General features: G+C 43.5%; 2 protein-coding genes across 6 annotated transcripts; both read left to right on the top strand.

Moving 5' to 3' along the window:
- Positions 1 to 10,393: 10,393 nt before the first annotated feature.
- ADGRG2 (adhesion G protein-coupled receptor G2) lies at positions 10,394 to 137,633 on the top strand. 4 transcript variants are annotated; one of them, XM_025997488.2, is made up of 29 exons: positions 10,394 to 10,522; positions 56,926 to 56,973; positions 68,445 to 68,563; positions 91,605 to 91,640; positions 94,614 to 94,652; positions 94,766 to 94,789; positions 96,216 to 96,254; positions 98,192 to 98,233; positions 100,462 to 100,515; positions 103,955 to 104,007; positions 104,868 to 104,923; positions 108,051 to 108,090; positions 108,584 to 108,621; positions 110,024 to 110,118; positions 110,658 to 110,724; positions 115,441 to 115,832; positions 118,376 to 118,547; positions 118,744 to 118,900; positions 119,764 to 119,907; positions 120,930 to 121,052; positions 121,698 to 121,743; positions 121,889 to 121,992; positions 122,936 to 123,057; positions 124,313 to 124,581; positions 127,692 to 127,791; positions 128,584 to 128,867; positions 131,260 to 131,361; positions 132,577 to 132,729; positions 135,888 to 137,633. In XM_025997488.2, exons 3-29 carry the CDS (start codon positions 68,446 to 68,448, stop codon positions 136,070 to 136,072), a joined length of 3,054 nt encoding a protein of 1,017 aa, XP_025853273.1. In that variant the 5' UTR covers positions 10,394 to 10,522; positions 56,926 to 56,973; position 68,445; the 3' UTR covers positions 136,073 to 137,633. The 4 variants fall into 4 exon arrangements, with proteins under 4 accessions (XP_025853273.1, XP_025853274.1, XP_072601130.1 ...); XM_025997489.2 differs by lacking the exon at positions 98,192 to 98,233 and having other exon boundaries at positions 10,455 to 10,522; XM_072745029.1 differs by lacking the exons at positions 94,614 to 94,652; positions 94,766 to 94,789 and having other exon boundaries at positions 10,455 to 10,522.
- A 4,867-nt stretch (positions 137,634 to 142,500) lies between these two features.
- Positions 142,501 to 218,359, top strand: PHKA2 (phosphorylase kinase regulatory subunit alpha 2). Of its 2 annotated transcripts, XM_025997490.2 has the most exons (33): positions 142,501 to 143,032; positions 166,729 to 166,887; positions 169,710 to 169,757; positions 170,681 to 170,849; positions 172,870 to 172,952; positions 175,942 to 176,022; positions 177,136 to 177,234; positions 179,188 to 179,334; positions 180,859 to 180,912; positions 181,519 to 181,641; positions 184,842 to 184,937; positions 186,624 to 186,731; positions 188,568 to 188,646; positions 191,633 to 191,767; positions 192,966 to 193,075; positions 194,271 to 194,415; positions 194,873 to 194,951; positions 198,931 to 199,094; positions 200,431 to 200,610; positions 203,753 to 203,841; positions 205,040 to 205,173; positions 205,588 to 205,744; positions 206,529 to 206,608; positions 207,010 to 207,088; positions 207,188 to 207,317; positions 207,896 to 207,997; positions 209,757 to 209,875; positions 210,571 to 210,600; positions 212,013 to 212,066; positions 213,900 to 214,070; positions 216,164 to 216,217; positions 216,922 to 217,122; positions 217,695 to 218,359. In XM_025997490.2, the coding sequence occupies exons 1-33, from the start codon at positions 142,955 to 142,957 to the stop codon at positions 217,863 to 217,865; spliced, it is 3,708 nt and encodes a 1,235-aa protein (XP_025853275.1). In that variant the 5' UTR covers positions 142,501 to 142,954; the 3' UTR covers positions 217,866 to 218,359. The 2 variants fall into 2 exon arrangements, with proteins under 2 accessions (XP_025853275.1, XP_025853277.1); XM_025997492.2 differs by lacking the exons at positions 210,571 to 210,600; positions 212,013 to 212,066.
- Positions 218,360 to 227,797: the final 9,438 nt, after the last annotated feature.

The following is a 227,797-nucleotide window of genomic DNA, read 5'->3' as shown; positions in this document are numbered from 1 at the left end:
GACCCTCCTAGTAATCCAAGGGCTATGGGGTTTGGAAAAGGAAGGTCACTTGGAGTTTTGAGGGAAGTAACACATGGATTGGCAAATAGGAGGGGGAAAAATATTTTGGGTCAAATAATACAGTATGGTTGGAAACACTTGCTGTGTGTTTCCACAGGAGTTTGGAGAATATTTTACTCATCTTGGCTCCCCAGCTGAGCCAACAACAATGTGTTAAAGCTCCATGGCCAATGGCAGGGATCCAGGAGAGTCCTTTTTATGTGCCAGCAAAGAGGAATTTCTTAGAAAAGCTACAGAAATTATGCCACTATCACATTTCGCTTTGTGGAGTGAAGGAATAAAGAAGATGAAGGAAAAAGCAAGGGATGGCAGTTTTTCCCAAGTCCCACCTCTCCAGCTGGGAGAACGGGGTTGTATCATTTTTCTGGCCAGGGCGGAAGTTCCTCGGAGGGAAACTGGGCACTCAAATTGGTGACTTGGAGAATAACTTGCGTTTTTTGAACTTTCTTTTTCAGGTGGAGGGAGAGATGAGCAGCGTTCCAGAGTGTCCCTGGAAACTCTATTTAGTAGCTTGCTTTCCGATGATTTGTCCAGCCTGCCCCGGGGACTTGGCCTATCCAGAGGCAAACCTAAGAGAAGAAAGGCCCTGGCACCAATATTTCTGAAGACTTTTTAGGGTTGCCGTTGCCTACTCTGGAGTATACAGACGGTCATAGTAGGTAGCAGAGCAAAGGATCAAGGGAAGTTGCTGGCACTAGCAATTTTAGAGAGGACAAGCTTTTATTTATTTATTTTATTTTTTATTTATTTGACAGAGACAGAGCATGAGTGGGGGGAACAGCAGGCAGAGGGAGAAGCTGGCTCCCCACTGAGCAAGGAGCTGGATGCAGATGCGGGGCTCTATCCTAGGACTCTGGGATCACGACTCGAGCCAAATGCAGACACTTAACTGACTGAGCCACCCAGGTGCCCCGAGGATAAGCTTTTACTAGTCATTATACACTTGTCCTGTGGTATATCTACTCTGGCAAGGCCAATGCCCTCCAGGAAGGTACCTGGTAAAAAAAAAAAAAAACAAAAGCATCACCTCCTCTCATATAAATCCATGATTCACACATTCATTCATTCATTATTTGTTGAATACCAACCATGTGCCAGGCACAGGTCTAGACAATGGGGGACACAGCAGCAACAAACATAGTAAAAAAACAAGCCAAAACAAAACCCAACATCCTTGCCCTTATGGAACTTGTTTTCTGTTTTTTGAGGGGACACAGTCAATAAACAAAACAAGTAAGTAACATTAGCTGGTTGGCAATTAGTGCTATGGAGAAAGAATAAAGCAGGAAAAGAGCAGAGACAGAGAGCTGGGTATGGTGAAGGAGGAAGTTAAAACATAAAAAACAAGGCAGTCGGGGAAGGCCTCACTGGAATCTGGTGTGGTCTTTGTCATCAATCCTCAGGAAAGATCTCTTGAAGCTGGAAAAGACCCTGAGAAAAAGATTCAGACTATTTTTTTTGTTTTGTTTATTTATTTATTCATGAGAGACACAGATAAAGAGGCAGAGACATAGGCAGAGGGAGAAGCAGGCTCCCTGCAGGGATCCCAATTCAGGACTCCATCCCAGGACTCCAGGATCACCACCTGAGTCAAAGGCAGATGGTCAACCACTGAGCCATGCAGGCACCCCAAGATTCAGACTATTAATCAAGAAATAACTACTGAGGGGTGCCTGGCTGGCTCTGTCAGTGGAGCATGGGACTCTTGATCTCTGGGTTGGGAAGTTTGAACCTCAAGTTGGGTGTAGAGATGATTTAAAAAGAAAATCAAAAGAAAGGAAAAGAAAAAAAAAAAAACTACTGATACCTACTATGGTAAGACAAATGTCATCAAATATTCCATACAGTTAAGTTGGAGCCATAGAACTAATACTGGCCAATTAATTGTGAGAAGTGAAGTGACATGTATCACGTCTGGGCTGTGGCATTTAAGCCCCGGTGCTTCCTTCCCCCCTTCTTCCCTGCCACCGCCATCATGGAGACACATGTTCCAGATGATTTTCCTTGAAGATGGAGAAGGCTATCCTGTCCTGCCTCAGACTTCATGTGATAGATAAATATACCTTTGCCAAGTTAAACCATTGAATTTTAGGGTTGTCACTGCAGCCTGGCCTAAATTTACTTGATAAATACATTTACTATACCCAAATTCAGGGATGAACACTCTAGGGGCAAAAGGAAGAACCAGGCTTTGGTCTCAAGGAACTTCAGTTCTAACTGGCAACTAAAACTGCAACTTAGACTCAACATTCAAGGCCAAGAATCATCAGAGCTTAATGAGTGGTGCAGACAGTGAGGGTTTGGGAATTCAGGGGAAGGAAGGACAGCTGAAGCTTCCTGGCACTCTAGGGGTAGGCAAATAATTATAGAATCCATAGAGCAGGGACACCTGTGTGGCTTAGTGGTTAAGTGTCTGTCTTTGACTCAGGACGTGATCTTGGGGTCCCAGGATCGAGTCCCACGTCGGGCTCCCTGCGTGGAGCCTGCTTCTCCCTCTGCCTGTGTCTCTGCCTCTCTCTCTCTCTCTCTCTCTGTCTCATGAATAAATAAATAAAATCTTTCAAAAAAAGGAATCCATAGAGCAGAGGGCAGAGGAAGCTTTGAAGAACTTGCCCTTGAGAGAAGTGTAGGATTCAAAGAAGCAGAGAGTGATGAAAGACAATTTGGGTCAGAAGTAGAGCAAGTACAAAGATAAAGTTATGGAAATGGGCAAGGCACATTCTAGGCAGGTGTGTGGGGATTCTGACTAGAATTGAGGGTTCACACAGAAGACTAAGGTAGAGAAAAGATCCCAATGGGCTATAAATGGCAAGCAAAGGATTCTGAGCTGGATTCTGTAGATGACAGGGACTGCTGTGGACTGGTCTAAGAAGCCGTTTGGATTGTTCATAATTGAGATGCAGTGCAGGGGAGTCTGTTAGGATGTTAATACAGAGCATGTAGCTATGGAAGACCTGAAACCAGGGAAAGGGGCATAGAGCCTTCTTCAGAGTGGGGTCCCTGGACTAGCAGCATCAGCATTGCTTAGTAGAGATGCAAATTCTCAGGCCCTACCCCAGACCTACTGAAAGAGAATCTGCATTTTTTAAAAGATTTTATTTATTCATGAGAGATACACGTAGAGAGAGGCAGAGACATAGGCAGAGGGAGAAGCAGGCTCCCTGTGAGGAGCCCAATGCTGGACTCAATCCTAGGACCCCAGGATCATGACCTGAGCCTAAGGAAGAAACTCAACCTCTGAGCCACCCAGGTGTCTCAGAATCTGCATTTTAACAAAATCCTTAAGTGATGTTTGCACATCAAAATTTAAAGAGCGATAGTTTGGCAGGCACCAGCTGATGGTCCACCCTCAATCTATTCTTCTCTTGCCCTGTTTTTTTTTTCAGGCATTCACCCTTCCTCCATGCAGGCCATGTGACTCAGAGTACACTGGTCCTATCCCTAGCTGCAGAGTTAGTCTGATGGGTCTACCCCTCGGTTCTCTAAGTGTGGTCCCCAACATCATTTGGAAAGTTGTTATAAATGTATAATCGGAAAAGTAAATTCTCAGGCCCCACCCAAGAGTACTGAATCAGAAACTCCAGGGCTGGGATGCCTGGGTGGCTCAGTGGTTGAACGTCTGCCTTCAGCTCAGGGCGTGATCCCCGGGTCCTGAGATCCAGTCCTGCATCAGGTTCCCTGCAGGGAGCCTGCTTCTCCCTTTGCCTACGTCTCTGCATCTCTTTCTGTGTGTCTCTCATAAATAAATAAACAAAATCTTAAAAAAAAAAAACCAAAACCCTAGGGCTGTGAGCCCTGCAATTTGTATTTTAGTAAGCCCTCCTGGTGATTCTGATGCAGGCTTATATTTGAGAACCACTTGTCCTCACCAGTCAGTCATGCCAATCACATTCCTCTTGTTAGTGATTGGTTCCTGAATTCAGGCTTAAGCCAATCAGTTTCTTGCATTCCCCCTGGCCCCTGAATTGGTGGAGAGGTAGTCTTAGGACCTAAGTTGGCCCACTTTGAGTAAAGAGAAGGCTATTTAAGCCATAGTTGAAGGAAGATATATATTGGGTTTTTGTTGTTGTTGTTGTTGTTCTTCTTCTTCTTCTTCCTTCTCCTTCCTTCCCTTAGCCTTCTTGATGGGCACAAATGAGGTGGCCTGTTGCCCTCTTTGCTACTGACTGCCAACCTACGACCATGAGGGAAACCAGGCTGAGGGCAGAGCTGAAAGGATCACGGTGAAGAGGAACCAGAATCCTTGCACTGTGCATCTGGTCTTCCTGTTTCCTGAAATAACACATTTCCTTATGATTTAAACCAGTTGGATTTGTGGTTTCTTTTACTTATAGCCAAAAATGTCATAACTACAGATGAGATCAAGGAAGTATGGGGCCAATGGGCATACCAAAAATATTCTAGGATGAAGGATGTATTTACTTAACAGATATTTTTATTTTCATTAAGTTCCTCAAAACTAGATCCAGGTAGATCAATTGTTATAACCTGAAAAAAGCAGCTTAGGACAAATAAAATGGAGCATCACTTCATGCAGAGAATCCCCAGTCAGTGAATTGGCTAAGAATACACAAATACTTATTTTTAAATGGGAAGGGGACTTAAGGCATCTTCTTAGGTGAAATGAAAAAAAAAATGGAGTAATATACAAGATGAGCCTGAAATATACTGTGGTTTCAGAAAGTAAGGAAGTGCTCAAAGAGGAATGGACACAGGAGCCAGCCTGAAAGAGCTCCCAGTGACTGACAAGCCAAGACAGTTGGACAACAAAGCGATAACATTGGATTATAACCCAAGGACTCCAATAATTATCTATGAGTTCATAGTGATATAAAGTAAATTGAATAGTTGAATAAATAAAGTCATAAGAGAGAAGGTAACAGCTCTTCCTATAGAAGAATTCCAATGAATGAATGTAGAAGTCATGGGGGAAATAGTAAACTACCATCAGCACAGCACGGTAATCATTTGCAGGCATGACCCACAGATAGATGCTCACGTTAATAAGAGATTTGAGGAGAAACAGGGTATTTGCATAGTCTCAAAGTATCTCCCTCAAGGGAGAAAATGGACATATAAGACAAATGAAGGTGTCAGAAGGGTGTATCTGTCCAGAGTTTTCTCCTGAAATATGCCCTGTGGTTTCAGACAAGGGTAAACCAGAGACTCGGTTTAAAATTGCATGGCGAGCTGGAGGGCTCAGTTGGTGGAGCATGAGACTCTTGATCTTGGGCTTGTGGGTTCGAGCCCTACATTGGGTGTAGAGATTACTTAAAAATAAAATCATTAAGAAAGAAAGAAATAAATTGCACGGCCAGGACTTCGTGGGTTCCTCCAAGAAACAAACAGGGCCAACTCTGTTTGGAGAACTTCAATTACGACTCAGCTGAATGTGACCTGGCCCAGAGAGTTGTCCCCTGTCTCACTTCTTAAGAGATGGGCTCATCTTCCTCCCCCAGTCTCTACCCCAAGGCCCTGGATTGTTCACTGCAGGCAGGGTGGTGGTGAGTTGCACAAGCTAATGCCAGTGTGCAGATCTACTGGGATGCATTTAGTTTCCTCTTGATTCTGGGATTATTTGTGTTGGCATGGGGCCATGCTCAGCTCTTCCCAAGTTGGGACACATTCTCAGAAAGGGCTGGTCCCACCATCCTCATCTCGCTAGAAGCCAAAGTCTGGTTTCATTTTTCATTAAGCTGCTATTTGTAACTTTCATCGAACAGAATGACATGTCCAACTGTCTTCATTCAGTATTTTCACAAGAGAGAGCCTTTGCCTCCCACGAGAACGTGTGATTTATTTATCTCCTCTATTGTGCAATCGGTTCATCACCATTACAACTAACGCAATGTTCTAGAGAAAAATTTTGCTGTATCACATGGTGATGTCACTCACGTCGGCAGTGATTGTGTTTTCACCCAGATCCACCAAAGCCTACAATACAGGGGATGGAATGGTGTGGCCAGAGGCTTCTCTGGTTTGATTGTGAGTGCCTAGGGGGCTGGGATCACCTCTTGCTCATCTTCATCTGTCCAGGGTCCAGCCATAGTAAGTAGGGTAGCATTTCTACCTGTCCACTTCCTGGGTCCTTATAGGGCTGCATTGCCTGGCCCTCTGTGCCTGCATGCAACTCTGCAAACAGTTCCGGCTGATGAGTTGGGAGCAGAAAGCGTTGCACATCAAGCCTGAGCTGAAGTATTTAAATGCTTGTGGTCCAGAGCTCTCTTTTTCTTCTGGCTGAGCAATCAGTAACATTTAAGAGGGTGACTACTCAGACAGCTTAGGTCCCTGAGTGACTGCAGCAGGTAGAGCTCTCCCTTCTGACTTATAATGAACACTTAGTATGAGTAAGACAAAAACTTTTGTTGTGTTAACCATAGAGATTCTGAGTTGTTTGTTACTGCAGCATAACCTAGGCTACATTCGTGTAAAATAAATGTTTGTTGAATGGATGAATGATTTAAACCAGAAAGGACTTTTAAGCAATGGTAGCTCTAGAGTTTCTAGAAAGGAGAAATTCAGTCCTGGTAATCAGATGATCATTGTGTGGGAAGTGGGGGCCATGTTGTTAGATGCCTTTTATTTAGGGTGTTGGAATGTTGGCCCAAAGTATCCCAAAGCAACCCTTGGCATTACTACTAGAATTTATTTATTCACTTAAAGATTTTATTTATTTATTCTTGAGAGACAGAGATAGAGAGAGAGAGAGAGAGAGAGAGAGGCAGAGGCACAGGCAGAGGGAGAAGCAGGCTCCATGCAGGGAGCCCGATGTAGGACTCCATCCCGGGATTCCAGGATCATGCCCTAAGCCTAACACTCAACTGCTGAGCCACCCAGGCATCCTAACCACTAGAATTTTGATTGACCTTATCACCCCCTATGTATTTTACAAATGGGGAAACTGAGGCCCAGACTCAGTGCAGTCTAAGTGACTACAACCCATTAGTTAGTAGCAAAATTGGTAGACACCAAACCCCTCATTTCCTGATTCTCTATTTAGTGCTTTGCCACCTCAACACTGTACCTTTTGTGTCTGGCCTTCAGACAGCAGGGGCTTGAGAGTCACACTATGCTTGACTCCACTCCTGGCTCTACCACTTACCAGCTGTGGCTCTCTGTGCCTTAGTTTCCTCAGCTGGACAATCCTTAGTGGGTTTCCATGAAGATTTAATCAAAGTATAAACTAGGGAAGAATCTAACATGCCCAGGATGGAGCAAGTATAGTGTTCATCACAATCACGGCTGTCATCATCATTGTGGTTTCTCATCCTGCCATCTTGACTTGCCCCCAAGTCCCATGTTGTCTTTGTGCTCATTTCCCTTGGAAAATAAGAAATCTGTTAGAGACCATTGTGCGGTATATTGGTAGACTATTTGGTCACAGGTAAAGTTGCATTTGAAGTTCTAAGGAGAGATCTGGGCCTTGAGCAATGGTGAGCTATCCTTTTCTGCCACTTCCCTTTGTGAGAGCCCACATGCAGGAGTCCACCAGAGGGAGAGGGTGAGGAGGACAAGGTCTTCCGTCCTCCCTGGTCAGTCTCTGCCATGTTTCCTGACCGATTGATGCTGGGGCTCAAACTCTATCACCAGCTCAAAGACCCTGTGGGGCAAGATCCAAATCGCCCATTCTCGAGCTGCTGGGACAGCAGCCTCCAGACTGTGCTCCCGTAGATTTAAGATTGAACTGCAAGTCCCGAGCACCCACAGCCTCCTTGCATATCACTGGACAGTGCCTGCGGAGGTGTGTGACCAGGGCCCCTCTCACAGAAATGGCCGAGGGCACCATGGCTGGAGTGCCAGCCACCTCTTCAGTCCCAGCCTCTCTCCTCTTCCTTCAGTAAGGATGGCAGAGTCATGTTGACCTGACAGTGTGTGCCAAGGGGAATGGAAGGTTGGCTGGAAGTGCATCAAAATCTGAACTTTAATTTTAGGCTAAGGAGCATCTCATTTTTGCTTTTTAGACATATTTCCTTTAAGTATTTTTTAAAAGATTTTATTTATTTATTCATGAGAGACCGAGAGAGAGAGAGAGAGAGAGAGAAGAAGAGAGAGAGAGAGAGAGAGAGAGAGGCAGAGACATAGACAGAGGGAGAAGCAGGCTCCCATGGGGAACCTGCTATGGAACCCGATCCTAGGATCCCGGGATCACGACCTGAACCAAAGGCAGACACTCAACCACTGAGCCACCCAGGTGCCCCAACAGCAAGGTTTTTTAAAAGAAAACTATATTTATTCTGGCATCACAGCATCACACTTACTTTAGAAATTCAAGCAACTTTTCATATGATCTATACAGATGTTAACTCTTTTCTTGAAGTAAACGTGCGTAGGGAAAGTGCACATATCATAGACGAGCAGCTCAATGAATTTTCAAACTTAATACATCCATGTAAGTAGCACCCAGATAAAGAAACAAGACCACCTGCAGACACGACCTTCTGATCCCCCTTGTAAGTCCCTCCAGTCACCAACTTCTCAATGACCACTAACCTGATTATTGGTTTTGCCTGTTTTATACTTTGCTTAAACGGGATCACATTGCACATATGCTTTCATGTCTGATTTCTTTTGCTCGATATTGTTTGTGAATTCCGTCTATACTCTGTAGCAATGGTTCATGCTTTCTCCTTGCTGTTTGGTGTTCCATTTTGTGACTATACCACCGCAATGTTTTCAATCCGTTCTACTGCTGAGGGACATTTGGGTAGCTTTTAATCTGGAGCTCTTAGAAAGACACTGCTATGAACATTCTCGTTCATATCCTTTGGTAAACATATGCACTCCTTTCTGTTGGGTATACACCTAGAAGGGCAACTGCCAGACATGGGGTAGTCGTATGTGGAGTTTCAATAGGTTCTGCCAAATAGCAGTGTCTGAGGTTTTTGGTGGCTGTACACAATATGAAGTCTACTTTCCAGTAAGTCGAAGATATGCAATTGTGAAGTTAATGCAAAGAGAAACAATTTAATCCTTTGGAGTATCATTAAACCTGTTTATTAAAATATACTGTCTTCCCCCTTAACATAATTCTGCCTCCAACTTGTTATGTAACCTGGATGAGCTTCCAGATCTCCACTCCCCCTTAATCCAACCAGTCAAAAGTCTCTCTGAAAACACTTTCCATTCATTTATCCAGCTAGAATGTTGTGAGTATTAATAAGTTGGCGTTTGCAAAACAAACTCAACCCCTCCTGCAAAGCAGAGTACATCTTACCTGGGGTTGTATCTAATATGGCAGAGTCAGCCAGGATGTGCTCTGCAGACCTGCACTTTATAAACACCTTCTCTAGAGCTGTGAATGCAGTTCAGAATCTAGAAGCTTGGTTTGGTGGTAAAGAACAATGGACTATTCTCCTGCAGGTTTTAATGAAGGAGAATTGTGCCTTTTTGAGTGATAAAGCATTTTGCAAATATAGATACTATTTGACTATAAAGGGTAGGGCTGAAGTGGGTAGTTGGGAAGCAGTAAAAGGAGGCAGAGAGGGAATTTAGAGTGCTTATTCCCCCCCCCCCCCCCCCCCCCCCCCGTAACTACAAGTAATTGGAACTGTAGTAACTACAAGTAATTAGAATTGTAGATCGGAGTCAAGGCCCCCAGGCCTCTATTTCCCCATCTGTAACATGGGGTACTTTGACAAGCTGGTAGATGATCTCTAAGTCCCATCCAGATCTGGTTCCTACCCTGTCAACGTGCTCAGGGAGGAGATGCTAACAGAAAAGATAGAAGGGACGAGAGACAGCTCACTCCATACACCACCTCCCCATTCTCCAACACATACATTCAGCAAGCCAAGGGCTGGGGATGCCAGGTTCTAGGTATCCGCTGTAACCTGCGCTTCACCAAATAACCATGGAACTAAAACCTTTCCCAGGACATTTTCCTCTCCGCCAGTGGCCTGACATATGATCTCTCTGCGTTGGGGCTACTGTGGCAGAGGGGAGACCTCTGGGTTCCCACGCATCACAGTGCACGGTGCTGAAAATGGTGGGACAGGCATGTGGGTACCAGGGCGACCTCTAAAGGTGAGGGGGGGCGTTGGAGGTTGAGGGTCTCCCAGGAGCGCGCCGAACGGACGCGGGGCATCCAGGGAGTCCAGGGGCGCCGCGGGGGCCTCTGCAGGGGTGGGGGGGCCGCCCAGCCGGCGGGCCGGATTCTTTCCCCGCCCCTCTGCCCGAGCTCCCCGCCGGGCTTCGGCCAGCCGCGCCAGTCGCTCACACCCTCCTCCCTCGGCGCCCCGCCCGCTCCCCACCTCCGCGCCCAGCCTCCGCGCCCAGCCTCGCAGCCGCCGAGCGCCGGACGCGCCACGCCGCGCTGGGCAGCTGGAGAGCGGGCGGCCGAGCGGTCCCGGAGCGGCGGGGGCGGCGCCCAGCCGGCGGGAAGAGGGAGGGACGCGGCTCGGGGGAGAGGGGACAAGGAGTGTCGGAGGGCGCCCGCAGCCAGTCGGTCTGCCGGGATCGGCAGGTAAGCGCGCGGCGCAGGGAAGAGTCGCCCGCGGGCTCCTGAGACCCAGCCCGGGAGCTGGCGACGGGCGCGGGCGGCCGGGGCGGAGCGCCTGGACCCGGAGGGCGACGGGACAGCGGGGCGAACGCCCCCTCCGCTCGGCTGCGGCGCCGACTCGGAGCCCGCGGCCGCCCTGAAAGGCAGGGGCAGAGGGGCCGGGCCCCGGGGCTCGGCCCCCCGACGTGGGAGAGCGCTCGCCACGGGAAAGGGGCTCCGGCGACGCGTCCTCCGAGGGCTAGGGGGTCGGCGTGTGTCTCCAGAAGCTCAAACGGGCTCCAACTCTTCCCGCCCCTCCGGGAACCGGAGCCACGGATCTTGTTCGCGCGGGCGGTCTTGGAGACCAGACCCTTGGGGGACTCAGTTTACCGCCCCGGGCGGGTGGGGTGTGGCGGAGCTAGCGGAGCGCGAACGCGCCTCGGGACCCGACGGCTCCGCGCAGTGCGCTGTGTGGCGGGACCCAGAGCAGGTGGCGGGGGGCGCGGCGGGATGGAGCTACAGCCCGAGGCCTGGGGGTGAGCACGGTGGGGAAGGAAGAGGCTGGAGGTCTCTAGTGACCGCTTTCCAACAGGGACTTGCCCTTTCGAGGCCCTGGAAGTATGTATAAGAGGAGGAGGAGAGTCGATGGGCTTTGCCAGAGTCAGATGAGGCAGGCGGCAGAGGGTTTTCCGTAGCTTCCTGGAAAGTGACACTTAGTTTGTCTTGTCCCCCACGAATCCCCTGGGAATCTTGTTAAAATGCAGATTCCGATTCACTAGGTCTGGGGTGGGGCCCGACAGTCTGCGTTTCTAAGAAGCCCCCACGTGATACTGATGCTGCGGCTCCCTGGACCACATTTTATATGGTAGGTACTGCAGAGGTCCTTTTTGTCCAACAGGCTGAAAACCTTAGGAAAAGTGAGAGATCGGTAGAAGAAGTCCTAAGACTTTATAGTCCCAGCTCCACCCTAGACACACACGGGAAATTGATTGCTCTTCATTCAGAAGCGAAATGCTTTACTTTCCTTACCAGCTTACTAGCCAAATAAATTACCCGTTGATCGAGCTGGCTTCGCGGACGTGCAGCCTGTACTCGGTTTACATGCTTTGCTGTCGCTGTTGAAATTCTTGGTAATTTTTGAACGCCGGGCTTCGCATTTTCATTTTGCACCGGGTCCTCACAAATGATGTAGCTGATCCTGTCTATAGTCCCCGTAGGCAGAAAAAGGACCCGTTTCTTTGATCAGGTTTAAGAGCTGGTGGGTGATGGAGGGTGAAGATTTATTAAGCCAAAGGCTAGCTTATGTTGCAGTTCCTCCCATCTTTCTTCCCTTCTCTTTGGCTGTTTGAAGAGATAAGCCTGTGAGTGTAACCTCAGCTATACATATGCCAATACTTACCGCTTTATTAATTTTAATAATTAGCAATTTATTAAGAGCAGAATCATTAGTAGGCAATGCAATTAAGTTCGACGTCATAACAATTTGTAAATTAAGTGACAAAGTATGTGTCATCCCCCAAAGGATTTGGAGATCCCTGTCTAGTGTCTCAAAGTTTTGCTTAATTAAGATCTGAAAGGAGCTGGACATTGCTTGGTTTGGCTGCTTTTACAACTCAAATGCAAAGCTGGAAAGCAAAAAGTGGCCAAATTTTATAGCTGCTCAGGAGTATTGTTTTACAGGGCCTCGGGGCGATGCCAAGCCCTGATCGTATTCCCGCTGCTTTTATCATTCCCACATCCTTGCAAGGTGACTTTCCTTAAAAGGGGGATAGAGCAGATTTTGCTATTGAAAAATACTGAAGAAATGCAGGGTGTTTTCTGTGTGGATAATGCTTGCCCAAGCCCCAGATTCCAGGTGTGTGTGATTTTCTAGAAAAAAAAAAAAAAAAAGGTTGGAAACAGAAAAGAAAAAGAAGTTGAACTTTAATTATGGACATGATTTTGTTCAGCTCAGGGAGAAAAACCGTCTGAGAAAAGGAATTTCATTGGTGGGTTTGGCAGGGAAAGGAAAGCCGTGGTTTTGGTACCATGAACAGCCGTCCAGAAATGGCAAAGTGAGTTTGCTCAGGTGTTGGGGAGCCAGTTAAGAAGCTGCTTTTGCGTGGCCTGCGTGTTCCTTCTGGGGGCTCTGGTGTGGTTGTGGTGTAGTTGAGTCTGGTCTGGGACGCAGAGGGGGACATCACTGTGTAGGTTCCTGGTGCTTTCACTGCTCACGAGAAATTGGCAAACACATTTTTCCATTTTGCTGCCTGAGAATGCCAAGTCCTTTTCAAATACTTGCTACAAACTCGGAAGAGCACCGTTAAAGAAGAAAAAAAATGTTGCGTGGGGGGGGGGTGCAGAGAATGTGTTTCTGTGATGTTAATAATTCAGAGGATAGAAATGAGATTCTGCTTTTAGTAAAAACCTGGGAGCTGGTTTTGATGCCTTGCTGAGAAAGGCCTTCCCTACCTCAAGATAGAGGGCAAAGAAATTCTTTTAAGATGTTTATGGTTTTTAAAATATGTGGGTCTTTAATTCACATGGAACTTATTTTGGGGACATGGTATGAGGTGGGGGTAGTGGAAGTTAAGAAATAGGCTAAACATTTGGTAAAAATTACCATAAAATAAATCCTCTCAGTCAAATAAGATTCTGTGAACACTCTGTTCCATTTTATAAAACTACTTAATTAATTCTTTTTTTTTTTTTATTTATGATAGTCACACAGAGAGAGAGAGAGAGGCAGAGACACAGGCAGAGGGAGAAGCAGGCTCCATGCACCGGGAGCCCGATATGGGATTCTATCCCGGGTCTCCAGGATCGCGCCCTGGGCCAAAGGCAGGCTCTAAACCGCTGTGCCACCCAGGGATCCCTACTTAATTAATTCTTGAGTTGATTCCATATTTCTGAAATTGAGGTATAATTTACGTATAATAACATTCACCCTTTTCGTGTACAGTTCTATACGTTTTGCCAGATACATATAGGCATCTAATGAGCACTGTAGCAAGATAGAGAAGAATTCGGTCACTCCAGAAGATTCCTTATTGACCCTTGGTGGTCAGCCTCCTCCACCACTCTCAGCCCCTGGCAACCATTGATTTATTTGCTGTTACTATCAGTTTATCTTTTCCAGAATGCCCTGTGAGTGGATCCACACATGATGTAGCCTTCTGAGTCTGGCTCCTTCCACCTCGCACAACGCATTTGAGATTTATCAGTGTCGTGGGAATCCATAATTTGTTCCTTTTTATTGCTGAGTACTATTCCACAGTTTTTTTTTTTTAAATCCTTTTGCTGACTTTCGGTGGCTATAAACAGGGCCAAGTTTATTTGGGGCCAAATATTTATTCACATACAGCTTACACTCTCATTCCGCTCCGGTGGATACCTAGGAGTGGGATTGCGGAGGGATTGTGTGGTGAATTTAACTGTGTCAGAAAGCGCCACACTTTTCCCAAGCGGCCACACCGCAGTGCACTACCACCAGCAGCAGTGTATGAGAGGTCCAGTTCACCGCATGCTCGTCAGCAGTGCTAGGTATTGTCGGTTAATTTTATCTTAGCTATTCCAGTGGGTTTGTGGTGGCAGCACTTGTGGTTTTAGTTGGCACGTCGCTGATGACTAGTGATGTTGAGCATCTTTGCATGTGCTTTTTGGTCATTTGTGTATCTTTTCTGAAATGTCTGTTTTTCAAGACTGTATCGTTTGTCTGATTGACTCATGAGAGTTCTTCACAGATCATATCTGGATACAAGTCAGATACCTATGTTGCAAATATTTTCTTTTAGTCTGTGGCTTGCCTTTTACTTTTCTTTCTTTTTATTGTGATTCGAGAACCCTTAACTTGAGATCCACCCTCCTAAATTTTTAAGTGTATAGCATAGTACTATTAGCTATAGGCACTGTGATGTACAGCAGATATCTAGAATGTATTCAATGTATACAGCTGAAGCCTTGTGCCCACTGAACACTAACTCCCCATTTCCCCCTCCCCCAGCCCCTGGCCACCACCATTCTACTCTTTGTTTCTATGACTTTGACTATTTTATTTGACTTATATATCATATAAGTGGAATTACTGATGTTTTTTTGAAGAGCGGAAATTTTCAGTTTTGATAGGTCTAATTTATCAGGTTTTGTTCCTTTTACAGATTGCAATTTTAGTAACCTGTCTGATGAATCTCTGTCTGCCTCACGTTTACTGAGATTTTCTCCTGTGCTTCCTTCTGGACATTTTATAGTTTTGTCATTTATTTTTTTATTTTTAGTTTTTTAGTTTTGTCATTTATATGTAGGTTTATGACTTCCTTTCAGTTAAGTTTTGTATAGGTCAAGATTCACTTTTGTCCATATAGATAGCCAGTTGTTCCAACACCATTTGTTGAAAAGACTGTACTTCCCTCCTTGTATCCCCTTGGCCCCTTTGTCAAAAATCAATTGACAGTATATGTGTGGGTTTGTTTATTAATTTATGTATTTATTTTAAGGGGCTGGTGGAGAGGGGCAGAGGTAGAGGGAGAGAGAATCTTAAGCAGGCTCCACACCCAGTATGGCTTGACACAGGGCTCCATCTCACAACTCTGAGATTGTGACCTGAGCCAGAATCAAGAGTTGGACTCTTTTTTTTTTTTTAAAGATTTTATTTATTTATTTATTCATGAGAGACACAGAGAGAGAGAGAGGCAGAGACACAGGCAGAGGGAGAAGCAGGCTCCATGCAGGGAACCCGATGTGGGACTTGATCTCGGGACTCCAGGATCACGCCCTGAGCCGAAGGCAGACACTTAACTGATGAGCCACCCAGGAGTCTCTGTGTGGGGTTATTTTTGAACTCTGTTATGTTCCCTTGATCTGTGTGTATGTCTGTCCTTATGCCTATACCACACTGTAGGTCTTACACATTCTTGTCAGGTGAATTCCTAGATTGTTTTTGTGAGTGTAATTTTTATTGTTTTTAGAAATTATATCATTTATCCCCATTTCATTTTATAATTACTAGACTCTTGTGTAGAAAGGCTATTAAATTTTTTTGTAGGTCTATCATATTCAAGCCACATTACTGAACTTTTATTAGTTCAAAGTCTCCCAGTCAGTTTTCTTGGATTTTTAAAGTAGACAATCAGACTGTCTGGAAATGAAACAATATAGGGATTGCTTGCCTTAGTGGCTAGGCTTCCCTCTAGGGCACAGTTCGGGAGTATCTTATTTGGATGGGAATGATTCTAACACTTTACTACTGGGTATTATACTTGCTGTAGAGATCCGGTGGTTATTCTTACTTCAAGGAAGTTTCTTTGCATGTGGAGCTTCTAAATGTCTAAAGTTTAATTTTAAAATTTCATATTCTGCTTAGACTCTTTTTTTCCCATTGAAAAAGCCCAACAGTTTAGAGATGAGTCACTCTTCCCAGCTTCTTTGGAGGGTCATATTTTGATCTCCCTGGAGGAGAAGGTAAGTGTAGTATAAATCAATCATTTTATTTAGACTATGAAAATACTACCTTTGGAGCTTTTTATAATGTCCTCATTTGGGGGGATACCAGCTACAGTGAGAAAGGGAGAAAATAAAGGGACAGATTATATGATCTCCTTATGAATAAATAAGGTAGCTTTTGGTAGTGTTTACAAACTTTCCCGCCCGCCATCCATAGTGAGAAGTAGATTTTATAGCTCAGCCTGGTACGAACCTACCTATACATGATTGAAATAGAATCTCACAGTCTTACACATTTTGCCTTTGTGCAGTATATTCTGATATCTTCTGTTTTCTTCCATCTGTCCTATTCCATTTAAAAATGATGATCAGGGACGCCTGGGTGGCTCAGTGGTTGAGCGTCTGCCTTCGGCTCAGGTCATGATCCGCTCGGGTCATGATCCTGGGCTCCTGGGATTGGGCTCCTGGGATAATAAAACCTTAAAAAAAATGATGATCATTGGCCTACAAATGGATTCAACCACTCTTTCATGAAACACCCTCTGTCCTGTTAGTTTCTAAGCCCCCAAACTGCTGAACTGGGTCCTAGACAGATTCATTTTATATCAGATCCTATTACCCTGCAAAGGGAGACATTTGTCTCTGGAATTACTGTGTCGCCTCTAAACCAGCATCCACCCTTGACCCCACAGAACAGGTCATAAATGCAGTCTTGTAAACCCACTGCTCAAAGCTCTCTCTCTCTCTCTTTTTAAGATTTTATTTATTAATGAAAGATATATAGAGAGAGGCAGAGACACAGGCAGAGGGAGAAGCAGGCTCCATGTAGGGAGCCTGATGTGGGACCCGATCCCGGTACCCCGGGGTCATGCCCTGAGCCGAAGGCAGACGCCCAACCGCTGAGCCACCCAGGTGTCCCTGCTCAAGGCTCTCTAATAATCTCTACCACACTTCGAATAAGACCCCAGTTGTTCATTGTAGCCTCTGAGGCCCTGTACAGCCTTCACCCCTGTTCTCACCCTTCCCCAAGCACACCAGCGTTGCGTTTCATCAGACGATCGCCTAACTTGTTGCTGTGTTTCACTCTCTTCTCTGAACGTCCTTCCAAAACAACATTCCCTCTTTACCGCTGTGAACTCCCGTCCTGCATCCTGCTTTTGTTTCCTTCATAAAACTATTATCTGCAATTGTATCATTTGATTATTTGTTTACTGATTCTGTGTCTTCTTTTCCCTGCTGGAATATAAGTTCCCAGAGAGCGAGGACTTTGTGTAACTTGCTCACTGTTGTGTTCTCAGGACCTAGAACAGGGGGACATAGTAGGTGCTCAATAAACATTTGTCAACCGGATGAATGAGTGTGCCTGGAAACTGGAAGAAATCAGGCCACTAATCCTATGAGAAATTCAATGAATTCTGCCTTTCTGTTCTGGTTTAGTGTAGCACCTTCTGTTGGTTAAGGATGGAATATATTTTAATGTAAACAGTCCATTAATCGGGGATCCCTGTGTGGCTCAGCAGTTTAGTGCCTGCCTTCGGCCCAGGGCGTGATCCTGCAGACCCGGGATCGAGTCCCACGTCGGGCTTCCTGCATGGAGCCTGCTTCTCCCTCTGCCTGTGTCTCTCCCTCTCTCTCTGTGTCTCTCATGAATAAATAAAATCTTAAAAAAAAAAAAAACAGTCCATTAATCAACAGACATCTGGTATTTACTCCATTTCTGATTCCGTGATGGTAATAATGATAGCTAATAGCTAATATTTAATGAGCAGACACTGCTCTTACTGCTTTACATATATTCACCCATTTAGTCCTTCCAAGTTCTGGAGGCAGGTGCTATTATCATTTTACGGATGAGGAAACTGAAGCACAGAGGGGCTAGGTAACTTGGCCAGGGTCATCCAAAAAGATAAGGGATCTGGGATTTGAACACAGACCATGTGATTTTAGAGTCTGTGTTCTTACCTACAGTGCTCATGGCAACAAGGAGCACACCCAATTCCGAACCTTTTTAAGCACGTCGTATTTATGGCCTTTATTCCCTAACAGGGTGGTTCTCAACCAGGGCCGCTTTTGGCTCCCTGAGGACATTTGGCAATGTTTGGAGACATTTTTGGTTGTCATGACTGGCAGAGGTGGGGGTGCTGCTGACATCTAGTGAGTAGAGGCCGGGGATGTTGCTAAACATCCTATAATGCACAAGACCCTCTCCCCCCTTGCTCCGCAACCAAGAATGATGTGGCTCAAAAGCCCATAGTGTTGGGCTTGAGAAACCCTGCCTTAGTGCAGTAGTTCCGAAAGCTGGCTGCCCACTGAAACCATTCGGGGAGTTTTCAGAATAAATACGGACGTCTAGGTCTAGGTCTTGACCTTACTAGTAAACCTCAAGTGGACTTCCAGCATTGCCCAGCAAGCCTACCATGCTTGGGTGGTAGGTCTCCTTTTCTCTTCTCCAGAACAGCTGTTTGACACCTTTTATTTTCTCAGCACTCCTAAATCAGCTGCTGACTCTGGCTCATTGGACAGCAGCCTACTTTACTTAGATCCCCGGTGCACAAACCCCCAACATGCTCACATTCCTACAAATACTGAATACTCATGGTGCTCCCCACTGGTGCTGTGAAACTGAATGAGACTTTCCCAGTGTGCCAGAGACTGGCTGCTTTTCTGGGCTCTGGACCTCTTATCCTCTTTGCCTTCTTAAGGACCTATTCCTTCTCCTCTGCCCCCTTTAAAAGCTTTTTATGTGGAGGGGAGTCTGGCTGGCTCACACAGTAGAACACGCAACTCTTAATCTCCGTTGTGAGTTCAAGCCCCATGCTCAGTGTGGAGCCTACTTTAAATAAATCAAAGCTTTTTATCTGGAAATAATTTCAAACCTTGCAAAAAAGTTGCAAAAATTAAAACTGTACAGAGAGAACCCATATGCCCTTTATCCAGATTATTCTATTAGCATTTTACCCCATTTGCTTTATCCTCTGCGCGCACATCCCTTGTCTGAGCCCTTTGAGGATGTTACATGCAGCATGGCTTTACTCTTAAGCACTTCAGTATGGTTTTCCTAAGAATAAGAATATTCTCTTACATAACCACAGCGCTGCTGTCAACTTCGGTAAATTTAACATCCATATTATACTGTTACCTAATCTGCCATTTGTTTTTGTCTGTTTACCTAATCTGCTCTTTGTCTTCCAAGTTAGACAATAGACGTGATAACATCCTTGACAGCATTTTTTCCTTCTAGCATAGGATTTGCTCTAGAGGTGTGGGCATTTAGTGGTCTTGTGTCTTAGCTGCCTTTAGTCTGAAACGTTTCCATAGTCTTTCTTTGTCTTTTATGACATTGGCGCTGTGGGGAAGGAAAAGTGATTTTCCCTTGCACCCCCCCCCCCATGATACGAGACAGATTAACAAGAGAAAAACAAAGAACTTGAAGAACACGTGCACCTCCTGTATACATGGCACAGATCCAGGACAACTAACTCCCCGAAATGGCCCAAGTCAGCACCTTAAGCCCCATCTCCTGCTAAGGCCCAAAGGAAATCTGGGGGGAGAGGGAGAGAGGCAGTTCTGGGAGGCAACTCGAAGAGCCCAGTAAACACGTAGGGCTGTGATGCCCAGTTAAGCCCTGCCTTCTCTACTGACAAGGGTTTCTAAAGATAGAGAGCAGCCCCCTCCCTTGGTACGGAGGAAGGCACCCTTACAGGTGGAGGTCTCCCTGATACGTGTAAGTGCCTCTTCCAAAAAGGTAACATCTAATGGGTTTTCAGAGATTCTCTTGCATCTGCTTTTCTTAGAAATAATCCCCTTATGCCAAAGAGGCATATCTTGGGGTGGCAAATGCTTCTCGGCTTCAGTATTTAGGATACAGACAGACCGGCCCCCTCTCTTTTTAAGAGAACCTTCATCATTTTGGGTTTGTTTGATGCTTCTTGTGACTAGGTACAGATTATGCATTTTGGGTCAGATACTGCAAAGATGATGTTGTGTCCTCGGGGTATCACACAGCTGGTGGCCCTCGATGCCCGGATTCTGGTGCCTGGATGGGGTGTCTTGAACGGATGGGGGCCGACAGTCAAGTGGAGGCCTGCGGCGCAGGAGTTGAAAACATTCACCCTAGGCAGAGCAGAGGAGATAGACGTTTATTGGCTACGCGGAGGGAGGGGAGGGAGCGGTGGGTGGACAGCAGAGGAGAGGGTCTGCAGTGAGGCAGTGGCTGGGGGCTGTTTTTAAAGAGGGAAGATGAGGAAGTATGGTGACATATGGAACGTTCCCCTTTTTGAGAACCGTGACTGCTTGTAAGTAGCCCATTAGTTAGGGCCTGGGGCTATTTTGGGGGGGTTGCCTGATGGGCCTGTCTGTATTCAGCCAGGGGGTCACTCTGGCCCTCTCCGCGGTCCATTGGTCAAGCCTGTTTGCCTAAAAGTGGCCTCTATACGGATGTCTATCTCTTCCTCCTTGGTGAATGTTAATTTTGATCCCCTGGTCAAGGTGTTGTCTAATTTCTCCACTTTGTCGGTACTGGTTTCTTCCTTCCAAGTGAGTCATCTGGGGAAGGACACACATAGCCTGCTCCTCATCAGTTTTTCTCTCTAGGTTTAGCACACAGTGGTGATTTTTGCCTGATCCAGTCTTTAATAGGATGGCTGAAAATAATGATTTTCCAACTCTGATATTCCCTCCCTATTTGCCAGGTGGCCCTCACCAAGACTCCTTCCTTCTTCCCCATTGATTTTTTTATTCATGTATTTCTTATTGAGATGGACTCCTGAATTCCTATTTTCTCCAGTGTTTTGTACTTCATCATTTTTGTTCTCACATTGTGAAGACTGTAATTCTTTTTTCTTTTTTTTTTTTTAAAGATTTTATTCATTTATTCATGAGAGACACAGAGAGAGAGGCAGAGACGCAGGCAGAGGGAGAAGCAGGCTCCATGCAGGGAGCCCGACGTGGGACTCAATCCCGGGACTCCAGGATCAGGCCCCGGGCTGAAGGCGGCGCTAAACCACTGAGCCACCCAGATGCCCTGTCTCCCTCCTTCTTTCCTGCTTCAATGCACCCCTCTCTCTTTTCTGGATCATTTCCATTAGCTTACAGTCAGTGCTCTAATGTATAATATCCCCTCTGGCTCCACAGCCCCCACCTGTCACCCCCGCAATACTTGTCACCCCTTCTCAGAGGAGCCTCTTCAGAGACTGCACATACTTCATCATCACCACACAGTCTTCCAGGTGTGATCTAATCAGAGTCCTGTCCTGATTCTCTTCTCATCAGTTCTCTGTGAACACCACGTTCCCAAGCATGGCAGCCGCCATTTCTCTGACTGTGCTTGACTTTGCAGTGGCATTTGATCCCATCAGTCATCCCCGCCTTCGGCGAACTCTTCCTCCCTGTGGCTTCCATTGCACACTCTCTTGTACTATGCTTTCCTACTCTTGCTGGTAACTTATTCTACTTATTCTAAGCCTTCATTTCTGACTCCTCCTTCTCTGCTCAACCTACAAAGGTCAGTGTCCCTCCAGGGCCCGGGGACTCCTTTTCTTCTCTTTACAGCTTCTCCTGAGATGACCCCCACCCCCACCCCAGTCTCATGGCTTTATGTTTCCTCTAGAGGCCAGTACCTGCAGCTGTGACCTTAAAGATCCACTAATCCGTTCATTTAAAAATGTTGTATAGGGCACCAGGGTGGCTCAGTGGTTGAGCGGCTGCCTTTGGCTCAGGGCATGATCCTGGGGTCCTGGGATCAAGTCCGGCATCAGGTTCCCCACAGGGGGCCTGCTTCTCCTCTGCCTATGTCTCTGCCTCTTTTTCTGTGTCTCTCATGAATAAATAAACAAAAAATCTTTTAAAAAAAAGATTTTATTTACTTATTCATGAGAGACATAGAGGTGGAGACATAGGCAGAGGAGAAGCAGGCCCCCTGTGGGGAACCTGATGCCGGACTTGATCCCAGGACCCCAGGATCACGCCCTGAGCAAAAGGCAGATGCTCAACTGCTGAGCCACTCAGGCGTCCCATAAATAAATAAAATCTTTAAAAAAATTATATATACTACCCCCCCAACTTTATTGAGGTATAGTTGCTGAACACAAATTGTATATGTTTAAGGTGCACAATTCGCTGTTTTTATATAGGTATACATTGTGAAGTAATCACCACACTCAAGCTAACATCCACCACCTCTCATAGTTTACCTTTGTTTTGGTGTGTGTGTGAACAGTTAGGATCTACCCTTTTAGCAAACTTCAAGTATACAATACAAGTATTGTTATCTGGAGCCACCATGCTGTACATTAGATTCCAGAACTCATGCATTTACACTGATTTTAAAAAGTGAACTCCAGCCTCCTTAGCATGGCATTCATACTGCACTAACTTCTATGAGATTAAAATGTAGAGTCAGTCTCATTATCTTAAAAAATAGCTTTGAGACCTTTATACCGGCTCAAAAATATCATCGAGAAATACTATAAAACAATGTTGATCAATTGGCCAATTCTAAGAATGTTGAAAATTTTGGGGGGAACTTGAAACATTAAAAGGCTCCTAAATGGGAACTATAGAAATGAAAAATGGAGAAGAAAGCACAGAGAGAATCACACTCTTAAACATTTTAGGTTTTTTAAATATTAAAATTTAAAAATCTTGAAACAGAAAAAGACTAATCCACATGGCTATCGACTTGGCATCTCGAACTCAGTGTTTCAGAGCAAAATGGGATTCCCTGCCACCTGCCAGCCAAATCTGATTGTCTCCCTATCTCTGTCTATGGCACCACCATCAATCCAGTTGCCAAGTCCCAAGCCTACAAGTTTCATGCCCCACATCCAAAGCCCATCAGTGCATCTCGTCAATTTGGCTCCCAAAGTATATCCCCCAAAGTATATCCCTAGATATACTCCTCCATCTATGTCAGTCTGCCACCATCTCATTCTTGGATAATTGTGGTGGCCTCCTATAATCCATTTCCCATACAGCAGCTAGAGCATCTTTTTAGAAGCATTAATTGGATGTCCCTCCCCTGCTGTTCACCTGTCCCTGTTGAGGATCACTATCCTTCTTTTCATTCTTCCAGCACATCAAGCTCCTTTTGTATTAACTTTTCTCCCTGGAATGTTCTCTTTGTCCCTTCCCCAATCTTCCTATGGCTGGTTTCTCATGGTTTCTCATCATTTATATCTCAGGCTTTTTTAAAGATTTTATTTATTCATGAGACACACACACACACACACACACACAGAGAGAGAGAGAGAGAGAGAGAGAGAGAGAGGCAGAGACACAGAGGGAGAAGCAGGCTCCATGCAGGGAGCCTGATGTGGGACTGGATCCCGGGACTCCAGGATCACGCCCTGGGCCGAAGGCAGATGCTCAATCACTGAGTCACCCAGGGATCCCCTATATCTCAGTTTAAATATCACCTATGATTACTTGATCTAGAATAACCAACAAGTCACCCTTTGTATCCTTCTCATCTTATTTCAATTCTCAACATTGCGCTTTTATCATTACATTAGTTTTCTTGTTTATTTGTATATTTATTGTTCCCCCTTTCCTCTCTTTCCTCTCCTTCTTTCCTTAAGCTAGAATGTAAGCAGGACCCATACTCTATGCCCAGTGCATAGAATAGTATTTGGTATATAGTAGGTATTCAATAAATATTTGTGAATGAATGATACATTTAAATTGCCTAACATAATTTCCAGCACTTGGAAGACACTAAATATTCTTTTTCTAACATGAGTGTCCATCTCTTTCTTGGGTTAAGTCCAGAAGCTTCTGGTGAGAACAGTGATTTGATAAACAGATGCATATGTATATGTTAGGATCCTGATTTTTTTTAAAGATTTTGTTTATTCATGAGAGAGACAGAGACAGAGGCAGAGGCATAGGCAGAGGGAGGAGACTCCTTGCAGGAAGCCGGATGCGGGACTCGATCACAGATCCTGGGATCACGCCCTGAACCAAAGGCAGATGCTCAACCGCTGAGCCACCCAGGCATCCCTAGGATCCGAATTATTAGAGATTCCAGACAAAAGGGAATTACATTTTGCCAAGAAAAAAAAAAAAAAGCAGTGCTAGAATTCCAGGAATCAACAGTGTCACATTTTTCAGTGTGGGACTTTCCTGGCCCTCCTAACTTAAGATTGATTCTCAAATTTTTAAATTGACATTTTTGGGGTGCTTGGGTGGCCCAGTTGTTTAAGTGGCCGACTTTTGATTTTGGCTCAGGTCATGATTACACAGTTGGGCTCTGTGCTCAGTGTGGAGTCCGCTGGAGATTCTCTTTCTCCCTCTGCCTCTCCACCCCCCACTCTCTCTCTCTTTCTCTCTCTCTAAAATAATAAAACAAATCTTTAAAAAAAATTGAGGGCAGCCCCGGTGGCGCAGCGGTTTAGAGGTTTAGCATTATCCTGGAGACCCGGGATCGAGTCCCACGTCGGGCTCCCTGCATGGAGCCTGCTTCTCCCTCTGCCTGTGTCTCTGCCTGTGTCTCTGCCTCTCTCTCTCTGTGTCTCTATGAATAAATAAAATTTAAAAATCTTAAAAAAAAGAAGTACAAGCTAAATTAGAGCAGATTATAAAAAGAAAAAAAAATGATATGGTGGGGGTGTCTGGGTGGCTAAGTTAGTTAGGCATCTGCCTTCAGCTCAGGTCATAATCCCAGGGTCCTGGGATCAAACACCACATTGGGCTCCTTCCTCCCTGCTCGGCAGGGGAGCCTCCTTCTCCCTCTCCCTCTGCACCCCCCCCCACTGCCTTGCTCATACTCTCTCAAATAAATAAAAAAATAAAATAAAATAAAAATAAATAAATAAATAAATAAAATCTTTAAAAAAAATTGACATGTTTATCCTGGCATTTAGACCTGTGAATTTTCTAAACCCACTGGATATTCATGAATTGAATATGTGGGAGAGGGAGAGAAAGATTGGGAGGATGTGTTCTGAAGTGGTTTTCCTTTTTTAAGCGGGGGGGGGGGGAGGATTGTTTGAAGATTAGCTGTGGATTTTTTTTAAAGATTTTTTTTTTTAATTTATTCATGAGAGACACAGAGAGAGAGAGAGAGGCAGAGACACAGGCAGAAGGAGAAGCAGGCTCCATGCAGGGAGCCCGATGTGGGACTTGATCCCCGGTCTCCGGGATCAGGCCCTGTGCCAAAGGCGGCGCTAAACCACTGAGCCACCCGGGCTGCCCCTAGCTGTGGATTTTTTGTAAACTTTTGTAGTGGATTCTATATGGTACTAAAGGTTCCAGGATAAATCAGTACAAATGAACTCAACTAGTGATTTTGTTATATAGGTGATTAACTTTGACAGAATGTATCACATGTTTTAGGATATTTGGTTGGAGAAACCATTACCCTTGACCCAGTAGCATTTATATTTTTTAATTGAATCAAATTCTCATTGTTCTCATTGTTCACACATGAGTCCGCAGCTGTGTATCATTATTCACTCTTGTGGTATTTATCACCTATGTATCATTATTAGTCATTTTCTTTGACTAATCATCCATCTGTAGTGAGAGTAGGGAAGTGTGTCAGGTAGCATTTCATGGATATGGATATATTGAGTCTTACTGTTTTTGACTCATCTGTAAAAATGGATTAAATGTGTATATATATATATTTTACATTTATTATTTTCTAAAAGATTTACTTATTTAATTTTTATTTATTTATTAAAAGATTTTATTATTTATTTACTTGACAGAGAAAGAGAGAGAGCACAAGTCGAGGGAGTGAGAGAGGAAGAAGCAGGCTCCCCACTGAGCAGGGAGCCTGATGTACTCCCCACTGAGCAGGGAACAGGAAGCAGGGATCCCAGGAACCCTGGGATCATGACCTGGGCCAAAGCCAGACACCCAACCGACTGAACCAACCAGGCACCCCTACTTATTTATTTTAGAGAGAGAGAGAGAAAGAGAGAGCACACAAATAGGGGGAGGGACAGAGGGAGAGAATCTTAAGCAGACTCCCTGCTGAATTCAGGGGCTCCATCTCACAACCCTGAGATCATGACCTGAGCCAAAATCAAGAGTTGGCCACTTAACCATGTGAAGAATCAGAACATGAGCAGCAACCGAAGGCCCCCTTCACAGCTCTTTCTGGTCACTACCTCCCGAAGTAACTATTATTCTGGTTCAAATGTCACAGATGCATTTTGCCTATTCTTGAATTTCACATATATGGTAATACACAGTACATCTGACTTCTTTCACTTGGTGCTGTTTATGAGATTCCTCTATTATTGTGTGGGGTCACAGTTGCCATATTCTATTTATGACTGTACCACAATTTGTCCTTTCCACAGTCAATGGGCCATTGGCTTTGTTTACAGTTTTTGGCTTTTAATAATTGGTGTTGGGAGGAACACTCTTGGACATATCTTTTGATGAACACATGCGTGCATTACCCAGTAAATATCGTAGGGGAGGAAAATGATTTCCCATCTACCTTTTCAGGTTCTTGGCTGAGACACCAACCCCCTCCCTCCCTGGAATAAAAGACAGATTAACAGAAAACTAAATTTAGTAACATGTATACCTCCTGATGCATGGGAGAGACCCAGGAAAATTGAGTAACTCCCCAGAATTGTGCAAGACATCATCTTAAATGCCATCTCCAGCTAAAGACAAAAGAAGATGTTGGGGTGGTGGGGAGCCAGTTATGGGAGGTTACCAGGAAAACCACAATAGACAAGGTAAGGTTTTTATGCAGATCTAAGCCCTTACCTTCTCCACTGATAGAGTTTCTAGAGTTTAGGTATCTTCCTGGTACACAAAGGGAAACACCCTTACAAATTGATATTGCCCTTGTAAATGTAAATATGCCTTACAAAAGGCTCACTTCTGGGTTTTCAGAGCTCCTCCTGTGTCTGCTGTTTCTTAAAAGTTATCAGCCTCAAGAGAATCCTTATGCCAAACAGACACATTTTGGAGTGTCCTATTCTGCTTCCCTTCAATACCTAAAAGAGTGCTTTACATATATATTTGACCCTTGAAGAACGATGGGTTTTTGAACTGTGTAGGTCTTATATTGGATTTTTTACAATACAGTACTGCAAATGTTTTCCTTATGATTTTCTTTCTTTTTTTTAAAAGATTCTATCTATTTAAGAGAGAGAGATAGAGCATGGAGGGGCAGAGGGAGAGGGAGAAGTAGGCTCCCCACTGAGCAGGGAGCCTCATGCAGGGCTCAATCCCAGGGCTCTGGGATCTTGATCCCAGCTGAAGGCAGATGCCAGTAACCGACTGAGCCACCCAGGGGCTCCAATTTTCTTAAAAAAAAAAAAAAGATTTATTTATTTATTTATTTATTTATTTATTTATTTGAGAGAAAGAGAAAGACCAAGCAGCAGGGGGGCGTGGGGGGGAGGAGGCAATGGGAGAGGAAGAAGCAGGCTTCCCACTGAGCAGGGAGCCTGATGCGGGACTCGATCCCAGGACCCTGGAATCATGACTCAAGTCAAAGGCAGATGCTTAACTGAGTGAGCCACCCACACACTCCAGGGCAACCATTTCTAATCATTTTTACAAGTTGTCCATTAGTTTCTCCTCTGAATGCAATTAGGATTAGTAGCCACCTTTGGACATAGTCACACATTTTTATCTGTATACAATATTGAAGCTTTTTATTCATTTTTTAAAAAGATTTTATTTTTTAAGCAGTCTCTGCATCCAGCGTGGGGCTTGAACTTACGACCCTGAGATCAAGAGTCACATGCTCCACCAACTGAGATGCCAGATGCCCCTCTAGCATTTTATTCATAACTTGAATTCAGTTTTAGCATCAGTTGTTTTTCTACTTTAATTTTTTTCTGAGAGTCTGTTTCTTTTTTTTTTATTTTTTAATTTATTTTTTATTTATGATAGTCACAGAGAGAGAGAGAGAGAGAGGCAGAGACACAGGCGGAGGAAGAAGCAGGCTCCATGCACTGGGAGCCCGATGTGGGATTCGATCCCGGGTCTCCAGGATCGCGCCCTGGGCCAAAGGCAGGCGCCAAACCGCTGCGCCACCCAGGGATCCCCTGAGAGTCTGTTTCTATGCTCACTTATTCCTTTACTAACTACCTATATCCAGAGTCATTTAAAAAATATCTTAAGAATTTTGGTATGCTTTTTCTTTTCTTGCAGCACACACACACACACACACATACACACACACACACACACACAATTATTTTGAAATGGAAAACTTCTGAAACTGTTAAATGTATTTTGCAGATGTTGAGGCAAAGGTTTACCTACCTGAATAGATTTGGAATGGTACAGGTTTTTTAAGTACTGGTTCCTAATTTTGCCAAGAAGAAAAAGGAAGGAAGAGCAGAAAGAAGTAATTGTAAGTTTTGAAAAACTAAAGTATGCTTTATTTTGTTGTGACTACACTGGTTCAGCAGACACCACTTTCTTCCATTGCCCCAAGTTGCATTCACTTACTCCATCCAGCAAATCTGAAGTTTATTCCACAAACTGGATAGAGCGAATATAGACAAATGAGGCAAATACCTTCCACTTGATTTTGGTGGGAGACAGAGTCACTGAATGAACTCTATACAGAGCACATTGTTGGGATAGTATTATCTATAGCAGTGCTTTTCAAATGTAGGAACTAATCACCTAGGGATCTTTTTAAAATAAGATGCGGATTCTCTAGCTGGAGATTTCAGGGGACCACACTTTGAACAGCAGGGCTTTGGAGCACAATTGGGGGTTATGTGGAACCCTTGTCCATTGCCCATTTACAAATGATAAACATCCCTGCCCCAGTGCCTCTCTGCTAGTCCTCCCAGCACTGGCTGAGGAACCAGCCACATGCAGTCCTCTTTAGAGTGGCAGACAAAGCCGGTGCTCTTTGAATGTTTCTTTTATCCTCAAGTAGAAACTCCTTTCAACCCCTCATCTAGTCTCTCATCACACATTCCAAACACCTGAAGAAAAATCACTGACCTCCTCAAATGCACACCAACCCGAAACACATATAACACACCCTCTAAATCCCAGCTACTGGATTGAAGAAAGGTGTGAGGCAGGGAGGCATGAAATCACCATCTTCTCTCTTGGCTTCAACATTTGTTCTAGAGAGACTGGGTGTCCATCTCGACATCCCTGGCCCTGACTACTTCAGTACACAGCAGCTGCCTTCCAACCACCAGCTGTTATTTCTTGGAGCCCCCCCACCCCCGCTTGCCCATGGGGCAGGTTGGGAGTGCCAGGGAATGGACACTGGGAGCAGCCCTCAACCAATGGCTGATGACAGTTGGGAGATAAATAGTTCAGCTCCTTTGCCCACAAGTGGGATAACTCAGACAGATGGGCATTCTATATGGCCCCCAGAGTTCACCAGGACTGATCTTCAGTTGCCCCCAGTGGTAACTGGCTAGGTAATGCACCTGTATTAGCTGCCTTCCTGCTTCCATCTCACTCCCCATTTTCCTGTTCACTGGAGTCACGTCCCAAGTCTACCAACTACTTGCTCTTGAATCCTTCCTCAGTCACCTTCTGGAGGAACCCAAACTATGACAAGCTTCTTGAGGCTAGCAGTCAGAAGGTGCTTTTGTTTGTTTTAATACAACTCCATTATCAGAAAACAGCATGGGAGTCCTGTGGGGTGTGTTCTAGGGGGTTTCACCAGCGTCTAGTTATTTTGTTGGCATGACACTAACCATTTAGGTGGCTAGAAAATCGTCTGATCATGGAGAGAGTGCTTCTGTGTTTCTGGGCTGTTTGGGGATCATGTCAGCAGAGATGATATCCTGGTCTTTCTGATCCCCGCGCAGTGGGGTGCTTGTTTGAGTTCTGCCCCAGAGCTCTTGACCACATCTTGTGGTCCCCACACCTCATCCTGGCTGCATCCTACTCCATGCTCCTCTCCCTGCGATTCTCTATTGTGGGCTCTCTGCCCAGCCCCTTGGGACAGGAAGCTGTTTCTTGGACCATCCTTTTACCGTGAAGACATTAAATTTCAAGGGTGTACCCACACCTGTTTTCCAAATTTTGCATCAAGGATCAGCGCTCCTCTTAGCCACATCTTCAGCTTGCCTGCCGCTGCCTCCTCCTGCTGCCTTCCCCAGACTGGATGTGGGTCTGAACCTTGGCATAATTCAAGCCTCATTTAAGGAGTGCCTGTGCCCACATTGGGGTTCTTAGTTCATCTGTATGTTCACAAGTATGCTATGACCCAGCCTTCTCTCCTCAAGACCTTGTATGCAGTCTCCCTTTCTGTGGTTCCTCCCATGATTGCAACTCACAATATGCAGCGATGTTTGGAAGGGTGGCCTGACCTGCCACTCTGGACTGGATTTCTCACAATCTTGCTGTACTTCTACCAGGGTGTGCTGCCTACCAGGTGAATGAATGCCCATGTCTTCCTTTGGACCCCTTGGGGTTCCCTTGGTTCTTTAGGTTTGATATTTTAAGGGTACATGCTACATCAACAGGGCTAGCTTTAATGTAAACATCTGTAAAAACCTCAAGGATGGATGGCTAGGTGACTGCTTCCCTGTGACTTTAGGCTCTTCCTGGCTTGCAGACTGCCACCTTCTTGCTGTACTGCCTCAAAGGCAGTAGGGTGGAGGGGGGTGTGGAGTTTGTGAGAAAGAGAGATCTTTCTCTTATAAAGCCACAGACCAATCAGATCAGGGACCCACCCTTATGACTTCATTTAACCTCATTACCTCCTAAAGACCCTATCTTCAGATACTGTCACACTGGGGAGCTAGGGCTTCAACATAAGACTTTTTAGGGTATACAATCCAGTCTGTCCTAGCAATAACTGTGCCCAGCTTCCCCCTACCCCAGTATTTCTCCTGTTCATCTAACAGAATCCTGAAATTCCACAATTAGAGAGTCTTCCTTTGGTTTAAAGAATTGTTAAAATGTGAATGGGCATAGAATTTGGTTTATGTGCCTTGATGTGAGGTCTTCTAGGAGCAGATAGGGATTCAAGAAGTATAAGGTCACTGGACACATACGGGGGTGGGGGGTAATGGGCCCCACTGAGAGGACAGAAAGGATACTAAAAATGAAGTTGGTTTTCTCCAAGCAGTGTCTGTCTGTTGATTTTGCTAAGGCCTATTCAAGTCCTCAGAATTCTTTTCTTTTTTTTTTTTAATTTAATTTTTTGTTTTTAGAATTATTTTCTTATCCGTTCCCATAAAATAACCTTTAAAATGAGAGAATTGAGCATTTGACCCTGTTTGCTTGCTTACTTGCTTGCTTTCCTTTTTTCTTTCTTTTTTTAAAAGATTTTATTTATTTATTCACGAGGGGCACAGAGAGAGAGGCAGAGATATAGGCAGAGGGAAAAGCAGGCTCCCTGCGGGGAGCCCGATGTGGGACTTGATCATAGGACTTCGGGATCACGACCTGAGCTGAAGGCAGACACTCAACCTCTGAGCCACCCAGGTGCCCCTTGACTCTGCTTTCTTGGATGTGTAAGTGATTTGAAAGACACTGCCTTTTATTTATTTTTTACTAATTTTTTTTAATTGAGAGAGAAAGAGAGGAAGGAGGGGTGGGAGAAACAGAGGGAGAGGGAAAGAGAGAGAATTTTAAGCAGGCTCCATGCCCAGTGTGGAGCCGGATGCGGGGCTCAACCTCACGACCCTAAGGTCATGACCTGAGCTGAAATCAAAAGTCTGACACCTAACCTGACTGAGCCACCCAGGAGCCCTGGAAAGACACTATCTTTTAAAGAAGGAGTCCTCTTGACTCTGTGCAAAGGGAAAGGGAGAAGTACAACTTATCCTTGGTTTATCCAGCCTTCTATCAACATGGACATTCTGTTAGCCAGAAAATTTTTTGTTTGTTTGTTTGTTTCAGAAAATTATGTATAATGACAACAGATGTTTTTGTAAGGCCCCTATGTGCTCCTAGAGTCTAAAGTACTTTTTGAATTATTGAAGATTAAATCATTTATGGGATGATTTTCCTATTAACTGTGATTTTGATGGTCTTAGTTACTGTTTGTTACTCAATGGTAATTCTCTATTAACCAGGATATTTCCACTTTGGTACTGTAGCTTCTTCCTCTGCTAGAATCAAAATGGTACCTGAGGTGAAGTGAGCTCTTCTTATGGGTTATTGCTGAGATTAGCCGCTTATGGAAAATTGGCTCAGGTCATCAGAACACTGTGTATAGCAGGCCCATGGCTGTGACCCCTATGTGGCCTTGGTTCCTACAGGGACCCACTGAGGGTAGATCAGTGCTGGTTCAGTTCTGCTGAGGAAAGTGCAGAGAATCCAATCTACTTGGGCAGCCCCAGTGGCACAGTGGTTTAGTGCCACCTGCAGCCTGGGTGTGATCCTGGAGACCTGGGATCGAGTCCCATGTTGGGCTCCTGGCATGGAGCCTGCTTCTCCCTCTCTGCCTCTCTCTCTCTCTCTCTCTCTCTCTCTCTGTGTCTCTATGAATAAATAAATAAAATCTTAAAAAAAAAATCTTAGAATCCCATCTACTTTGGACCTGCTCCATCAATGGTGTCATCAGGAGATCCTCCACCGTGGCCATACATTAGCTTTAAAAAAGTACACAGAGGTAAGCACTGTCCTGAAATTGGTGTATATCTTCTCATATACTTCCTTACACTTATCCTACATATGTATACCTCCCTAAGCAAAAGAGAGTGCTACCTGCATGCTTTTAAACTTTACATGACTGGTTTCTTTTTACTGTCCTATTCTGCAATTTTCATTTTCAAACAACGTTTTTTTGTGAGATCTGTCCTCATTGTTCCATGTAGCTCTAGGTCATTTGCATTTCTCTGTGGTATTCCATAATGTAAATATGTATTCATATATTCTTCTGTTGATGGTCATTTAGGTTGTTTCAGATTTTGTTATTAAAAATGAAGCTACTATGAACAGCCTTGAACACATTTGCTTGTATTGATGCAAGAATGTTTCTCTAGGGATTATATTTAGAAATGGAAATGCTGGATGGTAGGATATATGCCTCTTCAACTGTACTAGATATTGCCAGATTACTTTCCTAAGCAACAGAATCCTTGCCAACACAGCATAATCAGACTTTTGACTATTGCTGAGATGGTAGGTATGATATTGTATGTCTTTTGGTTTTGATTTGCATTTCTTGATTACTGGTGTTCACTGGCTATTTCAATTTCATCTTTGTGAAATTCTAGTTCCAGTTTTTCGCCTATTTTCTAACAGGTCAGTATTTTTTCGTATTGATTTGTAGATGTTCTTCATATATTCTGGAAACTAATTTTTTGTGATATGTGTTGTAGACAGTGACCCCTGTCTGTGGCTTATTTTTTCACTTTTTATGCTGTGTTCTGATAAAGTTTGTTCTTTTTTAAAAAAGATTTTATTTATTTATTCATGAGAAACAGAGAGAGAGAGAGAGAGAGAGAGAGGCAGAGACACAGGCAGAGGGAGAAGAAGGCTCCATGCAAGGAGCCTGACATGGGACTCAATCCCGGGTCTCCAGGATCATGCTCTGGGCTGAAGGTGGCACTAAACCGCTGAGCCACCCGGGCTGCCCCAGATAAAGTTTGTACTTTTAATGTAGTATAGTTTCTTTTTTTTTTCTTTTATGATTTGCTCTTTTTTGTGTGTGTTCCTGTCCTGAAGACATAAAGATATTCTTCTGTATTGTCTACTAAAAGTTTTAAATATTGGCTTTTGAAATAATTTGTCTAATTGGAATTGAAGGAGGAATCGATTGTTTTGTTTTTTTAAAAAGATTTTATTTATTTACTCATGAGACACACACACACACACAGACAGAGAGAGAGAGAGAGAGAGAGAGAGAGGTAGAGACACAGGCAGAGGGAGAAGCAGGCTCCATGCAGGGAGCCCGATGTGGGACTCGATCCCAGGTCTCCAGGATCACGTTAAACCGCCGAGCCACCCAGGCTGCCCTGGAATTTATTGTTTTTCCACTTGGAAAACCAGTTGTCCCAGGATGCTTGCCCTCCTGAGTGGCTTTTACCCTGGCACTTCCTTTGCTATACCAAGTGCCCTTATATGCATGAATCTGCTTCCAGTTTCGCCTTTGCCTCCTTGCTGTATTTGTCTAATTGTGAGAGAATACTACACTGCCTTGATTGCTGCAGCTTTCTAATGAGTCTTGGTGTCTGGTGGGTGAAGCCTTCCTTCTTTGTTTTTCTTTGTCAATTTATCTTGGCCATGCTTCTACATATATACCTTAGAATTACCATAAAGTTCCATGAAGAACTTCATTAAGATTGGAGTGAAATTATCTTGAATTTGTAGCATTACACATTATTTTAAAGATTGTATTTTTAAGTAATCTCCACACCCAGCGTGGGGCTTGAATTCACAGCCTCGAGATCAAGAATCACACGCCCTTCTGACTGAGCCAGCCAGGAGTCCCTGTAGTATTGTACATTTTTTCCCAAAATTACTTTCACATACATAATCTCATCTACACCTTGCAACCACTTGGGAGGTAGGATAATATTGCCCCCATTTCTCAGATGAGGAAACATATTATAGAAATGAAATGCTTTCCCCACAGCTCACAAAAGTTCTCAATAGCAGAGCCGGATCTTTTTTTTATTTTTAACTTTTTGTTTTTGTCTCCCCTTTTTTGGTTGAGAAATAATTTACATATCATAAAATTCACCCTTTTAAAGTGTACAATTTAATGTGTTTTTAATTTTTATTTTTAAAAGATTTTATTTATTATTTATTTGGTAGACAGAGAGAAAATCAGAGAGCACAAGGTGGGGGGAACAGCAGAGGGAGCTGGAGAAGCAGGCTCCCCGCTGAGCAGGGAGCCCGATGTGGGACTCCATCCTAGGACCCTGGGATCACGACCTGAGCTGAAGGCAGATGCCCAATGACTGAGCGACCTAGGCGCCCCTCAATGAGTTTTTTCAAGTTTTATTTATTTAAATAATCTCTGCACCCAAGGTGGGGCTCAAATTCACGACCCCAAGATCAAGAGTCGTATGCTCTTCTGACTGAGCCAGCCAGCCTCCCCGCAATTCAATGTTTTTTTAGTATATTCTCAAGGTTGTGTAACTATCACCACCATCTAATTCCAGAACATTTTCATTACCTTAACGAGAAGCCCTGACTCATTAGCAGCCACTCCGCATCCCCCACCCCCCCAGCCCCTGGCAACCACTCATCTACTTTTTGTCTCTAAGGATTTGCCTATCCTGGACATTTCATATCAATGGAGTCATGCAGCGATGGCCTTATGTGTCTGGCTTCTTTCGCTTCGCATCATATTTTCAAGGGTCCTCCCTGTCGTGAATCAGAACTTCCTTCCTTGTTCTTTTCCTTCTTCATTTTTTCCTTTCCTCATTTTCATCTTTTCTTTTTTCATTCTAATTCCTTTCTCTTCATTCCTTCAGTCCTTCAGCCAAGTCTTTTGACTCTGGGTCCAGCTCTTTTCACAGTTACCATATTAAATCAATCAGTAAGTGGAAATTTATTTCTTCAAGAAGTAAGGACACAGTGAAACGATTACTCATGAGCCTAACAACAAAGTTCTTGAGCCTCACTGCCTGTTGGCTCGCAGTAGGCACTCAGACATGAAGCTGAGTGCACCACAAGAGAGGATCAGCGGAAAGAAGCATCTTGCCAGTGTTGTTTACTCTATGTCATGCCAGACTTTTGCTAAGCAGTGTGTCTGGGAAGCTGAATATTGTTTAGGTTGTGAGCTGTGCATTAGACATGCACATTTGCTTTTGTAGAAATGATGTAGTACTTTCTACCAGCGAACATCGAGTAGCTCATTCAATGTGCTATAATAGAGCTTGGTTCAAAATACGGATGTAATGCGCTTTACGCAAAGAATCTTCTTAGAAACGTGCCTATTCAGTGAAGCAGTATTTTGCTGTTAACTTTAACCATGAGCTTGAATTGAACTATGAAGAACAAGTAGAACAAATGACAATACAACTTGCCAAGACCTGAGCCAAACTAGGGACAAATGTGTTTCCCTGCACACTCCGCTGAATCAATTCCTTGCTGCTCCCCAGATGACTCCCAGTGAACAACTGAACCTGCAATTGCCAGGGTGGTGGGGGAGAGAAGAGGGCTTAAACACACACACACACACACACACACACACACACACACACACAATTAGGTGAGCTGCAACAAACCTCAAGCTATTCCCTAAATTGAAATCAAGCCAATAATCCATTTAGATTTCATTTTTCTTTTAAAACTTTTAAAAAGATTTTATTCATTTATTTGAGAGACAGAGCAAGAGTGAGAGAGCAAGCGAGAGAGCACAAGCTGGGGGGAGGGGTAGAGGGAGAAGCAGACTCCCCGCCAAGCAGGGAGCCAGATGTGGGGCTCGAACCCAGGACCCAGACATCATGACCTGAGCCGAAGACAGACGCTTAGCCGACTGAGCTACCTGGATGCCCTCGTTTAGATTTTAACCAGCTATTTTGAAGATTGTTTTATAAGGCTTTCAGTTCTTCCAAATATTCACAACCCACAAAATTGGTTTTGGAAATACAGGTTTCCCATGGTATCCGAAAGTAGAGCAATCCCGAGAAACCTTTTATAAGTGAAAATGGTGTAACGCTGAAAGCGTAGAAGCAATTAGCATGACATAAAAGTGAAGTGGTGGAACTTTTGGAAACTGTAATCCTGTTTGCCTTTGCCTACAAAGGAATCACAAACTTGAGTTCATTTGGAGTAGTTTTTCTTCCTCTAGGCTTCTAGATATTCTTTCTGTTTCCTTTTTTTTTCCCCATGGCCATGGATTTGCCCTCCCCCCCCCCCAAAATATGTCCAGCTCCTTCAAGATCGCTCCTTCATCCATTTGTCCTTTCAATGAATACTGATAAAATTCCTACTATGTGCGGGGCACTGGGGACTCAACAGTGAACCAAACAGACAAAACCTCTGCTTTCAACAAAGCTTATTTTCTGGTGGGGGAAGCGGATAATAAATAAGTAAAATAGGGATCCCTGGGTGGCGCAGCGGTTTGGCGCCTGCCTTTGGCCCAGGGCGCGATCCTGGAGACCCGGGATCGAATCCCACGTCAGGCTCCCGGTGTATGGAGCCTGCTTCTCCCTCTGCCTGTGTCTCTGCCTCTCTCTCTCTCTGTGACTATCATAAATAAATAAAAATTAAAAATAAATAAATAAATAAATAAATAAATAAGTAAAATAGACCTTATGTTAGATAGTGGAGGAAAATGAATCAGAAAACAGGCACAGGGAGCATTGAGGGATTTCAATTTTTATTTTTTTATTTATTCTATTTTTATTTTTTAAAAGATTTTATTTATTTACTCATGAGAGACACAGAGAGAGAGAGAGAGAGGCAGAGACACAGGCAGAGGGAGAAGCAGGCTCTGTGCAGGGAGCCTGACGTGGGACTCAATCCTGGATCCCAGGATCATGCCCTGAGCCGAAGGCAGATGCTCAATCGTTGAGCCATCCAGCTGTCCCTGCAATTTTTATTTTTAAAGATCTTATTTATTTATTTATTTATTTATTTATTTATTTATTTGAGAGAGAGAGCACAAGCAGGGGGAGCAGCAGAGCAAGAGGGGAAGCAGGCTTCCCGCAGAGCAGGGAGCCCAATGCGGGGCTCCATCCCAGGACCCTGGGATCATAACCTGAGCTGAAAGCAGATACTTAACTGAGCCACCCAGACACCCTGAAGGATTGCAATTTTATTTTATTTTTTAAGACTTTATTTATTTATGAAAGACAAAGAGAGGGGCAGAGACAAAGGCAGAGGAAGAAGCAGGCTCCCTATGGGGAGCCTGAGGTGGGACTCAATCCCAGTACCCCAGGATCATGCCCTGAGCTGGATGCTCAACTGCTGAGCCACCCAGGTGTCCCAGAATTGCAATTTTAAATAGCATTTCTCTAGTTCAGGGATTGGCTAACTATAATGGCTTGTGGCCCTCTACTTGTTTCTATAAATAAAGTTTTATTGGCACCAGCCACACCCTTCATTTACAGATTGTGATTGCTCTCTTGCTACAACAGTAGAGTTCAGTAGTTCCAACAGAAATCATATGGGCTGCAAAGCTGAAAATATTTACTATTTGGCCTTTTGCAGAGAAAATGCAGATTTTTACATATTTTAACTTTTTAGAATTAATGTCCCTGTTATGCTTTTCAGCTTCCAAATGTTTTCACAAACACTGCCTCATCTGAGTGTTGCAGTGGTGGTGTGAGGTGGGTTTCAGTAGCTTTGTTTTACAGGTGACTGACCAATGCTTAGGGAGGTTACTGTGATTGTCTAGGGCTGCAGACCTTGTCAAGTGGAGGCATTTGACTGGTGCCTTTTCCTACCCCTGGTGATAAACACAACCTAAGTTTTTAAGCTTCCTAGCTTACAAAACACAGAAAGGCAATACAGAACTGGGCATCAAGAGTGGGGGCTCTGAAGATTGGTCATCCAGATTCAAATCCTCACAATTTACCTCTGTGGCCTCAGGCAAGTTATTTAACCTCTCCGTGCCATGCCTCAGTTTCCTTTTCTATAAAGCAGTTATAATAATATGCCTTTCTGGTGGGGTGGTGAGGGGTATCTCCCCTTTTGCTTGAGGCAGCCCCGATGTATGCCTGTTTCCTTTGCATTAATAGTGTCTCCTTTTACTCTCTGGTACCCCAGTCTAGACATTAAATTATAATACCTACCCTAAATAGGGTCATTGTAGGGATTGAGTTAATATGAACAAAGCACTTAGAATCCTGCGAGACCAAAAAAAAAAAAAAAAAAAAAGAATCCTGCGAGATCCTAACCCACATTTAGTAGACCTTGGCTTTCCTTTATGTCGATGCCATGCCAACTCATCATTTCATTTTTCTTCGACTCATTGCTTGGTTCCATTAAGTCCAGGCTGATTGGGGTCAGAAGTAATGCTGCCTGTTTGGGTTAATGGGTGATCCAGGGAGCCGTCTTCCAGGGCCCAGGAAGGCATCAGCCCCTACCACGCCTCCAGGGGTCTTTCCTAGGCCACCTCTCAAAAATGGCCTTCCCTTGCCACACCTGCTTCCTATTCACTTCCCTGCTTTGATTTTCTAATTGGTACTTATTACTAATAACCTATAGATTTAGCTGAGCAGCTGATAAAGTTTTTATTTTATTTATTTATTTTTAAAAAGATTTTATTTATTCATGAGAGACACACAGAGAGAGGCAGAGACATAGGCAGAGGGAGAAGCAATGCGGGACTCAATCCCAGGACCCAGGGATCACGACCTGAGCCAAAGGCACATGCTCAACCACTGAGCCACCCAGGTGCCCCGATAATGTTTTTAGTGTGGTTTTATTTTACTGTTATTGGGATAGAAACCACCCCCATACACTATACCAAAGAAGATTTATTTTTCTGTTTTTAAAAATAATGTATCTTTATTGTTAAAATTTTAGAAATTCCAGAAAACCTCAATGAAGCAAATATAATCCAGCCCGAGCCCCACCGCCCCCCAGATTTGGCATTTTGAGGTGTACTAAGAAAGCACGTTCACATCAGCTTCTAGAGGGAGTATCTTTTCTACTCCTATAACTTCAGCTAAGCTGCTCATAAGCAGATGAAGATTTACTGTGTTCTCTAAGTATTATAGTTTTGATCCCTTTAAGATAAACTCTTCTCCTCCGCATTGTCATCTGAAGCTAATCTGAGAGAAAATATCAAAGCCCTGGTCTGACCTAGTCCTGGCTCTAGAAGTAAAGAAAAAACATGGAGGAGCAGCTAAGTGAAGAAGAATGTTCCCTCACTTGGAGTTAGGGTTTCCCAGCACGTTGGCAAAGCATTGCCTGACTCTTGCCAACGTGAACATCTTAATTGAAATGATCATGTGGTGACTTAGTCTCTCTCTGCTGACTTTCTTTATAATAAGGAGTGAGTTGCACATTCTCTCAGTGTTGCCGTGTCCTCTAAGAACATGATTCATCCCCTGTGTTGGTTCACAGCGCTTTTTAAAACCTGTCATGGTTTCATATAATTGTCCATTTACATTTTTATGTGTTTGAGTGCCCCACTGGCATGTAAATTCCAGAAGGACACGGTTGTATCTGTCTTGCTCACTGGTGTGTTCCTAGTGCGTCACGCCGTGCCTGGCATGTGATGTTTACTCACTAAATATTTGTTGAATGGGAAGGCTCCTGAGCAGGGCAGCGCCCGCTCCCCTCCAGGCGCTGAGGCTGTCCTCCACTGGTGGCGGGGTGGGGATGACCCTGTGGGCTGCGAGAGAATCAATCCCCGAAAGTGGCTCTGGCCCCTCAAATAAACTTTCTCTTCTAGTCTCCAAATGCCTTTAACAAATGACAAAGTCCATAATTCGACCATCCGAGTTGGTTTATTTAAAGAGGCAATCAGTGCCTTTGGAGACTGGAAGCTCCTTGGGCCTTCAGAGGCCTGGATTGAGCGAGGCTATTGGTTGCATTCCTGGGGGCACCTTTGCTGGGCTGGGAATGAGGAGCTGGGAATGGGGAGCTGGGAATGGGGAGCAGAGCACAGGGAAGGGAGGCAGAAGAGGGGCTGGACCAGGGTGGGATGGCCAGGGAGGAAAGAGTGCAGACAGGATTGTGGGCCACTGCTCGCATGGTATCTTCTGGAGAGGGGCACATCCCCTGCCCTGGCGTGTGAAGCAATTAGCAGAGTTAAAGCCAGTGAGAACATGGAGAGCTAATCTTCCTGAGCATGTGCTGTGAGCCAGGCTCTCTGCTGAGCACTTGTCCTGTACTTAACACTTGCACAGCAGGGCTTGAAGACACAAATACAACGATCATCCCTGTTTTACGGGTAAGGAATCTGAGGTAGAGAGGCATGGAATATCTGTGACCACTGCGTCCTGCAACTTGTCATCAGCTAACATTAGTCATTGGCCGTTCTTACCATGACTCTGGAAAAACATCTTGCTGCCTCCCTCTGCCTCCCTTTTTTTGCAATATCCTATATGTGACAATGCTTTGTCAATACCTTGGCATACCATGACTAAAGGCAGTTTATAATACTTGTGAATGTGAGTTTTAACAGCATATATTTGGATACGTTGTACATATGTTTTTACTTGCATGAGCATACTTTATTCAGGCAGGATCATTTTCATATCAAGTGTTATTTTTCAATCTATGTTTCTTTTTTTGGGAAATATTTAATTTATTTAAGAGAGAGCATGAGCAGGGGAAAGGGAGGAACAGAGTGAGACAGACAAACAGACTCCCTGCTGAGCAGGGAGCTCCACACGGGGCTGGCTCCCAGGACCCTGAGATCATGACCTGAGCTGAAGGCAGCTGCTTAACCGACTGAGCCACCTAGGTGCCCCTTTTAAGATTTATTTGTTTACTTGAGAGAGAGAAAACATGTGAACAGGGGGAAGAGCAGAGGGAGAGGAAAAGAATCCTCAAGCAGACTCCCACTGTGCACGTAGTCAGACTTGGGGCTGGAGCCCACCAACTTGAGATCATGACCTGAATGATCATAACCTGAGCCGAAACCAAGAGTCAGATACTGAACCAACTGTGCCACCCGGGCATCCCTTTCAATCTATATTCCTAACTATAATACTGGTAACAGTTTATTGAGCATTTGTTATGTGCCAGGGGTTGTTTTAGGTGTTTTTGTTTGTTTGTTTTTAAGATTTATTTACTTATCTAGAGAGAGAGAGAGAGAGTAAGAGAGCACAAGCCGGAGGGGCAGAGGGAGAAGGAGAGAGAATCTCAAGCAGACGCAAGGCTTGATCTCAGGACCCCAAGGTCATGACCTGAGCTGAAACCAGGAAACCAGAAGTCTGTCAATCAACTAACTGTACCACCCAGGCACCCCCTAGGCGTTTCATATGTATTTACACATTTATGTGTCCCAACGCGTGTGCGATGGCCACTACTGCTGTTCTCTTCATTTACAGGTGAAGAAACTGAGGTGCACAGAGAGACTGCCTTACTTGCCCAAGGTTTTAGGGGCAGCAAGTGGCATGGCCAGAATTCAAAGGCAGGCACTCATGTCCCTTGAAATGACTGCCATTTGCTCATGAGTGGGCATGGTGATCTTTCTTCACTATGGTTAATATTTCTTGACAGTTTACAGGGAGTTATCAAGTTAGTGAATATTCCTGACAAAGCCTGCTAGCTGTAACCTGACTTTCCCATTTTGGTCCATTTCCTTTCAGCTTGACCCTTTTCAAGAAGAACCTGGGAGACCGTCTGAAATATTCTGTTTTGTATTCACCGTGCACTTTTTTTTTACTATAAAATTTTCCATCCATCCCTGAGACTAACCTATGTGACAGTTACACGTCAGATGAGAGAAATAATGTTTGCTCTTTTCCTCCACATCCTATTTATCATTCTTGTTGAGTCACTACTTTTACCAGTAGAAGGTTTTTGGCATTCCATATGCTGACTAGCAAAGTGTGGATTATTGGTCAGCGTCTGGATGGCAGGAGGTCTTGGAGTCTGTGCCTCTGGAGAGTGGCCTTTCTGCAGTCAAGTTTGCTGACCCCTTATAAGAGTTCAAGGCCAAACTAGATGACATGTATATCACCACCGCTTTCCCTGCAGTGTATTACAGTGACTTACAGACCTTTGAACCAGCAGGCTCAGTGCATCTCATGGTTCATGGAGATGTTGGGGTCTGCCTGGTGGCAGGTGATTAGCTTTGAGAGTCACTTCATTGATGAGTTATACTCCCATTTCTCCCAAAATATCTGGGGACTTTAGACTTGTCCTGCAAGGGAAAAAAATAATACTCCCACATCACTCGGAACACCTCCGTTTTGGAAAAATCATTAAAAAAATAGTGTGAAGCCACCCATGCTGCATCATGTTGGAGGGTCATTTGGGAAAAGGCAGTGTTCAGACGTTTGTGGGAGGTAGGGTTTTTATGGGCTGTTTGTGTGTCCAGTTTTGCAGTCTTCAGAGGACTCCATTGGGGCTGTCAATGAAAACCATTGAACCTGTCAAGTCGTTTGCCAGCTCTCCTGGAAAAACACACTGACAAATCACAGCACTGGGTGGGTCAAAGAGGATAGTACTAAAAAAAGAAGAAAATGGATGGCCTGCCCTGGTGTGAGGCCAGGGCATGGTGCCACAGCCAAGTTCGCCGGTGAGAGAGGAGTTTCCACCATCCCAGGCTTTCTCCACCCTATCTTACACCATCCAGTCTGCAAAAATAACTCTACTTCCGGAGGAGCCAAGTAGTCATTTGAAGGCAATACGAGCAAAAGAAGCAGGTGGTGTTGATGCTTTAAGGGAACATCCTGATGAGGGAGGAAACAAAATAAAATGAGAAGGCCAGTCTCAAATGGGAGATTTTCCTGGATGGACGAGAGCTGCTTAGAATGGCCTTGACTTCTAGTTTCTACAGAGCCACCGAGCAGACATATACTAGAGGGAGAGCCCCTCCTTGGGAGACTCTTCTGTGTCCCTCTCATTTTGCCCTCTCCCAGTTAACAGCAGGTTCCTATTTCAATGCTCCTGTGTTGTCCATGCCTGACCCCATTGGGCCCCCCCAGTCATCTGTGCCTGTGGTATCCCGACTCACCATCAAAGCTGGCCTGATCGGTTAAGTCACCCCTACCTGTTAGTGACCATAGTAGTTGGTATTTGTGTTCTGTAATGGGTTGCAGTGCCTTAAAAAAGGGATCCTTGAGAGGTGGTCTTTTAGACAGCAGTTAACAACTAAGAACTTTGGGATGCCTGGGTGGCTCGGCGGTTGAGCATCTGCTTTTGGCTCAGGGTGAGATCTTGGTCCGGAGATCGAGTCCCGCATTGGGCCCCCTGCAAGGAGCCTGCTTCTCCCTCTATGTCTCTACTTCTCTCTGTGTGTCTCTCATGCATAAATAAATAAATAAATCTTCAAAACAAACAAACAAAAAAACTAAGAACTTTTAAGGTAGCAGAGGGCTCCTACTCTAGGCAAGTTTTCGTGAGCCTTCCAGGTCACCATCATCTTCAGGTCCTCTGACACAGAACATCTTTGCGGCCTCAAAGCAGTGTTCTTATGACTATGAGCACGTTGTCTGACACCACTCATCCATGCGTAGGAGCTGACTCAGAGATGTTTCTTCCCTTCACAGAACCTGCCCATGTCTCCTTTCCCTGTGCAAACAGACTAGCCTCCATTCTGGGTCTTTTTTTTTTTTTAAGATGCTATTTATTTATTCATGAGAGACACACAGAGAGAGACAGAGACACAGGCAGAGGGAGAAGTAGGATCCCTGTGGGGAGCCCAATGCAGGACTGGATCATGACCTGAGCCAAAGGCAGACGCTCAACCACTAAGCCACCCAAGTACCCCCACTCTGAAGAGTCTTAATTGGAAGCCACAACTAACTGCAGATGATGTGATAGCCGGCCAAGGCTGCTGAAAGGACAAGTGGAGGACTGGGAAGTGATGGCTGGGTTTAGTGAGGTGGAAGTAAGTCATGGGTGACCTTGACAGGAGCAGCCCAAAAGCCTGACTGAAATCCATTCGAGAGAGGCTGGAAGACAGAAAGTAGAGAGACTGAGACTGAGTATAGCCAGCCCCCAAGAGGGTTCCGTTAAGGACTAGCTTAGGGAAAACTTGGCTTCCTCAAAGGATTCTTTAAAAAATATTTTATTTAAAAATAATCTCTACACCCAACCTGGGGCTTGAACTCACAACCCTGTGATCAAGAGTTGCACATTCTACCGACTGAGCCAGCCAGGCACCCCAACCTTGAACAATTCTTTTGTTTTCTTTTATTCATGGATAAGAGTTCAGAAGGGAATATGATTGATTTTTCTTCTATCTGGCCACCAAAGAGCCACATTTACGGTTTGATAATACAAATAGGAAGGCCTAAGGACCTAGTTATTTGTTTTCTAGTCCCTCTCCTTGGTTGACCTCCTCCTCTGATACTTTTTTTATAAAAAGTTTTTATTTATTTATTTATTTGAGAAAGAGAGCGAGAGAGATGGTGGAGGGGGATGGAGAGGGACAAACAAACTCTGTGCCAAGTGCTGAGCCCAGCATGAGGCTCCATCCCAGGACTCTGAGATCACAACCCGAGCTGAAATCAGGAGTCATCACCCAACTGATAGAGCCACACAGGCACCTCTTTCCTCCGATTTATATATTCTCCTTGAAGCTGTCTTTCTTTGTGGGGAGAGGGGAATACCGAGTGCCATTTTTGTCATCTGTGATCTTGGTTGTTAATTTCCTTTTGGCCTCCATGGAACAAGTAGGGTCTTTAAATAAAAATGTCACTAGAGCACATGATGTGATGAGCACTGAGTGTTATACTGTATATTGGCAAATTGAATTGAAATTTAAAAAATATATTATTAGAGATTCTAAGACAGCAGTCCAATGTGAAATTCTTTCTCTATCTCTCTAGAGACCTCTTGGGTTTGTGTAGTCCTTAAGGACAGGTGCAAGGACAGAATTTTAAGATGCTAGGGGTAAGTAGAGGGGGCGAAGCTGGAAAGCAAGAGCAAAGATGGGCCTGTGTACCTACCACTTGGAGCTCCAGAGCTGGTTTCCTTCTCTTCCCACATCACTCTACGTGCCTTTCCTGGTGGCATTAGGTGTTGGTTCTCAGATCTGCCCCTCACATTTGGGCTTGCCCTTCCTCCTCCTGCCTTTGCCCTTCCTCATCCTCACCAGACACTTGACTGTAAGCTCATCTTCTCCCCCCCACAAAAAAGATTTATTTATTTTATTTTAGAGAGATGAAGTGTGCATGAGCAGGGGAAGGGCAGAGGGAGAGAGAGGGAGGAAGCAGGCTCCCTGCTAAGCACAGAGCCCAATGTGGGGCTCCATCCCAAGATCCTGAGATCATGACCTGAGCCAAAACCAAGAGTCAGACACTTCACTGACTGGACCACCCTGGTGCCCCTAAGCTCATCTTAGGGCTGGTCTCTGGTTAATTCCCACTCTGGTTTTTTCATTCTGTGCTCCCACCCCCAATTAAGCCTTGACCATCAGCTGTGCATTTTTGTTGGCATTGATACCTGACTCTTTTCCAAGTTGGCTCTCAGGGACTGATGTGAGGGAGAGGTCTGGGAATTGATGTTGACCCTGGAGAAATTGTATGTGGCCACAAAAGCCAAAAGCCCTTGGAGGAAGCATCCTGCACACTTGTGAGCTAGCAGCAGGGGAGCGCTGGTGCTCTGCTGGGGCCAGTAGAGGACCTGTGGCTGGGACTACCAGAGAGGCTGTGACTGTGGCTGCGGCTGGAAGGCACGCTGGGCCAGGTGTGCGGAAGCCAGAGGAGCTGGGTTCTAGTCCACCCTTGGCCGTTTACAAGCTCTGAGCCTCTCTTGCCTCAACTGAAATCTAGGCTGTGCCTTCCACTGGCTCACCCTGAATAGCCAATCCAGACACGAGGCCCCATCAATGCTCCCTTCTAAGTACTTCTCAAATATGTCTATGTCTCACCACCACCACCACCATCCTCCACCAAGCCAGTGGCTCTCTTCTCAAATACGACCATCCCTTCCTCATTGGTATAGAGCCAGACCAACCGGCCCCCTGGTTTTGAAAATAAAGTTGCATTGGCGTAGAGCCATGCCCATTTGTTTACATTTTGTAGTACTTGTGGCAGAGATCCTTTAGCCTTCAAAGCTAGAAATATTTGCTATCTGGTCCTTCACAGAAAAAGTTTGCTGAACTCTGGAAACACTGATTTGTATAATTATTTTGAATCTTCCTCCTTTTCCTATCTCTTAATTCCATTGTGTGTGTGTGTGTGTGTGTGTGTGACATAAACCTATAGTTTCTGTTTCCTTGATTGCATCTTTGGATTTCTGTTTTGTCAAATTGCTCAGACCTTCAAAACAGTGTTTGAGATTGAGAGTAGAAATCCTAAACTGGAACCCCCACTTGCACTCTGTCCCCCTCTAATCCAGTTTCCACTCAACAGCCAGAACAATCTTGTCAAAATGAGAACATATCACCCTTGGTTTAAAATCCTTAAGTGCCTTTCCATGGCCCCAAGAACAAGACACGAATCCTCACCTTGGCCAAGAGCCGGTATGAGCAGAGTCTTGCCTGCTCCTTCAGCCTCATCTCTGAGTCCTCCTCCGGCCCTCTGTGTCTTGGCCTCTCTGACATGGTTTTAATTCCTCGCATGGGTCATATTCTCTCTCTTTCCTGCTGCAGTGCCTTTGCACACACTGCTTGTACTTTGTATGGTCTTTCCCTGCCTCTTTTCTGGATTAACTTCTCCCACTTATCCTTCTGGTTTAACATAACTTTCGCAGGGAAGCCTCCTTGACCCCCTCGGTCAGATTTCCACCGTCTTCACTCAGAGGGCCAAAGGCTTTTCTTGGCGGCACTTAACACAATTGCAATTTTGCATTTCTTGGTGTTAATTTTTGTATCACATCTTTGTTTCCCCACCAGACAAGACGCTTCCTAAAGGCAGGACTTAACTTTGCTTTCCAGTGTATCCCCACCACCTAGCATGGGGCTAGGAATTTGCTTGGCAACTCTTCTATAAACATCTGTGGGTCAGTTGGGATAATGTATGCAAAAGCAGCTTGTCTATCATAAACCCTTGTACAAATGGAAGAGGTTATTACTATTAGCAGATGGGAAGGAGGAAAAGTAATTCTCTAAATGGGGAGGCTAAAGATAGTTTTAGAACACAGGAAGGGGAATATCAGAAGATGTTTGAGGCAGCAGTCTTCTCTGCTCTGCCAACGTGAGCATTAAGATATTGAGAAAAATCTTAGAAATGTGTACTTCCAATTTACACTCATTGATAGAAACCATTAAAATTTCTGTCCACCTGACATTTTGGTGCTCAATTTCAAAAGACATTCACACATGCACGTAGAGAAGAGAACTTCTCCACTTCTCCAGGGAATCCTAAGGGAGACAGTCCCATTTAAAACACCTCTCTCAAAAAACAAAAAAACAAAAAAACACCTCTCTCTCTGTGTCTCTCTGTCTCTCTCAAACACACACACACACACACACACACACACACACACACGAACATTTATCCAACCCTGACATCTAATTTGACCTTTCTAAACATTAATGTTGTAACCACAAACAAATGGTAGGTTCCAGGCCAGCAGGGAAAAGTAAGCTTTTAAAAGTCTGAAAAAACATCATTTAGGGGAAAAATAAGTTAGAAAGGGAATAAAGTGCACACTATAAATATGGAAGAGGAAAGAAAAGCATTTTAAGAAATGACCTTCTGGCTTCTGAGTCGTACTGAGTGGTTTGATGTCATTAGCAAGATGATCCTATTGATTGTCTTTTATTCCTGTAGTAAACAAATGGAAATCTCAGCATTTTACCACTCACGGTGTGTTGTTTCCTGTAGTTATAAATATATTTTCTGCTTACTTAGCCTGAGCAGCCACTTGACAGAAGGGGTCTTGGGCTGTGCCCTTTAACCCTTGGGTGTCTGGCTTGAAAGGTCCATTTTCTTTCTTTCTTTCTTTTTCTTAAAGATATTTATTTATTTATTTGAGAGAGAGAATATGAGAGAGACAGAGACAGAGACAGAGACAGCACAAGCAGGAGAGGGAGAGGGAGAGAAAAATCTCCGGCAGACTCCCTGATGAGTGCAGAGCCCAATGCAGAGCTCGATCCCCACAACCCTTAGACCATAACCTGAGCTGAAACGAAGAGTTGGATGCTCAGCCAACTGGACCAACCAAATGCCCCTCATGCAAGATTTTTGACCTGCCTAAACCTCAGATTCTTCACCTCTGAAATGACATTAATACCTACTTCCCAGCAGTTCTGAGGGCAACTCAAAATAACATATATAAAGTACCCAGAGAAGCACCTGGTACCAAGTGGTGATTGGGGTTGAGGAGAGAAATTGATCGGGGACCATAGACCACACACTCTGACATAGAAATGAACTGGAAGAAATGTGTATCCTACATAGAGGAAACCTTATTTTCAGATAGTTGGATCTGAAGACGTTTTGCACATAAATCTGTCTTCAGTCAGGAAGCTGTGGATATTGCCCCGGGGATGAATTGTCCTGGAGAGTCCAGTGATGTGGGAGCCTGGCCTCTGGAGGACCTAGATGTTTCTTTTCTAGCACGGAGGCCACCAAGTAGAGCGTGGGGAGGGGCAGTAGGGGAGGGAGAGGGACAAGGAGACTCCATGCTTATCATGGAGCCCAATGTAGGGGTCGATCCCAGGACCCAGAGATCCTGACCTGGGCCAAAGGTCAACCATCAACCATCTGAGCCACCCAGGTGTCCTGAAAGATACATTTTCTTATGACACTTCCCCTCTGGCAGCAGAGGGGAGAGCTAGAACACCTTAGTAGCCCACTCAACAGGTCACACTGACAGATAGATGACTTCTTCGGGGAGATTATGGCCTGCTGGCCCCTATATCTTGCTGAATCACTTTATGAGTGGGGCCATAGACCTTGCAAAGTCTGTAGAGTTGGCTTGGCGGGCTTCAAAAGGAGTGGATTAGGAGAAAAAAGGAGGCAAGCTGTGAATTAGAGCTGGCCCAGGTCAGAGACTTGTACCAATGGGCCCTAAATGGATACTTTGTAGTATTTGTATTAGGAAAAGAAGAAAGCAAGAAGCAGTGGGAGAAAATAATGAAAGGAATGAAGGGTAGAGAAGGGAGAGAAAGAGTGAAGAGGAAGGAGGGGAAGAAAGAATAGGTATATAAATTAGTTTTCCCTGTGTAACAAATCGCCCCCAAATTTAGTGGCTTCGTAAAGCCACAGCCATTTCATTAATTGTCATTTCTGGAGTCTGCAGGTGGCCTGTGCTCAGCTAGATGGTCCTGCTGGCCTCAGTTGGGCTCATCCATGCACCTGCAATCAGCTGCCAGTCAACTCGACAACTGTCCCTGGGGGTTGACACAGTGGCAGTGACTGGGCATGTGCTTTCTCCATCTGGCAAGCTAGCTCGGGCTTGTATATGTGCTTACGTGGTGGTTCAAGGTTTCAAGAGCAGCAAAGACAGTACAAACTTATGTGCCCAAGCACTTTTCAAGTTTGTGCTTGTATGACATTTGCTGATGTCACATTGGGCATAGCAAGTGGCAAGGCCAGCCCAGGTTCAGCGGTGGAGAGACAGACCCCACCTTTTGATAGGAGGACCTGTAAAGTCACCTTGCAGATGAACAAGCATACTGAGATAGCAAGAATATATGGCTAACTGCAATCTACTACCACATTTCTTTTGTGGCCACAGTTGGCAGAGACACAACAGCATAGAGGTTGAGTGTGAGGTTCTCACGCTGAATTAAAAAATGATATTAATAAATCACCAGGTTCCTGTATTCCACACTTTATCTGTCAAATATAGCTGGATAATAATGTAACTCGTTACTCATTTCCAGTGGGAACAATGAAACCTTTATGGGCAAAGTTTTCTTTGTTTTTCAGTCCCCAAAATTGGAGTAAGGAACAATTAAGTCCATCTCATGTGGCAAAGATATTTGGAAACAAAGACTTTAATGTGCCAGACTCTATGCTTAGCCCCAATATAGTGTCAAGTATCCTATACTTTTTTAAAAAAAGATTTTATTTACTTATTCATGAGAGACACACACACACACACACAGAGAGAGAGAGAGAGAGAGAGAGAGAGAGAGAGAGGTAGAGACACAGGCAGAGGGAGAAGCAGGCTCCATGCGGGGAGCCCGATGTGGGACTCGATTCGGGGACTCCAGGATCCTGCCCTGAGCCAAAGGCAGATACTCAACAGCTGAGCCTGCGTGAGCCACCCAGGCACCCCAAGTGTCCTATACTTTAACAAGCAAAGGAGAGATTGAAGTGGTGGTTTCTTAGTTGCTTGGTGGAACCCATTCCCGGGTAGAACCCAATTGTTTGGTTTTTATCCTCATGTGTGTATGCTTTCATTGAATTTTATTTCATTGTTGAAAATATGATATCAAAACATAGTTTAGGTAGAGAAAGATGCCCAGCATTTGTTACTACCCAGTAGGAAGAGAAGTTAAGAGAAAATATCAGGTATGATAGTTGGGATTGATTTGAGGTTGTGATAGTTACGTAAATTCACTTTTCCCAGTGATATGTTTGCAAAGAAATGGAAGAGGGCTTACCTCCGGTTAACTTTGTATGAATATAGCTTTTAAAAAATATTTATTTATTTATTTATTCATGAGAGAGAGAGAGAGAGAGAGAGAGAGAGAGAGAGGCAGAGACACAGGCAGAGGGAGAAGCAGGCTTCATGCAGGAAGCCTGACGTGGTACTCGATCCCGGGTCTCCAGGATCAGGCCCTGGGCTGAAAGGTGGCGCTAAACTGCTGAGCCACCCGGGCTGCCCTGAATACAGCTTACTGCAAGACTTGCATTAAAAGTGTTTTGTGAAACCATAAACTAATGCTCTGAGAAAGAATTAGTCGGTGTATCCTTGCCTATGCATTGACTTTTAAGGTGGTTGTTATTTGTACACTAAAGCAAATCATGCCCTGTTTTGAAACACCTTTCATTCCACCCTGTCCAGTGGAGGGCTGTGGGTGCCTCCCTCAGAGGGTTGGGTGTGATTATCAGGGAGTCATTCCAAGGTGGGTCTCTTACCATGTGGTCTTCAATGCTGCTTCTCCAGCTCTGGACAGAGGTAACCATCCACATTCTAGGCCCTGGCATAGTTTGGCAAGTGTCCAGCTAAGGGAGGGGAGGGGAGGGAAAGAGGGAATGCCATAGGATGAAGGAGAGTACTGGTATACTGCAGAGATTCTGTGGGTTTGGTGCCACACCCCCACAACAATGCAAGTCAAGTGAAGTTTTTGGCTTCTCAGTGCATATAAAAGTCATGTTTATACTACAGTGTCGTCTATTAAGTATGCAATAGCATTAGGCCTTAAAAAACAACGTACACACTTTAATTCACAAATACTTTATGGCTAAAAAATGCTAACCATCGTGTGAGCTTTCAGCAACTTGTAATCCCTGATCCCCGGTCGTTATAACAAATACAATAATAACGAACACATTTGAAATAGTGTGAGAATCACCAAAAGGTGACCTAGAGACACAAAATGAGCAAATGCTGTTGGAAAAATGGTGCTGATAGACCTGCTTAATGCAGGGTTGCCACAACCCTTCAATCTGTATAAACAAACCACAACAACAACAAACCCTCTTAAGAGACCCCACAGTACGTCTGAGATGCAATAAACGAGAAGGGAAGTGCACCAAAGAGATCAATGGGGAGAGGGGAGGAGAGAAAGGAAAGCTTCGAGTGCTACAGAGAAAAATAGCATGGTGCTAACCAGCTACTTTTCCCGGCCTGGTTCATTCCATCTCAGCATGATCACCACAGGGACTATGAGGTCATCTTTTTAGATGTTTCAGAAAGTGATTCCAAAAGCACTCCCCTAGTCACTTCTCAGTAGAACAATGATCAACACCAGGGCACTCTTCCTCCTGTTTAACATGTCTTGGCCTATGGTATAAGCCACCTTTTCGACATCCTCTCTGCCCATGGTAGAGCTGGAGAACACCCAGCCGCCATTTTCTTTCTGTGACTGCCTGTGTACTTAGCAGCTGTTGCCTGGAGTCCACCACAACCTCCACGTGGACGTGCTGTGTGAGTTTTTCCCAGTCAGTTCAGATTACATTCTTAATATGTTCCGTTGTCCTTCTGCTCCATCTCTCCAGGGCCCTCCTGGCCATCCTCTGCTTCACCCTTCATGCTTCAGCAACATCCTACTGATTGCAAGTCCTGCCCACTCCATGCCAGTTGTTGGCTCTGTGCTTTGGTTTAGGCTGTTTCTTTGGAATGCTCTTTCCCATTTCTTCATGTAAAGGGTGTTGCACATTCTTTGGGATGCAGCATGCCTCTTACCTCCTGGAGGAAACACTCCTGGGTCCATTTCCCCTTACTGGTTTAGTATCCTTCCTCAGAGCTCCTGCTGTGCCCGTGACAGAGCCCACAGCTGGCGCTTCTGGAAAACTTGACATTCTGGATTCAGGCTCTGATGGCTCTCTTGGCCAGGCACCCTTGTACACGGTGCAACCTGCACAACCATAGTCACCCTGTTTTTGGCATGTAGTAGGCATTCAGTAAATGTTTGCTGGAGGAAACATCTTGAGAGCTTTCCAAAGCCTTGTCACAATTGAACTCTTCTTGAATGATGGCATCCAGAACTGAACACACCAGTCCTTGTAGGTAAAGATCTTATTAGGTTAGGTCTGACCAGCAGTGGGGCTGCCAGAAGGTTCTAGAATCACCCTGTTCATCCCTCGATGGTAATACGTACTACTCTACAGTCAAGAACCTGCATATCCATGACCTTCTCCTGTATAAGCCCTCAAGCCTAACCATCACCATCATCTCTATCTGTGTAATTTGCTTTTCCTACTAGTGTGGAGAAGCTTCTCTTTGCTGATTTCTGCCCCTGTTCCCAAAGTATCACAGCCTCTTTGTTCTCTGGTCTTTTCTTCCATGATGGTGTCAACACCAGGAACTGTCAGCCACTCTGCCCCTCAGTTTGGGCCACTAATTAGTCATTAGGTTTCAAATGAAGTGCTGAGTCTTTCAGGATGCTGTATGTGACCAGCGGGTTGTTGTTGTTGTTGTTTTAATCAATCCTTGGACCAGCATTGTATCACCCCCGAGGGCAGTGGTACAACCATCTGGGCTGGCTGGCTGTTACCTGTGTACTCGGCCTGTTTTGTTGACTATCCCCAGGATGCTTGGGCCCCGTGGCCAGCACCCAGGGCCTCTGACAGTCTACGAGCACAGGAGTCCTGATTCTTCGATGTGGCTTGCCTCTCTCAGAGCTTATTCGATACTGAAACAGGGCTCTAACTACATACAGAGATCATTTCCTTCCCACCCAAACCACTTGTACACTCTGCTTGCCCTTTTTCCCCCCTGCTCACTCTGGTATTACCCTGGCTCTCAGCCAGCTTGATAAATAGAGGAAGTTGGATGAATTTCCAGCCTCCCTGATGTCATGGCTTGGGGCAGTCTGCAACTGGGAGGTTTCAGTTAATCCTAGCAGTTGGTGAATTTGCTGTTCTTCTCTGAGAAGTTTCTGTTCTGTGCCATGTCTTACATAAGTCGATACGGTTCCTTTTGTGACTTGCCCTTTCCTTTCAATGATGTAAGAAGCCCGAACATTGGCAGTCACTATGTTTTGTTCCTGGAGGCTGGTGGTGATTGGGTCCTGATTGCTGTTTAGTTTCTGTGGGAGATAAAGGATGGTGGGTGTGCGGCGACAGTGGCAAGGAAGGGCCCCGGGGCTGAAGGATGTGCAGTTCTTTCATTACATTTAGGCTTCTCTGTCCATCAAGCATTGCACATCATTACTTTTGACATTCTTTTCCACAACTTGCTCAAGTGAGTTCCTGCTCCTCGGCTGGGAGGCTGGTTTCTTGGCTCTGCAACCAGAAGTCTTTGTGCTTTCATTGGGGCCTTTCTAATTAGATTAGGGCAGGGCCAGGGGAGGTGGCCTCCAGCTGAGTGAGTGATGGTATTACCTCCTACTTAGTCTCCCTCTGAGCTCCATTTGGGAGCTCTTTCTGGAGAACCTGGATGGCTTGGCCCTTCCTCTCTTCTGCTTTTCTTTGCTAGAAGAAATGTATTTAATTGCATAAGTGATACACAAATACATGTCTTGTGTTCTGTTGGGCTTCATCCTTTTCCTCCATCACACTGCTTCTGTGGAGGCTTGGTGGGGTTCCTTCCAGGCTTTTTCATGCGCATTCTTACTTGTCACTACACAAATAAGCATGCATATATATAGTTTTGCTTGTTTCTTAACAGAGCCTAGTATATGTATTATTAAGAAACTTGAGGGATCCCTGGTTGGCGCAGCGGTTTGGCGCCTGCCTTTGGCCCAGGGCGTGATCCTGGAGACCCGGGATCGAATCCCACGTCGGGCTCCCGGTGCATGGAGCCTGCTTCTCCCTCTGCCTGTGTCTCTGCCTCTCTCTATCTCTCTGTGACTATCATAAATAAATAAAAATTAAAAAAATATATTTAAAAAAAAATACACAAGAAACTTGATTTTTTTCTTTTGGCTTACATGTATTCACAATCTCTATATGTCAATACATGTAGATCAACTTCATTTTCTCAAGCATTGCATAATATTCCATAATATGGATGGACCATCATTTATGTATCTATTCATCCACTGATGGAGACTTAGGCTTTTTCCCCCCCTTTACACAAAGCTGCAATGACAGATTTTTGGGTGTCAGTATTTCTGTGCAGACAACCTCTGGAATGAGAATTTCTGGATCAAAAGGTATGCACATGTAACATTTTCAAAACCTAGCTAAACCATTCTCTCAAAGTTGACATTTCCACCAATAGTGTATGTGACTGTTCATTTCCCCACGTGCTCTCCAGATTTGAATATTACTAGCCTTTTACATTTTTTCATTCATTGGGCAAAACAAATTTTGTTGTTGCTGGACTTCTTTTTCTACCTGAAAGTACTCCAAAGGAGCAAAGAGAGCCTCATGTTGTTGTTTATTAATAAATTTGGTGACCAGGAACCATGAAGTGTGCTTCATTGTTGTTGTCAAAAAGGTTTTGAAGAGGTAATGTGCTAGAGGTGTGAAATTTCATCAAAAATCCCTAGGTAGAAAATCTTCCGTTTACACAAATGTGAAGTGAAATTATTTCCATACTCAAGTCACAATCAATTTGTTTCTTTGTTTGATTATTTGAATGTTTTTCAATTGTTAATCCTACATTCATTCCACTTGAGCATTGTGCCATGTGTTTGTAATTTGTTCATCTTAGGACAGGATGACATGCTTGGCCTTCATTTTTGTCTTCTTTAAACATTGCTTAATGAAGTTTTCTGACATTATCAGGCTTTATTAAAAACTACGTTTAAAAAATATTTTTATTTATTTGAGAGAGAGGGAGAGTGAGAAGCAGACTCCTTGCTAATAAGCGGGGAGCCCAATGTGAGGCTCCATCCTAGGACCCCGAGATCATGACTTGAGCTGAAGGCAGACGCTCAGACCAACTGAGCCACCCAGGCGCCCAAGAACTACTTTTTAAAAAAAATATATTTTATTAAGTAATCTCTACAACCATTGTGGGGCTTGAACTCGTAACCCCAAGATCAAGAGTCACATGTTCCACTAACTGAGCCAGCTGAGTGCCCCAACAACTACTTTTTTTTTTTTAAAGAATGTATCATGATCAATAGAAACTCACATGACTCCTTATTTCTTCACTTAATTTATATCTTGGATTCCTCCCTGAGCATTGAACTTCTGTCTGTTGACTGAAGCCAGAAGTAGGTCAGTTGGTTCCAAGATCACCTACAGATTGTTTCCTCTCACACATCTTGATTTGAAAATCATTATTCTTGTATTTCACAAGGGGATACCATAGTGTGACATGACTGGCCTCTTCAAATTGATAGCTATATTAGTGTTTTGGTTTCGAAGTAAAGCATAATGGAATATTCTGAAAGATACAAGTCAAGTTGTCAATAATGTGGTCTGCCTTGGGTGGGCATACTCTTACCTTTTGCTGGTATGCATCTGCCTTGTCCCTCATTCTCATCGTTGCCAGTTACCCCCACCACCCCCTTTCAACTCTGAGCCAAACTTAAAAATCAATAGAGGTCTCTTTTTGGCCCCTCTGTGGAGAAAGAATTCTACCTTTGGCTTTAGAGGCACAAGAGACATAAATGGCCCAATTGTTGGTACCAACGAGTTTAGGTTCTAGGGAAGTTAAATCACAAAAACATGTTGAAGCATCTAACAAAGAATGATTTTTAGAAGAGACTACCCACTGCACCCCCCCAGATCCAGTCATTGCATTGTCCAGTGCCCCTGTCCTGCTGTTAACGAAGCCCGAGGTGGAGCAGTAATAGACGCTATTATAACATTAACACGGTCAACCCCAACATGGGCTTCCGGCTGGTCTTCCAGTTCAAAACGAGTTCCTGAGGAGCAGGGTTTACTTCCTCCATTTCGTTTGTTATCTCTGCTTCCAAGTTCAGGCCCTGGTATACAAGCAGGGGGTCTGCGGGCCACAGCCGAGGGGCTGACAGTAGCTTGAAGCATTATGGTGCCGAGAAGGCCCACTTTCCATTGATCTAATTTTCTTTTTCTCATTTTCAGATTTGTGCAGAGTCTCTCCAGCTTTTCTTTTGAATTTCCTGCTGTCAGGTGAGTGAGGCTTTTTTTTTACGTGATAATGTTGTAGACATAATGAACATGTTTGGTTGTTTTCTTTATTTCTCTCAAATGACCTCCCTCCATTTCAAATCCCCATCCTCTTAACCACTGTATTCCTTTTTGTTTTGTTTTGTCTTTAAGTCCTCACTCCTACTTGGAGCCTTTTTCTTCAGACATTTTCTTTTCCTTGGGGATTCTGTTGCGGATGCATTTCTCTTTGCTAATCCATTTGTTTTTTAAGAACTTTCAGAAATGGGTACATGTTTTGAAGTCAGTTGGTTCGGTAAAATCTGGGGAGGGAAAATGATCATTTCCAGAGAACCTCTTTGGGATTTGGTTTCACTCTTCCCCTTTCCTTCCTTCTCCCTGGACTGGCTTTGCTGTCTCCAACAGCTCTCCTCATGCTTTGAAGTGGGCTATTGAACATTCTCTGTTTTACTTAAAGTGCTATGCCCGTGCAGTTTCCAAAGGCTCCTCCCAACCAGATTTCTGCTCCTCTCTTCTACACAGAAATTTTTATTTTTTAAAGATTCTTATTTATTTTCTTATTTTTAAAAGAATTTATTTATTTATTTATTTATTTATTTATTTATTTATTTATTTGACAGATTGAGAGAGAGAGAGAAAGAGAGAGAGAGAGAGAGAAAACAGGGGGAGCAGGAGAGGGAGAAGCCAGCTTCCTGCTGGGCAGGGAGCTCCATGTGGAGCTTGATCCCAGGATCTGGGATCATGACCTGAGCCAAAGGCAGACACTTAACCGACTGACCCACCCAGGTGCCCCTATACAGAAAATTTCAAACCACTATTGACTTAGACTTTCTGTTTCCTTTGAGACTCGTAAATATTGGTTATTTCTGGGACTTCACTGATGTAAACAATAGAAATCTTGTAACCAATGCAAGTATTTATTGCAATTAATATAAATTATAATGATCCTATTGTAATTTAAATGATAAATAACAACATGGTTATTATGTTAAATGCTGATACCTTATTATTATAGATAAGGTTAAAGTATCTGAGCACGATCACCCAGCTAGTAAATGGCCAAGCTGCGACTTGAAGCAGGAGTTGGCATGATGTGATGACAAAAGCAAGGAAAGGCACAAAATATTGGTGGCTGGTTCGCTTTTCTCAGTATCTCACTTCTAATCAACTATGATCTTCTGATGATACAAACCATGTACTTCCTCCCCATCTCCCAGTGCAGGTCACCATCTTGAGGATGCTTTTAAGGAGAGTCTCCTATTTTTCTCTTCTACATATTGATGGAATTATTATGCAGTCACAGATTCCAGACCAAATCAATTAAAAAATCTTTTTTGAGTGCCTGCTATGGGTGGAGTTGCATGCTGCTGGGCTTGGGGTGAGGTGGAGACCTAGAGTCTATATATACAAGGATATTATGTTCTGGTGCCTTGTTTTTGTTTTTAGGCTAAGTTGAGTCTCATGGACCATGAAGAGAAAGTTAAAATAAACTCACTATTTATTTGGCTACACCAATGACCAATTAATCTAAGCTCATTGGTCATAAGGCTGTAAGTTCTTGAGGGCAGGAAAGATATCTGTCCTGTTTATTGTAGTATCCTAAGTCCCAAGCATAGTACCTTGCATGTAATAGAACCTCAACCCATTTTTATGAACTAGATGATTGATCATAGGAAATAACTCCCTGATCTATTTACATTTAGGACCAGAGTGTACTATAAACTTGTCTCATAATTATGCTTATAATAATAGCTCACACTTCTTGACTATACAAAGACCTTCATTATATTACTTCATTTCATTTCTATAGAACCCTATGAGGTAGACTCTATCATCATCTTCAATTTTTAGATGAAGAATTTAGGTCCAGAGAGCTTAAGGAACAGATGAAGGTTACACTCTAAGTGGTGGAGCCTGGGTTCGAAGGCAGGCAGATGGCTCTTCCAGGCAAGCTCTTGTTCATCATATTTATCATGCGTGGGAAAGGAGCCTGAAGAATGAGGGGAGAGACAAGCAGGCTTTCGCTTTGCCTTGAGCAATTCATGCATTGGGTAAAGAGGTTGGTCGATTGTAGGTAGGACAGTGGAGGAGTTTGGATGTGAGCGAGGGAGGTGGAAAATATCAGACCTTTCACAGAGTTTTGTGAGTATTTGTTTACTTTAAGTGCACAGTTTATTTCTAATCTTGCACATCTGATATTGATTCACTTATTTTATTGAATAAAGCTTTTCCCCCCTGAGTTAGAAAGCACTTAATGCTTATTAAGGAAATCACTTTGCACTGCAGAAACCAAACAAATCATGTCCTTCCTTCCATTTGCTTCTAGAGACATGAAAGCTTCATATTACCATCTCATGCTGGATGGTTCCCCATTGACCTGACTTTGTGCTATGACCAATGATATGCAAGGCTGCCATCTTGGAGTTCAGATGCATCACATACCAGTTAACCCAGTTTCTGTTGTCATTATTAGGACATGGGCTTTTTTGGGCACATGAGTTGTCTTCTCTCTTACTACAGCATTGTTGGCTTTAGTTCTTGGTGACTTTATCTTCAAAAAATTTTGTTGCTGAAGTTCGGAATGGTTCCTTTTGTCCTGTATTTATTCAGATTACCCCAGTTTACAAGATTTGAAATTGCTGCTAGACATTTCTGTGAGCATTCCAAAGACTTCTGTAAATAGTCTCATTTGATTTATAAAATGAGTAAAAAGTGCGAGGACTTTCCTTGTCAGGTTTTGGCACCATGGTTATCTTAGGTTGGTAAAAATGAGTTAGGCTGTACTCTCTCTCTCTATTCTTAGAGTTTTTGTGAGATTGGAATTCTTGTTTTTTAAATATTTGATAGAATCATGGGTGAAAACATCTGGGACTGGACTTTTCTTTGTCTTTGGGACAATTTTTGAGACTTAATGATTATACATATATTCATATTTACTATTTCTTCTTGATGGTTATATGCATAGGGATTTGCCCATTTCTATCTAGAGTTTCAAAATTATTGAATAATGTTATCCCTAAACTCCTTTTATCTTATATGTTTATTTTTTTTAAGATTTTATTTATTTACTCATCAGAGACACAGAGAGGGAGAGAGAGAGAGAGAGAGAGAGAGAGAGAGAGGGAGGCAGAGACACAGGCAGAGGGAGAAGCAGGCTCCCAGTAGGGAGCCCGATGTGGGACTTGATCCCAGGACCCCAGGATCACGCCCTGAGCCAAAGGCAGATGCTCAACTGCTGAGCCACTCAGATGTCCTGCTTTCTCTTTTTCTAATATGTACATTTATTTATTTATTTTAAAAAGATTTTATTTTTTAAAAATTTTATTTATCTTGAGAAAGAGGGTGTGAGCAAGGAATGGGGTGGTGGGGGGAGAGACATAGGGAGAGAATCTCAAGCAGACTCCCCACTGAGCACAGAGGTGATACAGGGATACAGGGTTTGATCCCAGGGCCCCCAAGATCATGACCTGAGCCTAAGGTAGACCTTTAACTGACTGAGCCACCCAGAAGCCCCTAAAACATTTTATTTTTAACTAATCTCTACACCCAGTGTGGAGCTTGAACCCACAACTCCAAGATCAGGAGTTACATGCTGTATGACTGAGCCAGCAGGCACTCCTCTATTAAAATTTACATTTAAATTTACATTTAAAATGTAAATTTCATTCTAAAGATCTTTAGTTCTATCCCACATGCTTTGAAATAGTCTTTTTATTTTTGATCAAGTCAAACATTTTCTAATGTATGTTATGACTTCTTCTTTGACCTGTAAGTTATTTGTTAAATAACAATTATTTATTTATTTATTTATTTATTTATTTATTTATTTTTAAGATTTTTATTTATTTATTCATGACAGAGAGAGAGGCAGAGACACAGGCAGAGGGAGAAGCAGGTTCCATGCAGGGAGCCCGACGTGGGACTTGATCCTGGGTCTCCAGGATCACACCCCAAGCTGAAGGTGGCACTAAACCGCTGAGCCACCAGGGCTGCCCTATCTTTTTTTTAAAAAAAGAGATTTTTATTTATGCATTCATGAGAGACACAGAGAGAGAGAGGCAGAGACATAGGCAGAGGGAGAAGCAGGCTCCTTGCAGGGAGCCCGATGTGGGACTCAATCCCGGACCCTGGGATCAGACCCTGACCTGAAGACAGAGGCTCAACCACTGAGCCACCCAGGCGTTCCAACAATTTATCTTTTTATTATGGTTTAATTGTCTTATGGTCAGAGAACATGCTCCTTTTCCCTTCTCCAATTCTGTAAAACATTTTTGAGACTTCTTTTTTTTTAAGATTTTATTTATTTATTTGACAGAGAGAGAGAGAGAGAGAGAGAGAGAGATAGCGTGCCAGAGAACACAAGCAGAGGGAACAGCAGAGGGAGAGGGAGAAGCAGACCCCCTGCTGAGCAAGGAGCCCGATGAGGGGCTTGATGAGGGGCTTGTTCCCAGGACTCTGGGACCATGACATGAGCTGAAGGCAGACACTAACGACTCAGCCATCCAGGCCACCCCTGAGACTTCATATATGACTTGGTTTTCATAAATACTCCCAAGTGTAGTAGAGGGTTCATACATGGTCTTTAAGTCAGATTGGTTAAATTTGTCATTCAATATTCTATATCCTTAATGACTTATTTGAATTATACCAAATAATGATAGAGATGTAAATTTGTCATCTTTCTATTTATTGAATCAAACCTTTTATGAATGAACCATTTTATTTACAGGTACAGCTTTTTGCTTTAAAATATAATTTGTCTGATAGTAGTATAAATGTATTTTCTTTTGATTAGTATTGGCATTACATATCTTTCCCATTCTTTTATTTTCAAACATGTTGCATCATTATGTTATAGTCGTGTCCTTATAAATAGCATATTTGGATTTTGTTTTTTTTTTCCAGTCTGATGATTGTTGCCTTTTCATTGAATCGTTTAGTCCATTTATATTTAATGAATCATTGATTCGTGTGTGTGTGTCTATGTATGTGTGTTTACATTTACCATCTTCTATTTTTCCTAATCATTCTTTGTTTCTTTTGCTCCCTTTTGGAGCCTTCTTTCAAATTGACTGAATATTCTAAAGCGCCCCCCCCCCCACCATCCACTTGTTAGGAAGTTATGTACCCCATCTCTATTTTTTAGTAGCTGCTATAAAAATCGCAGCATCTACCCAACTTTTTCACTGTCTGGAGATAATCCATACCTTTAGCCTCCTCTAATATAAGGATCTTAGAAGATTTTAATTTCTCTTCTTTGTTTTATTTTAAAAGATTTTATTTATTTATTCATGCAAGACACACAGAGAGAGTAGAGAGAGACATAGGCAGAGGAAGAAGCAGACTCCCCACAAGGAGCCTGATGTGGGCCTTGATCCCATGACCCTGGGATCACAACCTGAACCAAAGGCAGACACTCAACCACTGAGCCATCCAGATGTCCCAAGATTTTAATTCATTAATTTCATTTTTTATCTCCTAATTGAGATATATATCTCCTATATTATGTAATGTATATGTAAATAATATAGTCATTTTTATGCTATTATGTTTCACTTATCCCTGCAAGATATTATTATTAATATTTTATATAGTTAACCTTCATTTGTTATGCTAAGCTAAACAAATCAATTAGAGAAAGATCATTATATGGTTTAGCTCATATGTGAAATTTAAGAAACAAAACAAAGGATCATAGAGGAACAGAGGGAAAAATAAAATAAGACAAAATCAGAGAGGGAGACAAACCTTAAGAGACTATTAACTATAGAAAACAAACTGGGGTTGCTGGAGGGGCAGTGGGTGGGGGGATGGGGTACGTGAGTGATGGACATTAAGGCATATGATGTAATGAGCACTGGGTGTTACATGCAACTGATGAATAACTGAACTCTATATCTGAAACCTGTACGACACTATGTTAATTGAATTTAAATAAAATAAGATAATTTTTTAAAAAACCATTCATTTGGATTTACCAGTATATAGTGCCACCCTTGGCTTTGGGCACCTGGGGCCTCTGGCCTGTGTCTCATGCTTTAGAAGTGCCCTCTCTGGTCCTTCCCTAATCATACCCCTCACTCCAAGGGTGAGAAGTGTGTGACATAAAGAAATGATGCCCACCTGGAACCTGCCTCACTCTGCCCCCAACCCATGTTCCTAGATCTTGCTGTGGGAACCTGGGACCCTGGAATTCCCTATCCAGTCATTGTGTGCCTATTTCCAGGACCCAAGCAGGCCTCTTCTCCTGGGCAAGTCATGTTGCAGATGTCCATACCTTTAGACTTAAGGGATGACCAAGGGATAGCTGCTTACGGGGAGAGAGAGGAGTTTGGATGTACAGGCTGGGGTGTCCACATACATGTGCACAAACCTCTTATATTTTGAGATGGAGCCTTAGTGGAAGATAAGGGCAAATTGGACCTTCTTTTATTTATTTATTTTATTTCAAAACATTTTTTTTCAAAACATCTTTTAAAAGTAAGCTCTGTGCACAGTGTGGGGCTTGAACTCACAACCTCAAGATCTAGAGTCACATGCTCCACTGACTGAGCCAGCCAGGCACCCCTCGACCTCCTTTTAAACTCTTGATCTGTTTATCACAAGTGTTCAGAATGGGCCTGCTCACTTGCTAACCATTTTCTGTGTTCTTCATTCCTTGTTGCATCTCAGATCTGAGTGCATCTTTCAGGATTTGTTTCAGGGAGTATTTGCAGGTAGTGAACAATATCCTAGTTTCTGTCTGGCTTCTGACTTCCATTATTTCTTCTGAAAAGATTACATGCTCCTTTGAAGGCTGACTGCCTTGTTTTCTCTGGCCACTTATAAGGTTTTCTCTTCGTCTTTGATTTTCTTTAGTTTCGCTATTTTGTGTCTAGGTGTAGATTTCCTTTTATTTCTTGTAAAGATTCTTTAGACTTCTTGAATCTGTGGATGGATGTTTTTCACCAGTTTGGGGTCGTTCAATCATTATAATTTCAAACATTGACTGTACCCTCCTTTTTGAATTTTTTTTTCCTTTTTGAATTTTTTAATAAAAATATTTTATTATTTGATGGAGGAGAGAGAGAGAGCACAAGCAGGGGGAATGGGAGAGGGAGAATCCCCACTGAGCAGGGAGCCTGATGCAGAGCTCCATCCCAGCCCCTGGGATCATGACCCAAGCTAAAGGCAGATGTTTAACCAACTGAACCACCCAGGAACCCCACCTCTTTTTTGAATTTTAAGTGTATGTTAGACCTTGCATTTTTTTTCTCCATGTCTCTGAACTTTTGTATTTCATATCTGGAACTCAGGTTTGCCCATAACCTCTGGCATAAGTGGTTTGTTTCTATTACCTCTCTGAGTTCCTGTTTTCACTTCACCTTTGGCCTGGGGATTCTTTTCTATCTTGTCAGCTCTTTGATATATTTAAGAAAATGATCTTAATATTTCATTTGTAATTTTTTATTGTCTTCAGCAGAATGTTTGGTCTAAATAACTGAACCCAACATATTCTTGGAACACGGAAGAAATTTTTTTCTGAGGTATTTGCTGTATCAGGGTCTTTTAGAAGAGTTCAAATAAAATTTAATTACGCTATTTTTTCTTTTTAAAGATTTTATTTATTTATTTATGAGAGACAGAGAGGGAGAGAGAGGGAGAGAGAGAGGCAGAGACACAGGCAAAGGGAGAAGCAGGCTCCAAACAGGAAGCCCGATGTGGGACTTGATCCCGGAACTCCAGGATCACACCCTGAGCCGAAGGCAGGTGCTAAACCACTGAGCCATCCAGAGATCCCCTAATTATGCTTTTACTAACAGTTTCTTGGTGCCTTTTTTAGAGTAGTTAAGCATATAACCAGGAACTCTAGGGAATAAAAAAAAGCAACCTTGAGATCTCTGACTTCGTTGACAGTTAAATGATCCAGGTCAATGGCTTTAATTGCACTGAGATCCTCTTCAGTACCTCCCTTTTAAATTTCCCCTTGTACAAGTCTGGTTAACCAATACTTATAATTCGGTGTAAATATCTCAAAGGCACAAAGTCTTCTAGGAGACTTAGGGAATAATTTCCACACCTCTTGTTACTTAGGTCAAAAATATTGATCATTGCATATATCATAGCCACCATGGTATAATCAAATATACCATGGTATACCAGTCAACCAGAGGTAATAGAGGATTCCTCTTACCCAGACCTACCCTAAGGTGGTATCAAGCTATTACCCCCCCCCCCACTTTTAAATCTTCTTCTTCTTCAATTAGATAGATAAATTTATCATTTATTGCCATTCAGGGTTACACTGATGACATACTTTAAAATATGTCTTTGAAAATACGATGAGTGATAGTATTTTTAAAGAAATTGAAGAGATCTAGAAGAATTTCTTGGAAGGTTACAAGCAGGGCCATGGCATACCAGTCATGTTGCTTGTATACTGTACAACCCCAGGGGCTGCCATTCACATCAGTGTCCACAACCATTAAAGGGGGCTTGGGACCAAGATGAAGCTTGGATAATCTTTTATGAGTGATTGCCTAGTGGCAAGGTCTAGATTTTACCATTTAAATGCCAGCAGATAGTTTTCTTTGCAATTGATGTGATCTTACCAGCCATCTTTAGCACCGTGAAAATCTGCTAAGCATCAGTGGCTGTTTAAATCATCTTTCTTGGTGATCCAGGTAGTATTGATCTAACCCAACTTAAACCACAAGCTGAAGAAAAGTTCTAGCTCAAAAAGATAGAAATGACTTTCACGTATAATGAATAAGGCTCTCAAAATCCATAGATTTCCCTCTTTGATCAATGATCCTAGGACTTTATGGCTTAGCAGGGTGTTCTCTAGCTTATAAGAAGGCAGTAGGAGCTGCATTATTTTAAATACCATAGAACTTCTATTAGGAAATGTATATTCAGTCTTGAGGAAAGATATTTCAGGCTTGACCATTGAAAGCAGTTTTTTCAGTGGTGTCTGGTCTGTATTAAGTCCTTGATCCATACTCTCTTTTCAAGATGGTTGCTGGAATCACCCCTCATTCTGGCCTTTCCTGCTCTCATCTGAGAGTTGAGTACAAGCTCTCTTCAGTGAAAAGGCGTGATTTATTTTGATCAGAGGCCCAAGTTACAGCACATAGTAACCAGTCACTGTGTACCATGACTAATTTAACTTTGACCCTATCTTATATACTACTTAGGAGGTCCTGCCCTAGGAGTTGGCAAAGCTCAAGAATGAGTTTGCAGAAATTTTGAAATTATATAACAGAATTTTGAATTTGTCGATTCATTTCACCTGATGGACTCAGAAGTTTACTTCCAAGGAGATACCTTCTCAGGAGGCCAGTACTGTGGCCTGGTAGAAAGAGTAGGAGTCCTGCCAAATAGCCACATGGCCTTGACCCATCTCCCAGAGCATATTAGGCTTCTTCCTTCATATGTAGAATAAGTGTATGAGGCTAGGTGAATTCTGAGTTCCTTTCCAAAAATAAAACTGCCCTGATATTCTTTCCAGAACGAAAATTAGGTACTTGCATAGTAAATCTTCTAAGTCAGTTTTACAAATTCTAGGTAGAATTGAGCCAAGGCATTTGTATAGGAGAGAATTTTTTGGTAGAGGTTTGATTCACAAACTATAGATTAAAAAAATAATAATAGCAGTGCTTTTGGAGGGGGAACTGAGTTGAGAAATAAAAAAAACAGATTAATTTTTAAACTTTTATTTTATTTTTATAAATTTTTTATTTTTAAACTTTTAAATGAAACTTTTTGTGACACACGCCTAAGTGTACATGTCAATGAGTTTCAGGAACTGAACACACCCATGTAATCAGCACACAGAATTTACCTGTACCTCAGAAACCCCTTCATGCCCATTCTAATTATTATTACCCGCATCCCCTTCAAGGATAACCACCCTACCTGCTCTTTGCTCCATCGATTAGTTTTGCCTGCTTTTGTATCTCACATGAATGGAATTCTGTACAATATGCATTCTTTCATGTCAGGCTTTTTAATCTAACTTTATATCTCTGAGATTCATCAATATTGTGTGTAGCTGTAGCAGACACTTACATTTTCCTCTAGAGAGACATTGCTACATCTTTGCATTTTGGTTCGAGTGACTCATTTGGGAGGGTCAATAATATGCCATTATGAACAGAGGATAAAAGTGCTGAAGTAGAGAGTCAAACCAGAGGCATTTTACAACTTATTAACACAGTGTATTATTAATGGATAATATAGTTTATTGATTTAAAAAAATGTGAGTCCTCTTTGAAAGGAGAAGGACTTGCCTCCTATCTAAGGCCTTATCTTGCCATTTCCAAGGAAAGAATTATCTCCCTGGTCCTGGTGATGGCTATGAAGTTACAGGATCCTTAAAGATTACAGCTTTGGGTACCTGGGTGGCTCAGTCAGTCAAGCATCTGCCTTTGGGTCAGGTCATGGTCCTGAGGTCCTGGGATTGAGTTTTGCATTGAGATCTGCATTGCTCTGCATCTGTATTGCATTGCTCTGCATAGGGCTCTGCTCAGTGGGGAGTCTGCTTCTCCCTCTCCCTTTCCCCTTCCTGCTCATGTGCTCTTCTCTCTCTCTCTCTCTCTTTCTCCCTGTCAAATTAATAAATAAAATCTTTTTTTTTTTTTTTAATAAATAAAATCTTAAAGAAAAAAAAGGTTGCCAGCTTTTCCCTGAGGCTAAGAAATTGTTTTTTTACCCCCGTCTTTCCATGCCCTCCTCTCCGTAACCCTGCCCTGTTTTACCCTGCACGAGCTAGGTGCAAAGTAGGCCCCTGCCGGCCAAATGAGTGAGGAGGCCCGCAAGCATTTTTTTTTTTAATTGGTGTTCAATTTGCCAACACATAGCATAACACGCAGTGCTCATCTCGCCAAGTGCCCCCCTTAGTGCCCGTCACCCAGTCACTCCCACCCCCCGCCCACCTCCCCTTCCACTACCCCTTGTTTGTTTCCCAGAGTTAGGAGTCTCTCATGTTTTATCACCCTCACTGATATTTCCCACTCATTTTCTCTCCTTCCCTTTATTCCCTTTCACTAATTTTTATATTCCCCAAATGAATGAGACCATATAATGTTTGTCCTTTACTGACTGTATTTTTTATACTGCACTTCTCATCCCTGTGACTTGTTTATTTTATAATTGGAAGTTTGTCCTTCTTAATCCTCTTCACCTATTTTGCCTGTCCCCTCTGGCAACCACTAGTTTGTTGTTTGTATTTATGAGTCTGTTTCTGGTTGTTGTTTTTTCAAAATAACTTTTAATGTAATATGATATCCCACTGGGTGGTCCTTCCATAATAAACATAGGTTTTGCTTTTAGTAGCCAGTGCCCCATCTGGGATTGCCAGTTCTCTGGAACCAGAGTAATTTAAAGGAAGCAGGATTGCAGGTTGCCTTGGTTAAGTAACTGATCTCTTGGGCATTGCTGTGTTGTGATTATGGCATGCTATGATGATATGTTTTCCCATTACTTTATTCCAGGATGTTTTTCTCTGGCAGGCAGTGGGGCCATGTTGGCAGACTTGAAGAAGTTTTACTGATGTTCAAGATATTTCTAATTATCATTTGTCTTCATGTTGTTCTGGTTACATCCTTGGAAGGTAAGGTGCCTGGGTTTTTTTTTTCATTTTTTCCCCTATTTTATCTCTGTGTATGTGTATTCATTTAGGATTTTTTTACGATAAAATAAACATAACATAAAGTTTACCATTTTAACCATTGAACCCCTGGCATTAAATATATTCCCAATTTTGTGCACCCATCACCACTATCCATGTTTAGAACTTTTGAATCATCTCAAATAGAAACTCTATACATCTTAAACAGTAGCTCCCCATTCCTGCCCCTTCCCAGTCCCTGGTACTCTCCATTCTTTCTATGAATTTGCCCTTCCAGGTACCTCAGATAAGTAGAATCATAAAGTATTTGTCATTTTGTGCCTGGCTTCTTTCATTTAGATTGCTTTCAAGGTTCATCCATGTTATATAGTATGTATTAGCATTACACTCCTTTTAAGGCTTAATAATAATCCATTGTGTGTATATACCACATTTTGTTTATCTATTCGGTGTTGATAGACATTTGGCTATTGTAAATAATGCTGCTATGGATATTGGTGTACAAGTTTGAGTTCATGCTTTCAGTTCTTTTGGGTACATATACCCGGGTTTCAGTTCTTTTGGGTACATATACCTACCAGCAGAGCACAAGGATTCCAGTTTCTCTCTCCTCCCCAGCACTATGATTTTCTGTTATTTTGATAATGGACCTGAAAGGGTACCTCATTGTGGTTTTGATTTGCATTTCTTTAATTATTAGTGATGTGGAACATTTTTCATGGGCTTATTGGACACAATGTCTGTCTTTTTTTTAGATAAATGTTTACTCAAACCTTTGGCCCATTTTTGAATTGGGTTGTTTGGGTGTTTTTGTTGTTGTTGAGTTTAAGAGTTCTTTATATATTCTGGATATTAAATTCTTTACCAGATAATATGATTTGCAAATATTGTCTCCAATTCTGTATTGTCTTTTCATTCTCTTAATAGTGTGCTTTGATGCACCAAAGTTTTTATTTTTGATGAAATCCAATTTATCTGTTTTTACTTTTTTGCCTGTGCTTTTGCTGTCTTATCCAAGAAATCACTGCCAAATCTGATGTCATGAAGATTTCTCCTACATTTTCTTCAGAGTTTTAGAGTTTTAGCTCTTGTGTTTAGGTGCTTTGATCTGTTTTTAGTTCATTTTTGTATATGGTGTGAGGTAAGGACCCAGCATCATTCTTTTGTGTGTTGACATCTGCTTTTCACAGTGTTATTTGTTGAAAGGACTGTCTTTCCCCTTTGGATGGATGGTCTTGGCACCTTTGTGAGAAATCAATTGACCACATATGTGAGGGTCTATTTTTGGTGTTCGTTTTTAGAAGTATCTACTTGAAGGCACTTTTGCATGGAAATGTTAAGGGAGGTAGAGAATCAGCCAAATGAAGCATCATGGTTTTCAGAAGAGAGGGTCTTTAGAATGAAACAAGGAGAAAAGTTACCTAAGGAAGGCAGCAAAAAGGTCAGAAATGCTGGATGCAGCATCTGTAGGTACCACAGCCCAGAAAATACAATGCTATGTAAATAGAATTCTTGCCAGCAATTTTTTATAAAGATTTTATTTATTTATTTGAGAGAGAGAGCGCGCACAAGCAGAAGCAGGGGGAGGAGCAGAGGGAAAATCAGACTCCCTGCTGAGCAGGGAGCCTGACTTGGGGCTCCATCCCAGGACCCTGGGATCATGATCTGAGCTGAATACAGATGTTTAACTGACTGAGCCACCCAGGTGCCCCAGGAATGTTATTAAAAAGAATTATTAAGGGCACACAGAGAAATACCTTTCTTACTCAGAGGAGAGGGGCAGGATCAAGGAATCTTCATTGGAGAAAGCAAGTATCTATGAGCAGCAAACACTGACATGTAAACAAAACACCTGCACAGCATACACACATGCAAACTAAATGGTAAACCTCCCAACAGGCTAAAACACAATTGACAATACTTCAAAAAGCAGGCCCTGGGACATGTCAAAAAGCCACAATACTTTACAAAAAGAAACAGTAAGAGCTAAACGTATACTGACTGCTTACAGTGTTCTGGGTCCTGTGTCTCCCCCCCGCCCCCCGCCGTGCTTTATACCTACTCACTCTCTTTAGCTTCTCAACCACATCTATGAAGGAGAGATCCTAGTGTTAGCCCCATTTCCCAAATCAAGAAACTGAGTCTCAGAGAGATAGTAAGTTGTTCGAGGAAGTGGCTGACTGGGATTTGTGGCCAGCTCTGAATTTTGTGCTCATAATCAGAAAACCAGAGTTCTCAAACTCTGAAAACATCAGTTCTTAAAATATCAGAATCCCCTGGAGGATTTGTCAAAACACTGGTTTCTGGGTCCCTCCCCCAGCGTCTTTGATCAGTAGGTATAGGGCAGGACCTGAGAATTGACATTTCTGACAAGCTCACAGGTGATGTTGATGTGATTGGTTCAGAGACTACCCTTTGAGGAAGACTGCCTGTGGTCCTCAAAGATGTAAGCAGGCAGAGCAAACTCCTCCGGATAAATATCACGGGGTGCAAATTCTGTTGTGGTATTGTGATGTCCATGTAAACTATGCTCGCACATCATCTTCTTGGGAGCATTAAAACATCACTGTGGGATTGGCAGAGCAGAAGTCCAATGTCCCCACTCTACTGATGAGTAAATGTCCCCAGGGATGTGATTGGTTGAGAAGTGGTGGAGCCAGACTAGATACTAGATCTTCAGTCTCACATTTCAGTGGTTTTTCCACCACAGGGGTAGATGAGGAAGGAAAGTGAAACATAAGGGGAAAACAGTCATCAAAACCGGAGCGGCTTGGTAGAAATAAGTCTTTTTGAAAAAGTGTATGTAAAAGTGATTAAAATGAGGCAGGTGAGGTGAGTAGGAAAGTGCATGCATGCCGAGGGCTCCCCATGTCTCTCTGACCAAGAACGATCTGTGCCTATATGACAGTGCGTGGAACAAGCCAGAAGTGCCAGGGAGCTAACCCTCCAAAATAGTGAGGGATGAGAGTTGGTGTTGACCTGTGCCAGCTTCCTTGTCCCTTGCTGAGATGATGCTGAGCTGTGTGCTACATACCTAGTAGATTGTTGGATTGTGTCCTACCTCTATAAAACCTGCCCTGATCTCTTCAGAAGAATTAAATCTCTCTCTCTAGTGCTTCTTTTTCTCTTTAGCCATATCTTTTTATACTTTTCACTTATATTACAGCATTAGGTACGTCCTTTGCATCACAAGTCCTTTTCTTGCATTGTCAGTGCCAGGTGAGAGAGGAAGAGGAGGTTTTGGTGGGGCGGGTGGGGAATGAATGGGAGGAAATGTAATGAGGACGGAGGACTTGCTCTGGGGCCAGGCCCTGGTGGATACTTTATGTATATCATCTCATTTAATCCTCACAAACACTCATCATGATGGATAACTTTTAGTCTCAGTTTGAAGATGAAGAAACTGAGTGTCAGAGAGATTAAGTTATTCGCATAGGGACTCCTAGCTCAGAGGATTCCCCATTAGACTCTGTAGCTGGTACTGTTCATACTCCACGAGGCTGCCTTGCAAGTGTCTGAAGCCTGAATATACGTGTCACTGAGGTGTGGAGGGAAGATGGAGAGAGAGCCGGGGTAAGCTGCCAGAGAGCAGCCATTTCCCCTGGCTCTGGGGGATCTGGACTACAAACACAGTAGCTTCACCCTGGAAGCCTGAGACATGACTCAGTAAGATCTTGACAATAAGAAGAGGTAGGTCTGACACTCTCTTGTTAGGCCGCTGGCCAACAGAGAGAATCCTTAGACCTTAATCTCTCAGTTGTGTAATTTGGTGATGTGTGAGGGAATCATCCCCGGTCTACCCGGGGCCCACATGAGCTTTGATAGGTAACTATACTTCTCTAGCCTCCAGTTCTCCTGGGCTGTGCCAGTGCCTTTTTTTCTTTTTTCTTTTTTTGTCTTTGAAGGAGGTCTTCTTTTAGGTACAACTATTTTCCAGAGGATGAGATGACATAATAGTGGAAGATGGTTATAATTTCATCCTTGCAGAATTGTCTTCCCCATTTGGAAGCAATTATATATTTGAGCCAGTTTGGTGAGCTCATGAGCTATAATCCCCAACTTTCTCTCTCTGGTCTGGGCCTAGATCTTTCTATGCTGCAGGCATTTCCAGTGATAGGTTCCTTTATAATTCCCTTCTTCTAAAACCTTACTATCTTGTTTCCTCTTACCTTCTTATGTTTTGTCCATCCAAGTCTTTGTTCTAACTTAGGCAGCACATGGTAAAGCTATGGGAGGGTAGACTATCATGCTCCTAAAAGGCAAAGAACCTGTCTTGTTTGGCTCGATCCTCCAGTACCAGACTGGGTGCTGTACTCCTCTCTCAACTCTGTTCAAATGAGATGATAAATACCATGGCATTGATCTGATGTCCAGCCAACCTTACAGCCTTCCACATTCCCACTACCCCCACATGGGCATTGGGCCACTTCTGGTAGGCCCTAACTCTTTCCCTGGCAGGTAGAAGTGGTGACAGGGAACAGTAAAGGCTCTGGATTGGTTGAGGGGGAAACTGAAAGTAGAGGCCATTGTGTCCCACTCTCCACTTAGAACTCCTTGTCAGAGCTCATAGCAGCCTGTACATCAACATGGGGCCCATGTAGAGATGAGAGATGGTGACATAGTGTCTTTAGGTAGAGAGAAGGCTGGAGACAGTGTCTCTTTCAAGTCTTTCTTGTCTCTTGTGGGCAGGGTAGAGATTCTAAATGGCCCTCATATTCCTTGTGGGTAGCTGTGTTGTGAACCAGGTGCAGGGACAGGGCTGTGAAAGTGACGGTATGGACAATTTAGACCAGGGGCCAGATGAAGAATGTGACAGACACTCAGAGGTGAGACCTGAGGGGACCTGGGTCAGCAAGAGAGGGCCCTCCCTGGCCAGGGTGGGCTACTGAGAGGATAGACCATGGGTGCAGTGGACACAGCCTTCAGTGGTGGATGCCAGCTGGATACTCAGGGACCCCACAGGGTGAGGGAGATCTCTGGAGAGGCCATTGAGAATCCAGTGCTCAACACCGAGTGGGTTCACAGATCTGGGCCCCCTCTTCCTGCTGCCAGAAGGACACTAGCACCCCATTCCCAACCTGGAAGCCATCTTGATTGCCAGAAGGAAGAGGAGGCAAAACAAAAATAGTGCATTTATCTAAAAGACATTAATTTAACTGGAGATTGTTGTAGAGCAAAAGAGAGAAAGCTACCTTAAATCATCAGGTTTAAGGATCCCTTTCTTGTACCTCTGGAATGGAGGCATCATAGAGATTAAAGGAAGCTCAGGAACATTTTTTTTGTGTGTGTGTTTGTTTATTGTTGCTATTGTTTGTACATCTAAACTCTATTTATGAATTTTAAACTAACTCTAAAATGAATACATTTTAAACACTTAAGATGTGTCAGGATACTCTGCTAGGGATTTTGAAGGTGATCATCATATCCTGAATTCTGCTCCTCCTTCTGGTTTTATCTTTTCAGGTATGAAGAAATATTTAGTGAGGTCCTTGAGGGTAAGGGTGGCAACTTTTTCCTTTCTGTATCCTCCATAGTCTAGCACATAGTAAGTGCACAATAATTTCTGGTTGTTTGACTGGTTTTGATTTGTGACTCTCGTCTAAAGCCTAGAGATACTCTAAAACACGGGCCTCTCCCTTCAACTTACAGCACCAGCATTATCCTCATCTAAACCTAGTGAGTTCCTGTACAACATAGGTTACCCCTCTAATGTTTTGCATAGACCTCAATGAAGAGGCTGTCCGTTGGCTAGAATTACCCTTGCAGAATGGTTTCCTCTCCTCCATATGATGAAGAGGGTCAGCTGATTGCACGTTAGGATTCCTTCACACTCTTCACATTCTGTGAGTTCAATTACCCGGTAGGGACGGTCTTCAGATTCCTAATACATTGTCCTGGGTTACCATGGATCCTTGGAGTCTGCTTCGAACTGAGAACCACTCATCTCGGCTATCTCATTTTTTAAAAAAGATTTTTATTTAAAAAATAATAATAATAATAAATAAAGATTTTTATTTATTTATCTATTCATGAGAGACAGAGGGAGAGAGAGGCAGAGACACAGGCAGAGGGGGAAGCAGACCCCCCGCAAGGGGCCTGATGCGGGACTCGATCCCGGATCCCAGGATCGCGCCCTGAGCTGAAGGCAGATGCTCAACCGCTGAGCCACCCAGGCATCCCTCAGCCATCCTATTTTAAGGCTGCTCTTCTATTCAAAACTCTTTAAAAATATATTTATTTATTTTAGAGAAGGGGGAAGAGAGAGGAGAGAGAGACCCTCAAACTGACTCCTCGCTGAGAGCAGAGCCTGATGCAGGGCTTGCTCCCAGGACCCTGAGATCCTGGCCTGAGCTGAAATCATCAGACACTTAACCAACTGAGCCACCAGGGTGCCCCTCCTATTCAAAAATCTTAATGTGAAATTGGAAACAATTAAAAATATTTTTTAAACCACATTGTTTTTACATAAAGTAGTTTCAAAGGCTCTTCAAGTTATAATGAAACCAATGTATCTCTTGATTTTTAAATTTATAAAAGCTCCAGAAGTGGTTTTTCCTGACTGGTAAATCAGCCAGTTGCCAGTGCTAGCCTTGCCTTGCCCTTCATGGAAAAGTCCCAATATCTCATGGTAGGATCCAGTAGCAACAGCTCCTAATACTGAACATGAAAAATATGAGCAGCAGCTGCAACCCAACTGGATATTTGTGTAAGTCTTCATGGTTTACAGAGCACCTGGGCATACATCATCTCGCCATGTCCTCAATGACGTAGGCCAAGAGCATTGCAATATCCTCCCTCAGCTGATGAGAAGATTGAAGCTTAAAGCAATGGGTAAATTTCAAAGTTATTCAGCAAGAAATAGTAACAAAGTTCTGAAAGCAGTTCTCCAGAACTCTGTCCTCTACCCCAGCGTGCACAGAGTGCTTGCTTTTGGCCATATGACTATGCTGTAGCCAAGATCCATAACAGTGGTGATTTTAATCATAAGGAATGTCCTTTTAGACCAGGGATTGGCAGACCTTTTCTATGAAGAGCCAGATAATATTTTTGGAATATTGGGCCATACACAGTCTCTGTGGCAACTACTCAACTCTGTTGATGTAGGCAAAGCAGCCATAGGCAATATGTAAATAGGCGTGGCTTTGCACCAATAAAACTTTTATTACAGACACAGTTGGTGGGCGGGCTTTGGACCGTGGGCTGTAGTTTACACATCCCTGATCTCTAGACCAAGCAGAAGTGGTGTAGTACATACCATCATTTATATGACAACCATCACTTGCCTTTTTTTTTTTTAAGATTTTATTTATTTATTTGGGAGAGAGAGAGAGAGAGAGAGAGAGAGAGAGAGAGAGAGAACACGAGTACACTAGCATGGGGAAGAGGCAGAGGCAGAGAGAGGGAGAAGTAGGCTCCCTGCTGAGCAGGGAGGCCAACCTGGGATTCAGTCCCAGGATTCTGGGATCATGACCTGAGTCGAAGGCAGGTGTCCATTCAACTGAGCCACCCAGGCACCCCCATTCCTTGCTTTTTACTTGTTGGCAGAGCCCTGGCTTCATAGGGTACTCACCTCTTTCCACATCACTCAGGAGTAAATCCTATTTGTTCTAAGCCAACTGTGGAAATACTGTTCCTTGTCAGTGTTTGATTTAGGAGTGGGCATGTGACTCCCTTTTGACCAATAAGACAAATGGGAAAAATCTGCTGGGAGAAATTTCCCCACTCTTCAGTTGAGACTCAAGGAGAAATAGTTCTTCCTCATGACCCACACTGTCCAATATGATCACCAGTAGGCAGCACATGTGGCTGTTAAATGTAAATTAATTAAAATTAAATGAAATTAAAAATTCAGTTCTTCAGTCACACTAACCACATTTTAAGTGCTCCATAGTCACAGGGGGCTAGAGGTTGCTGGGCTGGACAGTGCAGGTGCAGAATACTTCCCATCATCAAGTTCTGCTGGATAGTGCTGTATCCAGAGAATTTTGTGTCTGGATTTGATGTCTGAAACAGTGGTAGCTGTCTTCAGAACATTGAGAGGAGGTAGCAAGTGCCAGTGGAAAATGTGGATGACCTGAGATTTTGAAGACGTTGAGTCCCTGAATGAACAGCATGCTGAGGATGAAAGAACAGAAGGATGGAAAGGACCTGGGTCTCCCTCAGCTGCAGGACCAACCCTGGAACTGTCTGCTTTTGGGTTTCTTGTTAAATGGGCTCACTGAATGTCCTTAGTGTTATGGTACTTTTAATCGGGTATTCTGTGACTTGCCCCTGAAAGCATTCTTTTTTTTTTTTTTTTTTTTTCCCTGAAAGCATTCTAATGAATATAAGAGTGCACTTGACAGGATGCGCTCTGGGTGTTATTCTGTATGTTGACAAATTGAACACGAATAAAAAATAAATTTATTTTTTTTAAAAAAAAAAGATAGTCTATCTTTCTTAAAATAAAAAAATATTTTTCTTCCAAGAAAAAAAGAAGAGTTAACTTTACTAGGTTTATAGTTAACTCTTGAAAAACAACAACATGAGGGTTAGGGGTGCCTGATCCCTGTACAGCCAAAAATTCGCATATAACTTTGACTCCCCAGAAGCTTAACTACTAATAGCCTACTGTTGACTGGAAGCCTTACTGATAACATACACAGTCAATTAATGCATATTTTGTATGTTATATGCATTATACATTATATTTTTATGATAAAGTAAGCTGGAGAAAGGAAAGTGTTATTAAGAAAATCATAAGGAGGGGCTCCTGGGTGGCTCAGTCAGTTAAGCACCTGCCTTCAGCTCAGGTCATGATCCCGGGGTCCTGGGATTGAGCCCCACATCAGGTTCCCTGCTCAGCAGGGAGCCTGCTTTTCCCTCTCCCTCTGCCCCTCCCTACCACTTGTGCTTTCTCTCTCTTAAATAAATAAAGAAAATCTTAAGAAAAGAATGAAAGAAAGAAAGAAAGAAAGAAAGAAAGAAAGAAAGAAAGAAAGAAAGAATAATAAGGAAGAGAAAATACATTTGCAGTACTGGCCTGTATTTATTGAAAAAATCTGTGTGTCAGTGGACCCGTGCAGTTCAAAACCATGCTGTTCAAGGGTCATGCTACATGTCACATCATTTTAAATGCTTCATATGTTTCCTGACAATAGTGACAATCAGATGTTAATCCCTTGTTTCTTAGATGAGGGAACTGAGACTTGGACAGTTTGAGTCACTTCCAAGTTCACACAGCTAGAAAGTGGAGGCAGTGGGATTCTAGAACTTGTGTCCTTAACCATTTTTTTGTGTGTTTAGTCCCTGAAGCAGTTGAAAATGGTTTTCATACGACTTTGACTGAAACTTAGCCATATTCATTCATCCTGAGATGAGTTTGTACCCCTAGAGGACCAGATAAAGATTGAGGGAGATCTAAAGAATAAAAGCAATAGTTCCACTGTTCTAATCTATTAGAGAGAAAGTTGATACTCCAAGAGAACATGCTATTGAAATGTACCTTGATGCAGGTGTATTCTTACTTCAAGCAGATAATGAGAAACACATTGATCTTGGTAAAAAGTCTTGTGTTCATAAGATCACAGTGCTGTAAAAAAAAACATTATTATAAGTCGAGGATGCTTTTGCAGTGATGTCTGGGGCAGTTGTGTTAGTTTCTTTTAGGAATACACCTGACTTGAAGGAAAAGTTACTTCCTTGTTGCTGTAGTATTCATTATAGTATAGAATTTTGTTAAAGAAGAAATGAAAACTATGAAATGGGCTATAGTCTTGCTTTGATGAATAAATTAGAATTGCTTACAATTATCTCATTAATTGGAGGAATAAGAACTGAACACATAATTCTTCTTATACTCTGTTGTATTTCAACTGCATAGTCTTTTTTTGTCTTGCTCCTGATATATGTTTTGTTATTACACTGATTCAGATCCACAGTAAAGTCTAACATTCTGGGTTTTAGTGGACAGGCAGGAAGGGATGGGTTTGACTTAGTGAAAAATGTTCAGTTATGGGATATTTTTGAAGTAGAATTTTATTTTCCTTTTTAAAAAGATTTTATTTATTTGAGAGAGAGCACGCATGAGCAAGAGGAGGGGCGGAAGGAGAGGAAGAAGCAGACTCCCCACTGAGTGGGGAGCCTGTCACAGGACTCGGTTCTAGGACCATGGGATCACAACTTGACTTGAAGGCAGATGCTTAACTGACTGAGCCACCCAGGCACCCTAGAAGTAGAATTTTAAAACTTCCAAGTGACCTGCATAATATCACTAGAATGTAAACATGGAGTTTGAGGCCAGGATATAATTCCAATCTGTGGCATACATAATAGGCCTTAAAAAATTGTAACAAATGGGGGCACTTGGGTGGCACAGTTAGGCATTGGACTCTGGGTTTCAGCTCAGGTCATGATCTCAGGATTTTGAGATTAAGCCCCGTGTTTGGCTCCATGCTCAGCGTGTAGTCTATTAAGACTGACTCTGCCCTTCCCACTGATGCTCTCTTTCTCTCAAAAAAGTAAATAAATATTTATTTTTTTATTTTTATTTTTAAAAGATTGTATTTATTTATTCATGAGAGGTAGAGAGAGAGAGAGAAAGAGAGAGAGAGAGAGGCAGAGACACGGGCAGAGGGAGAAGCAGGCTCCATGCAGGGAGCCTGACATGGGACTCGATCCCGGGTCTCTGGGATCAGGCCCTGGGCTGAAGGTGGCACTAAACCGCTGAGCCACCTGAGCTGCCCAGTAAACAAATCTTTTTAAAAAGTTTTAAGAAACGAGTAAACTTTGGGCAAATCCCTTCATGGTTCTGAGTTTGCTTCCTCACTTACAGCCTGAGGGTGATGACTAGTTTGGCCTCTAGTCTTTTCCCTACCCATGACCTATTTTGTAATTCATTTCTTCCAGTGAGCTCCCAAGTCCTAAAAGATACTATCTTTCAAATGAATTTTTTAAGAAAAAAAATTTCCTTATTTTTGTGTTGAACAAAGAGCTATATAACTGTATCCAGTTTTTGTGATCAACAATAGACAACTAATATACATATAATTTTTTAAAAAATCACACTCTAATTTTCTCATGCAGCCTATTTGGATAAATAAACACTTTGAAATAATGATATCTAGTCCAAGTGACTACCTTGAACAATTTTCTAGATTTAAAAAATTGTGCTTGGTCATCTTCAAGTCTCCTTCACCTCTGAAATGAATTTCTATGAACTTCAGTTTCATGACGTGTAATGCAAAGATGGAACCCCATGATCTTTCTGGGAGATGCCTTCCTCTCATCCTAGCTATGGAAATTTGAATTAGACAAACAGCGTTGTAATAGAGAGTCCCACTAATCAATCATTAATGAATGATAAGAATGTTTTATGGTTAGATGGAAATCATATACATGCAAATTTTGGAAAGAAACTAGCTTCATGATTTTTGTTTAGATTTTATTTATTTGAGAGAGAGAGAGAGAGTGGGAGAGAGTGGGAGGAGGAACAGATGGAGAGGGGCAAGCAGACCCTGAGCTGAGCAGAGCCCGACCCGGGGCTCCATCCCATGACCCTGAGATCGTGACCTGAGCTGAAATCAAGAGTCGGAGACTCAACCAACTGAGCCACCCTGGTGCCCCAGCTTCATGATTTTTTAAATGCCACTCTATGAGTTACTGATCTGTTGTTTGCATTAAGAAAAAAAAAACTAGATTATTACCTAAAAGTGAACTTTATCCAAAAGCACAGAATCATAATCTGTTATTAATAACAATTACAATTTATCGCTGGAACTGTGATAAAATACTTCATAAATGTAATATAATTTTATGCAAAGTAATCACCCACATTTTACAGATGCACAAATATAAGCAGGGAAATGTTAGGAACTTACTCAAGGCAGAGTCAGGATTTGAACCCAAGTAAGTCTCCCTCAGGAGCCCAGTATCTTAATCACACTTAAAGCTTGGTTAAGGAGGCATGCTCATTCATCCATCGGAAATAAATGGACCTGGGCACTTTATTCATAGGGAGATCACCTCCAGATCAATCTTTCAATGCTCATGACAAACCAAAGACAATACAAAGTGAAGACATTAGAACATGAGCCACTAATATACAAAGGCCAAAAGGCCTGCTAGTGGTTTTCTTTTTTTTTTTTTTTTTAAGATTTTATTTATTCACGAGAATACAGAGAGAGAGAAAGAGAGAGAGAGAGAGAGAGAGGGAGAGAGGGAGAAGCAGGCTCCATGCAGGGAGCCCGACGTGGGACTTGATCCCAGGTCTCCAGGATCACACCCTGGGCTGAAGGCGGCACTAAACCCCTGAGCCACCCGGGCTGCCCTGCTAGTGGTTTTCTATCCAGAAGAGCTAAGCAAAGGATATGGCCTCAAAATAGAGGTAACTCAAAAATACAACTTTTCCTTTTTTTTTTCTTTAATTTTTAAAATTTCCTTAAGTAATCTTTGCCCAATGTGAGGCTTGAACTCACCATCTGGAGATCATGTCATAAGCTCTACCAACTAAGCCACCCTGGCGTCCCCAAAATACAGCTTTTCCAACTAAGTAGGCTACAACAGGAATATCCGTACTTTCAGCCTTTGTTAGTGGCTTTTACCAGTATGTAGCTGTTTATAGAAGTGGTTTGTCATATGGGAGTCCTACTCTTGAGGGTCATGAAAAAATCATAATATGAATGTTTGCTGGGAGCAAAAAACTAGGTAGGGGAGTCACAAAGAAGGGGAATTCATATATCTAGCCTCAAAGTGGCAGGGACTCCACCTCCAATTCCTATTGATTCCTTGACTTTTGACCTTGTCAATATCATGACAAAGAAAAAGAGAAAAAGTAGTGGTTGGACAGAGTAATTTTAGCATTAATTTTGCCCCATCATTAGCTTAATGGATATTAATTACTCCATGGCACTCAAATTAAATCAGTGTGGCAGAGACTGGCTGGCACCTCACCAAACTTTAATTTTTTTCTTCCTTGTCATATAGCTAGACTCTGTTACCCAGCCTTCCTCGCCATTAGGAATGGCTATGTGACTGAGTTCTGGCTAACCGATGTGGGTAGAAACAATGTTGGCCCCTTCCAGGCTTAGCCATTACAAATCTCCTGCCTGATTCCCCTCACTCTCTCTCATTCCCTGTTTGCCTGCTGGATGTTGCTCTCCGTGTTAAACATGACAGTGCCTCTGTCCTCCTGGGCCCCTCAGCAACTGCATGGAGCAGATGCCCCTCTCTCTGCCCCACCCTACTCTCCACTCTAGGCCACTGATTGCACTTTACGTATGGAAAAGAAACTTCTATTTTTTAAGCTCCTGAAATTTTAGGATTTAATTGGTGAGCAATTTGTCTTACGTTAACTAATACATCTATGACCCTTTGGACCAGGGTTGTTGGTACATCTCTCCCATTCTGCCATTGGAAGGTGGGGTGGGGTGAGGTAGGCATCTCTTCCTTATTGAGATCATATAAGAACCCAGGTTCATACAGTCCAAGCTGGGGGAGTCTATTATGGTCCCTACTGAGATGCTCCTCATCTGATCAGGAGAGAGTCTTCAAGTGCAGAAGGCCCAGTAGAGCCATTCGTTCCCTCTGTGCCAGCCCCAGCCACTTGGACCTTCACAGTTTGACATACGGTGAAGACTATAGGCTCTGAGCTTTCTGGACATCTTAACTTTGCCATTTATTAACTCTGACTATATCAAGGTATTGAGTCATTGTGGTTCAATCTCCTTATCTGTAAAGTAGCAGTATCTCTCACAGAACCACACGCAGATTAAATGAATTAACCCATGAAGAGATGCCTGTAAGACATCTGACACATTGTAAGAACTCTATTAAAAATGGCTATTATCACTAGAGACCAGCCAGTGATAGAGATTTTTTTCAATAATGGGAGTATTCTGTATCTGTGCTGCCCTATACAGTAGCCACCAAGCACATGTGGCTATTGAGCACTTGAAACGTGACTGAGGAACTGGATTTTCGTTTTATTTAACTTGAATTCATTTATTATTTTTTAATTAAAAATATTTATTTATTCATGATAGAGAGAGAGAGGCAGAGACTCAGGCAGAGGGAGAAGCAGGCTCCCTATGGGGAGCCCGATGTGGGACTCCATCCTAGGACCCCGGGATCACATACTGAGCTGAAGGCAGACGCTCAACCACTGAGCCACTCAGGGGCCCCAGCCCCCTCACATTAACGAGGGGAGGGAGCTACTGCTCTGCTTCTGTCCACATCTCCCACATGAAGCTCTCATGTCCCACACAATCCAGAAACATACAGAAAAGGGAATTCTGGGAAATCCAGCTTTGGCTCACCGTGATACTACATCACCAAGACACCACACATCCTGGAACGCTAACGAGCTCAATTTTGTATCTGTTAATATTTCTAAATAAAACATGATGCTAACATCTCCCAAGGCTCTACTTAATTGTTTCTGTTCTGCAGCTGGCCCGAAGATGTTCTGAAGATCCTTGCAGCCAGCCAACATTATCTTTGAGCAGAAGGATTATGAGTAGTTTTTGAAAGTTTTTCTTTCTACTTTTCTGTGGTTTTGAATTTTCACTACATACACTCACATTATTAGAATTAGAAAAGAAACTAACGTTAATTTTTAGAAGCCAGCCAGGGACCCCTAGGGAGACCGTGCACCCCACTAGAGGGCACCCTAATAACATCACGATTGGCTGCGCCTTTCACTTTTGCTCTGAAACTTCGCTGGGTCTTGACTTTGTGCAAGAGCTTGAGAAACAGAAATTAGAGTCACCAGATCTCCTGAAACCCTTTGACTTCCTCCTCTTATATTTCCAAAGTGATCCCAAGGGTGTTTGAAAAACAGAAGCAACTAAAAGGAAATGGAAAGAAAGTGAAGTGGAGGGTTTGTTCAATAGAAGGGAGAACTCAGTTTTAGGAAGGTCGTGGAAGACGAGGAACAGAGGGCATGATTGTGTTCATTATGGATGGGAGCAGGGTTTCCTGTGTGTGCTCCTCGGTGCTCTAATGGTACCTATGAAGTTTGTCCTACTGTGATTATCTTCATCCCTGTTTTCTGGATGGGAAACTGCAGTGCAGGTGGTGTAAGGAAGTTGTCCAGTTACCTAGTGGCAGATTACAGAAGTTGTCCAGAATTAATAAGTCTTGGATTTGGACGTAGGCTGTCTGGGCTTCATAGACTGGCTTCTTGACCTGTTTACCGCTTGAGGGATTCAGGGCAACGTCACATGGACTGTTGAGGCTGATGCCTGTTTCCTCCACTCCCCAAATTCCCAGGGGATCCCCCCATCCTCTCATCTTACCTTAGAGTGTCTGTTGAACCTCCTTTCGTGCCAGTTTCCCAAGCACAGATTCAAGTTCTCAGCGTGTCTTGGCCAGTCTACTGCAGCAGCCTCCTCTCTGGCTGCCTCGTGTATTTTGGAGCTGTATAAAACAATGCATACTGTTCTGTGCTGGGGCTGGGGAGAGTGGGGAGACCATTTTGCATCCAAGTCACTATCTTGGGCTCTGCACCCCCAGACAACCTAAACTAAGATGCCAAGGGGGTCGCTGCTTGACTATGAGATGGCAAAGAGTGGTAAGATCTGAAAGAGACTAGAAAACTCTCTGTACCCTAACTTCTAGCGCCCCCACCTCTATGTTTCCAGGTGCTTCTGCACTTAAAACTACCAGAAGAAACTCTGGCTAACCCATAAATTACAGGTGCTTTGGCATGGAAGACTATGTCACCTAACTCACAGCAGAATTATCCTAGACAGGAGTGGGAATCAGGGAGGAGAGGGGCGGCCAAGCAAAAGTTGCTTTTCTTAAGCCACATCTCTTCTGAAAATAAGTAGAGATAAACCTAGAGCACGCATTCTCTCCAGGAGCAATATTGCCCCCGCAGGAGCGAACATTGGCTTTTGGAGGCAAAAAAAGTCTTACCAATTATACAGGGCTGGGACTAAGATGAGGCAAGTGAAGGGTCTAGGGCACAAAGTGTTAGGAGATGCCCACTCTTAGCACCGCATATGAGTGTGCACACCTACAAAATTATGCATAAATATGTACATATGCATTCAATGGAAGGAGATAAAGAGATGGAAAGGGTCAGGCACAGAGGGCAAATGTTCGATTTTAAATAGAGTGGTCTGGATCAGCTTCTCAGCAAAGGTGACATTTGAGCAAAATTTCAAAGAGGTGCCCAGGGCATAAACCAAGGGGCTCTTGGGAGGAACAGTGTTCCAGGCAGAGGGAACAGCAAGTGCGAAGGGCGAATATGGCCCGCGTGTTGGAAGACTAGCGGGGAGACCTGTATGGCTGAGTGAGGGGAGAGTAGGAGAAGAGGTCTGGCTAGAACGTCCTCTGTGTCATGAGTATGTGGGGTGTTTCCATGTAGAAGTAAGGCAGTCTAGTAAGTGTTCAATAAAAGCCAGTGGTCACTGAAGTGTTCAATAAAGACCAAGGCCCACCTAGAATTGCCAATTGTTTGGGAAGTTCCATTAGCTCACAGCTGAAGTTTTCTCTAATGATGTCATTATTAATCGTTTAATAAAAACGTTATGTCAGAGTACTTACTGAGCAGTGTGACGTGAGATGGTCACAGCTCAAGTAAACACTTTTCTTTGGCTGTGCCAAGGAGAATTGTTTTCATTCATTTGGTTGGTTATGTAGTAAAATCTGAAAATACGTTTTTTTTTGGAATAGTATCTGTTGTTCCAGGCCCTGAAGAGCCAATATAATAACAAAACAATATTGTTTTGTTTGGGGTTCCCATATATGAGTGCCTAGGCGTGGCGCCTGGTTTTGAATCATCTCTCTTTGGAGTAGTAATTCAATCCAGAGGAGGACGGCCACCAGATTACAAGTTTCAGCTGCGTCTAAAATATTTACGCAAGGGGGGCTAGTCGTATATGTTTTATTTAGATCCACTCCTCAAAGATTAAGCCTTTAACTTTCCCATTCAACTTGGGGCACGTGTGTTGGAAGGAAATCTTCATTCGTGCTCTAACAGTCACGGGTTTGAGATATAATAAGGATCAACCCCCCTGGCATCAGAGAATGGGCAGCAAAATGAAAATGTCAGAAACGGTCAGCTGTGACCTCGCCTGACTTGCATGCAGGTAGTTTGTTGGGGAGGGGATTTCAGGAATCAGGAGTGAGGGAACAGGAAGAGGGCATTAGGAAAAATGAAAAAGCCAATAAAGGATCTGTTACTGAGGTCACTGCTGTAGGCAGTGAAGGCTCAGCATCATTGCATTTTTTTATGTTGTTCGTGACACGTATTTGAAGGGCCGTTTTAGCACACATTTGTACGGTCTGCTAAGCAATCTGTCTGCTGTGTTTGGCAGTTACGACTACTATTCCAAACTTCAGATTCTGGATAATAACCATCCAAGAAATACTCTGAAGTCTTTCCTTCATAGGCTCTGTCTCACTGCTCTCAGCTCCATTCCCTATCTTTCCCCTTCTGTGCCTTGTATCCTAGGGTCCTGCCTCCTTGCACTATTTGTGTTAAGTTCCTGCTCTTCAACTACCATTCCTGGGTTCCAGACTCATCCTTGACTGATGGAGACTCCTTAGTGATGTCATCAGTCAGTCCCCAAATATTTCTGAACATCTACCAGATGCAGGGCACTGCATTGGTTTACCAGAGAATAATAAAGCATCGAGCAGCTTCACATCTAGTTGGGAAAAACTTGAGACCTACGGTAGAAAATTTAAGTAAAGTGCCCAGTAGTGTATGTCCCACAAACAGCAAGTGGATGGTGTAGTCAAGGAATAAACTTTAGGATAAAGAGAGGACAAAGCCACCTCCACTGGCTTTTGTAGCCAGAGCATGCTTTAGAGGGTCAGAGAGCTGACCCAAGCAGGTCATCTTCTAAAACTCCCAATTTTGAAAGGGTGAAAATATGGAATTCCATTTGAAATCACCTGATTTCTAAATGTTGGTTAGTTATTCAAACTTTCAAAAACTTCCGGTGTGATTCTCACTATGTGGGCAAGATTGAACTTGCCTGGGAGCCGAATTGGGATTGAGAGCTAATGGTATGCTTTTGTTGAAGGGCTTAGTGCAATGGGCAAGAAGTCAAAATGTAAAGAACATTAAGATCCTTTCCAATGAGAAGATTCTGGGGCTCTAATATTTCAGTCACGTATGAGGTGATCAAAACCTGGGCTTGGAAGTTGGCAGTGGGCAAGGAAAGAAGGGACAGATGAGGGAGAAATTAGGGAATATTAATAATAATACCCTACATTTACATACTAGTTTATGGTCTACAGAGTTTGTCATTGGAAGCAGGACAGAATGGAGGCTCAGAGGGTAGGCTCTGAAGTTGGACTGCCTGAGTTCAAATGTCAGCTGTACAGTGAATTACTGGTGGGGCCCAGTACGCCTTACCCGGACTGTTTCTCAAGCACTAAAATGGATTGATGCTAATGAATTCACATATCTCATGGAGTTGTTGGCTGCTTAAATAATATATTGCATATAAGGGTTAAGCCTGGCTCACGGGAAGCATCAACTACTGTTTTCTATGTATCACACATACATCATCTCTCTTTAATCCTTGCAATAGCTCCATGCTATGGGGAGAAGAATGCATGGGAAGGATGCCTGGACATAGAGGTGGGGGGTGGGGGAAAGGGAGGGGTCAGAGGTAACGGTCAAAGAGTGAACATTTGGTTTGTACACTCAGCTCTCCTGCTGAAACAAACTCTGGGTTTCCACGCCCTTCACTTAACCCCTGTGGGATTTATTTTTTCCATTGAGGGTGGTTCCTTGCAACTCCTATTTTCTATAGTTTAAAAAAACTGGATTTCTGAGTATGGTAGGAAGAATAATGGCTCCTCAAAGACGTGTCCCTGCCCTAATACCTGGGATCTGCAAATATGTTACCTTATATAACAAAAGGGACTTTGCAAGTGTGATTGAAGTTAAGGACTGTTGAGATGGGGAGATTATCACGGATTACCTGGGTGGGCCCAGTCTAATCGTGGGAGTTCTTAAAAGTGGAAGAGGAAGGCAGAAGAGTGAGTGAGAAGGATGCCCCAGGTGAAGGAGTCCCCCTCCCATTCCATCCCACTGCTGCTGTCTTTGAAGATGGAGGAATGAGGCATGAACGGAGAAATGTGAGTAGCTTCTAGACTGGGAAGGGCTCTTAATTTATAGCCAGGAAGCAAATGAGTATGTTGGTCCTACAACTGCAAGGAACTGAATCCTGTAGTAACCCAGATAAGTAGGACACAGATTCTCCCCTAGAGCTTCCAGAAAAGAATGTAGCCTTTTGACACCCTGATTTTAATCTGGTGAGACCAGTATTGGACTCCTGACCTAGAACTCTAGCATCATACATTCGTCTTGTCTTAAACTGCTAAGTTCAGTGGAGGTAATATGTTATAGCAGCAGCAGGGAGCTAATATACTGAGATTTCCACCTTAAATTATTTGGCTGATGTTATCAGCAGCACTGTCAAATTCGAGAAGTCAGCAGGTATGGAAATGAGGAGAGGTGGTGAGCGAGGAGTTCTGGGATATATGGAATTGGAGAGGCAAACACAGTAAGGCGTTCACATGGCAGTGCTTAGACCACACTTGGCTGCATGGGATTGGAGTTGAGGAGGTGGTGACAATAGCTGAAAGAAAGTGCCAGGAAGGTGACGGAGGAGAAGAGACTTTGTTGAGAGGCTGGTGTCTTGAGTTTCCAGTTGCTGTCTTTGGCTTTCATTCTAAGCATATGCATGCCAAACTCCTGCTCATCATAATTGGAATATATGGACTATGTTTTAAAAAAATCACTAGAATCATAACTGGGTAAATTTTATAGACAGACCATAAGAATTTTATTTATGTGTTAATTTTTTAAAAGATTTATTTATTTTAGAGAGAGAAAGAGAAGAGGGAGCAGGGTGGGGAGGAGCAAAGGGAGAGGGAGGGAGAAACTCAAGCAGACTCCCCACTGAGTATGGAGCCCCGACTTGGGGCTCAGTCCCACAACCCTGAGATCATGACCTGAGGTGAAACCAAGAGTTGGATGCTCGAGCCACCCGGGCACCCCCAATAATTTTATTTATTGACTTAAATGGAGACTTCAATAAATGAATAATGCTTTAAAATGTGCTCTTTGTAGGTTTCCAAAGGAAAATCTGAAAAATTTAAATGTTTTTCCTTTCTTTGTTTATGAATCCTTGTAACAATGGAAATGTTTTGTCTCCTAAGAATGGCATGGAGCTCAACTATATGACTCAGTGGAAATGACGACCACCTCTTTGGTTGTAAGAAATGGGAAGTGAATTAGGAGAGCACCCAAGAGAAACAGGCTGATAGTCAGGAAAATGTAAGGCCTATGGGAACATCTCTGTTTTGGACCAGGAGGAGTGATGTGGAGTATTATAATGAGAGACAGAAAAAAATGAATAAAATGTTAGTCACTAAGCAATCAGGCCCCTAGAAGAAAAAAAAATGCCAAAAGAAAAAAAGTGGACAATAACAATTTGAGAATCTCTGGCTTTTATTAACCAGATTTCCTCCTTTCATCAGTGTAGATTGTTGCTGGGAGCCCTGCAAGGTTCCAAGATGGAAGAGGCCAGCTCTGCCTATGGGGTCAGAGGATTTAGCAGTGGAGGAGGTTGGAACTATTGGCGGCTATGGTCAGCCACTGGTAAATTTGTAGAGGCAGCAATATAAGCCTCTGTTGACCTTGAACATCACTCTCCACCCCTCTTTCCTGGTATGCAACTCTTCCTCAGGCCTTCATGCTCTTCTCTGCCTGTGCCACAGTCCTGGCCCACTCCACCTCACCTACCCACACTGACAAGTGCCATTCTCAGAGTAGCTCATACTGAATATTGATTCTTCCCAGTACTTTTCAACATGGTTCAGTATGGTAGGTCTTTACTACATGATCGGAAAAATTCAGCCGGTTAGAGGTAATGCATTCTAAGGTGTGTATGACTGATTTTCCCTTAGTGCTCCTAAGAGTATTTTAAAAATTAAGCTGTTAACAGACACTTTAACTGGTGGAATGTTAAAGTAGCCTGAGAGAGATATTGGAGGACAGAGACTAAGAGGAGGCAACTCCAATTAAATTGAGGCATCAAGGCACTAACTATTGTGCGTACATTTGCCTTGTTGGCTGTGGAGTAATTGGGAACTTGAGCACTCATTCAGTCTTGTTTTCAAGCAGAATTGTATTTTAATGATCCCAGAAAATAATCAGTACCCTACCACCACTTCAGAAAAATGGGCTCCTGGAGCCTACAAGCTATGTTTCACTGTGCAATTTTAATTTCCAAATATGCATATTTTTTTAAAGGATGATTTTATTGGGGCACCTGCGTGGCTCAGTCGGTTAAGTATCTGCCTTCAGCTCAGGTCATGATCCCGGAGTCCTGGAGTTGAGCCCCTCATTGGGCTCCCTTCTCAGTGGGGAATCTGCTTCTCCTCCCTATGCCCCTCCCCCAGCTTGTGTTCTTTCTCTCTCTCTGTCAAATAAATAAATAAAATCTTCAAAAAAAAGAGATAGATTTATTTAGTTTAGAGAGAGAGCGAGAGAGCACTCTTGAGAGAGGCAGAGAGAGAGAGAATCTCAAGCAGACTCCCTGCCGAGCAGGGAGCCTGACATGGGGCTTGATCCCACAACCCCTGAGATCACAACCCAAGCTGAAATGAAGAGTCCCAACACCCAGTCAGCTGAGCCACCCTGGCACCTCCATACATATTCTTTTTCTAAAATTGTGTTTTAAGATACCCACTATAGAAATAATCATTCCTTTGTAATTAAATTTTTTTTAATTTTAAGATAATACCTCACATGGGTGAGAGTTTGGGAAAGTAACACTCATGTGCTGCAGAGGGTTGTATAAATTGGTTTGTTTTCTGTAGGGCATTTTGGCAATCAAAATCATGGAATTTCTGAAGGAAGCAGCCAAGTATGTATTGCAAAAATTTAGCCAAATTTATTGCAACATTGTTTATAATCATGAAAAATTGTTATGTATTAAAGTGAAATTTGTTGTGTAAATTAATGGTATATCCAGTCAATGAAATGTTATACAGTGATCACAAGTGTTATTGTGGAAAGTTGCTTAATGATATAGAACAATGTTCAAGATACACTGTCATGAGAAAAATCAGGTTACAAATTATGTAATATGATCTTTCTCACACATATAAATACATATCATACATATAGACATATAAACATGGAGAAAGAGAGTGAGCAAAGAATCTATGCCAAAATGTTAATGTCATTTATATCTGGGTGGTGAAATTATAGGTGGTTTTAATTTTCTTTTTTGTTTATCAGTAATTTATCTGTAGTTGCTCCCGTAAGTGTGTGTTGTTTTTCAGAGAGAAAAAAATAGAATCCCTTTTAAGGAATCTGAGCATCCTCGGAAAGTAAATATCAGCAGTTCTTGTAAACTTGTTATAAACCCAGAAGCATCTGAGCTGGTTTAACTCCTAAGAAAGAAGTAGTGGCTTACTAGGTATACCGTAAAGGCTGTGCTAATAGGTATACAAGGAAGCACGGTTAATGAAAGCTTAGTTTATGCAGATGTATACCTTTACTTTTACAAATTCTTTTCTTTTTCTTAAAGATTTTTATTTATTTATTTTAGAGGGAGAGAGAATCTCAAGCAGACTCCCTGCTGAGGGGGTTGGGCTTGATCCCACCACCCTGAGATCATGACCTGAGTGGAAACGGAGTCCGACGCTTCACCCACTGAACCACCCAGGCACCCATTTACTTTTACAAATTCTTATGAATATTAGCTGACAATTGAAGTTCTTAGTCATCATTTTAAGTTTCAAATACACTTATATTTGTGATTATATAACAGAATAGAGAGAGCACCGTCACCATTTAAATTGGAAGAATTGCTTCACCAGAGATGTGTCTGTAGAGAATTGAGTTGAGAAGTACTGATGAGGCGGTTGAAGATAATAGTAAATTAATACACTGCCCTCTTTTGGTAGCCATTTGGAACTCATTTTACATTCAGTCCTGTTAAAGATGTTCATCTACAAATTCATGCACAAACTAACTTTAAATAACCTTTTTCCTCAACAGAGAATGCTGATAATTCCAGTTTGTTATCACCATCTGGTAAGACTATTTTTTCATGGCTTTGGGGAATTTCAGGAAAATATTTCAAAAGTTCTCCATGCAGTATGGCATGTAGTCAGATACAGCAAAATTGCTTTTTTCCATGCAGGTTGATTCAATTCTGTCATGAAACCTACAACTGAAAAGTCAATAGCACACATAGACAAGAGGACAGACATCTTGGTCCCCCCACATTTATGGACAAAGCTGAGGAATAAATTCTGGGTTTTCATTTGGAGGCCTGCTTAAGTTCTTCAATGTTATTTTTAGTCTAGTTCACAGGTCTCTGAAGAGTACCAAGAACGTAAACCTGCCGAATGTTCCTGCATATTTGAGGGATGAGATGTTCTCTTAAATATACTTCCTCAGTCGCTTTTGAACAAACACTTTTCAAAGGACTTCTGAGGGCTTAGCCCCCAGAGAATGGGAAGGCAAATAAAGAGAGAGTTTTAACTAGGATCCTCTTGGCAGGAACCAGTAGAACCCACATTTGAGACTGCTAGCCAGAACCGGAACTGAACTCAGTGATAAAATGGTCCAGCCCTGTATGGTGAGAGATGACAAGATAGTGAAGCCCGAGTAACTTACCTAAGGTCACACAGCTTCCTGGCCCCGTTATGCACAGGCAGCACATGGCTTTTCTGCCTCCTCCTGCATTCTTTCTGGTATACCATATGTTGTAGAACAATCCTTTATGGTAAGGAGTGAGTCTACTCACATGCTATCCTTAGTTGTATCAAAATGAGCTTCTGCTGTTAATTCATTTAAATAAAATTAATAATGATAGCTATTACTTCTTATGCACATACTACATGCTTGGAAGTCTTCAGACCTCTCATTCAGCTTCCAGTCTTACGGTATAGGAATTATTGTTACTTTAAGGATTCTATTTATTTATTCATGGGAGACAGAGAGAGAGAGAGAGAGGCAGAGACACAGGCAGAGGGAGAAGTAGGCTCCCTGTGGGGAGCCCAATATGGGACTCAATCCCAGGACCCCGGGACCACGACCCAAGCCGAAGGCAGATGCTTAATCACTAAGCCACCCAGGTGTCCCACAGTATAGGAATTATTATATTCCTAGACAAGGAAAGCTGAGGGTCAGAGAGGATAAAACTTGCTCACGTTCACATATTCTGTGGAGCCACTACTTGTATTTGACTTGGCCACCACCCTCCTACCCCGTTGCTAGCTGTGTGGCTTTGGGCAAGTTTCTTCACCTTTCCGTGCCTCAGTCCCTTCATCTATGAATAGGGTAATGTAATAGTACCTGCTTCATAGGGTAGTTGTGAAAATGAAATGAGATAACATATGCACCTGACCCAGGGTAAGCCTTTAATAGGTAATAACGATCATTATTATGAGTGATTAAGTAACGGGGCAAAGATTCAAGCCAGGACTGCAAGGCTCCAAAGCCTAAGCTTTTTTGACTATGCCAATTTGCCCCCTTGCTGTTAAGCTCCTAGGGTAAAATGAACCACTGTATTTTTCTCCTAGTACAGTTACCATCCTCAGACTTCATCATGGTGCTATCATAGCCAAATCTTGTTTGCATGGAAATATGGGGTATGGAGATTTGAAGGCACACACTGGGTCCAGTCAAAGCCTGGGTTCTGGGTGCCCTGCACTAACTGGAATATAAGACCCTGTGCACATCCAGGGACTTGCAGGGGATTGTGTACACAGGCTTCTTCTTACCATTCATCACCTTTCAGAGGAATTAATACTCGTTCATTAACAACCAGCTTTGGCCAATTATTTTGTTTTGCTCCAAGATTCCCCCAAAAGATTCCCCAAAGGATTCCATATCCACACTTTGAAGCTTATTGCTCAGGAACTGTCATATTTCTTAAGAAATATCCTTGGTAATTAAAAAAAAATGTAGTAACTGACAACATATGGAAGCAATAATGTAGGACAGACAGGGTGTGTGTGTTTCAGCCAACGCATGAGCGGTCTAAAACACACCGGCCAGCCAAGCGCCTTGACACACCCAAATGTTGTCCTTACCCACTGAATATCAGGCTGCCTACTACAAAGCTTGTATGTCTTGTAAAATGTTTGTTTACTTTTCCTGTGTATACATAGAAGTCAAGCCATGGGATCTTTTAAATATTTAAACATGCAAAATGTGTGTAGTAGATTGACCTCTTAGCTTAGTGGATTTACACCATGGGAAATTTATAACTTGATTGATTGCCTTAATGGCAGGCATATTTTATTTTTAAAGATTTTATTATTTATTTATTTGACAGAGAGAGAGAGGGAGTGCACAAGCAGGGGGAGAAGCAGAGGGAGAAGCAGGTTCCCTGTTGAGCAGGGAGCCCGATGCGGGGCTCGATCCCAGGACCCTGGGATCATGACCTGAGCCAAAGGAAGACGTTTAACAGTGTGCCACCCAGGCATCCCAATAGCAGCCGTATTTTAAAATAACTTACCAGGAAATTGTGTTAGGTGGTACTGTACTGAATGGTAGCAGAGTTGTTGTTTTGTGTTTTTAATCCTCAATTCACAACGGGAAGTGTTGCCAGGTGTTATTATGACAAAATGGAGCCAATGTGCTTATACGTTTTATAATTGTAGTTTGGCAATTTTTTAAAATATAAAATGTTTTTGAGAATTCTCTGGCTGAAAAAAATTGAAAGTCGTATGTCACATCTTTTTCTGTGGTTTCTAAAGTTATTTCCATAATATTGCGTAGGTAGGAGCAGGCTTTGAGCGATAAGTCTCAAGTTCTTCATCTGTAAAATGAGACAGCTGCACTCATTTCATTTCTTGGGTTCTTTCTCCGTAATTCTCTGGCTAAGTGTATATTCTCTGAGTGACTATGGGGCTTGCGGATTCATATTGGTCTGAAAGCATGTTGTCTACTTCTTTTCATAATTCTATCTCAAAAGTTTTAACTCCTTAGAATTCAATCAATAATTGTTTCAAAATATTAATTTGAAAATTTTGTTGTTTTTTCCTCTTACAGTTGAATCATCTTTTGTTGGTTTTGTCCCCTACTCCAATGGTACTCCAGGCAAGATTTTGAAAAAATTCAAACCTAGATTTAGCCCAATTTGTTAAGCTTTGGATTTAATTATACCTTTCTATTGTTCCCCTCCCCCCCTCCCGGGGCCAAAGAGGTTGAAACTACAAGCCTAAATGGTAAGAATTTTTCTGAAGCAAGTGAAAATTGAATATGAATTATAGATATAATGAGTGGTGTTGAAGGTTTTCATATTCAAATAACAACAACAAAAAAAAAACCACCAAATCAAATAAATCCACAAACTGTCAACCCTGCGGAGCATGCCATACTTTTAGGTTAAATGAAAACATTCTTCTTATCACGGAGGGAGGCCAGCCCCCTACCACGCTAACTGTTCTGTAAAAGAGAAGAAATACTGATCACATTTTGAGTACCCTATTTATCTTGCTTCAACACAGTGCCAGTACATTTTATATGGCAGATTGTTTAAATGTGGAAAGCACATCCAGTGACTTCAGTATGATTCAGCATGGATTTGGAGGCACAGAGTTTTTAAAGACAGCCCTTTTACAGATAATTTTATCAATTTTTAAGTAGTATGACATGAAAAAAAACAAACCTGGCTGCTTCATCATGATGGAGAAAGAGGCTGTGTTTGAGGGAGGTGGACGGGTCAACCCATTCTGTGCCCTCCCCTTTGTGAGTAGACTGCTTTTATCTCTGTGCAGGCAAACCCCAACACTTTTCACACTCCCTTACTTAATTAAAATAAAAATCTCACCATGTGGTTGGTGGTTAAGTTGCTAAACAATCATAGATGGAGTTCAGACTGATCAAAACTGGTTTAAATTCATATTTGGCCCAATGGGAAGGGGAAGGTATTATTGTTTTTATGATTAATGACTTTTTACACTGCAAGAAAATCTTCAAAATAGCCTTGGCAGTAGTTTTTGGATTTATTGTAAGTGGGTTTTTAAGTGTGGTAATGTAATATGTGTTTTTCACTCCTAATGTTTCATCCAGAATAATAAATTACAGAATGATATTTATTTAAAGAAATAGCAATTAGAATAGAGTTTCAATTGGATTTTAAGGGAAACAAGATCAAAATGAGATTTTTCAAAAAGTTAGTTAAATGCAATGTTCAAGAACTTCAATTTTAAACTAGAATTACTTAAAGATTGCTTTAGAAGAGTGTACCATTAAGCATCCACAGGGCTATAAAGTTGGTATTAACTAGAAACATATTCCTTAGGGACTTGCATTATAATGGAGTAAAAAGGAACAAAATATGAAGTGACATAAGTGGGTTTGTTTAAATCTAATAATTACAGGAATGTTGCTATGTTTTAGACACATAACCTATGTTCAGGAAGCACATTTTAAATGAATGAATAGTCGCTCAGGAATTGTGTCTGAGGGTTGAAGAATGGCTAGTATGTGGTGGGGTGGGCAGCAAATACATGGTAGTGTCAGTTGGCTTTTGCAAAACTCTAGCTTCCCTGGGATTGGGGAAAAGTGAAATGTTTAAGGAACCTAGAAGATACATGTGTTTGTTAATCATGTCAATACTTAGGTTTAATTTTTATTATTTTATTTCAGATGCTACTTCAAGCGTATTATCTACTTTAAACAAAACAGGTAATATCAAGTTCTTTCTAAATATACTAGCTTGTCTTCTGTGTCTTCTTGGGTTCTCCCTTGTGTGGTCAGTCTTCTGGGTTGCTAAAGGTTGTCTCCTTGCCTATTTCCTGTGCCTTCAGTTGTTGATTTACTACTCCTTTTACTTTGACATTGACATTCTGGTGTTACCTCATTGCTGAATTTCCAAACTGTTAACGGCCATAGCACTCCGTTTAAAATAACATTTAAAAAAAATTGTGTAATAGTAATATATCTTAGCTCATAACAAATGGAGAATATAGAAAAATACAATGAAAAAAAATAGAAATCATCTTTTAATGTTACTTTCCTAAGACTATTCTAATAATTTGCTATATTTCCATTCAGGATCATATATAATCTTTTAAACAATAGTCATAGCATATATAGATTTTTATGTCTTGCCCTTTTGACTTCATATTAAGTTATAAGCATTTTCCATTGTCCATTACTATTAATGACTTGATAGTATTCCATTGTGTACCATATGTTGAGCATTATTAAAGCTGTTTTTACTTTTTTAATAGAAATTGTTGCAATGAACACACTTGTGCCAACATTTTGCATTCATTCCTGATTTCTGTAGGATGCGTTGTAAGGATTGAATTTAATAGGTTAGGTCCTTGATCTACCTATTGCCCAGTTACCTTCTTGAAAGCTTGTACCCAGCAACATTCTTGCCAGCAGTGAATGAGAATGTGTCACTTTACCTTTGCTAAGAGCTGAGACTATATCATATATTATTAGATCTTTCAATTCCTTTGGTTCTATTTTATATTCTTGATTGGTGATGAACATTTTTCCCCAAAAGCACTTATGTTACTAGAACCAGAAGTTCATTTCACAGATGTGTTTTGTTTGTTCTGGGAAGAAAAGTATCAGGGCAACCCAAATAATATATTTAAAAGATTCTTCATGATAATGCAAAATACCATCAGCCTTTATAATTACCACCAGCCATTACCCATGAGTCAGGCCCACATTGAAACATAAATTCACCAATAACACATAACACAAATGAGGTTCCAGAAACTGTTGGTGTAATGTCATCATGCTTAAGTGCTTCTCCAAGATCTGAGCTTTGTGTTTTCTTCAGAATTTGCCACTCACCCTAGTAGACAGATCTTCTTTGCAAATCTGTGCCCCGAATACAGCCTCTTCCAACTGGCCACCTTAAAGCATGGATTTCTGAACCTGGTTCTCCATTATCTGAGAAATGAACCATGGGCTCTGTCTCCAGGGTGTGTTGGGAAGATATATCTAAGGTTTGCTGCTTCAGAGTATATTAATATTTGCCTGTGGTTTGAACAGTTCCATCTTGGTTCTGCTGTGAGCTCACTGCATGACTGTAGTTGAGTGGTTTTAACCTCTTTTTTTTTTTTTTTTTTTTTTGGTTTTAACCTCTTTGAGAATAATTTTATCTACCCATATAATGGTGATAATATTATATTAGCTCCTAAAGAAAATAGCAGGACACTTTCTTGATTGTAGAGTATACAGTATTTTAGGTATTGTGTTTCCATTAAGTCTTATTCTGAATCAGCTTTTCTTTACAACTTGTCACGTGAAGGTTCTGATAGTGACTTAATTCTACATATTTGATGTGTAAGTCCACATTAATTTGTCTAGCAGCAGCGCATGGAAACTGCGGTAGAATTACACAAGCAGTGGGGTATGTGATGGGTGTAATATAACTCAGCAAACATGGGAATCCAAATCCCAGACCCACCTTATTCCAATGCTATATGATCTGTGTATGCTTTTCCCGTTTATTCTGCTGCTGGGATGACCAGTAGTGTCTGAAAGATGTCAACAGTACGATCTTCTTAGCAGTTCACTAAAATGGTACTCGTGGAAAATTGTTTTTTAAAAACAAGGAACAGTTCTGCTCTAATATTTAAATTGCTTCTTTGCAGAAAAAACTAAAATCACTATAGTAAAAACCTTCAATGCATCAGGTATGACTTACTATCAATATCAAGAATTTGTTTTTTATAACTAAAGTAAAATCAAACAAATGGCTGGTATTTATGTTTTCTTTCTCTTTTTTCCTACTTTTAAAAAATGAAATCTGTTCTTAATGAATAGATATTTAATGTTTATGCACTGGGTACCTGAAGTTGTTCTAAGTGTTTGGGGCTATGTAGTCATGATCAGGTACAGTGCCCACCCTTAAGAATCTTCTAGTTTGGGGAGAGATAAGGCAAACAAAGAGATAACTGACATGAGCATGTATGCAGATAAAAGGAAATGATTACACAAGTGTTTCTGAGATGGTTAAGAAGCATGGGAGATTAAAAGGCTGGTGCTAGTGGTTATCATTGGGATGTAATTTATGAGGGAAAGAGTCTTAGAGGAGTGAACCTCAGACTCTTGAAATAAAAAAAAGAGATGTAGTTTTAAGTACCTAGTGCAAGAGTAGGAATATGTGATATTTTTAACAAAGGCTTCTGGTTGATGTAAAGCAGGGATTGGCAGACTGTGGCCTGGGGGGCAAATATGGCCCACTATCTATTTTTGTAAATAAAGTTTTATTGGAACACTGCCGTGCTCATTTGTTTACATGTTAATCTATGGCTACTTTTCCAATACAATGAACAGGAGAGTTGAGTAGTTGTGGCCCACTATATGGTCCACAAAGCCTAAAATATTTACTTTTTGATCCTTTACAAAGTTTGCTTACTCATGACTTAAAGGATGACCTGTGGCCATGTACTTGGGGGAAATGACAGATAACAGCCCTAGCAATAGGGAAAAAAAATCTCAGGATTAATGAATAGCCAAAAGACACATATCACTGGAAACAAGGCACCCCTAAAACTTAGAGAAAGATGAGATGATGGCATATAACACTTAGTGAACAATAATAGACCAATGGTTGTAGAGAACACTTAAAGCATTACTACTCACCATCTAAAGCAAGTATATTTAAAATGAAATCTGCCTCTTCTGGTGTGATAAACATTGCTGTGAAACATGTCAGGTAACTTTGGGCAGCCAAATTCAGTTTGCTCACAGAATCAAAACTCTTAGTTGAAGCATGATGCCTATACCGCAAATGTCACCTAGGTCATTCTGGCAGAAACCATTTCATGTGCATGAACACAAGTTGTAATTTTAGTTTGTGTCCAAACTTGTTCTCTTAAGAATAATTAAGCGCTCATAAAGTACAACAGAAATAAAATAGCAATCAGGCATTGCATTCATAATTCTGACCAAACCAGACCTAACAAGGATAGCAAAATATCCCTTAATATAACAATCTTTTCCCCTTGGCACTTTGCTTAATACATTATCAGCATTTGCCTCTCACATTTACTATAGATTTCTTATACTTCACCAAAAGGATGAAGTTAATGAAGGCAAGATTTTTAGGGGAGTAAACCTTGGGCTCTTTTCAAATCAAAGAAGATATGTACTTCTCCTTTTACCAAAGGAGAAAGTGCCTTCTAGGTGAATATGTATGAAGTTTTTTGTTCTAACATGGCTTTATCTCATCTCCCATTCATCTCTGCTTCCTCTGTATGCCTATGTGGTCTGTTGTCCTGGCTGTCACTCCATTTTGCCCTGATTATAACTTTGTATTTACTGGCCACTATCACTTACTATATTGCATGTTCATTGAGAGCGGGGTCTGTATCTGGAACCTTCCAAAGTCTGTAGAATATGGTAGTTGTTGAGCAAATAGTTTTTAAATTTTGTGGTTTTTGCCTATGTGTGATGACATCATGACATCAATATTATTTCTTACATACATTTGCATAAGGAAATAAGACCAGCATTAGAGGGTTCATGGACTCTCGTGCCCAGAGAAGGAAAGAGGATCTATCAGTAAGGGCTATTGCATTTAAAGTCTCTATGCTCAATTTGCATTCACACTCTTCTTTTTATGTTGGACAGAAGAGGGATTGATTGGACATGGGACAACAAAAATTTTGAGGGAGGAGTAGGGGATCAGACAGTGACATACTAAAGAATAGTAAAGAATCAAGTTCTATAGCTAACCAACTAAAAAATGAAAACACTCTTATTCCTTTAGTCTTTGTGGAATTCATCCAGCCAATTATATCCAACTTGTAATATTTTTGGTCCACGTTTGATGCCTGAATTTGTGAATTCTCTTGACAATGTAGGAGATAAGTGTAGGTGTTGACATGTTTAACCGGCTGGGTTATTTTCTTTGCAGGAGTCAAACCCCAGAGAAATATCTGCAATTTGTCATCTATTTGCAATGACTCAGGTTAGTTCTTGTGTACATTACACATTACCAGATAAATGAGCTCCATAGAGAGAAAAGGTTTGTTTTTCTCCTGTTGAACATGTGATGTGTATCTCTCTGATCTGTCTCTTTTCATATCGCCTGGCTACTAAGAGGTCCCAAATGAAAACAAAAGCAAATTTTAGACCTGCCTGAAATTATCTTCCCATTGCTTTAGTGAGATGATGGATTAACTTCCTTAATATGAGAACATGAAGCTCTACACTAAATATTTTCCACCATAGCTTTAAATCCATAACTAATACCTTTAGAATTGATTCATGGATATAACTAGCAATGTCCTTAATTATTGAAATCCACTTCTGGCATATAAATCCCTCAAGCTTTTCCATAGGACCTGAAGTATTATAGCTTAGAAATAGGATGTTGTCTTTTGCTAAAAGTAAAATGAGCTGCTCTATTAGATTGTTGAAAACCTCATGTACATGTAGTTTAACTGGATGCTAATTCCAGGAGTGCCCAGAGTGCATTTTGCCATCTTTAAGCCGGACTGTCCACTATTTTTTTTAAAGATTTTATTTATCTATTCATAGAGACAGAGAGAGAAAGGGAGAGGCAGAGACACAGGCAGAGAGAGAAGCAGGCCCTATGCAGGGAGCCCGATGCGGGACTCGATCCCAGGTCTCCAGGATCACACCCTGGGCTGCAGGCGGCGCCAAATCGCTGCGCCACCAGGGCTGCCCTGTCCACTATTTTTTAAATTTAAGATGGTAATCTCTTGAGAACACGCTATTTTTGAAATGGGAATATTTTCCCTTCTGCCATGGGCCAGAAGGAATGAAACAACCATTTTTGCCATGTCGAGTTGGCTCCCTGGGCTCCCTTATTAAAACCAATGAAAGCAGATGTGAAAAACATAAAAACATGGTGTGGCAGGGCAGAACTGGATCATGGGAAGAGAGAAGAGGAAGGTAACAAAGTATTTTGTAATATTAAAATATTAAAAACAATCCTTATAGGAATGTTTTCCTTTTCTTCTGTTCCTTCTGTTCTGTTTCCTTTAATAATTTGTTTGAAAAACATAGGAAACAATTTCAAGTAAAATAAGTTAAAGTTGGGTAGTATTAGAAAACAAGGAAACTTTGTGTTCAAGGAATGGTCCACAAACATTTTCTGTTGTGTTAATGTGAGCTTTATGTATATGAGTGTTCTGCTGATAGGCTGCACCAGGTAGAATTTATTTTATTTTATTTTATTTTATTTTATTTTATTTTATTTTATTTTATTATTTATTCATGAGAGACACAGAGAGAAAGAGGCAGAGACACAGGCAAAGAGAGAGGCAAGTTCCATGCAGGGAGCCCAATGTGGGACTCGATCCCAAGACCCCAGGATCACACCCTGGGCCAAAGACAGGCCCTCAACTGCTGAGCCACCCAGGCATCCCCACCAGGTAGAATTTAGTAGGAAGGTACTAGCTGGCTTTGATTGAAGGGGAAAAAAAAACCACTTGTTAGATACATTTCACTTTCATACATTGTGTAACTCCCCTTCCCTCCTTCTTCCCTTACCCTTCTCTCATTGAAATCTCTATAATTTCATTATTTTTACGCTTCATCTGCGTTTGGACTGGTGACTAATGTCTAGTTTAGTGTTGTGTCTACATGGTGTTTGATAACTTTGAAAATTGAACATTTAGTAAAAAAAAAAAAAAAAAAAAAAGCGGTCATCTTGAATAACAGATGCCAGGAAGCTGGCTGGAGTAATGTTTTCCCCAATTAAGCGACTGAATTGACCATTTGTTTTAGTGTCTGGTGAAAACAACCTCATCAGGGAACCAATTCTTTTGGCACCAGAAATTCCATGGTATCCTGCCAGAAACTAGAAACCTTCACTCCGCGCAGGTTCCAATCTGAGTTCCTTTAAGGGAAATGGAGGCTGGTGAAAAAACTGGGAGTGGACCAGGCAGAGTTAGGCTGAGGGTCAAAAGCTTCCCAATTGCTCTGCTACCACTGTGCTCCCAGCATATTTATGAACTTCAGCATGCAGTCCATCCCCATCCTGAGGGATGAACTCGGAGAACGGGCAGATGGGGGAGAGGGATTGTGGGTGTCGGCATGCGCACACATGCATGGACACACTGAATAAATCTTTAATAGCTATGTATATCTATGTATAATCTATGTATATCTCGGGTATCTTTACTTTTAATAATTATATCCTGCATAAATTGAGATTTCAGTATCCATCTGCAGAAGTTGAGGTCCTCAGTAGAAGAGTCGCCAAAATAGATAAATCCCCTTAATCACTGGGCCAGTGGCTTTGTCGGCTATTTTAAGTAGAAGTGGACCATTGGGTACTTAGCTGTGGGAATCAGTTGTACCTTGGGTTGCTATAAAAGATGAGCTGAGAAGGCATTCAGCCCTGCAGCTCAGGCGTTGACAAACAACTGCCCATAGTCTAAATAATGCCTGCCACCTGTTTTTGTAAATAAAGTTTTATTGGAATATAGCCATGCCATTCATGTACATATTGCTTGGCTGCTTTCATGCTACAACTGCAAAGTTGATTAGTTCTGATAGAACAGATGGCCCACCAGACCTCAAATATCTGATCTGATACCAAAAAGATGGTTGACACCTGCACCAGTTTGTATGACCTCTTTGCCCTTCTGCTCAAGAGGCCAGTTTTCTGTCTCTGTAAATTATGAAGTGCACACAGTGTACTTCTGTTAAGGACTCCGTATTTTCTTTTTTTCTGATCAAGTCGGAGCCCCTCCAAGTCTACCCTGTAGAAAATAGGTTGACTGAAATTGAGTTCTGTTTTTCCCAAGTGAGCATTTTAAGAACAGGATTTTCTGGCATTTCTGGGATGAAAGCCACAATGAGTTGTTCAGCTGAAGAAAGGATTCTCCCTGCATACCATTCAGGTGTGCAAAATCCAAAGCAAAAATCTCAACTTTGTTCCTAGAGAAGAGATTGCATTTGGTAGCTATATTTAAAAAGGAAAAAAAAAAAAGCCCAAGCAGCAAGGAATAAATAGACTCTCCTAAGGCTACTTAATTTCTGAGAAACACTTTTTCCCTCCTGCCTTTATGTATGTAACTGTAACTAGAACAACCCAAAAAGATTTTTAATGTCAGAGCCACAGTTCCCCAAGTTAGCATCTTTATGGGAAGCCAAGCTCTGATGAGCAGCATGTAGGATTAAAATTTCTAGACAAGGAGACAAGTTTTTTCTCTTTCTGCATTCCTGCATAGAATTTATGGTTCACATTTTCTGAAAATTATATTGATGGTCATTGAGTAACGTTCTAATAGGAAAGACAGTCAATGTGAGTCCCTGCAAAGAATTTGATGAAACTGTTTATAAAATAATCTGATAATCTTTTTCTGTGTTGTATTAATCCTTAAGCTCTAAGGATGCAAATCTCAAACTTTGTTTTGCAAATTTATTTTTAGCATTTTTTAGAGGTGAGATAATGTTTCAATATGAAGAAAGCAATGTTACTCAGGTAGGTTTTAAAGATTTTTTTTACTGCAATCTTAAAAAGCAAGTGCTTGTGAATTTAAAGATTTGTTTTAAGGTTCAGATTATTCATGGTATTCGGCATATTTACTTTTATGACAAAATTTAAATAAAATATGTGTTGTTGAATCACTGACTTTGTCAAGAGGGTTTGACTTCATAATAATCATGGTGCTTTGTTAATCAGCCTATTTCAGTTTTTACTAAGCTTGCTACTGAATGTTTACACGATGGAATCCTATGGCCTTTAAAATTTTAAAATTATATGAGAAACTTCTACCAATAAGTAATATATTGAATCTAAGAGTAGTCTTATGAATCTCATCCTTTTTCACCCCATGGGGGATTCAGATGCATTAGTATCAGACTTCCCATGACCTAGATTGGTTCAGAGGATCCCAGCTAAATGTGGTTTGTTCTTTCAGTGACTATTTCCTGAGCACCTACGATGTGTCAGGCAAGGATTGAGGGTGCTAGAAAATGCAGTGAAGGCTGCTACCAAGTTCCCTCTTTACACTGGGATCTTGTACTTAAGTCTAGGGCTTCTCATGGGGAGAGCTTTAGTCGGATTCTTTTGGGGGAACCCTTGGAATAATGAAATTAATTAGCACATTAGACTTGCTGATTCAGAATATTTTTTATAGGAAATGTAAAAACAAAAACTAGCGCAGTCAATATGGATTTGATCATTAGCTAGACAATAAATACTCCATGCAATTAGTATTCAGTCTTTGAGGTGTATTTTTTTGGGTGATCAACGAAATTGAAGAATGACTTCTTGTTAGAGAATATAAAAAACACATGACAATATTTGTTGTATTCTTAATGATTTTGTGTTCCTAACAGAATCAAAATATGGCTAATGGCACCTTATCTGGAATCCCATCTCTAAGGGAATCAAAGTGAGTAATCTGCTGCTTGATTTAAAGTTATGGCATCAACAATGGAAAGATATTTGTTGAGCTATCTTCCTCTTGGGAACTGAGAATAGGAAATAGGCCCAAAAGTTATAAAGAATTAGTTCTCAAGTTCTTAGCAAATAGATGGTGGTCACTTGTCATCAAGTAATAGCCCCATGAGGCTGCTCTCTTTGATGCTCTGAAGGTATGTAGGAGGTCCATTTTCACTGGTTATTGAGCTGCAATATGATTTGGTAGCCAGAAAGGTTGGAAGAAGAGTTTGAGGTAGGATGCCATGTATTCCATTTGTTCAGGTGTTCATGGAGTATCAGTCATTCAAAAATCAGAGGGGGGTCTTCATGAAGTAGGTACCAGCTTCCAGGGACAAGCACGGACAGTGAGAGAAATACATTACAAATATAGATGCTCCTGGTCAAACACAAGGTCAAAATGTCAGTCTAGGCCTGGAGACCGTCTTACCTGAGTGTCAGTGGAAGGGGGAAACATTATGTCTTCACCCTTGTGCAGGGAAGCAGCATAGGATCCTAGATAAAATCCATCTACTCTCAACCTTGCTACTACCTCTCAAAGGAGAGTCTCCTCAACTTTTGAACCAAATCCAAAAGCTTTTGTGAGTATCTATGATGACATGGAAGAAAAAAAAAACCTTCCCTAGGTCAAAACAAAACAAAACAAAACTCTTCTAAAGGGTCATCTTTTCTTTTCTTTTTTTTTTTTTTAAGGGTCATCTTTTCAATTAGCATTTTGACTTGACTGCTTCCACTGAGTCAGCAATGAGTCAGCAATGATGAGTCAGCAATGCATAGGTGGAGAAGACCCTTAGGACTCCGCCTGATGGATGTCAAACATCTCGAGGGCTCCCCTGAATGTGTAGCGGCAAACAGTTAAACTAGTGATAACTGGGATGGACTGGAGTGGTATTTCTGTCCTTTCCACTTATTTTATGAACTCCTGATAAAAATGTAGCTTCCCTAGCTATTCAAAGTATATGTGTGAAATAAAGAGCAGGAGATATCAATGTCCTAAAAGTATCTTAAACTTTAGACAGGAAATAATATTAATAGGATAACATTTTAAAAACTTCTAAATAGAACACAACTTAATGACTAGACTTGAAACACAGAGGAGTTATTTAAAGCCACGGTGCATTTGTTGAGCACCTACTATGTGTTTGGCCTTGGGGATAAACCCAACGCTCAGGATGGAAAACATTCTAGAACAAGGGTTCTCTACCCTGGCTGCATATTAAAATCACCTAGGGAGCTTTTAAAAGTCCTGGTGTCCAGGCACAATCTGTAACAATTAGATCAGTATTCGGGGGCTGGGACACAGATGTTGGTATTTTTGAATGCCCCCTGGCAGTTTCAGCATGAGGCCAATTTTTAGAACCAGGAGTCTAGAGTCTGTCAGGACAGACATAGGATACAAACAAATAACAATACAGTAGAATCCCTCCAGTGAACATGACATGTCCAGGGTACCAAAGGATGTTCTGTGTATCTAAATATAGAGCAAGAAGAGCGGTGGGACTTGATTGCAGGGGCCAGGGAGACCCTCAGAAAGGTGGCTTCTGCTGGCTAGAAAAGCCGGGTGACTACCTACTGTTGCCACAGTCCTTCTCTTTTTTCCTTCAGACCTTCCCTGGAACCATCTAGAACTTTTGTGCATTCCTTGGAGCTGAGCTTGTCAGCCTTGGCACTATTGACATTTTGGAGCTGACAGCTCTCTATTATGCGGTGTGACAGATTCCTAACCTCTATCCACTAGACGCCAGTAACACCCAGCCCCCAATTGTGACAATCAAAAACCTCTCCAGATGTTGCCCCATGTCCCTTGAGGGCAGAGTCTGTCCCTGCATGCCCCCCTCCCCCCAGTTGAGAACAATTGCCTTAGAGTGAATTATTTGTCTTCTTTTTAAAAAGATTTTATTTATTTGAGAGAGAAAGCACAAGTGAGGGGAGGGGCAGAGGAAGAGAGAAAGGCAGGCTCCCCACTAAGCAGGAAGCCAGACACAGCTGACCCCAGGACTCCTAGATCTTGATCTTGATCAGAGCCAAAGGCAGATTCTTAACCTGCTGAGCACCCCCCTGCCCCCGGCTCCTCTAGAGTGAATTCTTTTTTTTTTTTTTTTTAAGATTTTATTTATTTATTCATGAGAGACACAGAGAGAGAGAGGCAGAGACACAGGTAGAAGGAGAAGCAGGCTCCATGCAGGGAGCCCGATGTGGGACTCGATCCCGGGTCTCCAGCATCAGGCCCTGGGCTGAAGGCTGCACTAAACTACTGAGCCATCTGGGCTGCCCAATAGGGATTTTCTTAGAGTGAATTCTTTAATGATTTCCTTTATCCTAACTTCCTGTGAAGCTCTTCTACGTAGAAGAAATAAAAGTGTTGTTGGAGGGGTGGTGCCTGGGTGGCTCAGTCAGTTAAGAATCTGCCTTTGGTTTGGGTCATGATCTCTCGGGGTCTGGAGACGGAGCCCCACATGGGGCTCCCTGCTCAGTGGGGAGTCTGCTTCTCCCTCTCCCTCTGCCCCTCCCCCCAGCTTGTGAACTCTCTCAAATAAATAAAGAAAATCTTAAAAAGAAGTTTTTAAAAGTGTTACTGGGAGTGGGATTGGAGGAGAGGAATGAGGAAAGGTCTTAAAGAGGAGTGGTGAGGAGGGGACCAGGGACTGGAGAGCGTTAGAGGACAGGAGAGGGCAGGTGGAGAGGGAGTGAGGAAGAAATCAGGGGTGCAGGGCCCCAAGTTGAGTGGTGGGCCCCTTTCAGAAATTTCGCCTCTGGCCAGCTCTTCCCAGGGCCCTCTGCCAGAAGAAGCTGCCTGGGGGATTGCCCGAGCCTAATGAATAACAAGATTGTTCAACCATAATTTATATCTTGCTGTTGGCTGGAACTATACAGCTTCTGACTGGTTAGTTTCCCTTGTCATATAAATAATTTATTTTTCTCACGTGGGAATCTCTTAGTATACCCAGTGTTTTCTTCAAAGTGAACACTGGAAGCAATAAATGCCATAGGCTTAATTTAATTGCTAAAAATCTAACTTGTTTTGAATTTAACATCACCAGTGATCTCCTTCATGTCAATTTCTCTCGTTTTATTAACAGACGATCAGAGCTCAACAAAACCCTGCAAACCTTAAGTGAGGTAATCATAGCACATCCTATACTTTGTTTATAATTACTGTTTCTGTTTGGGGGAAGGCACGGAGTTCTGTGTTCCTGAGGAGAGATGTATTCAAACTTTCCCAAATCTGTCCTATTAAAGATTGAATAGACTAGTTCCATACTCCAGAAATCAGAATGGGAGGGATCCAGAATCAGAACTGGAAATCACAATAGATAGATATTATATGGTGATAGAGTTTACTTCATGTAAAACCTAAAGCTTCTTAAAATGAGGGCTCCAGAATGAGCTCCTCTGTGTGGTAGCAAGTTCCTCGACAGTAGCGGGATGCAAGCAGAGCCTGTTTGTTCCAAGTAGCTTTGACAATACAACAGGAATCTGATAGCAATGTGAATTGGATGATCCCTAGGGGTTCTTGTGAGTCTAAGATTCTATGATGCTGTGATAAGTCCTGGGTTGTTTGTCTGACATTCTCAACTGTCAAAGTAACCAGTATATTTTTTATTTGTTTCAGACTTACTTTATAGTGTGTGCTACAGCAGAGGCCCAGAGGTCAGTCATTTTTAATACTTTTATCCGTATTAGTTCTCTATTCATGAGAAATAAAGTATTGAGGGGTCTTAGGTTGCAAATTCAAATATTTTCCTCTAAAATAAATACATATTCATGACATTTTGGATATATGGTTTTATTCTTTGAAACACATCATTGTCACATCCATCTTCCCATTTCTTTCTTTTTTTTTTAAAAGAATTATTTATTATCCATTCATGAGGGACACACACAGAGAGAGAGAGAGGGGTAAAGACACAGGGAGAGAGAGAAACCGGCTCCTCACAGGGAGCCCGATGTGGGACTCGATCCCGGGACTGAAGGCAGACGCTCAACCACTGAGCCACCTAGGTGTCCCCATCTTCTCATTTTTTTATAACTCACAGAGGGGTGGGTGGGATTGGGCCATTGCCTCTGGTGTGGCAATGCTAAGGATTATCAGTGTCCTTAGCCCCAAGGGCTGCCAATATAACCAAGAAATGTTTCCCAGGGGTCCAGGCTAGTGAAGGCCAGACAGAGAAGAAGCAGTATAATAATGGTGCTTGGGAGAAGGAGAGAGAGAGGAATAGATTGAAAAGTGTGCAAGGTGAATCAGAGATTGCCCAACAATTATTTAAATTGCACAGATGATCATTTATAAATTGTGTCCATCAGCTGTCTTGGCTGCATAAGCGAACGACTTATATAAATCAGTAATCTTGCCCCTTGAATCCTGGGCGACCTATCAGAGTGCAGGACCTAGAAAATGACAGCTTCTGCTCATGAGGCTATTCTTTGGTACAAATAGTGGCAATTATTCATGAAACTATAGATTAAATCCTTTTCCACTATACATATTCAGTTTATTTCACTTACCACTTTTTGTTATTTGCAACATTAGTACTTTTTCACATAAATCAAGACTAAAGTAAAACAAAACAAATCAGTAATGTCTTAAATTGCTAGTTATCTGATAATCTAGATTGAATTGCCAGAGAGATTTTGGATTTAAGAGACCTCAATGTTCACCTAGGCTGGTATATGACAGGGCTTCCATGATGGAAATTCAAATGCCTACAGATAGATACCAGGTGAGTAGCTAGCTGAGGGTAAGACTCTAGATGTTGAGATGCTTGTCTTTGCAAACAAGTTACACCCCTGCCAGATCATAGTTCCTGCAGGCAAAATGTTTCAGTAGTTGTGTGGTCAGAGGGTCTCTGGTTTGCAACCTCTGCAACTGGAAACCTCTATAAATGTCTCATGGTTGAGAGTCGTGGGTGTTCACAGGCTTATTGGGCTGACATTGCAAGTTCACAGCATCAGTGTCTCCTTTCCTCATTCCCAAACTTGAAAAAGCATTTACAAATATGTAGGTAGGTTTCCAGTTTAGTAACATTCTGGTTATATGTATTTCTCTTTACAGCACATTAAATTGTACATTCACAATAAAAGTGAATAAAACAATGAACATCTGTGCTATAATGGTTGCTTTGAAAAAAGTAAAGATCCAACCAATGGGTAAGTTGTCTCTGCCTTTATTGCTATGTTTGTTTTCACATGACTTTTATGTGTTCTTTTTAAAACTGAAAATACAATCGATAAACTTAAGTATGTTACAGCTTTCTGTTTTGACTCTCAGTTTTTGGAGAGCTCTAAAAAGTGATTTTTCCCACTTTTTCAATAAAGTTTCAGTATACTGTATTTGAAACATGATAGAAAAAACCCCACTGAGAGAGGGAGACCTCTGTTTGGAGTGTTTGATAGATTGCTACTGGTTCTATTAACTTTGGAATTCTTCTAAGGAGCTGCTGAAGAGCAACTGATATTGCATGTATATAACCTCCCCCAAAGTATTTACTCAAAAAATATTTTTGAGCACTTATTATGTATGTATGATTGTCAATATAATAGTATCCAGTTTTATTTTATCACCTGTTTTAGACAAATGCACTATAAAATACAGCAAGTGTAGGAACCATAATACTTGGTGGATCTGAGCATCTGTCTTGCCTTACTCTTGACCATGTATTTTCTTCTTTCTTTTCTGTTGTCTCCAGAGCAGTGCTGCTGTTCTGTCAGGATACCCTGCCCTTCCTCCCCGGAAGAGTTGGGAAAACTGCAGTGGTATGTAGCAAACATGCTGAATTTTTTCCTAAAATTATTAATTATTATAATTAATAATAATAATATTTAATCACCCTGCTGGCTAAGGAAGTTTGGAATTTTGACAGCGAAGAAGGGCTTTCAGTTTTAGGGGAAATGCAGTTTTTTGTTGTATCAAGTTTCCATTTGGATCATTACCTTGAAATAATGGTTTGCAATCTTGGTTGCACATTAAAATCACCTGGGGAGTATTACAAATATTCTGGCCCCTGCCCCTCACCCAGCCTCACTAACCAAATGCCATCATAGTTTTTCAGTGTGGTAGTTAAGAAAGGGTATCTAGGGATCCCTGGGTGGCGCAGCGGTTTGGCGCCTGCCTTTGGCCCAGGGCGCGATCCTGGAGACCCGGGATCGAATCCCACATCGGGCTCCCGGTGCATGGAGCCTGCTTCTCCCTCTGCCTGTGTCTCTGCCTCTCTCTCTCTCTCTCTCTCTCTCTGTGACTATCATAAGTAAATAAAATTAAAAAAAAAAAAAAAAGAAAGGGTATCTCAGTGGTATTTTAATTTGCACTTCTCTTATGAGGACTATTTGAACATTTTTCATGTATTTGGGGGTCATTTTTTATATCTTTCTTGTTAATTGTTCGTGTCTTTCCTACTTTTTTCTACTGGATATCTGATCAGTTGGCTTTTTTTTTTTAGGATTTTATTTGTTTGTTTCTTTGTTTGAGAGAGAGAGAGAGAGCAGGGGGAGGAACAGAGGGAGAGACAGAGAATCTCCCGCAGACTCCCCACTGAGCACAGAGCCCAAAGCAGGACTAGATCTCATGACCCTGAGATCATGACCTGAGCCAAAATCAAGAGTCCTATGCTTAGCCGACTGAGCCCCTGATGAGTTTTTAAGAGTCCTTTATATAGTCTCAGGTTCCTCCTCTGTAAAATAAGGAAGTGAGCCCTATCAGCACTTCTCAGGAGTTGCTGAGTGTATCAGTCACAGAGGATCTTGTTAAAATTCTAATCCAGCATGTCTGGGAAAGACCTGAGATTCTGAATTTCAAACAAGTTCCCAGGTGAAGCCAGGGCTGCTGGTTCATGGACTCCACTTTGAGTAGTGGGTCTAGATCATAGAGCAGTGGTTCTCAACCCTGGATGCACATTGGAATCATCTGGGGAGTTTTAAAAGCACCAAGGCCTGCCTCCCATCCTCAGAAATGGTGATGTCATTGGTCTGGGGTACAGCCCAGGCTTCCAGATTTTTCAGGATTCCTGGGTGGGGTGACTTCTTAAAAAAAAGATTTTATTTATTTCTTTATTTGAGAGAAAGAGTGAGACCACGAGCAGAGGGAGGGGCAGACTCCCCACTGAACACAGAGCCTGATGTGGGGCTTAATCTCATGATTCTGAGATCATCACCCGAGCTGAAATCAAGAGTCAGACACTTAACTGACTGAGCCACCCAGGAGCCCCCTGGGTGGGGTAATTCTAATGTGCAACTAAATATGAGAACCACTAGGCTAGAATTAGGTGATGGCTCAGGGTCTTTATAATACATTGGTTTTTAAGATTGGCTGCACATTGCAAATACCTTGGGCCCTTTTATTTTAATTAATTAATTAATTAATTTTAAAAGATTTAATTTATTAGAGAGAGAGAGACAGATAAAGAGCGAGAAAGGGGAGGATCAGAGGCAGAGGGAGAAGCGACTCCCCGCTGAGCAGGGAGCCCAATGTGGTGCTCGAACCCAGGACCCTGAGATCATGACCTGAGCTGAAGGCAGACACTTAACTGATTGAGCCACCCAGGTGCCCTATTTTTAAAATTTTTTAAAGATTTTATTTATTTGAGAGAGAGAGAGAGTGCACAGGCAGGGGGAAGGGCAGAGGAAGAGGGAGAAGTAGAGTCCCCTCTGACGTGGCGCTCTATCCCAGGACCCTGAGATCACGACCTGAGTGTAAAACAGATGCCTAACAGACTGAGCCACCCAGATACCCTGTCAGGCCCTTTTAAAACCTACTGATACGTCAGAGTGGCCTTTTTGGTGTTGATCTGGGTGGTGATGATATAGGTGTATACATGTATACAAATCCTCAAGCTCTAAATATAAGATCAGTACAGTCTACTGTATGTAGGCTGGACTTGGGTGAAGAAGCATATTAAAACCAATGTGGATGCCTGCACCCACCCCAGAGAACAGTTTGGTTGGTTTGGAGTGGGAGCCCTTGCACCTGTGCTAAAGCACTCTGAGGTTTCTTTTTTTTTAAGATTTTATTTATTTATTCATTAGAGACAGAGAGAGACAGACAGACACAGGCAGAGGGAGAAGCAGGCTTCATGCAGGGAGCCAGATGTGGGACTTGATCCTGGGATTCCAGGATCACTCCCTGAACCGAAGGCAGACACTTAACCGCTGGGCCACCCAGGCGTCCTTGCTCTGAGGTTTCTAATGTATGGTTGCCATTGCCCACCACTGTTTGGCCTCTCCTGGTGTGCCTCTACCAACAGATGGAGGGCTCTGAATAGCAGAAATGCCAAGAGCATTAGAGAGAGGGTAGCCTCTTCATGCTGGAGCCCAGTGAATGGGAACCCTTATGCTGGGGGATTTGGTTGCTGTAGGACCCCAGATGCAAGAAGGAAATTTAATTTATATTTTGCAAAGCACCTTTGCCATGATTTGGCCTGATGAGTTGCTACCATATACAATTCAAAGAACGAGTCTCGGGATCCCTGGGTGGCGCAGCGGTTTAGCGCCTGCCTTTGGCCCAGGGCACGATCCTGGAGACCCGGGATCGAATCCCACGTCCGGCTCCCGGTGCATGGAGCCTGCTTCTCCCTCTGCCTGTGTCTCTGCCTCTCTCTCTGTGACTATCATAAATAAATAAAAAAATAAATCTTAAAAAAAAAAACAAAAACAAAGAACGAGTCTCAGAGCAGTTGGGTGGATTTCCTAGACTAAGGAGAGCTAGAGCCTCAGGCAAGGCTCCTTGACTCATCAGCTTTCTGACTGTCTGGCACGCCTTCGTCCGCACTGCTGTCCTGAACCTCAGGCTGTGTAGCGAGGCTTCTGGCAGTTGTCTGGCCAGACTAGACTGAGCCAGCATTTCTTTTTATGGGCATGACCTGCCTTGAATTCCTCAACCTAATATTCCTGGGTCCTCTCACCCAAGAGAAGCTCTAAAGACACATTCTAGTTGGTGCTCTTAGATCACCGTATAAAACTGGACCCATGAGAGGCTTCCCTAGGTAATAATTTTTTGCCCCCCTCTGCTTGCTCTTCCCCTAACCCCAAGACTGGTAGATCGATAGTAGATGAGTTCTTCTCAACCTTCCATGCCATGAAAATATATGGCCCTGGGAACCTCACCGCTGCACCAAGACCAACCAAAACAGATGCTGGGGAGTAGGCCACAGAAATCTCTCTATATTTTTAAAGTCCTCTGGGTTTTCTCATGTGCAGCCTAGGTTGAGAACCACTGGGCTAAAGCAACATTGGGGGCATAGCTGGTTTACAAACTGGGGACCCCTTTGGCCCCAGCTTAATTCATTATTTCATTCAATGAACATTTCCTGGTCACTTACTATGTGCCAGTTAGACTCTGTGCCAGTTAGCATCATCCTGGGCTATTGCAGTCTAAAATTAATTAGACAGATTCCTATGTTCATCAATTTCACAGAAGTTTATGTGTTATTGACCTCAGTTCAAGATTTTCTTGAAACAAAATTCAGTACGTCAAAGAAAAAAAAAAGGCAGTGTGAGCTACCTTTCCCAGCCAATATTACACTGCATGTGAGTGAGCTAAATTTGAGGTTTCGTGGAAAGGAAAGGCTTACCTGTGACTCACTAAGACTAGTATGAGTATTTGCCAAAATAAAAAATTCCATTCTCCAAATCATTAATAATGATTTTTGCACATTTTTCTAATATGGATCAATACACAGAAGATTGTAAATGAAATTGACCGAATTGTGTGCTTTGCAAAAGCTACAGGAAAAACCTGAAGAACAGTTTATTGTTATTGGTATATTTAAGGCCGCTTTTAAAATTTATGCCATACCCTTTTGTACCTCATGTTAATACTGAGTTGACTTAGAGTTTATGAATCTATTCTGTGCAAATATAGTTTTGAAATGGATATGCTTTGGCTTCAAAGTCAAATCAGTTGTTCTGAAAATGATGAGCTGGTTTTGTTAATGTGGATTTGAACATTAAAGAAAAATGATATTTTGGTATTTAAGTTTCTAGAGAACTTTACAGTATGTTAGGAACAGTTTGGGCATGAGATTCTACCTTTTTTTGAGAATACATTTTGTAAAATCTAAAGCAAACATATGAGACAGAGCCCTAATACATGAAAACCAACCAGGTGGGTAGCAGCATTTAACAGCTCCCCTCCTTCAGAAGCACGTAGAAGTGTTCCAGGATCTCGGCAACTGAGTGATAAATGATAAGGCACAAGAGCCCGAGAGCAGTGGTGAGTGAGTGAACCAGAACTGGCAGTTCATAGAAGAGCCTCTCGCCTGCATAATCTTCTCCCAGGGAGGAGGTCGTAGAAGTGGGCAGGTCCAGGGGCTGGTGGCAAGGGCACAGAGGGCACGCAGGGGCAGAGGCTGGGAGTAGTGGCAGGTCCCTGATGGAGCCAAGTCACCTTGGTGGTGTGGGATGGTTGCCAGAGGAGGAGATTAGCCTCTCTGTGACTCATTCGTATCTCACATGCATCTCTCTGATTCTTTCCTTTAGCGACCTGCAGGATCCTGTTGTATGTCTTGCTGGTCATCCAGATGGCTCACCATTTTCTTCTTCTAGCAATTCCATCCCAGCTGCTCCCCAGACCACTATTCTGTCCCAGGTCTCCAGTACCTTCTCTTTTGCTGAGCCTCTAAATCCTCCCCCTGTAACCCTGAGCCCTCCCTCTCCAACACAAGTGATTCAGCTTCCTTCTCCCCAGCCTTCAGCTTCCCTATCTTCCAGCCCTGCCATTGACATGCCACCCAATTCTGGAACAGTCTCTTCTTCTATGACCCAAACTGATCTTTCCTACACACTACCACCTATGAAACCCTCACTTTCCTCTCTTACCACATCTGCCCCTGTGAATGTCATCATGACCAGCACACCTCCTGACAAGACAGGTAAATATGAGGAGCCACACTGCTGCTGTTTGTTATAATCTGGCTTCCTGAAATGCAGATGCCAGCCTGCCAAATCAAGATACCTGTAATAAGACCATGTCAAACTTTCTTTTTGTGATGTCTGCTTGATTTCGAGAGCTTTCCTGCAGATATTCATAGAACATAGATATAGCTGAGTTTGATTGTTTTGACCAAGAGAGTGGAGAAATAGCTGAGGCATATCTCATTTTATCATTTATTTATAGGTTTCTTTCTCCTACAAAAGATTATTAGGTCACTGTTTTCAACATTCTGAATAGGAAACTTTTGAACTTTTTTTTTTAAGATTGATTTATTTAGAGAGAGGGAGAGATAGAGAGAGAGAGCGTGGTGGGGGGAGGGACAGAGAGAGAGAGGGCAAGAGAATCTCAAGTAGACTCCCTGCTGAGTGTGGAGCCCAGTGCGGGGCTCAATCCCAGGACCCTGAGGTCATGACCTGAGCCGAAACCAAGAATTGGATGCTTAACCAACTGAGCCACCCGGGAGCCCCACAAAACTTTTGTACTATTAAATACAGTAATTCCATTTAGAAAGATGACAAAAGAAAAACTTAGCATTCTTGAGAAAAGGTCCATAGCAGAGTGACAGAGGTGGGACTGAGCCCAGGTTGCTGTGAGTGGGGGAGAAACATTCAGAAGACCTAGCTGTGAGTCCTCACTGGGAATGATCTGGGATAAGCCAGTTAGCTCTTCCTGACTTCAGCTTCCATGACTTTAAGATGGAAATAGTCACACTAGCTGCACTAGGTTTAGAAGGATGGTTTATAGGAGAATGCCATGGAACCTGCAAAGGGCTCCCACACACAAAGTAGTCTTAGAGGTAAAGAGATAAAGACAAGAAGTAGAAGATGCAAGAGAATTCTGGATGCTGTGAAGGTTCAATTTAGTGAGTAAGGAGCAGACCTTCCTCTATTGGGGGAGTGGGAGACAAAACCAAGTTCTTGGTGACAGGAGATTAGAGCTCAGGGTGTGGTCTCTGCCTCCTCCCCCGGAGCACCCCAGGAGGCTGAGAGTGGCTGTCAAATGACTTGATAGTTCTTTGAATCTGCACTGCTCTCTCAATTTTCTTTATACATACGGACATTTTAGGCCACATTATAAAATCATTGGGGCTTTAGTTTAGAGAAAATTTAATGACTGATGATGAATAAAGTAAAATTGAAGTTCGTTAGCCAATGAGACAACAGGACAAAAGTGAGATACATATAAAAGATGTGAGAGTATTACCTGGTGGCTAAAAAGTAGATACAAACTAACAGTTCCACAAGAGAGGGCTAAAGAGGTACTGTAAGCCACCTCAGCAGGATGACTGTTCGCAGCCAGGCATAAGAACAGCTAGACGAAACTCTAAACTCGGGGGGGGGCATCTTTACAGTCTTGAGTGAAATGAAAATGCAACAATAAATAGTTCATACACTATGTTTATAGCAGTATAACACATGGATGAAGATTAGAAGGGAACATGCAAAATAAGAAATAGGGTGTTAGGTGGTGGAAATAAGAGACTTTCTTGTTGCTAGACAGGTTTGTAGCATTGTTTCCCAATTAAAAACACTATTGAAAACCAGTTTACAGGTGGTCATATAGCTATTAATTTCATGATACTTTCTTTTTCACAAAAAGAGCCACTTGTTAACCATGTGAAATCCTGTACACATGATATAAATTATATATAAGTATATTTATACTTATATAAATACACACTAAATACACTGATATGCTTTTACATTTTTTTCAGTTAGGTGTCTTTCTTTTTTTCTTTCTAAGATTTTATTTTTACATAATCTCTATACTCAATGGGAGGTGCGAACTCATGACCCTGAGATCAAGAGTCACATGCTCTTCACATTGAGCTAGCCAGGAGCCACAGTTAGGTTTCTTGAAGTATAATTTACATGTGGTAAAATTCATCCAGATCTATGGATAGATGAAATGTTTATGGTTCCATTAGGTTGGATTAAACACCCATAGTCACATAACTGCCTTCATGACATATAACATTTCCACCACCCCCAAAGTTCCTTTGTGTTCTTTGGTAGTCAACTCCTATCTAAGACCCCAGCTCCTGGCCACCACTGATCTGTTTTGTTTTCCAATACTTTCAATTTTTCTAAAATGTCATCTGAAGAGAATCATATGCAGCCTTTTGAGACTGGCTTCTTTCAGTTAACATAATACATTGGAGAATTGGAGATCCATCTATGTTGTTGCAGGTATCAGCGGCTCCTATTAATTACTGAGTAATAAATAGTCCATTATATAGATGGATCACAGTTTGTTTATCCATTCTTCAGTTGATAGACATTTGGGTTGTTTCCAGTTTGGGACTATTACGAAAAGGGCGTCTATAAACATTCACAAACAAGTTTTCTTGAGACGTGTTTTCATTTCCCTGGGGCAAATACCCAAGAGTAGGTTGGCCAGGTCATAGAGTCTTATGTTGTGTTTCTTTATTAGTGGTTTTTCCATTATGTGTTCATAAAATTATTTTGCTCTCTGTTATAGAAATTGTTCATACCAGCAGCATCAGTGATTCTGATCTTGAGAACCAAGTGTCCCAAATGGAGAAGGCTCTATCCTTGGGCAGCTTGGAGCCTAACTTCGCGGGAGAAATGATAAATCATGTCAGTAAACTCCTTCATTCTCCACCTGCCTTGCTGGCTCCTCTGGCCCAAAGGTATGACTTAGCAAACTGATGTGGTCGGGAGAGGGGACCCTCTAATGATAACGATACTTCTTATCAGGATTAATTATAGCCAAGTGTTTTTCTTCCACGTAAGAGGTTCATGATGACTGGCTCAATTGCTACTGCATATTCTGCTTAGAATGGAGAAGTGAGAGTGCTGAATTTGAGCTACCACTTATCTTTACAGATTGCTAAAAATAGTGGATGACATCGGTTTACAACTGAATTTTTCAACCAAGACCATAACTCTAACCTCCCCTTCTTTGGCTCTGGCCGTGATCAGAGTCAATGCTAGTAATTTCGACACAACTACCTTTGCTGCCCAAGACCCAGCAAATCTTCAGGTACATCCTAATCTATTGTGGTAAAAACCTTTCCTTGTATATGATTGTAGTCTCCATGTACTTCATGATGGAGGCAGGTACTGCTTATAGTCAAGGGTGATACTCAAAATATTTAACATCTAGAACAGTGAGGCACCACAAAATCAGAAACAGGACATTGATCTTAGCGGGAGCAAGATCTGAGAGGTCCTTGTGCCCAGTGTTAACCCTCTAGCAGCTAGATTGTAGAAGTTTTGTGGGGAAGTAGGGGGCTCAGGTGGGGAGAAGTGTCCAATGGAGGGTTCTAGGCAGTTGCAAGACAGTGGGGACATCAGCTACTTATCAAGGCATTGCAACATTTTAACAAGTGTTTCGACTGCGTTGCTGTCAGTAGTGGTGTATCAATCCTGCTTCTAGTGTTTTCTATCCACCTATTAGAGGGATTAGGGGCTGGAAATGCCCAAATCAGACCAAATCATGCCTTTCTTGCCTTTTAATTTAATTTTTATAGTCTTCCCTTTATAGGTTTAGTGCATGTGGTTCTATGAAGACTTTGCCCTAACAGGTGGCCGGGTTGGTGTCTGCAGTTGCCCTGCACCTCCCCCTGCCCCCAGTTTTGTTGAGCTATAATTGACATATAGCATCCTACACTTTCTGATAGTTTCTGTGTAGCTTTAAAATGTTCCCTTTCCTGCTCTGAGGCTGCATCTCCCTATTATACATCCTTTCCAATTTCATAGCATCAGAGAAATAAGAACCGATTTTATAGAGGTGCCACAAATAAATGCTTTTACAGGATCCTCCATCTTAATTAGTTCTTGTGTTTTCCATCTCTTCATTATACTAGCCCCAGGCATTTTTATTATCTTTTCCTTGATTTTCAGGTTTCTCTGGAAACTCAGGCTCCTGAGAACAGTATCGGAATTATTACTCTGCCTTCATCACTGATGAGTAATTTACCAGCTAATGATGTGGAGCTTGCTTCCAGGGTTCAGTTCAACTTCTTTGAAACACCTGCCCTGTTTCAGGTAAAGTTAATTAGCACTGCTTTTTGTTTAAGTTTTATTTTGGAGTGGGGCGGTTTCGTTTGTTTTTTTTCACATGAAAGCTGCAGTTTGTTTTTATTTATTTATAATTTTTGCAGTTTATTTTTATGTATTTATTTGAAAGATTTATTTATTTTTTTTAATTTATTTATTTGGGAGAGAGTAGTGTGGAGGGGCAGAGGGAGAGAGAGAGAGAAACTCTAAGCAGACTCCCCGATAAGGACAGAGCCCAACATGGGGCTCCATCTCACGACCTCACGATCATGGCCTGAGCTGAAACCAAGGCTTGGATGCTGAACCAATTGTACCACCCAGGTTCCCCTGCAGTTTTTTTTTTTTAATTTTTAAAAATTTTACTTATTTATTCATAAGAGACACACAGAGAGAGGGGGAGAGACACAGGCAGAGGGAGAAGCAGGCTCCTTGCAGGGAGCCCGACCCCAGGACCCCGGAATCCCGACCTGATCCGAAGGCAGACGCTCAACCACTGAGCCACCCAGGTGCCCCTGTTTTTAAACAGGACCTAGTGATGCTGGTAATGATAAATAACAATAATGGACATTTATATATAGCATTTACCAATTGCTGAGCACTCTACTAAGCACTTAGGAATGTTAACTCTAATCTCTACAATCTTATGAGGGAGAAACTATTCAGCTATTGTCCCAATTTTACAGATGAGGGCAAGGAAGTGCAGAAAGGTTAACTTGCTCAAGAATACACAGTGTAAGTAGCATAATGTTCTATTCCCTTTACAGTTCATGAGGGTCCTGTTGTGTCAGTTTGTGAAATTTAAGTCTGTATTTAAAGCACTGTGTAGTAGAGTAAGCTCTGTTTCAAATTGTGGTCCTTGGGAAAGTCACTTTGTGACTCTTGATTTCTCACCTAGATTATAAAATCAACGGTGTGGACTTAATGGTCTTTGGGGTCCCTTCCAGCTCTAAAGTTCTCTGATGACATCTCATTTTTACCCTTGCCATCTTGTTGATTCTTTGGTGTGCTAGGACCCTTCCCTGGAGAACTTCTCTCTGATCAGCTACGTCATATCGTCCAGTGTTGCAAACCTGACTGTTAAGAACTTGACAAGAAACGTGACGATTACATTAAAGCACATCAACCCGAGCCAGGTGGGAGAGACCTGTCTGGTCTATTCATGACCGGATACACTTGCACAAAGCACAACTGTCAGACTTGGCCTGAGGAAAGGATATCCAGTCGAATCCCAAATTCAGTTAAGGCAGTGTGTGAGACTAGGATCATATTGTCTGTGGGATCTTAGCATGCCTAATAACTGACCATCTAATTTCTAACAAAGTGCAATGCAAAAGCCAGCTATCATCAATCCCCCAATTTTAGTGCATTTAGGTCTGTGGCTACAGGTCTGATTCTCACCCCCAAAGAGAAGACATCTCTCATTTCAGTTAAGACTGAGCATTATCTATGACTTTACTACTCATATGTGGCCTGCAGACCTGTACCTTCAGCATCATCTGGGAGCTTGATAGAAATGCCGACTCTTAGGCCCCACGCTGACCCCCTGAATCAGAATGCGCATTTTAGCAAAGCCTCAAGGTGATTCCTATGCACAATTGCTGAGATTAAGAAATGCTGACCTATATGAGACTCGCTTGCTTCTAGGGACTAGAATAAAATAAGAATTCTCCAAAAATCGTGATATTCTGAAATAAAAAATTTCATATTTTTTTTCTGATTGCTTATCAGTTTCTTCATTTCAATAAATTAATTATTTGTCACTTATCTTTCCGCTGCAGGAAGACTTAACAGTGAGATGTGTATTTTGGGACTTGGGCAGAAATGGTAGGTTCTGGTCGTACCTTTTTTCAGTCCTGAGTGGGCAGGGGCAGGGGCAGGGGCAGAGGGAGGAGGAGGACAGAGGAGAAAGGGGCAATCATTGATGCCATGGCCTTGCTGATAGGACAGATACTCTTTCTAATACCCACAGGTGGCAGAGGAGGCTGGTCTCCAGACGGCTGCTCTGTTAAAGACAGGAAGCTGAATGAAACCATCTGTACCTGCAGCCACCTTACAAGCTTTGGTGTCTTGCTGGTAATAACCCCACACTACCTGGCTTTAGATTCTGGGTCTGAAGGGTAGCTGGATGTCACACCATGATGTCTAATGTGATAGATGACTGATTAGCAGGTGTGATATTGTGGCAAAGTTAGAGATCAATGAAATTACTCTTCCAATGAGCAAATGTAGTTGAAAGAAAATACTTGAACATGGAAGTTTTTTTATCCCCAGTGTATTTTTATACATAAGTTTTCCTCTTTTAAATAGCATGGCCTACGGAATTCAGATTAAAATGTGTAAGAAAAATTGTTTACTTTGTACTTTAAAGTTTTCATAAGATGCTCTGTCATAAGTTATCTTATGTAGTCTCTTCAACAGTCCTACAAGATAGGTGGAATGGGGTGTTACTATTGTCATTTTAAGAAGTTAGAATTAAAAAAAAAGAAGTTAGAATTAAGACTTGTTAGGCCAAAAAAAAAAAAAAAAAAAAAGACTTGTTAGGCCATTGTCCACAGTCATAGAACTAAGAAATAGAAGAGTCTGAAGCCAAATTCAGCTCTTTAGGCTCCTAGCCCAGTGCTTTTCCAGTGCATCATAATGCCAAGGCCTTGCTGATAGGACAGATACTCTTCCCAATACTGACAGAGGATGCTGGTGATCAGATGGCTGCTTTGTTAAAGATGGGAAGCCAAATGAAATCATCTGTACTGATCATGGACATGAGCTTTAGAGTCAGCCAGACCAGAATTTGGATCCCAGCTCCTCCATTTCATACTGAAGTGACCTTGGGCAAATTATTTAACCTCTCTGGTTAACCTTCCCTTTCATATTTTGACTTGATGATAATAATTGTGTCTACCTCGTATGTTTGTTGAATGAGCCATGGTTGGGCACTTAGAACATTCAATAAATGTAAATCATAGCTCTTTTATTTATTTAAAATACTTGGTCTTGAAAGCAGTATTTTATTTTCCAGGACCTATCTCGAACATCCTTGCCACCTGCTCAGATGATGGCTTTGACGTTTATCACATATATTGGTTGTGGGCTTTCATCAATTTTTCTTTCGGTTACTCTGGTCACCTACTTAGCCTTTGAGTGAGTATCCACACTGGAAACTTGGATTATAGGATGCTATACTCACCTCTGTTGCCAAAATGTATTAACTAAGTGTGCTCCTTGGCCTACCTTATGCTACATACCATATAATGGTGCCACCTATGTGCAAAACTTCATGGGACTTTTTGTGTCTTAATCATCTTTTTACCCTAGAATGATGCCTGCTACCTAGCTGACATTAAATGTGAAATGAAAGATCAACGCAGGACCTTGAAAGCTAAGAGCTTATAATCTGATTTAGACCATGGCTTCACGTACAGCAAATGAGCTATGCTTAAGTTACTAAGTTTCGAAGTTACACAGAGCAAACACAAAAGATTAAAAACAATAGCAGGTATGGGGATGAGGATGAAGAAAAGGTGTAAAGCCTCACTGAAAAAGATAAATATTCCACAAGTGCAGCAAGAATGACATTCTAAATGATAGCATCTCCTTCTTGGCTTACCTGAGGGGGCACTTTGGGGAGTGGGAGGGATTCCAATAAATTCTGTTGGAAATAAAGCAATATAGGCACTTTTATTACATTAAGTAAATCAAACAGTATGTAAGGTCTGGGGTTTAGATTTTGGACACTGATCGGGAAATGCACAAATTTCCTTGCAGTGCCAAACTCAGAGTTTAGCTGTCACTACAGATCTTCTAGTTGACCTTTGGAAGTAGGATTAATGAGACTAAATTACCATCAGGCCAGCCATTACTCAGAATGATTTCACCAGGTCTAATCTCACACATGTAGACTTGCACATGTCATCAATGAGCCCTAATTTCCTCTGCATGTTTCACTTAGCTATAGTTTAAACTCTTCTTTCCATGATCTCATTTTAACTAATAACATAATATGGGACCAGCTCTGTGTTGAAGATCTGAATATAGGAGCCTATTGTATGAGAAGCAACAGCAGTGCTCCTAGAAGTAGTTTGGGAGAAATGAGGGTGGGTGCTCCATCGATTCCACTACAAATTATTCAAAAGGGTGAGTCAGCCGTCAGCATATAAAAAGTTCCACAGAAATGCAAATATAAATTTTCCATATTGTTATGACAGAGGATATTCTGCTTTGATTTTTCCTTTGTTGTTGTTATGGTTGTTGATTTTAATGCCTGCCCCTGGTGCACACAGAGAAGAAATTTATGCATATAGACATTTACCAAAGAATAACAATAAATTTCTTAGATATGCTCACATAAGGGTTGTCAGAATGTGATGCTAATTCTTTTCTTGTCCTTTCCTTTTAGAAAGGTTCGGAGGGATTACCCTTCGAAAATCCTCATCCAACTGTGTGCAGCTCTTCTCCTGCTGAACGTGGTATTCCTCCTGGATTCTTGGATAGCCCTGTATAACATGCGAGGCCTCTGCATCTCAGTGGCTGTATTTCTGCATTATTTTCTGTTGGTCTCATTCACATGGATGGGCCTGGAAGCATTTCATATGTATCTGGCCCTCGTGAAAGTGTTTAATACTTATATCCGGAAATACATCCTTAAATTCTGCATTGTTGGTTGGGGTATGTATAATCTTGCTTGCACATGGCCTAGGCTTTCTCCAAAGCTTTTTCTCCAGTATTTTGGTCTTTAATCAGATAGAGATGATGATAAAGCAGGTCATACTTGGCAGGTTTCTAAAACAGCTATATTGTCCTTACCCTTGTCCAGTTTCTCTTTTTTTAAAGATTTATTTATTTATTTTATAGGGGTGGGCAGAGGGAGAGAGAATCTTAAGCAGACTCCGTGTTGAGTGCAGACCCCGAATCGGGGGTGTGGGGGACTCGATCTCAACCCTGAAATCACAACCTAAGCCAACACCAAGAGGTGGATGCTTAACCGCCTGCACCACCCAGGCACCCCAACCATGTCTAGTCTCTTTCTAGAATACCTGTATATTGGTTATGAACATTAAACTCTTTGAGGTTAGGGCTATGAATATTCTCTGTATCTGCAATAACTAGACTTAGGGCTGGCACACAGAAGGTGCTCAGTAAATTGAAGATGTGAGCTTGGTGATAATGAGGCCAAGCTTTCCATCCCTGACCTCCCAACTAGCCTCACTGGTTCTAGATCTCTCAGATATCATACACACACTCAACACTGGGCTAAGAATAGCAGAGTGAGATGAACATACAGGTGAACCCTGTTGTGACTTCATTGCCTCACTGACACAATTTTCAGATCATGTCACCTGTTGGTGGTGGGTCACAAAGTCTTAGACACCACACATGTCACAAAGTCTGAGACATCACACATGAAGGTTCCTGCATTCAACTCTCCACCAAATGTAGGAGCCCCATCAACTTGACTGAACTTAGCTTTGGCTGAGATAATCTAACCTCTGCTTGAACACTTCTACTATTAGGGAGCTCATTATCTTTGTTAAAAAAAAAACAAAATTCAATGGACTAAATTTTAGTATATGTGCTGCTGAAGCGAGCACTCAACTGACTAAATTTTAAAGACCTTATTGGCTCTATTCAGTGATTCATGAATCAGCAACATCCAGTCTCACAGATAGAAAGGAGCTGTACAAAATGAGAGATGTTGGGCAGCCTGGATGGCTCAGCAGTCTAGTGCAGCCTTCAGCCCAGAGCCAGATCCTGGAGACCTGGGATCGAGTCCCACATTGGGCTCCCTGCATGGAGCCTGCTTCTCCCTCTGCCTGTGTCTCTGCCTCTCTCTCATGAATAAATAAATAAAAATATTTAATAAAAAAAACAAAATGAGAGATGTTTATAGGTGGAAGGGAACAGGAATAAGCAAGTTACACTAGGCAAAATAGTGGGTTCCTTATTGCAAGGTTATTCTCCTTTAGGGGACTCAACAGAGGAGTCTATCAGGCAGATTACCTAACTAGTGCTAATAATGTGATTCCTGATTGACTGGTTTAAGATTCCATTTCTGGGAGAGCTGAAATTGTAATTAAGTCAAGTCTCAGTTTCATGACCTGGGGCTTCGCATAAGTGACTCAATTTTAGGCCTGTTGTCTCGTTTTTAATACCTTACAAGGCAGCCAATAACCATGTTCTAAAGCCCTGCAGTTCTGATTTCCCATTAAGTTCACTTAGCTCTCTGGTGGCACTTACCCAGTGGTATTGTTTTTGCTCTCTAAGTTAAAAAAATAATAAGCTAACACCTCTCTGCCAGAGAGCCCTTTAGATAATCTACAAGTAATATATAACATTAAGATAAACACCCTTTTTCAGTGTATTTTCACATAAGTAACCCCATGAAAGACAAGCCAATGAGGTTAGCACAAGGCAGTTATTGCTAGCACCAGGGAAAGAAACCAGCTCAAAATGATGACATTGATTTACCCAATTCACTCAATTTGAGAACAGCCCAGCCTGGCTTTCTGATTTCTCATGTGTATATTTCCCTCTGAATTACAGCCGCCATCCTTCCCTATCCTCTTTTTCAGGCTAAATATTCCCTCAGATATTCCCTACACAATAGTACTGCAGACCCTTTACCACCCCTGTCACCCCACCTGTCATTATATCTTTGTCAAGAATAACAGAACACCTTTCCAGAAAGATGAGTCACTTCTTCCTAGAAAAAATAAATCATTGCTTCTGACATTGAGCATGGATTCTGTCTTTCTGGAATACCCAAGGTCACATTCTTTGTCCTGGACAAGCTCCACAACCCTCATATTTTATTTTTAGGAAAGTATTTCACTTAGGAAACCATCATATGTGTCTCTGTAAGGTACAAAGAAAAAAAGAATTAAACAAAATATTATTTTAGATTGTACCAGGTACCCCAGCTATGAGGAGGAATTGTTTTTTATTTACCAGAGCCTTGAGATGGATGTGAGGCGGGTCTGTGTGCTCAGGGTGTGAGATGCCCACATGGAGTGGGGTGAGGGGTGATGGCATGGTGGGGGATGAGAGGGACTCCTTCCCAGCCGGACGCCATTTTGACCTGGGAAGAGCCTTGTCATTGTGCTTTTTAGTGGAAGTGCCAGTAGGCCCTTGAGAGAGCCAGTATAATGGCAGTCAACACCCCTAGATCAACCAGGTCTGCTCCTCAATCCATCAGTGGCTTCCAGCTAATCAGTTGAGGATTTGGGGTTCATAATGAAAGATTTGCTAGGAGTTGCTGATAATCCTAATATGTTGATTATTTGGTTTACATTTTGGGAGTCCTTCACTTTGCCTGCCACCTGAGCCTCAAAATTCCATTCCAGATGTGTATAAATTAAGGGTAACTCTAGCTGCTGTAGGCGACAAAAATCTCAGGAGAAGATAATTTCTCATGCACAGTCCAGTTAGCAGGAGTGTAGAGGTCTGTGGTCTCAAGACTGGATTTCTAAAGTTGCCCTGAATTTGGGAGAAAAAAGAGCAGAGGATCTCATAGAAAGTTTTTATGGGACCAGCTAAAGGTAGAGCAAATCAATTCTGTCCATATCCCATTGACCAAGACCTAGTTTTGTGCCCACACACACCTAGCTGCAAAGCAGGCTGGGAGAAGTCCAGCCGTGTGCCAAGAAGAAAGAGAAACTGGGTTTGGTGAACAGCTCAGCAGTTTGCTCCCAGAAGAAAATAGAATGTAATCTCTAGTCTTTCTTCTCACCGACCTTGGTTATTAGAGCTCTGTGTGACTGATGTTTCCCATCTTCCAGGGGTACCCGCTGTGGTTGTGACCATCGTCCTGGCTATATCCCCGAATAACTATGGCCTTGGATCCTATGGGAAATTCCCCAATGGCTCACCCGATGACTTGTGAGTACAAAGCCCCTGAGGGAATGTTAAGTGAACTGGAAAACAGAATAATCCAACAAAGTGGAGTATGTAATCAGCATATCGACTCTGACTCTCATCCTAATAAAATCCAGTCACATTTACAGCAGTCTTCGCAATTATGTATGTAATGAGATAAGCTAGTTGGAAATGCCACGCTATTACTTTTCTTGTTAAAGATTTATACATGTATTTATTCATGAAAGACAGAGAGAGAGAGAGGCAGAGACATAGGCAGAGGGAGAAGCAGGCTCCCTGTGGGGAGCCTGATGCAGGACTCGATCCCAGGACCCTGGTATCACGACTTGAGACAAAAGCAGATGCTCACACCGAGCCACCCAGGTGCTCCATCACACAACTACTTAAGTATTAAAAAAAGTAATTGGAGGTATTTTGAAAATATTTTTTAAGTGTCTAATAAACATGAAATGCCAGCTACATTATATTAGTAAAGACTCATAGATAGGATTTTAAGGGGATAAAATCCTGAATGTTTTGTTTTCTTTCTTTCCTTCTTTTTTTTAAAGTCCTGATTGTTTTCAAGGAATATTTTTAAAGTACTTCTAATCACCAAGTGTCCTAAAATAAACTCTTAGGTTTTTTTCTCCCCTTAGAACCTTAAGTGGGTATTGGAGAACAGCTGGTTTTATCTTTTTTTATATCTCTTGTACTTTTAGGAAATGTTTCAGTAAAACGATATAGATTCATTGTATCATTTTGAACCATATTTCAGCACTGTAATATTTTCCCCATTGTTTTCCCCCCACATTCCAGTTGCTGGATCAACAGCAATGCTGTATTCTATATTACAGTTGTGGGATATTTCTGTGTGATCTTTTTGCTGAATGTCAGCATGTTCATTGTGGTCCTGGTTCAGCTCTGTCGAATTAAAAAGAAGAAACAACTGGGAGCCCAGCGGAAAACCAGTATTCAAGACCTCAGGAGCGTTGCCGGCCTTACATTTTTACTGGGCATTACTTGGGGTTTTGCCTTCTTTGCCTGGGGACCAGTTAACGTCACTTTCATGTATCTCTTTGCAATCTTTAACACATTGCAAGGTAAGCTCTACAGCACGATCCATGGACCAATGATCCCAGTGGAACTAAAAATGTCTGGAAGTTAGAGTATCTGCAAAGTGGCCTGTTTTGTAGCTTCAGACTTACTTGTTGACAACCCAATTCACCTTTGAAAGCCTTGGAAGAAATGGGTGCTTTTTTCCTCCTTATCCATATTGTCTCCTCAGAGAGAACATATTGAAGGGGACCTGCCAGGAAGGAGCTCATTATGGGAGTCAGTCTTCCTTCACTTGGTTCCCTGCCCCTCTTTTTGGTTGTAAATCTTACTGAGGTAGAACGTGCATACTGAAAAGTGAACCTAACCATAAACGTCCCTGTGATGTCTGGCCACGCCCACCTTCTAGGTCTGTTTGATGTGAAGACGATGGTAAATGTGAAGTCAACAAACAGCCAAGTGGCCACAGCCTGGCCCAGCGGCTCACCCCGAGAAGTTACTGTGCTGGGCAAACCCGTGGGATGGGGGCGGGGCGGGGGCGGGCTCTCTGCGGCCTCTTCACTGTTTTCCATTTGTTCTCCAAGCCTAGCTGCAGTCATTTCGCAGCCCATCAAGTTATGTTGTTTAGAAAAGCAAATTACTAAAGATCAGCGTTATAAAAGACTTGTCAGCTGCAATTAATTTGTATTGGAAGTACTTTGACATTAAATGCTAAGTGGGTGAACGATAATTCATGTCCCTTGGTTTCCTTTTATTTCAAATCCTTTGTTGGGATGCCTCCCTTTTTAATTCATTCTGCTTGTTTTCATCTTTTTCTTCCTGTTGCTTTCGGCTCCCCTAGAGTCCTCCCATAGTTCTGTCAGGCATCATTTTGCTGGTTTTCAAAGAAAAAAAACATTTTGTCAGCATCATTTTGCTGGTTTTCAAAGAAATCCTAACCTGAGACTGAATTTTAGCTCTCCGTTCTTATTTGGAGGAAGCCAGTCAATACGCTTGCTGGTCACATGCAGTTTGTTAAGTTTTTTTAAAAAAGATTTTATTTATTTAGAGATTTATTGATTTATTATTTGAGAGTAGGTAGGGGTGCAGGGGATGAGAGAGAAGAGAAGTGGAGCCCGATGCAGGCTCCATCTCACAACCCTGAGATCAAGGCCTGAGCTGAAATCAAGAGTCGATGCTTAACCAACTGAGCCATCCAGGCGCCCTTGTTAATTTTAACTTAACAATGTATCAGTTCCTGATGTGGTATATCCAGGTGTTAATACTACATAGCATTAAGTAGAAAAGTTTTATTTGCCATAATAGCATGCTAAAAGAGAAAAAAATAATATGCCTAAATCACAGTAATCACAAACACAAAAGCAAGGTACCTATCCTCATATATTTATTGTGGAAACCAAACCTGCCTCTCTGCCTTCATTTCCCCAGAATGTATTCTCATTAGAATATGAATAGATGAAAGGAATGCTCTATTTCATCTATAAAAGGGAACTAATGCCTAATTCTCAGGGCTTTAGGGTTGATTAAAGGAAAGATGGGTTTAGGTTCTGATTTGGGACTTAGGCCCATTTTGATCTCCTGCATACTTGTTGTTTCTCCCCGTATGCAACCAAGGGGGGCTACCCAAGGGTGGCAAATAAACAAAGGTGTATAGTAGTCAAGAGAGCAGTGTTTAGGACATTGTACTGTACTAGAAGCAAACCTAATATTTAAAAGGAAGATTTTAAAGTAGATCCATTGGGGTTTCGGGAGAGGGAGAATTCAGAAATTCATTCATTCAGCAAATAGTTATTGGCAAACGCCTTGAAGAGCCCTGTGCTGCACGACCAGGAAGACCGTGGGTGGGAGGCAGAACCCAAGTGCCTCCTCAGGTCTGTGTGTTACTCTATTCGTGGAGAATTTTCTCGAACAGATTAGAGGGAGGCTGGAAGGCAGGCAAGGACATCACTGCGGGGTACCAGGCTTGGGAGGAAGAGGGAAGGGCCCAGGCAAGGGACTCTGCCGTGGGCTGGAGAGGAGGAGCCAGGAATCTGAGACAGAAGAGGATGTGGCACTTGACAGAACATGAAAATGGATCATAAATATATGGAAGGGTGGGAAAGTAGGAGTCTAGATCTGAGCTGGCATCCTGAGTGGATGGCTTGTACTTCCAAAGATAGGGAGTGCCAAGGATGGGAAGTGAGAGGAGAGACAGTTTAATTTTGGAAATAGGGAGTTATCAATCCTTTTATGTTTTTTTTTTTTAATCTTACAAAGAGAGTCCCTTCAGGGTGCCTTTCAATAGCCAACTTTCGTAGGACTTTAGATTTTTTTTTCAATTTGCAAAATTTACCTTTGCCTATAGCTGCCAAAGATTTTATCTTTTGTGCAAAGGAAGCTCATGACATTCAGGTCTTAGTTTGGAACTATGTTACGGATTTGTTTTTCTTTCCTCTGTAGGTTTTTTCATATTCGTCTTTTACTGTGTAGCAAAAGAGAACGTCAGAAAGCAATGGAGACGGTATCTTTGTTGTGGAAAGTTACGGCTGGCTGAAAATTCTGGTAAAGAGTTACCTTTTTCTCCTCTTTAAATCTTGAGGGAAAGACACAAAGTTAAGATCTAAAGCAATCAATGCCAAAGGGCTGTCCGATCTGGAAATTGGTGAATCAGTGAATGGATCCCAATTGTAAATGTTAGGGGGGGGGAACCTAGTGAAATAAAAAATAATTGCTCATATCTGGGAACTTTGTGAGCCAAGAGGATTAACGGGCTCATTGCTGTTTAAATGAAACAAGAATGAGATTTTAGAATTTCTTTCCTTTTGAGCTAAGGTTTTCCATTAGCCTGGAATAATTTTTCATATTTGCCTTCATGACCTGTTGAGTCTTGTCTTGACCTGAGGGGTAGGGGTAGGGGTGAAAGAGATGCCGGGATTATGGAGGGCACGTGCTGTGATGAGCACCAGGTGTTGTGTGGACGTACTGAATCCCTATGGTGCACACCTGATACTCATAGTACACTGTTAACTAATTGTAATTAAAATAAAAACAATTTTAAAATCCTAGAATTCTTTAATAAAACATTAATTCTTATTTTAAAAAGTCTTGGCTCAACCTTTTTACCATAGGTCCTGATTGTCTGCTGCTATTTGTTACTGGGCCAGACTTTGTATATAAGTTTCAGCATACCTTTCGTTATTTTGAAGTTATTTTCAGGTGTGCCCTGCTGAGTTGTAGAGCAAATTGCTGATTTTCAAGAAAATAAGAAAAATGAAGTACTGTTTGAAAACATTAATTCCTCTTCCATGAATACCACCCCTGAATACAGCCTTTGCAGTATGGCAAAGATCTGGTTGCCTGAGATCTTCACTCAGAAAATGGCAGTACCTATATTATAGTTCAGTCGTTTAAAGTCATTTAAGAACCACCAGTCACCACAACACAGTTGTCTTGTTCTTGTTAAGACAGCCCTTGGCTCTGGAGTACTGCCTAACTCAGTGGGCATTTATAGACACAATCAAACGAGCATGGCCTTTAATCCAAGAGAATATAGGTTACTTTTAACCCGGTGTTCCTTTAAAGGACAAAATATATGTGGTGTTAAATGAAAATACATTTTCTCGCACCAACGTGTGAAATGTGTGACTTCTTTTGTAAGAAGTGGAAGTGGGATCTGGAAGCGAGATCAGTTGCCAGAACGAGTTCCACTGTGATCTGTCTCTTGCATTGAGCTTCAACATTCCGCCCTGTTTTTCTGAAATGCTTATTCTGCTGTAGACTGGAGTAAAACTGCTACTAATGGTTTAAAGAAGCAGACTGTAAACCAAGGAGTGTCCAGCTCTTCAAATTCCTTACAGTCAAACAGTAATTCCACGCACTCCACCACGCTGCTGGTGAATAGCGATTGCTCAGGCCTTGCAAGCGGGAATGGTACGTATTTCTCAACATAGCACTTCTCAAGCCAGTGTTTATTGTACTAAAGTAGTTTTATCCTTTCATCACATTTTTGCTAAACAAAGGGGAAAAATTACATATGACTAGTGGATCAAAATGTGGCTCCCTTATAGAAGAGAAAGCTTATTAATCCAAATTTATTCATTTTAGAGCAAATAACAGAACTTTTTTTTTAAGATTTAGCTTTTTCACGATGGAACTTAATGATGACCTAAAAGTGTTCACGTTGCCAACCCTGATTTAAGTACTGCCCAAACACCTTAGTGCTGTCCTCCTGCTGTGCAAGCAGAACCTAAAATAGTTAAGACCATATTGATTTTTTAATACATCTACAATCATACATATTTTCAATACTTTTAAACCTTTCTATTTTTTGTTTGTCATGTTTGTTCATTCTTTTCCATAGCATGGCTGCCTTGTGGCAGTGCCCAGATCCCCATTAGTATGTTAAATACTGCCAAGATGAATTGTGACCATTACTGGTGACCATATATGTCACCAATAGGTGAACAGATTATTGCTGCAGCGCCTTCTTATGCTAATTCTGACATTTCCAGCTAAAACATCCATTACATTTTCTTTCTTTCATACAATTGGGCTGTCCATTACTCATAAAAGCTTATGTGTTTCATTGTTCTTTGGCTTCTTAATACATCTTTTGCATTTTCATAAAAGCTTACATTTCTGCTCCTCTACTTTCTCCTTCCCTGGAGAATTTGCCTTTATTCGTCATTTTAGGATATTGGTTATTTTCATGATGAATTCAAATAAATTTGTGAGAAGGTTCATATACCTGTCAAATAGTTTTCCAACCTCCTAAAGATGGAAGGTCCTGCTGGTTTATACAGAATGTAAAAATACAATAGAATGCCTCCAAATCGAAGTTTCTCAACCTCGGCACAATTGACACTTGGAGCTAGGCTATTCTTTGTGGTGGGGTGGGGTAGCTGTCCTGTGCAGTTGGGGACATTTAGCAACATCCCTAGTTTCCACCAACTAGATATCAGTAGCATCTACCCACTTTGCCCCCAGTTGTAACAACCAAAAATTGTCTTTAGACATTGTGAAATGTCCCCTGAGGGCTAAAATCACCCACCTCCCCTTCACTGAGAACCATTGCTGTAGAAGATGAGAAACACCTATCTGGCTTTAGCTCCTTACCGTAGATGCCAGGATAAGAGCTCTGGGTTCTAGGACAAATGGCTCTATCAAGAATCACTCAATGTAAGGAAACAGAGTAGAGGTAGTAGCAATCAAGACTGGTTGAGAAGTTAACATGAGAAAGCAAACTGAAAGCAGTGAAATCAGAGGTGTGAGGTAAGCCACTGTGAATCCTCAGAATCACAACATATCAGAAAGCCTGTTGGCTTGGACAGAAGTGTTTGGAGCTCTTAAAGCCAGATTTTTCCATATTCTAGAAACAACTCAGAGATGAAGCCTCCCTTGCCTAGCCTGTGTTGCCATGCTTTGGGGAATCATATTTGACTGAAGCAACACTTTTCTTTTTTGAAGCAACATTTTGCACAGCTGTTTGACATGGCTGATTTGACATAGCTGATTTTGATGGCCGACAGTGAGGGTGGGGGTACATTTTCGGCCACCCAAATGGCCAAATTTTTAATACATGCTCATCAGATAGACATCCCCAACTCCTCAGGCTGCACACTTAGGATCTGGGATGGATGAGGGATGGGCTAGGCAATTCCAATAAAGAAGCTGGAAGTTTAGTGGTTTATTATACCAGGTCAAATTGTCCCTGCACCAAAATGTCCTCAAACCAAAATGTCTAAATCAGGACAGCTGTCTCAGTCATATGCCCTATTTGGGCTGTGTTAACCATATCCATCACCTAGTTGGTGGGAACGCTACATATTTGGTTATGCCTTGGAGGCTTGGGTGCCAGCAGCCATCTCACTTGGCTCATGGGGCCACAAACTCACAGTCTGAAAGAAATATCACATATTGACTCCATCAGTTCTGAGCTGCATAACTTTGTACAAAGCACTTGATTTCTGAAAACTTAGTTTCATCGTCTGTGAAATGGGGATAATAAACAAGTAGTATAATAAATGAGATAGTACTTATAATGTTCTCAGTACTGTTAATCATTATTCCTATGATTATAGCATCAACTGAAAAAATGGGCTTATTATTCAGCTTTCTTTTTTAAAGATTTGTTTTAAACAGAGAGGAAGTGTGCATAAGTGGGAGGGACAGAGAGAGGGAGAGAGAATCTCAAGCCAGCTCTGCACTGAGTGTGGAGCCTGACACAGGGCCCCATCTCATGACTCTGAGATCATGGGTCGAGAACTGAGAGTCAAAACCGAGAGTTGGTCACTCAATCGATGACGCCACCCAGGCACCCTGTTAGTCAGCATTCTAGATTGCCTTCCAGTGGTATGATGGCCAGGAGGATGGCGCCAAGTAGCCAGAGGGTCTCAGCAGCTGTGGCTCCGTCCTACTGGCATACACACAGTTCAGGGCCTGTTTGTGGTGTGGAAGGCCTAGGTCCAAACTTCGATGTCTCTAGAATGCCCAGCTCCACCTGGCCTGGACTCTGAGGTTGTAATTGGTGGTTTCCTTGTGGGTGTCATTCCTGTCCTGATTTAGTCAGAGGGGCCGATTTAGTCTACTGGAGACGTTTTTTTCTTGGCCATGACTGTTGTTGCTCTGGGTTTGTCTGGTACAAAGTTTTATTTTATAGGATTCTTAAGGAACCAAAAACCTGGTAAGGGAACATATTGGGGATCTCTGTTAAGCTTAATCTTTTTGGGGAGACCAGAATATTATATTGGGTTATACTACACATAAGCTGCTACTCGATAATACAATCAACTAGAGTTAGGAAGTGGGCCTTTTCAAATCAAATATATTGCTTTGCTTCATATTTTGATCATTTCATTAAAAAATTTGCCATAGAGAACTGGTTTCTGGTGCATTCTCCAGTTTGTTTTGCTTACTTTGAGCAGCATTAGGGAAGGAATGAAAAGTAAAACATGACAATATATCATAACTATATTAAAAAACATGTACTGCGTGAACCTACTTCAGAATAAAATGATGTTTAACTGTTGATTTATTTGATTTCTTTCTGTGGATACTCCATGACACCAAGTTTGTCTTTCCTTATACAGGGAATGCTTCTACCGAGAAGAATGGTGTTTCTTTCATTGTTCAGAATGGAGATGTGTGCCTTCATGATTTCACTGGAAAGCAGCACATGTTTAATGAGAAAGAAGATTCCTGCCATGGTAAAAGCCGTATCGCTCTCAGAAGGACTTCAAAGCGAGGAAGCTTACACTTTATTGAGCAAATGTGATTCCTTTTTTCTAAAAATCAAAGCATGATGCTTGACAGTGTGAAAATGTCCAATTTTACCTTTTACACAATGTGAGATGTATGAAAATCAACTAATTTTATACTCAGCAACCTCTGGAGGAGCCTATGCTGATTGAGGGCAATGGTTAATAGAAGAGGAAACCAAGACATTATACATGGTTTTTAGACATTTGCCATTTGGTTTTTTTATCCTTCATTTAAAAAGTAGATTGGGTTTAAACAACACAGTAAGAATAAGTCTCATTTAAAAATCAAAGTAGTTCACTTCTAGCCACATTTTAAAGAGGCTAAGTCATATTTGATTACGTCCTATAAGGTAACTGTTGACTTCAGCCTGTTGGTGAGTTTAGTTGTGCCTGCCTTTGTTGTAAATAAGCTAAATTTTAGTGACGCACATGTCAGATGCCTTCTACATTTTTTGTATTTATTTTCTACTGTGTAAATTGATTTCTTTGTGGAATCGTGGTTGTGTTATTGCATCTAATGTGATAATTCAGAAAATCCTTGCTGGTTCAGTGAATTCTACAGCTCCTTTTGGAGATTATATGGGATGTGAAATATAGATGCTTCACTGAAATCAAGAAATAACGATGCCAGCCAGACTGGAGAAATGTAAGCAGACAGTGCCACAGTGAGCTCATATGGGGCCTTGAGCGAGTTGGAAAGAGGTGCCCCCCACTGGGCAGACACGGCCCCGAGGGCTTATGGTTTGGCAGACAAAGTGGGGGCCATATTTTAGCTCCGTTCATCACTTGGGTACACCCTCATGCAGGGCACCATGTGTACAACCACGCACAGCATCCAATACCAATACCCCTCTCCTGACCTCATCCCTGATCACCAGATTATGAAATCTGCACCAAGATGATTAACTAAGTACCTTGGCCCCGGAGAGGGATAGAACTGTAATCTAGACCATCTGTCAAGAAAATTGTGAATGTGGACAAGATACATACACTGCCACTTCTCAGATCCCCAGAGCCTTTCAGAAAAGGGGAATAGAGTAGGATTCATTTTTAAAGGAGATGTATATGAGGTTAAAAAAAATCATATTGCTGTTCTTTAAAGAGCAACTGCATAGTACATTAGTTTCTATGACTGGTACACTCTGGCCCAGCCAGAGCTATAATTATTTTTTAAAAGGTGTCAAGTCTTGAAGAATGTGTAGTGACAAGGGGGAGCAGCTGTTGGGAACTATCCTGCAATGCTATTGTTGCCATATGTATCAAACCCTGACTGCTCCTAGTTGTAAAGGGTTTATCTTGCTTCCCACCTATTGCTGCCTGAGCAATGCCTCAAGTGTGTCCTGAATAGGAACCTTGCAAAACCCTGTAGTTAGGTCTTTCACGATGGTTCCCTTGCATATATTTCAAGTGAATGTTGTATCCCCGACTAACCACAGTAATAATATAATACACCTCTGTGAGTGCTGATTTGCCTTTGCAATATTTCTTCTGATTTATTTAATTTTCTTGTATTTATGTTAAAAATCAACAAAAATGTTCAAATCACCAAAATAAATTTGTAGTTCAGTCCTTTGAGTTTGAAAGTTTTCACTGAAAAGGCGCCTGTGATCTTTCCCTGGGGGCGTGGCATGGGAGTGGCCTGATTAAGATGAATGTGATGGTGACATCTGACAGACAGCAGACACACTGACTGTGAGGCTAGAGCAAGGTGCCTCCTCAAGAGATCAGTTTCTGAGATCTCTTCCTCATTTTCCCCTTACACTCTTCCAAGATTCCCTCTTTATTAACACATGTTGCCATTGGCCTACACAGCCCCACATTTGCATTCCCCCCTCCATGTCTCTGTGTCCTCAGGAAAGGATTAGGACTTTCTGGGGGAGCTGATTATTATGGGGGAGGCCCAACTTGGGGAAGCTGGCCTTGATTCTGTAAGAGGTCTCTGAGCTGTGATGCTCAGCTGCCTCAGAGATCTTGAGGATTAAATTGATGAGGAAGGTGGTGAGATACTTGAGATTTGGGTATGAGATCTCAGAGACCAAGACACCTGGAGATGATGTAATCAAAGTGTACCCCAAAGGATGCACAGTGTCCAGTGTTGTTTAGATCCTGTCCATGCCCTCTCATTTTTCCTATTGTGTTTTGTGTCTGGGCTCCGGTCCCTTTTTTTTTTTTTTTTTTTTGAGGGCTGTGGTCCTTAAGCCAAATTCTCTTGTCTGTTTTTTTTACTTCTCGCAGATAAGGGGCGGGACAGAGAGAATGTTCCTGAGAAGCATCCTTCTTTGAGTTTAAAATTGGTCTCACAGGGGATCCATGGGTGGCTCAGCGGTTTAGCACCTGCTTTCAGCCCAGAGTGTGATCCTGGAGTCCCCATACCGAGTCCCACATCAGGCTCCCTGCATGGAGCCTGCTTCTCTCTCTGCCTGTGTCTCTGCGCCTCTCTCTCTGTGTCTCTCATGAATAAAGAAATGAACTCTTTAAAAAAGCAATTGGTCTCACAATCTGAGACTCCACTGAAGGAGACAGAAATGCTAGTATGAGGAGGCAAGGAGCATCACAGCAGTGACCAGTATTTGACGAAGAATTTTCTCAGAACATTTGAGAAGTTTTTCCCCAAAACACACTGAAATCATTAATCCCACAGAGTAACTCTGAGCTTCAGTGAGCAGCATCAGGACTGTTCTCAGCAAAAATGGTGAAATGGCTTCATTTGGGATACTGGGTTGTATCTAATGAGGTCACCTAGAAAGCAGATTAGTTTGAAGGCCATTTTGGCAAAGGGCTAATTTACTGAATGAACAATTTACTGAATGGACAAGTGTGTAATCATTTTTTCTCCATTTCTCCATTTTAAGGACTATTCAGTTTGTCTCTGCCTCAGCTCCAACTGATGCTGTTAGAGTCTGAAGGACAGGAAGAAGGAAAGACCAGATGGACATAAAAACATAATCTTTAATGGGCAGAATTCTTGTCAGTAGATTCTTTTTCTTTTTTCTAGGTACAGCATCAAAATGTTGGGGCACACAAAATTGAATACATTCTTCCAGAACATGTTCTTTTAAATGTATCTATAGATTCTTCACTGAGAAGAAATCTTACATTTCCTGGTATCTCCACTCTTTACTTCTTAGTCTCAAACCAGCTACAGGAATCTGGAACAGAGACAAATTGTACATTCTTTAAAATATTGCAATGAAATGGTCTCTGGTCCACAAAGATTTGTCATAGAAATAACAAAATTTGGCAAATTGGTTCTTTTCAGAAAATTCATTCAGAATGGACCATCTCCTTTGTATCAGAGATGGAATGCTTTTATTTAGAGTAAAAAATTTGAGCCTTCCAGAAGAAACACTGGATGATTTCTACCTTAGACACAGACTTGTGGCTTTCTGGGAAAACTTCATTGGCCTAAACCCCTGTGGCAGGACAATGAGGCAGACCCTCTGGATGAGGTCAGAGGAGTCTTATGTGGGTGGTACTACCCTGGAGTCCAGTTTTGGGCTTTCATGTTTACAAAGATCATGAATCGGTATCAGAAACAATAACATATCCCATCATGTTCCATATCTGAATCTTTTTTTTAAGGTTTTATTTATTTATACACGAGAGACAGAGAGGCAGAGGCATAGGCAGAGGGAGGAGCAGGTTCCCTGCGGGGAGCCTGACATGGGACTCTATCCCAGGACCCTGGGATCATGACCTAAGCCAAAGGCAGACGCTCAACCACTGAGCCACCCAGGTGCCCCCCATATCTGATTCTTGACAAATATTTGAGAAATGACTTGGAGACAGGTTTCTATTGGATCACAGCCAGAGAAAGGCTTCATGGATATGGAAACCAAGATACGGAAGTTTTGTATCTTAGGGACATAGGCCACTAAGATAGGAGTCTGATTTTTATATAGCACAGCTTATGGGCCAAAATTTGCATGGAAATTTAAAAGCTAAAAAGTAGTAGCTTTCATTCTTGGTTTTATCCTTGAATTTCAAGCTTATGGAAAAAAATATAGTTTATTTGATAATATTTATTAAAGCATAGACCAAAGCTTAAGAATGTGGGCTAGCTATACACCAACAGTGGTGTACGTTGGATAGAAGAATTCACTAAGAATGAGATAAACTGAAAATGTTTCTATACTGAATGGAAATGCCAGGTAATGAGCAAAGGTTATCAGTTATTTCCCACTCTGGTTGCAAAATACATTCTTGAAGAAGCATTCAGGGTGAACAAAAACAGTAATGAAGCAATGATCCCAGCTTTTTGATGCAGAGTATATGAGCTCTAATAAGAGTGCATATTCTGATTCCAAAAGAGACTTAATGGTCATAACTTATTGTCTAATTTTATTTACCCCTAGACCATTGCAAATTCTGCATGCAGGCACATCACATGGATTGCTACATTATTTAGGAGCCAAGAGTAAGAAAAAAGTATGTGAGATGATAAAGGGTTTGGTGCTTTAGTTGAGTGACATAGATTTATGGTATGGAATTTATAAAGTGAATTCGGTTAAGGGGACCCAGTTAGCAAGACTGATTTTCTTTCATTCATTTGACACTGAGTTACAACTATATGTTCAACACTGTTCCAGACACAGCAGGAGGGTTGTGAGGTATGGCTGATTGTATACTTCCGGAGTTGGGGAAGGTAAAGAAAAGGGGAGGTTTTCAAAAGAACTTTCATATGCTAAAGAGGACAAGATATTGGAGGCCTTGCCATTGACAAGTGAAGGTTATTTTTCCCTGTAGCAAGGCATTAAGACAATTGGGAGCTTCCTGGAGGAAGCCAGGCGTATCCCACCTGGGAGGGGGTGGTGGTTTGCAGGGTGTCAGATTGTGGTTTGTCTTCAGCTAGACTTTTGGTCCCTCATCACCACCCTGAGATCACCACTGGAGCAGAAACCTAGAGTCAGTCTCAGCCCCTAACTGACTGAGGCACCCAGGCGCCCCTCAAAGACTGAATGAGTATACAATCCAGTTAGAAAAGCATGCTTCATCTGAAAACAAAAATAACAACACTGTCCGATGTTAATTGAAAACAGCTATGATTTATGATTTTTTTTATGAGCCAGGCATGATGCTAAGTGCTTTACATTCATCCCCTTGATGTTAGCCACCCTAGGAGATAGGTACTATTATCCCCATTTTACAGATGAGATTGAATTTCAAACAGCTGTGATGACATGCTAACGCTCACAACACTTGTCAGTGGCAGAACCCTGATTGGAATCCAAAACCTAAGTTCTTACAAATAAATTGTATGGAAGCAGAGAATGGGGAGGGCTTTTAGGAGTGAAGAACTGAGTTGGCCCTTAAAGTATAGGCTTCAGATAGGGCGAGGAGTGGCCTACTAGGTAAGGCATATAGCAAATGCATGGAATCTAGCAGAATATTATACAAGCCGAGCAGCCCAGTGAAACATTTATTTTTTAAAATTTATTTGAGAGAGCGAGAGAAAGCAGGAGCAAGGGGAGGAGGGACGAGGGACGGGGAGGGGGGGCCAGAGGAGAAGCAGACTGCCTGCTGAGCAGGGAGCAGGACAGGGGCTTGGTTTCAGGACCCTGGGACCCTGACCTGAGCTGAAGGCAGACGCTTAACCGACTGAACCACCCAGGCGCCCCAAGTGGAACAGACCTTGTTGGAAAATGAACAGTGGGTCAAAGATTGAACTGTAGGTAATTAGCCGCTGCAAAAAACTGTAATGCCAATATCAAGTTGTAGGCCTGTAGGAGGTGAACTGCAGGCCTGACTTCCAATGCGCTGATCAGGGACAGGGGCTACAGGAGTCGGAGGGTGCAGCCGGGGGGACCCTGCCCCGACCCCCCTTTTCCTTCCCTGAGGGGCCCCACAACTCGGCTTCTGCTCGGAGGTGGAGACGCTGCCAAGTACAGAATTAAGATCGCGGCTGGCGGCCGCGGTGGGCGGGCCTACTTCTCCCGCCTCGGGTGACGTCGAGCGCCCATCCACGGGGCCTCCCGGCCGCTCGCGGAGGAGCCAGTGCTTTATCTCCGACTCGGCAGGTTCCGCTCCGCGGCGGGGGCGGGGCCTGGGGCGGGGCCTGGGGCGGGGCCACGGGCGCTGTGCTGAGCTCATCTCAGGGCCGGGCGGGGCCACAAGCGACGGTATTAGGGGCGTTCCGAGGCTCGGAGGAGGGGTCCCCTTACCTCGCTCTTCGGCCCGGCTCCGTGGGTTCCGCTCCGCGGCGGGGGCGGAGCCGGAGGCGGGATCAGAGGTGGGGCCTGGGGCGGACCCAGGGCATCCAGGTGGTCGCCGCGGAAGGACCTGTCTCCCCAGCCTCCTCTGCGGCCGGCGGTGGGGGGGTGGGGGGGTAAGGGGCTGAGGGATGCAGTTTGCTTCCCGCCCGGAGCCAGGTTGTCCGCTACTCCCGTGGGCCACCCCCTTTTCTTTCCCCCTCAAGCCGCGACTCGGAGGGTTGCGTTCCGCGGCAGGGGCGGGGGCGGCGCCGGGGGCGGGGCGGCGCGGGGACTGCTGCAGGCGGCTAGGCTAGGGTTGGCGGCCCGCCCGGGGGCCTCCTCCACGCCGCTCGAAGCCGAGGAAGGCTCGACGGGGTCGTCGTTGCCTCCCGTCCCAAACCCGATTCCCCGCGTCTCCTGCGGGGCTGCGCGACATCCGCGGGCGTCGGGAGTGCGGCGGACCTGGTCAAGGAGGGACCGCCCCCGCGCCGTGCAGAAGAGCGAAACTCTGGTTGGCTTGCTTTCCAGTCAGACTTTGGTTCTTTCATTTTAAAAAGTCTCGACCTCCCACCGGCGGGCTCCGTCCCAAGGACTAACCGAGGTTGCGAGTGTTTGGGAAGCAGGCCCGCTTGGCGGCCGCAGTTCGGGCGTCCCACCCACCTCTGCACAGCGCGTCGGGCGCCGCGGCCCGGGCAGCGCGCGGGCATGAGGAGCAGGAGCAATTCCGGGGTCCGCTTGGATGGCTACGCGCGGCTGGTACAGCAGACCATCCTGTGCTACCAGGTAAGGAAGGCCCACCCGAGCTGCCTTCTCGTGGCACCCATTCTCCTACCCGGTCCTGAGGCTTTGCAGTTAGCAGGTTTTCTCTTTAAATCCAGGGCGTGATCCTGGGGTCTGGGGATCGAGTCCCGCATCGGGCTCCCTGCGAGGAACCTGCTTCTCCCTCTGCCTGTGTCTCTGCCTGTCTCTGTGCATCTCTCATGAATAAATAAATCTTAAAAAAAAAATAATCCAGTGCTTGTTGGCCAGTAATGGCCCCCACCCGCATTCTACCCCGGCCTCTTTCGGGGGACCGAAGAGCTGTGCCGCTACTCTTCGCAGAATTCTTAAACCTGTGTTTGGCATCGAAGACCGAGCTCCACTGGTGCCCCTGGTACAAAAATGCATCTTTTTGCATTGACTGTTTTTTGGGGATGAGAGAGGACGTGTATATAGGTTGGACAGAGCACGCTGAGGACGGTGAACTTGGGACTGCCAGGACAGTGGACAGGAGGGAAGAACTTCCAGAGGTTTGTCTCCTGTTCCTCTGGAATGTGGGGCAACTGCTGCTGTCCCTCCCATGAATTACCTTGTTAGAGACCCCCGTGCGAGGGCCTTAAGGGTTACTCTGGTTGATATTTTACAGATGAAAAAACTACAGGCCAAAAAGGTTACCCATGTAGTAGGGTCAGAGCCAAATGCACGTCTTCTCCCAAGTTCTAGGGGGACCTGTGAGGCTGCCCATGTGGTCTGAGAGGTATGAATATGCCTGCTGTTCTATATTACTGGGCTAAAGTTATATATGGGTCCATCATGTAAGACCACTGGACTATTTTTATTCCCAGTGAAGACAGCAGCTATGTCCCTTTCCGTCAATCAGCAGCAACTATTAATAGGACCTCCCGTCAGAGAAGAAAGTAGCATTCCATGGTTAGAGGCTCAGCCCCCAAGTCAGGAACCATAGTCCCAAGCCACTGACCATTTTCCCTTCATAGCCAATTTCTCAGTCTTATTTCTTCATTCAGGAAATATTTATCATGTACCTATTACATGCAAGACACTTCGTCGGGTGCTGGGCTTACAATGAAGAAGAAACGCCTGTAGTGCAATGAGAATTATGCATGGGGTAGAAGTCCAGAGTCCTTTGAGATCCTTGGGGCCAGATGTGGTTTGCAAGTCAGAACAGTTTGGATTTTAGCAAGGTAATATACATATGTATTCTGTAATAACTGCCATGGGCAGCATCCCTTCATCAGACACATTTTTCTCACATCCGAGTGTGAATATTCACGCTGAGTAGGAAAAGTAAACACGTAGTTTCCCGGAAGTTCAGGTCACCATGCTTGCTGCAAACCTATGAAAACACTTCAGATTTTTCAGAGCTTACTGGCTTTTCAAATTGCACTTGAAGGACTGTGGTCCTTATTGGGGGAGCTTAACTCAGTTTGGAGAGCAGGGGTGGAGCCCTGGAAGAGATGACTGTCAAGTTGAGAATTGAAGGAGTAGGGAGGCAAATGGTTAATTTTTGTCTCTTTGGAGTATATTATAATTACTTCTACAAATTGTTTTACAATTCAGTATTTCCCTTCATTACTGTGAGGGAAGGAACTGTAAGGAGAACTGATGAAGCTTGGGTCTTGTGTCACACACGTGCTTGTGTGCCCAGCTGTGCCTTGAATGTCACGTTAGCCTTCACTCAACCTCAAGTCCTTGCCCTCATCTGTAAAATGGGGACAGTAACACCTGCCTCCATTGAGGTATTGGGAAGAAAAAATTAGTGCACAGTACATTGCCTGGCACCCAGCAGGCAATCAGTAAATAGTGCTGTTGGTGGTGTTAGGACTTTGACATAGGCCACACATACCTAGGCCACACGTCCTCACCTCATCACCCTGGGCCATGATATGCCCTTTCCTGAAGGCCTTGTTACAACTACTAATTGCTTTCTGGTCTATAAACATAATTATGTCTGCCCATTGATGCAGTGAAATTCTTAAGCCCAGGCTCCTCATCAGTTTGTTCCTTTTGTGTTAAGCAGCGTTCCTGGCACATGAAAGGTACCATTAAGGGCTTGTTGATAAAATACTTCTCTCAGGCTCTGAGCCATTCTAAAGACCCAGCCATTGATCCATGTGGCTTGCTTTCTCTCAGGAGCAAAAGAACTGTCTTATTAAAGCAAATTTGCAGTGTTGGACTTTCCTCTCCAACATTTTAATGATTACAAAAAAGTTGTCTCAGCCTTTAGTTTGTATTTATTTTGGGGGTAGCTGGTGAGAAGCTCTCCTATTTGTCCTCTACTCGTGTGGCTGAGCAGGATCCTCCAAGTACAATTCTGCTGGGAAATCCCACACGTCTGCATTTGCAGACTCACACTCTGTACCCCCGCTCCCCCCGCCCATCCTGCCCCAACAGCTAATCTTCACAGTTGTAGATCCTTAACCCATTTAGAGTCTCATCATCTTTCTGTGTGATCTTAGATGACCCAACCACTCAAAAAATGGGCAGTTTTATGCGTGTTTAACCATAAAAAAAAGTTTCTAAAATTTATGCTATATCTCCCTTTATCCTGTAGATATATCTGGATGTTTATGAGGTATTTTTCAGTGTCAGCTGGTACAAGCTCTGAATGGTTTGATTTGCTTTTAATTTTTTTAAGGATTATTTATTTATTTGAGAGAGGAGGAGGGAGCATGAGCGGGGGTGGGGCGGCGGGGCGTGGCAGCAGTGGTGCAGAGGGAGAGGAAGAAGCAGACTCCCTGGCTAGCAGGGAGCCTGGGGCCTGGGACGGGTTCCATCCCAGGACCTGAGATCATGACCTGAGCCAAAGGCTTAACTGATGGAGCCACCTAGGCACCCCTGGTTTGCTTTTTTAAGTTGATTCACTTCTTAGGCATCATTCAGTGTTAAATATGTCAAACTCCTAATTATTCTTCAGTTAGAGGCAATAGCGTGTCAACTAATTCCTTTTCTGTATCTGTGAACAAAAACAACTTTTTCCATTAGTCATTTGCCAAATATATTTGCTACCAAATGTTATTTAAATATTTTTAATAAAGGATTTTATTTATTCATGAGAGACACAGAGAGAGAGACAGAGGCAGAGGGAGAAACAGGCACCCCGCAAGGAGCCGGATGTGGGACTTGATCCCAGGACCCTGGGATCATGACCTGAGCTGAAGGCAAACGCTCAAGCACTGAGTGTTCCTCTATTTAAATCTTTATGGCAAAGAAGAGAAGAGCTATGTTTATAAAAGGGTCCTTTTGCAGTTATGATTTTGTGTATACAGAGAGTATAACCAAGAATCCGACACTTAACCAACTGAGCCACCCAGGTGCCCCCAGAGGTTGAAAGTAGTTTAGTTAGACAAGATATAGGCAGATGCTAAATGAGAAGAAACTGGTGTGATCATACTAATGTCAGACAGATTTTGAAAATAAAAAAAAATTTGTTATTAGAAATAAAAAATGTTATGACTAAATGTTAAAAGGATAATTCTCCAAGAAAATAAAGCAGTTTTAAATCAGCAGAGTACAACAGCAGCTTCAAAATGTATGAAGCAAAACTTGACCTAACTGTAGAAGTTAACAAATCCATAATCATACCGAGCTTTTATATTCCCTGAAGATACTAATAGATCAAGCAGAGAAATAATTAGGACATAGAAAATATGAGCACTATAAGAAAGAAACTCAATCAAGTGTACATACATAGAACTCTGCACCCCACCGATAGAAAATACATATTGTTTGAACCTTGCAAAGTTTGTCAAAAACTGATGACAAATTAGGGTATAAAGACAGTCTCAAAAATACTGAAGTATCAACTTTATGAACACCAGAGTTTTTGCCAAAATGCTACAAAATTAGCAATAACAACTGCTAAATCTCCTCCAAATATATTTGGAATCTTACTAAGCCCACTTCTAAATATATCTAAATAGGGACGCCTGGGTGGCTCTGCAGTTGGGTGTCTGTCTTCGGCTCAGGGCATGATCCCAGGATCGGGGATCGAGTCCCACATCTGAATCCTTGTGAGGAGTCTGCTTCTTCCTCTGCCTGTGTCTCTGCCTCTCTCTCTCTCTTTGTGTCTCTCATGAATAAATAAAAGCCTTAAAAATATATCTAAATAGATCCTGGATATATATGTCATGGATGTGTGTGTGTGCATCTCTAAGAAAAAATTATAATGGAAATTATGAAATATCTAGAACCAAATGACAACAGAGGCATTCTAAAAAGAAATGAGATATAGCTAAAGTGGGATTTGAAATTTATCTTCTGAAGTAACTATTAGAAAAGAAGAGGGGCACCTGGGTGGCTCAGTGGTTGAGCATCTGCCTTCAACTCAGGTCGTGACCCAGGGGGTCCAGGGATGAGTCCTGCATAAGGTTCCCCGCAGGGAGCCTGCTTCTCCCTCTGCCTAGTCTCTGCCTCTCTCTGTGTGTCTCTTGTGAATAAATAAATAAAATCTTTTTTAAAAAGGGGGGCAGCCCGGTGGCTCAGTGATTTAGTGCTGCCTTCAGCCCAGGGCGTGATCCTAGAGACCCAGGATCAAGTCCCACATCAGGCTTCCTGCATGGAGCCTGCTTCTCCCTCTGCCTGTGTCTCTGCCTCTCTCTGTCTCTCTCTCTGTTTCTCGAATAAATAAATTAAATATTTTTTAAAAAGATTTGAAAATTAACCCAAGATTGAGAAAAGGATAACAGTGCAGCCAAGAAAACAGAAGAAAGGAACTAATATGGGAGCAAAAATTAAGGTAACACAATAAAGATTGACAAAACCAAAAGCTGTTTTGTTTTTTGGTTTTGGGTTTTTTTTTTTAGAAAAGACTAACAAATAGGTAAACTCCTGGCAGGGTTGAGGGCAGGGTTGGGGAGGAGGGACAAAAAACAATATTAGGAGAAAATGGAAAAATAACAGTACTTTTTGGCAGTACATTTGGAAATGTTAAATGGACAGTTTTCTAGATCAGTGTTAGCAGTATTAAGAAAAAACTAAATCGTAATTAGACCTGTAACTATTAAAGAAATGGAATGAGTCACAAAAATTCCTAGCCCAAGATGGGTTTACAGACAAGAATGGAGGAACATTCAGAGGTTTACTTATGCATCTTCAGAGGTGAAGAAATTTGGCTTTTATTCTAAGGGGGAAGGGAAGCCACGAGAGTTTTGAGCAAACAAGTGACATCTGAATAATGTTTGAAAAGAATCATTCCACCAGCTGCATAGAATATTGTCTGTAAGGGGTCACGAAGCAAAAGTGGGATGACCAATGAAGAAGCTTCAGCAGCTGGAGCATGATGACTCAGACAAGGGTGGTTGCAGTGGAGATTACTGGGAGTGGTGGAATTCAGGGAAAATTTTGCAGACAACAGGATTTATTGGTGGATTGGTGGGTATAAGGTGTGTAGAAAAAAAGAGAAGTCAAGAATGACTCCAGAGTTTTGGCTTGAGCAGCTGGTAGAATGGAATTGCTGTTTACTGAGATAGGGAAGACTGTGGAGGAGCAAATTTGAAGAGGAAGATAAGGAGTTTGTATTAAGTTTGAGGTGCTCATGAGGCATCCAAGTAGAAACGGGTAAGTAGGCAATTGAATATATCAGTCTCGAAGTAGGGGAGAGATCTGAGCTACAGATAAAAGTCTGGGAGTTATATTGGTATGTGTTTATTTTTATTTTAAAGATTTTATTTATTCATGAGAGACATAGAGAGGCAGAGACATAGGCAGAGGGAGAAGCAGGCTCCCTTGATGTGGGACTCGATCCCAGGACCCCGGGATCACAGCAGACACTCAACCACTGAGCCACCCGGGTGCCCTGTATATGGTGTTTAAAAGGTCATGAGGCTGGATGAGATCATAGGAGTGAGTGTAGTCACAGAAAAGATGATGTTCAAAGAGGAGCTTTACAAAAATGGAGAGATCCAGAAGATGAGCAGCTGCCAAGGAAGACTGAGGAGAGGCAGAGTGAGAATGGCTGAAGCAAAGTCCTTGAGTGAGAGGGGTGGAGTGTAGTATGCATGCACGTGGTGGGTGACCTTAAAGAGAAGCACAGATAGTTTATCAAAACAACAAGGAAGGTGGGGTACATGGGCACCATGTTCTCTTTTGATTGTTTTTACTTTCAGTGAAACATAAGGCACAGTCCTCAGCCAAGAGTGCAGATAGGGAGGAGTTATTGGAGATTGGAAGGGAGAGGAGTGGATATAAAATAGTCCTTCCTTCTAAAGGAAACCAGGCTCTCTCTCTCTGTGTGTCAGATAAATAAATTAAAAATCTTTAAAAAAAAAAACAAGAACAGGGATTTCTAATACAATTGTTGGACAGCACTGGGGGCCATTAATATCCAGTGAGTTCCATCAGCAGGGCTGTTTTTCTCCCACCCCATTTTGCTGCACAGGTGCAACTCCAGAGTAGGCAAAGAGATTTAACCCGAGTTGGGGTTTTGCTCATTGAGTACAGTGGAGTGAGAGGGATGCAGAAGATTAACAGATAATCCCCGTCTTAAACTATTTCAGATAAAAAATAAAGAGGGCTAACTCTTAACTCCTTTTATAGGGCCAACATCCCAAGATACCATAGGCAAATAAGATATAGTGAGGAAGGGATCCCTGGGTGGCGCAGCAGTTTGGCGCCTGCCTTTGGCCCAGGGCGCGATCCTGGAGACCCGGGATCGAATCCCACATCAGGCTCCCGGTGCATGGAGCCTGCCTCTCTCTCTCTCTGTGACTATCATAAATAAAAAATTAAAAAAAAAAAAGATATAGTGAGGAATAATATTTACGGATATTGATATGAAATAAACAAAGCAAAATACTAATAAAGTGAATCCAGCAATGTATAAAAAATGCATCACAATCAAGTGGAGGAATACGAGGAAATCTATAAGAAAATCTAATGTAACTTACCACATTAATAAAAGAGAAAAACAGTTTTATCATCTCAGTAGGTAAAGCATCTGATAAAACTCAGCATCTAGAATTATTTTTTTTAAAAACACTTCTTAGAAAAAAAAAAACCACTTCTTAGCAAACTAGGCATTCTAGGGAGTTGTATTATCCTGATAAAGGATAATGTTTTTTTTAAAAAATCTACAAGTGGGTGCCTGGGTGGCACAGTTGGTTATCCGACTCAATTTCAACTCAGGTCATCATCTCAGGGTAGTGAGATTGAGCCCTTTGTCAGGTTCCATGCTCAGCACAGGGTCTGCTTGGGACTCTCTCTCTTCTCCCTCTCTCCCTCCCTGCCCCACCCCCAAATCTTTTTTTTTTTTAAATCTGCAAACATAACTAATATATTGGCCAAAGGTTAGAAAAATATCTTTAAAGTCAGAGACATCAAGGATCACCACTATCACTCCTATTCTGCATTGTAATTTTGACCCACTTAATAGACCTGGAAAAAAATGAGCAGGATAGAGATATTTACAGATATAAATACCATAGAAAGCCCAAAACTACTGAACTAGGTTCTCAATTTTTGGAGTAAGTTTGGGGTGAATAATAAGTGACAAATACAGAAGCTTAATCCTAAAAGTCTTTGGGGAACCAGCCACTTAAAGTTGATGGGATTTAAATATTAATCTTACTTGAGAGTGTGTTTCTATTTGATTAGGTAGCAGGTGATGTCATTGTTTAGCTTCTCGGTTTGTAAATATTCTCTTTTCATTACTTCTCTTAGTAGCAAAGAGAAGTGCCAGAACAACCAAAAAAATATGCTCAGTCCAAATGTCCTGCTTCATTGTTTCCCTTTAATTAAGTTGACTCCCTTTCTCATTTATAGTGATTTTATATATTATATTTCTATGATCGTATTCTGTAATATAAACAAGAATTCCACAGAAGAGGAAACTAATAAACATGTGAAATGATGGCTCAATCTCATTAGTAACCTGAAAAAGTAAAGTAGCTCAAAACAATAAATTCAGACTGACAGTTGGGCAGCAGTTTCAAAGCATAATTCTAAGTGTTGACAAGGTTGTAGAGAAGGGGCAATTCTCATAAACTATTCATGGGAAGAGATATTAGTTAAGGTAGGCCAACTGCTATAACCAAGTCCAAAATTTCATTGAATAAACATGGAAGTTTATTTCTCATACAACAGCCCAGTGTAGGTTTGGGTCAGTAAGGGTGTCATCTAGAGATCTGGGTACCAGTGGCTCTGCCATCTTCAATGTGCGGCTCCTGAGGTCACCCTGGATGTCAACATCCATCTAGTGGATCAGGAAAGAGTACAGAAGATTGTTCAAGGGAGAGTTTTATGGCCAAGGCATGGAAATTCCCTTCACTTTCACTCACATTCTTTTGGCTAGAACTCAAACATGTGGTCACATCTAACTATAAGGGAGGATGGGAAATGTAGTATACCTGAAGGCCTAAGAAAGAGGAAATTCAATTAGTGATTAGTTAGTAGTCTATGCCATAGAATGTGAGTTACAGATGGTTAATTGGTATAGTCATCTTGGAAAACATTTGGGAGATACTGGTGAAATTGAAGCTATGCATATATATAACCTAGGAGGTCCGTATGTAGCTGTATATGCTAATGATGTGCTTTTACCCAAGGAGACATGTACAAGGACATTTGTTGAAGCATGTTTGTAAAAGCAAAAAATTAGACACAACCTAAATGTTCATCATTATGGGACTAGACAAATAAAGATCTAGCCACATAATAGAATACTATATAGCAGTAAAAATGAGTGACCTAGACTTACATGTATCAAGTTGGATAGCACTCAGAAATTTAAAGTTGAGTGAAATAAGCAAGTTCTAGAAGGATAAGCAGAGTATGCTACAATGTGTGTAAAACTTTAAGAACACTCCACATAATATTCTTTCTTGCTTAGGGACACATACTTGTAAGAATTTCTAACACATGGACAGGAAAAGTACACTCCAACTTTGAAGTAGTATAGCAGTTCTCAGGAGTGTGGTCCCCAGATCCCTTAGGATCCCTGATCCTTTTTAGTACTGAGAGATGGTTGTCTGCTCCATGTGTTGATTGGAGAAAGCAAGCACCAAATGGATAACATTTTTTCCTTCCTGATACAATTCAGAGCCCTGCTTTTTTTCTTCTTTAAGATTTTATTTATTCATGAGAGACAGAGAAAGAGAGGCATAGACACAGGCAGAGGGAGAAGCAGGCTCCATGCAGGGAGCCTGATGCGGGACTTGATCCTGGGACTCCAGGATTACGCCCTAGACTGAAGGCAGGCGCTGAGCCACCCAGGGATCCCCCAGAGCCCTGCTTTTTTACCTTCTACTTCCAACTCTTTTTTTGGGTGCCAAGAGCAGGACTTTTGCTGCACCATTTTTAGGACAGCTTTTAAATATTTTAGTGCCAGACAGAAACATTTGAGTAGGGTGCCTGAGTGACTCAGTTGGTTAAGTGTCTGCCTTAGGCTCAGGTCATGATCCCAGGGTCCTGGGATTGAGTCCCGCATCAGGACTGCTTCTCCCTTCCCCTCTGCCCCTCCCCCTACTCATCCCCTCTCTCTCTCTCTCTCTCTCTCTCTCTCTCTCAAATAAATAAATAAAATCTTTTTTAAAAATTTGAGTAATTGAAAAAAAATCCTTAAATGTTCTATTTATAGGGCCCTGTATAACCCATATGGGGAGAGATTTAGAATTGTTTCATGTTTTGCAGGGATCCAAAAGATCATCTACTTAGATCACCTAGATCCCTTTTGCAGGTAAAGAATTCAGCCAAGAGAGTTGAGGGGACCTTTTTCAAGGTCATCCTTCTGGTGAGCTGACAGCCCTGTGATAAGCACTGTGTCTTGTTGGAAACAGGCCAGAGGAATGGAGAGAAATACTTTAGATACACTAGGTTGCTGTGAACACCAAATAAAGTTGTAGTCTCCTTATTTTTATGTTAAAATAGTGAACCTTTAATAGGCTCTTTCTTTAAATACTGTGAGGCAGATGTGATATTTATTTCACTCTATTAGTAAAAGTCACAAAGTTGAAAATAAATAGTGATGCCCACAGCTGTCCTGTTTGGGGGAGATGTTACTAGGGTAGCAGCCAGTAATCCTTGATACCTCAGACTTGAGGGGTTGGCCAGGAGGATCCTATCAATCCCACTGAGTTTGTGTTCTGTCAGTTTTCAAAACACCAGACTAAGGACTGACATCTCAGTAATCCAACACCTTGCAACACGGATTGGCCAGAGAGGCAAAGAAAGAAAATGTCGTAAGACAGTGGTAAAGTCATTTATACATTTGATGGTAGCTAAGGGGCCCACACAGTTTCTGTAAGTTTTGAAAGTTTTAAGAAGAGCACTGGGATCTGGAATGAAGCTGGAACACAGCTGGATTGAAGTGGATGCCTGCAAATGGCTCCACTTGCCTCCTGACCCACTTTATTTCTCTGCAAGCCATCCTTCAGTCAAATGAGATGGTGCAAATGCCTAGGCCCAGGGCACCTTGTAGCTTGTGCAGTATTTGTAAACCCAGAGGGGGAAATTCGGATAAGCAGCAATTTAGCAAAAGACATAATTCGAAAGTGGAAGTTGTACACCTGTGATCTCCTTAGGTAAAAAGGGTAAAGCTGCTGCATGTTTGAGCTTAAGTCTTCAGCATTATTCTCTGAATGCCCAAGGTTTACGTATCAAATTATACAAAACCTGTCTTTTAAACTAATGGAAAAAGAGGGTGTTACACAGCCTGTAGTCTCAATTACAAATACAATCTTTTTTTTTAACATTTTAAAGGAAATTTTATTTATTTATGAGAGGCACATAGAGGCAGAGACACAGGCAGAGGGAGAAGCAGGATCCCTGTGGGGAGCCCGATGTGGGACTCGATCCCGGGACAGGGATCATGCCCTGAGCCGCAGGCAGACGCTCAACCGCTGAGCCACCGAGGCGTCCCTAAAGGAAATTTTAAGTAGACACCACACTGATGTGGGGCTTGAACTCACGACTGGGAGATTAAGAGTCACATGCTCTACTGACCAAGCCAGCCAGCACCCCAGATGTAATCTTTTTAAAACAAAGGCTATTGGAGGGGCACCTGGTTGGCTCAGTTGGTTAAGCGTTTGCTTTCAGTGCAGATCATGATCTCAGGGTCTTGGGATTGAGCCCTGTATTGGGCTCCCTGCTCAGCAGGGAGTCTGCTTCTCCTTCCCTCCCAAATAAAAATAAAATCGTTAAAAATTAAAAAAAAAATAAAACAAAGGCTATTGGAGCTCCCACTGAAGAAAAAACATCTCAAGTCCAAGGTAATGCCCTTCCCTATCCCCGTTAATATTTTAAGTGGTGGTTGCTAGAATAAAATTTCAGCCCAACAAATGAATTTAACCAGTTTTTGGAGTTTTTATAATAGAATTTACTTCCTGTGGTTTGGTTTACCAACATGGGGATGCTGGTGAGTAATCATCTATTTTCAACATTTGTCCTAGTCTCTTGTAGGTATTTCATTTGAATAATTGAGTTGTATTTTCCTGTCTTGGAGCTGACCAAGGCAGTGACACGTACTTAGCCATTCTTAATCTAAAGGAAAAAGGACTGAGGGTAAGGCCTCTGACCTGTCTCCTGGAGTATAGGAAAGGGAAGAGAGGGGAGGCTTCACAGAGGAGTATGCATGTGGAGAGGCATTTGCCATGAGGGCACTACAGGTGCACAGGCTTGGAAGTGTTGAGAGCAGAGTGTGTGCAGAGAGCTTGAACTTGGGTTTGGGGTCAGGGCTAAGGAGGAAGTGTCAGGTGATGACACTGGATGTGAGAGGAAGAGCCTTCACCTGCTGAGCCTTATATGGCAATCTAAAAGACTCAGGTTCTGTTTTATAGGATTGGAGAATTCTGAACAGGGCAGTGAAGTCTTGAGATTCTAGTCCTTTCTGGGACCTTCCTTTGTGGAGGATGGATTGGAAGGAACCAGTATTAGAGTCAGGACGATCAGTAAGGAGCTATTGCAGTCTTCTTGTGGGACAGAGGTGGGGGAGGAGGGGATTTATATACCCTGTGCCATTTTTGGTGCATAGGCCACATTCATCTCTGTGCCCTCTAGCTAGAAATTGAATTGCACAATGTTAAATACTTTGGTTCTGTTATCAAGCATATGTATTTTGCTTTAATATTGCCTCAACTTGAATGTCTTTAATAGCATCAAATAAATGTTTTTATGGTATCTAGTTCACTGTGGCCATTTAAACATTCGTGGTTATAGTTGTTAGAATTCTTTCAGGTGTAAATGACTGAAACCCACCTCAAACAGCCCTTAAGCACAAAAGATAATTTACTGTTCAAATAACTGAAAAATCCAAGGGATTGTTCTGGATTCAGGGATGGCTGGGTTCAGGACCTCAAATGATCAAGTATGCCTCTGCATTGTTTGGCCTGCTTTGACTTGGGGTGGGCTTTATTCTCTGGCAGACTCATCCCATGTGGTACCAGAGGTGGCCCCTTGGCGGCTCCAGGTTATATTCTTTTAGAATGGTGGCCTCTGCAAAAAGAAAGCTTTTTCTATAGTGGTTCCAGCACATGTCCTGACTGAGGGTGCCTCTCAGTTGATCCAGCTTGGGTCATGTGCTCATCCCTGAACTGTGCCTAGATTGGCCAGGCATGGGTCACATGTCCTTCCCTGAAGCTGGGGCTGGGGTCAGTGGCAGGCAGTGATGGGTCAGCCCCACCAGAATCATACTGAGTCAGAGTAGGGGAAATTATAGGCCATTACCAGAAAACGTGGAACAGGTGCTGGATAGGCAGAGGCAACAGTGTTTCCATTAGGGTGGGGATGAAGTGAGGGGCCCAAGGGGACTCATGCTCTCCAATCTGCTTTGAACCCTCTTTTTTATAGAAAGAAAAACCAAAGCGCAGAGAAGTTACATCATTTGCCTAAGGTCACATAGCTAGTAAGTGGCAGAGCAGAAATTTGAACCCAGGTGTGTCTTATGCAGAGTAGTGTCCATGCCCTTAACCACTACATTAGACACTATACTTCTTGTGTGGGTGGCCCTCAGGCTCCTGCCCAAATGATGCCAGACTAAGACCACATTACCTACAACCCTGTCCATTCTATTTTGAAAATTCTAAATGTTAAGAAGTTCTTTTTTTTAAGATTTATTTATTTATTTATGATAGAGAGAGAGAGAGAGGGAGAGAGAGAGAGAGAGAGAGAGGGGCAGAGACACAGGAGGAGGGAGAATCAGGCTCCATGCCGGGAGCCCGATGTGGGACTCGATCCCGGGACTCCAGGATCGCGCCCTGGCCCAAAGGCAGGCGCTAAACCACTGAGCCACCCAGGGATCCCCATGTTAAGAAGTTCTTATGTTGAGTTGAAATCTGATTTGAGTTTTAGTAAGTGAGAAAATTGAATCCGTCTTTCAGAGGACAACCTTTCAGCTCTTTGAAGATGCTAACTTTCTCTCCCTTAAGCCTTCTCTAAACACCCATATTCTTCCCCTGTTCCTGTGAAATTTGGCTTTTAGTCTATTCATATCCCAAATTACCCTCTAGGGACAGTCTAGGTCATGGATGTCCATTTTATTTTTTTTATTTTAGTTTTTAATTTTTATTTTTTTGGAGGGAGGGGCAGAAAGAGAAAATTTTAATTGAACAGGTTCCACACCTAGTGTGGAGCCTGATGTGGGGCTCAATCCCACAACCCTGAGATCATGACCTGAGCCAAAATCAAGAATTGGATGCTTAACTGAATGAGCCACCCAGGTTTCTGCTGTGCATTCTTGACTTGCTTCTTCAAGTTCCCAAAGAAAGACTGAACAGAAGAATGTGCATAATAATAAAACAAGCTTTCTTAAAGGATAATTATTTGTGTTAACTATGCATAATACAAATGTATGTAGATAGATAATATCTATACTTTTAACTATCTTTGAAAAGGTATTTTAGACTATAAATTAGTAAAAATATAATCTTTATTGTACATTTGTTTATTTATCTAAGTAGACCAGGACCTCTAGAGTGGTGAACAAAAAAGACAGACTTTTCCCTTAGAAAGCTTAAAGCATAAGAACAATTCTTAAGATTGTTACAGGAAGATATCCAATGTTCATGGAGTAGAAGACAATATGATGGAGGTAGCAGTACTCTCCAAAGTGATCTACAGATTTAAGGCGATCCTATCAAAATCTCAGCTGCTTTTTTGTAGAAATTAACAAGGTGATCCTAAAATTCATTTGGAAATGCAAGGGATCCAGAATCTTGAAAAAGAAGAACAAAGTTGAAAAACTCACATTTCCTGATTTCAAAACTTGCTAGAAAGCTGACAGTAATGAAGACAGTGTGGTGCTGGCCTAAGGATATAGACATACGGATCAATGGAACAAAAGGGAACAGAATTGTGAGTTCAGAAATAAACCACTACATTTATGGTCAGGTGATTTTCTACAAGACTGTTAAATGGAGACAGAATACTGTTTTCAACAAATGGTACTGGGACAATTAGATATCCACATGCAAAGCAATGAATGGACCCCTTTCTTGTACCATATATAAAAATGAACTCAAAATGGATCATAAACTTAAACGGAAGAGCTAAAACTATAAAACCCTTAGAAAAAAATGCAGGAATAGATCTTCCTGACTTTAGGGGAAGCAAAGGCTCCTTAGTACATTAACAGGAGCACAAGTGACAAAAAAATAAATAAATAAACTGGACTTTATAAAAAATTGCTATTGTACTGCAAACCATACCATTAAAGTGAAAAGACACCCACAGAATGGGAGAAAATTGCAAATCACATATATGTTAAGAGACTTGACTTAAGAATACCTAAAGGACTCTTAAAATTCAATATTAAAAGATAAATATCTCAATTTAAGAATTGAGAAAGGATCTGAATAGACACTTCTCCAGAAGTGATATACAAATGACCAATAAGCATGTGAAAAGATGCTCGTATTACAAACTGTCCAGGAAATGCAAATCAAAACCACAATTGAGATTACCATTTCACACCTAGTAAGATAGATGCAATAAAAAAGACAGGGACGCGTGGGTGGCTCAGCAGTCGGGCACCTGCCTTCGGCTCAGGTCGTGATCCCGGGATCCTGTACAGTATTTTATCAGTAATTATTACAGTATTAAATCAGTACAGTAATTTATTTATTCATGAGAGACACACAGAGAGAGAGGCAGAGACATAGGCAGAGGGAGAAGCAGGCTCCTCGCAGGGAGCCTGACGCGGGACTCGATCACGGGACCCCAGGATCATGTCCTGGGCCGAAGGCAGGCACTAAACCACTGAGCCACCCAGGGATCCCCCTGTAGATTGTCTTTTTATCTCTCTCTCTTTTTAAAAAGATTTTATTTATTCATGAGAGAGACAGAGAGAGAGAGGGGCAGAGACATAGGAAGAGGAAGAAGCAGGCTCCCTGTGGGGAGCCGGCTGTGGAAATCTATCCCAGGACCCCAGGATCAGGCCCTGAGTCAAAGGCAGATGCTCAACCGCTGAGCCACCCAGGCGTCCCTGTCTTTTTATCTGTTAACAGTGTCCTTCATAGAGCAAAAGCTTTTACTTTTGCTGAGGTCTAATTTATTGATTTTTCTTCTATGGATTGTGCTTTTGGTTCCATGGCTAATTCTGCCTAACTGTGGGTCATGAAGGTTTTTCTTCTAGGTTTACCTATAAAAGTTTTAGAAGTTTCCATTTAACATTTAGATCTGTGATTCATTTTGAGTTAACTTTTGTATAGAGTATAAGATTTAGATATAGAGAGTCATATTCTTGCATATGGATGTCCAGTTTTTCCAACAATATTTTAAAAGTTTTTTCCATTATGTATCTTTTATTATACTCATTACTTTTGGTATTTGCTTTGTTTTATAACCATGTTAACAACTATTTTGACATCTAAGGTTTACTATTTTTGTTTACTCACCTAACATTTTAAAAAATACATCTTTTTATTATTTTCATTCTTTCCTTGAGTGGCTGCAATATTTGAGTATTGACATACAATGTTATATTAGTTTCAGGTGTACAGCATAATGATTGAATAGTTATGTATATCACAAAATACCACAGTAAGTCTAGTTACCATCTGATGCCATACAAGATTTTTTACAGTATTGCTGACTGTATTTCCTATGCTGGACTGTTCATCCCTGTGACTTATTTATTTTATAACTGGAAGTTTGTACCTCTTAATCCCCTCCACCTGTTTCACGCATCCTCCCGCCCCCTGCCCCTCTGGCAACCACCAATTTGTTCTTTGTGAATGAATCTATTTGTTTTTGTTTTTTAGATTCTACATGTAAGTGAAGTCATATTGTATTTGTCTTTCTCTGTCTGATTTCACTTAGCATACTACCCTCTAGGTCCATCCATGTCACAAATGGCACAATATCATTCTTTTTTATGGGTGAGTAGTAGTCCATTATACATGTATATACTGCATCTTCTTTATCCATTCACTTATCACTTGAATTGCTTCCATATCTTGGGTGTTGTAAATAATGCTGCAGTAACATAGGAGTGCATATATCTTTTTTTAATAAGTGTTTTCATTTTGGGGGGCGGGGAATGCAGTAGTGGAGTTACTAGATTATATGGTATGTCTATTTTTCATTTTTTGAGGAACCTCAGTACTATTTTCCACAGTGGCTGTACCAATTAACATCCCACAAGTGTTCCCTTTTCTCCATATCCTTGCAAACACTTGTTATTTCTTTCGTTTTCATACAAGCCATTCTAACGGGTATAAGGTGATCTCATTGTGGTTGGATTTGCATTTCCCTGGTGATTAGTGGTGTTGAGCATCTTTTAATGTGTCTGTTGGCCATCTGTATGTCTTCTTTGGAAAAATTTCTATTCAGATCTTTTTCCCATTTTTATATCAGGCTATTTGTTTTTTGTTATTGAATTGTATAAATTCTTTTTATATTTTGGATATAAACCCCTTATTGGATATATTATTTTCAGATATCTTCTCCCACTCAGTAGGTTGCCTTTTTATTTTGTTGTTTCCTTCACTATGCAAAAGCTTTTTGTTTTGATGTAGTCCTAATAGTTTATTTTTGCTTTTGTTTCCCTTGCCTAAGGAGACCTATTCATAAACATGTTGCTATGGTTAGTGTCCAAGTGATTATAGTCTATGTTTTATTTTAGGAGTTTTATGGTTTCAGGTCTTGTGTTTAAGTCTTTATTTCAAGTTACTTTTTATGTATGGTATAAAAAAAGTGGCCCACTTTAATTCTTTTGCATGTAGCTGTCCAGTTTTCCCAGCACCATTTATTGAAGAGACTGTCTTTTCCTCATTGTATATTCTTGACTTCATTGGTGTGGATTAGTTGACTGTATAATCCTGGGTTTATTTCTGGATTCTCTATTCTGTTCTATTGATCTATAGGTCTATTTTTGTGCCAGTACCATACTGTTTTCATTACTATAGCTTTGTAGTATATATTGAAATCTGGGGTTGTGATACCTTCAGCTTTGTTTTTCTTTCTCAAGATTACTTTGGCTCTTTGGTGTCTTTTGTGGTTCTAAAGAAATCTTAAGATCTTTTGTTTTAGCTTTGTGAAAAATGCTACTGGTATTTTTTTTTCTTTAGGATTTATTTGTTAGAGCACAAATAGAGAAGGGGCAGAGGGAGAGAATCTTCAAGCAGACTCCATGCTAATTGGGGAGCCCGACACAGGGCTCAGTCTCATGACCCATGAGATCATGACCTCGCCTGAAACCAAGAGTTAGATGCTTAATCAGCTGAGCCACCCAGGCATCCCAAATGCTATTGGTATTTTGATAGGAATTGCATTGGATCTGTAGATTGCTTTGAGTAGTGTGGGCATAAATTTAATTTAATTAACTTAATTCTTCCAAACCATGAGTATGGTGTATCTTTCCATTTGTTAGCATGATTTCGTTTTGGAAAGTTGTGTGCTTCTAGGAATTTATTAATTTCTTCTTGTTTATCTAATTTGTTGGCATATAATTTTTCATAATATTCTCTTACTACTTTGCATTTCTGTGTTCCAATGCATTTATAAAAAGGCTGTCCTTTTGGGGCAGCTGGCTGGATCAGTCAGTAGAGCATGTGACTCTTGATCTCAGGGTTGTAAGTTTGAGCCCCATATTGGGTATAGAGATTACTTAAAAATAAAATCATTTTTTAAAAAAAGTTGTCCTTTCCCTGTTTGTCTTTAGACTTTTATCAAAAATCAATTTGTAGGGCAGCCCAGGTGGCTCAGCGGTTTAGCACCACCTTCAGCCCAGGGCCTGATCCTGGAGACCCGGGATCGAGTCCCACGTCAGGCTCCCTGCATGGAGCCTGCTTCTCACTCTGCCTGTGTCTCTGCCTCTCTCTCTCTCTATGTCTCTCATGAATAAATAAATTCATGAGTGTCTGCCTCTGACTCAGGGCCTGATCCCAGGGTCTGGGATCGAGTCCCACACTGGGCTCCTTGCAGGGAGACTGCTTCTCTCTCTGCCTATGTCTCTGCCTCTCTCTCTGTGTCTCTCATGAGTGAATAAATAAAATATTTTTAAAAATCAATTTGTTGTATTTGTATGGATCTATTTCTAGACTCTCTGTTCTAGCCACTATGTATGCATCCCTTAACCTCTTATTAGGTACAGACACATTTAGGTGTTATGTCTTCATCACGAGCTGACCCTATTGTTTTTATAACCATCCTCTATATCCCTGTTAATATTCTTTGCTATGAAGTCTAATTTGTCTGATTAATATCTTTATTCCTTTTTCCTCTTACTCCATCCCAAAGAGTAGGAATTTCATTTTACATAATACCATTTTATAAGCCAAAAAGCAAAATACAGGTGGTTCATTACCATATTAATCTCACATTGCTTCACATTCACTTATGGGTGGGCTGTGAGGGTGGAGGTCCCAGCCCACCACAGCTAGCAGGTGAGATCATCATGGCAGTATAATTGTTCACAATTATTTACATAATAATTGTTTTATATAATTGTTCACATAATAGTTATTCACAGTTATTTGCTTTTCATCCTTAGGGGGAGGATTTCACATTTCTACCTTGTTGAACTCAGAAATGGCTGTGAGGCTTGCTTTCACAGATGAGATAAGAGAAGATGTAATGTGTCAGTTGTGGCTAGCAGCCTGAAGAGGCAGTTCATGGTTTGCTGTGTTTCTTGTCCTTTGCCATGAGATGAGCAGTGTTGTGGGTATAGGCTGTTTTAGTAGCCTGGTTCCTAGAGGAAGGACAACACAGAGCAGAACCACAGGCTACCAAGGATGGACACGAGGCATGGAGGAGAAATGAATATTCATTGTTATAAGCCACCAAGATTTTAGTGTTGTCTGTTACCACAGCACAGAGGCCCAGGCCTGGGCCTTATTCATTCTAGGCTTTTCTCTCATAAACAGGAGCCAAAAAAGGGCACTTTCTCTAAATTAGAAGTGAAGAAGTGGTAAAGAAGGTAAGATGGGCTGACAAATGACTAAACCTGAATGACAAAAATGCCCAGCTCTTGGCTCCTTGCCCTCAGTGAGACACAATTTATGTTGGGTTCATTTGTCTCAGGCCTCTTCTAGAGTTTAAGGATGTCATTGTCGGTTCCCTTGCAGCAGGGGTGCTGAGTTCTCTGGCTCAGTCCTGTGCCATCTCTTCTAATACCACACTGGAACACTACCATTGACTCCTCATGGCTCTCCTAGTAGCTCTGTTGTCTGCATTTGGCCCCATCCTTTTCCTTCACGGCCCATACCTGTCACCTCAGGAAATGGTTGTTGAGAGGTAGTGATGCTTATTACAGAATTTGTCACTCATTTTTTCAGGTGAAGTACACAGAGAGTTTAGTAAAATAAACAGAAAGGGAAGATTTATTTGAGCAAAATTCTGGGCTAAAGAAAGGGAAAGATAAAGACCTGGAGGTGGAGAGGGTATAGAGGGTTTTTGTCTCAAACATATCAATGGAATAAATATATCCACAGCAGTATTTACTATAAAAATAAAAGAAAGCACCAGGCTTTTTTTTCTTCCCCTAACAAAACTAATGATGGTTACATTAAGGTAACTTGTAGATTCTTCCCCTAACCACTGTCTCCATCTGATTTCCTAAAATAATTATATGAAAAAGTAACGTGAATAAAATCTGTTCAAATAGGTTGATAATATAGTTAGCAGTTATTGAGCTAATTTGTACTAGACATAGTCCAAAATGCTTGGTATGAATTTACTCATATAATTCTCACAAACAACCCTATGAGGTCTAGGTACTGTTCTAATCCCCATAAGATAGATGGAGACGCGGAAGTAATTTGTCCAAGGTCAGCTGGATTGTGGTAGAACTTTTTACACAGGCAGTTTGTTTCCAGAACCTGTGCTCCTAAATACAATACACTGAAGGTTATGTGTGAGTATTGATAGAATTAAATTATATCTTTGAAAGATTAGAAAGCAGCATATAGTTAAAATGATCACATCTGAGGCCATAGGCTTAGCCTAAACAGATCTACTCACTTTGCTCCTGTTGACTGCAGTTTGCCTGTTTCTCTTTAGTTTGTAACATCGCATCAGCTTCAGCTACAAAGGCCTTTTGTTCCCCCTCCATTTAGATAGATAGTGCAAGTAAAAGACCCCAGAGATCTATAGAGATGGACTGATGGGTGGGTCACAGAAGCCGGTGAGTGAGAATGTGGGGGGTACAGCATAAGCCACCTCCAAGTAGGGGAGTCACACAAAGGCAAACCCACTGGCTCAGCCTTAGGGGAAGGGACAGCAGAACGGCCATCATAGCAGAGTGTCTCCCAGTCTGTACTCATTTCAGTTATTATGAATTACATCAAAATAGAACCTCCCACATCTTATAACACAACACATTATTTTTTATAGACTTAAAGAGAGAAGCACATCTTAGCTAGGGCTACCATAACAAATACCACAGACTGGGGTCCTAAACAACAGAAATTTATTTCTCACAGTTCTGGAGGCTGGGAAGTGCGAAATCAGGCTGCCAGCATGATCAGGTCCTGGTGAGTGCCCTCTTCCAGCTTGTAGACAGCCAGCTTCTTGTTGCAACCTCACATGACAGAGTGCAAGCTAACATTCTGGCCTCCTCTTAAAAGGACACTAGGCCCCCTTCATGAGGGCTCTACCCTCATGACCTAATTGCCTCCCAAAGGCCCCACCTTCAAATAGCATCACATTGAATTAGATTTCAATATATGACTATGGGAGAGATGGGGTGCCCAGGTGGGCCCAGTTGGTTAAGTGTCTGACTCTTGATCTCAGCTCAGGTCTTGATATCAGCGTCCTGAGTTCAAGCCTTGCATTCATTCAAGCCCAGCTTGGAGCTTACTTAAAATGAATGAATGAATGCATATGAGGAGACACAGATATTCAGTCCATAACAGTAAGTATTCTTTTCACTGAGTGCAGTAGCACCCCAAGTTAACATGGTTTGAGTATGCACATTTGAATGTGGGGATCTCCAAATACCCAGACTGTGTCTCTGTAGTGGAACAAGGAGTTCAGACATTCTAGCTCTGTGTGGGGATAAACTGATCTGCTTCAACAGTCAAAGAAGTTAACTTACAGTTAACAGGACAGTGAGATTTCATAATCCAAACCACACTTGGCACTATGTGTAAGTTGTCACTGCTGTGTCATTGGAAGGCTGTTTTTCTCAGTGGGCTCGTGGTTGATGGATACACCAGAAAGGAGCTGATTTCTTTCCCTGGATCTCCTGATGGTTTGCTGTCCTGGGATTAGCCACCTGGCCTCAGAATAGTTTGAGTTGCCCATGTTATATGTTGTTGGTGCATACTGATATTCTTAAAAATTCTAATCGTCCAGTGTTGGAATAAGACTCGTACCTTCACTCAGCCATTTCTAGACTTCAGTTCCAGACTTTAAAATGATTGATTTGTAATTGTTAGCTATGGAACAGTGTCAAAATACAAAATACTGTTGCCCCTGAGGGCAGTATCAGTTGAGTTTTAGATGTTTTTGGAGAGGGCATAGGTTAGTTGAAGGAGAAAGCCAAATATTTAATTCCTTATGTGGGACCATTTGAAACTATGCCAAAGTATTTTGACTTTGAAAGTATACAACTGGATGGATCAGTCAGTTAAGTATCTGCCTGTGGTCAGGTCATGATCCCAGGGTCCTGGGATCGAGTCCCACTTCAGGCTCCCTGCTCGGTAGGGAGTCTGCTTCTCCCTCTCCCTCTGCCCCTGCTCATGATCTCTCTCTCTCAAATAAATAAATAAAATCTGATTTAAAAAAAAAAGAAAGTACCCCCACTTTTTTCATGAGCTTTCTTGTAAATAATTTAATACCCCTTTGAATAACTTTAAGCTGGGAAGTTTCTATATTTAATTAGATGTATTTTATTAAATACATATTTCTTTGCATATTTTCAGGAAAAGTCAACAAGGCTTTATCTTTATGTGACTCTTTTTTTACCCTACCCATTTTATTTCTAGGCACAGAGTTCATTGGCACCGGCTTTTGAAAAAATATAGCTTCTTTGAGATATAATTTGCTTATCATATAATTCATCTATTTAAAGTAAATAATGATTTTTAGTATATTCACAGAGTTGTGCATCATCACCATGGTCCATTGGAACAATTGGATCACCCCTAGAAAGGAAGAAACCTGTTAACAATCACTCATTCCCCACTTTCTCCCATCTTCCCCTGAACCCAGCTCTAGACAACCACTAATCTACCTTCTATCTCTACAGATTTGCCTATTCTGGACATTATAAAGAAATGGAATCATGCAATATGCAGTCCTCTGTGACCAGCTTTTTTTTTTTTTTACTTAGCATCGTGTTTGCAAGGTTCACGCATGCTATAGCATATAGTATTAGTATTTCTTTCCTTTTTATTGCTGAGTAATATTTCATTGTTTGTATAGACCACATTTTGTTCATTCATCAATTGATGAGCATTTGGGTTGTTTCCACTTTTGGGTCATTATGAATAATGCTGTTAGGAATATTGTATATATTTTTTGTGTGTGAAGATCTGGCTTTTTAGTGACTCAGCTGCCCTTTTAAATATCATAGCTACATAGGACACCCTGATGTCCTCTTGCTTAGTGCCTCCTTTTTGGTCTCATGAAGCATCTGGGTTCACAGACAAGGCAGTGGAGGCCCAGTTAGGGTAGGCGACTTCCCCTGGCACATAGAGATGGCTGGTGGAGTGGGACTCTATATCCAGGTCTCTCCCTCCCAGGTTCAGCACTTCACCAACTGGTGTGGAAACATGAAAGCAGAAGAAGACCTAAAGCTTTCAGTGCACAGATTTATAAGAGTTGTGGGATACCAAGTGGCTCAGTGGTTGAACATCTCTGCCTTTGGTCCAGGTCACGTGATCCCGTAGTTCTGGGATCGAGTCCCACATTGAGCTCCCTGCAGGGAGCCTGCTTCTCCCTCTGCCTATGTCTCTGCCTCTCTCTGTGTCTCTCATGAAAAAATAAATAAAACCTTAAAAAAAATTTTAAGAGTTGTGTAGACTTCGTTGTTTCTTCTGTTTGTCATAGCACGATCTGGTTTGAAAGCAAAAGAATAAAACATCAGTCAGAAGGTTCCTTAGAGACTTTCTAGTCTAATATTTATGTTATACAGATAAGGAAATCAAAGCCCAGAAAAGTGATGTCCCTTCTCACCCGTGGTCATGCTGTTGGTGGCAGAGCAAGGAGTAGAACTTGTGTGTCTACTCCTTACCTCAGCCCTCATTGGGCCCTCTTAGGGTGAGCATTCATTTGCCAAGAGCTGGGTGAGGGTGGTGCTGAGTCATTTTGTGTCTCTTCTCTAATAGAATCCTGTCACAGGGCTGCTGTCAGCCAGTCATGAGCAGAAGGATGCTTGGGTACGGGATAACATCTATAGCATTCTGGCTGTGTGGGGCCTGGGCATGGCCTACCGCAAGAACGCCGACCGTGATGAAGACAAGGCCAAAGCCTACGAGCTGGAGCAGGTAATGCTGACTGGCAGCTATGTCTTGGCTGCTCAGCACCTTTTCCTTGAACTGAAAAGCCTACAAGGAAGTAGCTGTGCAGAAGAGTTGGGTGTAGGCATCACCTCCATTTCTGCTATAAAATATTTTAGGGAGGCCCTTAGGTGTTCTCAACCTCTCCTTGGTCGTTTTGAGATTTCTTTCCCTCCTTAAAAAAAACAAAAATCACTATTCTGAAAGGAAAAAGAGAGCATCCAAATTTGTAACTAGCTACATTTCTTTCACACATGCTCTGTCAATTTTATATATACTTATATACAAAATGTCATTATAAACTAATATGATTGTTTTTAAGGAGTCAGCACACCAGAAATATACATTCCAAAGTGTAGTAGTCTGGAGTAGTCATGTTGAAAGGGTATTTAACCAAACAGTATTGCTACTGCTTAAAACATTTTTGGAATTTCCCTTAGAAATTCCTTTCTAGTTTGAACCATTCCAAAGCAGTCTTATTAATTTATAGTCATCCTTTAATTTTGAACCACATTGGTGTTGTCCAATATTCATGCCTATGTTCCTGTACAGCACAATGAAGTCCTTTTATTGATTTCCAAAATCAGAAATCAACATGTTCACCAAAGCAAAGATTTGCTATCATTGAATATGTAAGAAAATAATCTGCCCTTGAGCGTAGGAGGTATTTTCAGAGCATTTTGAGTGATAGCTTTGAAGTAGGAAGCATTGACATATAACAGTGTAGTTCTCTTAGCATGAGAGCCTTTGGGATTTATCTTTGATTCACGTGTTCCTCATTGGCCCTCACAGCCAGCAGATTATCAGGTTCAGGGAGAGTTCTTATTGCCCAATCAGTGCTTGTTACAGCAACCAAAGTGGGCAGGCGTGGCAGGCAGCCTTAACGGCGATAGGGAAACTAACAGAGGAAGCCTGTCTGTGGGAGCAAGGGAAGGACGGTTTGGATTTGACTAGATATGCTGAGTGTAAGGTGATGAAATCACCAAGTCTTGGAGGTAAGGCAAGAGGTAGTTTTAAAATACGTTTGCAGCAAGCACTGAATGCTCTTCCAAGAAGTTGGATGATTATTACATAAGTGAATCATTCTTTAGCAGTATAGTAATTTAGTTTGGGTGTTCACCAAACTCCCCATCCTCCTTTGAGACAAAATCAAAGTAAAGCTTGCCTGTCTACACATGCCCTTGCATGCACACACCCTGTACCTCTCCTCTCTAAGCGTTTTCTGATGTAGGCTAGAGTTGACTAGATTTGTTGTGCTATGAATGACAGTAGTGAGGCACAAACAGGCCACGTTGTTGTGTTGAGTGTTGTTAATAACTAAAGAGAGACATTTCCCTTGATTATGGAGGATAACATGGGATCTTCCAATGATCCTTAACAGGGCCGCTGTTTCATTTGGGGCATAGGAAGTAGTGTTACTCATTGTGTGAGACTATCCTGTGCATTGCAGGACACTTAGGCTTCTTGGTCCCTATTCACTAAATGCTGGTAGTACCCACCTTCATCATAGTGACAATACAAATGCCTCCAGCCCCACATTTCCAGATGTTCCTCCACCTCTGGGGGATGAGAATGTCACCTCCAGTTGGGAACCACCGTGCTTCTGCATATTGGAAATAACTTTATTCAAGGGGAAGTCGGTTGACAAATATTTGTGCTATCCACTATAGGATATGTTAATTATAACGATGTTTGTTATACCTTATTAAGAGGTAACATTTTCTGCCTCCAAAGAGTCTATGACATAAAATGAGATGGTATTCTAGAATCCTAGGATTTTAGAGGCAGAAGGATCTGGAGGATGATTCATTCCAGACTTCTCTCTGGTAATGAACTTTCGTGGCCTTTCACTACATTGCTCCCCTGCAGACCGTGCACATTCTACAAGAGAGGAGATGCTCATGGTCCTGGGTGGGAACTTCTTTCAACTGGGCTACTTCAACCTATAAAATAATTCCATTCTGCAGCTAATTGTGAATTAGTTTTTATTTTTTTTATTTTTATATTTTTTTATCATGTTTTTAATAGGACAGCTTAAGACCAGTCTTTTGATAGATCTGAATTGTGGAAGAAGTGGGAGGCAACATAATGTATTGACAGTGTGGGCTCTGTTCTCTATCCCCTGCCCGCTGGGAGACTTCAGCAACGTTGCATCATCTCTCAGCCTCAGGTTCCTCATCTATAAAGCAGGGTAACAATTACATCTGCCTCATAAGGTTGTTGCAGGAATTAGACAGAATCCAGGTCAAGTGTTTTGTACAGCGCCTGGAGAGGCAGTCTGATTTTCACAGTACTGTTATTGTTCATAATGATAATGATAATAGTTGATGGCAATACATATTAAGAAACCCTGGCAGCTACTTGCATTTTGTAAGAACTTTACTCAATAGTCCAGTGATGGTGTCACAGATGGCCTTTTTGGCAAAGCATCATTACTTTGGGGCAGGCATGGTGGGCTTAATTCATCTTTGGCATAACAAAAATAAGAATTGTGATATCAGAATTAAGCATCAGGGTACTAGGCTTACAAAATTGTCTTGCTAAAATACCAGTGAGGAGTCCCTGGGTTTCAGAACTGGAGGTGCCATCTGGTGCAACCCCTTTATTCCTGAGAAGTCACTGCATCAAGATTTTCTTTCTTCGCAATGGAGCAGAGATAATCTAAACATTCAGAATACTTGTATATGCTCAGGGTGTGCCTTCTCAGAGAAGACGCCAGACAGCCCTGGCTTATGGACCATGTGGTGAGGAGGTTGTTTTCCTGGAGCAGGGAAGCTGGCTTTGTCACCGATCCCACTTTATTTCCACAGAACGTGGTGAAACTGATGCGGGGTCTTCTCCAGTGCATGATGAGACAGGTAGGTGGAAAATAACAAATGTATTTTCAGGTCATCTGAGTGGGCATTTTGTCACTTTTGTGGTGACAATGAACATTCCTAAAACATTTTGAGCTTTTCTTAAGTGGAAGAGAAGTTGAAAATACTTTGCTTGCTTTGTCCTTTAAAATCATCTTCAATAATCTTATACTATAGAATCGCAGACTCAAAGGACTCTTTCTCAGACTCTCCTTTGAAGAGTTACTTGTGTAAAAGGAGAGCATGCACTTTTTTTTAAGTGGGGAAGAAATCCTTGTTCTTAAAAGCCACTCCCAGACAGCCATATAGTATTGTTTCTTCTGTTGAGTGTATAAAAGGGTTTCTTTTCATTTGAGTTGAAAATGCTTAAGTTTTTACAAGTCAGCATTATTATTTACTGGTATTTTCAGTGAGGAGTAAATAAAATAATACACTGAGCTCATACTGTGTACAGAATATCATACTAGGATCTGCACAGATTCCACGATGAATGATACTGTACCTACTCTTCATCTCTATGTTCCTGGTTAGCCTTCAAAGACCTAGTTGCTCTTTTCCTTTTGACATAAGGAAATGAGAAGCAGAAGTTGAAACAGGCCCTCTTTCTTCCCCTTTCTTTCACTGAGTACCTTCCATGTGTCACAGCTCATCCAGGGTTTATGCAGACAAGGAAACCCTTTGGCCTGACCCCTCGCCCTGCAGAGCTTGTTGAAATCCTGCTGGGCTGGGACATCCCTGGTGTGGGCAGGAAGAGTCCCCCGCACGGCCCCTGTGTGTGGTGCTCATGGTGAACACGTACTGCCTTCCATCTCTTTGCCTCCCAGAGGTAGCAGATGAGAGGTCCAGACCCAAGCGATGGACCCTGGGTGTGGCTTCTGCCAGCCCTGAACCCCATAACTGTGGAGCCGGCTTGCTCTCTCCCTCAGGTGGATAAAGTAGAGAAGTTCAAGCACACTCAGAGTACCAGAGACAGCTTGCACGCCAAGTACAACACTGCCACCTGCAGCACCGTGGTAGGTGACGACCAGTGGGGCCACCTCCAGGTGGATGCCACCTCCCTCTTCCTCCTGTTCCTGGCCCAGATGACTGCCTCTGGTGAGCCAGGGCCCTTGGGGCCCCTTGTACAAGGAGTGGCAATCCAGGAGGGGATGGGGAGGGGCAGGCATTGATCCAAATTCAAAATAAGTTATTTCTGTAAAGCAAAAGCATGCATTTTTATAATATTGTGTACGTTGATTCTGTGACTTGCCGACAGCGAGCCTTCTGAGGACCTAGAGGACAAAGGTCCGTTGAGCCAGCTCTGTCAGCCTTTCTCTGTTGACCCCAAAGCTAGCCCTGGCACTTCCCCCTTTCCTTTCACACCCCCTTCTAGACACACTTTCATTTACCGGAATTATATACAAACAATGTAATTTCTAGAAGTTGGCAGTCTGCCCAGAGTGGTCAGTAGGTCCATAGCCTCCATGCTGGGAGTACTCCCCGACTGTGAGCACCGTTCCGCAGCCCAAGCTGTCGGCTTCCATGGCAGCTTGGACACTGGGCCTCCTGAGCTCCAGACTGCCGTATATCTCTGCTAACCAAATGGTGTCTCACATGATGCAGTCGACTGCGATGGCCCCCAGGGGTTAGGTCACTTAGCTGCTCTGTCTCAGACTTCTTATCCCCAGTTCAGTAACCTGGCCTTCTGAGTTAGAGGCTTCCCATGTATTTCAGACTGAAAAGGTGAAACTCTAAAGGCAGCAGAAATCCGTAAATAATACTGTTACAGTTTTATGAATAAACCAGGCATTTATAAAAATACTTTTTGGTTATGAAAATTAATATGATCCCACTGTAAATAGCCTGGAAGATATAACAAAATACAAAGAAAAAAAATCCCTCTGCCAATTTGCATTTGAATGTCTCTCCTCTAAATTATTTTTTTTCTATTTGTCATCTTGTTTGCATAATAGTAGTCTTTATTATTTAGCATTATAACCTAAGAGTTTACCCCATGATCTTACAAGCTCTTCATAAACATAATTTCAGTGACTTTATCAATGGATATACCATAAACTATTACCTTATTCTTTTTTCCCCTAGTATAACTAATGTTGCAATACCAAATTTTTCTTTTAAGATTTATTTATTTGAGAGAGAGTGTGGCAGGGATGGCAGAGGGAGAGGTAGAGAGAATCCTCAAGCAGACTTCATGCTGAGTGCAGAGCCTGAGACGGGGCTCAATCCCAGGACCCCGAGACTATGACCCGAGCCAAAATCAAGACTGCCGCTTAACTGACTGAGCCACCCAGGCACTGCCCTATAATACCAATTTTGACCCCATCTCTCCTTGCTTCCTTCTGTTAGATATCCTTCAGAGGCTACTTATATATATTACCAAATTGTTTTCAGAACAGTTTGCTAGTTAAACTACCCCCATTGGGGCAGCCCAGGTGGCTCAGCGGTTTAGCGCTGCCTTCAGCCCAGGGCGTGATCCTGGAGACCTGGGATCGAGTCCCACGTCGGGCCCCCAGCATGGAGCCTGCTTCTCTCTCTCTCTCTCTCTCTCTCTCTCTCATAAATAAATAAAATCTTAAAAAAAAAAACCCATTGATGTAAGAGTTCGTATCTTACCATATTCCTACCAGCTTCAAAAATTCACACTTTATTTTATTTTTTTTAAAGATTTTATTTATTTATTCATGATAGACAGACAGACAGACAGAGGCAGAGACACAGGCAGAGGGAGAAGCAGGCTCCGTGCAGGGAGCCCGACGTGGGACTCGATCCCGGGTCTCCAGAATCACGTCCTAAACTGCTGAGCCACCCAGGCTGCCCCAAAATTCATACTTTAAAAGGCTCCATACCTCTTTCAGTCTTTTCTACCCATAGACACACCCTCCTTCCTTCCTTCCTTTCTCTTTCTGAGATTAGACATTATCTGTTTCAATTTATTTCAGACTTCATTTTTGATGCCCTAGTAAGAAAAATGAAAATGGGGGGGGGGGGGAAGAAAAATGAAAAAGGGGGTACAAGAATTTCTTTCCTACTGTGATATTTGTAATTTGTGATTGGCAGCACACACATTTCTCTTCACAACAGAACTCTAACTTCATTGTCTGTTTCTCTTTACTAGGTTTACGTATCATTTTTACCCTTGATGAGGTGGCCTTCATACAGAATCTTGTTTTTTACATAGAAGCCGCATATAAAGTCGCTGTAAGTATCAACCCTGGTAGTTTTTCAGGTGTCTCAGGTAAGAAGAATAAAAATCATACAGTTCTTGGACAGCTAGACTGATCGGGGCCAATCAGGTTAGCCAGATTAGAGCTCTAAGATTGTCGTCTAGGCACACAATGTGCATGCATGTTTGTCCTGGGACCCACTTGGGGAGTTGATGTCTTTGGAATGTACCACATGCTGCTTGAATCCATTATGCTCATTTTATTTATTGATTGATTGTATATTTTTTATTGGAGTTTGATTTGCCAACATAAACTATAATACCCAGTGCTCATCCTGTCAAGTGCCCCTGTCAGTGCCTGTCACCCAGTCACCCCGTCCCCCCATCCACCTCCCTTTCCACTACCCTTTGTTCGTTTTCTTTTAAGATTTTTAAAATTTATTTATTTATTTATTTATTTATTTATTCATTCATTCATTCATTCATTCATTCATTCATGAGAGATACACAGAGAAAGAGAGATAGAGAGAGGCAGAGACAAAGGCAGAGGGAGAAGCAGGCTCCATGCAGGGAGCCCAATGTGGGACTCCATCCCAAGTTTCCAGGATCACACCCCGGGCTGAAGGCGGCGCTAAACCCCTGAGCCACCTGGCTGCCCCCTTTGTTCATTTTAAAAGAGACCCTAACCTGTCCTGTAGCAGGTCCTCAGCTGGCCTGAGGCAGGGTGAAGGGCAGCAGCAGCAGCTTGTCAGTAGGAGCTGCAGTGCCGTGGGCATCACTGCAGGTGGCCCACAGGCAGAGGGGCCAGAGCCAGATAGGTGCCCAGGCCAGGTGTGGGCAGGTGTAAACGTGTGTAAATGTCTAATCTTAGAATCCCAGCAGACTTTTGTCTGATATGGAAAGTGGAGCCTCATCCACTTCTTAGAGAACAGAGAACCTGTGCAAAGCTAACTGTTCATTAAGGGCAGAAAAGAAAGAGGAGAGTTTGATTTAAAAAGAAAGAAAGAGGGATCCCTCCCTGGGTGGCTCAGCGGTTTGGCGCCTGCCCTTGGCCCAGGGCGTGATCCTGGAGTCCCACGATCGAGTCCCACATTGGGCCCCTGCCTGCTTCTCCCTCTGCCTGTGTCTATGCCTCTCTTTCTCTCTCTCTCTCTCTTTCTGTGTGTGTGTGTGTGTCATGAATAAATAAAATCTGAAAGAAAAAGAAAGAAAGAAAAGAAAGAAAGAAAGAAAAAGAAAGAGAAAGAAAGGAAAGAGAAAGAAAGAAAGAAAGAAAGAAAGAAAGAAAGAAAGAAAGAAAGAAAAGAAAGAAAGAAGAAAGAAAGAAAGAAGCCACTATGGTCTTAAAGCAAGGGTCAGCAAACATTTTCTGTAAAGGGCCAGACAGTAAATATTTTCAGTTTTTCAGCCCCTGCAGTCCCTTTTGCTTCTAGGCAACTCTGCCCTTGTCGCAGAAAGGCAGCCATACATGACACAGGAGCATGTGAGCATGGCTGTGTCCCAGATAGACCTTATTTACAAACATAGGTGGCAGACTAGGTTTGGTCCAAGGGCTACTCGGGTCTAAAGAGGTGATTCTCATCGAAGGGCAGTCTTCCCTTCCCAGGGAACATTTGGCAACGTCTGGAGACATTTTTGCTCGTCACCCTGGGGAGGGAGCTGCTGGCATCTAGCGAGTGATGGTAAAGGATTCTGCTAAACATCCCGTGGTGCACAGGACAGCCCCACAGCAAAGAGTGACCTGGCTCAAAATGCCAGGAGTACCGAGGTCTAAAAAAACCAGAGGAGTCTTTGTGGAAAGGGTGGGACTTTAGTTGGACCTTGCAGGATGAGCAGACAGTGCGGAATAGCATGAGCAGTCCTGGGCAGGAATGGGCTCTGAGTGTGCGAGGGGTCCCTGGGGAGCAGGGGTGGGGTGCAGAGGGAAGGAGTAGACTTAGCCTGAAAATGGACTGTTGTAGGGTAGCAGAAAACAAAGTTGGATTGTGGGCGTGCAGGGGGTGGAGGCATGATACCGGAGGTGTGGCTGGCCCAAGAGAGCTGATGTGTGCCACTGGGGAATAAGCACTTTGTCATTTTAGATTCTTGCACAAGGGAGCAAGCTGATCAGAGCGGTTTTTGAGGATGTCACTTGGCTCCAGGGTTGGAGTAAGAATGGGTTGGAATGTGGAAAGTCCCAGATGTGAAGAGCACTGAAGGAATGAGTCCTGGGGCTCAGCTGGAGAGAGTCTAAAGCCACTTGGGTGGGCCTCAGTCTAAATTTGTACATTTTGGAATGTTCATCTTTGCAGATAAATAATAAACACTGATATTTTGGCACCGGTCCTGTTCTTGTTGGCTTGTAATTTTTCAGTGCTGCTCTGTAGCATTATTTCAAAACAGTATCCAGTGCTTGTCTTTCTTAAGAGAAGATATGAATTCTACAAGTTAGGTATGCATGTATCACATTCTCTGTATGGATGGAGTGTTCTGAGCCAGTTCACATGAATCGGTTTTAAAAGACCAAGAGAGTTCACTATTCTGTGCCTCACTTTTGATTTTGGCCTCTTGTTACTTACTCAGCATTTTCCCCCAAGAAGTGACACTAGGAATAGGTATTAAATTATTTTAAATGGTTTGGTTGGCTTCACCTGGTTATAATGCATTTGTTTAAGTTTCTTTATCTTAGAATATAAATTCAAAAGGATTTGCTAAGTAGAAGGGCAGCATTTCATTTGATTTGAAGATAAAAATTTTGTTCTCTACAAATCAAGAGTTTCTTACAAATTGATAACTTTTAGAAATAAGAAAATTGAGAGTGTTTTTGCATGCATTTTTGTTTCACTTGAGTATTTACTTGCAAAATTCTGCACAGAGGTCAAATGAAGTGAAATTGAGGATAAGAGCACAGCCAGAGTATGTAAAGCCATGAATTTGGCAACCTTTGAGAAGAGATACTCATGTTTCATTGTGCCATGGTAACATAAAGGGATTATTTTTCCATAGCACCTTCCCTGCTCTGCTCACTCCCGTCTTCTTCTGCAGGATTATGGAATGTGGGAACGAGGAGACAAGACTAATCAGGGCATTCCAGAACTGAATGCGAGCTCTGTAGGAATGGCCAAGGTGACACTCTGGACCTGTTTGTTCTTCCTTCTTTGCATTTCTACTGCTTTGATTTGGTTGTCATCTTTAGGGGTTTGGGTTTAATCTGATTAGCATATTTTCAAAAGTCAACTGCAAGTATGAAATTTGAGTGGCACATATACCCCAGCTGACTGAGATGATAGGTAAAGAACGTGGGTTTCCTACCCTGAAATGTGCCTGTGCCAGAAATTCAGGGCCCTCCTTCCTCATCATCCATTATTATCACCCACAGGTCTCAGCATTTGCTGTTGTCTAAGCATCTGGATGTGTGATGTCCAGTCTTCTTTTTTGGGTCATAAAGAAGGCTGAAGAATATGACTGCTTTGTAGGGCAGGGCTTACAAGTTCAAAAGTCTATGGAGTCAGGTCAGGCAAGTAACATAATAAACAAGTGAAACTGGCCAGATAGAAAAATACTGAGGGGTCCTGGGGACACTGGGAACTTTCTCTAAAGGTATTCCCGTTTAAAATCATTTTTAAAATTTCTTCAGGTCACCTGTGTTTCTTCAGAACACCTGTGTTCTGTGGGGCAGATTCTGTCTGCCAGCCACCAGTTTACAGCTTTCGCCCTAGACATTTAACGTGCCTCCCTCACGCTCAAGATGAAAGTATATCCTTGGAGAGAATAAAGACTCTAGAACTAGAATTTTCAGAGCAACAAGAAATATGTTCTTTAAGGTCAACTGACCAAAAACATACTTCATATTAAAAGAAATAACTTTCTGAAGTGGCAGACATGCTAATGTTAGAATTGACACAAATAGGTGAAAGAAAAGCTGTCTGTGAATTTAGCGCCCTCTCCCAATGTTAGGAACTCATCAATATTTCATTTTATGGTCAAATAATAACCTCATTTGGGGAAATGTTTGTCTGTTTTTCTTGTTTCTGCAAAGAGCAGCAATATATAGGAAAAGCGTGATTCCACTGAAAATAAGGATAGGATATGTCTACAGGATATGTTAGCTGAATTTTAGAGATGTGTTTCATAACCTTTGGGAAAACATGCATGCTAGATTGCTTAATGAGAAAGGAGTACCGGATATGGGAGTGTATCTTTACTAGAGAGAAAAGTGATTCATACCTGTGCTTGCAGGCAGCCCTTGAGGCAATTGATGAGCTGGACCTCTTCGGAGCCCATGGAGGACGCAAGTCAGTGATCCACGTCCTGCCTGATGATGTCGAACACTGTCAGGTAACAGCTCCAGCCTCTCACGGTCCAGACAGGAGGGAACAGGACTGATGGAGTAGAAGACCTGGGCTCCAGGTCACATTCCCCACCTTTTCTTCTTTCTTTCTTTCTTTCTTTCTTTCTTTTTTTTTTAAGATTTTAATTTTAAGTAATCTCTACATCCAACATGGGGCTCAAACTCACAACCCTGAGATCAAGAGCCGCATGCTTTACCGACTGAGCCAGCCAAGTGCCCCACACTCCTCACCTTTCTAGCTTGGTGGTACTTGGCTTCTTTGAGCTTCAGTTTCCTCATCTGTAAAATGGGCATACTGGCACCTTCCCCTCCTGTCATGCAGAGTGGTCGTAAGGATCAGAGTTCTTCAGAGCACTCTATAAGCTGAAAAGTGCTATGTAAACGTACAACATGATGGCGAGTCATAGCAACCTTGTTTTCCTGGAGGCAAAATCTTGTTTGTTTTTTGAGCATATAGGTGGTTTTCTCTTGAGTTTCTTTCATGATGCCACCAAATTGAATACTAGCAAGCAGTAGTTCACTCGAGGAGGGGAAGGGATGGGCAGGATGGATGGTGGAGGAGAGATGACGTGGGACAAATGACAAATTAGTAGAACCTACATGAAATAGAGGGCAGAGAAAGGAGTGATTTGTTGCAGATTAGGGGACTCCATTAAGCAGACAGTGGCTCACCCATTGCTGGTTAGTCAGTAAACTCTTACTTAGTGAGGGTCCACTGTCTGCCACACACCGTGCCAGGGTTGTGAGGGTAGTAAGAGCCATGTAAACTTGTTAGCAGAGAGCTTCTGGAGGGAGTGCCTGTTTCCAGGCAGAGAGCCTGAGGGAGAGCAGCTAGTTAAAGAACTGGCCTTCGGGGTCAGTTTGCTTGAGAAAATGAAGCTTTATTCTGAAGCTGAAGGGCTGAAAGGCTCCCCCATCTTTACCTCCTTTCCCCGCATTAAATAGTCCCTAATGGAGAATCTGCTCTTTCTTGGGCTACAGTTGAATAGAGTCAAGCTGATTTGCATCTTACTAATGCGTAGTCCCTAGTGGAAACCATGTGAGCTCTGCTGCCAGCTGGGCCTGGCTTAGAATCATCATTCTGTCACACAAGTCTGTGTCTGAGTCTCAGCCCTCATATGTGAACTAGACATAGAACCCAAACGGAAAAAAACATTTTTTAACATGACCAAGTGGGATTTATTCTAGGAATACAAAATTGGTGTAACACCTGAAAATCAATTAACGTAATACACCATGTTTATATGAAATTTACTCTGCTTGTGTTTGCAGGGCTCTAACCCCGTGTCTGCACAGATCCCAGTGTCTGCTCCCTTCCCTTCCCAGACTTAGCATTTCACCTTCCTTTAGTTTGCAGTGCCTAATCCTACTACCTTATAACTGAGGCCATATTACAGTGCCACTGAGTAACCCTAGTTCTAGGACTGCAGTGATTCTCCTTATTTACCATTTTGCCTGAGTGTTCGTGTGGTCTCTTGGATTTGACTCCTATACATGGGTTCTGGATCACCTAGTCACATTCCACAGAAGCCAGACATTTCTCCACGCTAGCCCCATATAGGTATTCTTCTCTGTCTTTATCTTCACATCCAGGACACCCCGGCCTGCTGACATAGTAGTCCTTAGTTCCTCCCTTGCATGTCCGAAAGACACAGCAAAGTCAACAGAAGGCACCCAGGGGAGGGAGACCAGCAGCTCTCAGCATAGGCTCCAGGCAGTACTGTGCTCTCCCCAGCCCTCTCCTCTCCCACAAGGAATGGGAGTCTTTGGCTGACCAGGCGAGGTCCCCCAGCAGGGGCTGTAGTGGTAGGAGAAAGCTCAACTCAAAATCGGCAAACTCATTCAAATGTTCCTTTGGGCTGAGGTCATGGTCTCTAGATACCATGCAACTAACTATTCACACTTCCTAGGTTCAAGCCACCTCTTTGTTTTTCATTCAGTCTATTCTGTTCTCCATGCTGCCAAGAGCATCAACGTCTAAGGAGATTGACGCTGGACTTCTTTCCATTATCTCTTTCCCGGCCTTTGCAGTGGAAGATGTGAACCTTGTGAATTTGACCAAAAATGAAATTATTTCCAAGCTCCAGGTAAGTGTTCATCACGCTGGTGTCCTTTTGCCCTGTGTTAAGTGCCCCTTTCATGATGGTGTGGAGCAGCTCACCCAGGCCTTCGTTCGCCATGAGGTCAGTGGCTTGGTTTATCTAAGTGGATTGAGAGTGCAGTATCCACAGCTGAGTGTACAGGGGAGAAGACAGTCTCAGAGTGATCCAGTGCCGTAGTTCTTATTCCTGATAGCAGAGCTTGAACTCAAGCCAGCACCTCTAATCCCAATTTGTTCCCCTTCTATACTTCTAAAGTAGAGCTTCTTAACCTTTTAGAGATCACAGGCTTCTTTGAGAATCTCTTAAAAGCTATAAAGTCCCCACTAGAAAAAAATGCACATGTCCCAATATCCTCCAACTTTATACACAATTTCCGGGGACTTGGCAATCCAAAAGTTAAATCAAGCTTAGGAAAACCCCTGCTCTGAGGTGAAATGCAGGAACTGTGACACAATATGCCAAACTGAGAATGTTATTAAATAGCCCAGGCAACTGAATTTCTCAGTAAAATGATCAAGAATGTAAATTTCCTTTAAAAAATAAATAAGTTTCTTAAAGCCAAAAATCTTCACGGTGACGATCCTACTTAGATTCTGTAAAAAATGCTTTTAGCCCTTGGATGCAAAGGAATTGAAGAGTCTCCAGCCATATCCCCAAAGAAGCTGTCTCACGGTTTAGTGGAGAAAAAGAAAGCTGTTTTAGGTTGTCTCAGTAGCCAGGGATTCGGTACAGGGAATGAAGTGTTTAAAGGGGAGTGGGTTCTAGGCTGGGCCTCCCCATGACTCCCAGAACACTGTGGGGCTGGCTGCTAGGGGTACGCTTGCCTCTGCAGCCAGCGCTAAAGGAGCCCCCGTGCGCTTAAGAAACTGGGGAATGGACACCCAACACTGCGATCCAGGGACTAGGGAGGTAGATCAAGAGCTCAGTGCCACTGCCCTTCTTTATGAACACCCAGGAAGCTGGAGAGGAACCCTGGAGCCTGCAGCAGGAAAGCCAAAAGCAAGAGCCCTGGGCCGGAAGAAGCCCCACCCATCCCCACCTGCCTCTGTCTCCACCCCCATACTTCTTTGTATCCAGAGCCTACTTGTGAGGAGTCTCCAATGTCCTTTAGGCTCTCCAGTCTTTCAAGTAGAAGTAGCCCAATCAAGTACTTCAAGTAGAAGTATCTGCCTTGGTGGCTTCTCCACGCAGTGAGGATCCCTCTGCATCTTTGTGTGATACAGCCAATGAGAAGGAAGGGCTAGTCATTCTGTAAACTCTTAGTAATTACTCTCCCAGCCCTGGTACTCTAACGGAAAGTTTTGACTTTCCCTTCTTGGCACTGATCAAACCTGAATTTACTTGGCTTATTGCTTAAAGATAGGTTTTTGCATTGATAACAAAGAGTACTTGGTACACATTTCGTTACTGAAAGATTCATGGGAAGGGGATGCAGGGCCAACATGAATCACAATAAAAAGACAAATTCTTCTCTTTCATCAATTGCACTTTTTTCTTTATCATCTTTAGGGACGTTATGGATGCTGTCGCTTCCTTCGAGATGGCTATAAAACCCCAAGAGAGGTTGTATTTAAATATTGTTTCTTATGATTCTGTAACTGCTTCATATTTAAATCACCGCTGTGGTGTTCTCCCTTTCTTGATTATAAAATTACATGTTAGAATACTGGAAAGGGCAGTCTTAATTTTGGAGACAGCAAGGCTGGAGTTAGGCAGTAGAATAATATAATCTTCAGGAGGACAGCAGGCTGGTGGTTTAAAACCAGCCTGTAGACAAGGACAAACAGTTCTGTGGCTCACATGGTGTTTTAAAGAGGAACTGTGGCCTCCTTCTTGAGTTTCTTTGCCACAGTCACTGATATAGTAATTTAAATAAAACAGATAGTCTGCTGAGCACTGTAATAGGCAAATTGCTATTTATTTGTTCATGATATAGGAAGCTTAGTATAATAAACCACCAAGGAGTCTTGTGTACATTTCTGATTGACTTCTCTTAGATTTTACCACGGAAAACTACCAGAAATAGCATCTCCCCATTATAGCCGACTCCTAATCCTAGCAGCCACAGAGCTGTATTGAATCAGAAAGTGAATGAAACCCACTGAGGTACGGTGGTATTATATATGTAATCTGACATCACCTTTCAGAAGGTTTCCTGTTTGATTCCAGGACCCAAACCGATTGCATTATGATCCTGCTGAGCTCAAGCTCTTTGAAAACATTGAATGCGAATGGCCTGTGTTCTGGACGTATTTCATAATAGATGGAGTCTTCACTGGTGACGCCGTTCAGGTAAGAATGTGCTGGGTGCTGTGCTGATAATCAGCATTTTCATTCCATCGGTATGCTGAGTGTTATTAGAACATAAGGTTACGTAAGAATTTAGGGCACTGTTTCAGTTATCTGTTGCTGCTTAACAAGCTTTCCTAAAATGTAGCAAATTAAAGTAACAAATATGTTATTTGTTCATGATTCTACAATTTGGGAAGGGCTCAACAGGGACAGGTTGTCTGTTTCACTTGGTGTTAGCTGGTTCACTGGGGCTGGAGGATCTACTTCTGAGGTGACCTCACTCACCTGGCTGGCAGCTTGATGCTGGCTGTTGACTCGGAGCTGGGCTGGGCTCCTGACCCAGGCCTCACTTCTCCTCCATGTGGCTGTCTTGGGCTTCTCACAGAATTGTAGTCTCTGACCAGTTAGGCTTTTTACAGGGTGCCGTCTTACCCCGAAATGCAAAAGCAAAAGCAGCCGAGCTTTCTTAAGGCCTAGGCCAGAACTGGCAATGTCCCTCCTGTTGCATTCTGTTGTTTAAAGGGTCATGCCACATTCGAGGGGAGGGGACTGCACAAAGGCATGAGTACTGAGAAGTGAGGTTCATTGGGAACCACAGTCGATCACAAGTAGGTTTATTTGTTCTGGGTTTGTTTTTGTTTTGTTTTGTTTTTTCAGACCAGCCAGCCTAAGCTTTTGCTGTCTTCAGCTCTAGTATAAGGGCATTCTCAGTTAACATCTTATTTAATGTAACAGCATTTTAATGGGTGTCCCAGCCTTCAGCCTCACTCCCTGCTGTTTCTCTATACTGTTGCCAGGGGCATCTTATTAAAAGACGAATTAGATTATGCTACTGCCTTACTTAAAAGCTTTGAAAGGCTCCTGCCTGCCTTGGGATGGAAGTATAAGCTCTTCTGTTTCACAGGGTCCCATAAAATCTGGCCCGATTTCTTATTGCTTCCTTAGTTCCTTGAGCTCTGTGATGTGAGTGCCCTGAAACCATATCAGTCCTTTGAACACGCCATGCTGTCTCCCTTGTTCTCAAGTGCCCAAGCCCTGCTTCTGACCCTCAGCTGCCTCTTTCTCCTTCACTTGATTCACTGTAAATGTCTCTTTTTTCAGAAGGCCTTCTCTGACCCTAACCACTGGATCGATGCCCCTTTTATACGTCCCACAGTGCTTATTACCACAATATGGCACCTATAGCTGTATTTAATCTCCTGCTTACCTGTCAGAGCACCCTGGTAGAGGTGGTCTCCATCCAGTTCATCCATACATTCCCTGTGCCTAGTACATAGTAAGTTCCCAGTAAAAATTTGTTCATGCAACTTTCATTGTTCAAGACAGATTTCTTTAGCATTTGCCACTGTGCATTCTTTGGTAAGTGGAACAGATCTATCCTCCTGAAGCTCATGTGAATGACTGACATAATCAAATGCTTCACTGTTTTCTTAACCTGTTCAGACCACATGTACTGGGGTGGGATGAGCAATCCAAGATTTATTTTGGTTTTGAAAGCTGGCTCTGCTCAGAAATTCTAAGTGGTTTCAGAAGTGGCTGTAGGGGCCGAGGGCAGGCTGTCCCAAGATGGGCCACTTTGGCATGAACATTGTTTTGAGTTAAAAGTAATTAAAACCCAGGGAGGCCTGGGTGGCTCAGTGGTTGAACATCTGCTTTTGACTCAGGTCATGATCCCGGAGTCCTGGGATCGAGTCCCTTGTCAGGCTGTCTGCAGGGAGCCTGCTTCTCCCTCTGCTTATGTCTCTGCCTCTATCTCCGTGTCTCTCATGAATAAATAAATAAAATCTTTTAAAAAAAAATCTTTTTAAAAAAATGTGATCAAAACCCAGCAGATTTGGGAAAAGCTCTTTACATCCCCCTCAACTACTTGTCTCTACTAGCAAGAAAGCTGCTGACACAGATTCCTCTTTATTTAAGAAAGTTATGTGTATCACAGGGCCACCTTTGTTTTCCAAAACATCTCCTCTCACCTTCTTGCAAATGGTCTTCCTTCCCTTGTGTCCTCAGACTGCCACCCCTCTCCTGAGCTCAAGTAAGCCTCATGGTGCTTCTCTATCTTTGGAATATCCCATCTGTGTCTCTGTGGATTCTCTGTACATATGTAACTAAATTTGATTTTCTCCTGTTCATCTGTCTCATGTCAATTTGATTCTTAGTGCCGCTAGAAGGACCTGAAAGGGCAGAGAAAATTCTTCCTCCCCAACATGGTAGTAAGCTTGAAATGTTAATATTCCCCCATTGTTGATTCTTACTGTTATACTTTAGCAATGATCTTGGGTATTATGTTTTCTGTCTCTTTATTCTAGAACTGAAAGTTCTCAAAGGGATTGAGTTAGAATTTGAGTTATGAAACTTGACAATTATGAGAAACAAAAAAGCTGAGAAGACAAGAATGTGTTTAGGACCTTATTTTCTAGATCTCACAGAATTTGCTGCTCTTATGCCTATTCTGTCTTTTCCACTTGCTGTCCAATGATGTTTAAAAAACAATGCACCCCTGCAGATTTTGCTGTCCACAAATTTCATAAGAGAAGGAACTGAAATCTAGAAGGCCTTTGACTAGGCTTTCCAAAGATGAAATATGTTAAAACAGCTGGGTGGCTGGTAAAGGGCTTTCCCCCTTTAGTCTGTTTCCTTTTCATACACAGGTTTTTTTTTTTAATTACTGCCTTTTTCATTGAATGGAAATGTTTACATCCACAGCTTTTATCATATCAAGTAGTGCATCATAAGAATCCTGGTACATGGTTCATAGTACGTACACTTCCTTTCCCTCACAGCGGGTTCCCTTCGCGAACATTTCCTGAGCAATAAATGCTTGATCAAGGGCCTTTTAAGTGGAAAACTAGTGGTAGGTAGAAGTGGAATGCCCTCCTTAAGGTCTGGCCTCCACTCCAAGAAGCTTATGTAGTCTAGCTGGTGAGACAGAATTTACATATGTGAGAAGCTAAGAGTGAAATATTGAAGTCGTGAGTTAAAGACCACACAGAAAAGGCCAATGCGTTCCCCTCCTTCTAACCTTTGCTGTCAGCAGGAGTCCCAGTCCCTCCTATACTCCCCACATGGAGGGCATTTGTGCATTTCTTGACTTGTGTCCTACTACTAATCTGTTGCCAAGAGAGGTGTTTTTCTGTAATGTACCTCCCATGACGGTATTAATGACGCCTCTCTCCTGCTGTGGGGTTGGGGCCATTCTCCAGGTCCAAGAATACCGAGAGGCCCTAGAGGGAATAGTAATCAGAGGCAAGAACGGGATCCACCTGGTGCCAGAACTGTACGCCATCCCGCCTAACAAGGTAACCAAGCCCTGCTTCTCTGGAATGAAGTGAGCTCATGCTTGGCCTTTTCGTATTTTGCACTCCCCTTTCAGACCTAACACTTTTTGTCCAGAAGTGGTTTCTAAAACACCAAGCTGGGTCCAGGACACTCAGGGTTTGCAGTGCCAGCTCTGCCTCTGGGAGACTGCAGGCTAGTGGAGGGTGGAGGAGCTGGTCTGGGGGATGGAGGGCACACACACGGGTGGCACAGCAAAGGCCTTGTGTGTTAGAGGACCTGCAAGCACATAAGAAGGACTGGGACAGAGACAAGGAGACAGACCCCAATGTCTGCACAGGGAGGCAGGAGCTGGCACATGGGTCCGGGGAGGCTAGAGTCAAGCTGTCTCTCGATCCAGACACTTTGTCTGCCTTCTGTTCTTTCCATCAACCATTTCTCATTCCAGGTCTTCACGGTTTCTCTTAACACTACTTACATTTCCAATAGCCCTAACGTATAATCTGATTGTGAAAGCAGTCCCGTACACTACAAAACATCCACGATTCTGTAGAAAGAAGAAAGTATTTCTCTCTCCTCTTACTACCCAAAGATAACCAAACTTACTCAAAGATAACTCTGACATTTTAGAGATTCTCCTGCCACACTGTTAACCTATTTGATAATTTGATTACTGACATGTGTAATTCTGTTCAGTTTATGAGTTGAAGGTTTTCTTAATGTTTACTACTGCAGCAAGTTTTAACGATCTGTTAATAGCATCACTGATAAATCCACAAGCAGGGTATGACTCCCTCATGGTGTGATTTTCCCTTTTGGAGAAGAATTTCAATTGCTTTGTTTTCCAAAGGGAAAAAGTGGTCACTAACATTACCCCAGACCAACATTGTAATGACAAAAAACCCAAAGGTCAGGGGCACCTGGCCAGCTGAGTCAGTAGAGTACGTGACTCTTGATCTCAGGGTCATGAGCTTGAGCCCCATGAATGGGGGGTAGAGTTAACTTTAAAAAAAAAAAAAATCCAAAGGTCAGCATGGAGTTTACAACAGAGAAAACTGCAGACTAACTTTTACAATGTGTAGCTAGCACTGTCCATCCAAAAAAGAACTGTAGCTTATTTTGATGAGTCAAAAGCCCCCAGTGGACCCAGCTTATTGAGTCCCTGATGGAAGATTAGTGATCTGCTAGTACAGCACTGTTTTCCTCAATAAATAGTGCCACCTTCTGGTAATTTCCTAGCATAGGCACACAATTTATGAGCCCCTGGGGAGAACAAGACTGGAAAAAGATGACTTAGCAGCAGGTAATGCACTGCTGTGGCTCTAGGGTGATGCTTTAGATCATTGTACCCATAATACAAACAAGGGTAAGCAGGAGCTATGAAACTTCCTGTTGCCCAGGGCTGTGCTCAAAGGAGGCAGGCCAGACTTCACGTGCCTGTCTCTGCCCTCTGCCATCAGTGTGCCTATGGGAAGAGCGCTGGCCTGGAGCCACCCCTGAATCTGAGTTCCACTTCTGCTGCATTTAGCACGAGGCCCCCACACCAAGGCCTTGGCTCTTGGGCCACCCTGTCGCAGCTCTTGCACAGAATTGGCCTGGATAATCGAATGAGTGGCATTTTGTAAATCCTCAGTGCACTCCCCAGTATGCGGTAACATTGGCCTTTTTATCCTCTGACATTCTGACTTGGGTGTCTTTCTTTTTGCCAGGTTGATGAAGAATATAAGAACCCCCACACAGTGGACAGAGTTCCTCTGGGGAAGCTGCCTCATCTGTGGGGCCAGTCCCTATACATCCTCAGCTCGCTGTTGGCAGAGGTAGGGGACTTGGGGACTTCACAGACTGGAAACCATCTGATCTGAGGTGTAGGGGACCCCAGAAGAGCATAGGGGCTCTCTGCCCCATGTGGCTGTGAATGTCTTTGGCATCTCATAGTTTTAAAGTCGCCTGGACTGAGTCTGCTCTGAGGCTTGCCATCTGGGCTTGTGTGTCCATATTTACACTGGCCCACTTCAGAGTCAGCTGCATGCCAAGCACTCCTATCACCTGCCCTGCCCTGACCCCCACCCCCGTATTCCTGGTCTATGGTTAGAACTAGGTTGAGTTGATGGTCAGTAAGAGACTAGAAGCTTCCCAGTTGGGATCAGCACACATGTGAATTATAGAGGTTTGTGGAAGCTACTAAGTCAGCTTCCAGCCACCCCTGGCACAGTCCTGGCTGCAGGAAGCAGAGTGATTCTACAGTGCTCTCTACAGGAAGGGGCAGGGGCTGGCTTTTCTCCAGTGAATTTTGTGTCAGGTGTTCCCTTAGCCCATAACACCCTTACATAGAAGGTCTACTATCTCTGACTCATTTCTTCCTGTTAAACATGTTCTTGCCCCCAGGCTTAAGTTTTCAAAATGCAAATGCTTTTGTGCCAGCTAAAAATGAATCTCGACCTCCCCGGTGGGGAGTGGAGGGAGTGATGGTGTAGATGATGTATGGCTGACGTTATCAGATGCGTTCATCTGTCCTCACAGGCTCCTGCCCAGCTGACTGCTCTGGACCCCTGGGAAGAGGTGTGAATGAAAGAGTCTAGGAAAAGAGCTGGGAGCTCCAGCCTGTTAGGCTGGCCCAGTCCTGTGTGTCCTCCCAAACTCTAGAAAGGGTAGGGGAGAGGTTTGAGTAGTAGGTCCAGTCCAGTACCACTTGGGTTGCCTGTGTATAAAGGAAGACAGAAAGTAAAGCTGTCACCATGGAAGTGGGCGTTAGGAGCTTCTGGGGCTGAAGTGGGTTGGTGGTTTCGTGGCTGTGATTGCCTCCTCGATTTCATGGTCATGTCCTTGGGGGTGGGGACTGTCTCCTACCTCTGTCCCTCTTAGTAGGGAATACCACGTCTATCTCTTGGAAAGCTGGCTCTGCCTTTGACTAGTAACCTGACCTCGTGAGCCAGCCTCAGTTCCCTCTTCTGTAAAGTAAAGAGGTTGGGCTTGATCATTTCTATTATACTTGCCAGCTCTGATCTCTGGGTCTGTGAGAGGAGGAACAAACAGCTCTGCTTCGTTGCCTCTTCAATGGAAAGGCATTCATGTAAGCCCAGCATTAGGTCAGATTCCTCCTCAGAACTCCCAGAGCACCTTGAGACCCTCCTGAAGACTCCAGTCATTTATAGAAGATGTGAGGAGAGCCATATTGAAACAGCACTCTGCAAGCATGGAGGGGAGCTGTGTGTTTCAGGACAGTCAGCCCAGGACCAAGTCCCTTCTCTGCCACCTAGCTTAAGTGCATTACCTCGATTGCCCCATCCATAAAATGCTAGTCTTGGTGCCTCCCCATCAGGAGGCCTGAACGTGACTGTGAGTGTATAGGGGCTCAGCCCGGAACTGGTGTGGAGTGAGGGCTCATGAGGTTTGAGTCACTGCTGTTCTTTCCAGTCGCCAAGGTGGTGGCACGTTTGGCTAGTCCTGGAGAGCAAGGTGCCAGAGCACAATATGTTTATCAGTGGCTATCTAATGGTGTACTGTGTTTCAGAGAAGATAAGCAGTTCACTTGAAAAACATAAAAGAGTTAAAATACTGAATATTTTGAGCCCCCAGATATTTCATTTACCCAGTTGGGTTTAAGGTGAGATTTCATTCAGTATTTTACAGTGTCACTATTCCTCTTTTCCTAGGGATTCCTCGCCACTGGGGAAATTGACCCCTTAAACAGAAGATTTTCCACTTCCGTCAAACCCGATGTTGTAGTACAAGGTTTGTGAGCATGTTTACTATTCATATTTAACTGGGTAAAGTCAATGTTTTTTGTTTTTTTTTAAGATTTTATTTATTCATGAGAGACACAGAGAGAGAGGCAGAGACACAGGTAGAGGGAGAAGCAGGCTCCCTGCAGGGAGCCCGATGCAGGACTTGATCCCAGGACCCCGGGATCACAACTTGAGCCAAAGGCAAACGCTCAGCCACTGAGCCACCCAGGTGCCCTGCAATGTTATTTTTAATGCAAAAGATTTCCTAGTTTCCTATTCTACTTTTTAAAAAGTACACCAGTGCGCTTCAGTGTGTATGGGCTCTGCAACATCCTTTCTATAACTCACTAGCTCCCAAAGGCAACAGTATTCTTCTCAACCACAAAGTTACTTTCTACAAAGCATTTGTTTTCTTGAATCCAAATCTTGATTGCAGTTGGGGCACAAGTGATTCCCCGAGCATCATTTTTCATTGCAGTTCTTTAAAAAGTAGAACATGACCCTGGTGAAAAAAACGCAAGTAAAGGTTCACGCATTTTTTCCTTGAGGTCTGGCTTCTCTCCAGAGTTGTAGGCCCATGTCTTCACCTGCCTCCCCTCCCTTCCAGCTAGCCCTGCTTCCAGAGAGGTGGAAGGCCAGTGTGGACTGCTGCTCTAGTGCTGGCTCTGCCTAGCCTTGCAATTTCATCTCCCTGTGCCTTGGGGTCCTCATAACTGGTGCCCCCTCACAGGGTGACATTGAGACGCTCTGCGATTGTCATGAAGAAAGCCCCCAGTGTAGGTCCTCGCTCACCAATTCCTCTCCCTCCCTCCCCTCCTAGGGTAGACTCCTGAGGAGCTCACATGCCTCATAGGGCAACTTAGGTACCAGCTGATATCAGCACTTTGTGTATACGCCTTATTTCCTCTAAATTACACCATTCATTTCATTTTTAGAGAGGAAAGAGGGGAGGGGCACAGGGAAAAAGAATCCTGAGCACTGATCCCAGCACAGAGCCTGACCTGGGGCTCGGTCTCACGACTCTGAGATCATGACCTGAGCCAAAATCAAGAGTCAGACACTGGACCGACTGAGCCACCCAGGTGGCTACGTCATACATGTCTTAAGGATGAGGCCTGTATCCTTCTAGCTTCTGTGTTGTTTGGCATACACCTACTTAGTAGGTTAACAACAATTATTGAATACATGCAAGGCAGTCCTGTTTGTGACCATGGACTCATTCCCCTGTGCCTGCCTGGGATACAGTAAGAGGCTCTGTGGGGCATCATTCGATTGATACTGGGCTCCAGGCCCTCAACAACAACAGTTTCATCAGCTAGAAATTGTAACAGTTATGATTATCTTCCCCATCTTACACATGAGGCTTAGAGGTTAGCTCGCTCAAGGGCCCAGAGCTGACAGAGGGAGGTGCAAACTCAGTGCCGATGTCCAAGTGGACTGATCCAGCCTGACTCCAGAGTCTGCACTTAAACACAACACGTGCTGCTAAGTGAGCCCTTAAATTCACAAGGCCTCTTTTCCAACTTCAGGCTGGGGCCCATTGAGGGGCCTTTAGCCACCTTTTTTTTTTCCTTTTAATGTTCTAGAATAGAACAGAAACAGAATAGAAAATATAATAATATCTGGCCTGGAGGAAGAAGTACAGTTTCAGAAACTTCCTGCATATGGCTGTATCAGATCATGGGCCCACAGGTCTCAGGCAAACCACTGCAATAAAAGAGTCGCCTTTACAGAGAGTGACCACTGATCTTTACATGGCATTGAAAGCTTCAGAAAAAACAGATGTTAAGAGACACCACTTCACCCAGTCCTACATGGCTGAGGTTCCCATTTCCTGGAATTGGCTACAAGTGGCCAGCAGATGTGGGGCTTCCCCACAGGGCCTTGTTATGAAGCTCAGATGAGGTCACAGATATTAAAATACTTTGAAAAGTATCACATGTTATGTAAATAAGGAGGTGACCTTCAGGTCTCAGTGGCATTTATGTGTATTGTACATTCAAGGCCACCAGCATATGGGTACAATGGTGGGGCTCAGTGGACTACTGTAGTAGTAACCGAATCACCTTCTAGCCTGAGCACCACCCTCACACTCTGTTCCCAGCAGGCTCTACTGCAGTTGAAACCTTCCCCCCTTTCTGAGACCAGAATGCCCCTCCACCAGTCCCCTTCCCAAGACTCCTTCCCTTTACTAGAGCACTGTTCTCTTAAAAGCCATGCTCAAAGCAGAACTGGTGCAGGAGGTGCAGGGGTTGGAGTCCCTGCTCAGGCCCCCATGTCCCAGGCATATGAGTCCCCTGCCTACTGGAGAGCCAGGTGCCCAGCCTCACTCACTAGAGATGGGGCCCCAGCCAGCCCATTCAGGGTGCAGGGCCCAGCTCTGGGGTGGCTCTTCCCCACCAGCAAGACCCTATGCTGTGCTTCATGGGTGGGCCAGGCTGCACCACGACCCACCAACAGCCCCATTTTCCCTTCTTCCCGGAGGGAGCAATCTTCCCCAACCTCTCCCTTGGTCAGGACACCCTGCTAGTACATACCACAATATTGCCCTTTCCTGTTCTTTGAGACCAGGAGCTCCAGCTTCTCCTGGCATCCCCCCATGCAGAGCTGTTTCTGCTTCTCACTCCATATGAAAAGAACACAAGACAGGTTTAGAATAAATGCAGACCCACAGGGAGGCAAGCCATCATTTGAGATAGGGTAATTTGGTTTGGGACCTGTTTAAGACCATTTCTAGAAGTCTCTTATCAGACTGTCTTGAACATTGATGGCACTTAATAAAAATGCTTCATGGGGGTTGGGGAGGTGAGGCCAGAGAGAACCAGGAAGAGTGGCAGGAAAATTGCTGTGATTTTCAAAGCTACCCAGTGTGTGGAGAGCATGCTGCTGTGCATGTCAAAGGCCAAAAGAAAGATCAGTCAATAATATATTCTCCATGCGAGGAGACTAAGGGCCACAGGCTAATGCAGATGCTATTATGCTCTTGTTCACAGTTACTGTTCTGGCAGAAAACAACCACATTAAGGACTTATTGAGGAAACATGGGGTAAACGTCCAGAGTATTGCTGACATTCATCCAATCCGAGTCCAGCCAGGCCGGATTCTCAGTCACATATATGCCAAGCTTGGTAGGTTTGGGGAAATGGCAGGGTGGTTTTGGTGAGAGGCATCTTGGTTCTAGGTTTTGGTTCTTTTTTTTTTTTAAGATTTTATTTATTTATTTTAAGATTATTTATTTATTTATTTATTCATGAGAGACACAGGTCTCCAGGATCATGCCCTGGGCTGAAGGCGGCTCTAAACCACTGAGCCACCCGGGCTGCCCTAGGATTTTATTTATTTATTCATGAGAGACACAGAGAGAAGGAGAAAGAGAGGCAGAGACACAGGCAGAGGGAGAAGCAGGCTCCCTGCATGGAGCCTGATGCAGGGCTCCATCTGATCCCCAGACCCCAGGATCACTCCCTGAGCCAAAGGCAGGCGCTCAACCATTGAGCCACCCAGGTGACCCTATGTTTTGGTTCTGAGGGAGACTTATAGGTATAAACTGCGAAGAATTGGGCAAGGCACCAAATCACGTGGTTCGACCTCTTCAAAGTGAAGAGGAGTGGCAGACAAGCATGTTCTCATGCTTGTTCAGTAGATGTCGCCAAAGCTTGGCTGTGCCCTTCACCAGATCTGTTGTAAAATAAGGTACCACCTTTGAAAATTCTCAATTGGAACAGTCATTTGTGTCTTGATATGTTTCTAATTTTTATCTGTAATCTTAGAAAAATGCTCATTTACCCATTAAAACAGGAGTGGAGGTTCTCTTTCTAAAATATAACTTTTTTTAAAGATTTTATTATTTATTCATGAGAGACACAGAGAGAGAGGGAGATACACAGGCAGAGAGAGAAGGCTCCTCACAGGGAGCCCAATGTGGGACTTGTTCCCGGGGCTCCAGGATCATGCCCTGGCTGAAGGGAGGCGCCCAACCGCTGAGCCACCCAGGCGTCCCTCTAAAATACAACTTCGCTTAGATTTTAGAAACTATAACTAGGCTTGGTAGGAAATAAATTAGAAGTAAACATTAATAAAGTTCTATCAGTAGTTTCATTCCACATAGATGTTGAACAGGGTGCTATTTGTGTACATGCATGAAGAGAAGGCAGGGGATTTGTTTTTAATTCATCCTTGTCCTATTTTAAAGAAGGATCAACGGTATTAGGAAAACTAAACCCCGGAGTGGGTTAACATGCAAAAAGCCCAGTCTTAGCCAAAGTCACTTGGATTAGAAGTTGCCATATTGATCTAACTCTAATATCTCTTTTATTTTTCAAATAGGACGGAATAAGAATATGAAATTGAGTGGGCGACCATATCGGCACATTGGAGTCCTTGGAACATCTAAGCTATATGTGATTAGGAACCAAATCTTTACTTTCACACCCCAGGTGAGTAGAGCAGGCCAGTAGCAAAGCAACACGCATCCTTTGATTAAGTTCCCTTTTCTTCGTGGTGAGCTACTGTGAATGAGGTAGAAGGAGCGTGTGTATGTTCAAATAGCGATGTGTAATATGACACCCAGGTCCTACTGCAATTCTTTAGTCCCAGTAGGTGCTCAGTAAGCATGGCTTGAATCAAACTGAGTGTGTCGTCATTTCGTCATGAGGAGTAGTGAAATGCATACCACTTCCCAAATTTGCTAGGTACCTGTCCCTTGACTTGCTGTCCCTGTGCCCGATAGCAGTAGTCCCTGACCTTTGCTTACGTTGTCTGAAGACCCGCCATGAAACACCTAGCCTATCTGATTTTCAAGCCCCCCGCCCTTGAAGAGATACCAAATATACTGATTATAGAACTTTTTTTCCAGAGTTTTCTTTTTGTTTTTTGTTTCTTGTTTTTTTTTTAACAAAGGAAAGTAGTCCTACAGAATCCGAACCAAATATTCTCCATCCATTTGGCCAGCTAGAAAGATCAGCTCTAGGCTCCCTTTGTCACTGTGGGCACGGCTCCCCACCCCCCGGGCACACTGTCAGCCATGGGGTCATGGATCAGTAGCCCCGAGTTGTTCTTTTTCACCCTAGCCCACGTTGCTTGCTTAAATCTTGTGAGTTATTTCCCTTTGTAACACGTCAGACCAGAGCTGAGTGTGGACTAGTCCCGAGGTAGGAGAACAGTTTGATTTTCATCGACACCAGGCAGTAGTGCCTATAGTTCACATTAGCCAGGTCATCAGTCAGGTAAACACAGCCTCCATGTCTCACCTGCTCCCAGTGCCCTCACTTCCCTCACTTAGAAATCCTCTGAGCCCAGCAGCTTTAGAATGAGTAGGATTTAAGGAGTTATTGATTTCCTTTCAGGGACAGCGGTGTTGGGCCAGATGCTTAAATCCTCATCTGAGGAGCCATAAATAGATCTGGCTGCGCACCTTTACCTTCCACGCTAATGTAGCTACGATTCCTGGGCAGGCGACAGATTGATTTTTGCCTGATTGCAAGGAGAGCCCCATGATGGGGGCAGATACAGCCAGGATTGAGCCTCTTCTCTGGAAACAACATGCAAGGATTAGTGCTGTCGTGAATGATAGCTGGGGCTGTGTCGGGGGAATGAAGGACAGCCTTTTACTGGGCCTGATCTGACTTGCAGTTCACCGACCAGCATCACTTCTACCTGGCCCTGGACAATGAGATGATTGTGGAGATGCTGAGGATCGAGCTGGCCTACCTGTGCACCTGCTGGCGGATGACGGGCAGACCCACGCTCACCTTCCCCATCACCCACACCATGCTCAGTAACTTTGCGAACTTGATCTGCCTGATTCATGTCCCACTGTTGGTTTGGGCCCTTTTCAGACTGTTTAAAATGAGTCCCATAGACAAAGCTAAGTACCGAAGGGGAGGTTCTTAGCAGCTTGGTTTCTGAGCTCAGGAATCTTCCATAAGTATTTTATTAGATTATGTTTTTTTTATTGTTGTTGTTGTTTTTAAGATTTTATTTATTTATTCATGAGAGACACAAAGAGAGAGGAAGGCAGAGACACAGGCAGAGAGAGAAGCAGGCTCCTGACATGGGACTCGATTCCGGGTTTCCAGGATCAGGCCCTGGGCTAAAGGTGGCGCTATAAACCGCTGAGCCACCCGGGCTGCCCTTATTAGATTATGTTGGTGAAAACATTTCACGGCCTGTCCCCAAAACCAAAAAGTATTTCCAAATTAAGCAAACTAACTCATCTTTCCCTCCCCCCTTAGCAAATGATGGCTCAGACATTCATTCTGCAGTTCTTTCTACAATTAGAAAACTAGAGGATGGATATTTTGGAGGAGCCAGGTAATTTGTGGTTTTGGTGTTTTGTTTTTTAAGTATCAGTGACTTTTCTTTTTTTTTTTTAAGATTTTGTTTATTTATTCATGAGAGGCAGAGACACAGGCAGAGGGAGAAGCAGGCTCCACATAGGAAGCCCGATGCGGGACTCGATCCTGAGACTCCAGGATCACACCCTGAGCCCAAGGCAGACCCTCAACCTCTGAGCCACCCAGGCGTCCCATCAGTGACCTTTCTTAAAAGTCTTTTGCCAAATAAATAAAATCTTTAAAAAGGGGGGGGGGAATCCCTGAGTGGCTCAGAGGTTGAGTGTCTGCCTTAGGCTCAAGGTGTGATCCTGGAGTCCTGGGATCAAGGCCTGCATCAGGCTTCCTGTGTGGAGCCTGCTTTTCCCTCTGCCTGTGTCTCTGCCTCTCTCTCTCTCTCTCTCTCTCTCTCTCTCATAAATAAATAAAATCTTCAAAAAAAAAAAGAGGATGCTGTCCTTCCCCCATTTTTCATATCAATTGCTGAACATAGAAGCATGGAGCTTTAGATTAAAAAGGAAATTAAAACCCTTTACCCCTGTGGAACTGGAATCCTCTCTAAAGCAGCTCTCAGTGGATGTTTGTGAAGCTTTTACAGGTGCCAGGAGGCCTGGGGTGTGGAAAGGCAAGCATACCGAGTCTCTCTGAAGTGGCATTCTTGGATTGCATGTATGGAATGCTGTGTCTGTTTCTAGTGAAGGACCTAGAAGAAAACACCCAGTGCCTGGGATCTAGCAGGTGCCCAGTAAACACCTCCTGAACTGACTTGAGTGTGCTGTCACCTGAAGAATAATTCATAGAACTTTAAAAAATTCCTTGAGTGGCCCTCGGAGCAGAGCGCCTGAATGGGCCTGCCTATACCACTGTCCCCTCCTCCTCAGTGGAGCTATACCTATTCTACTTTTCAGGCCCACAGTAATATGGGTGCTCCCCATTATCCCAGGTAGGCACCTTGAGTGATACAGGCTCACCTCCTGAGAAAACCGATTCGATTTTTATATTTTTTGACTGTCAGGAGGCAGAAGTTTTCTCAATAGCATATAGGCCCTGATCTCTCCTAATCTCCTGGAATATGTGAGAAGGGTTCCAAGAACCTCACTGTTCGGTCGGCCCTGAGTGAGGTGCGACCCTTTCTGGGCCCTGGAGTCTTCCGTTGGTTCCCTGATGGAATGCCAGTTGCTGAGTGTTTGGGCATTGACGTCGGCCCTTCTCATATCTTCCCACACCAGGGACCCTGCTGCCGCCATAAATGTTTTTTAAAACTGTTAAATACACATAATATAAAGCTTACCATCTTAGTCATTTTGAAGTGTACAGTTTGGTAATGTTAAGCACATTCACATTGTCATGCAACCGACCACCAGGACTCTTCATCTTGTCAAAGGGAAACTCTCTACCCATTAAACAATAGCTCCCCAATTCTCCTTGTCCCAGCAGCTGGCAACCACCATTGTACTTTCTGTCTCTAGGTATCTCATCTAAGTGGATTCATCCAGTGTATTTTTTTGTACCTGGCATATCTCAGCTAGCACCATAACTGCAGTTGGCACGCACTTTTGTACATTTCACGTCCAGTTTGGATAAGTTACCACCTGGTGTATGGCATCGTAGCCAAGAGAAGATACCATACATCCATAATGAGTGTTTTTCAGAATAAACACTTGAATTGAAATCTAATCATTGTCAAAAAGGATACTGTCTGCAGTTAATTGCTCTCTTGCAGGACACTCTGTGCTGTTTTGTGTGCATCGTCTGATTTAGTCTTCATTGTGTCATGTGGGTGGTATTCCTGTTCTACAGACAAGGGGCTATAGGCTCAGAGAGCAAGGGGCACAAGATGAATAGGTGCAGAAGCTTGGTAAGAACCCAAGAACCAGCTCTAATCTCTGTGCCGAGCTGGATGAGGGCTTACAAAAACAAGGAGGGCCTCTTGTTTATACAGTATGGTGAACGACTCAGAGAACAGTGGAAGGAAACAGGAATGCCTGGGCCCCATGGGCTACCTTTCCTATTAAGTTCTTGATAATTAAAAGTGAATCTCAGGGTGCCTGGGTGGCGTAGTCAGTTAAGTGTCTGCCTTCGACTCAGGTCATGATCCCAGGGTCCTGGAATCAAGCCTCACATGGGGCTCCCTGCTCGGCAGGAAGTCTTCTTCTCCCTCTGCCCTTTTCCCCTGCTTGGGATCTCTCTCTCTCAAATAAATAAATAAAATCTTTAAAAACAAACAAAAACTGAATCTAATTTTGGCTTTTCCTTAGGTTTGAGGGTCTTTTTTTGTTTAAAGATTTTATTTATTCATGAGAGACACAGAGAGAGAGGCAGAGACACAGGCAGAGGGAGAAGCAGGCTCCCTGTAGGGAGCCCGATGTGGGACTTGATCCTAGAATCACAACCTGAGCCAAAGGCAGGCACTCAACCTCTGAGCCACCCAGGCACCCAGGTTTTGAGGGTCTTTATTTTATTTTTTATTTTTTTAAAAGATTTTATTTATTTATTCATGAGAGACACAGAGAGAGGCAGAGACACAGGCAGAGGGAGAGGTAGGCTCCTCGCAGGGAGCCCGATGTGGGACTCAATCCCGGGACTGGGATCACGCCCTGAGCCAAAGGCAGATGCTCAACCTCTGAGCCACCCAGGCATCCCCGCGGGGTCTTCCGGGATCACTACCTGAGCCAAAGACCTGACTCAAAGGCAGACGTTCAACCACTGAGCCACCCAGGTGCCCCCAGAAGCCTTTTTAAATTACTGCCTTTCCACCTTTGTCCTGACTCCTTTCAACTTCATCAGAGAGAAACTTTCCATTGTCTTGCACACACTACCTCACCTCCCCTTGTCCCTAGTCTGAAGGCAAGAGAATCAGTAAAATGGGCTCTAGGGCCCTGGAGGGAAAGATTTTATTTTATTAAAGGAAAGGCTTTTTTTCCTTCCCTTAGGCCATGTTTCTTGCTGTAGTCCATTTGCCCACTCAAGCTTGAGCACCCACAAATTCATTTGCATTATATGCTTCAGTGTGCTTCTTAAACAGTTTTTCTCAGCCATTTCTACTAAGTCCTCATCTGATGCTAGTAGCTCCCAATATCCTATTGTCTTCTGCCTCTGGAGCTACCTTTTTTCCCCCCAAAGATTTCATTTATTTATGTGATAGAGTGTGTGTGTGAGTTCAGGGAGGAAGAGAGGGAGAAGGACAAGAAGACTCCACACTGAGCAGGGCTGATGATGGCCTGAGCCGAAACCAAGAATTGGACACTTAACCACCTGAGCCACCCCAGAGCCCCCAGAGCTAACATTTTAAGAAGCACACAGTGGCGGCTCTCTGTAAGGTGGTCCTCCCTTTTGCTCTCTGAGCCTGGGACCCCACACTGCCAAACCCAGCTTGCAGTTTTCAGTGGAACTTTTCCCAGCATGAAAATGTAATAGGGCCACTCTGGGCATCTGTTCCAGTCTGGGGATGGTCCTTGCATTGCATTCCTTCTAGAAAGAACCGTAAAAAAAAAAAAAAAAAAAAAAAGAAAGAACTTTGCCTCTGAGACTGCCTCTCCTATCATATACCTGTGCCTGTGTGACCATATTACATGGTAGGTTTTGTTCTGGTACAGTTGTTTTAGGACAGAAAAACCCCCAAGGCTTGGTTTGGTTCTGGTTAAAAGTGGTTCAGTCACTCTGTTTTGTAAAACTTAGGTTGGTTCAGTAAAATAGATTTTTGTTTGTGTTGGGTTTGGGAGTAAGAAATCAGCATGATTCATTTTGACTTTTAATATGCTATGTGCTCCTACTTTATACTTGGTATTGAATTTTTGTTTTAATTTCTTGGCTGACTACTTATGTGGGGCAATCTGCAGAGTGACGTATTTATCGATTCTGGCAGAAGCACCATCTGGTTGTTGAAAAGTCTCTCTCTGATTCATAGTGGAAGTTTGTCCACATGCACCTGTATTTCTAACATAGTGTCTCCTTGACAGAGTAAAATTAGGTAGCCTTTCGGAATTTCTTACCACGTCCTTCTACACGTATCTGACATTCCTGGATCCAGACTGTGATGAGAAGTTGTTTGATGATGCCAGTGAAGGGAGCTTCAGTCCTGATTCAGATTTGGGAGGGTATCTGGAAGACACCTATAATCAAGGTACAGCTCGGAATGCTTTTGCAGGTGGTTCATTGAATTTATTTAAACCTTGGCATTGTGATAAAATTGCCCTGAAATTCAAGCACAGAAAATTATTGGTAATTAACATAACAAAAAAGAGGCTTTGGAAACTGGCATCTATTAAAATGAATAGATGTTAAAAACCTAAACAGTAGAAGTGGGGCTTTTTTTAAACCTAGAGGGACAAAGAGTTTCAGGAATGAGGATTCTTCACCAAATATATTCTAATTTTTCTTTAAAAAAAGATTAAAAAAATAAAAATAAAAAATAAAATAAGATTTTTATTTACTTATTTGAGGGAGGGAGAGAGAGATCACGAGCAGGGGGGAAGGGCAGGGGGAGAAGCAGACTCTGGGCTCTATCCCAGGACCCTAAGATCATGACCTGAGCCAAAGGCAGGTGCTTAACTGATTGAGCCACCCAGGTGCCCTTCACCAAATATATTCTAAAGACAGAAGCACACTGCTTGGATTTTCAAAGGAATGGTAGAGTGATCTAGATTTGGTTGGATATGAGGGATGAAATCCTGTATGTATATTTCTCAAACTGAACAAGGTTTTGGGATGAAGTGACCATTTTTTACTTTTCCATGGTACGTGGGATTGGGGCTGGGCATTCCGTAGTGCTTAGCTCACTCGTGACAAGCTGAAACAAAAAGATCAGATATCAGCTGCCGGCCCTCAGGGTTTCTTCCATACTAAGTTCATCTTGGTACGATGTGTAGCTATCTTGACCTGTATTTTCTTTTCCTAAGATGAAGAGTTTCCAAACAATCACTTTAAAAACACTACATAGTGGGATCCCTGGGTGGCTCCGCAGTTTAGCACCTGCCTTCAGCCCAGGGCGTGATCCTGGAGTCCCGGGATCGAGTCCCTCATCAGGCTCCCTGCATGGAGCCTGCTTCTCCCTCTGCCTGTGTCTCTGCCTCTCTCTCTGTCTCTCATGAATAAATAAATAAAATCTTTAAAAAAATAAAATAAAATAAAATAAAATAAAAACACTACATAGGTGGGCGAGGGGTTGGGGTGACTGGGTGATGGGCACTGAGGGGGGCAACTTGGCTGGATGAGCACTGGTTGTTATGCTATATGTTGGCAAATTGAACTCCAATAAAAAAAATTAAATAAATAAATAAAAACACATATATTATCTATGTAAATTTCTTTATCCTCTGGGACTGGAGGTGCAAATACCTGTATGGCAACATTGCCTCCCACTAAATATCCTCAGCGCCACATGCTACCCTCAGTCACTGGGATGCGTGGAGGATATTTCTGCAGCTTGCTTTCACTGGCTCTTTCTCTTGCTTGTCCAGTTACAGAAGGCGAAGATGAACTCGACCAATATATCAACCACCTCCTACAAAGCACATCCTTGAAGTGCTATCTGCCCCCTCTTTGTAAGAAGACAGAAGACAGCCATGTTTTCAGCGCCATCCACTCCACTCGGGATATACTTTCTGTGATGGCAAAGGCAAAGGGTTTGGAAATTCCATGTGCGTTATTAATTCTTTTCTGCCTGCTAAAATAACTTTTCAGAGTAGCACATGAGCATAATTTAAAAGTCAGAGAATTCAAGAAGACAACAAAATGCAGAGGTTTCCCAACTCATCCTTCCCCTCCCCACTGACCCAGTCCTTCTACATAGAGGTGACCACTCCACTTTCAACTTTCAGTTGTTTCTTCTGGCATTTACGTATCTCTTTTTCTAAAATAATGTGTGTATCTTGCTCTCTTTGGATGTGTCAACTTTATTCAGCATCTGTTGGCTTCTTCCTAGGTGAATGAGGATTTAGCTGTCTTTAATCACCACGCCTCTACTTCACTTCCTATAACCTCGTGATATCGCGATATTAAAGTTTAGTTAAATCACTATTCGCTTTTTATATTATTGTGTGTGTGCAAATATTATTCTGGACTGAGCATTATAGAGTACTGTGATTATTTTTATTTTTTGGTTTTTCTGAAATTAATACTATTAAATTTAAAAGTCAATAATACTATTAACTTTATCAGAAGTTGCTCTATCTTTTCATTTGCTTTTCTTCCTCTCTATACTTCCCCATGGCCCACAGTGCAAATTTCCACAAGGTCAGTCATATCCAGGAGTTTCTCAGTTACACTGCTAAATCCACAGGTCTCCTTCTGTCTGGGTTGATAGTGCTCTAGGCCTTATTGCATACCTGTCATCCTGAGACTTCTCTTTACTATAATCTTTGGAATCTCGTTTGCTTATCTCTTCAGTTGGCCTCCCTATTTCTTGAATCTAGCATGTTCCTCTTCCTTGATTTCTTCCTTTGGTGGAACACATTCTAGAGCAGTTTGAGAAGGTTTAAAAAACTGGTATGATGGAAGAGGGCAGGCACAGCAATGCCAACCCTCAGCCTGCTTGTTTCTGAAGTTCACTGCCCCTTTTGCCTGGTTACCTCCATGTCTGGGTTGCCGACTTTATCCTGGGATCTTTCCTTACCATCATCCTGGAGTTTCCTGAGACTTCCTTGTCTCCTGGGTTGACTTTCCTGTTTTCTGTGTCTCTACTTTTCCTCTTTCTTAGCCTACTATCTTATTTTGGTCAAGACATCCAGTAGTTTCCTGAGAAATAGTATATGGTGGGGATAATTGTCAAGACCTTGCGAGTCTGAAAATATCTACAAATATTTGTTATATCCAGTTCAGAGTTTGGTTATAGAATTCAAGATTGAAAACCAATTTTTTATCAGAATTTTGAAAGCATTGCTTCACTGTCTTTTTGCTACTCGTGTTGCTATTGAGAAATCTAATCCCATTCTGATACTTGATCCTTCAACATAAACTATTTTTCTCTTTGAAATTTTTTTAGAATCTTCTCTGCTCCCAGGTTGTGAAATTTCAGTGATGTGCCTAGATTAGGGTATATTTTCATCCGTTGTGTGGATGCTCCATGTACCCTTTCAATCTGGAAATTTATGTTTTGTCCTGTAAAGTTTTTCTGAAAAACTTCTTGATGCATTTCCTTCCCTACATTTACTCTGCTCTCTCTCTTTCTGGTACTCTCTGATTCCAGTGGTAACCTCCTGGAGAAGTCTTTAGCGTTTCTCTTTTGTCTTTTGCTCTGTTCTGAGGGCAACTGCCTCAACTTTTTATTCCACTCCCTCAAATGAGGTTTTTTACTTTTGCTATTATGTTTTCAGCCTTTGTTCTCTGAAGTGCGTTTATTCTTGTTTTGTGCATGCAATTCAATGTCTTACTACTGTAAGAATATTAACAGTGGGGCTTTAGGGTTTAGTTTTTACATTTTCTTCTCACTAAGTGGTTTCCAGGTCCCCCAAGTCAACTTTTCCCCCTCTGGTTTCAGTCTTCCACATTAGAATCTTTCCTCAAATGCTGGGTGTTCCTTGGTTATCTGCTCACCTCTGCGAGTCTCTAAGCATGGAGGTGGGGTGTGGGTGATGGATGAGTGTAGGCTGGGTAGATTTCCCAGAGCTACTCTACGATCTCTTTTGCGATCTCCTTTTTGACAGGTCAGGGTCGGTCGCTTGGAGCTGTATGGTCACTTAACTCCACCCGAGGACTGTGGACATGCCACACACCCCACCTCTCGCATTCACTCTCTTCCACAGGCCCTCTAGTCTTCTGTCAGGAGGAGCAAGGCGGCTGCCAAGTTGTACGGATTGGAGGAAGATGTCTAGGGAGCTCACTGCTTCTTGCACAGCTTCTCTCCAGTCTTCCTTATTTCTGGACCCCTTCCGGACCCCCCAATTCCAGAGGTGTATATTGCAGCAAGCTCCTGAAACTTCTAAGGATTCTCTGACCTAAACCTGACTGGCTGTTCTCACTGCAGACTTGGGGTTTTGTTGCCTTCTGTCTGCTTAGTCTGTTATCTTTCATTCATCCGTTTTCCTGCTTCCAAAATGTCACTACTGTTGTCTTCTCTCCCACTTTTCCCTATTCTTGAGGATTTGTCTTTTAAAAAAAAAATTATTTTCTGCCAAGTTAAGGGGGGATTTGAGAGGAATTAAAATTAAAATGTGTGTTTCCTTTATTAGTATAGCCTGGAGGTCCATAAATGCCTTTTAAATATGCCCCATCTCTATTTTGAAAGCCTCCTATTTTCCCAAGATGATATGATCTAGCCTGGAAGACACAGATGGCTTGATGAATAAGTACTGATAATGATAGCATCCAAAGGTGGTTCAACACCAGAAGCTCCAGCAGCTGGCCCTGGCAAAGTGAAATGCACGCCGCACTCCTGGGAACTGGACGCCTCAGTTACCAGAAGGCCAGTGACCTTGGCCACATGCTCTTCCTTCCCGGGTTCTCAGTTTCCTCATCTGAAAGACATAGGTCCACCTGAGTCATTTCTAAGGCTCCTTTCAGTCCTCAGATGCTATGTCAGTTCCCTGGAATTCCAGGAGGGAAAAGGGAAATTCTGCTCCTTAAGTAAAGCAAGATCCATGTCCTGCTCATTTCCTGTTCCCAGATTTAGCACGTGATGTGGCTACATGGTAAATTCTTTCCGAAATTAATTAAGCTAAATAAATAACGACTCCTTTAGTTGGTTTGTATTGGGTAAGGAGTAGCCGCCATACCTCTCAAAAGAAGTATCCTCCTCCTCCTCTTCCTCCTCCAATGGCCTTGCTTGCTTCTCTTGTTTTCCAGTTGTTCCCATGACTTTGCCAACTAAAGTTCTGAGTGCTCACCGCAAGTCACTGAATCTTGTTGATTCTCCTCAGCCACTCCTAAAAAAGGTAAAGTATTTAGAATCACTTTTTTGTTTTTTAAGTGTGATGTTCTTCAGTGCTGGCATGGTCCCAAGAACTCTTTCATGTGGTTGAACTTGAAAGAGTATATTTTTTGATATCCAGGACTTTGGGGATGGGAAGTTCTGGATTTCAGTGGGAACCCACTCACTTAGTTGTCTGCAGTCTGCCTTGTGTCCTTATGTACAATGCATGTGATGCAAACCTTTATATTTTGCATGTAGGAAAAGGCTACTGCCTTTCCACCTGCTCATCAGAATCTGTCATGCTAGAGGAAGCAAGCTAGCTCACTGCCTAGCCCTGCCCTGTCTGTGCCAGCCAGCCAAGGCCAGGCCATTTGCAGAGCAGGGTACAAAACTAGAAAAAGATCCCTAAGGAAAGTATAATCTCAGGGTGTTCCCCACTGGTTCCCATAATTTGTTTTATCTAGAAGTCTCCCTTGATTTTCTCTCACATGAATATAAGGATTCAATATCTACTGGAGAATATTTTAACCTAGCCTCAATTATAGGTTGTTTAAAACTTACATACTTTTTGTGTTTGTTTTGCTTTCAAATGGATATTTTATGGGGAACCCTGGGTGGCTTAGCGGTTTGGCGCCTGCCTTCAGCCCAGGGCATGATCTTAGAGTCCCAGGATTGAGCCCCACATCGGGCTCCCTGCATGGAGCCTGCTTCTCCCTCTGCCTATATCTCTGCCTCTCTCTGTGTGTCTCTCATGAATAAATAAATAAAAATCTAAAAAAAAAGATATTTTATTGCAGCCCAACCTATATAGAGAAAGATGGAAGCAGGTGACCAGTGTCAGGGACCACTCTTTGTGCTCTCCCAGTTGCCTCGTTCCCTCCACTCCAGTGGTATCCTCTAGCCTGCGTTCTAGCGCCCATGGGTTCATTTTCACCTTTTTTTCAACTTTTCAATGTGTAAGTTTTGGGGGATTGGAAGTTCTGAGTTACTTACACATAATTTAACCTGTTCAGCCTAGTCTCTTGCAAACATCAAGTAACAGAGTGATTCACTGATCAGAAATAGTAAACATATAAATAAAAAGTTACAGAAGAGTCCCTGAAACCCTGGAGCCCAGCAGTACAGAGTTCCAAGCCCCGCTGCTATGCTACTTCCTGGTCTTCTGAGAGTTCACACACTCAGCCCCTCTCCCCTGCTTTTTTTGGCTTTTGTGTGTCTAGGCCCCTGATGAGGACTTCCTGTGGCCCAGAGATGACCATGGTGATGTGGACTGTGAGAAGCTGGTGGAGCAGCTGAAAGACTGTGCAAACCTACAGGACCAAGCAGACATTCTGTACATTCTGTATGTGATAAAGTAAGTTTATGGTCTTCCCTAGCTTGAGCTTGTTCCATTCTCCTTGATTCTATTTGAGTTTTCTTGGCCTTCCAGTAAACCAGGTCACGATTTCCCCAAATTCCCCAGGGTCACCATGAACAGACTTCTATCCCCTTCCCTGTCTACTAGTGCTAGTCTCCTGGGACGAGAAGGCTGAATGAGGCCAGGATCTCACTGCTTCCTGATGTTAGGCTTCTGTTTGAAATAGACATAAGGGATGCTGTGGTAAGATGGAACCCTCTCAGTGAGACTCAGAGGCACCGGGAGGGCCCCCAGAACTTGGCAGAATGTACAGTGATTCATTTCCCTCCCTGCCAAGTGAGCTCTGCTGCAAGAGAATCTGACTTGTAAGCCTTCCAGGCCATACTTCTGGAGTTTTCTATCTCTTGACAGAGGCCCCAGCTGGGACACAAATCTTTCCGGACAACACGGGGTCACAGTTCACAGCCTCCTCAGCGAGCTCTACGGGAAAGCTGGCTTGAACCAGGAGTGGGGTTTGATTCGCTACATCTCTGGCCTGCTCAGGAAGAAAGTAGAGGTCCTGGCAGAGGTCAGAGCAAGTGCACTCGGGCAGTCCGTTTGTTCTTTCTAGCCCCTAGAAGAGCCCGTGCCCTCTTTCTGTTAGAAAAGCTGGAGGCAAGTAGCTCATATTTGTAAAGGAAATCGGTTATCCAATACACAGATGGAATAGGCCCTCCTCTCCTGACCTCACACTGTTCTTGGAGGGCAAGCAAAGGAAATGAAATTCAAGTTGATTAGTTTTGTTCCTTTTTAGCTGCAGAAAGGGTTTTTACCAAGAAATAAAATGAAAATGCTTTGTGGCCTGCCACCTTTAAACAGAGCGTTCTTATTTCTGCACATCTGCAATATAATCATGATTAACATTTTAACCCTGAGGCCCTGCAGAATCCAGAACTGCTCTCTAAGACAGTAGAATTCAATGTTATGGTAAGGTGATGGTGTTTACTGTGTGTAAATAATGGGGAAACTGGCAACTTAAGACTGTAATGTGGTCATGAACCCTTAACACTGCTATCTTAGGACTCAGGACAGCTCATCTCCCTTGTGGAATAGCTGGGGATGCAGTGTGTTTACTACAGTGGGTGGGCATTGAATACCCAGGCCACAGAGCTCACAGGGCCCCAGCCCTGCTTGGGTGGCTCAGTCTGGGGTCTATATATGAATTTTCAAATAAATGGCAGCATGGGTCATAAAGCTTGTAAAGGTAAATCTGTCGTCTTGGTGGTGACACTTCCCTGTTGGCTTTTCTCTTCTCTGCCTCCTCCACCCTCCGGCTGTTGCCGTGGTCCGCATCCTTTTTCCTACACGAGTAGGCCTGCACAGACCTGCTGTCGCACCAGAAACAGCTCACGGTGGGCCTGCCACCAGAGCCCCGGGAGAAGACCATCTCTGCGTAAGTCTTCATTCTAGTGGCCTTACATTTATAGGTGTGCCATCCACCATTCAGGAAAGGGCCCTTTTTTCAGATTTAATTTATTTAGCTAAGAGAGAGAGAACACAAGCGGGGCAGGGGCAGGGAGCAGGGAGCAGAAGGAGAGGGACAAGCAGACTCCACATTGAGCAGGGAGCCCTATGTAGGGCTTGATTCCACAACCCTGAGACCATGACCTGAGCTGAAATCAGGGGTTGGATGCTCAACTGAGTGAGCCACCCGTGCCCCAGGAAAGAGGATCTTTTTAAAAACACAGTCGCTCAGGAGCTCCCAGCAGGAAAATAAGGCCCTTCTGTAGAGGGTGAGGAAGTACCACTCTTAGGTATCTTTCATGGTGTTTGTATCTTTATGTTCCTTCCTAGGCCCCTGCCCCCGGAGGAGCTTACAAAGCTCATCTACGAAGCCAGTGGGCAGGACATCAGCATCGCTGTCCTCACACAGGTCAGGGGCAGAGGGAGGGGCAGGGCCATGCCTCAGTCCCAGTGCAGGGGCCTCTCCACCACCAGCCCCTGAAACGCTGTCTCCCCGTGTCTGCATCAGGAGATTGTGGTTTACCTGGCCATGTATGTCAGGGCGCAGCCCAGCCTCTTCGTGGAGATGCTCAGACTCCGGATCGGACTGATCATTCAGGTGATGGCCACAGAGCTGGCACGGAGCCTGAACTGCTCAGGTACGGTGCGCACAGGCAGGCCTTCGGCGGCGGCGAGGGGGGGGCGGGGTTCCCACTCCTCCCACCCTGCCCCACTGGGGGCCTACCCAAGTATTCTGGAATCAGGGCTTCTGAGCCTTTGCAAGTGCTCATGCTTTACCAGGTTCTCTCATTTCTGTGTCACTTGGCCAAGGCAGCTAGCACAGGGTGCTGAATTTCATACGTCAGGGAGAATGAGGCACTAGGGTCTCGTGCTCTGCTCCTGACAGCTAAGTTCCTTCAGTATCCCCCTGCGGTGAGAGGTCATCCTCCATTTCATAACACTTCTACCAGTGTAAATATGTAAATCGACTAGGAGCCACATTCCAGCATTGGGAATCATCGGTGTGAAAAATTATGTGTCTGAGTGTTAAGAAAATACACAATTTAAACCATATTTGGAATCACCGAGGAGCAGCACAGTTCCGCCCTGAAACAGTAGTGAGGTCATCCCAAGCAGGGAGACCTGCCGCGGTAGCCTTTGTCGCCATCTCCCCGAGGCCTGCCAGACTCAACATGCCAGCAGCTGTCGGAGATACTTAGAAGGTGTGTATTTGTAGGAGAAGAAGCTTCTGAAAGTTTGATGAATCTCAGCCCTTTCGACATGAAAAACCTCCTGCACCATATTCTGAGTGGAAAGGAGTTTGGCGTTGAAAGAAGCAGTAAGTCAATGCTCGGTTCACCATTGTGGGGGGCCAAAGGGGCGAGACAGGTATGCCCAGGGTCTCCTGGAGCTGCAATCATGGACAGACTCTACAGGGGAGGGTCCTTGCTTTACAGAGACCTCTGCTTGTAGACCTCTGTGACCCCTCATAGGCCGACTGAGAGTAGTCGCATGTGGTTATGGCATGCACCCCTCTGCACCCTGGCTTGCCACCTCCCTCCTCCCACCCTCACTTGTGCACATGTGTGAGGAGGGCAGGATATGACCAGGGTGTTGAGACGAGAGGGCTTTTTCCAGTCACCTGAGTGCCCCACCTTTGGTTTGGTAGAAGCACTCTCAAGCAGACCCCCAATACCCTTTAGGGGAGCAGAGTCCTCTACACCCTCCTGGCATGTTCTTGCTGAGCTTGCTTCACTCCATCTCGCTCACTCAGTTTTGATCTGTACCAGAACCTTGTTTGCTGTGCTAGGAAATATAATCACCCGAGTCCTGGTGGAATTCTGTTCTCAAATGCTCCCTAATTATAATTGAAGCAATTACCATTTCTCCCATCATAATACAGCAAAATGATTTGCAGATACATTGGTGAATTTATTTCATCAAGCCAAAGAAATGCGGTGTAGGCTGTCATTCTTTTTATTTAATAAGAGGGACACTGGGTACTTCGTTATTTTTCTCCAGAGCGTGCACCAGCCAGCAAACAAAGACAGCATGGTGCAATCAGATGTGTTTTGGTCGCTTTTCTCCTTTCCTGAAGGAGGAGTGCTTGAGATCCTTTTCCAAAAGTAATTTTCAGTTCTATTCAAATGCACAGCCCTTGAAACGTAAATATGCAAGATAAATATTTTATGTGTTCTGCTCATCAAAATAATATATGTGGTTTGACAGATAATGACTAAAAATTTGTTATTAGATCTAAAGCTATAGATGCTTACAAAATTGAGAACAGAATAATGTCACTTGAAAGCTATAAATATGTCTAATTGCAAGCAGAAGGGATGGGAAGGGACAGCATGTACAAATGCCCAGCACCATGTAGCTGGCCTAGGAGTGCAGAGCTAAGAGGGGCAGGTGGGACTCAAGTCGAGAGGGCTTTCTCCTGAAGGCAGAGGCAGGCCTGGAAGGACTCCAAGTGTGTAGTGACATGATCACACTTGCCTTTTATGATTGCTGTGACCGAAGCCCAGAGAACTGGTTCATGGGGTGCACACAGACCTGAGTTCAGAGGCTACTGCAGCAGGTTGAAAGTGAGGTGATGGAGGCCTCCCTGCTACTTCTGCTGTCAGAAGCACATGGATTCTTGGGCAGCCATGCCTCCTCCACCGGCAGCCCTCAGCTTGTTCTCCCAGGACTTCCCCGGAAGAAGGGAAGGTCCGGCCCCAAGGTCCCTTAGTTGGGTGGTCTCAGTTTTCTACAAGGAAGATGTGCTTTTGGAGAAGAAATTATTTTTTAAAAAACCAACTAATTCATTAAAGGGTTTTATGGCCGCTCTGTTTTTCTCCATGCTGCTTAAGTGACGTTCACTTTTTCACCCACTAATTCAGAAAGCTAATGGAGCCTGTGCTGTGTAGCAGGCGCTGTTCCAGATGCTGGAAACAGAGCACTGGCCTGGGCAGATGAGGCTGTCTTCTAAGAGAGTTTATAATCAAGTGGGAAAGATAGATGTGGATTAAAAATAAGCACATGGCACGTATTCCTCCCTCAGGGTGGATGCTAATAGTTTCTGAGAACTACATGTGTGTGTGTTTCCCCTCCAGTGCGACCTATCCATTCCTCTACATCCAGCCCTGCCATCTCTATTCACGAAGTGGGACACACTGGAGTCACCAAAACCGAGAGGAGTGGCATTAACAGACTGAGGAGCGAGATGAAACAGGTAAGACAAGACTCGGTGGCAGTGCCTGGAAAGAAGTGCTTTTCATACCTGGGCTCACCTCAGAAAGTGCTAGAAACCCAGGACATGCAGGGTGCTCTTTGTAGAGGATGTGAGCTCCCTTCTGTCCTGAGATCTGAACACACCCTACACAGATATCTAAGAATTATGTGAACATTGCAGAAAACCCCCTTACCTGTGTTTGTGTCTGCTGCTGAGAACCACACTTTCTTGGTGGTGGGCCACAGCTATTCCAAAAATAAAGTCGTGCAAAATGTAACTGAATCATCTCTCTGTGAAATGTGTCCTTCAGATGAAATAGCAAAAAGATTGTAGAAACAGAATGGAATGCTCACGATACCTGTGTTTGCCATCAGCAGCAGGTGTCTCTTTTCTTGGTTCACTTTTTGTTTCACAGTAAATTCCTTCTGCAGTGACCCCTGGGACGGTGCTAAGATTGGATTGATCTATAGGAGGAAGGAGAGTTTCCTTCTGACCGTGAGTTGAGTGACAAATGTACTCAGATTATCTTCTCCATTTCAAATGATGCCTCAGTAAATTGAGTCCATGAGGTGCTCCTGGGTCACACCCAGCAGTTGAGCCAACACTTCCCTGGATTTTCTAGAGGGTGACAAAAGTAGGGCATCCTTGATTTGAAACTGGCTTTTGTTTATGTCCTGATGTATTTTTACTTTCAGATGACTAGGCGATTTAGTGCTGATGACCAGGTGAAACATTGTCTTGTTTCGTCCCTCACGTGTGTACTTCATGTTCTTTCTGGCTTGAATGTGGAAAGCAAGGTGGTGAATATGGAGAGTGATGGCACAGGGAATGGTTTTGCCCATCAGATCCCCCCGGGTGGAGGTGACCCCTTGGGCTGTGGCAGGCCGCCCCGGGGATAGGCAGACCAAGAGAGGTAGCCTTACCACGCACCTTTGAAAAACCCATTTCTCAGGCTCTTGGGTTTTATAGGATGCTTTGTGAGAGATGGTTCTGGGCTCTGCCTTGGCAGGAGTTTTTGTTCAAAAAGAAAGTAAAGAGGGAAAAGTAAAACATGGCCATTGAGTAGATGAATAGAAAAAACACTGCTAGTCCTGTCCCCAGATTGCCTGGGGGAATTTAACCCTGGAAGGAAAACCATGTAAGGAAACTGTTCTTTGAGAGCACCTTCGGGACATGCATCCTCTCCTTCCCTCCAGAAAGTTAGCACATTCCTGATGATTTCATGTCCTGTGACAGAGAGTGTAGAGGAGTTGTAGAGTGACATGCAGCTTCTCTCTGTTGTCTCTGATGCTGCTTTAGGCTCTTTCCAAGTCAGGAGCCAACTTTCCAAACATCTTCCTTTGCTAGCCACTCGGTGGCACCATACCCCGATCATGGCTCACTATGGGTGAGCATGGGTGGCTCCTTCTGCCTCCATTTAATATGTCCTTGCAATGTTATGGGAACAAAATGATCTAATTTGATAGGTTTTGATTCAGCCAGTACAAGCTTTATATTTGGCTACTTACATCAAGGAAATGTATTATTCTCTGTCTAAAATTTTATAGATGCCTTGGCGTTGTAAATTTCTACTCACTTTTGCAAGAACACCACAGGTGCACAGTCTGTGCTCAGGTACTATCTCCATGCAAGTTAAGGATACATTATAAATTTTTAGCTGAGAAAATACTTGTTTGGCCAAAAGTTATCAGCCTGCCCTTATTTGTTCATTTAACAAATATCTATGTAACGCCAGTAGGTGCCAGATCCTAAATGCTGGTTATGGGTAGGTATTTTATTGATCTCTACAGATTTTTGCACCTCTTCACTTAAAAGATTAGCATTTTGTGGCTCTGACTTTGGAAAATAAATGGTGTCCTAATTCAATGAGGCCCCTCCACATTGGCTTAGGATAGATAACGTATTTCATACTCCTGTGAAAGAGCATTTCCCAAGTCCTCCGTTGCACGGAGCACTGAGCTCTGCACTGGCTGGTGTCTGGGGCTGTTTGCCTGGACGGTGAGTGAGAACCTCTGTCTGGCTGCCTCCTCTGCACCTTCTTTTCGCGGGGTTTTCCATGGTGTTCTATGTGCCTCCTCTCTGCTGGCGTCCTTTGGTGTCACTGCACATGACTGAGTGGACTCTCTTTGTTTTGTAGCTGTTTTCTGTGAGCCAGGCCATGTCCAGCAGTGCGCATTCCTCCAAGTCTGCGGTAAACCACGCATCCCGACTGTCCTCACCGCCTCCTTGTTTGTGGTGTCTGAATCCTCTTGTTGCCCTTCTCGTGCACCCACCTCATCCCTACCTCCCACAGAGTTGAACAGGTTTAAGTGTTTTAGTTTGACTGTCATTGTGAAGAGGGTCTAGAAGGAAAGCCCAGAAGTTCTTGAATTGAGCTTTGTTTGTCCAGGAGCTTCTGGAACCTTCGAAGCATTGGTTCTGTGCCTTTCTTCTGAGCTGTGGTGGCAAGCCACTGCCTGCACGTGCTGCTGAGCACCTTGTACTCATAACGCCCTGGCTTGGCGTGAGGCCCCAGATCAAGTGGAGGAGTAGGAAATATTCTAATTGCAGAAGCAAGTCTTAATCTTCCTCTTGAAACTAGAAGGAGAAAACCAGCTGAGTCATTGATGAGTGTGGCTGTAATTACTTTTATTTGTATCTAATTGTTGCCGTATTTAAATGGCAGTAATGAGCCCGATGGAATAACCCAGCCTAACAGCCTCTTCAAAATAAGATCCGATGAAGTCAAAATGAGTACATAGGGAAGACTCCTGCCTCCTGCCCTGCTAGCATGCCTACCATTCAGATTTCATTTTGAAACCTTTAAGTGTGTTGCTGTGCATTGAGAAACGAAGGTACCAGATAGTTCAGGACGAGGTAACGTGGAAGGATGAAAGTTACCCTCTACTGCCCTGTACATGGGCGGGTTAGAATCCACCCCTTGGCAGGAAGCGGGCTGTGAGCTCTGCTGTGGGGAGGCCAGCTTGGCTTGAAGGCCCCGCTCCAGGCCCCCACCGGGAGCCTCTCTGCGCTGCATCTGCAGTCGTGGGCGGGCCTGCTGACTCTGGAGGCCAGAAGCAGAACTGCTGGCCCTGCCCCAGCACTTGGCTCACGAAGGCCAGAATCCGGCCAGCCTCAGGCCAGGAGGTGGGGATGGGATGACGCGTGCTCCCTCTGCTTCAGCAAAGCGGATGCTCCCTCTCGGAGGCCGCCATTGGCCCCCCTGGTCAGGATGGAGCCTTGTGCTGAGAACAAACAGAAAGTGATTCAGAGGGACTGGTGGATATGTCGTCATCTCTGAGGCCCCACTACTAAATAAGGATTCCCAGCCTTTACTTTTTTTCTTTGGCTCCAGAACAACCCGTCTCCCCCTTCCTCCATGTGACGTGTTGCATTGTCTGCAGCATCTGCAATGCAGGGAGGTGCCCACTGCTTCTCTGGGGCACCATAGAAGTCAAGTGGGCACTTCAGCGTTTCTCTGCCTGGGCTGGAGCGCCTCTGAAAGGCCCACATACTCTGAGAGCCTGGGCTCACTCTCCAGGCCCTCCTACAGCAATGCCAGAAGGCCTTGGGAGGGACAGCTGAGGCCCGTGCGCACTTACTGCAAGCCAGGCGTGCTTTCAGGGTTTTCTGTATCTTCTTTCAGGGAGCACTCCCGGCTCCCTGCAGCAGGTCTGATGGTGCCCCGTTGTATGGGTGAAGGTGAGGCCCAGAGCTAGTGTTGCGACTGATGCGGGGGTGTTGAGTAGGGAGTCACAGCCTGGCTCCGGGGGCGGCACTCTCGCCTGCTTGGCCTCCCCTGTCAGGTCGAGGTCCTTTGCTGCAGGGCTAGGAGGGGTATACAAAGGAGATCAGTAACCGAACCCGTACAGAAAAGAATTAATCCAGTTTCAAGAAATGGCCAGACCAATCAGGGAACTCTGGTCCTTTCTGGGCAGTTGGTCTGTGTTTTGATGAATTTGCTGAGGCATCCCTCACGGTGGCCCGCAGCCCCATGGGGCATGGCTCCGAGGTTTCTGAAGGCCCTACGTGGTCTGTCTTGCAGAGGTCCAGCACCCCGTCCTCGCCCACGGGCACATCATCGTCAGACTCGGGTGGCCACCACATCGGCTGGGGGGAGCGCCAGGGCCAGTGGCTTCGCAGAAGAAGGCTGGATGGAGCCATCAACAGGGTCCCCGTGGGATTCTACCAGAGGGTGTGGAAGATCCTTCAGAAGGTAGTAAGCTTGGCCACTCTACTGCATTCCACTGGCCTTGTCACCGGGTGGGCACGCACTCCTAGGGAAATGAACCCTCCCCTTTAATTCCTTTAGGAGGCACGGTGGCTCCTGCAGGTGTCAGGAAACAGGCGGCTGCAGAGCAAGCAGACGTACAGCTCCCCAAGCTCAGGGAGCCCCCAGCCTAGAGCAGGGTTTCTTCACCACTGATGTTTGGCACCACTGACACTCAGGACCGGGTAGTTCTTTTTTGTGGAAGCTCTTCCATGTGTTGTGGGACGTCAAGCAACATCCCTAGCCTCCACCCGCTAGATGCCTGTAGCACCCCCACTCTCACCCATGGTTGTGACAACCCAAACTATCTCCAGACGTTGCCAAGTGTCCCCTGGGCAGCAAATTGTCCCGGGTGAAAGCTGCTGGCTGAAACCACAGCAAGTTAGATCAAGTGGCAGCCCAAGTTTTGTGGGACCACCTTTGACATATATTTCAGGGACATAGGAAAGAAGATAGATGAGAGCTGTAGAAGGCAGAGAAGGCTTCAGATGACAGCACTGTGACAGAGGCAACCTGGAATGGCAACCCTAGGCCTTAGCCTCCTGCACGTTCAGGCAGGTGCGCTGTCTGTACCTTTCAGTGACACCCTCCTATCTGCAGGGCACCGTTTCAGGTCCCAGGTGCCCTGAGGCACAATCCCCATGCACCTGGGCTGCCTCTGCCTCTCCACCTAGAGAATGGGGACCCCAGAGCCACTCCCCTTAGCTGGCTGCCCCCTATGCCTGTGGCTATGAGACAGCTGCCTGGGGATGTGAAGATATTAGCAGAGGTCAGGGAAGCCACAGGCCTCACTGGCCACACGGGAACACCGCAGAGCCTGTCTGTGCCTGTGACCGAGGAGGGGGCACCGGCAGAAGCCACACCCCTTTGCTCTGCACTTGCTGGATGCCTGGCTCCCTGTGGCACCTGCCCCAGAGCACTTGTGTGTCCCCCTGGGTCCTGCCCCAGCTGGTCTTTCCTTACACCCAGGCGCGGACCGCCTCAGTTAAAAGCTTTGATGCAAATAAAGAACCATGGGCAGGACCGATTTTTTTCTTAAAACTATTTTTTTTTCTTAAAACTATTTTTGTTAGTTCATTTCACAGTAGGAGAGGAGAGGATAGTAATCCCAAATGAGCACATACTACAACCCCCTTCCCAAAGCCCTAGCACCTCCCAGCCGTTTTATTTCTGTGGCAAGGGCCCTTGGTCCATTAGGGAGGTTTAGCATCTCTGCTTTGTGGGGCTGAGGTCTTCATGGGGCTAGCATGGGGACGTCAGAATGGTCCCTGTCGTCTGGCAGCTTGTCCCCACATGGTAGCAGAGCCCTCAGCACCCACAAGCCTCTGCTCCTCCTTTCTCCACCTCTGCTCAGGAGGCGCGGGCATTTGCTGTCTCTCTGTCCTCAGCCCGCCAGGGCACGGGGATTTAGAAGGCAGCCAATTAGACTAGAATGAACTTCCTAGAAAATCTCCCCACTCTTCCTGGGGCATCATACGCTTCCATCTAGACTTCTTGTAGTTCAATACCAAGACACTCTTATTATGAAAAAACAGCATTTTGTGTTGAGCCGGCGCTTGATATTTATATACACGGGCGTGCGTGTGCATGTCTGTGCATGTGCTCGCGTCTTTTGTGATTGGTGCTTATTATAGTAATCTCAAAAATAGATGCCTGCAAAGGCACAGAAGTATCACTTCGCCAGCAGGAGCCATGAAAATCTCCCTTTATATGGCACCAAAGGGGGCCTCACAGCCGCCAGGGCCTGGTTGCCAAGTGTAATACAGAGCTTCCACAGAGGAGGACCCAGCAGCTCCCTGGGGCATTGTTCGTGCAAGATCTAAAAGATGCCTGCTGCTTCCCTAGAATTGCTCCATCGAAAACACAGCCTGTGGGCAGTGAGAACAAGCTCTCTAAAAATAACTCTGACCGTCTGGCGTGTTCAGCCTTCATGCAGGTTTCCAGAGCAGAGTGACTTGAACGTGTGCGAACGTGTGTGCACACTTACTAATCAGGCTCTGGAATCTGACTGAACTGTCCTATGTGTGTTCTGCCTCCAGTGCCACGGTCTGTCCATCGATGGCTACGTGCTTCCATCCTCAACGACGAGAGAGGTATGATGGGAAGACCCCGGCGCCCACCTACTGCGGGTCTCCCCCAAGTGCTTTATGTCGTGGGCTCCAACCGCTCCCACTTCTTCCAAGTGTGCTACAACCAGACAGGCCATTTGTAGGCCCATCTCTTTAGCCACTTCACCCTCACAATTTGCCAAGGTTGTTTCCCACATTTGTTAGCATCACCTTTTCTTTGTCCCCTCAGAAACCACATATCTGACTGTCAAGAGCTTTACATTTGCCCTTTAAAGCACTCTGAAGAGAGAAGAGCAAAACTGCACGCCACACACATTGGACCCTTGTGCAGCCTCCTCCAACCCCTCTGTCGAGAACAGTCATCTTTCTGGTTTCCTTTCCCCTATTCATTCTTTACCAATGGGGTTTTTAGTTTTTACCCCGCCCAAGACCCAGTGCTATATGCCACAGGGAGTGATGATGGAGAAAGAGGAATGAGCAAAGGGCCCTGTCCCCTAGATGTCCCAGTCTAGTGGGTAGGTAAATCAAGCTAGGACAAGGCCAGCTCACCCCCACTGCGAGGTCCTCGGCCATCTGCTCCCGAGGGTTCTGGCTGGTGGAATCAAGAAGGTGGCCAAAAAGGAGGCAGCACTTGAGCCAAGCCCGGTGGGTGCTGTGGCCAGTGCTGGTAGCCAGCAGTGCTGGTGGGCCTCGGCTCCCTCTTGACCCCTCGCTGGTGCCTTTGACAGATGACCCCACAGGAGATCAAGTTTGCCGTCCACGTCGAGGCGGTGCTGAACCGCGTGCCACAGCCCGAGTACCGGCAGCTGCTGGTGGAGGCCATCATGGTGCTGACGTTGCTCTCAGACACCGACATGAACAGCATCGGAGGCATCATCCACGTGGACCAGATCGTGCAGATGGCCAACCAGCTGTTTCTGCAGGACCAGGTGGGTGCCCAGGCCTGCCCACTCACACCCCCCACCCCAGCCAAGGTGGGGACAGAAGCAAGGTAGCAGGTTGGCTGGCATTTATCTCTGCCGAGGCTGAGGATTCTGTGTCCAATAGGAAAGAATATTCTCAAAGAAAATGGCATCACAGATGCTGAAAAAATGTCAACCATTTGGTTAGAAAATGGCACAGTGGCCACTTGGGAAATCTAAAGATCTTTGGAAATGGATAGACTCGTGTTGGCAATGGTTGTAGTGTGAACACCACTCTTGCTATGGGTGTGACCCTGGTAGACAAATCACTTACCCTGCGCCCAGCAGTCAGGTAGGAGGAGCTGTCTTCTTACAGGGTCAATATCGCGCTGCAGACTAGGACATGCGGGAGCATGGCATAGTACCTGGAGGAGAGGCTGGGTGTCCTCCCCGGGCACTCTTGGCTCCTGTCCTTGGGCTTAGAGCCCTTCTCTGGGGGCTGCTGGTCCCCGACACCCTGGCTTCTAGCATGTCCAGTCAATCCCAGGGTCAGAGAGAGAACTCTGTTCATTCTTTGCCTTGGTCTTTTCCTGCTGCAGATGTCACTTGGCGCCACAGACACCCTGGAGAAAGACCAAGCCACGGGCATTTGCCACTTCTTTTATGACAGTGCTCCAAGTGGGGCTTATGGGACGATGACCTACCTAACGAAGGCAGTGGCTTCTCATTTGCAGGAGCTGCTGCCCAATTCAGGCTGCCAGATGCAATAGGGCCTCAGTGCTCTGAGGCTGTCACTTGCCCCCTAGCCTCGTTGGGAACATTCTCCTGTTCTCCAAGATCCCCTGTGTTGATACAAAAGCATGTCCCATCAGAAACCCTGGCAGGGAGGAGGGGGCAGCAGTAGACCTGAAACCAGTGTCTGTCCAAGCCATAGCACGAGCCGAGGAGTCCTGTGCGCCCCAGGGAGTGCCACGGGATCGCTGTCTGGGTTCGCTTCGCTGTAACATTTGCCGCAACATCTGCTCTCGGAGTCTGAAGAGGAATTGGAAATTAGTCTCTTTCGAGTGCAGTGTGAATGGAGAAGCCAGCCTAAATTGGCTCTTGCTGAGTGACCGCACTCAGTCAGATGTGCTAGTGCCACATCTGAAGATGGGAAGATCCTTCCAGCAGCAGGAGTGGACCTTGACAAAGGGGACATCCTAACGGGATACAGTCTCTCTGTGGACCAGACTGTTTACCAAATAGAACAACTCATTCTGTGGAAGTTTGGTTTTCTTGTTCCTTGCTTTCTTTCTAGGCCTCTTGTTTTAGTGGCATAGCTACCTTTGTGTAACAGAGTCCTCTCTTGCCGAGATTTAGAAAATTGCTTTTTTTTTTTTTTTTTTTTTTTTTTGAGATTTAGAAAATTGCTTGCAGTTAACTTTGGCTTGCGGTCTTCAAGGATTTTATCCTGGCTTCTTATGAATTAGAGATTTCTTCTGCCTTATAAAAAAAAATCACACATCTTTTGGAATATAGCACACACACAAAAAGGCAGGGGAGGTGCCAGCTCTTAGGGCTGGGCCAACTGTTATTTTAGGGCTGGAGCAGCAGGGAGTCCCTCAGGAAGGCCTGTCCCCCCTACCCCCGCTTGGGGTGACCACCCTGGCAGACGAGCAGTACCTCCCCCCTGCACTCAGGGGAGCCACATGAGGAGAATAGAGGTGCTAGATGCATGGTGTGCTCCTGCACAGATGATGCTTCTGGTCTTAGCACAGAGCCAGGTTGGCGACTCGAGCCCTTCCCCTGGAATCACTCTTGGCTTTCAGGCAGGTGTGCCCAGAGGCCTGGAATGTCGAGCAAGGACCTAGCCTCACAGGACAGAGCCTCACGGTCTTTGGCCAATGTTCCGCTGAATGGAGTTTCTCTCTGGGCACCATCTTACCTTGGGGTGGGGGGGAGGCGACAGGGAAGAGTTTGAATACTGGACTTCAGAGGGCAAGCCGTCCCCTGGCGGTTAAGTGGTGAGCTGCAGCAGCTGGAGGGTGACAGAGTAGATGTGTGACGACTGTGCCTCTGAAGTGGTAACATGCCCAGTGGATCATTGGCTCAGAAGTTTATGTGAAGGTGGAGAAAGCTGATGCTCTGGCTGCTTGGAGGGGACACAGAGGTGCCCGGTGCCCATCAGAATCAAGCAGTATCGATCATTTTTCCTGAAGCAGGAGAAGCAGGGTGGCCTTGTGTTCCTGATGCTTCCTGCTGAAGAACCTCTCTTCGGGCTGAGCCCAAGGGAGAGACAGCCAAGTAACACAGCTCAGTGCCCGGAGGCTGGGCTCCATGGTGTACACGCACCGTGCACCTGAGACCTGGAGACTTTTGTTTCCAATTCTTGAAGCCACAGTACTTTCCTGGCTGGGGCACGGGGGGAGTGCCATCCAGGAAAACCCCGGAATCTGGCAGTTTCTGCTCCCGTGGACTTCTCCTCCCCTTCTCCTTTCCCTTCCCTATTAATGTCAGCACATGTTGCACACTTTCTGTGCCAGGTGTGGGAACACAAAAATACAGGAGACGTGACTCGGCGCTCAAGGACCTCGGCCCGGCAAGGAAGGCTGGTGTGAAAAGATGAGCGTGCTTTAGTGTGGCGGGGGCGGCGTCAGAGAGACAGGGCCGCGTGGGCCGGATGGCAGGCCCTGCCCGGAGCGCTGGCGTCGGTGCCGAGCTCAGAGACCGCACAGGCGGCCTGGCCTCCGGCTCCTGCCCACACGGCACATGGCGTGGCCCCGCGCCACGCTTCCCCCGCGCTGCCTGCCCAGCCCCGTCGTGCCCGCAAGGCCGCTGCTCCCCTGTGCCTCTGAGGGGCTGGGGCCGGGAGGTGGTCACAGCCACCCTGGTTTTAGAGAAGCCTTTTCATGACCTTTATTTTTAGTGTCTTTAAGCCGTGCTTAATATTGGACGAGGCTCATGTAGTTCACCTGATCGGCTTCCTGGAGGATCATTTCGAACACAGACCATGCAAGCAAGGCACAAGCTGTCAAAGTCCTGGTTGCTTCTTGGGAGAAAGCTCAAGAAGAGTTACAGCCCTCCAGAATGAGCCAGATGCTAATTTAGAACATCACCTGCCTGTGGATGACGTGCACAAACCACGGAGGCCGTGTTTGGGCTCACCAACTGAGCTGCGGCCCGGGAGGAGAGCCATAATAAGCAATTCCGCGGAGCCTTCGATTCACTCTTTTGAAGCCTCTTTCAAATGAAATCCTGAAATAGTATCGCGTTTCCACAGGCATCAAGCTGTCAGCTTCAAAGAAGAAGAACAGGCTTCTGAGGCTTGATCCCTTTCACCAGCAGCTGAGGCCCACGCCACAGAAAGGAGCAGATGCTTGAGGGGGATGACAGAGGCCCCGTGCCGCCAGCAGCCTGGCCCCGGCAGGCTGGGTTTCCACGCCACGAGAGCACGGCCGGTGGCCCCTGCTGCTCTTCCCTTTAGCTTTCCTCGGAGCCGGAAAGGCCAGTTTTGACCTTTCTCATATTCTTTCTCAGAGCCAGGAACAAACACTTCTTTTAGCGTCCATTGAAAATCTGTTGGCCTCCCCACCTGCTGCTCACCCTGGCTTTGACCCAAAGTGAAGCCAGCAGCAAGGACGAAGATTCAGTCTCAGAGTCAGAGTGGTCTTCCAGCCCAGCTCTGTGACCTGGGGGTGACTGATGTAGCCTCATGCACCCCAAATCTGCCCAACTCTCAGATGTACATAAGGCCTGCAGACTGGCACGGGGCTAAGTGTGAGGGCATCATGGGGATCCCCTTCCACTTCCCACCCCTGGCAGTCGGAGCCTGGAACTCCCTATTCACATGAATCCACATTTGCCCCATGGCAACCCCCAGCCCCGCCATGGGCCAGAGACAGACATGTCTCCCCAGTCATGCCAGTGCCTCACAGGGTGGGCATCTGTCAGGAGCTCAGTTAGAACTTCTCTGGGGCCTAGTGAATGGAAGGAGATTGTTACACATTGGCTGCCTGCATAGAGAGAATTTAAATGTTCCGTGTGCTTAAGAAAAAAAAAGGAAAAAAAAAAGGAAAAAAAAGAAAAAAGAAGGGGAAAAAAAACAACCAGAAGATCAGGAGGCAAAAGAAACAGTTTGTCAGCTGATTGATGCCATTTATTTCTGGACACAACGACAGGAGGCTCAGCCTCCCTTGATGTAAATTATAGCAGAACCATTGCTCAGTTCTATAGACACGCACACAAGTCTGGCAAATAGCTTTTGTCTTCCCTGCTTCCCTGTTGTCAGAAGGTACAAAAGCCTCCCACCCCCTCCCTTGGTGCCATTATCTTTCAAGGTGACTCTTAGGCTTTTGAAGTCCCTGCCATCTGCTGTATGTGTCTCTGCACTTTGCGTGGTCCCAGAATCCCTTCTGTTTGCCCGGACTTGGCCACTGATTCCTGTGCTTGCGAGGGAAAAGTAAAGCCGCCATCACCCTTCTAGAGCCCAGTGCCCCCTTGCCCTCCTCAAAGCCATGTAGGAAGAGCCACCTCTTTGAGTTACCAAGAGAGTTCTCTGAGGCATGAGAAGAACTGAAACCACAAAAGAGTGTTCTGGAGTCTAACACACGGAGCGTTTGATGGTTTGGGAGAGGGAACAGTTCCACCAGAAAACAACTGTGTGTGTTTTTAAGGAACATATGTGCAATTTTGGCAAAAACGCCTTCTCAGACGGAGTGGGATAATCAGAACCAGTGAACTCTGAAGTCACATGATGCATCCTCTGCCTTACTGCAATATGTCAACTATTCTGAAAAATGAATTGCTCAGAAAGCATTTATTGTGGCCTACTTCGGGCCAGGCGTCGCTCAACTCAGGAAGGTGGACAGGTGTGGTGGGATGGAAAGACACCTCTCTGTCATGAAGACCTCTGCGGAAGGACACCGTGCAGCCTCCTGGAATGCATGCCCGGCACAGGCCTACCAGGCCATCCACTAGCTGTCAATTCTGCCTCAGAAACGTGTGTTCCAGAGAGGTTTGCTGTAGAGGGAGGCAGGGCCATGGCCGGTAGCTCAGGGCAGAGTGGACGAGGGCTTCATTGTACAGCAGGTCTAGGGGGACTGTGTCTGGGAAGCAGAGTGAAGGAAGCAGGTGTCCAAGGTGACAGACCTTCCTCCACTGGTCCTGAGGTGCCAGCAGCCTCCCGGAGCACCCCTGCTCTGCAACTGTTCAGAGGCAAGAATCGGGTAGCTGGAAAGTAGAGGCGAGCAGGTGACTGAGGAGAGCTATTCCTGTCCCCTTCCTCAAACCTCTGCCCCAGTCTCTGGCCTTAAACCCATGTGGCCCTATGACCAGCTGTGAGCAAACATGCAGGTGTGTGCACACAGCTGTCGGCCTGCCTCTGTCTGAGATGCTTCCGGTGATGGGGCTGCCAGTCCCGGGTCTCGTGGGCCTCAAGGGCGCAGTGGCTGGAAACCGTCCCCAGGGCTTGCCTTCAGGCAAGGCTTTGCCTGCCCTCACCCGCCCTTGCAGAGGCTTACCTCTCCGTCCCAGCCCAAAGGGCTCAGACTGCAAGCACCTGCCTGCCTTTCAAGTCCAGGCCTTAGGAAGCACGAGAAAGACCGGGGCTGAGGCCTTCTAGGCTCTAAAGACTTCACGTTCTGCACATCGCTCAAAGGCTTCTTCCTCCGTGCTTTAAATAGATGTGCTGTGCTGAGTTTTAAATTTGACACATTTCTTTTTTTGAACTTAAAAAAAGCACAATGGAAAGCAAGCAAGCAAGCAGCGTAGTGACTCATCCTCAGGAGGAAGGGAGCAGCTCCCTGATCAGAAGCAGTGGTCAGGAACATTCCAGGAGGCTGCCCGGGGGTGTGGACCGTAAAGGGGACAGAGTGGAAATACTGTGCGAATAGGTGAGGCCAACGGGATTGGCTCTGAGGACTCCCTAGAATACGTGACTTTGTCTTCCGGGTCTTATTTCTAGGCCAGGCTCAGGCATCTCGGAAAAACAGAGGAAGGTGGCAGAGATTTCAACTGTGCATCTGGTACATCCCTCAGATATTGGTAAAGAACGAACCCATCATCATACATTTGTTTAGTTACCTGACCGTTACTAGCACCAGGATTGTACAGATGCAGAAACTGAGGCTCGACAGGCATGTGAATTGCATAAGATTTCCCACTTTAGATCCAGATTAAAGCTTGTGTTTCAAGACTCCATGTTTACCCAGATCTGGGCAAGAACACTGTACCGCCTTTACAAATTTACCTCAGAAGAGAGACTCATTTTCTTGGTTTACACAAGGTTTGGATGGTACATATGGAGAGAAGTAGTGCAGGGGACGGGAAGTCTCAGTTTAGCATTCAGGGATTTAAAAAGCCCAGCGTAGCCTAAGATGATCCAAATCCTCTTTGCAAATGGGCAGCCTGGTGCAGCATGAGGCACTGCACCCAACTTAAGAAGAGGACACACCCATCTGAGAGGCATCGCTGGGCACCTGGAGTGTGTGTAGAAGTCGGGGCTAGGCTGGCAGTGCTGTGGGTTTAGTCCTGGCTGCCCCTCCGTGGCCCTTTGCTCCCCAGCTAGAGCAGGGAGGTCAGGTCCTGCTCCATTTTCTCTTAGGGTTTCAAATCAGAAGAAATACAGTCAATGCTTTGGGAACTGTGACACTCTTAACAGCTAGAGCACCTATTCCGTAGTCCCTGCTACCCTAGAGACCCTGACCAGATGGTCAGCCTTCTGCAAGACTGGCTTAATGTGTCCCAACTGGCTCTGACCACCTCCTGGGTGCCCTGGCCCTTTCCCTGCCAGTTGCTCTGGGGTCAGCCAGGCCTGAAGTCAGGTCTCTGTGCTGCTGCTTAGGGCTAGGTACCCTTGGAGGATACACAGTCTCTTGGTGCTGCAGTTTGATCCTCCGTGAAATGGGGTGGTGATGGCATAACCTGTTGTCACTAGACGGTACCAAATGCTGGGGAAAACATGTACTACTAATAATGTATATACAGTCACGGCTGATGATGTATATAAGCCACTGGGCATATGGCAGAGCCTCAGTAGACAGTGGCTGCGGTTGCCCCCCCCCGCCCCCCGCTCTGGAGGCTCCCCACTTAGATCTGCACGCTCCTGATCCACATGAGAGACAACCTGGGTGCCCACGAATATGGACTTTAGACTCAGGCTACTTTTAAGCTGCGTGGCCATGGATGGCCATGGACATCCAGTCACTTTCTGAGCTGCGTTTCCTCATTTGTCAAATGGGGATAATAGTCCTCATCATGTAAGGTTGTGGAGGACCACAGACAATTGGATAATGGGAATTCTATAAAAAAAAAAAAATTTGCAGCAGTCGGTCGGGACTGCAGCCTGGCAAAGCTTGGGTTAGCTCATTCAGGCAGCAGTTCCCACCACTCTAGAGAGGTCAAGGTTAATGTCCTGTGCTCTGCCCTGAGCAGGGCTCTCTGCTATGGACCAAGGCTGAAGCCAGGCAGACAGAAAAAGGGGATGGCACTTTGGGGAGAAGAAACAGAGAGTTTCAAAGCTCTAACTGCATCAACTTCTGAATTCCTTCTTCCTCTTAGAGCCTGTGACCAAGGGCCTGGTGTGAAGAGAGAGGTCTTGGAGCCTGCCCCCTTAGTTGGGAGAGCTTTTGAGGCCCTTGGAGAAGAAAGCGCCTGGGATGGGCACAGTCCCAGGGCAGGGCCACAGAGGTGGTCCAGTCCACCCACCCCCTACCCCTTGGATGGCAGCCCTAGAGGGCGTGGGGCCCGGGAGCGACCAGTGCACAGTGCGGCTTTGCCTGAAACCATCGGAGCCGCCTTGCATCCAGAACGGTTAAGAGCACTGCCCCGAGCAGGTGCTGGCGTGCCTAGTCCAAATCCTCTGTACTTTTTTTTTAAGATTTTCTTTATTCATGAAAAAGGAAAAAAAAAAGATTTTCTTTATCCATGAGAGAAAGAGAAAGAGGCAGAGACACAGGCAGAGGGAAAAGCAGGCTCCATGCAGGTAGCCCGATGTGGGACTCGATCCCAGAGCTCCAGGATCACGCCCTGGGCTGAAGGCAGGTGCTCAACCAACTGAGCCACCCAGGCATCCCCCAAATCCTCTGTAAACTGAGGTCCGTGATGGCACTTCCACCTCATATGGTGGTTGCAAGGATTAAATGTATTAATTTTCTCGAAGTGCTTGGATATCACCTGGCACCAGAGGAAGAGCTAAGTAAATATTTGCTTAATAAAAAAATTAGATAATGAAGGTAACCGTTCAATGAGTTCCTGTGTAAACACGCCCCCCCGCAGGTCTTCACCCCCCTTCTGTCCTCACCCCAGCCAGTCTCCTCTGTTTCCTGGGAGAGGCTCAGGTGCGGACCCTTTCAGAGGCATTAGCATTTTGGGACACGCCTTAGTCTCAGGGAGAGCTCTAGCTTGTGGAATTCTCAGCCTCTGGGCTACAGTGTGACAGGGAGAGGACAGGGCAGACGGGAGGGGAGGGTCAAAGGCCCGCAGCCTCTGCCGGAGTGTCTTCTGTCCGAGTGCTGGCTGGCACTGCCTGGGGGTGCACTCTGAGGGCCTGTCTGCTCCCAGAACTCGGAAAGGCGGGATCCTCCAAGTGGACACATTCTTCAGACATCCCAGGATGCCTTGAGCTGCACCTCAGATCACGTAGCTATCAGTGGCTCAAGCAATGAAGACACTGACCTACTTCAGCAGGAAGTCTGGCGCTGGGAAATCGCGGGGTTGGTACAGTGGTTCAATAGCATCAGGAAGGATCCATGCCCTTCCCATCTTCCTTCTCCATCCTCTTTCATGCTTCTTGAAATTTCTTCTGCCTCATCCAGAGCTCTCTGTGGCTTGGGGAGAGCTGTTGTTCACTAAATACTTTGGGTGCTTCTACTTGTTTCCATCAACTCTAACCCCTTTCCCCCTGCCGCCACCTTACCTCGCTCCACAGCTGGAGAAAGCATAGAAACGGGCAAGGGGAGACAAGCCCCAGTCTAGGTGAAAAGGTCTGAAACAAGCTACAGAGAATGAGGATTACATGATCCAGAGCACTGGTTAAAAGACATGCCATTTGGATGAATAGAGAGAGATGTGTGCTGTTTATCAGCACGTGAACGAGGGACAGTAAAAGGATGGAAAGGGCCTTGTCAGGCAGGTGCTAACCGGAAGCAAGCTGTGGGGACACGGGCTAAAATAGACTTCAGGACAGAAAGTAGTATTAGGGATGAAAAGGCTGATTACATGAGGATAAAAGATGAAATTCACCAAGAAGAGATTTCCATTTTAAACACGTACATACCCAGTAAAATCACCTCAGCATATGTAAAGGAAGCATAGTGAGAACCACGAAAAGGAGCTGATGGATCCGTCTTCGCCGTGGGAGATGTGAACACATGTCTGGACTACTGTGAAGTCGAGTGGCCCAACAGGTCATCAAGTACAGAAGATCTGAATGACACAATTAACAACCTTTATCTAATGGACACTTAGGCCTCTGCAACACTCTGAGAATACAATTTGGCCTCTCCATGCACACTTGGAGCATTAAAGTTGTGATCATATACTAAGCCATAAAGAAGGAACTAGTTAAAAATAAATTTGTGGACCACATCTCTGACCTTTTAAGAGGTAAATGGTTCCAATACATTTGGAAGTGTTTAAATTGCTAAATAAGCTAAAGAAATCCTGAAACTGGGCAGCCCAGAAGGCTCAGCGGTTTAGCACTGCCTTCAGCCCAGGGCATGATCCTGGAGACCCGGGATCCAGTCCCACGTCGGGCTCCCTGCATGGAGCCTGCTTCTCCCTCTGTGTCTCTGCCTCTCTGTCTCTGTGTGTGTGTGTGTCTCATGAATAAATAAATAAAATTTTTAAAAAAGAAATCATGAAACCTTTAAAATATTCAAAAGTCAATGAAAACTACACTATCACGTATCAAAAGCTTGTGATATATGAAAAACCCAGTGCTTTGGAGGGAAATTTGTGACTTAGAAAAGACAAGAGCCTCCAGATTAATGAGTGAGTTTTCCCTTTTAAGAAATTAGACAAAAAGCAAAGACAATAAAACACAGATTATTAAATCTGTGTAATTAATAAAGCACAGATTATTAAAGATACAAGAGAGATCCACGAAGACAAAGTTACCTTTTTAGGAAAAGTAGTAAGTTAAGTAAACCTCTTTCAAAGTCGCTCAAAATATTATGGATGGTAGGGGGACATGACTACAAAAAAAACTGGATGTTAAAAAAGAATAGCAGCAAATTCATGAATATGAGGTGTTCTTGCAACGGAGACAAGAAGGGTTGGCCACACTCGGGGCACTGTTCCCGGAAGCCGAGCTTGTGAGCCCCCCCCCCCCCCGCCCCCGCCAGTCTGTAGGCAAGAACTTTCCCTCTGGTGCATCTTCTGAGGGATTCAGAATGAATGAGCCACTGAGAGGCAACGTGGATGAATCTTAGCAATAAAGCAGGATGTCCAAAAAGACTGCAGACAGGAGGACACCCTTTTTATAAGATGAAAAAATAGATTACGTATACGCCCTAGGAACACACACAGATGCAGTGAGCAGAGAAAAGCAAAGGGGAGAACCAAGTGTGTGGGCCGGGGGATGGGGGTGGTGGGACGGGAAGGAGATGGAGTGGGGACCACCTGACTGGAAGTTGTCGCCCGGGTCCCGCTTTTTGTTCGGGGTAGTGGGTCTGCATGTGCTTATTAAAAACAGCCGGCTAAGTGAGTAAATCAAAGCAGGTCA

The sequence above is a fragment of the Vulpes vulpes genome, chromosome X (genome assembly GCF_048418805.1).
Source record: "Vulpes vulpes isolate BD-2025 chromosome X, VulVul3, whole genome shotgun sequence".
In the NCBI taxonomy this organism is placed as follows: Eukaryota; Metazoa; Chordata; class Mammalia; order Carnivora; family Canidae; genus Vulpes; species Vulpes vulpes.
The sequence above is the reverse complement of the archived record's forward strand: the minus strand, read 5'-3'. Positions and strand labels throughout refer to the sequence as shown.

Bases quoted from the DNA above. Each gene is read 5' to 3' on its own strand.
- ADGRG2 (XM_025997488.2), top strand. From the start codon at position 68,446: ATGTTTTTCTCTGGCAGGCAGTGGGGCCATGTTGGCAGACTTGAAGAA. The intron at 100,516-103,954 runs GTTAGTTCTTGT...ATTTATTTTTAG, and splicing joins ATCTATTTGCAATGACTCAG to CATTTTTTAGAGGTGAGATA. The intron at 131,362-132,576 runs GTAAAGAGTTAC...ATTCTGCTGTAG, and splicing joins ACGGCTGGCTGAAAATTCTG to ACTGGAGTAAAACTGCTACT.
- PHKA2 (XM_025997490.2), top strand. From the start codon at position 142,955: ATGAGGAGCAGGAGCAATTCCGGGGTCCGCTTGGATGGCTACGCGCGG. The intron at 186,732-188,567 runs GTAGGGGACTTG...CTCTTTTCCTAG, and splicing joins TCAGCTCGCTGTTGGCAGAG to GGATTCCTCGCCACTGGGGA. The intron at 209,876-210,570 runs GTAAGACAAGAC...TTTTACTTTCAG, and splicing joins TGAGGAGCGAGATGAAACAG to ATGACTAGGCGATTTAGTGC.